Below are 263,259 nucleotides of genomic sequence, written 5' to 3' on the forward strand. Positions count from 1 at the left end.
ACATTTATCACATCCGAGCACTTCGCCTTTCTTTACGGTTACAGTAAAGCTGGGTTGAGCTATGCAGACATACTTACCACATCCATTGACCTCGATGGGAGATCCATAGCAAATCCTAGGGCAGAACTTGCCACACAAAAGACGTGTTAAAGACACAAGCACTGTCATGCAGAACAAGCTCTTAGAGTAGAAGAAAAGGACTCAGCATTTGGCCAAGGAGTGGGGTCATGCACTGAGGGTGCTTTGTATTCTGGGGAGGACGTGGGACGATGGCTCTCCAGGCTCACGCAGAGCAAAGGCAGAGGAATACGAGGCTTAGGGAAAGGGAAAATGAGTGTGGGGTTTAGGCAAAGGGGAAACGTGAGAAATTCTAAGGACTCTCTCATCTGGCAGCTGGATCCAGAATTCGAAGATGCCTGCAGAGGAGGGCACTTATCTTTCCTTCCGGTTGATGGAGCAGAGAGTCAAACTGCCCTTGAATTAAGAGGTAACCGGAGCAAAGCTCCTGTGTCTGTTAACTCCTACATCACTAGGAAATCTGCGCTCTGGTGTCTGGACTCAAAGCCAGATCCAGTGTGAGTATAACAGAATCAGGTGTCCACCATGCCGGGTGTTCCTTTGCAGCACCCCTTGTGACCAGGAGTAGAGCAGAGCAGCTCCCAGCAGAGCGCATCAGGAAAACACTGACAAGCACTTTCGCACCGAGAGATGTTGGATTCTGCGTTGAGGAGGGGAACTCCTGAGTTTGCAAATCAAACCCCAGTTTTCACTGTGTGCATGTCCTTGCCAGTAGCAGCTGCAAGATTTGATGGGTACATTTTTATTGTGTTAAATTCTGTCTCTCGGCACTTCCAACATGTATTTAGCTGGTTTATATGAAAGACTGACGGGAAGAGCACCTGTCTGAGCATCTTTAGTAACAAAATCTGTGTTGGAGCTGGGACTGTGCTCACCACCAGCACAAGGAGAGCAAGCCAAATGGCTAAGAATGAAAAGGAACCTCAGAGCCTCAGACTCTTCTGTTAAAATCAATAGCACCTGCCTAAGCAACCTTTTGCCAAATTCTAACTTCTATTTCAAGCTATTTAAAAATTAAAAATAAGAAAAAACCCCCAAAGTGTCCTTAAGCATTTTGCTGTATTTAGCACTGTCAATAGAATCACAGAATCACAGAATCATAATGTTGGAAAAGACCTTTAAGGTGGAGTCCAACCATTCCTGTTCTATGCTAAACCATATCACTAAGTACCTCCTCTACCCATCTTTTAAACACAACCAGGGATGTTGACTCAAACACCTCCCTGGGCATCCTGTTCCAGGCCCTGAGGCTTTCAAAGCCCTAGGCCCAAATACTTCCTTGCTGTTAAACCTTTAGCAATGGGGATGCGCTTGATTGCATTGGCCTGGAAAAAACAGTGTGAAGAAGTGAAGTGGAATGGGATGAAGAAGAGTGGAATAAGTTTGGCATTAACCTTGACAATGTTCCCTCAAATCAGCATTAAAACGAGTATTTACTGTTTTCTTTATTCTTAGGCAGAAAAGTAGGGAAATTCTTGTTAAGCTATTTAGTGATTCATAATGACAGATTTAGACTTTACATTTATTGTTTTGGGGTTTTTTTAAACACTGAGATGATTTAAAGTATTCAGAATCCTCTCAAACATTCATCCCATTTGTGAAATAATATGTATTTGCAAAATACATCTTCTATGTTCAGACTCGGTTGAAGCTCAATGAAGCGAGTAGGGGTGGGATCCAGCATCCCAGGCAGACACTCAAACCTAAGTATCCACACACAGGCTACCCTCAGGATTCAACTGCCTAAGGGTAAGGCATCCATCGCCACTGAGGGATCTGGGCTAGGGTGTGGTGCCCAGCCCCACAGACAGCTTCAGGAAGGTTTGGTTCTTCTGCAGACCCTCCACTCCACGTTACCACTCCACCTCCAAGGATGCCTTTGGTACAGGGCCTGTATTCAGGCGACTAAACGTGTCTGAATTCCTGTGACAGCCTATGGAGAGCCAAGGCTTGATTCAGTTATCATCTAAAGCAATGTGAGAACACCTAAGGTATCTGGGACAGCTCCCTGGAGCTAGCAGATAAGGTAGAGGACATAGGGGAACTGATGCCTTTCCAGATGAGTGGCCATCAGCTGTCTGCTTAGGTTCAACCTAATGAGACCTCTAGTGCTCACTTCAGCTATCTTGGAACCCAAAAACATTACAGACATTACAAGCTACCCCATCTTGTCTCCAGATGCTGCTCCAGAAAGGCACTACAGTCCTGTGGGCTGTATGCCAGGTTGCCCAGCCCTGTCTGAATGTCTCACACACCAGAAGTACCTCTGATATAATGGATGCAACCCCCTCCCCTAAGTGGAATTAAACCAACTACTTAAGATGTTGACACTAACATGTATGGGGTCTTCATCTTGAATTGAACAGCAGTCCAAAAATTTCACGGGCACTTGAGAAAAGCCTGTGTTATTTTCAGGGTCACACACAAACAATTTCTCTTTGAGTCCTGAATCTGTTGATAAATAAAGTATTTTTCTTGTATCAAGGAACAGGGCAACATAACAAATGCTGACTGCAGATGTTGCATGGAGGTAAGCGTGCACCCATTCCCAAAACATGGAAATATGGGTGCTTTATCTAGCTTATAGAGGACCTTTTCACGATTCCTCTTCTTCTGTGCTGTTTTAAGATGCCTACAGAGGTTTGGTTTTTTTTAAAAAAAAAAAAGTTTTCTGTTTATCATCTAGGGCTGAACTGGAAACCATCAAGCTGCTCGTATTAATACATGCAACTTTGTGATTTATTATCGCTGCCCTCATCTCGTCTATTTTCTGTGCCTCAGATGTGCAATTAACTCCACATTATCAGCCCCATCTGCTCACGTCTACATGGGACATGTCTGTACTGTCGTAAAAGCAAAAGAACAAATTTCCTGATTGGCAGTATCAGCTCACACATCAGGGGATATAGGAGCAGCTTCATATAGGAGCAGCTTCAACTCAAAACAGTTCCTGGTGCAAGCACTGTGGACACAGGCAGCTTGAAACCAGGGCAATGACAAACATGATGTGACCTCACATCTGAGCAGTGTGGCTGCCAGGCTGACATCATACCTTGCAAGGGGACACAGGGGCACCAGTCCTAAGCAGGGTGCTGCAAACAAGTAACAGAGCAAAAGGCAGCTCCGTATTAGTTTAATGCTAGCTCTGCATTTCTTCAGCTCACGTCAGGTTTCCTCTCCAACTCTCCCTTCCCAACAGCTCTGGATGTTCAAACCATAAAACCAGACTCAAACCCACAGGTGACAAAGATGCCTACACATCCAGGCAACTCTCTTTTCAAACAGGCTGAGAAGTTTTGGCTAACTTACCCCTCTGTTGTTCTCAAGTATCAAAACCTACTACTGATTTATAATTATGTCTATATTAGACAAAATTTTTAAATTTCAGGCATTTGTAAAAGTTTAGATGCCTCATTTAAAATAACAGTTTGTGATGCCTCCATCCATCATGTGGATGTGGCAGATGTGTTAAGTATTTTTTCACTTTTTCACTTTTATCATAGTATATAAAATGCTCTTTAGAAATACATTAAAACTATTTGCCATATTGGAAAGGTTTTAACACTGAGTCAGAAGTGGTCTTTTCCCCTCCAGAGAATGTTTTTACACATAATAGGAAGATATGAGGTTACATTACTTTTAGGGATTTATTACATTTGCTTGCTTCTTGACAATATTTTCTCTATCTGGCATCCATTTTCATAAATGCCCAATTAGTTTAAATTTAAATTACATTTGGGAAATCAATTTCTGGCTGTCTCAATAAATCACAAACATTCTAGCTGTAACGTCTGGACGATGGAAAGGAGCTGGGTCTTATATGTGTCCCTCAGGCTCAGGAAGTCTCTTACCAGCCTTGAATGGTTTTAATGTGGCCATTATTTAGGAGAATAAAAAAAAAAACAAACCCCAAAACCGCTGCGAGAAAGGTTAAAGGAAGGTGAAAACTTTTAAACGTGGTGTCACTAAAGGCATGCATGAAGCAGGAGAGATATGGTAAGAGCAGCACACAGCAATTCTGTGATTTACCTGTTATGCCAGAGCAATAACCCAATTTCACATCAATCCTTGACAATAAACATGCAGGAGCAGAGACTGAAGGCTGCCCTATCCCCATAAGGGTGCCTAGTGATAATCTGCTGAAGTGCTGTCCATTTGCACAGGGAATCCCCGGACACACACACTCACAAAAAGGAACTTTATTCTGTGTTAAATCAAATACCATAGAGATAGCAGAGAGTGGCAAATCTCTGTTATCAGTAGAACAGGGTTTTGGAAGATAGTCACAGGCACGGGTTTGTGAAAGTGGGTAGCACAGTGCAGTGCAGACATGACAAGCTACCACGGTAAAAAAAAATCTGCAAAACATTAAATACAGTTTTTTGAGCATTAAATAATCGCTTTGGGAATGGATGCTAAAAGTGGCCATTTAGGGTATAAAGGGGGTTGGTGACAACTCCTCCTCAGGCTGTGTCTGAGGGAGTAATCTGCTCTGGAGCAGGGTTAAGCATATGCATGGCTGAGAGCCACCATTCTCCATTTACATTGCTGGCCCTGGCCTTCCTGTGGGGCCCCAAGGGTCAAAGTCTCCCCTGGATGCTTAGGAAAACCAGGAGTTGGGATATCTCTCAGTTCCCTGAATGAGTAATATCCTGATCCTCACCTAGACTTCATCCACCCGGACCACACAGACAAAACATCCAACGTGTGGGGAAGCATCAGGAGCTTGGGCTTTCTCCCTCTGCATACTTCCAGGGGCTGAGGAGTTCAGACAAGGCAACCTGCAAATGCAGTTGGAGAGATTACAGTAGGGATGGTGAGTCTTTCTGGTCTTGAGAGCAGATTCAACACACACTTAACCAACAGTCAATCACACATGCAGAACTGCGTTTAGATACTGAGCCTGAGAGTACTTTAAGTAGATTCTGGTGACATATCACTACACTAGAGGTAAGTTTCCCAACTATGGCTGAAGAACAAACTGATGCTGTTAAAGATGGAGGTTGTAACTCGACAAAATAGAGGTAATTTGAAAATTGATAAAGTTGTCTTAAAAACACTTAGAGGGATGGGCAAATATGTAGAATCACTGTGCCTCAACAGTTTTCATAAGTATTTTGATTAGGCAACGGCATTCCTCACTTTAAAGCAACAAGTTAGAAACACACTGAAATCATGAGAGAAGCCTGGTGAGTTTAGTTTTTCCGTGTAGTCTTTTTATGAGTTTCTGAAAGCACCATGACAAAGTGACCCTGCAGAAAAACTGAACTGTGTCTTTCCTGGCCACATCCTGCTAACACGCCTCAGAGGTCTCATTAGAAACAGCGAGAACTGGAAAGCACTACTGGAGGAGAACTGAGACTACCAGGGATTATAGACTTCATTTTAAGTTTTAAACCAAAAACACATTTTCTGCAATGACAGAATTAGAAACACAGAAACAGATGTGCGAGATTCTGATGCTGTCATGAAAACATCATGACGCACAGCGGATCCAAAACGAGAGGGCGGATCTGAGGCGCTCGCGCTCTGCCCCAAACCACCACTCGTGGCTAAGCAGCAGCACAGACACAGACACACCACCAACACGTTCTGCAGGAGCACGCTGCACACCATCTTTCTGGGTCGTTTCGTGTAAACCAAAAAACCGACCTGCATGGGTGGAAAAAACCCCACATCAGCCCAGTCAGGAAGGTGCTTCACTAGGTACCTCTTGCTCCAGAGGCAGGCAGGCTGCTCAGTTACAGCCCGGGGAAGAGCAGAAGGCATGCACGAGTGTTAAGTTAACTCAGTTCAGCACAAGCAGAACTGGAAGTCATCTAAAAAGAGCTGGCTGCATTTCAGAAACTTTAGTTTGGAAAGGCCCACGTAAAGACGCTTCAAGTTTACGAATCAGGACATCTGCAGGATATAAGTTTACAAATTTTTTGCCTATTTAGGTTTCTGTAATGAAACCTGAGACTGAAAAAGTACTCAACCGGCGGGCAACAGAGGCCTGGTAAGAACCCAGTTGTTTTTGCCTGGGCTGCTTCGCACAGGTTTCCAGAGACATGCACGTTTAGACGTGAAGGAGTTTGTGATCCCCCCCCAAAAGTGTGGGTGACCATCACATCGTGGCAGGCAGACCCCAAGCAGCGGTGAGGCCAGGAATGGCTCCGGGCAGCACCTGCAAACCCCAGGGTGCGGCTGGGTGACAGCGGGCGTGCAGCCAGCACGGGGAAAAGCAAACTGCGGTCTTGCTCCGGCTTAACAGGGACGATGCCACCGCAGACCAAACACGACCGAAGTGTGTGACTGACAGTAATAAGAGGGCAGCCCGCTGCGGGTAAGCTCCAGGCTTTCTGCAGGGTACAGACCGGCCTCAGGGGAAAACAGGTGCCCTGCCGGCACAGGCCGGGGCAGAGCTAAGCCCCTCGGTACGAACCGACTCCAAACGCCAACCCGCCTCAGCCCAGCGCCCTGCTACCGTAGGAGGGCAGTGGCCCCGCCGCGCCTCGGCCGGCTCCCGCCCGGCTTCCTGCACCCGGCCCCGCGGGAACTGCCCGCTTGGCCCGGCCGCGGGCCGACGGCGGGCGGGGGAGGCCGGGGGAGGTGGGAGGAGACGTGGGAAGGACTTCGGTTGCCACTACAAATCTGGTGACAGAGCGGCCGCTGGCACATGGCGATCGGCCCTTCCCGCCCCGCGCTCGGCAGGTGAGTGCGGGACGGCCCGGCCCGGGACAGGCGTGTGGCGGGGTTGGGGGCGAGGGTGGCGGTGTCCGAGCGGTGCTTCCCCCCCGCCGGATCGACGCGCTTGTCTCCCCGCGGCTCCCCTCCACGACGCCCGCTGGGCGGGCGGCCGCGGCGAGAGGGGGACGGGCGCGGGGATCCCCGGGGCAGGCGGGGGTGGGGGTTTGGGGGGGCGGCCTCCGCGCGGCGCTGACGTCGCCGAGGGGCCGCTCCGAGGAGGCTCCGGCTCGGGGCGCCCAAGATGGCGGCAGCGGCGGGTGACGGGTGCGTGCGGGGGCGGACGGCGGGAGCGGGACGGCGGCTCTGCTGCCCCGCCGCCTGGGGACGGCCGGCAGGAACCCCACGGGGGGGCAGGTGCCCGGCTAAAGGGGCGGGAGGCGGCGGCACTGCTTTTCCCGGAGGAGGGGTGGTAGTAGCGGCGAGCTGCCCGCCAAGGGGCACCTGAGGAGGGGGCGCTCGTCGCCGCGGAGGCGAACCGGGCACGGCGTGGGGCTGGGTGGGTGAGCCGCTGGCACGGGGGGCGAGGGGGGCTGCTGCGGCCGCGCCGTCGGCTCTGGCGGGAGAGCGGCGCCCTCGGGACTGTCCTTCCCCCTCGACCCCGGGCAAGAGGCGTCCCGCCGCTCTCGGTGTGTGGCGTGGGGCCCGGTCCCCGCACCCATCCCCGGGGGGGGTCGGTAAGGCGTCGAGCTGAGGGAGACCGGGAAGGGTGGGGGTGGAGAAGAAGGTGCAGCGGGCAGTGGGGCTGCCAGGCCGGCCGCTCGGGGGTCTCGTACTCGCCGCTGTTGTCGGCGAGAGGCGAAGAGTCGCGCCATGTCGCCGGGCGCTGGGACCTCTCTTACAGAAGCAGCCGTGGGCACCCTTGAAGACCCCGGCATCGAGCCGTGGGTGAACTTAGCCGTGAGTGTCTCGGCGCGCCGGGGTGTCGGGACAGGAGCCCGGCGTTGTCCGGGGAGCTGTCAGAGCAGTCAGAGATGCTCACTTTTATAAAGGGGCAGAACTGTCATGGGTAAATACAGAGCCCCAAGAAGTGCCGTGGGGTGGGTTTTTCTTGGTTTGGGTGGGTTGTTTTGGGGGAGGGATGCCTCACGCTGCTTCTGTGAAAGCGCTCCAGTCTGAACGGCTTGTTTACCGTGAATTTCCCAACATCAGGAAACGCGCGGGGGGTATCAGCCGTGGGGAGACACCGAGTGTGGTGCCGGCCCGGTGCCGGTGCCCCGGCGAGAGCGGCTCCATCCAGGCAGCGCGCTGTGTGCACATTCCTTAGCTGGCGGGAAGAGGGGGAAAAAAAAAGAGGTTAAAATGACGATGTGTGCGTATGGCTCCGCAGAAGGGACGCTGGCGGAGTTTCTGGTCACAGGATGTGCTGTTAAAATCGGAAATTAATTACACAATTCCCTTTAGGAATGCCGCTTTGATTTTTTTTTTCAAACTTTTTTTTTTTTTTTTAAAGTTTTACTCTCTTTGCCGGCAGGACTGTACTGCAGCCTGAGCTGACACACGAAAGCGTTTTGTTGTGTTGTTTTCTTCAAAAAAAGATAAAAGTTGTAGAAGAGAGCAGTACACAGAGGTACATCTGCCTTCCAGTTGGATACTTGTTACCTAAAGCTTTTCAGTTGTCCAAATATCCGTGATTCCTGGTTGGTTTGGTTTTTTGGGTTGGTTTTTGTTTTTTTTTTTTTTTCCAGATCTTAAACAGGTACTCTCAACCCGATGAAACTCACTTGGTTAAGTGTCATCTGATTTAGAAGCCAGAGTATTGATGGGACGCACGGGCACACACACAATGTGTATTTATATTGGAAAAACTCTGTCCTTCATCTCTCTCTGCTCTTGACGCTTGAGATAGTCGGTTTGATTTCTCATTTACGCGCCAAGCAATTAATTACGAAAGTAGTGACTAAGGGAAAAAGATTTCATTTTGGGTTTATTTAGAGTTAAACTTTAAAATGTCAGCTGCGAAGACGAATCTTAATTTGTTTCCTTGGACATAAATGGAAGAAAAAGATCTATGTTCTTGACTTGTAAGTTGGGTTTTTTTTTTTTTTACATCAAGTACTTCTTCAGCTCGTGAGTTACCCCAAAACACACGTTTTGCCAGCCATTCTTTAGCGAAACTAAAAGAAAAAAAGCACGTCAACAGGGTTGAAATATGGTTTAAAGGAAAACAAATCCTCTCCCGTATATCGTTATTTCCAGCTTGTGAAACTTTGTCTCAAGGACAAAAACCCCTTTTGAAATTATCTTGTTTTCTCTGCCGAAGTAATTCTTTCAGTTAGTACTTGTTATTTTGCTTACTACTTCGGCTCAGGTCTGTGCTAAGAACACGGGGGGGGGGGGGGGGGGGGGGAAGGCTTGATCTCTGAAGTGCTGGTCAACTAATTCACAAGTTTCTTTGTGTGTGTGCACAGAACTGAACCTCGGGAGAGAAGAATGCAGAAACTAGCGCTGAATAACTTTCTTTAGGGAATTTTAATGTTGGGGCATTTGCCCTGTACTATTTGGTTCCAGCTACAGCTTTCTAGCAGGCGTGGGAATGAGCACGCAGAATTTTTAAGGTTACTTCCCCGTTGTCTGTCGCGTCGCTCCCGTTTTGGTTTTAGTTCCCCTGGGCTTGCCCAGCCTTGGTTCTAAGGTACAGTTTTAAAGTTTTGTGACTGGATATAGCCTCGGGTACTTAGTGCTCCGCGGATTTAAACGTTCATGCTGTCGGTGTTACTGCTTGACATTCAGCTGAAGTTTCCTTCGGCTCAAGTTCTACGCTTTTAGCTTTTTCAAAGTCTTTTCTGATGTTTCTTTTTGACCAAAGTCTGCATTTTGATTTCTTCGCGTTTTCTTCAAAAGAAAAGACTTCTCCTACGCCAAGATGCTTCCTCCCCTTCCCCTCCCCCCCGCCCCTTGGTCCACTCCGGCTCCTTTCTGCACACATCGTCGACGTAGGTGGGAAGATGTCATGCTGGCCTGGCTGCTGGTGGGGGAGCTGGGGGTTTAGGTTTTTCTCTTCAAGACGCTGATCCTACGCTTTCGTAGAATCGTGCTGCCTTTGCATGGAGAGCTTGATTGTGCAACCCTGGGTTTTACACAGTGGTCGTCCCGAAATCAGCACGCTATTTTTGTCCTCAGTCCGGTGTCTGCTTGTGTTGTGAGGCATGTTAAGTAGTTTCACTCTTAGCAACATTTTTAAAATTACGAAAATCAGATTTTTCTGACCATATTATGTTAGAAAGAAGGAAAGATTAAGGCACGGGTGTTTGCACAGTGACTTTAACAAAACCAGAAAGGGTCGACCTGTCATGCTCCTGTGACTGACAGCATTGCTGTGTGTGACAGCCCTGTGGGAAGGCAGGGTTTAGTGTTCCTTTTCTGGGCTGCTGGGAAGGACCGTTACTAATACGTTATGCAGGAGAATCTACTTCTGATAGCCCCAAAAACCCACAAAGATGAGTCTAGTCTCTTTAAAATCATGTCTACCACATTGAATTCTAGCAGCATGCTTTACACAGGTATTACTTTGGTATTCAAAGAAGAATCGACATACAAAGTTCAACTCCCCTGAAATCTGTGTGGATTTTATCAGCATTAGGACAGCTTGGCTTTGTTGGGGGAAACGGGTTGCTAGACCAGGAGAAGACATGGGATAAATTTACTGGTCTTATTTATAGACAGTATAAAAAGCAAACTTAGTGTGCACGACTCTTTGTAAAAGAATCTCATTAGCAGCCTATGAATAGACTATCTTTTAGAAGGAATGAATGTTACGGATGCTAGCAAGCTGAAAAAGTTCAGCAAGCCATTATTTTTGTGATCTGCTGACCAGAGCACACAAGGGATCTTCCCCCCCCCCCCGCCCCCCAATACACGGTGGCTGGTACTTAATCTGGGAGTTACTGAATGGGTACCCAGAGGTCACGGCGCCTGAGATCTTTCAGTGCCGTGAGGGTGGACTGGGGACAGCTCTTATAAAACTGAAGGAGAAATGCAGGCATGTAAAACTCCGTGCACTTTACTGGTTTCGTTACAGACGGCTCAGCCTTTCCTGTATGGCAGAATAAAACCTACACAAACACGTGCAGTGCTGGCCCTGTGCTTCCAGAGTTACAGCTGCTCTTATGCTGGTCTCTGTAACCTTTTAAAAGCCAGTTAACTGAATCAAGCCTTTTCTTTTTTTTCTTCCTTTTTTTTTTCTTAAATCTTTTCAAGACAGTTTTTATCTAAGTACTAGATGAAAGATAAAGCTGCTTTCCTACCCAGCTGCAACTTTTTACCTTTTCCCTTCCTTTAGTGGTGTCATGTCATTGCACGTTAGGGTTCCCTCACTCTTCTGCTTATTCTAACTCGAACATCTGTTCCAAATTGAGTAACACATTACAGCGTATTTCAGAACTTTAAAAATAGAAAGATATTAGCATATTCAAGAATAACATCAGGAATACAGTATTTTGGGGTTTATCCAGAGTTGTCTGAATCACTTAGTATTTTTGTAACATGGTTTACTTACCTGTAGTTAAACTGATAATCCTTTAGATATATTCGTTAAGGTATTTCTGTCTTAACGAAGAAAACAGGATCTACTTTTCCAGGTCACTGTCTTTCAGAGGTGTTAGGATGACATGCTAAAATGTACTTATTTAAGATACACTATCGGAGAAAACACTGGTATAATGGGTTTGCCTGAGCACAAAGGTGCAGTGATTTAGTTAGGGGTGTGGTTTAATTAAGGCTTTGAGTTGTATAGCCTCGTTTGTCTGAACTGTTGGCACTGTGTAAGCATAATAAATTTAGGTGAACTTTGCACTTCTGCACCTGTATGCTTAGGGATAGGATTAATGGGAGCATTTTTAGAATCACAGGAATACAGAAGGGACCTTCAAAGATCATCTAGCCCAAGCCCCCGGCATGGACAGGTTGCTCAAAGCCCCCAAACCCCGCCCCCCACCCCCAGCCTGGCCTTGAACACTTGCAGCTAGGAGGCATCCACAGCTTTTCTGAGTATGCTGTCCCATTTTAAGTTGTGTCTGTATCCAAACTCCGTAACAGTGTCTTCCAGCTAAATCTGTGCTCCTTTGAAAAAACGGGCCTAATCGAGAGTGTGTAATTAGTCTGCTTCTATCCTGACCCAGAAGTTGTACTGGGAATGTAAACAGTGGTGTTCAGACTATTTAGTCTGAACTGCTGTGGTGATGCCTTGATTGTGGCTCCACATAACTTGCCTGCCTTTGTAGGCTTGGTGGGATCCTGATCTTGAGTGTGATTGGGTATACTGACCCCTGTGAAGAGACGGAGTTGGTTGTTTTACGAACTGTAACCTAATGTTTTTTTCTTCTTTTCTCTTTTTTTAGTTGCAGATTGAAATATCATGAACGGATAATAGTTTGGATGATGTGTTCTGCCAGCTTCTCTCTGCAGTCCCAGTTTTAACAATGGATAAATGTAAGCACATAGGTCGCCTGCGACTGGCTCAAGATCACTCCATTCTGAATCCTCAGAAATGGCATTGTGTGGACTGCAATACTACCGACTCTGTGTGGGCGTGCCTCAGCTGCTCACACGTGGCCTGTGGGAGATACATTGAAGAACATGCACTAAAGCACTTTCAGGAGAGCAGTCACCCAGTGGCATTAGAAGTAAACGAGCTGTATGTGTTCTGTTATCTCTGTGATGATTACGTTCTTAATGATAACGCAACCGGGGACTTGAAACTGTTGCGAAGTACTTTAAGTGCAATCAAGAGTCAAAACTATGACTGCACTACTCGGAGTGGGAGGACTCTGCGTTCTATGGGTGCCAGTGATGATTCTTACCTCTCACATGGTGGTGCTCAAGCCTTGCTTTGGAATGAAGATCGGATGTTCACAGCTCTCTGGCACCGGCGGCGTGCGCTCCTGGGCAAAATCTTCAGGTCATGGCTTGAGCTGACACCTACTGGAAAAAAGATTTTGGAGGAAGAAAGGCGTCGGGAAGAAGCAGAGGAAAGAAGGGACAAAGCTAGGAAGAGAAGACAAGAAAGAAAGCGTGAGTGGAAAGCAGAGATGGAAAAGATGCCTCCAAGAAAGAGCAGTCGTTTACAAAACCAGATTAGAATGTCGTCAGAAACAGCACCCTGCCTGCAAAAAACATCACAGAACATGGAATCTGTGGCAGAGTTGGAAAAAACATATACCTCAGATGAAGTAAGATTGAAAAAAATAAGTGACTCTCCAATTAAACGAAGGCCCACAGTGACTCCTGGGGTAACAGGACTGAGAAACCTGGGAAATACGTGCTATATGAATTCTGTCCTGCAGGTATTAAGTCACTTGCTTATTTTTCGAGAATGCTTTTTAAAGCTTGATCTCAACCAAACTCAGGAACTGCTGGCAACAGCAACCAGTGGTAAAACCAGGTCTTCATCTAAACATCTGTCAATAGCTGCATCAACATTACACGTGAATGAGAACCAAGAGAAAGTAAAGGGATCCTCTTCTGTGAGGCGGCCTAGTTTATCCTCTGGATTAAGTGGAGGAGCATCAAAAAGTAGAAATATGGAACTTATTCAGCCCAGGGAGCCCAGTTCAAAGCATATTTCCCTCTGTCATGAGCTGCATACTCTGTTCCAAGTTATGTGGTCTGGCAAATGGGCGCTGGTGTCTCCTTTTGCCATGCTTCATTCTGTGTGGAGACTAATTCCAGCCTTCAGAGGATATGCCCAACAAGATGCTCAGGAATTCCTTTGTGAACTTTTGGATAAAGTGCAGCAGGAACTGGAGACTACAGGGACCAGATACCCAGCTCTCATCCCTGCTTCTCAAAGAAAACTTATAAAACAGGTTTTGAATGTGGTTAACAACATTTTTCATGGACAGCTATTAAGTCAGGTATGATTTATAATTTTTTTTAAAGGTGTGTAATGATTCATACTGGTCAGTGATGGGCATACCTCAAAGGTTAATACATTTATAACTACTGAGGAGGGGTGGAGATCGTATAATATGCACAGTTTCAGAAGAAAGGTCACTTGGGTACTCCTAAAACTTTAAATAGAAGAGTCACCTGATAAACACAAGTGTTAAATTTGTATTTTAAAGCACACTTTTGCAACTACTGAGAAATAACCGGATTTTTGCTGTTAGCACCAGCTAATTTGCAGAAATAAAGAATTTAGAATTTCAAGCATCCAGTTTATCACCATGGTGATACTAGATAAAAGGTGTTAAGGGAGGTGTTAATCTCTTCTAAGTGGAAACTGATTAGGTAATGGATGCCAAGCCGGGAATTTTATCAGTAAACAGCTTGAATTTGAGATTCATGCCTAGAGAGTAATTGCCTGTCAGGAATATACCACTTTTCTGTTACAACACAAAGATACAGAAAGGCTCTGTCAACACAGGAACCAAATTAGTGAGGTGGAGACAATGGTGGTTTTCCTCTTTTTTCTGCCTGACTGCTCTTCGGTTTTGTTTCCTTCTCCCCGGCTTCCTCTTAAGTACTTCAGCCTGTCTGCTTACTGTGGTGTGTATCCCAACTGCGAGCGTGTAGAAACGCCTGAGAACCGACTGAAGGAGCAAACGCGGGTGTCTGTTGAGCTCAGCTAAGGACTGACCACGTTGCGGCAGTAACAGGGCTTGGGAAGGTCTCGTCCCCCTGGAACTGGCCTTCAGGGTGCATGTGCACCTTAACGGAGGGGGTGCAGGAACGCTTGATGGCTGTGTTGTGTGAAGGAGGAGAGGCTTTAATGCAGATGTGCTCAGTATTCTGACTCTCTGGTTGATGGTGTAATGCAAATAGGAAGCTGGGAATCCCAGTGTTTTTAGTAAAGTCAGCGTTGTTTGTTGCTGTGGTACCAGTAGACTTCACAGTAACGGGACTTTTAAAATTAGGGTTGTTTGCAGCATCTGCTAGCTTTTAGGTCATCTGAGCTTTTGCATAGCTATGAGAAATTTGTCTACTAATAAAACCAGATCATCCTCTGCCTTCAATGTGGCCCAGTGGAAGAGCGTAGCATCTCTGTTGGCGTGCTTCCTTTCCTCAGGGCAGTTCACATATCACGGTGTCAGCTCTGTGCTAACCTGTCTTGTATATTCTGTGATTAAAGCTTTCTATCTGAAAACCATATTCCTCTCAAAAACTGTAACTTTGTTAAGCAAAGTAGTTGCTTCAGTGTACTGACACGTTTTGGTTGCATTTCAAGCCTTCATAGAAGATTAATTTTTTTTTAAAAATGTTGAAGGCTCTGAAGACACAAGGATTACTTCAGTAGTACCACTTCTTTCACGTGTTTCTAGCTTTGTTATGTGAAAAGGCTTGTTGACTAGAAACCCTCCCACCTTCCTGAAACCAGGGAGGGGAATAGTGAGAATTCACTCAAGTGTCATCGAGTAAGACTGAAAGGAAATTAAACAGTTTTCAGCCATCCTGTGACTTCTGTGGTTACAACACACAGCTCTTTTGCTGCAGCGGGTTAATGCCGAGGTGCAAAATACAGCCTTGGTGATTTTCAGAATGCCTCAAGTGAGAGGGACATGGGAAAGATTATTAAGGCTGTTACCTGTTGTGATTTTTTTTTTCCTCTGGCTCATAAGGCAGTTAGTTCCCAGTGTCCAATACTTGACCTCCTAAAGTTCCCTTTGTCTTCAGCCACTCCTTTTTTCCAGTTTAGTCTTCACTAACATTCTTCACTTGAACATGATAAGTATTCAAAGGAAAAGGTAACTCCCTGAAGATCTAAATTTCCTCCTTGATAAGATTTCTTCGGGTCACAATGATTCTGACCGTGGTGTTTGCACATGGAAGGATGAGCTTAAAAACCATCTTACTAGGCAGGTATTTTCCTCTCCTTAGGAAGATTCCTGCATCATGATCTTCTTAGGCTTTTGTCAGAACTGGCACAAACTGCTATAATTAAGCTAAAAAAGGCAAGAATACATCCATGCAGTGTTGAAGAAAAAGTGTATTTCATTCTTTGACAATGTTAGCTTTTAAAAGCAAGGAAGGTACACTTTGCCCTTTTCAGACTTAACTTTACCTACCTACAAGCAGTTAACAGTTTCTCTCAAGAAGATAGTTGAAACTGTCACCTGCTGCATTTATTAAAATTATTAAAAATAGAATGGGAATTTAGTCTAGAGTATGTAATAATCTACATCTTAATTCAGTGAAGGAGGGGAATTGAGAAGCTTGTTAATTGTGCAGCAGTTGCCTTCTGTTTTAGGATCACTAAAAAGTTACTACCCCGTTGTGCTGAAAATATTAAAGCTACTTGATTCTTTCAGATAGTCAAGTCAGTGGTCTTGACCTTCAAACCCTAGAAATACTGTGAACTGCTCTTGATACAGGGTGCACAGAGGATCACTTACAATTCAGATAAGCTGTATGTTTACTTAGGTTTCATATTACTTTCTCATGTGCAATAAAACATTCCTCTCTTCTAGCTTTCTATTTAAACTTGAAGGAAAGCCATAATCCCAAATTTGCCATCGACTCTGTTGCTGTTGAAATACGTGTTTGAGCAGCGGGTCTGAATTTAGGATATGAGATTAAGAAGTGTGTGATGAGAATCTTACCACTTTTTGGTAACTAGAAAAAGCTAAAGGTGATGAGTTGACTGTTTTTGTTATGTTCTCAGCTGATGTAAAGTAAGTCTTCCTCATCCACTACTTGAAGTCTTCTTCTATTTTTATGGAATACTAGGTTAGGTAATGAGTAACTCAAAGAACAGCACGGGTGGGTTGAGTCTTGACTTTCTTCTTATTGTTAGTCCAGTGTCCTTTTTAGGATTAGAACTTTTTACTCTGCAGTACAGACCGAGCAACTTCAATTCCCAGTGCATCTAAGGAAGTAAGGATACATACACCTACAAAAACCTTCCCTCTGTTCTTTCCTTTTTCACGTGCTAATCTTTCTCCAGTCGTTGCCTAGAGCTGTAGCACTTACTGGGCAAAGGATCCTGTATCTTGCAAATCTGTGCTTTCAGAGGCAGATCTGCTGCTGCATCCTTCTCAACCCCACTAAGACTGCAAGCAGATGCCAATATCTCTACTAAAATTCCAGTTGTTTTCAGTGCCTTAGTGCTTGTACTCTTCTGGAAGATACATGTTCCTGGCCTTGATCCTTCAACTGGAAAGGGGGAAAAATACCTGCACTACAAAGTTAGATGCCAGTAGTTAAACTGATCCATAGTGATCCACAGGTCTTTGAAGTACACCTCAAGAACTCCAGCAGGTTAAGCACCATCTTCCTCAAGAGTGTTTTAGCTTGTGTTTTTAAAAAGTTCCCAGCTAAATAACAAAGTATGCAGCCATTCTAAAGCTATCTAATTTCAAGTTTTGTCTCCATTAAGCAAGAAGTGGGCAGGTGTGTTTTAAAAACAAACCAACCAAACAAAAAACCATCAGGGATGGAAATAGCAGATTTTAGCTTTTGAAGTAAATATATATTTTCTGCACTGCATTGGGATAATGATGCCCCACATGCCTGCAGTAATCATATTAACAGAAGCTCTGGTGTGTGTAGTCAGGCCAGTGTTAAATTTATTGTTGAGATGATTTATATGGGAAGAGGGAGACAGGGAAGCTACTGTGAAGTAGTTGTAAAAGATGATCTCACCTAAGAAGCTAGTCTAGCAGATCTAGGAGATTTGCAGCTATTGATGCTGGCAAAATCTTGTAACTTTTACATGTTGAAGTTCAGCTTTTTAACTAAATTGGTTTACTCTTAGGATAACAAGAAATACACAGGTTTTGACTGCTTGAAAGTTAGAGGGCCATTTTGGACTGCATTTTTTAAGATTTAAAAATTAAATTAATATTTAATATTGGCTCAAACAAAAAGTCTTGAGTCAAGACTATTAAGTCATCAAAAAAATGGTGAAAGGTACAGCTGGTTTTGAGACACTCTTGATATTACAGTCCCAGATGAATTGTCCAGCATAACTGTCAACCAGTTCAGACTATATAGTACAAATCTTTCTGAAACTAAGAAGTGGTAGTTACTAAGGAAAACAGATACTGAACGTCTCATGTATCTTGTGCTGGTTTTGGCCACTGAGTTGGTAAAACCATAAAAAAGCTTCTTAAAGTTCAAAATAAGCCTTGTCATGAGAATTACCAGAAAAAAAACCCAGACGTTTTTGTAAGCTAGAGAGGATTATTTTAAATATTTTTCCTACTTTTAAATAATGCCAAAATAATAATACAAATTACTAATCTCTTGGTATTATTAATTTTGTGTGTGAAGAGATGTAGAGGTATATTTGAATCTAATAGTAACAAAATAACAGTTAGAACAGTCCCTGAACATCAAATGATTATTTTAGGAAACATTTTTGTTAGCAGAGATTGTCTTCCCTCAGTTGCTCAGTGTTCATTCTTGATTTTCATAACCAATTCCTGCCACTCAAGTTCACGTGCACGTACACATGCGTTTCCTCACCGATTAGTTGAGGTTGGAAAGGACCTCTGGAAATCATCTAGCCCGCTCTGCTCAGAACAGCATCATCTACAGCAGGTTGCTCAGGGCTGTGTGCACCCAGGTTTTCAATAGCACCAAGGATGGAGACACCAGAACCTCTCTGGTACCCCGTGCCAGCGCCAGGCCATCCTCAGAGAAAAGAGTTTCTTCTTCTGTGTCTGTGGAACCGCCTGTGTTTCCGTTGGTGCCCGTTTCCTCCTGTCCTGCTGCTGAGCACCACTGAGAAGGGCCTGACGCCATCTTCGCTTCCCCTGAGGCTGAACACTCCCAGCTCTCCCAGCCTCTCCTTGTGTGTCAGATGCTCCCAGCCCTGTGATCATCTTCCCAGCCGTGTGATCATCTTCCTGGCCTTTTGCTGACTGCATCTTGTATTGGGAAAGGCAGCGCTGGACACAGGGCTGAGGAGAGGGAAGGAAGGGTCACCTCCTTGGGCCTGCTGGCTTCACTGCAGGGGCACATTGCTGGCTGAGTGTCAGCTTCTTCACCAAGGCCCCAAAGGGGAGCTGCTTCCCAGCCTGTGCTGGCACCTGGGGTTATCCCTGCCCAGGCACAGGGCTTGGCCTTTCCCTTTGTTGATCTGCATAAGGCTTCTCTAGGCCCATGGCCCCAGCCTGTCCCACTCCTGGTGGGTGGCAGCAGGACCCTCTGGTGTATCAGACGCTGCTCCCAGTTCTGGATCATCTGCAGACTTGCGGAGGGTTTAACAGAATTGGCCCCAGTATCTTCTGCTGGGCACACTGGTTGTGGCTGAGCTTCAGCTGCATCTCATGCCACTGTCCTCAGTGTGTTGAGCCTGGCAGTTCATTCAATTTCTGGTCCACTGTGCTATTCATTTATCTAGCCTGCACTTTATCAGTTTTTCTCTGGGTATGTTATGGGATAACCATGTTGAAAGCCTCACTAAAGATAAGCTACATCCACTGGTTATCTGAACCAGTCATCTCTATATAGAAAAGCAGCTCTCAGGTTAGTCAAGCATGAGTTTTCCATCATAAATCCACGGTGTCTGCTCCCAATCATAATATTTTCTTTAATATCTTTGGAAATGGTTTCCAGAATTATTTGTTCTGTTAGTCTTCTCACAGATCCAGGTGATGCTGATTGGCTTGTAGCTCCTTCAAGCCAAGGTCTTCCTTCTTGAAGACAGGAGGTGATACTTGCTTTATTCTTGTCCTTGGGTACCTGCCCTGATTGCCATGACCGTACCAGGACCTTTCAAAGATGGGGGAGATGGCCTTGCTGCCATCAGCTAGCTCTTTCTGTTCTTTCTGTTTAATCAGGGATAGTTTCTAATTATAGTCAAGCAGAAGGAGGACAGTTGATGTTTTCTGTGGCTAAAATAGGCCCAGTTTGGGGGAATTAAAAATAAGGTTTGTGTGGATTTATGTTAAAGCTACTTGGCTGTGTAGTTCAAGGAAGAAAATTTAAATAATCCTAGGAAGAAAATTACAGTTGAATTACAAATGCAGTGTTGCAAAGCAGTAAGAAGTTGATTATTTCTTTTTAGAGTGCAGTTGATTAAAACCGATTTTCATGTAAATTATCAAAGAAATACCTAGTCAATGTAATTTTAACATCTCTTTGGAGTGGTGAGGAACCCTTTAGAGACTGTTCTGTTTTGGCTGGGTTTTGAAAATCTCTTGTGAGGATTCCACTGCTTTTGAATCTGGTGCCTCATATAAAGCTTTCTGCATAGATGTTTATTACAGCAACACCCAACAGTAGTGAAAGAGTTTCCTTTACAGCAAAGTTGTGATTAGTTACCTTTTGTAGGACAAACCTGTCTTGGTCCATGAGGTCCTTTCCCCAATAATTTGCCATTTATTAGAGCAATGCCTACTAAGAACTTGCTTTTGATATCTCTAGGCATACTTAGAAAAAGCCTCCCACAAATAGTTTGATTATTTATTCAACATATTTAAGGCAGAATTTGAGCAAAATGCCTTCCCCCCCCCCCGCCCCACCCCCCCACCCCCCCGCCTGTTCCTCATGGTGGAGTAGCTGAGCAGACCTCAAGAGAAATGAATATGCTAACACTCAGCAAGTGAAGTAGGTTCTAACCAATGTAGTGTGTAAATCAGGTGTAGAATTTGCAGCACATCTCCTTGCAAGTCTTGCTGTACTTACTTGCTCAGCTGGTGTGTTTCAGGACAGATTGGCTGAGAGGTGTGGAAATGTGCAACCTTTGGGTTGTTTGAAGCCCTTCAGCTCTGGGTAGCATGCTGTGAGTTAAGGTTTGAGGTAGAATGCTGAGGGTGACAGTGCTGCAGTGCTGCATCTCAAGTCTCACAATGAACAGACTATTAAAAACGATGAGAACTTCAGATGGGTAACAGGAGGATTGGAACTCAGACCATCCATGACCCGTATCCTGGTATTAGTCTTTAGTCTTTTGTGGGTTGCCTGAATCACAAAATGGTTGCAAAGTTGCTTTCCACACAGATGAAGATGACATTTTAAGTTAATCTGCAGTATAGAAGGCCACTGAATCACAGACCACAGTTTGCTGTGGTTATGCTTACCTCATTCTGTTAAGTAGATGCAGATCATTTTCAGGACGGCATCTGCTCTTCACTACAAAGCTTAGTTCTGTTTACAGCTGAGGAGATATGAACTGTCATGTGGAATTCTGCATTACAGCAGCATTCTTGGGAATCCCCTTCTACTTTGATTGCTCTGCTGGGGAAAAAATCAATTATTACCCGTTCTGTATATGTCTCATAGTGAAAGCTTTAGTAGGGGAAGGACAACAAAGGGACCAGCCATCTTGCTGTTCTTAAAAACCAAAACAGAATCAGAGATGTTAACAGTTGTCTCTTCCATACGGGCACAGGGAGCCCAGGCAGAACAGTTGATGGTGGAGTTGGCTTCTTCTGCAGCGAGATGTTAACTGTTTTCTTTGGCTGCATTTGGGCTGAATGCTGTGTGGGGCAGCAGCTGTCTGTCACACTATGGTGGGCACAGTGATGCTTGTCTGAGCAGCCTCCATGCTTAGCTCGAATCAAGCAATTTGATCCAGCTCTCTTCAGTTTGGCCTTTGGCCCACGATTGAATGCTGAAGCTTTAACCAGGCAATTGTGTGTAATAACAATGTTTCAAGGCAGGAGAGGGTGGTCAGGGCAGAATAGAAGGCGGAGTTTTCAGACTAGTTAAAAGCAGTGATTTAACTTTCTTTGCTCTGATGTAAACGTTGTTATGAATCACAGTATTAAGGCTCCCTAAAATAGGAGTTGTAGAATATATTGGGGAGGCTAAATCAAACTGAATTTGTAACATACAGTCACAAAAAAAGATACACTTCACTAACCAGTCTGCTAGAGCAGACACTATTACTGTTGTGCATACTTGTAGCATGAAGAGTTACATTGGACAGATACATGAAGTTTTTGCCAGCCCTTTGAGTTAGTGTTTGGTTTTGGGGGGAAGGAGGTGTGTTTCTTTTCTTTATTAAAACTCTCAGAAATCGTTCAACCAGCCTCTGAGCAGAGTACATGATTTCGCTGCTTTTCATGACAAAAGCAAGTCTGGGTTGTAGTGTATGAATGGCAGCAGAGAGGGAGGGACAGGAGTCCCTTTGAGAATGGAGAGAGAGAGGTGATGGGAGTGTTGTGAAGCCCGTGCTGATGTGGATTCCGCAGAAGGGAAGGGATCCTCCTACGTCTTGAGTAATCCAGTTCCTAAGCTTGGGCCTGGCTAAGAAAAACACTTCCAACCTTTGTTCCAGCCATAATTTATCTCCTGTGCCATTGAGAGCGAGTGTGTACAGGAGCGGTTGGTGCAGGGCAGCTGATATGAGGCTGCCTGTATGCTTACCCAATACTGCCTGTATGCTTACCCAAGTACGTCAGGTTAGTCGGCTGGTGGCGAGTACACAAAGCCCAAATAACTCTTTAAGTGTTTAGCACTGCTGCAGCCTTATGGTGTTGGGGGAGAGGAGTGTCTTGCTTTTAGGAGCTAAGTGCAGCCCTGTATTGGTGCAGGATTTTACTAATACGGATGGGGTTTGCTCACGGCTGCATGAAGAGGTGAGAGGCAGCACTATTGCACTGTTTGTGTTGTTGAGAAGCAAAAATCAGAAGTTGGGTTCTTTTATTTTTTTCCTTTGAGAGAGTATTTATTGACTAGTTGGGAAAGAGGATCTTAAAATAACCTAGATTGTTAATGTCACGCTAAATGTAAAACCTCAGAACTTGTTAAAATTACCTGTTCTGAGTTCATATATGTACTTAATCCTAAACCCATTAATCCTCAGTGTGTGTTCGTGTGCAACAAATTCTTAAGTAACTCATCAATTAAATAAACTTTTGGCCCAACAAAGTCACCCATTTGTACAGCAGAAATCTATTAGTCATTCTGTGTTTATGCTGGAGCTAGCTTGAACTCTGGCCAAACATATCATTTTGTCTCCAAGTCTAGATTCCACCTCTGAATTACTAATAGTTTGTGGCTTTGAAACATTGCCAGATGTTAGCACTTACAAAAGAAGCTCCTGTCAGCGTAAATTAAAACAGAAGATTCTCCTCTTTCTGCCATTTATGTTTGAAGTTTTGGCTTCTAAGAACAAGGCAGTGGTGTTTCCTTCTTGGAACTTACGCTAAGGGCTTTCCTAGCTCCACTGCTGAGTGCGTATCCTGGTACGCAGAGACACATGCACACTAGGTAGCTAATGCATAGGTTGGGTATAAACTGTTGTAGCTAATGAATAGATGCATTAAGTAATTACAAGAGCACCTAGAATGAAGGTGGCATTAGGAGGCAGATCTGCCCTTATATAGATGATCATGAAACAACAGCCAAAGCAGAGTGAATAATTATGTAGCAGCAGAACTTCAATGGAAAATATAGGAGCTCTTAACAGAACCGAGTGTATTTTTACACTCGTGTGGGCTTACTGACCTAACTGAAGGGAATTACCCCAAATCTGTGCAGAACAGCAACACAGAGGCGTGCCTGTGAAAAAACAGTATTTGGATCCCTCATGGATTTCCATTCCTTTATCACTATGTACTTTGTATTTAGCTGTTTCAAACAACTTGAGGTGTTTTCCTAAATAGGAAGCATGCTTATAGAGATTTAATTTGGCAGCTATTTACCCCTGTGGTGCGAACTTCAGGAGGTATTTGATATTCCAGTTGCTGTAAAGCACAAATGCTGGTGTCTCATCACACCCAGCTGTTAGAAATTCTGAGCTGGTGAGTAACAGTATCTTGACAGTCAATCCTATGTGAAAAAATTGAGTTCCTTTAACCTTTTTGGTGGGAAAGTTAAATTTTTAGGGAAGGCAGTGGGAACATGTTGGATACTTATGGAAGTTCTGTCAAAGCTATCACTCCAGTTAAAATATAACTTAATTTCAGAACACATCTTTGCTAGAGCAGTGAGGCTAGAGCTGCTTGAGTTAGTGGTCACCTGCAGTTTCTAAGCCAAAAATACAATAACAGTAGAAAACTCAGGTAATTGCGCTTCAGGACTGTATTGTGCTTTGTTGTATCAAACATACTGAGGTGAACATACCTTTAGTCTCACATGCAGAGTATTTACTGATGTTTCTTTATAGCCATTATGAACTAAATGGAGTTTCACTGCTCCAGAGGTTCAGCTGCTAACAGATGTTACGTGTCTACCTGGATCGCGGAAGGGTGGAGGTCCATGGAGGAAGGCTCAAGTGATGTGACACTCTCCTACAGCCTGCTTGAGCTGGGTTTTAGAAGGCTGCATTACAAATTGACACCTAATGTATTGCCATTCCAGCGTGGAAGAGCTGCTGCTATTAGCTTACTTTCCTAAATAATATTAGCATAAATTAATTGTCCCCTGCTGTATTAACTTCATTTTCCAGGTTGACTCACTTCACTTCTTGGATACTTTATTTATGTAGTCTTACTGCTTGTCCTTTCCCTAGTGTGACGCTGGATCCACTTACTGAAAGAAGAAATAAGTTATTTTTACCTGTTAATTTTTCTTTGAAGAAGTGTGCTTCCTAATCCAGGCTTCCCTGGAAGACCTACAAAGTAAGAAGGATATGACTTTAAAATTCCCAGCTAATTTTATTTATTTAGTTAGTTAGTTATTTTAATTAACCTATGGTTTCTCATGTAAAGTTTCCTTTTGGATTGTTTTCTTTTTGGAGAAAAGACTCCCAAGACTCCACCAGCTGCTTTCTCTTGGACAGTCCCAGGCAGACCATTTTGACACTGCTTTTGCTTCTCAGTAAAACATAACATGTACCTGTTTGGGGTAACAGTACTGGATATGGTGCTTTAGAGAAAAGAAAATGGGTGTTATAGTTTCTTAAATGGCACAGGCTATTTTAGCAAAGCAAGTTTTGGAGTGTAAGCAGCCCGTGCAATACTGTTTTTACAGGTTACGTGCCTTGCCTGTGACAATAAATCAAATACTATAGAGCCTTTCTGGGACCTGTCCCTGGAGTTTCCTGAGAGGTACCACTGCAACGGCAAGGAGATGTCGTCTCAGTACCCCTGCCTGCTGACGGAAATGCTGGCCAAGTTTACAGAGACTGAAGCTTTGGAAGGAAAGATATATGCGTGTGATCAGTGCAACAGTGAGTAAAGGCAGTATGTACCCATGCATCCGTTCTCTGTGCAAAGAAATAACTGTGAAGGTGTGGGTGGAAAACAGTAAAAGTATGTGTGGAAAGTCCTGGTGTGGTCACTTGACACCTATTCCCATCTAAAGTGGAATTGTGTAAAACATCCTTTGAAGTGTGATGCCTCTCTTGGATAAAGATTGATCACACACTAGTGGGGATTCTGATAGTCGCAGCTGAAGAACCCATCAGCTCTTTAAATTAAGGTGACTAACCTAAATGACCACACAGGTATTTTATAGTTGCACCATAAAATAATCCTTGCAGAATGGCTCTCAGAGTGTATCCTTTTTAAGGAGGCACATGGAGTAGCTACTTAGGTCCACACAAAACCGATGGATAAATCTTAGACTGAAATACAAGGCTGTTATTGAGAAATTGAGATTTGTATTGTGTAACTGTGTGTTTGGCCTCAGCAAAACGAAGGAAGTTTTCTTCTAAACCAGTTATACTCACAGAAGCTCAGAAGCAGCTTATGGTGTGTCGACTACCTCAGGTTCTCAGATTACACCTTAAACGGTTCAGGTAAGTAGTACCCTAATGTCCAGCGTTGCAAACTGACCAGTTCAGCCCTGCCCTTCCATTTGTTAGGGCAATGTTTTTCAGCATCAGTTTAATTTCCCTTTATTAGTACAATGATAAATGGTTATTAGAAACCTCTTTCTCTTGTTTAATTAAACATCAGTAAGAAGATGGGCTCTAAGTAGAGAGCCAATTGCTTGCTACTTCGATGCCAAAATTATTTCATCCATCTTTTCAATCAAAACCTACTAACCTTGCTGTGAATGCTGCTGGTAAAAATGAATGTTTTCTTATCTTCAGATAAACACTTATACTCACTAATGTACAAATGGAGATTGTATTCTGTGGAGGTGTCACGTGACCCTACGATAACCCAGTATATATAACATGGTAGCCAGAGCGTAAGGAAGCATCTCTGAACTTGTAGTCTGCACATCAGACTCTGTACTGTCACAAACACAAAGGAAGCTGGAGATGAGATGGAATGAATGAGGAATACCAGTGAGACGTAGTATGTGGGAGGTGGTACTTCCCAGCCACCCTTAAACAGATCTTAAGATGGGTATTTTGGAAGATGAGATTATTAGCTACTATAGGTGCATTCTAACAGGCCTTGAAATAAAAAAGTGGAATAGGAAGCCTAGAACAAAAGTATGCAAATTACCATGAATTTTGTGCACAAAGACAGTATTAAAACATAATTCAGAATGCTGTGTCCTTTGTTTGAAAGGATGAAAGTTTTCCTTTGGCTTAACTTCCCAGGTGGTCAGGGCGCAATCACCGGGAGAAGATTGGCGTACACGTTAATTTTGATCAAATGCTGAACATGGAGCCTTACTGCTGCAGAGAGTCCCTCAAGTCCCTCCTGCCAGACTGCTTTATCTACGACTTGTCTGCTGTGGTGATGCATCACGGGAAAGGATTTGGCTCAGGGCACTACACTGCCTACTGCTACAATTCAGAAGGAGGTAGGAACCCAGGCGTGAAGTGAAGAGCGCGGGGGAAAGGGGGGTTTGTCAGTTTTAAACTGATAAACCAAAGGGGAGTCACTTGTAGCCTGGGATGAGAATCACAGTTCAGTTTTTGTATTGGCTTGTTAAGTGTGTGCTGGCTCTAAACTCTCATAACTGAGGAAGCCAAGCTGGGCTTTTAAGGTCTGCAGCCACCAAACACACTATACTGTTTCAGTTGATTACTAACTCTACAGAATTCGTTAAATCATAGAATCCTAGAATGGCAGGGGTTGAAAGGGACCCCAAGGATCATAGAGCTCCAACCCCCCTGCCACAGGCAGGGACACCAATCTCCAGCCTGGATCTACACAAGGTTGCCCAGGGTCCCATCCAACCTGGCCTTGAACACCTCCAGGGACAGGGCATCCACCCCCTCTCTGGGCAGCCTGTTCCAGCACCTCACCACTCTCTCTGTAAAAAAAATCTCCCCCCTAATATCTAATCTAAACCTTCTTTCCTTTAGTTTTAATCCATCCCCCATGTCCTGCCATAGTCTACCCTTTAAATGGGACTCCCTAACTAAATACAGCCCAGTTACCTCAGATCAGCAGCCTGATGACCTTTTTTTGGTGTCTGTCTTCACTGCAGGGTTTTGGGTACACTGCAATGACTCGAAACTCAACACGTGCACTATGGAAGAAGTGTGCAAGGCCCAGGCTTACATTTTGTTCTACAGCCAACGACTTACTCAGGCAAACGGACGTGGCAAAACACCATGTCCCAGCACAGCTCAAAGTCAGCAGCACACAGAGTCAGCCGACTGTTCCACGGACAACAGCAGCAGCTAATCCAAAGCCAATTAACTGTGTGTATGGTAAAAGTTTGAATGGTCATAACTATATATTTTTAAATGAAAGTACAGTATTGTACTTTTTTTACTTTGGATTTGTGTACAACATTTATATACTTTTGTATTAGGTAAAGTACTCTTTACAATTGTTAGTGAAAGTTTTTATTGACAGTAACTTTCTAAGTACCTAGAATTTCAATACAGCTATTTTTTTAAGAAAAAAGATTGCTATTTGCATTTAACTCTTACCTCAGGCTGTTTTTTAAGCTGGTTTTGTATTTTAATAATCTTTTTTGAATTGGTTTAGAAAAATTATTTTCAATGTGCAACAGATGTTTCTCTGGTTAATTTTCTATATATGCTTGTGTACCTTTTTTAGTATAGTTCTAATGATACCATGATTCTTACTGTCTGCAGGAATTGCTATTAGGTCTTAGAATCTTAACCTTCACCAGGAAGGAATGTTTTACACATTGAACAGTTCCTGACTCTTTTTGTAGGAAACTTTCTGTATATTCTTCATGACTAAGATGAAATTATTTTGCAAGCTTCAAGGGAACTACACTAAAGACACATTGATAGAATTTCTTAAAAGCTGAAATAGTGGAAATAGAGCATGTACTTCCTTTCACCTAAGTATGTAAGAAGAGAAACCTTTAATAGCACAAGAATGTATCAAGACTTTTTGCCTTAACAAGCCTGACAACTCAAGTGCCAATTTCAGAGTACTGACTTCAACAACCAGGGTTAGGTGGGGTTTTTTTATCTCAATGACTTAAAAATATTTCTTTCAAGACCCCCAGCAAAACCACACTCACCCACCCTGCTGCCATTGCTACAAGAGTATCACCACCCTCTTTCTTGGCCTCAGACAAGCTTACTTGAAGTTTCAGCAAGCCTTGTCTGCTGCAGTAATCTCTTAACACAAACCACTGAAGAGAAGCTGTAAAATTTGTTGGAAAGCATTTTCCACCTGACTGGTTTCATCAGCTACAACTGCTGTACCTTCTCCACGATCCTACCACTAGCATTAACAGAACTGTGCCTTCAGGAGAATCGAACAAGCAGCAGTCATTCTCCACAGACAGTAGTTAATGCCAAATGAGTTTTTAATTGTGAAGATTTTGCATAAGTCCTATGCAGATTGTTACCTCATGTTCTGCAATGTTTATACCTCAATAAAATGCCTTGATGTGGACAGAAAGACTACGTGTGTGCTGAGATTGGTTCCTGTATTATCATTACACACACACACCCCCTTTTTTTTAAAAAAATATTTTTAAACTTCACCTAACATGGGCAAAGGCATTAACTGTCAGACCACTTTGGCCATCTGTTACTGAATTAACAGCTGGTTTAATTTGTGACTTCCCCTTTCTGTGTTTATGAAGGATTCCATATTACAGGGAGCACATACATAGTCATCTTGGGGCTCAAACTTCACCTTGTGCTCATTCTAATCAAGTGTGCAAAAGCAGTTTGGGCTTTAAGTCAAGGGCCACCTCACAGACGTGGTATACTCTGACAAATCTACTTGTGGGGGCTGTGCAGTCTTTTCACATAATTTCTCTGCTGACCATTCATTTCCTCACAAGGAAGTAGTTCAAACGCTTCTTCCTGCTTACAGATAGGTCAGGGAAATGGAAAGGAAGGGTTCTGCTGTTTGCCTTTCAGAATTCTGACACTACTTCCCCTGAGAGCATCTCAACCAGATAGGCAGGGATCCCTAGGAGACTCAAGCATGAAAGGAAGAGTCTATCTTGGGACTTGCAGAGCGTGACAGGGTGGTTGGAGTTCATGAACCTCACTCATCAGTAGTAAGCAGGTAAGAAAGAATCATACCCTGACGTTTTGTTAGGAAAGATGGCCTAGGCCATGCTTGTGCTGTTCTTGCATGTGCTCTCACTGCAGGAGGATTACTAAATCTCAAGGCTTAACATCTCTACAGGGCTTCATTAGCTCAGCAAAAGCAAATTCTGCTTTCTTCCCATCGGCGCCCTCTTGGGTAGAATGTAAGAGGGGAAGGTGGAAGACACACTCAAGCATAAAGAGTTACAGTCCTAATCCAGGGAACAGAGATGATTACTGCAGTCCAGCATAAGGATGAGCTTCTCACCAGCTTCTGCTTTGCTTCTTATTACAGCTCCATTGCTATCACACCAGGAGCTGTCACCAGCCTGGACACCTCCTGCCTGACTACTGCCAGTTCACTACGGTTGCACACTTGTTGCACCATTGAAGCTTCTAGGAACTTGGTATAGCAACTGTGCAGCAATTACTGTTTACAGTTTTATGCACATTTTTAAGAACACTTCTTGCCCCCCCCGCTCCCCCCTTTGGTTCTTCAGGAGAGAGGATGGATTTTTTTTCCCCTAGATACACAAGGGAAGTGGTATTTGCAGTGCTTGACAGTCACCTACCCCAAGTACCTTCCACTATCAATCAAAGTTGCAGATAGTGTAAGGGGCCTCTGGAGATCATAAAATCTGACTCTGCTCAGAACAGCATCATCTACAGCAGGTTGCTCAGGGCTGTGTGCACCCGGGTTTTCGATAGCACCAAGGATGGAGACACCAGAACCTCTCTGGTACCCCGTGCCAGCGCCAGGCCATCCTCACAGAGAAAAGAGTTTCTTCTTCTGTGTCTGTGGAACCGCCTGTGTTTCCGTTGGTGCCCGTTTCCTCCTGTCCTGCTGCTGAGCACCACTGAGAAGGGCCTGACGCCATCTTCGCTTCCCCCGGGGCTGAACACTCCCAGCTCTCCCAGCCTCTCCTTGTGTGTCAGATGCTCCCAGCCCTGTGATCATCTTCCCAGCCCTGTGATCATCTTCCTGGCCTTTTGCTGACTATATCTTGTATTGGGAAAGGCAGAGCTGAGGAGAAGGAAGGGAGGGTCACCTCCTTGGGCCTACTGGCTTCACTGCAGGGGCGTGTTGCTGGCTCAGGGTCAGCTTGTTCACCAAGGCCCCAAGGTCCTTCTCTGGGGAGCTGCTTTCTGGCCTGTGCTGGCACCTGGGGTTATCCCTGCCCAGGCACAGGGCTTGGCCTTTCCCTTTGTAGAGCTGTGTGAGGTTTCTGTGTGCCCATGGCCCCAGCCTGTCCCGCTCCTGCTGGGTGGCAGTGCCCCCAGCTGTCTGCAAGCCGCTCCTCCACTTGGCATCATCTGCACACCCGCCCCGAGCGCACTCCCACAGAGCCTGCAGCCCGTGTGTGGACTGAAGACAGGTAACATATCCCAGTCCCAGGTGGTAACAGCTATACTCATCCCAACAGCACACAGTAGGGTGACATGCCCTCACTTGTGTGTGTAAACCCATAATTCCAAGAAGTGGGAAAACAGACTTCTACAGCTCAAGAAGACCACTTGGCTTATTTTTATCTTCGCCTCTGCAGGTTAAAGCACTCTAGCTTTGCAAAAGAGAGGGGTCAGCACCAGCCTAAGAGAAAAGTTAAAAGCACTGTGACTTCAACTTTAAGGTTAAAAAAAGCTAGTTATGGTTTTGGGTGGCTGTCATAGCAAAACCAAATCAATTTTTCCAACAAAAATCTCGAAAAAAGTCACAGCACAATTGCCTTTTTTTTTCTTTTTAAGGTACTGGAACATTTTGAATCATAAAATACACTGTCTCTTGCTGTCTTGGTAGGAAAATAGTATCTCTAGAAAGAACTCATGTAACATCCTGCTTCAGAGCAACCTGTGCTTTCCTCATGTTACACGGTCTTGTATCTCTAAACACACCTTTGTAAAACCATTTGGCAGAAACATTTTATGATTTCAGAAAATATATTGCCTGCCTTTGTTCCTGGACAGTTCATCAATGTTCCATGGAATGCTGGAAGCACAAAATCCTGGCAGATGGATTAACTATAAAAAAGCCTAACTCTTGCCTTCCTTTCCTTTATGTGAAATAATGAGGATTTGGCAAAGTTCCTCCACCTCCAACCACAGCTTGTAAAAAATCAAATGAACAAATTCCAGTCCTGTTTACACATCACACCATTAAGCTTCCAAGATACCATCTTACTGGTTTTTGTCCTGTTAGGCAATATGGATATGATTTTGCTAAAAGGAGATGCTGACTACTACTGAAGCCTCGAAAAGCTGGAATCTAAACTCAGAGCAGCCTTGGTGACCTTTATTGCAGCACTGGGCACACAGGGATTGCTCCCTCCAACCGTGTGCACTGATTAAAGCAAGGTTTCTCATATTTATACAGATTAACTACATGTATTCATTGTAATTTCTAAGAAAAGACCAGGTTATGCAAATTATTTCCAGGAAAGTCATTTACATTAACTCCTCCCAGATAGAGCACAGCTCTGTGACACTCAGGAGGTCTTCTGGTGATCTTCAGGGATGAAGGCTGAATGTCTTCCTCTCTCTCAGCACATGCACTTTACGGTTTTCTCCATAGTCTCAAAACCAGATTCCTGCACAAACTAGTCAGGAACCCTTTTTAGCTCAAAGCAAGATCTACTCTGTCTCTTAACTGGTCGCTGGCCTCATTATTTACGACTCCCCTATCTTCACTTTCTTTATCTTCAAGGCTGTTCCAGTCTTATTGTTGAATTTTGTAGCTGCTCTCACAAAACAGCTCACACAGCTACAGCCACATTCTACTCAAACCCAAAACACACCCATGCTGTCTATTCCCAAAACATGCACTTACAACATGACCAGAGCTGGAGTGGTTGGATGTTTCTTCATTGGATTCACTTGCCCTCTCACCAGAAAAAGGGAGGGGATCCTAACTCATCCAGTCCTGGTATTTCATCCCCGCCTTTTCTCCTAGGAGCCCCTTTCCGTGCACAACACTCCCCTATACTACAAGCAGAGCAGCAGCTCTTCAGTCGCTTCTCTCTCTGTTTTTATCTCTTTGCTAAAGCCAGTGCTCAGGGACCCTGTGGTACTGTAAGCCCACACTCCCTCTGCCCTTCCAGATGATGACCTCGGAGGGTGAAAAACATACCAGCATAGCCAACTTCATCCCATTTCCCTTTTATCTTTAAAAAGCATTTGTTGCAATATGTCATCCAATCCTTTTTACTCACACTTCCACCGGGTTCTCCTCCAGTATCTTTCCAGTGCAGAATCACACAACCCAGGGGGCTTTCCTTAGGAATTTCATACTCTTTCCCTCACACCGTTAGTCAGATTTACCTCAATTCCTGATCTTGTTTATAACTCAACTCTCATCCATCTCTCCAGCAATACTGAGAATATGATTTCTCTAATACATCCTCAGTTACACACTGATTACACCAAATATATATAACCCCCCCCTCACAAATCGCTAGTGGGCAGGTTTTTCTCTCTCTCTCTCACAGATATGCCACGACTAGTCACTCACCACTCACACCAGAGTTAACTCATTTCACTCAAACAGTTCATCAAATCTAAACCAATTTTCAAAATTCAGTTCCTTGTAACAATATCCAAAGGCAGTACCAATAAACCAATGCCACCAGAAAAGTGAATTGCTGCTGGGGAATCCAACCCCAATACTTTGGCATCTCCAATAACTACACTCTCTACAAACACTATTAAGAGTTTCTGGTGCTGCCTGTACTCAGGTATTAGAGAAGGACACCCCTCAGTATCTGGCTTGAAAACCTTTTGATAAACTTGATTTTGTCAAGCAACAAGGCAGTATGGTGCAGTTATCAGGAAATATGGCCAGGACTTCGCACTTACAGCAACAGGAAGAGGCAGCTTTGAGAGTGTGAAAGCAGTAGAGGAACCTCTTTGCTTTTCAGTGCAAGGAGGAGCTAGAAACAGGGCTTTTCTGTACTCACAGGTGTAAATGTAGGACCTTCGGCAGCACAGGAAGCACGTATCCAATTTGCAGGCAATAATCACGTTCTGCAAGTAATTTTTGAGGCATTCCCTCCACAATTTGTTAAGACCTGATTATCAGCTTCTATGTGCCACTTAGCAAACAGCCCGGGAGTTAAACAGTGAAAACAAAATGCCAAAATAGCTCTGCCAGGCTGGATCTTCCAATCACGCTCAGGTAGAAGACAAAAGGGAGGAAAACAAGCCATTCATCTGTAATTCTGTGATCTTGAAGTAACTATCAGTGAAGACAGAAAGGCTTGAAGCTGTGGAGCAGCACCAAATGTCACTGAGCTGCTAACAGACCTACCCCTCTAGAGAGAAGGCCCTGGAATTAGCGGGTGAGAGGCTGAGCACCAAAGCACATTTGTCTTACTTGTTTCTAGCAGAATTTGTAGTAACCAGGCTTGTTACCAAAACAGAGTGAGCTGGAAGCTGTTAATTCTGCCCTCTTCACCACAGGTCCCTCCCAGTGCCAGTTCTGACTCTGCAGGGCACAGGCACATACACTGTTTGTTTGGACGTTGGGGGACACTTGCCCACAGAGCTGTATAAATTCCTTTAACATTCACTGTTGGCAGTGACTCCCAGATAGCAACAACAGAAACACACATCCCAGGATCCTGTTACATCCACTGCTACAAGCAGTACTAGGTTTAAGTAGTACTAACAGCAAAACCCCCTAGTGCAGGTATCTATCATTTTCAAGCTGTAGGCAGGACGTGGCACCACTTCCCCTCTAGACTGAACTCATGTACTGGAGTCTTAAAAGTAAAAACTGCAGCTTTTACCTGTAGGCAGAAGGGGGAGGAACAGTTATTTCTAAATTAATATGAGCCCCTCTATAAACAAACACGTGCTGTCACTATGGAGGAGCAGGTGAAGTGTTTCCCAGCAGGCTAAGGCACCAATATTGGCCTATTAAAGAAGCTGCTGGTGTTGTTACCAGGACTACATACGATTTTAAAACATGAGTTATGGGGTAAGCACGCAGCTCTGCAAGACACACAGCATCTGGGCCTGAAGAGCCATAGGATTTAATTCACCTTCACAAATAAGATTCACCAGTCAGATTCACCACAGTGGGAAGATGGATAATGACCTCTTATGTCAAGGAAACAGCAAATACTCCAGGCTAATTTCCTTATATGGAAGAAATTTAAACACTCCACAATAAATTAACATTTTCCTTGTCCCCACAACTTGTCCATTGCATAATTTAAAGGAGACTGGGAATCCCAGGAAGGAACATTTACTCTGTGCTAGAGGGCATATCAATGGCCAAGTATCTGTAGGGATATATATTGATATGTACTGATATTCACAGCTGACTTCAGCCCCAACTTGTACGTCACAGGTAACAGCCAAAGTCTAAGCTGGCAGTGGCACTCTCAAAACCAAATCACACCATGCATCTCTTCTGAAGTCACCTTCTGTCCTGCAAAAGGCCCTATGACTTCTTGCCCCATATCCCCAGTACCGACAATACAATTTAAACAAGCACCGAGAGGCAAAGTTTCACATTAGAGGTAAAAACAGGTCCAGTTTCGAGACAAGAAGTGGCAAATCAAGTTTGGAAAATATTTAATAGCACTGTTTCCCAGCAGACCCCTGACCAGAATCATAACCAGACTTCTAAAAAGTATCTTATTTTTAGATCTGAAAATTTGTCTTTATTTTTTACAAAACGGATTCCAGGAAGTTTAAAAGGCAATATCATAGAGGACTTGGGCGCAGAAATCAGGTGTAGTCATTCAAAGCATTCAAGTAGGAATATGGTAATATAAATATTTGAAAAGCATCTTTTATCATAAATGTTCAAAACATATACTCATTGCAAACTGAGCAACTCATTGCAAACTGAGCCAGCAACTCATTGCAAACTGAGCAACTCATTCCAAACTAAAAACTGAGCTTTAGAGCACGTATTTCCCTGAACAGAAAAAAAAAAAAAAAGGAGTAACTTTTGAAATATTTCTAAAGGCCTGAAAGCTTTTTCCTTGGTTAGTTACATTAAAGACTTGCCTTTGATTAAATTCCTTCCTTTCCAAATACGGAAAGTGTTACCATCAGTCCACTGTTAGAACAGACAATAGGTTGCAAATTAATTCTGGTATAGTATGTTCCAACAAAGCCTAGAGTACAAAGGTGCTGAGGTGGCTCTGAGTTTAGTAGTCATCTCCTCTGCTGACAACCTCCTTGCACGTGGGGCGCAGCAGTATAGTGTGCTCAAACTGCGCCGTGTAGGAGCCTTTAATGTCGCACAAAGGGGGATATGGATCCACTATACCCAAGTCACACAGGTTCTTCAATGCCATTAGGTATTTGCTCTCTCCCAGGCGATCCAGCCATCTGCGGCAGAAGGCAAGAGTACCAAAGTTTTCATTGATAACGTTCAGCAAGTGCTTTGCTCTTGGAAGCCTGCAGGGAAAAAAAAGTAAGAATAATGTGTTTGAGAAGAGAGGGGTATCACCCACAAGCACTCAGTACAGAGATAAACCACACCAAATTAAGAAAAAGGCTAGGTTTCAAGGTATTTCAAGACATCTGGGGATGTCTTTCTATGTCAGTCGAGTTTTCCCCTCTGCACAAAGATACCCTTCGAACCAAATCCAAATGCTCCCCAACACACAGGCCCATCCGCCTCAAAGAGGGGTTGCTGGACTGTGAACATCCCTGCATCTAACTACTCAAAACTAAACGCAGTGACAGGAATCGGTCTCTTAATAAAAAGGACGATTCATTTTATAGAGAAAACCAGAATTCTTTCTGACCAAAAGTGACTGACAATCTGAACTAATTTAGGCCTAAAAATTATTGGCTACAAATTGTGAAATTTTACTTTTTAAGTCAAACACTTGGTAAGCTTTTCATTAATCCTTCTTGCAATATATAAGCATAAAAATTAGAGATATATAGATTGGCTAAGAAATACACTTCTTTCCAAACATAAGCTGTTCCTTTCCAATGTGTAAGGAAGGTAATTCTCCCCACACCTTTCTCATATTCCTAGATCATTCTGTGGAGATAAAATAGAACAATCTGGAAAAGCATGTCTGCCTGCTGTCTCTCTAACCCTAACAGCCTTCGCTTGGGAAAACACGTTGTGCTCCCAAGAAATGCCAAAATGTGATCCCAGTGAAAAAAGAAAACTAACAAGCTGGTTCATTTTACAGCCACGTGCTGAAACAAGAACTGAAAATGCAAGCAGCATCCATACAAACAAAACTGTTGAAGTGAGTAGCTCAATATATTCTGGGATAAAGACTGTGGCATGGAACTGAAATACAGATGTTGAGTTAAAAAACCCCAACCGAATGATGCATTCTATACACACACAATAGTCTATACACACAAATTCATATACATTCAAACAACCTACATGTTAATAATTCTAAAAATTACCAAAGACAGGAAGTAACACCAATGAGATTTCTGAAGACATAATAATGTATTTTCCCCATTTCCACATTCTTAGGAATTATTCCATATTGTTCCAGATATACACTTGGAGCATATTTCATAACAAGAACATTGCTAACACCACCCTTTGAGCCCTCTGACAGCCGTATCAATTAGTGAGGAACCTGTATCCAGTTTGAACCCTATGAGGCTCTAAGCACAAATATACCAACAAAACTCAACAAAATCCAACCTTATTGGCACATGCCCAACGTCAAAGTTCTTCATGTAATGAGAACACTCCATGTCATCATGAACAACACCTTTTCCCGTACTACCGAAGGTTTCTATAGCATATACTTCGCCTTCCTAAGGAGAGAAAAAGAAAGGGAACATGATGCAATATGAAAAGAACATTGGGCCATCCTGGTATAACAATCTCAGTGTAACCACCCCTGAATACAAGTAGTTAAACAGGAACAGATTCAATCACCATATCAGTGTAGAGAAAAATCTGATGCAGAGATCACACGTGGGGAAGTTACAGACACCTCCAAATCAGCAGCTACTTCTGCTGGCACCACTTGTTCTGAGTCACAAACATCACCCTGTTTCTAGTGACAACTTCTCAAAGTCATTGCAGTTAAAATATTGTCACAGTACACATCTAATATAGCTAAGAAACTACATTCTGCCCCAAAACATTTGCAGAAGTCCACAGTGGTCCCGAGGCAGCTTACATGTCTGTCTTACTCCGACATGCTTACTAGTGATCACTGCTGATCAGTGATCAGGCTTAGAACAAAATTAAAAGCTCTTTATCTCATTATCAGTCTTTTAAATAAGCCTTCTTATCTTGTTAGCACAGAAGCTTACATCAAAATGGGGCTAAATCTCAGGTTACAGATTTTAATACTGCCTTTCTGACTGGTGCAGGTTGCCACATACGGTACAGCAGTCTCTTCCCTGGCTCCAAAACACAACTCAAACATCCTTCATGTAGCCTCTCACACTAATGTGCTGACTTATTTTTGTACCTGCAAAGAAAAACTGCTCTGTAAGTTTTTTCAAGAAAGGTATCGAATCTACCTGTACTTGCAAAAAGTCATCCAAAGCTACAGCGCTACAGAAATACTTCTCAAGAATTACCTGAGCAAAATAAGATTGTTATTTTGTCTTTTTAATCACAGAGTGAACAAACAAGGAAAGTGTGAAGAAGTGGCAGGTCAAAACACCTCTCCAGAAAATTCTGGTCCCCCCCCAGAAAGCAAGGTAATGGCTTTCAACTAAGAGGGCAGATTTAGATCAGTCATGAGGAAGAAATTCTTCCCTGTGAGGGCAGTGAGGTCCCAGCACAGGCTGCCCAGAGAACCTGTGGCTGCCCCATCCCTGGCAGTGTTCAGGCTGGATGGGACTTTGGGCAACCTGGGCTAGTGGAGAGTGACCCTGCCCATGGCAGGGGGTTGGGGCTAGATTGGCTTTGAGAGACCTCCCAACCCAAACCACTCTGATTCTAAGAGTCTAAATTCACCCTGAAATTTGAATTTCAGTTGTTCTCCCTGCTTCTAGAGTGCAACGATAGAATGCTGCATTATTGTCACAAACACAACACTGAGAAATAAATACACAGGAGTTTCCATAAGCATCACTAAGGCCATTCAGATTTCAAGGTGGGGAGTATTGTTGTCCGTTGGGGTGTTTTTTGTTTTCAAATAGCAGGGTTCCAAGGCTTCAATCTCCTAAAGCCTATCTGGTTAGATAGCAGAACACACCAGGGCTAAACGGAGAAGCCACACAGACAAAACAACAGTGATCTTTCCTTTACAGGAGCACTGCGGTGTCCCTCTGCTGCCATTACCCACCAGGACGACAAACATTACACACTAGGACTGCACAAGAAATACTGTTGTTGCAGTGACAGTTGGGGAAGCTTAACAGAAAGACTTAAGAACTCCATTTACCTCCATCCTTGTGGCTTCTCCTCCTTTCACAATGGGTACCGTTTTCCCAGCGTGTATCCTGTATGGCCCAATCGAGTGTCCGTTCAAGTTGCGAATTGGTTTCACTGTTGAAGGAAACAGGATCGTTACATTCAGCTTCCTCACACATGTCAAACCCTTCATGGCCATCTGGTCTGTCAGCCCATGCTCAAAGTACATCAGTGCCTCATCCTACTGCAGAGGACTGAACATAAAGCTAGCCACACATCTTGTGCTGATGCCAGCCAGGACACAAGCTAGTTCTGTGTGCTCTATCAGAACCTCAGTATCAGAGGTTAGCGACTCCAACAGCAACTGAAGTTTATATTGATGCAAGTCAAACAACAGGTATCAAATAACTTGTACGTTTTGCAACAGCTACATCTTAGCCACTGAAGATGCAACAGCTACATCTTAGCCACTGAAGATGCAACAGCTACATCTTAGCCACTGAAGATGCAACAGCTACATCTTAGCCACTGAAGATGCAACAGCTACATCTTAGCCACTGAAGATGCAACAGCTACATCTTAGCCACTGAAGATGCAACAGCTACATCTTAGCCACTGAAGATGCAACAGCTACATCTTAGCCACTGAAGATGCAACAGCTACATCTTAGCCACTGAAGATGCAACAGCTACATCTTAGCCACTGAAGATGCAACAGCTACATCTTAGCCACTGAAGATGCAACAGCTACATCTTAGCCACTGAAGATGCAACAGCTACATCTTAGCCACTGAAGATGCAACAGCTACATCTTAGCCACTGAAGATGCAACAGCTACATCTTAGCCACTGAAGATGCAACAGCTACATCTTAGCCACTGAAGATGCAACAGCTACATCTTAGCCACTGAAGATGCAACAGCTACATCTTAACTATTCACATCACAATACTAGGAAAGAAGAGCCAAGAATACTCCTCCAGAGGCAAGCCAACCACAAAACCCCCACGTTATTTACGCAAATCGCTCATACCATAGTTTTAGTACAGGGCTCTTTTCAATAGGACACAAATCAATCAGTATTTGTAAAAGATATATACTCCAAGAACAACTATCATTACATAAACAACCACCCTGTGGCAGGGGGGCTGGAACTCTGTGATCTTTGGGGTCCCTTCCAACCCAGACCATTCTGTGATTCTATGACAAATGAAAGGACTCACCTTGGTATGTTTTGCCATCGATTTCAACCTCGTAGGACTCCATAACTTCCTGTATGGCCTCCCCCACATCGCAGAGACGTACATCTATTCCAGCACACTGAAAATAAAGCACAAATGTAAGTGGAAAAGAATTGCAAAGCTCACTGTAAAAGACTTGGTAAACGACTTACACAACGATCATACCTTTATTCCAGTATTTGTGGCATCCTTTACAGCTTGTAATAGCCTGTCATATTTTGGATTGAATGTGACTGTAAAAGCACAGTCAATAATATGACCTGAAATCAGCAGAAGTTAAAAGATTAGTGTCACAGTCTTTGCACAGTGTTCTCAAACTTTTAATTGAGAAATAAAAACTAACCACTAATGTGTGTCCCAAAATCTATTTTGCAGATATCATCATACTGCAGGACTGTTGGATCCCCAGCATTGGGAGTGTAGTGGGCAGCACAGTTATTCAGGGAGCACCCGGTAGGAAATGCAAGACCTGCATTTAAACCATTCTCCTTGATCAGCTTACGTGAGCAGTCTTCTAGTTTTTCACTAAAAGGCAGAGGGGAGGGAGAAGAGGAAAAGAACAGTTGTCATTCATGAATATTTCTTATCATGACTTCAAATAAATCAATGCAAGAACAAAGCATCAGAAAAATACTCAAGAAAATGTTTCAATCTGAAATCTTAAACAACTCATATGCTAACAAGGAGACCCTAGACTCGAAAACCTAAGTACAACATAGTCATCTCCCACTGGTGTTGGATTTCCTACCCTTTCTTGGGTGGAACAGAGTACTTTGCTGGTCGTCTTACTCTTAAATTTAAAGCTGCATTTAACCCATTTTTTCCTGAGCAGAAGAGGTTATACAACTGAGTTTAGGCAAATAAAGCACATTCTTTACCATTACTGGGATTTAAAAGGAAAAAAAAAAAGTAAAAAAAATAGTATAGTCCTCTCATTCAGTAAAAAACAAATTTGAAAATAAAGAAGAATAATGATTTAAAATAAAAATAAGGGATTACTGTGATAAAAATAAAACCTTATGAGACCAGCATTTGTTCTTGTTTTTTGTCTACTTCCAAGCTGTTAGCTACTGGAAAGCTACACATCCACCACTGCATGCTCCCACAGTGGCAGTGAATGATGTGAACTGTAACTCACACCAATACACCATACTCTGATTTACTTTAAGCAAGCTATTCACTCAGAGCAGCCTGGAAGAGAGAGCTTATTTTAATAGACAAGGTACTTTAGGAAGAAAAGTCATATTTTGAGAAAATTATTGCTTGTAACTATAACAGTCAAGCTGGGTAATTCAGTATTACAGATTTGTTTCAGCCAGACTTCAGTGACATCAGGCAGAGAGCACCTGAATTTGGGAGCTAACCTGTCCTGGATCAGTGCAGTACCTGGACAGTAGACGTTTGCTTTAGATAAACCGAAAGATAGAAAAAGGAATAGTTGGAAGAGTCAAGAGAATCAGTTCAGACTAATTATTTTTTTTAAACTTTACCTCAAACTCAGGCTTATCTTAAGAAATAACTGAGTAAATGGATTGTTAACTGAGCACACCCCAAAAAACACCACTGGGTTTCTTCAGAAATAGTCAGCAAAACCCAAAAATCTTCTGTCCTGGACACAGCCATGCCCTTCTTATGCCTCTTCACCCACCCCCAGCCTCAGGCTGCACCTGCACTGCCCATCCACACAGCATTTCACTGGCAATTCTGGGAAAAGCCAGGCTGTTTACTACCACTGCCGTGCTTCCCGCAGCAGTGCTTAAGGAACTCACATGCAAGAGCAGCCATGGCACACAATGTTAAAATCAAGCACGTGCTCAAAGTAAACACAACTGAAACCTTAGTTTGAGATTCAGTACCATCTCAGACCCTGTAAAGCTGCATAAGCTGAGAACATGTTGTAAGAGGAAGCAGTTGAAGATACCAGTTGTGTACTTCAAACAGAAATCCCCGCCAACACTCATGACACAGTCAATTAAGCACACAAAATTGAGACTAAGTCCCTCCCCTTTTGGAGGAAGAGGAAGAAGAATCTACAATGGAGGTTACTGAGAAGATCTGCGTCCTCACCAGATTTCTATCATTGTCATTCCAGGTTTTATCCAGCTCATAACGTATTTCCTCACTTGTCTGTGTGCCTCTGCAGCCTCCCGAAAGTCATTCCAGATTTCCTCACTGGCTTGGTCTAGTGCTTTCTTTTCTTCACTAGTTGTTCTCCAAGCAGCAGTTCGCCTTCAAAATAAATAAAGCACGTTGTGAAAAGTTACCATAATCATGGTAGTCATTACAACTTCTGTCTGAAGCCTGCAAAGTCTTTTTTTACCCAGTCAGGCCTACGTTCTCATCTACAATTAAAAATATACCAATTCATAACATTTTCAGAATAAAATAACCCTGTTATTTATCAGCACCACAAACTGGCACCTGTGAAAGGCAGTAACACTGCAGGAAAAAAAACCCAACACCCAAACAACCAACAAAAATCCAACACTGAAATTTAACTTGGACCATGAACAGTTTTATTCCCCATATGTTTTCAAAAGTTTTTACCTCCCAATCCCCACAGAAGCCCAGAGAAGCATGCATATACTTTAGATGAGAATGGGCATATAGAATTCCAATCCAGGCCTGCAAGTTTACCTTGAGTTTAGCAGAGCAAGTCACTGCCACATGCTCTGCTCACACAGAAAGTTTATTTTCTGCACAACTGCCCTCATTCAGACAGTGATGTACCAGTACGGAGAAGAATCTCAGCACTGCAGTGTAGCTACTTGGCCCAGCAACTGTTACTGCACAGAAACAATAAGCTCCTTCAAAATTTAAGAACTTGCAGTTCCAGTAGTACTTTTGCCCATCCTCCCCACGTGCAGGTAATAACACCTAACACAGTGCTTAGTAACTCTGACACGTGCCAGCAAGTTGCTTTCTAAATCTGCTGGATGACAAATTAACTGTTGTTCCAGGAGAACACCATTCATTTGGGCTCTTTAGCAGGTGCATAGAACAAACACAAGAATAACTTTCAACATAACACTAAATACAAGATTAGTTTTGCATGTGTTTGGGTTTTTATTTTTTTAATAAATTATGCAAGAAGCTACATAACTAAGACTCCAAGAAAACAAACAAACCAAAAAGTAATTTAAGATCTCCAGCAACTGTCAGGCTTTAATTAAAAGACTGCTCTTCTGCTTACAAAGCAGAGATACCCTTCAAAGGTGAAGCTCTGACCCTGCAATGACACAAAATCCCCCAGTGGTAACTCCAAGAACTCTGTACATCCTATGCAGCACATCCTGGCAGGTGGGTCAGAAAAGAAAAGGGATGGCAGACAACATGGAACAAAGATGCTGTACTACAACAATAGTCTCCAAATTTAGAAGTTAACTTATACCTTTATGTAAATGAACTGATTCTAAGCAAAAAGCTGAATATGCAGAGTTCAAGGATTACTTTTTGAAATCCAGGAGTGTGGCTAACTTACCTGTTCCACAGGTAAGTAATTTGGCTCTGCCCTAAGAGTTTCCTTCACAGCCAAAAACCAGCTTTGCAAATTTACTGCATTTTGAATTGAGTTTTTATATAGTGTGGAGAGGCCTACAGTCCTAAAGCAGAGCTGAAGAGATAAAGAAGGATAACAGGTGATTCCATAAATTTTTTCCTCAGGAAAACCCTTTTGTTTCCCTTGAACTTCTTGCTCCTTTTCAGATAAAGTTAACAACAGTGCAAAAGAGAAACCCCATGCTTACTTTTCTGAGCAGCTTTCTTGTTCCAGCAGCAAGCATGACACATACTACTCTTAGAATTTGCCTTAAAACTGGTAAATTCCACCAAGAAAAAAACCAAACAACCCACAAAAGCAACAGGCTGCAACATCCCAGTCTTCTTAGTGCCCTTGGAAACTGGACAGCTGCCAGCACAGTAGCCATGGCAGAAGAAGATGTAAAATGCATACTGCAAAACAGCAGGAAGACTTTGGGATCCTTTCAGCCTGCTCAGGATTCCAGCAGGGAACAACACCCTCTGGTAGCAAGAGCTGCTGCTGACAGAGTCTGGGCAGCTGCTCTGCCATCAGACTCAAGGGCAAACTCCAGTCAACTTGCAGGAATCTGTCCTCACTCCATCCTGCTGTATTTCAGCATACAGCCACTCCTGAGGACAAGTGAGGGACAAAACAGCCTCTGTGTTTAAAAATACTCTATTGGCCTCAAAGCATTTTGCTGCCAAAGCTGCACCACAGGAAAGGAGGCAGCAGGAAAAGCCACTTGGGCCTAAGCATATCAGGACAGGTGAAAAATCAATTGATCAGATAAAGATCTCACACCAAGTATCAAGTCTGAGGACAGTTTCCTAACACACTGCCTATAAGGTAAATCAGCTGAAGAAGTTCACCTCTTGCTCCAAGCTAGTTGTTCCCATCTCCTCACTCCAGCTCACAACCCCAGTTTTCACTAGTACAAACCTTTGTGCTGTAAACTAGGTTTTAGTGATCAAAGATAAGAATTCCAGAAAATAATTCTTCTGGATTATTTTTAACCCAGATAACTGTCCTGGGGCAAAAACCAAGCAGGTAGGGACAAGAATTCCTTAACAAAATCAGCATCTCAGGAAATAGTGCTTACAGCTTTTCCATCCTGTCACATAATTTCAAATACACGTGTCTCCAACAAAAAATGCCAGCCTTCAAACACCACTAAGTATTCAAGGCATAAAAATATCAAAGTTGTTAGCATGTTGTCTACAGAAGAATTGATTTTCTGCTATTTTTCCCCCTGAAAATGGAATGATACCCACTTCTAGTTCAACTTCCCACATGAAATACACAATTCTGGGTTGATGAGAGGTAACTTTAGAAAGCATGTGACATCAAAGTTAAGAATAGAAGTGCAACTCTTTAAAATAAATCCAAAACCCAACTGACCTCAGCATGAGTAAGCGAAGTGGCGCAAAAATGCTTCACTGCATAGAAAATTTGTTGTGGCTTAGCCCCAGCAAGCAACCAAACACCACGCTGCTGCCGCTCGCTCCTTGTCCCCACAACAACTCAGCAGGATGGGGAATAGAATCAGAAGAAACAGGCAGAACTCATGGAATGGGATAAGGACAGCAAAGGAAGAGGAAAGTAACGACAACAGTAATATTCCAAGGCAGCTACACCAAAAGCTCATCAGTATCCTTTGGGTTCCTCTCATGAGGCAATCTATGGCAAGAATCCAAGGAGCCTCTGGGCCAGTCACAATGGGGTGTTTTGACCACTTGTTCCCAGTTAGACTCACTTTGGGCTCCAGTACAGTCACCTGTTGGGATCACCTGTCACTCCCAAAATACAGATGGGTTCTGCCCCTTCACAGATTGATGATATTACAGTACACACAGTCTTATACTCTTATACTCTTCCAGATCCGACATGCCAGGCCACTGAACCCACACAGTCCAGTAAACAGAGTAGTCCCTTTTCTCCACTTAGCTAATGGTGGGGCCCCTCTAATTCTGGTTATCATATAATATAGGGGATGGGCCTGATGATCTCAAGGTCCCTTCCAACCCCTACAATTCTGTGATAACTGCATAGAAGTCCCTTCAAGATCTTAAGCAAGATCAGCCCTTCCACTGTGTCTAGGATACCTCCTGCTGGAAACTGGTGTGCCATTATTCCTGGAAGAATCCCCTTTTGTGATTGTTTTTCCTTGCAACTCATATACTCATGTCTCTGGGGTTCAAGGTGGGTCTTCCATCCCACTTCATGTTCTCTTCATGGTCACACAGGTAAAACCACAGGGTGTCTCGTGGTGTATACCCTCTACATTCTCTCTCTTGAGCAGAGGAACAGTCACATCTAATAGCTGAGATGCCAGTCTGTACATGTGGGGAGTAGGACATATTTCCACTGAATTGTTGGAACTCCCAGGACAGTTTCTCTGCTGCCAAGATAAGGGAGGAAGAGAGCCTTTCTTGGTATTGCTGGAGCCAGCCAGATGCTGGTGCCTCTTCAGCTTTCCAGTCCACTACTGCCAACAAGCTGGCATACGATGACAGTGCACTCCATACAAGCTCCAGCCACACAGTTCAGGTACACTGGACTTCATCAGGATCAGTGGGTAACCACATGTTGTTCAGGCCATAGCAAACCATCTCCCCACATGGCTAACTCCCTCAGGTACTGACACCTCTCTCCATGGTGATCCACCTGCCTGGATGTCCTACCTCATTTTCACTAAAGGAACACATTTCCCTCACACTTGACAAAGTTGCCTCCATTGGCTGAGGGCTCGTGTCTTTTTTCCCAATCATTCTGTCAGTGCCCCCTTTTCCAGACAGGGCTCCCAGCTGTTTGGCCTCTCCCTGCCTTCTAATTCCAGGCTACTGGCCCCATTATCCCAGTATCAGAGGGACCAACCAGGTAATGATGTGCTCCCATAGATGATGGCACAAAGCTTTTCACGTGTCTTGCAGCTCACTTCAGGACAGGGATTGGGGGTGGGGGTTCTCTGGTTCTCGCTCTTCTGCCTGTTCTTGTGGTGGTCCTGGTTTACCATCAGCCCCACTAAGTGAGATTTTTTTTGTGTGTGTATTTTTTCTTCTGTATGGGGGTGACTGACACTGTCACAGGGTGGGTTGGGTTTTTTTGGATCACTTGCACTGCCTATCACCGGGGTTTGAGTAGCCACAGCGCCTGTTGCAGGGGTTTGGGTAGCCACACTGGGTGTGGCCCCTCACAACTCCTCATGAAAATTAACTCTATCCCAGCTGAAAGCCAGGACAAAATCAAATTGTTATTCAGAAGAAGAAATATCCTGGTATTTATATCAGCTACTAATTTAAGTAGCTGCTTATGTTAGGAAATGCTAAAGTAGCTCATAAGATTTAAATAAGGAACAAAACAAGCATATATTTGCTTAAACAAGTTATATAAAGAAACTATTTCAGGTTCCTTAGAAAAGTATATCATTCTTCCACACCAAAACATTCTTGGTATAGAAAAGATATCCATCCTGCTTTCCTGTTAGAAAAGGTGGTGTGTTTTGGTTTTTGGGTTTTTTCCTCCCTCTTTACAAATGAATAGTAGCAAACTCATGGTAAAACATTTAATCTTCAATATGTAACAGAAGTGTAACAATAGTGTGTCATTTTTTAATAAACTCTGAACATGCTTACTGTGTTAGCATAATCTAATTGTCTGGATCACTTAACTTGTGTCATACTGAACACAGCACAGGCATATGCAGGCTCTTCAGAATTAAAGAATCACTCCTGGATCAGCCTGTAAGGACTACACTGTGACAGTGCTTCATCAGCATGCTAATATTGTGCACACAAACAAGGCAGTCATTTATAAATAAATATGAGCACATCTGATCAAATAGAAGTCATTAAGAAAGGCTTCCTCAAAACCAAATTTTAACCCCCTTAAAAATGAAACCATATTATCTGTGAATATATGAACACAATTTAAAGGATATAGTAGAACTATGTTGCTTACTCTGAGAAATGACTTTAAGCAACCAATAAATGTTTCAAAGGAATTTGATTCTGAAAAAACAACCCTGAAAACTAAATGCCACCTTCACTAACAGAAGCATTCACCTGCTCCTCCTCCCCTTTTGGTTTAGCATATTTTTTCAGAGTCTTGGTTCAAAATTTCGTGGGAAATTTTCACTAATACTTGATCTTTCAATTCAGATTTTCATGCAATTCAAGATGATTCCACATCCCCCCTCATACAAATAAAACACAATCTTTCACAACACTTCATGTAGGAAAAATCAGGAAACTCAGTCAAGCTGGTATCCTAATTCCTAAAAAAGCTTTAAGGAAATAGTAGTATCCTATCAAAACGTAAGGATGGACGTGTCCATTCCAGTAAACCACTAGAAGCTGTTGCTTGTTTAGTAAAATCACACTTTATTCCCTCATCCCTATGAATTATAAAAAAACCCAGCATAGCTGATGGTAACTATATATTCATACAAACAAAATATAGAATATACCACTTAGGCCTTTAAATTAAACTGTCTCATAGTATGAGACTGACATACCTCTACCAAACAAGAAAAAAAAATAACAATAAGTTGACATCTAGATGCCCCCAAAACTGCTGCATAACACTGCTTCATCTACCTGAATTTTAAACCTTCACTCAGTTCAAAGTCAGACCATGTTACTCTTACAAGCTGCCTACTGAAATCTTGCATTTCAAGGTCCCCTGCCTCATGGCAATCCCACTCATACAGGCTTTATCTTAATTAAGAGAGTAGGGAAGGAGGAACGTTTCTGGCCTGAAGACTTCTATTTATCAAGTTCTTAGATGATCTAGTTTAAAAAAAAAACAACAAACCCAAACCCCCCACATATCACAACTCACATTGTTCAATTAGTTGTACATTAACTCTTGCAATTCAGCACATCATTTATATTTTAAGCTTAAAAACACTCACCCATCTTGTGATGGTGGGTATTCACATTCTTCTCCCTTTGGGAACGCATTGCTGGGAAATAGATCACATATTGGAATAGAAGGTGGATCTGTCTGAACCTTAGCTGTTGAGTATAATATAAGAAAGTTTTACATACAGTACGCTGGAAATACCAAGTATCTTATTTCAACTTCAAAAATGAAGTGGCAGAAATTATTTGAGATCCCCTTACTAGGATCTGGGCTACTATCAAAACAAGATCATAATCACAGTGCCCTCATATATTGGCCAAGGTGGCTTTCAGAGATACAAAAAGAAGGAAACTCACCCAGACTTAGCCTACAGACCCAAACTACATTCCAAAATTTGTTTCAACTGCCGAGACCAGTGCACACACATGCTTATACTAAATACTCATGCAGTCTATCTTTATTTTTGTGCTCGATACCTACGTCCTTTCTTCTTTTTCTTCTTCTTCTTCTTTTTCCCCGTTGCTCCATCTCCTTCACCCTCCCCATCTAGAGGAAAGAAAGCACTCAAGTGAACATAAACCTTAAAGAACCAAAGAATTTTGAATGAGACACAAAAACCACCTGGGCTATCTGGAAACACATCTTTCAGAGCAGAAGTTAACGGGTTACAAGAAAACAGCCAGAAGCTGCCACCAAACTATTAGCATTTTCAGTCCCTATATCAAATACAGACATAAGAAAATAGTTTTTAAAGGTGATGGCTTAAACATATCATCAAACAGAAAAAAAAAAAAAAAAGCAGCTAAAAGTAAGTTTTCACAAAGTTTTGCTTCAAACTCCTCTAAATTCACCCAAAAAGGTGCCTGAGACTGAGGAAGGTCATGAGAGAGACACAACAGCTAACAAAAAGCTAGGAGCTCCTGCTTCAAACCCATCTTCTGATACTTCAGCTAAAGGAACTTAACATACCCAAACAAGTACTTAGGTTAGGATGAGTTTAATCTGAATGTAATAAGGAAGGTCACAACCAGCACCAAACAAAACTGCAGCACATAGGATGTACCAGTCTGAAGTCTTCAAAGAGCACAGCATGTAACCACCAAGAATTGGCCACCCCACGTTAACAGTCACATCTGGGAATTGACAATAACCCTGTGGACTTCACATCTGCCTACATCCCAATGCTTAGTTACTTCACACACGATGAAGTATTCACCTAATGTGCTACCATCTAATTAAACCTTCTGGACCTAGCCACAATTAATTTCAAAATGAGTAAGTATTAGTCATCTACCCTTAAATATTTATTTTGATCTAAAGCAAAAAGTAAAATCAAAGTAACTTTTATACTCAAGTCAAAGCACTGCCATTTTTAATGCATTTACACATAAACTTGTATTTTGCTCATTTGCCTACAAACAAAACCAAACTAAAATACTGACCAGTTTACAGTCACTAGATTTCAAGCCTCTCATGATGGCCAGTGTCACCTGCATTTTTATGCCATAGTGACTGATATAACACAGCAGCTGTCAGGGCAAATTTCAGTAACGTGCCATCCTCACCTTTCCCAAGCTCATTTTCACATTAGTTATCTTAATTTGAATTTCTGTAAAAAACTGCAAGTATAAATGGTTTGTAACTACACTGTAGTCCATCCTACCAGATTCTCCATCAACCTGTATTTCATGGGCAGCTGAAAATCCTTAAGAGTGCATTTAAATTTCTTTTAAGATGCAGTAACTGCCACATTTCTCTTGACCTTGAACTGTGTTCAAACCATTCATCAAGAAATTAAATTAGATGCAACTCCAGTTCATTCACCAAGTTATTTTTTTTTATTTTTTTTAAATGCTAGGCTCAAACAGGAAAAAAAAAAAAGCAGCACAGCATTTAAATGTCGTGGCTGTTGCTATCTGCTTATTGTGGCTTTTTCATACATCACTGCACGTGAACCTGCCAACTTCAAGCCAGGCTAACCAGGTCTACGCTTTCATGTCCTTGAAGACTGCTGCAGACTAACTGTGCTGCCAGAAACATAACTACTGCATCTGACCAATTCCTTATTTGTCTTTAGGTTATTCAGCGGGCAATGAAAATGTATTTTCACCAGAAAAGCAATTTCAGATCTTTGTAAAACTGAAGTCCAACTTCATCCCACTTCGGTACAGCTGTTTAACACCTGAGCCTAACCTAGTGCAAAAGTGTTATCTCTCAGCATGTTTTAACACTGCAATGGCAATCTGAAGAGCACTTCTTAATCTTGCCCAAATTTCAAAAGGCATAAAGTCTGAGGCTATTTAATCAGGGGCTTATCAAGGTCGGGGGGTGGGGGGGGAGGGAATGTGTGTGTGTGTAGGTATTTCATTGGTTTTAATATAACACAGCATCATGTCTTAAGCAACACCTCTGACACTACACAATTAACATGGCAAGCAGTGAGAACCACTACAGTCAACATCACACAGTTGTCTTCAAAGACCTTACAGTGAATTTTTTTTCTGAAAAAAAAAAAAAATAAAAATTGTTGTATTTCTAAAAATACATCCAGGTCTAATATGTAGAAAAAAAAGGAAAATTACTCTTTTAGTCATAGCACCACTTTGGGGAGAGGAAGGGTATTCTTTCTAATACTGCAATGTTAATTGCTTATACTGCAAAAAGCATGGAATAACACAGCACTTGATCTGCCATGTGTTATTTCTCCACAGATGGAACTAGAACTACTCTAATAAATTTCCAAGGAACTCTCTTCATTGTATAAAGTTTTCACTATCTTCCTCAATACTTCTTCAGTTGCAATGATGGCAAAGCATAATTACTGCATTAATTATCTTTCAACTCCATAAGTGGAAATACACCATAAAACAAATAATCCATCATAATATACTTCCATGGAAAGTAATTGCGTAAGGCTGCATGCTACAATATAATTAATAACATTCAAAGATTAATTTCTTGCTAATTTTATATATCCTGGCACACTTATTTCATTTTTTTAAAAACTTCAATATCTGATTAATTAAACTGAATCATTAATTCCAGCAAGAGCCAACAAAGAAGACTTCTAAGCAGAATAAGAAACATTTTAGTGTGCTGAACAAACTTCAAATGATAATTCACAAGAAGGAAACTGAATTACTAAATTAAGAAATGCATTTTCTTAAATGTCCATTTCTATTGAAAATCACCCATTAAAAAAAAGGAAATAGAGCAGCTTCATCAGATATTCCTAGAGAAAAGATGCACTCAGTCTGGGTTTCAATACCAGACACTTATAAGGCACTTGCTTAGAACATCAGGTGCCTAGCACGAGCAACACTCATGGTGTATACCTTCCCTGTGTTTTAATCTCTTCCTGGTTCAGTTTCAATGTAAAATTAAGATCACAGACACAGGTTGCAAGTCACTGGTAAAGCTACTAAGACTTTCTATTTATTAAAATGGTCCCATAAAATTTCTCTTCTATTTTTTTGTTCTTAGCCAAGAATAAGAGACATAATTTGGAACGTACGTTCCCTAGGTCAGTATAAATTTAATCGAAAATTATTTATAGCTTACCTTATCTTAAACTAAACATTTCCCTGCAGTAACAAGATCCTTGAAAACAAGAAGCTTGGACAAACCTGATTTTTATATGTGTGTGTGTACACACACATATATATATACATATGCGCATGCACGACAGCTAAATTGTTGCCAAAAAAGTAAAATACAGTTGGATCTCACCTATCAAGCTAAAAAAATCCCAAAAAGAAAACACAAGAAACCCCCCCCCCCAAAACAACAAGACCCCAAACGACATCTGTAAAAGGTTTCTTAAAATGGGAGTCTAGGAAGAAGTTGAAACTGGACATGTCAAAAGAAAGGTTACACTTGCCTTCATCATCATCATCTTTTTCTTTCTCCTCCAGTGCTTGCTTATCCAATTGTTTTGCTACATCATCAAGAGCACCTTCTATTTCTTTATCTGTTTCTTGTCCTGTTTATAAAATTAAAGCATGACCTACAGTAAAAACATAGCTCCACATGAGTAAACAAGAGCCCTCAAAACTTTATAGAAGTATTACGCTGCACTCATCCTACAGATACCAAAGCACAAGCAGGCTTTTTTCGCCCCAGCAGACCCACTGTGTAAGACTAAGGCATTACAGTGACAGGTACTGCTACTGCAACTTGTGTATAAAGGTAGCAGAATCCAGACACTTCTGATTACTTGGTTTTTTTTCTGCCAGAGTAACTAATTTTTCTTGCCAGCGTAGCCACCTGCTCTTGTGAGATAATATGGGCGTGAAGTAAATAATTATAAACGCACAGCACGATCATCACTGACTGGCAGCCTGCTAAAACACACCGAAACCGTGGGTCCTTCTCGCTATTTGCCCAGACTTGCTCTCTCTGAGAACTTGGGAGGGGTGAAGAGGCTCCATCATGCGGGATGACTTTTACAGCAGCAGCAGCAGCTTTACGCCTTTTCCCCCCTTAGGGCATAGGAGGGGGATGAGGGAAGGGGAGGCTTCTCCAGCGCGCACCGGAGCCGGGAGGATTTCCCTCGGCCCAGCTTCCCTGGTGCTGAGCGGCAGCAGCATCCCCCCGGCACCCTCCCGCCTCCTCCCCGCCGAGGGCTGCCCGCTCAGCCCGCTCAGCCGCCACGGGCCGGGACAGCGGCCTCGGCGGAGCCCATCACCCTGCTGCCCGCGCGGTGCCCGGCAGGTCCCTTTAACCGCCCACAGCCGCCCGCTGCCGCGTACGAGGCCCGGTCTGCCGGCTCGCAGTCCCCCCAGGCCGTCCCGCCGGCCTGTCAGCGGAGGCTCCCGCCGCGGCGCGGCGCGGCCCGACCCGGCTCCTACCCGCGGGGCCCGCTTTGCCCTTCTTCTTCTTCTTGCGCTTCTTCTTGGCACCATCCTCCGCTCCGAGCCCCGCCGCGCCTCCCTCCGCGCCGTCCTTGTCCTCAGGCTCCGGCGCCAGCTCGCCGTTGAGGTGCTTCTCCGCCTCGGCGGCCGCGCTGCCCGCCTGCCCCACGCCCGCCATGTCGCCGCGGCCGCGCCGCCTCCCGCACACGGTGCGAGCGAAAGAGAGCGAGCGACGCCACCGGCCCTCGGCTCTATGGTGAGCGCGGGGCACGCCGGGAAGGCTGGAGGACTCCGACGGGGAGGGGAGGAGGGAGAGCGCGGGGAGGCCTTCTGGTCTTCACCTCCCCGCTCACCGCCCCTCAGGGCGGTCTGGGAGGGGACGGGGGAGGACCTCGCTGCTGGTGGGTATCCGGCCGCGTGTTCGCGGTCACAGTCGCCTGCATGGCAGCCGGTTGCCAGTACGGCTGTGCCGCGGTCTGGCAGCCCCCGCTGTGCCCCGCAGCCTGCCCCGCTGTGCCCCGCAGCCTGCCCCCGCTCACCGGCCCATGGCGTGGGGTGCCGCCGCCGCCATCGCTGTCATCAACCTCCGTCCTACACCCGGTCACCTGGTGCTGTGTATTTGGAACCCCTACTGACAGGCAGAGCGGTGACCAGAGGCGGCTTTAAGTCTCCGTGTGTTTTTCAGAGGGACTGTGCACACTCTTGAGTTCGAAAGGCCCCTTTTTGGTCTCCTGCGTTTTCCAGCCGGCTGGGATTGGAGGAGGCCAAACTGCTCGGATGCCCCAAAACACCTGTAGCGTAACTGGGTTTTGTTTCAGAGGGTCAGTGGAATAAGACTTCAGTAAGATTCCAAGCTGGTAGCCCTTGCAGAGGAAGGTGTCAGACAGGCTGGCTCAGGGCCAGCAGCAGAGGGGTTACACTGTCTTCATTATCAAGTGTCTTCTTGGGGAAATAAAAGTTAAAAATGGGAAATCTTGCTAAAACAAAGCATGCGTTTCCCAGTAGGAATGGCTGCCATGAAGGGCTTTCAAACATTCAGGATTCTGAAGATTCTACAACTTCAGACCACTGGACAAATTAACTATGTCATGAGAAAGGTAACTCAGGTAGAAGGAAAATAGTGGCAGAAAAAATTCCCGACTTGTTCCAAGTCCTGTGGAGCAAACGTGCAGTAAAGGTCATTGCCTTGTCCTCTTTCCACCACTACCTACAAAACCAAGGAGAAATACCTGCATAATTAGCATTCATCAGTGATTTGCCAAACCAGCCTAATACTTAAAAAATTCTGTACTGAGCTTTCACTTTTCACAGGATTTCTACTAGTATTGATCTGAGGGTATAGAATCATGATTATATATGTAGTGTAGTATAGGAATTGATCTGAGGGTATAGAATCACAATTATATATGTAGTGTGTAGTATAATTATGGAGAGCAACTCTTGCTCAGCTAGATAATTATGTGGAACGGCTTGTGAAGAAGAAGGGGAGTCTTTTTGTTTTTCCTTAGCAAAGGGATTATTTCTGAAGGCCTTGTACTATCTCGAGGAGAAGATAAAAGAGTGAGAACTCTAAGATGGAATAATGTCCATCCTGTTACCTCCTTATTAAAGAAAACAGGTGGCTGATAAAGGATGCGAATTGTGTTCGTAGATCTCGTTACTGGAGGAAAGCGGATAGTTAACAAGGCCATAAATTAGTTCAGACTGATAAGAACACTGCAAGCTTGCAAGATCAGCACATTCCAGGCGAGAGATGAAAAGTACATCATGAGGAGGACTCGGGGCCTTCCTCCCAAGGACCACCGAAGACCCTTGCCCACAATTTTTGGAAGAAACTGCGCAATCGCAAAGGACTGATAAGCTAATTAGCATAAGAAGCGAGAGTAGGCGGGTTTAGGTAATGAATATGTATAGGCATTAATTGAATATTCATTGTTTCATTGTATAAATATGGGACGGTTTTGTTACTCTAGGTGTGCACGTCTGTGGTGGAGCGATCCCCCGTGCATCTGCGCGCAATAAACATACCTACTTTATAACTTCCGAGTTATAGAGTCTATTTCCATATGTCAGTATAGCCACACTGGCTGAAATGACTGGGGTTTTTTTCTTCCTTACTGGTATGTTTTAACAACCCTCGCTTTAGATGTATTTATAATAGTATAACACAGTTTATAACTTAGGTTATAAATCAATCGTGTCCTCCATAACTGTTTTGAAATACTACTGCAGCCAGGTCTTTGCTTGGGAGAACTGGTAATGCTTTGTACCTCACCGAAGCACAAACTCTGCCCCCTCATCCCTGCAAAGGTCGGCCGCTTGCTTTCATTTTCTCCCAGTGGCTCAGACCCAAGGGCACTCCCTCACTTTGGGCCTGCTACAACTCTCAGCAAGCATGAGGCTTCAAAAGGCTAAACTAATGTCTGACATGGATCAAACAAACTCCATTCTGGTCTGTGCAGGTGTCCCAGCAGCATGTTCTCTGGAGCACTTGAACATTTCAGTCTGGAGAAGAGAAGGCTGAGAGGAGACCTTACTCTACAGATGCCTGAGAGGAGGTTGTAGTGAGGCAGGGATTGGCCTCTTGTCCCTAATGACTAGTGACAGGACAAGGGGGAGTGGGTTCAAGTGGCGCCAGGGGAGGCTCAGATTGGATATTAGGAAAAATTTCTTCACCGAAAGAATTGTGAAGCATTTATACTGACCTTGGTAATGCACATTCCAAATTATGTCTCTTATTCTTGGCTAAGAAAACAAAAAATATAAGAGAAAATTTTAAGGGTCCATTTTAATTAATGCTGTGGTACCACATGTTCCTCATTTAAACCATGTTGTTACATGTCTATGGCAATTCATATAACTGGACCACCTCCAGGAGCCTTTATGGTTAAAGCAGAATAAACCTTTCATGATAGAACAGGCAAACTATTTAATGGTCTGCTCCTAATTTCTTGCTGTCCTGTTCTCCCTACTCCAGTCAGAACTGATGCTGTCTGAAGCTGATGGAGAGAGACAAGGAGGAACAGCACTTTCTCAGACTGAGAGTTGATGATGCAAAAAAGCACGTGTGCTAATGTTGCCATGTTGCCTGGAACACTTTTTATTTATTGATTGCCATTGTAGTTTTCTAATTAGGTAGAAGAGGAAGCTACAGAGCTTTTACTTTCATGTTTGATTTTAATTCATTAGTCTTTCATCTGCCAGATGGGTCTTGCCCCTCGTAGTATCCCCTTTGGTGCCTTTGACAGCTTCAAAAAGGAGCACTAGCTTGTGGTCCTGGTCCATTCACTCTGGTATGTGCCAAAGCAGACAGGTTGCCAGACCATGAATTTTGTTGGCTCTAGAACTGAGGTCACAGATAAAGATGGCCAGAAAACATAGTGAACCCCAGGGAACACAGAAAGATACCTAACAGAGATAGATAAAGGAAAAATAAGGTAGATAAGAATACATCTTGTGCAGGGGCTGCAGACATGAGATCCAGAAGTAAGGGTGTCAGAGGAAAAAGAGCAACAAGTAGAACAAATACATCTGTGATCAGCTGAGTTAATAAAGCCAGTTTTCCCAGAGGGTTGTTTCTTTCCTCCCTAAAATGACTCCAGAATCATTCTTAATCACTGAGGTACCCCAGAGAAGAGGGAGATGCTTCATGTGCACTTGGCCAGCTGACTGGTGCCACACAGTCCAGCAGTTTGGCCTGCCTTGGGGTTGGTTTTTTTTGGTGAGGCCTCTCTCATCTACCCAGCTGTTGATCTTCATGAAGTGTGTCCAGACGTGTGTGTTATTCTGCCAAATCTGCTTGAAACTGGATATTTGCATAAAACTCTTTTCCCTAAAAAGTGTGTGGTTGGAGATGATGCCACGCTCCAAGTGCTGTTACCGGGCCCAGGAGCGCTCCGTGTGCTGTGTTCCTTAGGCCAGCTGAGAAGAGGCTGTGTTGGAAGGAGCAAAGTTAAGCACCCCCCAGGTTACGCTGCTTCTGGTGCTGTACTCTGTATGAGGGTGCAGATAGACAGCTGGATGATAGCACGATAACCAACGTGCAAAAATGGGAATGCTGAGTTGCAAAGTGGGAGTAAGAAGCTGGAGTGACTGCGTTAACACAGCGAACGTTAACATGAAGAGGTTGACAGCTGGACTTCACATTCCCCACCTAGCTGCTTTTAAGGGCATCTGGTCTCCTAGAAGCAGAGAGAGCCAGACACATTTTGCAGCATGCCCTCACCAGCTTACACTTTTTTTGTCCTCTGTTACTGCCAGTCAGCTGTTCTTAGCATTTTCCACACATTATATTAATGAATGCTACGTTTTCCAATTTCATGCTGTGCTAGGCAGCTAGATAAGAAGGCAGTGTTGGACAGGCCCTAGGCCAGAAGAAATCTGAATATGATTTTTAAGTGGAGAAAGAGGCTGGGGTTTTTTTTTTTGTTTCCTCACAGTGGCTATACCATTTTCTTAACCAGCCTCCCAGACAAAGGCAGTGGCTGGGGAGTTAAGGCAAGGGCTGAATGCAGTCCAAAACATGTGGTAACTAAGCAGCAGGGCTTGAAACACTTTCCTGAAAGACAACAGAGAGATGCACCTCGTCTTTTTCTTCCAAGGACACAGCTCCCATTGAACCATTTTCCTAGAAAAAGAAGTTACCATCTTCAGGAAAAGGATTTTTTTTTTCAGGGTATGTTATGTTTTGTGTCTTATTTTCAAGCTGGTAGTAAGTGTCAAGAAATGGCATAGAGTGGAGTGGGGGAGCTGTCTCTGACAGCTGTGATTTAATCCTGCATAGAGGGGGAGGTAGGACAACTAGGGAGTAAATAGTCTATATCAGACCCAAGAAAAGTTGAATATAGGGATGTTGCATTTGTTTCTGTTTGTATTTCTGGGACTGATGCCATTATTTACATATTTATGACATGTTACTACTCTTTTTCCTAGCTTAGGGCCAAAACTCACAGTCCTTACTCAGCTCTAAAAATTCACTGAAGTCAATGGGATGATTTTTATGACTAGAAGTTTAATATTGGGCCTAAAAGCTGGATGCATGCAAAGAAAATGTTTCTTGTGTGAAAGCAAACATGTCTTACAAACTCTGGAAGGAAGGATATTCCCCCTCACTAATGGCAGAGGACAGAGGACATTCAGCCATCCTTACCCATAGCTTTTACTATGGGAAGGACAGCTGCCACCAAATAGTGTCTTAGCATGAGCAAGATTAAAGGGCTGGCTCAATTCTGAAACCAATTCTTTAAGATTTTACCTAAAACCTAGATGAAGTAGCTAAATCAAAGTGAAAAGTGGCAACAGCAGCTAAAGAATTCACATTTAACTCTTTTCACTATGGCCTTCTTTACACATTCCTTGGTGATTTTGTATTATCAGACACTAGTTTGATCCAAACACCTCGGCTTGCCTCAGCTGGTGTCACAACTTCAACATCCATTGGAGGACAGATTTTCAAAGGATGCAAGGAGTGCTGCTGAAAAGAAATGAATTTAATCTGTTTTACTGCTGAAAGTCACCTTGAGAAGCACAGACTGCTGTTTGTGCACTCAGACTGGGACAAAGCAAACACTTTTCAGCTTGCATAAATAGATGCATGCTGTGAAATACAGGAATAAGTTTATTGTCTCCTCTGGACCTCATTTTAAAAATTGCTTTTAAGCAAAAAGATTCACGTGAAGAAAATAATCTGTTCTCTAGACCAGTGCTTCAAAAAGACTCCTGATATTTCTGTGATAAGGAGCTGTTGCATTAGGCAGGTATGTAGATCTGTGCATTAGGATGTGCTGCAGTGAGTGTCGCCCTGACAGCAGACCTCTGCCTGTGGGAGGTTTGGGAGGGGATGGAAGGCTGCACAATCAAGGGTATTTGTCAAGTCATTTTTTTGTATTTATGACAAAATACTAAAACCATTTTTTATAGTTACTGGCATACTCAGTGATAACTGGAGATGCAAGCAGTCTTCTTTTTCAGGTAACAAATTGCCTATACTCAGACATGATTTTAGGTCACAGAATCACAGAATCTTAGGGGTTGGAAAGGATGTCGAGAGATCATCAGGTCCAACCCCCCTGCCAAAGCAGCTCCCTAGGGCATGTGACACAGGTAGGCGTCCAGACAGGGCTTGAATATCTCCAGAGAAGGAGACTCCACACCCCCCTGGGCAGCCTGTCCCAGGGCTCTGTCACCCTCACTGGGAAAAGGTTCTTCCGTATGTTGGTACAGAACTTCCTGTGCTCCAACTTGCAGCCATTGCCCCTTGTCCTGTCCCCACAGACCACTGAGAAGAAGCTGGACATTTCCCCCTGTGTCCCACACTTGAGATATTTATCAACATTAATAAGGTCCCCCCTTAGTCTTCTTTTTTTCAAGGCTGAACAGCCCCAGCTCACTCAGCCTTTCCTCACAGGGGAGATGCTCCAGGCCCTTAATCATCTTCATAGCCCTTCTCTGGACCCTCTCCAGGAGATCCCTGTCATTTTTATACCAGGGAGCCCAGAACTGGACACAATAATCCAGGTGGGGCCTGACCAGGGCAGAGTTGCATGCGAAGTTGAGGGAGAACAATAACTGGGATCTGAAGGAGAAGCATGAGAGACAGGGCGTCAGATCAGAAGGACTGAGAAAGATGATAGGGAAGGGGAGGTGAGACCTCCCCTCTTGGGAAGCAAGATGAGGTATTGATTAGGCCTGACCAGGGCAGAGCAGAGGGGGAGTATCACCTCCTTTGACCTTTTGGCCACACTCCTTTTGATGCAGCCCAGGATGTGAGGTCACATCTCCTGAAAACACTAGTTTATAGTAGCATGAACTGGTATTTTGATCTTCAGTTTTATAATCAACTTCATATCATTTAATCCACTGACACATTAATGAATTCCCCTACATACAGTGATGTCTCCTGTATTATTCAAAGCAGGTTTTTCCAGGCTTCACACGGAAAGTAATTCCTCAGCTTCACTGTTAGTGTAAAAAAAACATAAACAGTTTCTTTCTTACAGCCTGCTGACATAACTGTTTTCCTCTGGGGTATTCGAGTTCTAGGGAATAATGGAACCAGTGTTTACAGCTGCAGTGCTCTAAGCAGGACCTGTATATTTCTTTGACCAGGTATTTTATTTTATATCCAGGGTATATTTCTGCTTCACTCTTCCCCTTCACACTTTGTCTGATTTTAAATTGGAAACATTCGTTTTTTTGTAGATGAAAACTAGAATGAAAGAGAGGGGCAAGAAGATACCAGAAGAACTGTCCTCATATGTCTCTACAGATCTTCCTCCTGGCTTTACTCCCAGGTAATATACTGTGACGCCAGTACTGGTGGGAACAGGGAAGTTTGTGTCAACTAGTTTTTCAGGGAAGACACAAAAAGGTGTCTCAAGGTAGATGTGGCCAAGGCACAATGGGAGAGAGATGGAGGAGGCATATGACCAGAACTGGCACCCTGCCACACAGTGTGAGCAGAGGGAGGCAAGTGGGAAGGTGACAGTGTCCTACAGCTAACTCTGATGCCATGAGCTGTAGTACCTAATGTTCGTTTCTGCTGTCAACATTTCATGAGTGTAATATATTTCACAGACAAGCCTTGAGCAGCTAGTTAAAGAATGCCACACAGTAGCCTTGTCCTACTGTTTTGGCATGGACTGAGCAGCACATTGCCAGGTGCAGAGCTCTGTGCATTTCATGAAGTTCCTGTCTGCTGACTAATGTACTGGGAGCCAGTATTCATGGTATTCCTCTGGGGTGTGACTCCTCTGGATTTATCCTCTGGATAAATGGGATTTAAATTCAGGTTTCATCACATTTGCTTTAAAGCGATATTTTTGTTTGAAGGACAAACCTTGTTTTGCTTAACTTGCTTTTGAATTGCAGAAATTTACTTCAGGTGGTTTGAGTCTATGAACACCTTTGGGTGCACTCAAAGAGTGGAAGAAACTACCATTGAAACTGGAGGGGGTAACTGTGTGGTTACAGCTAAACTTGTGTATCTGTATAGAGGCTTGAGGACTAAAATATTTTTGGTAGATTTTATCTGTATTTTAGATTTTAAAACTCCTAAAACTTGTTAATAAATTTTCCATATTGGCAGTCCTCTAATTAAACTGTTTTAGTTTAAAACAAAGATGTTCCTCTCATAACTGTGGAAGATCAGAGTACCCAAACTGCAAAAAACCCCAACCAAAACTCAGCACAAAATAGGGTGTGTGGAATCAGCAGTTACTGGAGAAGACTTCATTAGTTCATTACACCTCAAAGTTTCTAAAAGCACTTAGTCTGTCACATGTAAGAAAGCAAAGTTTTGGTTTTATTTTGATTACGATTTTCTGAGCCAAGAGAAAATAATTTTACATGTGAGAGAAGAAATCAATCAGCATGTTACATTACATTACATTGCATTGCATTGCATTGCATTACATCACATCACATCACATCACATCACATCACATCACATCACATCACATCACATCACATCACATCACATCACATCACATCACACTGCACTTCAGCAGGCACAGTCCAAAGCATACACTGCCAGCACAGAGACTCCCTGGTTTGGAAGTGACTGCACTAACTCTCCCTGTGCTGCTCTGCACAGGTATTTCTGAGCTTGATCAAGGAGTGTCTTCCTTGGGAGGAAATGTGGCTCAGTCTCAACTGTGAAAGGGAGCACTGCCAGCCTGTCCACATATGTTTCAGGCAGCAAAGCTAACAGGTCCCTTTTCTGTGTTCTTCAGTGGTTACTGATGATACAACTTTTTGTCTCCTCAGCCTGAATGAAGGTAGGAGTGCTGTCTGTCCAGGTGAGCATACAGAAAGGCATGAAGATGTTTTCTTAAGTGATGATATAGCAAGAAAAAAAAGCAACCCAGTTTTGCCAAAAGTGTCTCGTCGTTCCCGGTGTAAAACCACTATGGTGGACACAAACCCAAAGGTCTCTCAGATCTCTTTGACCCCACAGGCAGATAAAGACTCACCACTGAACATGTTGCATGAGAATGTGGCTGCCAACATGCTACAGGAACTTGGAGAGAAGTTGGATCTCCTTGCTAGGTGTGAGACTGGCTTCCCTCGGGGACTTGTAAATGTGCTAACCCGCAGCTGGAGCCAACTCACTAAAGGGACTGATTATGGTAGATGGCACCAGAAGTCACTAGCTTACAGAAGTGTGAGATCCAGAAGCAGCCAAGCCTCTGAGAAGCTTAGGTGTAGTGCTCCAGGGTCCAAATGTACAGAGTGTGAAATCCCTGCCATCAGAAGAGAACGAAACAAGAAAAGCTTTGCTCTGCCAGCCTGCACTACAAAGGCAAAAAGAAAACCTGAAGAGACATCAAACATACCTGTAGGAAGGAAAGGTAAGGTCGTGCTGTGTAACTGTGCAGTGTTGTAATGTTTGGCTGCAGAAGGGAAGAAAGCACTTTATGTTAAGACCACATTAGCTGTGGGCTGGGTAGGCCAGTGTGCTCCAGTAGCTTGTTATGCAGCAGGTCTCTGCAAAGCATTGTTTTAGGACATGATGAAATAGCTTTGCAGCTGAAGCAAGAGGTACAAACACTTAGAAGAACAAAGCCGGTGAAACTGGGCAACGTTTCAAACCATTTATCAAAGCATTTTTAGTGTCCTCTTTCAAGGTGAGTGATAGAGTCATAACATATTGCACCAGGAGAAATCATTTGCATCCAGAGCATTTCATTCAGCAAGTGTCAGTAATCCTCTGTGCAGAGCCATAGGCTGGGGTCAAGCATGTTCCAGCTCTCCTGGTGCCTCTGCAGTCTTCTTGTTTAAAAAGACCCAACGAACTTTATGTTTTTGAAAGCTGCCTCAACCTTGCATGTGTGACCATAAGCATTGCACTGTGCTTGTTTTCTGTCTAGCTCCTGTTCTGCAAAGTGATGCTGGTCAGTCACCTGTCACAACCAGCCCCTCGCTCTCATCCAGCGGTGGTGAGGAAGGAGGTGAGTGTGGCAGGCAGCTCGGCTGGATGGCTGGTGCTTAGCAGAGGTGGGTGGAATTGTGCAGTGCTTGGACAGCTGATCTGAAAGCCTGAATTAACTAGAGGATGGATTAGCAGGAGAAGGGAGTAATTGTTAAGTCATACCACCCCCCCCCCCTTCTTTTTGCATACAGTGTTCATAAATACCCAGTCGTCTGATTATCTCTAATCTCCCACCAAGGTTTTCTACATAGCAGCTGCAGGCCAACTTTGTTTTAAACCTGACCCTACTGGAAACCATCTGACCACATATATTTGACTTAATAACTTTAACTTTGAATGGGAGCACTAACTGAAAAATTCTTCACAAGGCATTATACCAGTTCTGCCAAAGATGTGGACAGATTTGATGATCTGAAGGGAAGGATTGCTTACTCTGCACCTCTTGTTGGATTTCTTTAAGAACATTGCCATGTGGAAGAGGAAAGAAAAAGAAAAAAATGCATTTGTGCATTGTCTTCCTAATCCTGGCCATGAAGTTGGTCAGGTGCCACCAGGACTGCAGAACTGAAATTCCTTGCCTGATGAAGGTTAAAAGTGCTGCAGAGACACCTGGCATCCTAAGCATGGAGAAATAGCTCCATAAACAAATACATGGGCAGTGAAAGGATTTACACCCTCTTCTGCTGCTTTGTGAAAACATGGCATCCAGCTTCTTCTGGCTGTAGCAAAGCCACAAGACTTCTGAAATGCTCTGCTGTAGACTTGCATGCTCTTGGTGTCTCTGACCTATTAAGTTTGCATGAGTATCGATTCGACCTTTAGCTCTCATGCTTACAGGCAGCCTCTTTATTCTTCTGTGTCAGTGATCTCCAGATCATGCACACTTCCCCTTGGCACTCCACCAGTGGGTATGCCAGGGCACTGTATAGCCAGGCAGCTGCTGGGACTTTTCCTCATCACAGATCAACATCTGAAGGGTCAAGACAACTAGCCTCCCCTGAACCACCCCTATCCTTTCCCACCTCGTGGGAGCTCCCATTTGCTTGGCCTATCATCAGAGGCTTATTTTTGTCTGGTGAAGGGAATGCATTTCTGTGGCTGCAGTTCTAATTCACTGAGCTCTTGTTTCTGACTAACTTGCTTTTCAGTTTGTTCATAGTGAAGTAGTAAATCTAGGGAAACTGAGCTTCCATGCATTAATTTTAACTCTTGCTTGGCCCATTCTCCAGCAGTCTGTGTCTGTAGCCATTCCTTATCACTTCACTGGGACTTTCACATCAGGTAACCTGATGCCTTGAATGAATAGAGATCACACCCTGACCATTCATCTTGGGTGTTCCCACTGTTTTAGAGAATCGAGTGAGAATAACTGAGAATCTCCAGAAGTTAAGGAAATTGTTCCTCCGCGCTCCCCTGGAGCTTCTGACATCAGCCACAAATGCTGCAGATGGGAACTCAGTAAAATATACCTGCCATGGTGCAGCTGCAACCACAGAGACCTTACAGAAATGTGTGCTGGAAGATCTCAGTGCCCTTGCCACCCAAACTGATGCATGGCTTAATTTTCCAAGTACTTCTCCAGATTGCTGCTGAGAATAATTAAAGAGTCTACATTACCTGCATTATTTCTCCGCAGCAATCATGGGCTGTAGACCAATCAAACAGTGGCTGTGACTGAGGTAGGAAGTCATATGAAGTCCTAACCTAGAATTTATCTGAATAATCCATATTTCTGGATGACCATCCTCTTTATGGACATAATTTTCTGGTTTTCAGTTCAAGGCATGTACAATGCACATTCCCTCCTTCTCCCATTGTATTGTTCAAGGCAAAGAATCTGTTTAATCTGTTTAAGAAGGCAGTTCCAAAAGCTTCAGCACTTTGCATTCATATGAATGAACCTTACTTCCTATTGACAGGAGCCATAGAACAGGACTGACATTAACATCAATCTTTACTTATGCAGATCATGCTAATTTCTCATTCTGTTTCTCTAGGTTTGGTTTTCCAATTTTCTGACTCAACTTCTGAAGATATCTACCAGAAGCTGCCTTATGTGTGGACACCAGAGAGGCTAGAACAAATTAAACCCCAAATGTAATAAACTGATTTTTTTATGTCCATAAGCAAATTTGGCTTAAATGGCTATGTTTTCATGCTGGGAAATACAGATTATCAGAGACCACTTAACCAAACCAACACACTAGTCTGGAGAGTGTTAATTGCTTTGAAAACTAGAGTTCTGCTTAACATTTGGAAGAGAAATGTAGACCTTTATTTTAGCTGCTGGTAATGGAAGGGAAGAATTATCTCAACAGAGGTGTTTTCAGGGATTGGTGGTGAGACAACATTTTCTGATTATGATTAACCTGCAGATAAACTTTCCAATAATTGTGAAGAACTGTTTGAGTATCTTTTGCAAAAGAAACCATGGTTCATGAAAACCCTTTTGCATGTAGGTAATTTGCTGCTATCTGTAGGCTGTTGCCTTGCCAGAGCAAGGCCTGAAAAGAAGATTGCTGTAACATATTGTGGCCAGAACCAGGTCTTTAAACTCCTCCCTGCTGCTTATGCTTAAGCCTTCTATCTTTATGTAGCATGAGATAGCCTTAGCCCCTGCAGGCTCCCTGTAGAGAACTGGCCCTATGTTTAAAGTGCATGGTAGCTTCCAAACAGGCCAGCCGTGCACTGAGTACCAGCTATAGTGCTAGAAGAGTATCAAGGGGTGCAGGAGGTGTCAGAAATAGTTAAGATTTACTCTGCCTGATCAATTCTCTGAGGAGGAGGAGGAAGTGCTGGAATTTATAAAGCAGGGTAGGTTTAAATGAAAAAAAAAAATCTTTGCTGGTAACTAATTATCAGCATTAATTACTTACAAGGACAGTTATTAAAGTTAACCTGTGTAATTTTGTGTCTACAGCACGGTTGCTGAATTTCACCTGTTACATATCCTGCTATTTAACTGACAGCTCCTGTGCACTGGCAAATTTCTCAGTATATTCAGATTTTCAGTATATTCAGATTTTCAGATTTTCCTAGGTGAAAAAAATCATAGTTCATAATCATAGGGTCAGCAATGAGTGGCTGTGTAAAATCAAGCAGTTTCCAGCATTCAGGAGTGTATATGCTAACACGTGTTCTACATTGTGCAACATAGTACACTGGCATATTGCTCATTGTGGGATGGGTTATTTTCACTGCTTTATTCCTTGGGGAACAGAGTAGCCCAAAGCCCAGAGGAACTGATGCTGCAGGAAAACCTGTCCTTTGGTTTTGTTGTTTGCAAACACATTATGGAGCGATTGTAGGTCTGCCTCCAATAGCTGTGTAATGTGTTTGCAAAGCCAAGAGAAAGAAAAGCAACTAAAAAGCTTAATATGGAGGATTACACTGGAAACATTGTATTTTCTGATTATTATTTAAATGTGTGCTGTTGTTTTCCCACCCATGAGACATATCATGTCTTAGAAGTACCTGTTTTAGAGAACACTCTTAAATATATCTGTCATTTATCCTCCTGAATGCTGGGTTTTGGTATACCCTAGGCTGCAGTTGTTAAGAACTGGATAGAGCTTGTTCAAACACTGAGGATATCTCTGGTTGTCTCGGTGCAACTATTCTGGGATCTAACATACTACTGTTCCCAACAGCTCTGCAGTCAGATGATTTAATGATCTAGTTGAAGACAACATTTAGGCCACAATTAGGGTCTCCCCACAAACAAGGTGTTCCCTTTCACAGGACCTGAGCATGCTTGCAGGATTTTCAAACCCCTTTGACCCATCAAGTTGGAAGTAAAATGCTGCTTCTCATATTGCAGTACCCTGAGGCTGCTACCAGGTTCCTGTGCCAGTGCTATGAGAGTTGGCTCAGTGTTCTTGAGTATTTGTGCTTAGCCTGGTCAGCAGAAAGTTCATATTGAACAATGTCCCAGGCAGAACTGAAACTGCAAGAAATACTGGCTTGAAGACAAAAATATTCATTTGATTTCTAACAGCTGATGCTTTACATAATTAGCTTTCCTCAAAATTGACCATTTTTTTTCTTTAATGGTTTTGCTTACCTAACACCACTGTGAGGACCTGCACAATTTTATAACCCCTTAAGGGCTAACAGATAAATGTATGGATACAGGCCCTCATGTATATACATGTAGCATCGTACACGTAGAATGTCTAATGGAAAAGGAGGTCAGCCAAAGGCCAGCAGGGCTAAATAGCAATCTTCTAGGTTTGGGTGAATTTAGCCAGCCTCAAACTCTCTCTGCTTCTTTCTCAGGATTAGTTACAGGACTGAAATAGATATAAATTCGGCTGTTTGGAAAAGAAATTTTAAAGTATTCAAATATTGGTGTTTTTTTCAGATGGATGAAGAAACAATAGCAATGAAGAATAGCATAATAGATCTATGGAATGCAGGATGGTGAAGGTGAAAAAAATCAGGTAGACAGACTTTCAACTTTCAAAGTTGATGACTGTTCCCCACAGTCAAAGGATCTCTGCTATGTACATATGGAGAGAGTTGGTGTAGTTAGCTTAACTTTACCTTACCTTGACTTACATGACCATGGGCAAGTTACACAAGCCCTTTCTATCTGAGAGTAATGTGTTAAGTAGTATTAATCATCAATGTTTACAAGCTCCTCAAGATTCTCATGTGAAAAACAATGTAGAAGAATGCAGAATCGTACCATTAGCTACAGAGAGGTCCTGATGAAAGTTTGTGGATGAAACAAAACAGACATCTGCCACTTCAGGCTGATGCTGCCTGGGGAGGGAATTGGACAATCAGGAGGTTCTTCTGCATGAAGTAGGAAGGTGAAGAAGAACATCTGGGCATGTTTTACTCATACTGCAGCTGAAGATACAAACGTAGTGACTTGCTAAGATAACTGCAAGTGTAGAATAGCTGAGGCTTTAAAGCAGAGATTTTCACTGTCACTCATGCTGACCATGCTGACCAGGAAGAAGTCTGAACCTCTACACTCAACTGCAACTCATGGGCTGAGTCCATTTGTCTGTAACAAGTTCAGCGTGTGATGGGCCTGATGTTTGTGAGGCTGCCTGAATTCCCAGCTACATTGGTAACCTTGACTATTTCTGTCTTAGCTCAGAAGCTCTCAAGTCAAGGTAGGTTTTCTGCTTAGGTCACACTTCATTGTAAATTAATGGAAGTCTTGGCAAGAACTAATCAGAGGTGTAATTTTTTTCCCCCTTTCAGGGAAGAGCAGACATCCAGGCTGAAGAAAGTGGGGGTTGACAAACCGATTATTCTCCGGCATTATGGTGATCACAGAGAAGCAGCTTTCTCCAAGACATGGAAGGTACAGGCTGGGATGACTGTCACACCAGACCTGACATATGGCAAACCTGAGATCCCAGGGGCCAGGAAAGCAGACACAGCACAGAGGAAACTGCACTATGGATTGAACGATGGCTCCTCTTTCATTTAATATCCTTTCTATTTACACAGCGTATGACAATTCTAACGAGTGTGAGGGGCAGTGGGAGAACCTTTACAGGGGGAAGACTCAGGCTTAATGTGTGCCTGAACAGCTTCCAAGACTCAGCTACATGAAAAAGAACAAGGCATCATTCTTTTGTTCGCTTCCTATCAGGCTGCATTTCTGTGGTACCCAATCTATAGCCAGGTGGTTGGATTAGAACAACACAGACCAGTAAGTGTCAGTTGGGTGAACATGCCTCAGAAGGAAATATTCCAGAATGAAAAATGTAGTTATAAGTTGATGGTGTCAAACTGCAATCCATTTAGAGTATAGCCTTTATCAGTCAAACTGGATTAGAAACAATCAACTCTGTCACAGGGAAAACCACTAAAGATACTGTGCTTCACAAATGTATTTCTGATTCATATGTTGCTCCTGCAAAGGTCACTTTTGGTCTGTACCAGTCATGTTAGCTTAGTCAGGTGGCTGGATTTTGTATTGAGAGCTCTGCCCGTTCTCCATCCCTCCCAACCCACTTATTTAAGGAACGACTTGATGGGATTAGTAGCTTCAGTTACCTGTATGGACCTGGTCCCAGGTTATAGAGCTGATAGAGAGGGTTACTGCCCATAGAAACCATAAAACCAGAGAACAGTAACAAGTTAACCCCTTGACTGTCATTTTAGCTATCCTTCTGAATATATTGCTGTTTGCCAAAGCTGCTGCAGTCTCCCATGTGGGGGTTTCTACACCAACATATTTAGCCCTTCTCCAGACCATTCAATAGTTGGAACATTCACCCCTTTTGGACATGGTAGCATATGCCTTCCTAACAGGTAAGTGCATGCACTATGAGCTGCAAATTGAAGTGGAGAGCATGAAGCTAAACAAGGATGCAAGCAAAGTTCAAAACCATAAATGATGTAAGATGATAAGTTGTGCAACACATTTTTCTCCCCTGCAGTTTAGAGTCATATCTTAGTTTGGTATCGAACAGTGGGTTGGGTTTATTTTGGTTCACTGTGTTTCATATGCCCTCTTCACTCAATGTAAGTAGAGCCAGGCACAGTCTTTGGTGACCAGACTTTTGATCAGACAAACTGTCCATGGAGTGTTTGAAATTGGAGGAGATTGGCATCTACATGTGTGGGGAGATGAAAACTGCCACTTCCGTCTTGTTTGCAGGCACCTGGAGGTGCAGGAACCTGGAGGTGCAGGAACCTGTCCCCTCTACAAGTCCCCTCTAAGAGTCAAATACCACCATTTTTTCACACAGCCCAAAAGCACTATGTTATCTAAATTGCTCAGCTAGACAGAAAGCACTTTGACAATTGAATCTCCCATTTGTGAAGCCAATGCTGTGAGGACAGAATGCATGTTGGCTTATCAGAAAACTTACACATACAAAAGAGACAACAAGCAATTGGGACCCAGCCTTCTGGCAGCCTTGAATGCTTGGCCTGAGCTGCAGATGGATATTCCCCATGACAAAATGCAGACACCCTCTTGCCCCCTCCACCCCTGCCACTTCTGAACGCTTCACAATGTGGTGCATTTTACACGTCATAAAAAAAGTTGATCAAATACTACTTTTTCTATGCAATGTTCAATCACCATTATGATTTTCTATATTAAAAATAAGTGCCATAACATTATGGAGAAATTTGAGCTACTGACCTAATCTGGAATAATTGACACAAAGAAAGAACTTGGTTCTTAAAGATGCTTTCTGCCTGGCCACCACCAAGTTTTTGCAGAGTTGTTTGGTTCCTCACACTATTTAAAAGTGTCTGAGCAACTTCTCCCAGTCCCTTCCAGCTCCTTTTTCTACAGTCTGTTTTTAATAAAGATGGAAATTCACTAGATCTTATTTAGATGCATGTTTTAAGACAAGTATTGAAATACACTTAAAAAAATAGTGCTCATGGTTTCACATTTTCATCCTGATTCTACTTCTTTTGCTGTGTTTCATTTATTCTCCCAGGTTGGTGTTACACCATCTTGCTAAGACAGTTGCAAGGATTTGTTTGGATACTTAGGCTTCTATACAGCTTTCATAGAATTACAGAATCACAGAATTACAAGGTTGGAAAAGACCTTTATGATCATAAAGTCCAACCGTTCCTGTCCTACACTAAACCATATCCCTAACGACCTCATTTACCCCTTTTTTAAACACATCCAGGGAAGGTGACTCAACCCCCTCCCTGGGCAGCCTGTTCCAGGCCCTGACAACTCTTTCAGTGAAAAATTTTTTCCTAACATCTAATCTAAACCTGCCCTGGTGCAGCTTAGTGCCCTTTCCCCATGTTCTATCTCCTGTCACCTGGCTGAAGAGACCAACCTGGCTGAAGATACCACCATTCCTTTTGTGGATGGCTCCCCTATCTAAAGGGGCATGGATTGGCCTGTCACTAAAACCTTTCTAACAAAAGCTGTGGGATAAACACTGATATTCTCAATATCCTCTGTGTCCATTTCAAGTACAGTTTTAAAGAGATGATCCCTACCTGTAGAAAGCAAAGAAGGAGGTGATTTCATCAAATTTCAGGCCCACCAGAGTGTATAAATTGAACATCAACATTTCTCCCCTGGATAACGTTACTATACAATCACAGAGTCATAGAATCATAGAATGGTCTGGGTTGGAAGGGACCCCAAGGATCACAGAGTTCCAACTCCCCTGCCACAGGCAGGGACACCAACCTCCAGGCCTGGAGCTACTATCTGTTTATATCTCTATGTGTAGTTCTCTGCACCTTTACATGATATGAACAAACGCTGTTGTTGATTCCTCATTACAGCATGGTCTTTTCATTGGTTTTCCTCTTTTTTAATGCTCCTTTTGTGATTTAGTACTCAAAACAGCTGGGATCAAAATTTCATGCTCTGAAGAGAGGAACAATAGCTAAAAATGAGGGATGCATCAACTTGCAGCCACCTTCATTTTTAAAGAAGTCAGTTCATTGGCTTACCATCCTGAATGAGCTCTTGGGATTGGGGAACTATGTTTTATTGGAGCTGTGCAGAGAAGGATTGTTCTGCTCTTGTATAAAAGAAGTTTAATGCCCTCAAAGCTAGTGGAAGGAGCTGGCCCTTGTTTATTAAAAAAAAGGTATTAAAAAGCCCTCTTAATTCTAAATTAGGATATGAAATCAGTGAAGCAAATTTACCTACACTAGCCAACCTTACACTATGGCAAAGTAACCAAAAAATACATAGAAAATACGAAGTGGAAGCATTAAATCTCAGGGTTCCTGGTGCTTCTTGCTTTGTCCTTGTTAATATTTGTTTTTGGTATATTTGTTTTTCAAAACCCAGGAGAAATGCAAGAAAAACATATTTTTAATTAAAGATTTGGTTGCTGTATTTAGATAAATTTTGAGAAAACCCAGCAAACCCATGACTATCCTTGCTACTCTAAACAATAAACCCCCAAATTCTCAAACCCCCTGTGTCCTGGGAAGATGATCAATGCACAGAATCCACTTTAAAAACCTTTTGATGGTCTGAGGCCCTTTTCTACATAATTCAAAATCTATGTTTTTCTGCAGTCACCAAGTGTTATCTGCTTATGGGGAAACAAAAGAAGCATCGGTATATATATCATTAGTAGTAAATATTAAGGATAGAGACATACAAATGTTCCTGAATCTGTCAACTGAAGTCCCATACACGAATGGCATCTACATGCTGTTCTACCTTATTTATTTCTTCCTTTAAATTTACAGTAGAACTTGAAGTGGTTTAGAATTCCTAGGAGTGTGCTAGTAAGTGGAAGTGACATTAAAATCACACCAGCTTCTTTTTAACTGGAATTATTAAAACAAGAATTGGAGCAGATTCTTTTGTCTGTATCACGGGGACAATAATTTGTACCTGCCTCAGAGGCCTGTAGCATGAGGAAAGCTCGATGGAGGAGCAGATATGCAAAGTGGCTTTTTAATTAAAGACTCACAGATCAAAGGGATTGCTTAGGCTTTGCTGAGATACACCAGGAAAAACAGGTTTCCTATTTCTGCTTGTTTACAGCAACACTGTAACAGTGATGTTTGATCAGGAAGGAGGTCTGGTGACTAATAAAGATGGAGAAATGGTCAGAGAGTGGAAATGGCCTTGGGATGGCAAGCTTGCCCAGCCAGTTATAGCACAGGTGATATTTTTCGCTTTATTTTTCTTAATGCTGTTCTTACCTCTTTTTCTTTTAATTTCACATCTTCTGGTCTCTCTGAGGTATCTTCATGGAACGTGATGCTTCCATTTCTTCTCCTTTAACACATTCTTTACAAAGTATGGCTCTACCAACAGCCTCTACGTGGGTGGGTGTCATTAACTTGATTTTACTCATGTGGCATCATAGCAAGAAGGAAAAGGTTTCAATGAGAGGCCCATCCTCCCTGCTGGAAGCATCTTGGAAGCGTCTTTCCTAAATTTGGGAATACAAATGAGCCATTCCTCAGTTTTCTTTCTGGCATGCTCAGTAGCAGACAGGGTGTTTTCTCTTACTTCAGGCCTGATGGGATTTCCACCAACGTCCATGAAAAATCTCCCACTGCTTTGTTGTTGCCAGAGCTGGGCCTAGCATGCTTCAAAAATACCAGGAGAGAAGTAAGCCATTTGTGACCCAAGTCAGTATGCAGGCCTTCAGGAACAGTTTGCAAAAATACACACACATTGTTTACAGGAGTTGTGTCAGGTGACTTTTCTTATTCTTTGCTACCTAATAGAGAGCTACTGGCATCATGCTTAGTATTGTGTACAAGGCACACATAAGGCCCTGACAGAATGACAGGTAGCCAAAACCACACTGGGTTTCCTTTACTCGGCTCATGCTGCCAGGATGGCAGCTGGAATGAAGGAATAACTTAAAACAAATGGCAATAATAATCCTTAGCGTTGCCATGACTGTTTCATACATATTCTTACTTGGAGTTGGACTTCTTTTTTTTTTTCTCTAAACTTAATTTTTTTTATGCTATGAAATCTGCAAGAGACTTCAGAAATACCACGCTGTACTGCAGATTTGCTTCTTACAACGACTGTAAACTTAAAGCAGATGATGATTGAAACAGTTTTGCCTATCGAATACAGATTATAGAGTGTTACAAATTATAGAATTTTACAGATTATAGAATGTGAATTATGTGCTATATCAAATTATTTGGATGTTCCTCAGGAGCCATATGAAAATGGAAGCGAGTTTAGTAAAGCCGTTAGTTTTCGCAACATAATATTTAAATGTGCAGGAGTGTTAGAGGCTGGAAAAGGCTTTTGTAGTAAATAGAAGTGGTTTTGAATACCCTGTGTGGTGTCAACAGGGCTTTCTTTAGGGTCTGTGTGCACAGACAATGCTAAAGTGACCATGAATTTAAGAAAATACTTTGAAAGTGTCAGAAAGCTAATTCTTTATTGGGAATTAAACACTGTCCAAATCCCGCCCACTGCCGTCAACAACAGTACGTAATCAGCAAGCAAGGGCTTGAGCTTCCCAAGCCTGTCCATGTTTGACTCCACAGCCTTGGCCTCAGAAGTATGCATGCTTTTCCGAGAGGTTTGAGAGGTAGGACAGTTTCTAGGGTCTTCCTGCTATACAGCATCACCTTGCAAAACATGCACGGTGTTGGTACATTTGTTTTGGGCAGGAGTAATCCAGACAAAGGGCTTGGAGCTGTCTCTTCCCACAGTTCTCATGCTACAAGCTGACTTTGCAGGATCAAATGAGAGTGACAGCATTAAAACCTGTTTGCAGGCTTAAGACTGGAGTAGTTGCAGACTTAAGTAGTTTGCAGGCTTAAGTCTTCAGTAGTTGATCATCCCCTCACTTATGACCAGGTGTCTTGGATAACCCTTAGAGACTTCAGTCTGTCTCTTCCATCCAAAAATAAATATGAAAACATATTGGAGTTAGTAAATCTTTTTTTTTTTTTTTCTCTTTCAGGTTAATGAATACATCACAGTGAGGATTGCAGGGCGCTTTGCAATTAGCTTGGTCTACAAGTGGCAACATGAAAGCGTGTGCTTGTCTTTGTCACCGCTGCAGGGTGCGGCTCTTCCACAGTTAGAGGAATTGGTATGTTGTAACTAACTGCTACAGTGCTGCATTTTAAGAAGGCCCTTTAAAAATATTATTTGCTCTGCAAACTCTGGAATTGACGAGCTTTCCCATAAAACACACTTCCCAAGTTTATTTCCTTTTAACTGTGCTAAGTGCATTACCACAGAGCGATCAAGCAGGAGCTTCTAGATTTTAAATATGAACTCCTGCAGATTTATGCCAATGGCCACCTACTATAGGTCTGTCCCAAAGTGACAGTTACTTGTATGCACTCAGCTTTCTATTTCTGCCTTTTCTTCTGTCTGATTTCCTTGATTATCATAACGTGTTTCCTGCTCACAGCCTTCGATGATTAAGTCCCTACCACCCTACATCCAGTGTTTATAAGTGCAGCTAGAACACAGATGTATCTTCATTTTTTGCTCAGAAAGGATGGATAAGTACTATTGGTAATTTATCTAGAGTTCTCTGGTGTACCAGCTGCACAGCCCATTTTGGGGTAGGTAGAATTTATTGGTGGCACGTGGTAGGTGGCAGAATCTTTCTGGTCTTCACTTCTGTGCAGTGAGCTGGCTGTCCCAGCTAGGTTAACCATCCAACCAAAACCCCACTCCTTCATGGCAAATGCTGTCTTATAGTTGAGTTGAAGTACACCTCCTGAGTTCCTGTGAGACTGCCATCTGAAACACCACCAGAACAAGCTTTTGAGTATGGAGGAATGGAGAATTTGATCCTCTCTCAAAGTAGAACTAAGATGAAACACCATGAGGAATTCACTGGATATCTTTCTCTGGTGGACATGGAAGGTCACTGAGGGACTACAAGGACATCGGGAAAATTGGTATAGCAGGAATAAGACTTTTGGCTCATTCACAATCTTGAGTAGGTGTTTGGAATTTATACAGTTCTCAGCTCAGACCTGCTTCTTTACATACAAAGCCTTCCTTGACACAGCACTGAGGTGGAGAATTTGACTTTGAGAGGATTTGACTTTAAATAGCTGACATAACAAATTCTTCCTGGAAAAAAATTATAGAAAATACATGGCAGACACCTAAGGTCTGAGTCAGAGAGAACCTGCATCTTTACTTACCCTACTGGCACAGGGGTGTGTCAGTAAAAACTTAAGAAGAAGGTATGACCAGAAGCTTTTATTGACTCATTTTTGCTTGATGATGGGTCTCTACTCTTTAAGACTCTAGATCGGCTCATTAAGAGATAGCTCAGCAACACACCCCAGGTGTATAAGGTACCCCACAATCTTCTTGTCCTCCCTCCTCCGAGCAGATTTATGTAGTTTTAAACACTACTGGTCCAAGAGAAGGAATTGCTTTGAAAGGTCAGGCTGCTGTGCAAATGGAAAGGTGGCATTTATTTACATCAGAATATCAGCTGTAGTTAGTGGCATTTTAAATACTTGTGCCTGTTATTTCTCTATAGATTAGGTGACAACATCAAAAATGGTCTCAACTTTTAGGTAAATCAGCACTTGTTTTTGTACTTTGTCCTTTGGTTCTTATTCATGAAAATTATCTTTCCACTGAATTTTAAACCGTGCTTCTTACTTAAGAGTCAGCAAGAAAACTCTCTTGCTCTTCCAAAAATAAATGAAAAAAATCTCCTTTTATAGCACTTGAAATAGTTCTGATTTCTTTTTCATTTGTCAGCAATCCAAATCATTAAAGACACTGCACAGTAAAACCTTGTAAAACAACACACATTTAAATGCCACACAATCAAAACTGAATCATCCTGGCAGAAGGGAGGAATGCTCTCTTTAAAGCCAGTTGAGCATACTGGGTGTTTTTTCACTGGGTAGGTTTTTTATTCACTTGTCTTTATGCAAGTGGTAGATGCTAAGGCTAATACTGTTCTTTTTGGAGTCCCATTAAAGTCCGTTTTTGTGTCAGTCTGTGCTCTCTACGAAGGTTCTTCACCCCAAGAACTTTCCTGCACTGGGCATGGTGAGCATTACAAGGAGTTAGACAGTAGACAACATAATCCATATCCTGCTGCTGTCTGCACCTTCAGAAACCAGTTAATCCTTTCAACTCTTTCTGCCCTAAGTAAGCATAATCAGAGATCATTAAACCACATATATTGCCACTGCCTGTCACTTAGCAGTTCCCTTGCATCTATGTTTTCTACCAACAGAAAACTATTTTCTTCAAAGCTGAGATAATTTGAACAAATAATTGGAAATATAGAGGAGATTACAGTTCATTCTGAGGAAATTCTTCTGACTCTTATCTCTCTAGCCATGTCTTCTGTAAGGGCTAGGTAAGATCTAAGTTGCAGGGGCGAATCTGAACAAGAAAGGAGAAATAAGAATATTTTCAGGAAGATTTAAATTAATAGTCATGCTGTGGCATGGTAGAATCCGTAACATTTTTAGAGAATACAGAATGTTGGCATGCAAACCAAGATTTAGTTAAAGAGAAACAATATTTACATTAACCTTCAGCACATACGCTGACAAATTGCAAGAAAAGAAACCGATATTAGGCTGATTTTCATTTATGCAAGAAACCAACAAGACCAAAATGTGCACAGAATGAAAAATACACTTCAGCCTTAAGTGGAGAGAACCCTACAGCTCTGGAGAAGAGTGGGTTATCTGGTATGTACTCCTGTTCAGAGAATTAGGGAAACAAAAATAAAACCACAGTAGTCCTGCCATAGCTACCTTCTGGCTGAAAAGAAAAGGAATCTCAATGGGCATGATATTAAAAATGCTTCTCATTAATTTAAGTGTATTTTATTTAAAGTCTGAAGTAGAGATTTTATGTGGAACTGATTTGATATTAATTTGAGGTTACATGTATATTTTTCAGAGGGGCCTAACAGTCTTAGTCGTTAATTTTCATCTTCTGTGTCATCAAGGGCTATTTCAAACACACACTGGTGTAAGACTTATGATTTGTAAAATGTTATTACATGTATCATGCCATTACTGCTATGTTTGGAACAAACTAAAGGTAGGGCACTTGCCTGGAGTGCAAACATGTGAATGGTTCTAGATTCAGTGAAGAATCTAGCAGATATATCTCATTCATGCCTTTTTTTTCCTCATAACACAAAGCACTCTCTTCTTTGGCCACTGGAGTTTTCATGAGCCCAGCCAAGCAGACAAAAACTAACTATCTGCTCTGCTTTTCAGCATTTAGAGTCTCTTTTGTCCAGGCTGGAAGAGGGCACGATTCACCATTGCAACTATTCTCCAGTGATGCTTGAGTTGGCTGAAGAAGTTTCTTTTTAAATCACACCTGGTTCTCTCGATAACTTGTACTCAGAAGGTGTTTGTGTCTCTGAGGCTTCTGATAGTGTTACACCAGTGTCAGCACCATCTAACACCAGATGGAATCATTAAGTTTCTTAATTTGTTTTTCCATTGTTATTTCCTAAAGCCAAAGTTGACAGAGCTGTTGATGAAACGTGAAGTTCCAGAGGCAACCATAAGCCACATAAATGACATCAGCGCAACCAGAGAACTGAGGAATTTGCAGCAGAAGATCTGGACCATTGTGGATGACTGGCTGCGGTATTATTGCACAGCCCTAGGTCAGACATGGTCACAAAACATCCGGGGACGTGGGTTTGGGAGCTTGTTTCTGTATCAGCAGGTACCAGAGCAGGCTAAATAGTCCTCTGAAAGTCATCCCCAGAGTGATCATCAGAGAATAATGCAGACACTGCTGGCTTCAACACTGAAACAGAAAGGAGGCCGGTGGGTGACCGGTTACTCAAATTGGTGAGCAGGTAGTTGGGACACACGGTTCTGCTGAGGTCAGCAGCTGTTTCTGTGCTGTTTCCATACAGCATGGCATTGAAATTGCCAGACAAGTGCTGCAGAAGCTCACACCGCAGCTGACAGCAGTGGGGATGGGTCGGAGTGCCACCGCCTTCGGGCTGATCGGGCCTACAGGGATCGGGCCGTGTAGCGCCGCCGCGGCAGCATGTTCACACCAGTGCTGTTCCCAGGGCCGTGCTCTCTGTGGGTCCTTGAGATACATTCAGGCTGAACACGCAGTGGATTCCAGTCCTGTCCTCAGGTAACTGAGGACAGTGGGACAGGTAATGACCTCTCTGATTCCCTACTTCCCTGGTAGGGCAGCTTTTGTTAGAATGGGCTGTGGAGGTGGAGGAAGAATAGTTTGGAAAAGAGGAGGAAATAAAGGTGTGTGGTAACTACTAAGCTTTTTTGAAGACTGTTGCTCTCTATGCATTAGCTATAATATTTAAAGAGCTATCTGATACTGTAATCCATGGTGATTTAATGTAACTCCTGACAGCATGAAAGCCAGGCCTGGGCAGAAAGGCTAATGTAAACTTGATTTCAGCCTTGAATGTAATGATATTGATTTAGAGAGCTCATGCTGGTGCATTACATGCCATGGGAATCATTCTTTGAGCGCTTGATACATAAAAGCCTCTTTAATAACACAAATAAATGTTGTAAGAACATGCTTGGGTTTACTGAACGTGGTTCAGTAAAATTGGCACTGCCTGAAGCCTGTGTCTTTGCTGCTAAATTAGCAAAATATTTATTCCATATATTGTAGTCCTCCTATGGGGAAGACTGCTGTGTTCCTTTGGCAGGATTCATTTTCCCTCTTCTACCTTGTCAACATCATTGTCAACACTGATAATTTTTTCTTCTAGATTGTAATCTAGCCACCAAAAAAACCTTCAAACCTGCCAATTAGCTGCACCTAATCCAACAGTAGATAACTAGTTCTGGGCAGGGAGGTCTGAAAGGTTGAGGATCAGATTTAAGATCCACTACCCAAGTTAAGACTTTGGCCTTAGCAGCTGGAGGGAACTGATTCTTTGCCCCTACATAGCACTAGAGAGATGAGTTATGGGCTTCCCAGTGCAAGAGGGACAAAGACAGTTTAGTGTTGAACCTAGTAGGTCTGGATAGATGGTTGGACTCAATGATCTTGAAGGACTTTTCCAACCAAAACTATTCTGTTATTCTCAGATATAATGGAGATAGTCCAGTGAAGGGCCGTGGAGATAGATTAAGGGACCGGAGCATTTCTCCTGTGAGGAAAGGCTGAGAGAGCTGGGACTGTTCAGCCTGGAGAAGAGAAAGCTTGGGAGAGATCTCCTCAACATATGTAAATACCTGAAGAGAGGGTGCAGGCAGGACAGAATAAGGATTTTTTTCAGTGATGCCCAGTGACAGGACCAGAGGCCACGTGCACAAACTGAAAGCCAGGACTTTCCCTCTGAACATCAGGAGGGACTTTTTTATTGAGCCCTCACACCAGGTTCCCCAGAGAGGCTGTGGAGTCTCCCACCTTAGAGAAGGTGGGAGACTTCAGAAGCCATCTGGTCACTGTCGTGGGCAACTGGTGGCTTTGCTTGAGCAGGGGGCGTGGACTAGATGACCTCCAGAGGACCCTTCCAACCACAACCATTCTGTGACTGTAACTTTATGATTAACTTTTGCTATAACTTTTCCAGTTTGGGTCACATAGCAGGTGAGTTACATTTATAAGTGCAAAGACACCATCAGTAACCAAATCAGGGGCTACTTTGTCACTGACCTCAGCAGTGATCGTGTATTTCAGGAGCTGACCGCGTACGCCGCCAGAAAACGTCTGACCTTCCCCTGCAACCCGCAAGGAAGGGCACAGTGCAGTCTGCAGGTGTTCTCCCAGTTATCTCAGGTTTGCAGAGATCACAAGGGAAGAGGAAAGAGAACAGCCAAGCTCCCAAGTCAGAAAATCCGCTCCTGTACCAAACGCAGTTGGCTCCTCCTTACGGCACGCAGCGGGAACGATACTCTTATCCTCTCAGGTAAATGAGGGGGGGACAAGGAGGGGATGTGAAAGAACCACCTTTCCACAAGTCCCAGGTCACTAAATGGTTCTTTTACCTTCACTCACTTATGCCACTCAGTAAGAATTCACATTTGTTTTCCATGAGACGTTGTTATCAGTACCTCAGAGCCTTCATATATCCCCGTGTGATACTGTAAAAGCAGCAAAAACAGTGAAGCAGCAGTTGAGAAAGTTTGGGAAAATGCCCATATTAGTTCTTCAAATACTATTTCAGCAAATAGGATTAACTTCTTTTGTTATTATTATCAGTCTACATTTGTGATAGTAGCATCCAAAAAATTCTGGGAGCGATGGTTCCCTATGCCAGCATTTATGGAGATACAAACCCTGTGTGTCATGCACTTGATTGATGCTTTGGTCTTCCAAGTGCCACTGTCTGCCAGTTGTAACAGAGAGAAAATCTAAGCTTTGGCCTTGCTTTCTAAGAGTTTTCTTTAGATTTATAGTCATGCTACTTTGTTTCACTTTTTAAAAATATGTAGGGGAAGTCAGAGAAATGGAGGGCATACTGTTTTCATCTTATTTCCAAAATCCTGGCCTTTGCAAGTACAAGGCAGTCCACAATTGATTTCAAATTATCTGCTAGTTTCAGACAAATGCCTTTTTATTCAATCCATTAAAGCAGAGAGGTCCTTATCAACTACCTGCAATCTGACTTCTCCCATCCATGGTCTGTTTTGTTTTGCCATTAAACTTTCACTTACTCACTGTTACTTCTCATACTTTCACTACGTAATGACACCAAATCAGAGAAGCTGCACAGGGTTCAGTTCAATTTAAATAAAAGAAGGAATGTGCTAAGTGTCATTAATTCAGGGTAAGGAAATCTAAGCTCAGATTGGACAATGATGGCTCCAGTGTAAACACTGATAGTAGCAGTTTACTAGCAGTACATTTCTGGCTGTTGAGAAGTAGTTCTCTGCCTTCAAGCCATTACACCACTGCATAGGATGCTTTGCATCTGGGCCAAAAGCAGCAGCAACTTCTCAAACCTAAGTAAGAAAACAAGGGGACACAATTCCTGATTGTTTCTTGGTGGCTCGAGGTTCCCTCGTGTCTTCGAGGCAAGTTTGCTGTTACTGCTACCCTTCCTATGGGTGAACAGCACCAGTGCTTTTTTACAGTTCAATGCTGTCTAACAGTAATCAAAACTAATGGAACAAAGTACAACTAGTCTGCAGCTCAACTGCTGAAGCAAAAAGACCATAAATCTCAAGTATTTTGTTACTGCTCCGAGCCTGCTGAAATCGTGATCTTGTTTTACATACACAAGAAGCTGAAAACCAAAATTCTGCACATTCTCCTGCTGTGAGATCACTTATGGTCCTTTTTTCCATGATCCATATGTTTTAGACTTACTTCCTTTCTTCATTCTGCTCCCTCCAGCACAATATACTCCCAGCAAACATCTGATTCAGGCCAGTGGTCCTCATACCTCTCTCTGTTTTAGTGCTTTCTTCTTGTTATGGCCATTTAGACATCAATCCAACATCCCAAAATACATTTTCACTAGCTTCTGAAGGCCACAGAGGATGCCTATGAGCTTGAGAGTTTTGGTTTTTTTCCTGATCCAAACCTTAAATAGGATTTGCTCTCACTATGAGGAAGTTGTGTTCAAAAGGTGCCATCCCCTAGAGTGGTGTGACAGGTTCTTCTTGGCAGCAGGATATCTTCACTGGAGGTGTGAAGATAAGGCTCTGGCACTTGGCACCCCTGCTGCCTGCTTTACAGAACCAACCAACCAACCTGGACAATCCCCCCCAAAATGTCAAAGGGCTTCTCAAAGAAATTAGCCTTCACCACACTCAGGAATGACAAATAATGCTAACACACAGAGCACCTACACATGAATATAAAGTGGAATATTCTACAATCAGCTCTCAGAGATAACGAGGAGCCTAAGAGACCTTCAAATAATTAGGGGGTAGCCTTTGAAGTCTGCTCTTGGCTGCTACCAAAGCCTGCCTGGCTACCTCCTTGTTCTCCTGTCAGCTTGGCTTCAGAGGCTGTGTTTTGGCAGAAGCCAGGAGCTCCACAGCACTTATGGTTGCATCAGAGCTGAAGAAACACTTGATTTAGATGACTGCATGCCTCAGATAACAGGGGCTGAGTGGGCCTAGGCCTGTCATTTATAGAGATGATTTTGAATGATTCTTCAATCTGTACTTGATTCATTTGACAATCTATCTCACTTTCTAACACTTTGCCCTGTATTTTCTCTTCCTCCTGACAGGGACAAGCTGCTGGTCACACCCCAGGCTGCTTGTCCTGCTGTGCTTCGAAGAGTTATGATGGGGGAAGAAGGGAAGACGTGCAGGTGTAGCAATCATCACATTCCCTATGTGTCAGACCTGGAGTATGACCACCTCATTAGCAATCAAGTGACCTTTAAGGAGCAGGTTATTGTGGTCTGTGTCTCATCTTCTTCACAAATGAACAAGGATCCTAATGAGTATGAGATAGAGCAGCTGTATGAAAGAAAGAATAGGAACAGAAGTATGCCTTGTGTTCAGGTGAGCTTTATCAGACAGTAAATGTTTTTTCCAACACATGGTTTAAAATTTTAAAAAGTCTTTTTGGAAAAAAAATCTCTTTACCCAGTTGCTAAAATATCTAACAGGTTGTCTCACCAGAAATATCTAACTGCCACCAACTCCAAATATGTGTTCTATAGGAAAGCTTATATTAAAAAACTACTTCCAGAGTAGGAGAAAAAAATATAAATGCTTGAGTTTCCAGGAAAAAAATGGTATTTAAAGCCAAATTATTTCTGAAAACAAATTATTACTTGAATCCATTATCTTTGCAGATGGAGTAAACCGCTGTGCCCATCTTAGAGAAAAATCCTTACATGATTCTTTGTTCTGGAACTGCTGAGGGAATAACCCTGAATAATCCCCTGATGTAGAGCAGCAATCTCAAACCTTGATTAAAAGTCCCTAGAACTGATTCGGGGGGTGGGGGGGTGGGGTGTGGGTGGGTGGGAGGGGGTGTTCTAGCTCTGTGGCAGGGTACCAGGAATCCCCACGGGAGGTGTGTGTGACTACTGGCATTGCAGGCCCCAGGGATTAGTAACCACAACAATCTATTGCATCAATTAGGCATAAATCTGTCATTTGTTAGCAGTGTGACAAAATGTTTGGGGTTTTTTTAAAAACATTTTGACTTCCAGGAACCAGAACTTTCCAATAAAAATGAATGAAAACAAATTCCACACAGAAATTTGCTGCTAGAAATTAAAGGCCTGGAGCATCTCTCCTACGAGGAAAGGCTGAATGAACTGGGGCTGTTCAGCCTTGAGAAAAGAAGACTGAGAAGGGATCTGATCAATGTTTATAAATATCTCAAGTGTGGGACACAGGGTGAAATGTCCAGCCTCTTCTCAGTGGTCTGTGGAGACAGGACAAGGGGCAATGGCTGCAAGTTGGAGCACAGGAAATTCCACACCAATATGCAGAAAAACTTTTTTACAGTGAGGGTGACAGAGCCCTGGGACAGGCTGCCCAGGGGGGTGTGGAGTCTCCTTCTCTGGAGATACTCAAGACTCATCTGGACGCCTCCCTGTGCCACTTGTCCTAGGGAGCTGCTTTGGATCTCTGGAGGTCCCTCCCAACCCCTACGATTCTGTGATTCTGTGAAAATTTCAAACCAGCTCATTTCCCTTACGGTGTAAACTTAGTGAGTAGTGATTTAATACCAGTCTCTGTCCTCACATTCACATAGCCAAGCACTAAGGAAATACACAGCACAAAGTGTCTTTGTGTAAGTTCTGTATTTGGAAGGATTGGAAATAAGAGTAAGTTAAAGATTGGAAAGGCAAAAAAGCAAAAGATAGGTAATATGAGCAGCACTTTAAAACAAGGAATGTTTTTTGTTTCAACATCTCCCAGACATTGTCTATTCTTCTAATTACCTGAAACTTTCTCAATAAAGCTAACAATGGAAGTGGCAATGGAGACTCAACAGGCAGTTTCATCATCTTGAGCACAACAGTAAACATCAGTGACTTGATGTATTCAAAACCTTCTGCTTGTCACTAGACATTAGTGGAGCTGCCCTGAGATGAAAAAGTTAAGAGGATTTGAGTCGGGGTAGATGCAGCTTTAGTGCCAATTAGGGTATTAAAATTACTTCTTTCACTATGTCTTATTTATCCTTTCCTTGAGAAACTGGTCACACAGCAACTATCATTTCTGATTTGCATTTGAAAAAGTTAGCATAGAAGGGGTCAAATTCTCACCTTCATGGAGTCTTTGGGAAAACTCTCATGCATTTCAGCACCAACAGGATTGTTGGTCATAGAAGCAGAAGCTAAATTTTAATTAATATCTACATTTTACATAAAGAGGAGATGAAGATGGTAAGGATGTTTTCAGACCTACATTTTCCTATTGTTCTTCCCTCCTGGAAGCCTAACCTGAAAACATATTTGGGAAAGCAGTGAATAAAAGGCTTATGTATTGCCCCCTTGTCTCACAGTGTGGTCCTGTCATTGGCCCCTGTCCACTAATGGCAGGAGCACAAGACTTTTGGAAGCCAGGATTGCAGAGGATTATGACAAATCCATAAGGAGGTTGCAAAGCTGCCACCAATGTTCTCACAACTATGAAGTGTAGTTTTATAAATCAGAGGAGCTATTTCTTTTAAGAAGAGAGAAATACACCCACAAAGTGAAATTGAGAACTTTAAAAGCCTCTGTCATCAAACTTTAGTGTCAAGAGCCATTGCTACCTGGGCTGAATGCTAATTCAGTTGTGTGTCATACAGACTTGTTTACAGGGAATGTTACCTGCTTAATTGATCAGGCAAAATTTACTACCTACTTAGATAATTTTACTCCTCTTGTTCCTTCAGGGTTGTCTGGATTCCTTTCGTCTCCTCAAATATGACACTGCTGCTGCAGATGCATTTACAGACCGTAAGGGGTCCTTACTGGAGAAGAGACATAATGTAGCTCCTGGCATGGTTCTGGTATGTGAAAACTATTACAGTCAATTTTTCAATGTCTAATGCTATGATCCTCGTCTGGTTACAAGCGAGTGACATTGGGATTGCCACATCTCAGGAGTATTTGGGCTACCAGGAGAGCAGAATGCTAGCCTTCCCTCTTCAGGAGTACCAACTCCTGTCCTAGCAGCCCCAACTTCATCTATCAGCAGTTCAGGCTTTACAGTGCATCAGGTCACTCTCATTCAAGGGACAAGAAGCGCACGTTCGATGCCGCAGCATTAGGAAAGGAACATGATCTCTTCCTTTGGACTTAGTAGGTTTGATTGCTGTGCACTTAACACCATTTCTGCTTCATCTGTGGCAAAAAGTCTTGAAGCATGTCACACAACAGCATGTTTCAATCTTGAGAAGAAACACCCTTTTGTTTTCCAATGTTCTGAGATGTGCTTGTTGCAAATCAGGAGCAAGTCTTGAGATGAAGGTTTGGCAGGGGGGTTGGGCCCGATGATCTTGAGGTGCCTTCCAACCCCTGCAGTTCTGTGATTCTGTGATGAAACATGCCTGAATTCAGCTTTAAGCACACGTGGTCTGGAAAAAATGAGGGTTTCTTGTAAAAGCAATAACCCAGAGGTGATTTCTCCCATCGACCCCTCAGCACGCAAAGCACACGTGGCCTGTTTTGAAACACCTTGTTGTTGTTGTTGTTGTCACCCTGTGAAGAAAGGATTCCCCAGGTCTTGCTCACCACTGTTGGCAAGCTGCTCACCTCTGTCACCAGCTGTCATCGGGCTAAGGAAACACAGCGCCCTCCCGCTCTGCGTGGCAGGGAACTGCGTTACAATCGGATTTAATCATCCTCACACCTTTCCTGAAACACCCGCACAAACTCCGCTCCGCCTGGCTATTGCAGTTAACTTTCTCCCAGTAGGAGGGAGCGCCCGCTAATAACTCTTCAGCTACTCTTTGTTTACTTTAGTAAGGGTGAGGAACAAGGACTGCTTCCTGGGTTTGCTCTGAACGGTTTTAGGAGTGGCCATGGCAACAGCGTGCCCGTCAAATAGCCCCTCACCTTAACTGCTGTGAAACTAAGGCTGTGTCTGTCAGGAACGACCTACATCCCTACATCACACCCAGCTGTGACAGACTTCTCTGTCCACTGGGTGACAGCAGCAGCCTATCTGACACTGCTTAGCTGTATGTACTACCACAGTCTGAACAAGATTAAATCCTTGTCCGTGCAGCTTCTTGCCCCCACCCTCCCTCCCCTGGTAATATGAATATAATTATCTTTCCTCTCTGGTGGCCAAGTGACAGAACTAAATAGGAAAAACAAAATGCAGAAACCCCAAAACTTCCAAACCTACCACCTGTAGTTTACAAAGCTGGAGGAGACAAAGTGGGAAAGCAATCTGTAAAACACACAGTGAATTGAGGGCCTGTTGCAGAGAAAGGTGAAGGTGACATGCTTTGGTATGAGTGACCCACAGTTGGCAAAAATGATTGTTAACAGCTCTGAGGAACTTAGGTAACTGGTTACAAAGGTGCTGTTTGATCCTGTTCCATGTTGCCTTTTTGCATTCCCATATGGAAAATATGTAATGTTTTTGAAAGAAAAATCAAGAGAACAAGTTATATATATTTTTATATATATATTACTTTTTTGTGGCTGACAAACTGATTAATCCTTAGAACAGCTCATAAACTACTTTTGTTTTAAAATCATTTAAAGACATCTTATGGTATATGTGCAGCATTTTGTTCTGTGTTTTTACTATACCTCTAAGTCACTACTACAAAGATTAGCCAGCAGTGCAAGCTTGGTTTCGGTGAGTACCTAGATACAGAGATTGATGTCAAGGATGCATAAGGAGTAGAACCTGAAATCTAATTAGCCTGTCAGCATGGTCTAATTACTGTTTTTAAAAACTAAATGGTGAAGGCAAGGTGGCCAGTGCTTTGGCTTGAACAACAAACTAACCTTTGCTTAAGGAAGAACAGAGCTTGTTCTTGGAAGGGATGTGTTACTAGTCCTTTCTAGCAACACTCCTAATGTCTCTCAGCTGACAAATAATCACTCTGAGCAAACAAAAAGTCCCAAAGGTGTGAGCCCATTTCACCTGGTCACAATCCCTATCACCTCTCAACAGTACAGTGAACAGCCTCTACAGATGGAGCCGCCTTTGCTGTTTCCATAGAGGTATCCAGCCCCTCCTCAGGCCATTCCCAGACTCACCCAGCTCTTACCATGCTGAGCCAGAGTGCTTTTACTACCAACAGGAACAGCAGCAGTTCAGAACAGTTTCACAGGCCTGGATCTGAAGGGTGAGGCTTGACCAAAGCTGCACTGCAGGATGCAAGCATTCCCTACGGATCAGGGGGCACCAAGGAAACCTGCCAGAGGTGGCAGCTCCACCCCTCCTTATGTCACCTGAGTACGGTGCTGACTTGGAATGACCAAGAGCAAGATAAGCTGTCAAATGCAACCCCACCAGGAGCCACAATTTGGCAAAGGCCACAGCATTTTGTAGAGTCATTTCCAGAACAGGCCAAAAGCAAAAACAATAGATAATATTCAGAAGTTCTGGAACCTAAAACTGTCCATGATTCTTTTCTGTTGGACAGCAGAGAGACCTCTGCTGAGGAACTGGGAATGGCCTGATTGCAGCTTGGAAGTAATAATTACTGATAGTGAAGTCACTGCATTTAGGGTGGAATGCAACTCTCTCTTTTTTTTGGGGAGTTCTGAAAAAAAAATCAGTCAAGTATAAAATTCCAGGTCACACTTGATTGTCTGGAATGTTCAGAGCTCTTCAGAGAGAGTTCCAGAAGGATCGTGCAGTGCTCAGTAATTGATTGGTATGTGAAATTCACTGACAAGTGCAGAGTGATTTACCTGGGGGGAAAATAATCATCTACAGATGGAAAGATGGACACAACAGCTCTGAAGTAAGAGGTCTGAGACTCATTGCTTGACTTACCCCTGAAACCTTCTGATCAGGGCTCTGCCACAGTCCTAAGGCAAGCAGAATGTCAGTTAGAGGGTAAATAAAACATTCCTGGGATTCTGGTGCACAGCACGTGACTGACTGCACCACATCTCACAGAAGGATACGATGTGGGGTGGCTGCTCACACAGGGCAGCACTAGTGTAGATCACAGAAGAGACCAAGATGAGACAGGAGGAAGCTTTAGAAAGGAAAAATGGTGTGGCACAGGATTAAGAAATAGTTATTCATTGTTTCTTAAAACACAGGCGTGATCAGGGATCAATGAAGAGATAAGCAGCAGATTTGAAACGAAAGGAAGTTCTTTTTCTCACCACACATCATTAAACTGTGGAACTCTTTGCCACAGGATGTTGTGGAAGCCAAAAGCCTAAGTGTGTTCAAAATGGAGCTAGATACATTCCTGAAGGTTAGCTCTGTTGGCAGCCATCAAATGTTATGGCCCAGACAGAGCATTTTGTTGAGGAAATCCCTGAATTGTTAAGTGCTTATGGCTGCTGTGGGTCACAAAGGTGAGGATTGTCTTATAAATGCTCTTCCACTCCTCCCCCAGCTTCCAGCCACTCACAGGGACAGGATACTGCACTGGCTGCCTTTGGTACAATCCTGCCCAGCTGCTTTTACACCAGTGTGTGCAAGGTTGTTGCTTTATTTGGGGTAAAATAATAAAAGGGCTGTGTGTGTATGTGTAGATACACAGAGTTCATGAGAAGAAGGTTCTTTGCCTCTGAAATAATCTTCAGTTACATATATAAAACAAATTTGCATATATTTTAATTTGTAAAGCTTCAATAAAGCAAAATTAAATGTTCCCAGGAAGGGAAAGTCTCTCTCAAACTGTATAAAAATAGGATTCTGTATTTACTTAATTTTACATGCTTTCTTCTTGAGGCAAATAACTAACTTCCTCTGGTCCTTGGAAATTTCCTCAAATGATGAGGAAAAAAACCCCCTTCAAAATGAAACATAATTGTCCTCCGTGTGTAAATAATCAAGAGGCTGCCTTTAATACACTTAGAAGGACAGACTATCCTTAATTCCCTACTAAAATAACTAGATTGTTCATTTAAATAAATACAAGTGAGATTTAGAGAAGGAATTCATGGTTTCAAAGTAGAAGAATTAAGTTCAAGTTTTAATGAATGCATTAGGCAAGAAGGAAATGTCGTGTGATATTAAACATTTGCTGCTTTCAGCCAGCCTTCTATGTAGGCTTTCAGATGCCTCAAGGAAATGGTTTTACAGAAGCATTACAGCAATGCAGTTGCTCCCAGGGGCGGTTGCTTCTCTCTGATCGTGGCATGTACTTCCTGCCATATGGACAATCCCTTTCTCTCCCCTTGTCCCTCATAAAGAGCTTCAGCCAGAACTTCATTCTCGCACCTTCAACGTGTTAGGGACTGGTGTGTTTGAGGAGTGGGAGGCAGAAGGGAACCAAAGATTTGGGGGTTTTTTGGGGTGGCTTTTCAAAAGCATTGTTTGTGCCAAATTGTATTAAAAAGATCCAAACCCAAACCAAAAATTCCTGCTGTTTTCTGTCCCATAGGAGTCTCATTCCTCTTTTTGCCAAAGTAGATGGGTTTCCTGTGTAGTTTACAGATTTGTAACCATACATTAGTTAAGAAATTGCTGGGATAACAAACATAGGAACCTAACAACAACAAAGCCTGGTGTGCTTGTATACACACAGACACGCAAACACTCACTGTGGTTCCAGTTTAGGAATGAGCTCAGGCCAATATACTTTCTTTCAGCTGTCAGTCCTGTACTGGGACTGATGCTTAAATATGGTGAGAGCTACCTGAGGGGAAGCTGGCACTGAGTTCGTTTCTAGGTGTGGAATTCCCTCTGGATGGGACTGCCCTCACAGTAAAAAGTTGTGTGTGCCAGAGCTTGTCAGACCAACTCTGTGATGCAACAGGGAGGAGACAGCAACTTGAGGTCAAAACCAGACCCATGGGTCTGGAAATGCGTCGTGTGACCATGCAGTCACAGGTGGAAAGCAGCAGCTTTAGGTTTCAATCCATGAGTCCATCCAGATCCTTTGTCCCAAGCAACAAGGTAACTGGCCTCTCCAGCAAGCTGCAGTGTGGCTGCTTTGTGCCACTGGTCACCTGCTAAGTGTGAAACGCTGACAGAAGTCCCTCAGATGTGTGAGGAGGCTGGAAGAGCAGGACAATACACATATTTTTCCCCCTAGGATGTGAACATGCACAAAACATCCAGAAAAGGTCAGTTGAAGCTGCAGTCTGACCTTAACCTATCCCAAACTTCCCCATCCCCAGCCAGCACTCTAGCATGCAGGTTTGAGATGGGGAATGTAACAATGAATTAATGAAATCCAGCAGTGACGGTTTTATTGCCATTCCCAAACTTCTACAGGTTGAAAACCCTGAGGCAGCAGAGTGATGAGGGGCAGAGCACACAGATAACCAGTTGTACAAGCCAAGCTGAACTATCAGTATGAGAAAGTTCACAGGTTTTCTTTTTTCTTCCCTGAAAAATAGGGTCCTGGTCTTAAAAAATGTGAGGGAGAATCACACCGATCTGTCTTGTTCCAGCTGATCTCGTGATCCAACACTTTTTAAAGGAAGGCTGGGCCTTATAACTGCATTTGCCTTGCAGCAGACTCAAAGCCTTGCCAGCTTCTTCAGTGCACTCATTTAGTGTGACCAGTAGGTCTAGAGAGGTGACTGTGCCCCTGATCTTGGCATTGGTGAGGCTGCACCTCGAGTGCTGTGTCCAGTTCTGGGCTCCTTACAAGAAGGACATTGAGGTGCTCGAGCGAGTGCAGAGAAGGGAAACCAGGCTGGTGAAGGGGCTGGAGGGCAAATCCTATGAGGAGCCACTGAGGGAGCTGGGGATGTTTAGTCTGGAGAAGAGGAGGCTGAGGGGAGACCTTATCACCACCTACAACTACCTGAAGGGAGGTTGTAGAGAGATGGGCAATGGTCTCTTCAGCCAGGTGACAGGAGATAGGACAAGGGGAAATGGCACTAAGCTATGTCAGGGCTGGTTCAGATTAGATGTTAGGAAAAATTTTTTACTGCAAGAGTTGTCAGGGCCTGGAACAGGCTGCCCAGGGAGGGGGTTGAGTCACCACCCCTGGATGTGTTTAAAAAAAGGGTAGATGAGGTACTTAGGGATATGGTTTAGCATAGGACAGGAACGGTTGGACTCAATGATCTTAAAGGTCTTTTCCAACTTTGTGATTCTGTGATTACAAAACAAGCAGAGTGCTTGGAGCTGATTGTACAGCTTAGCAGCAGTGTGGAAGGAATTTGTGCCACATCAGGCCATTGAGAGAGTTTGGGCTTCTCTGCATTCAAGAGGTGACATTATCATTCCAAATTGATTCTGACATTTTCTGCTGCAGATAATCGAGGTGACAATGCTTTTGGTCATCTTTCATTAGAATGATTATGAATTGAGCCCACTGTGTGGAATCCTCTGTACACAGAACCTGACGATGTACCCAGCAACTGTTTGTACTGTTTTCTGTTCTGGAAGGGCCATAGTCAGGATTTTACAGGATAATCAGTCTCTACTCTTAAAAAAGTCAAGAATGCTGGTTTGCTCATCACATGGCGATGATGTACTTGTTTGCTTATTAACAATTACATTTTTAATTATCTCATTCCACATCACTCAGCCATCAAATGGTGATACATTTCTGTTGCTGTCATCCTACCAAACAGGCAGGATTTTGGGTTCAGTGAGTCCTTAAGTTAGGCAGACCTTCTGCAATGACAGGTGGTCCTAGAGACAACCTCGAGCAGTCATCGAGCCTCACCGCTTTCACCGGTAGAAAATCAACCTCTTGAGTGCTGTGACTGGCACAAGAGATGGCACAGGCCTTTACAGAGCTTTAGACACCTACAAACCAGACCTTTAGAATGGAATCAGTTTTCTAGAGTCTGTCACAGCCCCTGAAGAGCAAACCAGGCACTTCCACAGTGTAACTCTTCTCCTTCCAATGTGTAATGGAAATGGGTCAAATGGATCACGTGCTGGAAATGCCAGTTTGTCTCCCGTGGGATCCAGCCGTGGGTGAGGTGAATTCCTCTCCTTGCTGCTCAACCTGTTCACAAAGACTCGGTGATAGAGGAGCCGTAATATCCTCACACAGCATATCTGAATGCCTTACACCCTTACTGCTTGGCAGCTCTTCCCACTTAGTTTTTCTTCCTGCAATGAGTCTGTTATTTATCACAGACTTGGGGTCCCATCTCTTTATTTCCCTTCTGTCTTCCATATCTGCCCTCCCACACTCAGCCTTCACGTCTGTATACTAAACAAGGGTAGGTTACCCAACCTTTCCTTATAGGTCATATTTTCTGGAGCTCTGGTCATTCCCCATACTTTCTTGTGGGTTTCTCCTGGTTGATAAACGTTGGTCACTCCAGCACTGCTGAGCTTACAAGTTGTACTCAGTACTTCACAGGTTAGATTCCTGTTTGCACACCCCTCAATGACTGAAAGTTGTATGTCATCATCACCACCCATAATCTGCAACATGAAAAGGATGGCTCAGCTATCTTGTTTGGACATTACCAGCCTGAGAAGGGTGGTACTACAAAACCTGAAGAGATGACAAAGCTTTCATTAAATGCATTTCAACTCTGGTGATTAAATTTCAATGAACTACAGTGTAATTAAATCTTCTTTACTTGAACATCTGGATGCACGTGCACATATACACATGAGTTTGTTGCATTGTTTCTCCAAGGGGTGGTTTGAATCAACAGAGTTGTTTCCATGATATCAACTTGTGAAGTTTGCTAATCTGCATGAAGTATTCCTAGAGAGAAGGAAGAAGGAAATTAACCTCAGCAATGACCGTCTCAGTCAAAAAAAAAAAACAACCCAGGCAAAGAGAACTTGAGATAGCTTGAAGACAGCTCCGTTTTACTCCTTCAGTCAGCTGGAAAGATGCAGAAGGGCACATAAGGGGAAAAAGTATGGGCTGAACTCCCAAAACCCCTACTGTGGATTGCTTAACGTCTGCGTTTAATATCTAAAAGTTCCCCTTCTTCCAAAGGTTAAAAGGAATCAGGACAGAGATATATATGCTTTTAAAACCAGCCTACTGTTGCCAATAATAAAACACTTTTATTTAGACTTTTTTTTTTTAATGTTCTGATATATTACTGCTCTCAAGTTCAGAATTTCATTAGTATTAAAGTTCATCTTTGACCTTTCACCTTTTTATGTGGAAGAATTAGTCAGGGAGAAAAAACATTCCTCTCTGCCCTGGCTTGCTTATTATGACTCCCTCAAGAATTTCAGTCTGAGGCTGTTTGCCAGAACTATGTTTAGCTCCAAGAGGAGAAAGGACAACCCCACCACCATCAACCCAGCTCCAAAATGCCACCATCCAAATTTATCTCTTGGCTTTCACTGATGACTTGGGTTTTAAACCACTCAGGATTAAATTTACCCCAGTATGGCTAAAAGAGCTTTGCTACAACAGCTTGTACCTACTGAGAAAAGTTGGCCCTTCAGAGCTGCTTGCTAATGAACCTTCTTATTCTGTAAAGTCTTTGTGTTTTAGGAGTGAACCAAACCAGAATGATGCCCCATAGAAGGTAAAAAACTTACTTGTGCCATAAAATACCATCCTGTGAAGGTAACGTGTTATGGGAGGGCATAGGGAGAGCGACAGGAATTGGAAAAACACTGGAAAACTTTGTTCCCATTTACGCATGATGCAAGCAAAGCAAAGCTTCGGGCACACTTGAATGTTCTGCTCACAGACACAAATTGATTACCTGTGGTGGAAGGAGCAAAGAAATCCCTCCTTGTCATAACATCACCCAGTCGACCAGGTGAATTGCAATGGAAGAGGCTACACTCCTCTGGCAGCCATGGCGACTGCCAGGGGCAACGTTCTCACTTATATTCGCGCAGAGAAGTTGTGATGCACTGTGTACTCACGCCTCAGATCAGCTCTGGGATAGATTTACCTCCCCTTTCTATCAGCTTCTGTCAGGTTTTGTACAGTTACTCAACATGTATGTGCCGGGGGTGCGGAGTCCTGTTTGCAAAGCATCCTGGAGCCAAGCCTGCAGAGGCGGAAGGGTCCTTCCCTGTCTCGGGATTCCCAGTTTTTCTCAGTAGCCACAGGGAAACAGAGTCAGGAAACAACAAGGAAACAACATGTCGGGATGCACCCCGACACATTTGGGTGGTAGGACAATGCCAGTGGTTAAGCACAGCCAACGTGAGGGGAGCGAAGTGTGGTGCTTCCTCAGCCGTGAGGCAGCGCGAGGCACTGAAATGGGACAGGGCAACACGTCAGGGCTTGCAGCAGCAAGAGGAAACCAATTCACATTATCTGTATGGGGAAGCCACAGGCCAGAACAGACCAGGGAGTGGTGATGGAACCAAAGAACAAATTCCTGGCCTATGGAGCAGAGGCAGTAAGCCAGGCTGGAGGTGGCTGGAGGTTTCCTCTCTGTGCTGTCATGGTGTGCAAGGGAATCACAGAATCACAGAATCATAGGGATTGGAAGGGACCTCGAGAGACCATCAGGTCCAACCCCTCTGCCAAAATAGGCTCTCTAGCTCATATTGCACAGGGAGGCATCCAGATGGGTCTTGAATATCTCCAGAGATGGAGACTCCACCACCTCCCTGGGCAGCCTGTCCCAGGGCTCTGTCACCCTCACTGTGAAAAAGTTCTTCCGCATGTTGGTGCGGAACTTCCTGTGCTCCAACTTGCAGCCATTGCCCCTTGTCCTGTCTCCACAGACCACTGAAAAGGGTCTGGCCATTCCCCCTGCATCCCATACTTAAGATATTTATAAGCATTAGTAAGGTCCCCCCTTAGTCTTCTTTTATCTAGGCTGAACAGTCCCAGCTCACTCAGCCTTTCCTCACAGGGGAGATGCTCCAGGCCCTTAATCATCTTCGTAGCCCTTCTCTGGACCAGGAGATCCCTGTCTTTTTTATACCAGGGAGCCCAGAACTGGACACAATACTCCAGGTGGGGCCTGACCAGAGCAGAGTAGAGGGGCATGTGGAGTTGAGGGAGAACAATAACTGGGATCTGAAGGAGAAGCATGAGAGACAGGGCGTCAGATCAGAAGGACTGAGAAAGATGATAGGGAAGGGGAGGTGAGACCTCCCCTCTTGGGAAGCAAGATGAGGTATTGATTAGGAAAAAAAGGAAGAAGCGGGGAAAGAAACACGTGCAAGTGAAGTATGGGGAAGGAACTCCGATGAGACTAGGACATCAAGGGGGAGTAAGGGAAGTCAGAACAAATGAACACAAAGACTTTGTCTCAAGGGGAAAACACACCAGCACCAGAGAATCAGTAGCTGAGGCCAAATGTTGGTGTCAGATCCACCTGCTGACAAATCCGTACCCCAAGGAGAGCTGTCAGGATTCCCTTTGTTACGATGCTGACACTGCACACAACGTTAGGTTTAAGCAGGGGAGCAGAGGAACGAGGATCTGCGTCATAACATGTGCTAAACTGTTCATCCCTCCCTCGTCTGCACTGCTGAGTGCTCCTCTCAAGCTCACACAAACAGAGCTGCTCATAGCAATGAGACAAGCTGTTTGAAGGAAAGGTGTTGCAGAGTTGAGTGAAGCAGTGCTATGTAATAACTTTTGCCTATAAGGCTGAAAAAGGCATGATGTAAAAGGTCTTCCTCCCTCTCAGTTGCCCACAACTAAAAGCAGTGTTCCACGTCACGTTCATTACTGGTTATATTACAGATGAATACATGTTTTTGTGAGCATAAGATGAAGACAACTGAGTGGTCCTCTGGATTTCCTTCTAGTGAATACAGCCTTTCTTACTTGAACATGCATTATCCTGAAGTCCTCAGAGTCTTGACTGGGAGGCCCACATGCCGAGACCTTCCATCAAATAAGTCAGGTGCTTCCAGTTGTGTAACACTGGGAATGTCCCACAACATGAGCAGCTTTGGATGGTACCTCAGCTTAAAGGATTCTTACAGTTTTAAAATCAAAGGCAGTTTTCACTTAAAGGCTCCTTTACACTGCAAGAACAATGTCACAAGCCTTCATGTCAGTGAGAATCTGGGCCAGCTATGTCATTGTTTCATTGCTGATTGAGAACAGGCTGATGCTCTTACCATCTCTCTTTTTGTATTTAATATCTCAACAGGCTTTTCTTTCAGCCCTGATTCTGAGATCATCCATATGTTACATTTGTGTGGAACAGTCTTTGCAACATGTTGAAAAAGTATTTATCTTTTCTTGAAATGTCTCTGGTAATTTTGAGTCTGGGAACATTAAGATCAAACAGCCCAACCCAACAAACTTGTCCAAAACCAATGGAAACACTCTAGAAATCCAGAAGGCAGCATCCTTTCAGCTGTTGAGATCTTTCTATAAAATGTGTCATTAATCTGACTAGTTTAAGAATTCCAACTTCTAGCAGCACAAACCAGAATTTGTTTTGTAACTCATCTGTTTTGTCGAGGATGTCACGATAAGATAACAGTCTACAAATGCCAGCTCTGGGAAACATGAAAATCATTGAAACATCACGAAATATACTTCAGAATCAAGCTCAAAGTCGTTGAAATAGAGTTGAAAATGTTTCTGGATCCTTCTGAACAGCTCTGAACTAGCTTTAGTCTCCTGGTTTACTTTTCCAGGGAGAGAAAATTGCTAAAATTTCAGATTTTTGCCCACATTTTGAATCCTTATGGCTTTGAACATCAGGCCTAGCTAATTCCTGTAGGGTTACAATGCCTTGTCAAATGACCTCGGTCACCTTTCTCCTCTAGAAAATGCTCTCCCATAAGATACATTATTTAAACAGGAAAGTTTATAGAGGTTTAGAAGTAGGATACCCTACTGCTACTCATTCTCAGTAAAAAACAACCCACCTACCCCCCCCACAACAAACAAACAAAAACCACAACAAAAACCCCACCTTAGTCATCATATGCAAAAGGAAAAGGCAACAACCAAATGGCTGGTTTTACCTCTGTCTGACATGTTTGTCTGTCTTCATCTTCACACCTACACTGAAACATTCCCATGAGGGATGGTGGTGGGTTTCAGTAGTCCATGAAGCAGTATCCAAAATGTTGGTTCATACACTCCAATATGCTGTGTTTTCAAATCTTGGTGGGACTAGAAAAATATTTGGTTTATGTTTTAATTTCTTTTTTATATATATATTTTATATAACAATGTCATGAAAGGTGAAAGCTGTAAGCCACATCAAAGTTCTAAGTCAGGCTGCCTCACAGCTTCCTTTGTTTCTCAGCCTATTGCCTTAATTTAGAGTAAGAGGTTGCTTTTTGCCTATTCTGCATTATTTGTTGTTGTTGTTGTTCTCTTCTTTGGCAGATGTACGTCCAAGGAAAGCTTCTCTTTGCCAACTACGTTTTCAATGGGTACAGCAAGTCAGCTAAAGCCCTTCAAAAACAAATAGCGAAGACAAGGAGTGATTATCTCATGGGTTACTGTCTCCCAAGTGATTTCAAGTTCAGGTATTTTACTTTCCATCATCCTGGGTTTTTAACCACTTCATTCTGAGACCTTTGGCTCCTTTCTCTTCAGTTTCTTCAGCATGAAGCACAGTGACTCAGAGCAGCCAGTGCAGCAGCCTCAGTACCAAAGCATTTGCATCATTTGGGTGTGTTTGCAAGTTCACCACCTCATGTGTTCCTTCCTGTCCCATCCAAGGATTAGGACTGTCCAACCCCAGTGCTGAGCTTGCAGCATCTTTGCTGGCAAGGAGGAAATAAGAAAACAGAGGTGAAGGTCCTGGGCACACCCCCCATTTCTTCTGTGCCTGCCTGCCTAAGACCTGTTTTATGGGCTGTTAGATTTACATTTTGGTACTAACCATAAAAATTTAATAGCAATTAAAGGACCAATTACTTTAGTCAAGTGTCTTCTGGCAATTAGCTGCTTTGCTTAATTAACAGTTGCAGGGAAGCTTCAGGGGCATAACCTGGAGAAACAGCCACAGATGGCCAAACACTTGACAGCTCCATAGTGAGAGTGCAGCTCACAGAGGGAGCATTTCCAGGAGCTGAAGCACAGTTAGCTCCCTTGTAGAAGTTTCTGAAGCAGGAACAAAGGCAGAAAGGGGAAAGAGCTGCGAGTTTTGCAATGTGTTTCTTACACAGCTTTTGGGAACTCTGTGGTTGTTTCAGTGGTGCTGCAAACCAGTAGCGAAATCGGAACTGCCCAGTGCCTGGCATGAATGCAAAGGCCAGTGCATCCCACTGCTGGTGGGAGCAATGCATCTTGCAGGGTGTGATGATGATGATGATGATCTCTTAAGCTGCCATTAATAGCCAAGAAGCAGTGGTCAGCAGTGGCAGCCAAGAAGAAAGGGTGCAGCCCAGGAGGAAGTGAGTGGTCCCATGCTGAGTGGCACTTAGCTCGCTTTGACAGGTCACAGACAGCCTGTCCCTTCCTGGCATTTCTTTTCAGCTTAACAAAACAACAACATCTTTCATGTGTAGCAGCAGAAACCAGCACTGTTGTAGTCGTAGGCTGTTCTTCTCTGAAGGAAGCCTGTCACTCTGTATGTAGACACAAACAGTTACTGGGGTAGTAGAGAAGTTGGGGATTCATATGACAGGCAAGTAACAGTGGCGTTTTCAAATGCATTCATCAGTGGCTCACCGTGCCTTCCCCCCAAGGCAGCAGCCAGCCTTCTTGACTGCAGCCAGCACGGGTTAGCTTTGGGCTGGATGTTTCTGTAAACACTTCTCTGAGTGACTGGAAGGGCTGCACTGGCCTGTGGAAGGCCCTGTGCTGGTTCTTCTCCACCCTAGAGGTTCCCACTGTGGCACCATCCCTGAATGCAGCTTTAGAAGCAAATGTATGCAGTCACACAGAGGAGCATTTGCCTAACCTAAATCTGAGTGTAACCAATGTCACATGTGGTCAGAGCTGGCCTGGTTATTTTACATCTGTGTTTCTGCTCCTTGCTACCACAGAACCAAAACAAGAATTCCTTAAATGGGACATTCCAAGGGTTCTTTCAGGCACAGGCTGCAAGCACGTGAGCAGGTGCAACTGGGGGCACAAGAACAGCCCTAAGGAAGGACAGGGTGATGAAGAGTCTGAGAGAAACCCAAGGCTAGGTGACACAGCTATTTCCATATACCCTGCTATAATTACATAGGTGGTGCTAAACATGTGATTAATTTCATCCTTAAGTGAGTATCTAATTACAGATGAAGCAGCAGCTTCACCAAGAGCAGGTGCTCCTGGTGTTTTCCCTCTTGCCAGCCGATTTCCCAACCTCAAAAATTGCCAACTGCCCCATGCATAGGTGCATGTGTACATTCTGTTCACTCTTTATTTCAATCCCTTGGGTCCACTGTAATGGACCTTTGCAATCTTTTCCTCATCCATACCACTCTGGGAAACAGATACTATTGAGAGTACAGCTGTAGGTCAAGTGAGATCCTGCACTGGTGAAAAGGGCTTAGCATCTGTGAAACATTGAAAATCTGGCTTTTCACTGGGAGGATCAAAGCAGCACGATCATTTCTCTCTCTGTTGGCACAGTGATTTCTTGGGAGATGGCATTTTCTTGTTTGTAAATCAGCTGCTTCTCTAGTGGAAGTAAGCAAACAGGTCCTACCCTGCATTCAATTTTTCCTCTTTATCCACTGGAAGATGAGTTAAGCACAGAGGCAGCACAGGGAACTGCCTGACTTAAGTTGAAAGCCACCTCTTGGGAAAAAAAAGAGTGCCCTTAGATTCCTTCACTTGGGAAGGCTGCAGGTTTCTTCCCATACGTCAGCAGAAACAACGATCCATGAGACTTAGGGACTTCATCTCTCTACCTTTTGTATCTTGCCAATTTGTTTATAGTACAGATATCCCATTCTAGGTTTCCTCTTCGCTGTCTTATAGAAGCATGGACTGTGCTGCTAAATAACCCTAAAGAAGTGCAATAGGGTGAAATCGATTACATATTGGGGTCAGTGGAACCATGTAACAGAAGCCTGAGTGACTGGCTTTTTCGGGCTGGTCCGGCTCCATCTCAGCCAGACCCACTACAGTGGACAGGGTTACGTGATGTAACAGTGTGAGTATTTCCAATATGAAGCAGCACAGCAGAAGGATGAGAAGAACAGGTTTTAATGAGAGAAAGGAGAAATACAGCGATACAGCTGGTACAGTATAACACAAGTGTCTAATAAATCAGCAGAGAACTTGAGAAACAGGAAGAAAGTTTCAGGTGGTTGAAGAAAGAGGCTTGCTCAAAAAGATACAATCTTAAGTCTTCATAGATATATATATACATTCTTGGCAGTATAGGAAACGTACAGTTCTTACATAGAAAATATTGACCGTCTGAAGTGGTAATATCAATTCCTGAAGAGTATTTGCATATGGTACATTATGAAGAATACACACAGGCAATTTAGCATTCAAAAAGTCTCCAAGTAAAGGAAAACCTTATAGATCCCTCTTGGCAGACAGGCCTCTCCTTCTAACAGCAGCAATTGGTTCTGTTCAGTGTTCAGTATGAAAACAAACTGACAACCTGGAAGCAGCAAAGCAGAAGTGAGACCCTTTGTACCGCACAACAAATTATGCGCTGATTAGGCAGCAAGACTCAACACATAAGAGTGAGTAACTCCTGCCTCCCCAAGCCTCCCCTTGCCTTTCAAGAACAAATGATTTCCCTTCTTCCCCTGCCACCTCTAAGCTTTCCTTTCTGGGGAAATGAATTAGGTGAGAGTGAGCTGCACCTAAGTGAGAAGAGTGGTAAACAGCTGTTGACTGTAAACCCAACGTGTTCTGATAACGAAGTCTGAGCATTATGAAGGAGCCACAAAGCTTCAGATAAAAGGAACCAGTCTGTACCACTGCTGCTATTTTGGCACTTCTGAAGTATGTAATCTGTTTCCTAGGAGTCATACAGCTAGACAAGTAGAAGGCATCTTCTGCAGAGCACCTAAGCCTGGTTCCTAGGTTGAAGATCTACCTGCTACCGGTCTCCTCAACTGACACGTTGTTCTCTTCCTAAAGCCCCCCTACCTAGCCTTTTATGTGATGCTAAAAGGGATGCTGCTAACAGTTGCCACGTGGTTGCACAGCATACAGGTCTCTCTGAAAGACGATGGGAATGTGTGACTGGAAGCATAGGACACATAGGAAAACATTTCTTCTTCAGTCATCACTTATTTAGACAAGAGTAACCAGTGTTCATTACTAAAGTGCTTGTACTGAGGAGCCAGCAAAATATACTGCAGAAACTAACTATTGCCAGGATTGTTTAAAATTAATGTCACCTTCAGGATAAAAGAGGAATTACAAATAAACTTCCATATAAAAGATCAAACAAAGTGCTGATACAGCATCTGGGTGTCCCTGTGAAAGCATTCCCTGTTCCATTCAATCACTACTAATGGAAGGATGGATAAGCCACATCCACACCACCTTGGCAGCTGGCAGGGACACACAGGGTAAGGAGGAGAAGCGATGGGTGCAGTAGTGAGGCAGAATTGTACTACAGATGCTGAAGAAATACTAGCAACCAAAAAGACTTTAAAAGTGATAAGCATTACACTGGGGAAGCCTAGCCAGCAATCAAAAACAATGTCTTACGAATAATCCTGGTGATGCCCATCGTTAGATATAGGAAAAGAGACTTTAGGTCCTGATTCACATCAGTGGGTAAAAGTAAGGTTGTGAAGTGGGAAAGTAAGAAAAAGAGAAACAAAAGGGTTTGGGAAAACATCACAGGCAAGAAACTCTGTCACAAAGGGCAGAACCCAGAACATCTTCTTGCTACTGCCTACATCTGACCCAGAACTTCAGTTCTTGGAGCCACCAGGCTTCATACCTGCTTTGAAGACCTGCTGATCTACGCCTGCTTGAGGCTGATCTAATCAGCTGTGGCTAAAGCAGCATCAGCGACTGGCAGGGTGGGTGCAGAAGAGGAGAAGCTCCCTACGGAGCCAAACCACGTGGGTTTTCAGAGACTGATGTTATAGGGAGCTTAAGGCAAGAGATATGGAGATTGATTTCCATAGAGCCTGATACACCAGCACAGCGGGACTGAGTCTGTCTGTTGAGACAGAATGTAGATAAAACAGAGAAGTTTTTAAGAGCTGCTGAAGACTACCAGTCTGGTGAACGCTTCCTGTCTCTGCTTCACACCGAAGAGGAATTGTGGATCCTTCCCAACGTCTGCAGACTTCAGAGCCTATCATATGTGATTTCCCTCTGTAACCCTGCCAGCAGTCTCTTGCTGCAGTTTGTTCTTTTAAACATTTCCTCTGATATTTTAGCTCTCATTTATTAACCAACTAAACAGCAGCTTATCAGGATTTTTTTCTTCCCTTTCCCTGCGGTTCCCTTGGCAATCTGTGCTGCCCTTATGGCCTGTTTTGGGAAACACCAAGACTTAGCAGGCAGGAAATGCTGAGGAACATGTATTTGTTTTCTTCAGACAGGGCAGATGGGCATACAGGCACTCACAGCAGCTTAGGTGCAACGCCTTGATAAGAGAAATCAAGGTTAAATAGCTTTTCTAATTAAGGGTGTAAATTTGACGTGAGAGAAACCCCACCTTTTTGCTAGATAAGCCTTTCAATGTTTTACCTGGCAACACACATGTACAGCATGAAGTGTGTGCCTGGGTGCACATATATGAAACTCAGGCAACCCCTCAAATTAAGACATAATCCTTTAATAGAGCTCAACAAAAATTCAAAGTGGTTCAATTCAGGGGAGAGTTAGTCGTAACCGTGTCCTGAAAACACTTGCTCTTTGACAGTGGGAAAGCTTTAAGCACAACTGCTAGATCCCAGAGCTTGCAGAGGTCAAGCTTAGGGAGCTATGGAGCCAAAGTGCATTGGCAGAGCAGCTGGAGAGCCTGTTTGCAGCCCCTACTGCAAGAAGCAGTGAGATTGTTTAGGGGAACACTAGCTGAGCCATAATGGTGCCACTTGTTGGAAAGGACAAGTAAAGCTCATGTCGTAAGGAACATGTGTTCAAGGATCAGTCTTGCTGAGGAGACATTACCATTAAGTATGCAGATTTTCTGGAAGTGAGTGTTCTGAAGTCCAAGAAGGAATAGGAGGACAGGTTGAAACGTAGGTCAGAGCTTCCTGGAAGGAAAGTCAGGACAGACAAGTTACCAGCCCTAAGAATCCTTGTTGTTTACAGCTTTATGTCTGGGAACATGCAGCGATGCCTTGGTGTGGATTCCCTCTAACCTACCACTTCCTGAAATTTAGACAATGCCTTCAAAAATGAAGCAAAAAAGTGGCCAAGTTCCTGAAGAGTTGGCAGCAGAACGCTGCAGAAGAGCTGAAGACTGTGAAGGGGGAAGAGAGGCACCACTGGAGGAAAGAACGGACCTAGCAAGAACTGGAGCTTTGAGAGATACCTGCAGAGTCACTGAGCCCAGCTCAGCACCCCCACAGTCAGTTGCCTCAGCACAACCCTTCCCAGGAGCAGTCAAACCAGAAGAGCTTCTCCAGCCCCCCATCTTCTGCAGTGCAGCCACTAATGTTTAAGCTTCTATTGGAGATATATTACCTGGTGCATTACCAGAGAGTAACCTAGGTGTGAGGCAAACAAATAAACCCCTCCCCAGTTGGTTTGTGTGGCCTGTGAAGAGGAAACCTGGGGAGGAAGACATTGCTGAATGGGATGGATGCTGCAATAGAGCAAGACAGAGACAATAAACTCAAAATACCTGTGTGGCGTCCTGCTGCTGTACAGGTTTCACTCACCACTGTTCTGTGACCTCTACAAGCTCTGCAGACTGTGAGCAGGCAGGGACACACAGACTGTCTGTGCCCACTTGCATGGGGACATTAAAAACTTCTGAGGACAATGTCATAGTGAGCAGTGCAGGAGCAGACAGCATGGACTTGTTTCAACTCAACCAGCTGTGGCTTTGGGTGAAAGAGCTGGAGGACAATTCATAGATTTCTGGCTTTTATCCCATAATGCATTTAAAGCCTTTTATTATTATTACTATCACTTAGAAACACAGATATCAAACATAACAAACAGTTCTCACTTATGGTGCTTCTATTGAGATCAAATGCCTGACTCCCTGTGAGCAGCAGCTACTGAAGATCCTATGCACTGACTTTTCTCCTGTTGTTTATTTAGGAGCAGACCTCTTTTTAATAGCACTGAGTAATGGAAAGTGTTGGTCACTTTCTATTTGGAAATTTGAGATTACTTTCAGTTCTTGTCCATGCAGCTGGAAAAGGTCAGGAAGAAGTCTTAATATATTAAGATTTGAGCACAGATCAAGCCAAGTAATGACACTTATTCTGGGACTGTGTACTGAAGCCCAGTTATTTCTATACTACAACTGGTGGTTTTCAGTAAGCCAGAAGTACTTATAAAATCCAATATACACCAAAAGTGTGGTGCAATTTTGAGCTGTGTTGTATTATTGTTTCTGTTGTGATTGTAGGACTCCCCATTACGGTGCCAACCTTCTGTTTCAGGTCTCAAGGCAAGTGGGAAAGTCAGTATACATTTCTAGATCTAGACATTCCAGTGCTGAAGGCACAGAAGCATCAAGCTGTGTTACAAACACACACAAAAAGACTTTGTGCATTATTTTAATAGCTGAACTTGTTAAGAGTGGTGGTAAAGGAAGAAGACTGTGGGTATCAGAGGGACAGGAAGGGTGAAACAATAAGTAGAAAACCCATACATGATAATTTCAGTTTTACTGGCAGCATAATAAATAGTTCTTAGAAACTCTGGGGAATAAGATACAACAGGTCTTGGGCAGCCTAGGCCTGAAGAAGAGAAATAATGGAGTCAAAATAAGTGAGGAAAATAAGGAGTTGCATCATCCTCAACCCACAAAAAATACAGAGATCAAAGAAGCAACATATGGAGTTGAGTTGAATCCCACTTCAGTACAGACACTAATGATGTAACTCACAGCATGGAAACATTAATCCAGGTATTCCCTCCTGCTCCCCTGAGACTCTACTAGTGCTCTTTCAACCACATGAGGAGTTAAGTTGAGGGAGCCAGGTTAAAGCAGTGGTGCATTTTCAGTCAGATCCCTGTCCTAAATCACTGAGTGGTTTCACAAGCCAGCCTAAAGGAAGGACTGAGATTGCATGGTATGGCATCCTGGACCTGGATTGGTTTCAGCTGCTACAGAACTGCATCCCCTAAAGCAGACTGTCCACGAGGCCTTTAAGATTTAAAGCTGAGAAGGTATCAAGGTCGAAATACACTGATCATGTGGAAGAATTCCAGTTTTGGTCCTATTCAACCCTTTTAAAATAAGACACTTTGTAACAGAAAGAAACTCTTTTTCCTCCCCTACTAGATCACAGCTGCATCTTCAGAATCCCGTGTTCAATTCAGAAGACGTCACGTGGGCTAAGGGAGCGTCCCAGCCACTGAGTCAAGCTTTGTTCTGAACAAACCTGCCCACAGCTTCAGAGGCAGCAGTGTGAAGGGTGAGGCAGAGTATGGAGAACAGTTACACACTGGTGTGTAGCTCAAACCACCTGCTGTAACCATTTACAGAGCAAAGCTCGTGGTAGGCAGATTTCGCCCCTACCTATGGCCATGTCCTGTTATCACAGTTGCAGTACCATGACTGCTTATCTCCTTGCTGCACAAATTTCCAAGGCAGATAAATCAAAATGTGGGGGTTTTGGCATTTAACATTCAAGGTAATAAAACCACATAAATAAGGGAATTAAGTATTACAAGAATATGATTAAAGCACACCTCCAAGCATTAAAACAATTAGCCACAGAAAGCCTTCAGCTTGATGCCTGATATCCATACATCCACTGTCATCTTTCTTGTGTGGTAATCTATTTTGTCATGTATGCTTATTCATCAGAGACCAGAACAGCTCCGAAAAGACAAGCTGAAATTGAAACAAGTGGTGTTTGGCATCTTTAGGTTGTGTAAAACCAGGTGGCAGCTCTTGGGATGCCATTTTGATTTAACAACTTTTTTGTTTTGTTAGCAAAGGAAAACATTGTCCAGCCAAATCCTGCTGACAGTGAATAAATGTTTCTCTGCCATTAGACCAAATATTTTAATTTGTCATCCTAATAGCTAAGGGGTACAGATCTGAAAAGATTTTCTGTTTTTTTTTCCTATATGGACTCAAATATATTTGGGTGTTTTATGGGAGGTGATTGTTACTATAGAACTACTGAGGTTACGTCTGGAGTCCTGCACAGCACTTTGGTCATTATGCTTCAAAAACTGGACAGATTTCTAAGGAAAGCAATCAAAAGGTGGAAAACATGACCCCTGTGGAAGGACAAAGGAGTGGGCTTGCTCAGTTTAAAGAAGAAAATTAGAAACCATTATTGACAAATCTCGTTTGTAAAAGATGGTAATAAAGATGAGCACATACTGGCATTGGAACTAGTAATAACTGACCAAACATGAGACTGAAGAAATTTACAGAAGAGAATTCCATTTGGGACCTGTTAAGCTGAAACTGCTGGGGAGTGGCCTGGCAAACCATCCCTACACGAGTTCCCTTCTCTCTTACTCTTCCCTGTCTATTACTCCCTGTCACAGTGAAGATCCTGGAGTAGCCCTGATCCTTTACACTGACCAAGTGTCTTTTTTCAGATGACACAGTGTGAAAACCTGTTAATTCTAAAGAGTAATTAAGCCCTGGGAACAAGCTGCTTGCAGAGCAACAGAAGCCATTCTCTAAATACTTTAAGGAACAAGGGCTGTTCAGTATACTTGACCCCTTCTTTCTGGTAATAAAAAAAGAAAATAAATAAAGAAATAAAGGGATGAGCTACAAGATTACCAAGTTCAGTGTGGGCCAACTACTCTACACAGTCCACTATTTAGATCCCTTTTTACTACCTGTGAATTTAATGCGACAGTTGCAAATTCTGCACTTCAGATGACACAGATAACATTTCCAACACTGCAAGCAAGCAGCCAGGTCACACACAGGTAGGACAAAGGCTGAAACCTCAGTACAACTGGCTACTCTACCAGATTCCATCTTGTGCTTAGAAAACTAAGCACCAGATTCAGTGATGTGTGGTAATCACAGAATTGTAGGGGTTGGAAGGGACCTCCAGAGATCATCGGGTCCAACCCCCCTACCAAAGCAGCTCCCTAGGACAGGTCGCACAGATTGACGTCCAGATGGGCCTTGAATATCTCCAGAGGAGACTCCACAACCACCCTGGGCAGCCTATTCCAGTGCTCTTATCAAAATGGGACAGTGGGGAGCAGAACTGCTTCATTACTGTGACTGATAGCAGAAGCCTTCACATTTGCTGGCTGTGCTTACAGCATACATACAAGATGTAGTGCTAGATTGCAGTGCAACCTAAGAAGCAAGCAGCATCTTTGGAGCACCTTCCAGGTAGGACAGGAGGTAATAATTAACCCTATGTAATTAGCTGCTGCTTTGCAACTTCACGGGGCTGCCAACTGGGAATGGAATAGGGAAAATACGTTTATTGCTAGCCCTGCTCTTTGCAAAGAGCTTTGGCTGCTGCTATCCTTTGGCACAAGCCCTTATTTAGCGTGGATTTCCTGATGAACAGGTTGCAGAAAGTTTCAAAGCTCTAAGAAGTAAATGTTCTGTTTTCACAAAACCCCCTATCTGGGGTAATGAGCCAAAGAACACAGGACAGCACTCAGACCTCGACATGCTCAACAGATTAACACCTCTCTAAGGAACTAACGCACACTTCACTCTGTTCATATATATGTTATTTTAAATGGGACAATAAATTAAGATTGCCAAGAAATCTGTCAGGTTCCTGAAGCATGTTCACATGGTCCTTTCTAATGACATCATTGTGAGGATTAGAACACAATATGTGTCTGTAGATGGAACCTGGTTATCAAATCAAGGGAAGCTGTGCTTTGTGTGCTGTACACTGTTAGCCATATTTTTCTGCAGGGAGAATATTAAATAAATCAAAATAAACGGCCTGATGGCTCCTATATATAGATGTGATGAGAGGAAGAGGAAGGAAGTGAGCCCGGGTGTTCCCATGTGCAGCTTCTGAGTCTGCATTAAGTAAGACCATGGAAATCAGTTAAATTGCTTGTAGAAAATCTATTTCTTCAAAGTAGCACTGCAGCTTGCTCCAAAGAGTCATCCTTTGATCGTACTCATGCCTGATGTCAAGCGTGCAAGGTGACACTGCTCCATCTTTGCCAGTAATGTAGCCTTGAGCAATGCTGAGTCTCACACCAGCAGCACCGTACGTGCAGAGAGAGCTCTTTGGAGGTAGGTGCTGTAAACTGCATGATTGCAATAACAGCAGTGAAGAGTTACCCCAAAAAAGGGTGGATTTTTCACCCAACTGGACTCATGAGCTGGTTCACAGCATGGCCACAAAAGCCTGTGTTGGCCCAGCTGATGGGTGAAAATGAACAGCTCACGGTGGATGGGGTTTCTTACGCCAGCTTCATCACCACTGTATTATAAAACCAGATCCCAAGTGAGCCACCAAAGTAGATTCTCCAAGTCTTCTGCTGTGGACTGCAGGAAAGGGATAAGGAGCTAGCAACTTTTGTAAGTGTGAGTTCTGAAGCCTATTGTAGTAGCAATGCAAAGCATTCAGGTTACTACTGACTTAATCCAAAGCTGTGGGGAAAGTGGTAATTCATACCCTAAATCTAGTATCACATCCATACACATTGTGATCCAAGATTTGGAGTATCATTTCTGGAATACATAACATCAGATGGTGAGATGCCAGTGGATGAGCTTATGGAAAAATATTAATGGATCATACATCTCAGCAGAACAATTACCTAGGAAGAAAAACATATTTGGGCACTTTGTGAACTAAAGGATCTCAAGTCACGGATGAGGAAGACATCTTTTTCAGAAGCATGCACAATGCTTCAAACACCATTTATCCAAAGCAGCTGGTCTAGACTTGCTAAAAAAATTAATCAAAAATCACCTATCACAGAGAAAGTAAAACGGGGTTTCATCATCTCAGCCTAACCTCTACAGGTTACAGAGTACACTCGACCACTACAAGGAAGTTTAGCTTCTGAATACACTATGAGAAGCATTGGGGTTTTTTTGCAAGTTCCTCAAGACATCATCCCTCCAGCTTCCAGCCACTTGCATGAAATTAAGAGCACAGAACACAGTGTTACTGGTTAATGAAGAATGGTGACACAATCTCTTTCCAAAATCTGTGTCTTGAGGGAGAAGACAGGCACTACATTGTGAAAGAACAGCGTAATTCGCATACTCCCATCCCTATCCATTGATATTTACCTCTTTGTGGTCTGTGAAAAAAATCCACTTCACTAATGGTGTTCACAAAAAAACACCAATAGAAGAGAGGGAGGTTGAAAGAAAGCACTTGTTTTCTGACATATGGTCAAGAGTTCCACCCTAATTGGCTGACCCTCATTAGCTTCCCCACTTCCCATGACAGTACCTGAAAAAAGACATTGCTCTTAACCACTTGGATCTAAACCCCCCTTTATTCTCTAGAATCAGCAAGAGACAATACATACCCTAAGTATCTGCTGTTTTGGGACTGGAAACTTATCCAGGCCCAAGCTGCGGATTCCACACAAAGAGGTGGCTCTCCTGCCATTAGAGCTGACAAGACCTTTGCTTCTCTTTGCCCCAGAGGGTAAGAGGAGGAGAAGGCCATGAAAGCATTAACCAGCTCCTCTGTGAAGCCAGCATCAGTCTGCTGCTCCTCCTAACACCACGGCAGAGGAAAACCCAACCCATGTAACCTCATACCAAACATCCAGACTTCCGTGTCAGCTAGATGACAAGATACACCTTAGAAAATACACAGCTCTTGTTCTCTCATGGATTCTTAAAGACACATGTTAAGTTGTGATCTAAGGGGAAAGGAAAGAACGTTAGGGAAAAGCAAGTGCACTGTTTAAACAGAATACTGCATGTTGTCAAGCACTCTGAGAACTTTGCTTTAGGAAAATCACTTCAGGACACAAACAAAAATGTACAATCAATCATTAGATCAAATCTATCAATTATATTAAGGTTCCGTTTACAAAAGGTTAACAAATAATTAATAGCTGTTTTAATAAATAGGTATTTCCTTCCCATCTCTTATCGATCCAACAGGTAGCATCTAGCTGCTTATAGTAGTTCCTACTGATGTGCGTATAACCCTCCCTAACGTATACTACACACTTCTCTAACATGAATTACAACATCTAGAAATCATTTATTAACCCTTCATAAAATTCTAAATAAACCTTAACATGAAGCATGACTAACTTTATACTATCTCAGCCCCATACCCCAGGACACATCAAATACTAGCTCTTGGAGGTTTTTATTTAAGACTCTGAATTTTAGTTGGGAGCCGTATCGCTGGCCACAGGGTCACAAATGCCTGTGGTGGCTGAGCCAACACGCTGCAGGCATGAGAAGTGAGATGAAAGTGGTGGGGGAAGATCACAGGGAACAGTTCAGGTTCTTCCAAAAGAAATGTCCTGCCTTTCTTCTTCAGAACAAACATTAATGACAACAGAATCAGACAGCAAAAAAAAAAAAAACCCCACAACAGAGTCTGCTGTAATTCAAGACAGTGGATTTTCCTTCTTTTTACAAAAAAACCCCAACCCAAAACAACAACCACAATACATTATAAATAAATAAAATGGAAAAGCAAAGTAAATTCCAAACCCCACCACTAGGATCTTATAAAGGCAACAGCCAACTTTCTCTTGGATGCAGCCTAAACTTCTCTTACCTGCAAATTCTCAATACACATAGAAGGCCTATTTAGTTTATCAGACTTAGGGAACAAGATGTATTTATGTCTCCTTTTTCCATCCAGTATTTTCAGCTTCAACCCCCCACCTTTGTTTTTTCCATCAAATTGCCTGCTGTTGGTTTAAGAAAGTTCAGCTCAGATTTTTCCTTCACTTTCACAGCCCTTATCTTCATGCTCACAGTCCTCCACAAGGCCTTCGTGCTTCTGTGCCTTCTCTTCCTCCTCCTCCTCTTCCTCCTCCCCCTCCTCTTCTTCCTCCTCATCTCCAAAAGTCTCTTCTTGCATTGTAGTAAATGCAAAAGACCTGGCAGCAACTTGTGCAGCCAGACCAGATGTGAAGTTTAAATCTGTTGATATGTGGAGCTGGGCCAGCCTATGCTTGATTTTTGAGTGTAACGCATCCTCAGAAGGAGACTGTGAAACCTCTGCTCCATCCATATTGCTCAGCTTGAGTTCTTCAACTTCCCCTTCATGCTGATAACACAATCTTTCTTCAGCCCCTGTAGAAATACCTTCACCAGTAGTACTGTCTTTGTCTGTCTCCATCTCAGGATCTTCATGCAAATATTCTGTCCTGCCTTTATCAGCAGCATCAACGTTTGGATTAGAGTCTTTTTCTTCTGATTTATCAGAACTTTGGCTGCAGTCCTGTTTTTCAGTATCTGAATTCACATGTGATTCCAAATTATTTAGCGGCTTCAGCAGTTCTACAGGAGACAAGGGTTTCACTGCAGCTTAAAAAGGGGGAAAAAAATTAAATGATAACTAAAAGCAAGCTGCTATACAGAAATAACTTATTTATGTCTGAAAAGATGCAAGATTTTAAGGGACAAATCAAAACTCCCCAAAAACCCAGAAACAAAACCCACAATCAAACAAAACTTCAAATAAAGCAGTGTTTTCTAATGACAAAGCTGAAGTGAAATGTGATAGCTACTTGTTGCAACTACTTCTTAAAATCTGTGACGTAAAAAGACAGCACAAAGTCGATGATGTTTAAACCCAGCATCAAACACAGACAATGCATTCGATGTTGAAGTCAAAACCAAGTGAAACTACTGTACTGTGTACAGGTTTGAGCTGTCTTCATTTTAAACAACAGTTTTCCTAATCCAGTGAAGACAGCAGGTACAGGAAAAAGTCCTTATAGGCAGTATCTGATCTCACACACCACAACATGAAAATACAACACGTATTCATACAGTCAGGTAAGGTGTCCTTCACAAATAAAGTGTGGTTTAATTAAGCCTCTCTTGAAGTTAGTAGCAGCAGCGAGTCCCATTGCCAGCAACGGGATGCTTGCCAGGAAGTCTCTCCTCCCAGTGTTAAGGGTTAGTACAACTTGGAACAATCACTTCTTGAAGAACAGGCGTCTTTCTTTTCTAGAAAACGATATAATGTCCATTTCCAAGTACCAGATTCCCTAAACTGCAGTAGCTCCATTAGAGTAGCAGCACGAACATAAATGAGAGCGGCAACAGCAGATTCCCAAGTAGCATTTCCCTTTCTAATTCCATTCTGCCTTTACCCCTGTAAGCAGAGATGAAAATAACTCTGGGAAATAAACAGACTTTTCACGGGAAACAAAATTTACGGTATTAGGATTTTTCCATCGCATCCTATTTCAGTAACATTTACTTTAGCTAGCTGAAGGCAGGCGCATCATTACGGTTGTCACATTGATAATTAACATCATTAGCACACTAAAAGGCTGTGGCTTCAAATTTGTATTGCATCACTTGGTTCAAAATCTTACATACCAAAGAAGCGCTGCACCACACTCATCTTAATTGCTAACGGGGTAGTTCTTTCCCCACCTTGTAAAAGCCGCTGCTTATTTCAGCCCATGTGCTTGAAGAGGCAGGAATATGCACAGCAATCCCATCATTTGGAAGCAAACTTGTTGGCTACTCCCTCCAAAGAATACTTCCAAAGCCAAAATTTCTCAAAAAAGTCTAAGAAAGGAGATGCTTCAGATTGGTAGCTGGGCGATTTGCTGAGCTGACTGGTTAGCAAGCGAGGTGGAACTCATCAATTCTCAGAGGGTAGCTTTCCAAAGCTGGGAAACAGCTGTATAAGAACTGGTGTATGGACAAGGTGGGAGAAGGGGAAACAGCTGGGTACAACACAACGGCTGTCAGAATGAACTTGTTTTGGGGGAGACATTAGGGGAAAAGCTATCAGTGATTTTCAACTGGGAGGAAGTTGATTTACATTGTTTGACGAATGAAAATGAAGCCACTATCAAATGCAGAGACCTCCTCAAAAGCACTCCCACGTTACTGGATCAATAGGATGCCAAAGAACCAAAAATATAAGCTCACCTATGCTCCTATCAATTACCTACAGCCCAGACTGTACCCAGTAGCACCCTGGTTACAGGTGGCATGGGCACATTTGCCTTTGTTTAGTGCTCTGCTGAGAATATGCTTCTGGAACCCAGCCTATCAGCTCCAGTTGACTTCATGCTGTGTTCTTTAGACATACTAACTTGTTTGAGGCTGACCTTTTTTATGTGGAAACCCTCACTAGCTCCTCCTTCAATGAATCAAAAACCCTAACAAATCAGAATGGCTTGCTGGGTGCCTTCACTGAAAGATGAATGCCTGAATATTTCAGGGTCTTCTTTCACAATAATCCCAAGTTAGGAGAACACAAGGTTCCTGGAATACAATTGTCCCGCAAAAGCAAGATTTAAGAGGGCTATGGAAAAGTGTGATATCATGGCCAGCCACTGGCTTGGGCCAATGGAGACAAGAATATGAACCTTTCTGGGATTAAATCTTCAAGATAAAGCAAGTTACAAAAGTGGAAAGCACGGCTCTCAAGAATATTTCTCATGCATATGGATAAATAAAAGTCTGCAGCAGTAATATGCCAGGGTCCATTATGTCATATTTAACTGATTTATGTTTCTTTTGAAGAAATAGTGAAGAAATTCCCTAAAAAATAATAGAAGATATGTCTGCCATCCATGTCAGTCTTTCATGAGACACACACGGTCTCTGAGCCAAAAGGAGATGATATTAATTACTTTGATGAGCTGCCCTCATGTTTTCCGCTTTGTACAGGATGGGAATAATCAATGATTAGTCCTAGGCAGCTGGAGGAAATCACAGTTCCTCCCTCCCCACCACTGGGTCTCTAACCAGTGTAATACCTGTACATGGAAAGGAACGGAACCGACAGGAGCCACAGAGGCTTTCAGGTGCACAGTGACTGACGGCTACACGAGTCAGCCGACTCACTCCAGCTAAGGCCACAGACAGCCTGAGGACATCCAGATGTGGACAGGGACCAGCTGCTACCCTAGGTAAGGAAATATCCTATGCAGGCTCTCATGACAAGAGCTCTTCCTGCAGCAGTCACTAGACCTGTCAAGACTTGAACTGGAGGTAGGATTCCTCCCTTCTCCCTCCAGGGAGGAAAGGAAGACTTGAAGAGATTTTGGTGAAGAGCTGTGTGGAGTCGCATCTGACAGCAGGAGGATAATACAGGAATCTTGAGCAGACTCTGATGCAATCTGGTATCTTACTTTTCTTAAACTCAACTAGAAGTCAATAGCAATGGCCAAGTGATTTCTTTTACCATAGTGGTAATTAAATGGACATAAAGCAGAAAGTTGTGAAGAACAGATTATTTTTGTGGGTTTGATGTCAAAAGAAACAGACTCATCAATAAGTATAGTCTATTACTGTGTGTTCCAACTAAATTATTGAAAGGTGCAATCCAGGGTCTTTTTTTCTGGTAGACACTGGCAGAGGCAGAATCCTTGGGTGTGCTGCCAGACTTGGGGGTTGTTTTTCATAGCATAGAACATGAAATTTTTTAGAAGGCTTTTCCTAACTTCTTTTTAGGAAGAAGGAATGAAAATGGGAAAAAGAAGGGAAGAGGAAAAGACAAAATACTGCCAATTTTAAAGATAATAAATCAAACAGATTAAGCAATGAAAGGAATCAAGTTGTATCCAGTCTTTTTGCTGGAACAGAGACAGAATGTCTTGTGAGACAAGAGAGATTTTCATATTCCTGCCCGTGAGTGGACAGAGCTAGCCAGCAGTCCTCAGAGTTAGTAAAGGCTAGTTTGGAAGAACTCTTCTTGTTAGTTTTCGTTTATATATATTCTGTACACTCACACTCTCATGAGAACAAAAGCCAGTCTTACCCTTTTATGAGCCCTTAATATTTCAAAGCTCAGCTCTTCACTTTAACCTATATATTTGTGTAAGTCTGGGATTTACTGGAAAGCCATGAAAGAAAGTCAGTTCCATTTGCGTGTTTTATAGCCTGACAGTTCCCTTGATGCCATCTCAATATTTTCTGTGTTTAATGTTGTAGCTCATTATTTTGTTCAGAGCCAAATTCCCATTTCTCTGAGTTCTTTTCAATACATAATAAAATCATTTCTACAAATAATACAAAGAGAAGTAATAGCAAGCTAAGTCCACCCAGCTCCATCAAAGACACTGCTGTAGCTAAGCGCTGTCTGAATTCGAACATACTCAGAGACTGCTGGCAAACAGACACCCAGCCCTTTCTTAGAAAGGAATTGATTTTCAAAAGTGATGCTTACCATGGTCGCTGAATAGCAGCTGTTTCCATTTCTGTCTTTCTATTTCTGAAGCTTTAAATCCCAGCACAGATTTCAGTTCTTGTAACACCCTCTTAGATTCTTGTCTCTCTCGTTCCTGTCTCTCTCTTTCTTCCTGGGAAAAACAGTAAAAATCTCCCCTCTTGTATTCATTCTCTGTGTCTGAATAATCAACATATGCTTCTAATTCCTAAAGAAAGAAAGAAAGAAAACAAAATTTGATCTTCACCAGCAGTACAGACCCTATCCTACAATCTGATGCATGACCAAGTGATCTCAAGACAAGCCAACCATGGCAACAGGATGGAGCCCTGTTTGAGCAACACCAGTGGATCTGACTCTGCTCTCACTTATATTTGCATTATTTTGGAGCAAGTCTGCTCACTGAAAATTATCATTACTGCAGTCACCTAAAAGTTATTTTGAGACACAAGTATGATCAAGTAATATACCTCAAAAATGGGAGTCCATTTCCCCATAATTACAGGTGAGAATAAGCAATGCTGATGCAGGTTTCTTTTTATTTCTTTATTTTTTTTTTAATTTACACCATAAATATTTCTTCAAGCACCTTGCTAATGTATCATATGTAAATCCTTACTAAGATGATGCTGAGAATATCAAACTCCTCCAATTTTAACTGTATTGGCTTACAAGAATGAAAAAAGAGAGCCCATTTCTGTTATAACAGAGAACCAGTAAAGTTATTAGTGCCACCTCTTTTTGATATGGAAAAAAAAAACCTAGAGGGAATGCATGTTGGGTAGGCTTGGGAGAAGGCACAGGAGGGACAGAGCAGAGCATGGGTGTTCAATCTGCTTTCAGAATGCGTCTGCCACTCAGTTCTGGGATGGAGGAGGTTGCCTGTCTTCAAGACAGCCCAACCATGACACATGAGCTCTCCAAAACACACAAACCTGTTCAGTATCACAGTCTGGGTTAGGTACCCAAACCCACAGATTTCTCAAACTGAAGACAGGATGGTTTGTTCCCAAATTTCTCCCTTTTGCAGCTGGGTCAGCTCATCTACCAATACGCAAGTCGGACTCTCTTATATTCTGCCTTTTAGTAATCACATTTTTCTGCATTACTCTGACTTGTGTTGCTGATCTCCCTTTGACACTTATTTCTAATTATATGAGAAGAAGTGAACATAAGTGCTCTTTTTTTCCAGGATGGGGAATATCTCCCCATGGAACAGCAAAAGGAATATACATGGTTCTTTTTTTCTATCAAATCCAGTTACGAAATGGCACTGGCTACCTACTTGATCTGTCTTGTCAAGACAAGAAGGTCACTGCACAAGCAACTGAAAAATGAATGGATACAGCAAACAAGCCTCAATTATTATTTTCAATGGTCCTATTTTTTTTTTTTACCTGCTCTTCAGGGATTGGATCTTTGTTTTCTATGTATATGGCAGGCTGTGTTAAAGGTACTGTAGTGCGCTGTAGGTTGTCACAGGAAACTTCAAGTTTGCCTTTAGGGGGAAAAAAAAAGAAAAGGGATTAAAAAAAAAAAAAAAAAGAAAAAGATTGGGTGTTGAATGGTGGTTTTGACTCACTCAGGTAGGTTCCAGGCATTTTCATTAGGTAGGATTGGCACACATGAAAAAATTATGAGAAGGCTGGTTATAATACATTAAAACACTGTGTTAGAGAGCACTTGAATAACTTAGCTACGTTGACAGGAGCTGGGTCTGATGAAACTCATCCTGACATCAACTAAAAAAATCTCAGAAATTTTATAGACTTTGAAAACCTGCAGATGGCAAGACAAGTTGGCAAAACTAGAAAAGAGACTTGTGCCTGAGTTTAAAAAGAGAAGGAAAATAGTAAAATTATAGGCAAATCAGCTTCACATCATTGGAAAATATTGGAAGAAATAGTAAAAATGTACAGGAAGCCATTCGGAGGGTCGTGAGGAGGTAAGTGACAGCCAGGGTGGGTTTCTTGTTAACAGGTCACTCCAATTTCATTTTCCAATGCAGCAACAGGTTTTATGACTAGAAACAAGCTAAAGATGTCCTGCACCTTGTTTTCAGCATAGCTTTTGACACAGTGTCATAACATACTCATAAGCAAAATGCACAGGCCAAGAGAAAGGTGCTGTTAGGTGCACAGAACTGTCTTGTTGGATAATCAAGGGTGTAGTTACCATGTTCAAATAGGAACAATATATTGAGTCAGGATTTGCCTCAGGTCCAACACTCTTTGTTATTTCCAATGGGTGAAAGAAACGTGTTTCAGCTTGTTAAATCTGTTCACACTGGGATAACCTGGATGGATACTGAAGAGCATAATTGGAATCAGAAATAAAACTGGAAAATCAAGAGGTAACAGCCCAAGAAGAACTGGATTTCAGGTGCAACAGGCTGGTGACCGTGGCTGTGAGTTTTTGTGCTTTGGAATAGTCAAATGCACAAATATATGACAACTGACTGGGCAGCACCACTGAGAAAACGATGTGAGGAGCCTAGTAGTTAACTATACCCTGCTGCAAGCAAGAAGCCAAACTGCACACTAGTACATATAAACAACAACACTGACTGTCAGACACCTAAAATTACATTTATACTTTTGTACTGATCAGGCTGTGGATGGAAATCAGTGCCCAGCCTGGGGCTCCTTTATTCAGTAATGTTGTGGACCAAATAGAGGGAGCCTGGAGGAAAGTGGTCAAAATCATCAGAGGACTAAATATAATGCAGTCATCAGGGAAGACTGGAAGGATAGAGAGACACATAGAGAGGATAGAAATATACTAATTGTCTTAAAAAATGTTTAGAGCTATAAAGAGGAAATGGGTTTCTATTGTGAGTGGATTAAAAGTATTGCTTTTAAATTGCAGCAAGAGCTAACTTATATTCAGTAATAACTTTCTACTGGTAATGGAGATAAGTGCCGGAAACGATGTCTGAAAATACTGTAAAATGTCTCTAAAGAGAGGTTTCTAGGAACAAGTACACCACATTGACTCACAGACACTAATTTACCCTTGAGAAGGGAAATCAGCTAGATGACCTTGCTGAGCCCCACCCATCTCTATTTTCATTGTCTAATCTATACACTGACTGCTGAGGGATGGTATTCTGAAAGGAGGCAGTTTTAGTGGTGCTCAGTTACCTGCTTTTGCAAACAGGGAAAGTATGTCATTCCCTAGCTTGCTGAGCTCAAGGTTTGACATTCCAGAAGGAGCTAAATGCAAAGTTTAAAAGCAAGGTGAAGCAGGTACTGGAATTTTTGAAGTGGAAATTTGACACGAGATATTTATTTTACAACTATCAAGCCCTCCTGTCCTTTGGATAACTCCACCTTGTAATAAAAACATTTTAATAATAATGACAGCAACAATAGAATTATGCTTTGGAAGGTAGGAAGACAAATTTGTTAGAATAAATGGAAGTTACCAATTAAAAGCTTCTCTTGCCAAACCAGGAGCAAAACAGCTGCTCCAATATGTCCAGCCTGCTCTGTTAGCAAAGGATGATGCCTTTGCTAAGGATATGCTTCAAGTTCCTGAATTCACAGTGTTTAATCTAAAACTGTTGCTGCTTTAGTTCCTTTCTGGTGCACCAAAGGACAGCAAGATCTAGAAGCCTGCAGCATTATGGCCTTATAAACATCTAAAAGAGTTATATAGATTTGCAAACACAGAGACAGATTAGGAGGAAAAATAATGGAATTTAACCAGTTTGAGGGATATTACTTCAAAGATCATTAAAACAAGACTGTAACTAGCTATAAAGGGTATTCCATTCTGTAAAATTAGCAGCAGACTGCTACATGCTTAAATTGTTGGTGATGAAAAACGGTGAAAGAATAAAGAGAACATGACTGAAAGTCTAGAACCAATCATGTTGGAAATGAGCAAAGATCTACATGCAGATCAATGGCAGATAAGTCTATTATTGCCCAATGAATTTAAGTAGAGGTGAATTCCCCTTAAGGTATTAGAACCCCAATAACTCTCGGGCTCTGTTCTGTATGTATCTTGACAGATCAGCAACTAACAGCATTGGGTCTAGAAATACACCCATCAATCAGTTAGAATTAAAGGCTTTGCTTTGACAGAGTTCGACACAATGAGCTATTTAACACAGCTGTAAGAAACCTGCCTTGACATAGGATGGTATAGGGCAAGAAGTGCTTGCTGAAGGAGACTCATTTGTTTATACAGAAAACTATTAAAGATATGCAAAACTGCTCTGAAAATAAATGATAGGCAGCTACATAGGATGTCACAAATAGGATAGCCCATGGTTCAAAACAGCTCCTTAGAGATTGGCAACTCTCAACTCCTGGTTCAAAAACAGCACTCTCATGCTGGACAGACCAATGAGTTCCCAGTTTCTCCCTCTTCATGGAGCAATGCAGGCCCTTTGCTGTTGAGCTGCTTCTACGTCTCATGGAATGAAACATTCCTGTGCTGAGAGCAGTAGGAACCAAGAAGGACAAAGGGAGATAAGTTTTTGATCATTATATAAGCATGGTAAGAAGGAAACCCAAACAGTAAATTTAAATAGTGGGTACATTTTGTATTTATAGATGAAGAGTCAAAAAAAGATCTATTTTCTTTAAATACTAAGTAACAATTATGAGATACTGCTAAAAATATTTAACAAACATATACAACTTCTAAGTAATGGAAGATTTCTTCTCAAAACTGGGTCTAAGCCATGAGAAACAGCTCCCACTTCAACAGTATTCATAACTGATGCTGAAAACAGTATTCCCACTGCTCTACTGGTTGAACTAGTTTAGTTGAACTACAGGTCTACTGCAGCAAAAGTGCTGGGCATCCACTTAAACACAATGTTCTACTACCACGGGGTTCCTGCTACAACTCCTACCAAAATATTCATTTGGGTTTGGGTAATGGTGCATAATGACAAAAGAAAGATGTGTTGAGCTGCTCTAGTATTTCAGCAGGAAGGTATCTTCTTCCAAAGAGCTTTCAGGAAGCACTGAAAAAAAAAAACCCTGAGATAATTTAATGAAGTAATTCATATAAACATGACCTACAGTCCAGCTGTTAAAATTTGTGGAAAGACGGCAGAAGAATTAGACACGATTTCATGCGCAGCTTGGAAAGGTCAACTCACAGAAGCTGGACTGCTTAGAAATGTATCAAGAAAATCAAATGTAGTCAGATAAAAATAGTTTTCAATGACCAACATAATTTAAAAGTAGCTTCTGGGGAGTAATTCAGTAACCTTGTTGCAAAACAGAGATTCAAACCCAGCACACTGCCGGGAAAGTCACTGGGCAAAAGCGTAAGTGAAGGGTATTTCTTTATTTCCCAAGCAATCCCTCCCCTCTAGATCGCACACTCGGTTATTTCTGTACTGAGCTGTAAAAGGAAGCAAGTTATAATAAAAGTGCCTGCTGTGAAATTTGTACACAAAGTAAAAATAAAACTAAAATAACTAAAAATACCACGGCGTGCAGTCTAGAAAGAACATTTAAGGAAAGGGGGAAAAACAGATCAGTGGAACTGATGGTTGTGGAGGGCATCAGCAAAACACAACAGGCGAGCACATGCACATCTATCAGGCTAAATTTAATAACCTCATAGGCTGTTTTATGCAGCACTGAGAGGGAAGGTGTAAGACTAGACTACCAGGCAAAGTACACCGTTGGTTATACCATGCCTGGGTCTGCATGGAACCCACATCCTGGGCTCCATCAGAAGAGGGGTGGCCAGCAGGGACAGGGAGGTGATTGTCCCTCTCTACTCTACCCTCGTGAGGCCTCATCTGGAGTCCGGTGTCCAGGTCTGGGGCCCCCAATACAAGAAAGATGTGGAACTGTTGGAGAGGGTTCAGAGGAGCCACAAAGATGATTAGAGGGCTGGAGCACCTCCCCAGTGAAGAGAGGCTGGGTGAGCTGGGCTTGTTCAGCCTGGAGAAGAGAAGGCTACAGGGGGACCTCATTGCAGCCTTCCAGCACCTGAAGGGAGCATACAAACAGGAGGGGACTCAACTTTTTAAAAGGGTAGACAATGGCAGGACAAGGGGCAATGGATTAAAACTAAAGGAAGGAAGGTTTAGATTAGATATTAGGTCGAAGTTTTTTACAGAGAGAGTGGTGAGGTGCTGGAACAGGCTGCCCCATCCCTGGGGGTGTTCAAGGCCAGGTTGGATTGGGGCCCTAGGTAACCTTGTGTAGATCCAGGCCTGAGGTTGGCAGCCCTGCCTGTGGCAGGGGGGTTGGAGCTCTATGATCCTTGGGGTCCCTTCCAACCCATGCCATTCTATGATTCTATGACTAGGCCTCCCAGTGCTCCCAGTTCTGATGTAAGATGAACAAGGTCAGCTTGCACGCCTCTAGGCCCACAGCAATATTAATCCATCTACTGGATATCCCACCCATGTATCATTAAGAGCTTAGCTCGCTACCAAGTTAGGTTTCTGTCGGTAACTTGCTGATACTCCAAGTCATAATTTTCCTAATGCAGTCTCTATCACCAGCATCACACAGATGCTAGGATGTGCCCTTCTAGGACAGTAAAAAAGCTCCTGCAAAAAAGCAAGATTAGAAATTTTAGGTCCAACCCTACATCTAAAGAGCCTAAATTCACTTATATTATTTAAGCTAGTTGTGATTCACAAGGAGAACAGCATGGGCAGTGCAGGTCACTAAGGAGAGGGAACAGATGGCAAAACTTTGGGATATGCTGCTCAGTATGATGTTCAAGCACACATAAGATTAGCTCATTCTCTCTGAGAGAGCTGGTAAGTGAGTATTATTTGCTCAATACATCCTCTGCAATTTAGAATATTCCAGGACATGTCACTGTCAAGCAAGTGCCATGACAATGCCATTGTCATTTCAATTAACTATGTAAATATTTTGCAGTCAATGAATGAAAATCTCAGGGATGGCTCAGCAAAATCCTACCCTTTCAGATGTGATTCACCGATCAAAGGGAAAAACTACCAGTCTACACCTGGGAATGCAACGTCTGAATCCACACATCCATCACACTGAGTTAACATGCTGACATTTTTTTCTGAAACAAAAGCTTCAGGACCATCCCAATGAGAAAGCTCCACAGATGTATATAGTTTTTCAAAGTTTATGACTATAAGATCTTCTTCAGCTAAAATTCTAGTACATGGGTTAAACACTGTCTTAATGCATTTGACCATTCCATCTCTAAAGTGTATGTCCTTAGTTGCTAAATTAATCTCTCACATTTACCTTTTTTGTTTGGGTTTCTTCCACTCATTTTTTCCACCTGAGAAATGGCTTCTTCCCAGCAGCTGTTGCTTGCCTGGATATGAGGCTGAATAAACTTTAGTTTTTGTTCCAGAACCTGATGGGCTTCTGTTGTCAACTCAGGTGTCTCCTTTGTGCTAACAATTTTTTCAAGCTCATCCTCAAGAATTATTACCCTAAGTACGAAGATGAACAGAAATAAGTAATAATAAATATTTGACTTCATCATTCCTTCAAGTTTGTAATTTAATATACTGCCATTTTCTTAAAGATTTAAGAATCTTAATCAGCCAATTCCTCAAAGATGCCCCAAAATTTAAAAAATAAGATAATTTTCTCCACATCAAGATACATTGCTCACCTGCATTCATTGTAGTAATTCTTCCATGTAAAATAAAAGGAGTAGGACAGTTTCAGCTATTTCACCAAAGCAGTGATGAATCCTTTAAATACGTACTAGGTAGTTACTAGGAGCTAAACTTTCTTATAAAGCATTTTGGATGTTGCAAACTCAATGAAAGATAGGGATGTTTTCAGATTTTTTGGGGAGCGCTAAAAGCTAGGTGGGATCTTAATGCACTGCTTAGCTTTGAATTTTCACCACATTCTTTAAGAACAACCAGGAAATAATGTCAGACTCCATATTGAAGCAAGGATCTTTGACACCATCCCACATGAAGACATGCCAATGATTGCAATGCCTTTGTTGTTTTTAATCTGGGACAGGAGCTGACAACCCAAAGAAGTCAAGCCTTCTTCCTACAGGCATATCCTTCCAATTCATGTGTGTGTAAACTTACTCATTGAGCAGTGCCTTGAGATGAAGCTGCAAGCTGCGTACCGCTGTCTGAAGACTGTTCAGCTCTCTTGACTTCTGCTTTGTCCTGGCTGGCCGTTCAAAACCCGGCTGATGCTGAGTTTCAAAGTACCGGTAGAACTCATAGCTTCGCTTTAGCTCCTCCAAGCAGGCGGCGTGTGTGTGAGGTAGGCCTTGAGTCACATCAGACAAGATATGGTGAGGCAGCCGTTCGGGGCAGACCAAGGGCTTGGGGGATGCGTTGGCTGGGGAGAGGAGCAGCACCAGCCTCCTGAAGAATTCTGAGCTCTGTCCTACCCAGAGCTGAAAGAGGACCTGAAAAATAGGGTAGGGTTAGCTCTGTGCACCTGGAAAGACAGTCAGCTTCCAAAGTAAACATACAGATACACCATGGAAAAACATCCCCTGACCAGCCACAGAACTCTGAAAAACAGAGAAAAGGAATGTTTTTGAAGGGTGTGCTGCTTTTGGCTGGGACAGAGTTAAATTTCTTCATAATAGCTAGTACAGAGCCATGGTTTGAACTTGTGCTCAAAACAGTGTTGATAACACTGGGATATTTTTAGTACTGCCAAGCAGTGCCTACACAGAGCCAAGGCCCTTTCTGCTTCTCACCCCACCCCACCAGTGAGTAAGGGATGCACAAGAAGTTGGGAGGGGACCAAAGGGATAGTCCGTATCATATGATCAGCATATAAAGCTTGGGGAAGAAGGAGGAAGGATAAGGGCATTTGGAGTGAGGGCATTTGTCTTCCCAAGTCACCATTACACGTCCTGGAGCCCTGCTTTCCTGGAGATGGCTGAATACCTACCTGCCTGTGGGAAGTGGGGAATGAATTCCTTGGTTTGTTTTCTTGTGCACAGCTTTTGCTTTACCTCTTAAACTGTCTTAATCTCAACCCACATGTCTTCTTACTTTTATCCTTCTGATTCTCTCCCCCATCCCTTTGGGAAGTGGGTTAGCGAGCTGCTGCATGGTGCTTAGTTGCTGGCTGGGGTTAAACCACAGCAAAGGGTATTCCAGACCGTGTGAGTTTCAGATCTTGTGAACCTTAGGTGAGTGTTAATTCTCCAATGATGGATATGATAGGCAATTATGCCCAGAAGGTTGTCAGAGGCCTAAAATTTCATATTCCCATCAGGCAGTCTTATTATTTACTGTAATCTCCACATACCCTACAGCTCATAAAGGGCTGCCAAAATTCTAGTGGCAGGAAAGACTTTTTTTCTTTATAGTGCCAGGCTATCATTTCTGTGATCTAACTACTGCACTGCCCCACACCCAACCTTGAAACATGAGTCTAAATGTACTCTAGTTCAACAAAAAACATTCCACATCTGGAGAAATCTTAATTGCTTAGGGTTTTTATTTTAGGGGGCTTTTTCTGGCTTAAGTGAGAAACCACCAATGCCACTAAGGAGGAAATACTTGTAAGAAACAAATCAATTGACAATATTATATATGATACAAAAGAGGGCAGTCCATCTGGGAGTAAAGAAACCCACAATTTTGATTTCTCAAGAACTTCCACTTCCAGTAAAACTGAATGAACTGTTTTCTTAGTTCATAGAAGACTGTGACAGAACAGTAGCACTTTGTATTTCTAAAATGAAAAGGAAAGGTTATGACACTTTTCACTGCAATACTGGCCTTATTAAAAAGAATCAATGGTAGGTGAGTATGAGGTGTAGTCTGAAATCCGTTCTCAAGCATTTCAAACTGAGGAAGATAATTACTCATAAGGCTTTTTTCTGCCCCCTTCAGCTACAGATCAGGACTAACAATTCACTTGTTCTGAGATTTTGGTTCTGTAGGATTTGCAATAACATATTTACATCTCTGTACTTATACTGCTATGGACAAGTAACTGTTTTTTTTCCAGTGCATGAACAAGAAAAAGGGAAACACCTCTTATGCTTCCTGATAAAATATCCCAAAACAATAAGTAAAATAAATTTTCAATTTCAAAATTATGGTCATGAGAAGTGAGAACACAGAACGATATGAAACTAGTTTGGGGGACACATGCAAAATGGTGACTTCTCTGTGTGTTAGCACAAAAAGCAAACAAATGGGCAGCGATCACCCAAGTGTCCCCAAAGGTGCGGTGCCCTGGGCAGAAAGTCAGGAGCTCATGCTGTAATAAACACAAAAGAAGACAAATCCCTTTCACAAGACTTAAGGCAAAAAGCAGAGAGAAAGTAGCACACAAAAGTGGTGAACTTCAAGAACTGATAGTAATAGTCCAAAACCTACCTGAAAAAAGGCACAATGATGAGAGTAAAGGAAATTCCTGATCTATTTCGCGTTGCAAATAGTTTGCTCCGCCAATGACTTCTGAGGATTTTTACTGGCATTTACACTTCACCCAAACCATCCAACTGGCTCTCCAAAGCTTGGATCAGTAATTATTTTCAAGCTAAAAATTTTCATTCTTTAAACTGGTTTAGTTCAAGGACAGTATATCCAAAACACAGAGGCATCACTTGTCACGTGGCCTAGACAGGGCCTTGAATGAAAATTACTGTATTAAATAGATCTGGATATATATCTGTATTCTACCTGCATTTTAATATAACAGCAAGTTGTCTCAAATTTTAAAAAAACCCAAACAACAACCCCCCTGAAAAGTACTGCTTATAAATCCAGGCCTCAAAACTGAAGAATGTCCCAAGGTTATCTAAGTATATCTAACTTGTTATCTAAACGTGAATCTACTTAGGACTGATTTATGTTAATTTAGCTTGGTTCAACTCCCCACACCTAGCCTACATCACTGTCTGTTCCCAGTTAAGGTGAACTGAGATTTACTAGTTGTGAGCTTAACTTTGCCCAGAGAGCATCCCAATGGCTTAACTAAAACCAGATTTCAGCTAAATTACTCAAATTGCAGGTAAACAAAGACTTAGCTTACAAGCTTGGGCAACTCTGACAGGCTTCTTGTGATTAAAAAGAAGTGGGCAAATAAATGGGCTTGGGTGGTTGCAATTAGATCTTCAGCTAATGAAAAGGCAAGAAAAAAAATCCCCAAAGCTTACATCTGTCTAGCTCTTAGCTTACAACTAATTAGACAAAGCCTAAAAGCTGAGTAACCACTGTTACTGGTAACATTTACTGTCAGAACAAAAGAAGTCAAGGTCTAGAAATTAAGTGAATAAAGTGCAACATGAGCCAACCCCATAAAAACACAGAAGTCACACAATAGTGGAATTTTCCATTTAAAAAAAATATTAAAAGGGAATTGCCTCGGCAGAGAACCACTAGGGTGCAAAGCCTTGCATTCAAATTAGACCTCTTTACAACTGCAAACATTTACTCATGCAAATTAAATGTACTTAACATGTCAAAACAAAATAGATTAAAAGGCCATTATATGGTTGTCATTCTGTCCAGTTAAATGTTTTTCAAAGATCAAAGAACCATGCTGCTCCATGGCAGCAGGGGTCCAAGTTTATGAGTTCTACCCTTCAGTTTAACTAAAGGCAGCTATTCCCTTTGGCAACTACAACTAACTTATATCTTTGGATGTCTATCTTTTTATTCAAGTCAAGAGATTAGCTAAAAAATAGACATAAATACAACTCTGGATGACTTTACTCAGCTAGGATCAAGAGAAATCAGAGAGCAAAAGATCATGTTTTGAAAGGAGATTGATCAAGCTGATGATAAAATACTGACTTGAATTTCTGTGATTTGCAGAAAAAAGTCCTCATATTGTATTATGCAACTTGTTTTCAACTACCTGCAAGAAGAAATCGTCTGAATACCAATAAAGGAGAAAGACATGAGGTACAACTGATTACATCTCACCCTCAGTTGACCACATACAATGAGCTAGTGTGCAGAAGCCACAGGGCTTCACCATAACCAAACGGATGAGGAGTCTGTGTGGATGTGTGTGTCCTCCTGGGAGAGGCCGATTACCTTGAGCGCAGGCAAGCTGAAGCCATCCGTGAGATTGTGTGCTTCCTCTTCAGAGACCTGTTCTTCATTCAGTCCAAGGCCCAGCTCCTTAAAGGGGACTACACAGATGTAGCTGGTCACATTGTCACTCTCTGAGTTCAGAGGGTAGGTTTAGCTGGAGTCAAGGTGGGTAACAAAGAAACTTTTGCATTAAACACATGACAAAGGGAAAAAAAAAAGAACCCTGCTAATGAGGTTTCTTATTTCTGGCAATGATATGGAAGAACATACATTACACCCAAATCCACCTGATTCCTGTTTAATTTTGCAATCCTTATCCAAAGCATGAGTTTTAAAGGCTCTTAGTAGGATGAGATATAAGATACTGACAAACCACCTATGTCCAAAGACGAAGACATAAAAAGAAACAAAAACAGATTAATGAACAATCCCTCCATCCCCTTCAAGCTAGGAAAATATCTTTTAGTCTTAAATGTCTAAGTAGCTCGTGTCAATCTTAAACCAGATCATATATTTATCAGAGGAAAGAGGAGAAAAATACTTGCACAATTTTAAATTTCAGAGGTAACCTATGCCATGGACCAAACTCAGGATGATTGGAATTCCCTGTGAGTTCTATCTGTGGAGGGATCATTCAGAGATCTCTACAATAACTGCTCTCTGACATTTCAGATAGTTCTGTGAAGAACAGGGGCTCCTGGATTGTCACACCATTCATTTAATTGTTAACATCACTGTAAAGCCACCGTGTCCTTGGCAGGAACAGTTATTTACCAACACTATTCAGCACATTTAAATTCTGAATATGAAAATGTACATGTCCAGCCCTCAGAAATGCTTAAAAGGTAGGAAGCAAGCACAATATAAGTGATTCCAAAAGACAGATAAAAATAAATCATAGACTAGGCAGCATTTATTTTAACACAGGACTCATTTTAGGCTAATTTCATGCTGAAAAAGGGGGAGGAGGAACAGTTCCAAAATTTTTGCATTTCCTATAGATACCCTGTCACAAAATAGTAAAATTTGATTTAAAACAGAAACTTACAACTTAGAGTCATAAGCACATTTGTTCCTCAGAAATATGTTAGAAAATATTTGTGAAGCAGTTGCTATGGTTTAGTAGAGGACAGGAACAGTTGGACTCAATGATCTCAAAGGTCTTTTCCAACCTAGTGATTCTGCAACTCTGAAAATAGGGCCTTAATTTAAACTATGGGGCTTATTCATTTATATTTTGATTTATAAACTGAACACCCTGAACTCTTGGGAGACGTAAAGCCGATTAGAAGCACTTGTCTCTTGTCCAACCAGTATGTTTTCTGGGGAAGCTACAAATTCCATCTGCTTTCACTGCCAATTTTTTCCACCTGCTAAATCCTCATAGGATTAAACTTGTTAATAATGATGTGCTCAAGAAAATTTTTACCACTTGAGTAGAAGAATATGGCATTAAATAAAATATCTGTGTCCTGTGAGACAGTGATACTAAGTGTCCAGGCTCCAACCAAACAATTACATTTCTCCCTTATTTCTCCCCTAAGTCCATGAAGAAAGAAGCTGATTAAATGTTCTCCATAAGCATGAATGCAGATAAGAACCTGCAATGCAAATCACTCAGAAACACAATGTATTCAAGCCACCAGCTGCTGCCTCACATAAACACGGTGTGTTTTAAGTTAACCTGACAGCATGCCCAGTAGATGGAGTACACGGGATGAGGATGTTAACTCCACCAGAGACTGGAAAGTCAGGTCAAAATTCTTAAAGGACCAGTTATCTCAGAGACTAAATATATTCCTCGTTAATCTTCTCATGCAACAAGAAATCTCCAACAGCATGAACACCATCAGCAGCAGTTTGGAAATTCTAAGTTATGCTACAAAATTATTTCCAAGGAACCTCTCAAATGTGTGATTTGACCAAAGAAGCCATTTACTGATAGCTACATCTCAGCTAGGCATCCCCTGTGGACTCCCTGTACAGGCTGGAGAGCTGGGTGGGAAGAAGTTTAATGAGATTTAACAAGGGCCAGTGTAGGGTCTTGTATCTGGGGAGGAACAACCCCAGGTACCAGTATAGGTTGGGGACAGACCTGTTAGAGTACATTATAGGTGAGAGGGACTTTGGGGTCCTGGTGTACAGCAGGGTGACCATGAGCCAGCAATGTGCCCTCATGGCTAAGAAGGCCAATGGCATCCTGGGGTGCATTAGAAGGGGTGTGGTTAGTAGGTGAAGAGAGGTCCTTCTCCCCCTCTACTCTGCCCTGGTGAGACTGTACCTGGAATATTGTGTACAGTTCTGGGCCCCTCAGTTCAAGAAGGACAGGGAACTCCTTGAAAGAGCCCAGCGCAAGGCCACCAAGATGATTAAGGGAGTGGAACATCTTCCTTATGAGGGAGCTGTGTCTCTTTAGCCTGGAGGAGGCTGAGGGGTGACCTCATTAATGTTTATAAATATGTAAAGGGTGAGAGTCAAGAGGATGGAGCCAGGCTCTTCTCAGTGATGGCCAGTGATAGGACAAGGGGCAATGGGTGGAAGCTGGAGCATAGGAAGTTCCATGTGAATATAAGGAGGAACTTTTTCACTCTGAAGGTGTCAGAGCACTGAACAGGCTGCCCAGAGAGGCTGTGGAGTCTCCTTCTCTGGAGACATTCAAAACCTGCCTGGACATGTTCTTGTGTTACCTAATCTAGGCAATCCTGCTCTAGCAGGGAGGTTGGACTAGATGATCTTTCAAGGTCCCTTCCAACCCCTAATATCCTGTGATTCCTGTGCCTTCCACCTTGCACCACTCTGATGTTGCCCTCCCTCTACAATTTTTCTGAGTTAGATGAAAGCAGAGAACTGATCCCATGCTCCCCTTAGCTTCCTAAGGACAAACCTTTAGAAGGTTTAAAGACACAGATGCAAATGTACACACAAACACCCTTCCTTCATGAGCTCTGCTCTAAATGCAAGTATTTTTGGTGTTGATGTTTGCTATTAAAGCCAAAATAACTACCTAACTGTAGGTTAGTTAAATTTTTCTGTCTTTGTGAAATGATGTCATTCTTCTTACATTCCTTATCAGAATGGAACAAGGCAAAGCGACTTTAATAATAAGCTGTCAAATGCAGAATAAGTGGATATCTAACCTCTGCCAGAAGGACAATCTTATTTATCTATAGAAAAGCAAGAACACTCAGGCACCAACCATTTAATGTTCATACTTTGCTCTTCAAAAGCAACTAAAGATCTAACAGGTCAGCCTCACCATATTCCTGAGAAATCCAAGCTGCTCCTTTATAAAACTCTCCCCTGTTGACCAGGCAGGAAGGGACAAGGTAAGCATGTGGTGAACTGGCTGGTCAAGGAGGAAACATGGCACTGAAAAATGCCCAACTATCTTTACTCAGACCTTCCAGCATCAACAGATTTCCGATTTAGGTTTTTGTGACCCAAAGAGGGTACTACTTTTTGTTCAGCTTACTGTCTTCCTGTGGGGGGCTTTCTCTTTCCCAAGTTAAAAGGTGTTTTTTTCTAACATTTCACGATGCAGTAACTAAATTTGTACAGAGGAGAAGGAACAGCTTTTTTACTAGAATCACTTGAGGAAATTTGCAAGTCTCCCTGTGCTCAGTGCATCTCAAAGACACAGAAGGCATTTTATATCCATTCCACCTTGATGGGGTAAGATACAATTCAGTTTAAAATACTGCTAATCCAGTTTCTGATTTTATAACACTATTTATACCAGAGAATGACATCTTACACATACAATAAATTTAAAGCTCTTCCAGTTAAAATGTTCCAATGCCCAGGTCCTACCTATGAATACAGCTGACTGGAAATGGAGTATCACACCATCTTGCACCAGCTGAAGATGAGACTATTAATATCATCCAGTAACATAAGCTACAAAATTTCCTCCATCCAACTTGCATATAATTAAATGAGTGAACTAACCACTGATTCCCATGACACAGAACAAACCCACAAGGCTCTTCAGTATAAAAATATTAAGCAACTTGCATGCCGACTGAAGTACTGCCCAAGTTATTACACAACTCAATGGAGTGGAGTGCAGAGATGTTTTGAGCCAGTATCGACTGGTCTGCACAACGTCCCATAAACGCTTAACTGAAAGAAAATGCCTAGTTTCTAGCTTAAGCTTTCAGCCATTGCATCCTGCTATACCCTCACCTTCTGGACAAAAAGAGAAATACTCTTCTCTTTTCTCCCTTCTGACTTTTTCTTCTATGATTTTGAGCAATGTACTCTTGCTGGTATGAACAAATCAGGAAAAAAAAAGGCATGACAAAACACTGAATTGTTTCTGCAAGTGCCCAACTGACCCTTCATTTAAAATATAAAGAATAAGACTTTCCATCTCTTTAAATTACTGGTCCATCAATTTTGACAAACATCCGGTATAAGGCTAAAGTACAATGGTAATTTTTTTCTATTTTACATGGGAACAGATTTTAATTAGGCCAGTATTAATTTATTCTACTCTCTGAAAGCAGCTGTCTAGCTAAAAGGGGGTACACTAGCCACAAGGAAATATTACTAAACTTCGTGTTTTACTGAAGCAAGGAATGATAACATACCAAGATTATGCAATTTGTATTGCCATGACTAAACTGTGATTTAAGATTTTTAATTCTCTGTGACAGGGAATCTGATCAGACAGATGTCCTTCTAGCACATTTGAGATAGACATTACATTAACATAAAAGTCCAAATTGCTGCAGATATTTTGGGAAGATAAGTAATACCGGTGGTTATAAAATCTACAACTAATGGATTAGCATAGTTCAATATATCCCTTAATATTTTAGATGCCTGCATTAAGTTATTTTTACTTATTCATTCATTTATGTCTACAATTAAGATTAATACTTAGATTAGCCAGTTTTTAAGACTCAGCCCAACAGTTATGAGCTCAGCCCCTCAAGTCTATTTCTTTCCTTGTCTCTCTTGAAGTTGTAACATAAAGCAAGTAGTTTAAGTTCAAAGCAGTTTCCCTTTGGCCTCCAATCAGATTAGTCTTACTGACTCAAAGACGAATTTGATACTTATCTCAGAAATAATCAAATACATTAAAGTATATGTTTAGCAACCTACTAAGATTACTAACAAAAAAAAATCTCTCAAGGCAGCGTAGAATAAAGCAACAATAAGTTCTGCAGTTTGCAATTGTTGACAAAATAACATACGAATTTGGACAAGTTTTTAAGATTAAACATTTCTCTATTTTACTGTAGAGCTTTAAAGGTTTAGATTTAAAACAATGTTAAGTATGAAAATTCACAGTAGAAGTTAGTTCAAACACACGTCTCTACAACTTCAGTCATTTCAATTATTTTTTCTGGGGAAAAAAATAACCCACTGAAATAGATTTCACCTATTTCTGAACACCTTTTTTGACTTTACTTTACATACATGCAACGTGTCTTATAAAGCATGCCCTTTAAGAGGCTGTTGGGCTGAGTTTGTTAAGCAAATATAAATGTATATTTTCAAAGTAGAGAAAACTATCAGCCCCTAGTAAGCCATAAAGGAGCAAATTGATCTTGTTGCAAATAATGTTCGGAAAGGATATTCTCACATAGTAAGCTTGCAAAACAATCCAGCTACAGATATATCTAGTAAATTCTGAATACCTAAAATGTTTTAAAGAAAGCTTAAATCAAAGTATACCTTTTACTACATTCAATACAATTTTCAACAATACTTAAAGCATTATATGTAATAATAGACATGTCTCAGTTCAAGACATGTTTACCATAGCCTGAAGGCAACAATTATCTTCACTGTACTATGAACTTCTATCTTAGATTTCCAGGTTTATTGTAAGAAATGCAAGGATGAAGGGAAACAGGACATATTTCACACTGTCATCCTTTTGTAGGCCTGTATACCGCACAGAGGCTCAGTCACAGACTGGGACCTTATTCTGGTAACTGGACACCACACAGGAAGGCATCTCTGGAGTCACCACTCCACTCCACACTGCTGTTGAATGACAAGTATTAACTGAATACCATCAACCAAGGAAAGCAAGCTGTAATATGGGAATTTATTTCCAATTTATACATGCATTTATAATGTTCATAAACACTCCCATGAAATGCACGCTCCACAGTCCAAAGCAGTGTTTGTCCTATGTATCTGCTGATGCTCTTAAGAAAATTACTATTTCCTTACTCTTTGAAATCAACCTAAAGAATGATCAGCCATCAGTTAAAATATAAGACTTTACCTTTGGTACATTAGTTGGGAAGACTCAATTTTTCCTGGCCTTAAGAATAGGTTTTTCACATATTAAATTCCTACTGAAGATTGTTGCAAGCAAAAATAAATCAGTTTTTCACTTGCCTAAATTCAGAGATATATCTGTTCTGCAACAACAGTACAAAACAATATCAAGAAAAAGAAAATTATTTAAACAGCATTATGACTAACCAGAAAATAGATTTGTTTTTAATGTAATTTTGTAATATTAACCCAAATTTTAAATGTTTGGAATATTTATGTAATAAAAATATTTTGGTTTACTATTGCCATTGTAATTCACCGATAGTGCTACTCTCACAATGTTCAGAAGAGGCAAATTTCAAATAGCAATTCATTAATTCATAGTCAAATAACCTAGAGAAGTTAAAGTCAAGGAAATCTTCTGTTTTTGTCCCATGTAAAACTTACTAAAAAGAACTGCAAAAGATAGAATTGCAATCTCATTTCCAGATTTTGTATGGAAGTTGGTTTTTCCTTTAATTTATCAACATTTGTTTCCTTCAATCTAACACTTCACTCCTTTTTTTTAATCTCTCCAGTTCCTCTTTCTCCTTGCCGTAGGACAAATCTGTGCTAACAACCTGATGATGGATAAGGGCATTATTAAAGTTTTCACAAGTGGCAGCTGTGAATGCTTTTGCCATGGCTTCAGCATGAGAGCACTATTAGATTGCAAGAGTCACTGGAATCTATTTAAAAGATGATCCTTGTCATCAATACCCATGTATGTAATGCACACAATATTTTCAGGCATTCATGATAAGCAGGGAAAAAAATCAAACTAAGGCAACTTGGAAATATCTAAAAGTTTCTCTTAATTATCTTGGTGGGGAGGAAGAATCCTTAACTCACCTTCCTTACATTTAAATTCCCTACTTTCAGCTTTATGCACTGCAGAACTGGCCCAGCCTGCATCTCAGCTCATATGCTACCACTGTTTTTGCCACTATGTTCTGCACAAATATGATGCTTCTCTTATCATTTGTCAAGAACCTGTCTCTGTACACACAACTTCAATGCGTTTCTGGACATTCACTTCTGCTAGCCCTTGCTATGGTAGCATCTGCATGATAATTTGATATAATGGAACTGCAACTTGAAACCCTTTTCAAAGACAGATATAAATGCTAAATTATCCAAAGAAACAAAACTGTCTTCCCTCACATTCCTTACTTTAAAAGCCATTCCTTAAGTTTAGTAGTTACAAAACTAGTGCACTACCTAATACACACCAAATTACTTGAACTTGTTATTTCCCCAGTCACAGCACCAATCTACACACTGGTCATAACTACAGCTGGACTGCCTTTTGTCATGCTGGAGGGTATTTGAGAAAGGCATGTTAACTGATCCCATTTCTAGATCTGTCTTCCCATGTTCTTAGAAGTGTTTTTTTATTATTTCCAAGCTAGGTATCACTTGCTTTTATCAATATGTCTGAATCAGTAAGAGTATTTTCTTCTTTCTTTACGTAGCAAATACACCTTGTTCCTCAGAGCCAAGGGTGAAGTCTTAGGCCCAGAATGAGGAAGCCTATCCCTATACAAGTTATCATTTTGCAAAGAAATACTAATTTCCTTCAAAATGAACAATGCACTTGTAGCTTTGTGTGCACCTCTATGTGTCTACATGTCATCACTCAATAGATCAAGCTGTTTGCCAGGCTTATCAGTTAAATATTATGTTCAAGGAAGACAAAGCAAGCTTTTGTCTCCTTGCATGTGTTTTTTTCAGATCAGGAACACCTCTCTCATTGTTTGCTATAATATGGGGTGAAGACATTGTTATTTCCTATACAGTACAGTAAGTACAATAAATAAAGAAAAACCCCTTGAAATGCTAATGCCATTTTAAAAAGTATACAATTCTCCAAAGATATACAAATGACACTTTGCAAAATGAAATCTGAACAAAAGTCCCGCATTGATTCAGAGTAGAAACTCGTTGCTCTTACATGGGCCTTTTAGCTAATTAATGCAAACAGTTTGACCCAACTTGTCTGAAACAGGAAATCAACTTACCTTTGAACACAGGGATGTCAAGTGAAAGGCCATAGTGTTCAGAAAAGAAGGCTTTTGGGGGAAAATATCGCTGAGAGGAACTATAAAGCAAAATCCTGAAGGACTCTGAAACACATTATCAGGACTTACACCAAAGTCATAAGTGTCAGTAACTGGGACAATGCTTTCAGCGCACAGAATCTTACCTCCCACTGCACAGTACATAAACACACAAAAATTTTAAGGATGTTCCAAACCAAGCATAAGCCCCAATTTACTATGCTACCATTTCTTTATCTTCTTTAGACATGCAATTAGATATTACTTGTTTCTAGACATGCTAACTGTAAACATCGGCACAATTACAGGTAGGTAACATTAATGGAATATCTAAACTGTTGTGGTTTTGTTTTTTTTTTTACAGAAAAGGATATTTTTTCAGCATGTATAGAGTAGCCAGTCTTGAAGCTCGAAAGTTGGCTCTGACGGACCGGTAAACAGCTTTCCGGAGACCAATAAGATGCTGAGTAGGATGCTGTCCAGCTTTATTAAATGGGCAAGCGGCACTGACCCTGTCAAGCAAACTTGAAAAGTAAAATGTGATACAACTGTACAGATGTCCTAAAGTATTTTTTAAAAGACAGTACATTAGTTATTGTTTCTATTTCTGTTACTCTGAAAACTTTTTCAAACCATTCAGTAACTATGATGGCAATTCTTTTTTCCATCAAATCAATGACATATTTAATATAAGTTGTAGGTAAGCAGCTGGGACTCCTCTGTAGTCAGTCTGATTCTGTTCTCATCTGAGACATGACAAAACTGCTGAGGACATTTGTTTTCTCCAAAGTTTTCCAAGAACAATACACTAAAGGTAGATAGGGCCATAACATTACCTCTGATACAAAACTATCATGAGCCCAGTGTAAGTTCTGGAAGTTTAAACACACAGATATCCCCCATATACTTCTTTAGATGCAAATCTGTTCTTTAATTTTTATACTTTTTTTTAGCAGAAAAAACGTGCTACTACATAGTGTTTAACATGCAAAAGACTATATTCTTGCAACCTTCTCCATGCTGAATTGTCTCTAGGACAGCAGAGTTTATCACCATGCAATGAATGGCAGCTGAGCTTGTAGGAGTCTGACAGGTAAACACATGAAATGTATGCTACTATACAAGAATATCTGAAAATACATTTTGGTATCCCACATATTCAGGTGAATTGAAAAGAAACTGTCTCATTTGCCAATTAGGATAAATTTTGGAATGGCTTTAGAAGTGTAAGAAATTGCCTTATCTGGAAATTAATTGTAAACTGGGTGAATGTTAAACATGTCTGCATAACATGAGGCTGTAGAAAAGGAGAATAAAATGAATATCCAGTTATACCTAGTCATATACAGTCTGATGCCAAAGCTGTGCCTGAGACACTGACAATAGCCTAGGTGCACTCTACTTGCTGGGACTGTTTTTACCAAAATCAACCTGGAAGCAGACCTAGCATAGATAAGAGGTCAATGAATCATGCTGAATTGTTTTGGGACTGGGAGTCTGTTGCTGCTGTCTCCTTTCCCAGGGCACGTGAGGAGGTGATTTCATGCCTGCAGTCACTCAAAAGGGAAAAGCAGACAGGGTACCTGGCAAGATTGAGGTGGGTTGCTGCACTGGTAACTATTTCTATAGCTCATCTGACTGAAGAGATGACTACGCTAGCAGACCTTATGTCCATCCTACCACATGTGCTTAGCTGGACCATGCTGCACACTGACCAGGAAGGGAAACAGCTTATTGTTGGTATATTAAATATAATTAACAGAAGGAGATTCATGCCAAATGCTGCATTATACTGAATACACTACCTGAAACACCATCTTAAAATATTGGCATACCATATTCAGTTATAATAGTGATACTAAAATGGTTTATATAACACCTCATAAAGTACTTTAAAATCTTAATAAAATAAAATAAAACCAAACAGTGTTAATTTCAATTCCTAAATGTAAATTTAAAATGCTGGGTTTGCCATATGTTTCTCTAGGGAAGACAGCAGGTATATCCAATCTCCAATGTTTCTCTATCTTTTGAAGATACTGCCCATCAGTTTATAGACCATTTTGAAGATACTGCCCATCAGTTTATAGACCCAAGTGCTGGATGAATTGTCAGAAGCAGGCTGAAAGAAACGGAGCAAAAATATTCTACCTTCAAAAAGAGATAATTTGTGTTCTGCTACAGCAATGTAAGCATTTCCAGTTCCTATACAGAACAAATAAAGCACAACTCATGCACAGTAAGTACTGCCAGTATTCAGTTGAATTGCTTTCTTTCTGGAAAGGCTTGTTTTGCTGGGGTTTTTTTCTAAAATAATTCTTCTTTATTCCAGTAATCTTAAATTAGTATAACTTGCTATAAATGTCTGTGTGCCAGGTGTGCCATATCCCTAACTTTCTAATGTTCTATTTATCTTTCTGTGTATTTTAATTTGCCTTAAAAAATGTTATCAGCTTTGCGTATCAGCCACAAATATCAAGAAGAAAAAAAAGGTTAAGTGTGAATTTCCTCTTTCCTACTGCTTCAAATCCATTATAGTTGTAAAGAACAGTGACTTATTTCCCCATTAATTCCACAAGCCAAATTTTAAATAGGCTCTCAACTTCCAATGAACTTGTATAGACACATTACAAAAACCCAGTACTGTACTCCAACATGAAGGCAGTTCTATAAAGATCCTACATACACAAACATGTGCTCATAGAGCTTGATTCTAGTTCAAAATATAGTAGGGAGCATTGGGGGGGAAAAAAAGTGCTTTATTTCTCTGATAGACAAGGAAGTAACTACTTGCTTCTCATTGCTGCAACCTTTTATTATGTATTCCTACAGTTTTCATTTTAGAATGTGCAAGACAATGGACATACTTTCATAAACCAGCAGAAATTCCAAGTGGCAACCCGTGACCAGGCTTCATTTGTCTAACTGCAAATGAAGCAATTAGACAGAAACACTGCCCTTCAGCCTGAGTAGAGCACTGCTCTACCTTGGCTACATGATTTCTGTAATCCAAACTGCCCTGGTGAGGTCTCCTCTACCTCTGCATCTCAGAGCTTACACCATGCAGACATACCTGAAATGCCAACAGCAGCGTTAAAACACTTCTGAAGGCCACTCTGACATCAGAAAATCAGCTGCCTTTGAAAGCAGCCAATATAAGAAAGGACTGATGAGGTTTGCAATTCCTTTTCTAAGTGGCTGCTGTGGGTTTTTTTTGGTTGGGAGGGGAATGAAGGTTAAATGATGCTTGAATTGGCTAAGCACTACCACCACACAGTAGTAAGCCAAGGAATCTGTGGACAACTGACAAAAGCTTCATCAAGAATAATTTAACATTTACAGAGACAGTCAAATCCCAGTTAACAAGGGGCACATAGCAAAGCCATTGCTATGTCAAAGCATATGGAAACTAGCCTACAAGAACACAACAATGGATGGTGCAATGGGGAGAAAAAACAGTGGTGGAACACAAGGAACTTCAGGCCAAAGCTGCAGACCTGGACTTGCCAGGTCAGAGTTTAGCCAAGTACAGACTAGCAAGAATCTGAACTCAGTACTATTTAAATGTCAGCTTCAGTATCTTTCTGATCACAACACAGTTAAGGCATAGTCCAAACTATGCTGAACTAGGGGTACGTATCATTGAACAGGGTGCTGCACTACCTGGTTGCAATCCCACTCCTTCAAGGATGCAAAATGACATCAGAAAATACCCATTGACTTTTTGGGTGCCTCCATTCCTACGGCCCTGGGAATCTCTGAAGAAGAACGAAGACTGACAAGTTTACTACAGGAGAACATACTAAACCTTGTTCTGCTAAGGTTTATTGTAGCAAAATTCTGGAAGAAAAGAAGGGTAGCTAGTTTTTCAGGTCATACATGAAGTGCTATCTCAAGCAAAGAATTTCACTGTGGCCTGTGCAGCAGCACCTCCTGCATAGGCAGCCACAGAATAGGCCACTTTGGGGTTAGAACTTCCCCCAGGCTAAACCAAACCAAAACCTGTACAGCACTGCCTTCTTCACACTGGACAACTGTTCCAGTGAGGATGCTGGCACAGTCAGATTTCTCCCACTCCATCCATACTCCAAAGTCTTTTGAAAAGCTTGCCAAAGTTTTAAGTGAAGAGGTTATTAGATCAAACATCAGTTTAAAGACCAGTCTGTTTTTTGTTAATCTGTTATCTAAGATATGTAGCAAAAGAACAAGGCACCAGCAATTTAGACACTGACCACAAGTTCATTTGCTTAAGCCTAGGAAAAAATCCAAATGTTTTTCTCATCTGTAATTTGGACAAGTCCTAACAATAATTTCTTTTAAGAACCAGTTTGCAAAGATAAGACTGCCTATTGCTTAACTATATGCTTCTTCAGCAAAAAAACCAAACCAAAACAAAAAACACATAGCTAGGCAGACTGAAGACACGCTTATGCATTCCAAAGGGAGAATGTAACATTTCTTCAATAAAGTATACTGAAGGTATCTCAAGCTAGAAAATTAATTCAAAATGTTAAGTCTACAGTTTCAGGCCTGCATGTAAAAACATGTGCCTGAGTGCAGAATAGTTGGTTTGGCATGAACAAACAATTTCTTGGTGCACACAAAGGAGTTTTTTGTTGTTTTTAGAAAGAAGTCAACTGAACTTCAGCTGTTGGCAGCTCCCACCTCCTTTAACCTTAAGTCTAACTGGCACAGGTATGTATCTAACTGTAGGTTGATCCTAGGGAAAAGCATACATTGCAATGAGAGTGCACAGAAATGGATCTGTTGGATTTGGGACGATTGCATGCACTGAACTTGTTCTGATGTTATTTCACATGGCAAATAAGCAAAAATTACCACATCGCTATGAGAGCTAAATAACCAGGAACACTCTCACAGGAACACTTGTCCTTTAAGTGGGCAAGAGGCAAATTCAGCAAGAAACAACTTAAAAATCTAAACATCTCAACAATTGTATGCAAGAGAAAAAAAGAGTAATGTAGACTTCGAGGTGGGAAACGATGTTTGATGATTGCTGCATTCTCATTACTTCTGACTTATTTGTTAAATAAAAGTAGAATTGTTTTCATGTCATCTTGTCTTCTAAAATATGAATGATTTCTTGTAGATCAGTTTATTTACATAGCTTTGGTAATATAAGATAAAAACCCACCTCCAACAACAAGCCCTCTAAATGACTCCCCAAAATAGTTAACTAAACTGGTTTAAAATCCATCTCTTCATTGCTAGCAGAGCAGAAGATTTCAAAGGCATATGAGTTTTGTGAGGTTCAATTCTCCTTTGGGATGCAGGGTTTTAACACTGAGCTGTTAGAATTCATACTTCCAGTATGAATGGCAATTACACTGTGTTATGTAAGTGAAAAACTTGAAGTATTATGTTTTTCAGTAAGCCCACTGGTTATGGGAGACAGTGGAGTAACAAGACAACTTTAGAAGGAATGTGGCTTGAACGGCTCTGCGTATCAATGCGAAATATAGACTCACAGGGTAAATCCTCTGGAAATGACTTCAGTCTCTTGAATGAGTCGTAGAGCTTTCCTCACGAGATTAGTAAAAGCTCGGCTGTTGGCCACCATTTCTTCCAGCTGAAGACAGTATCTTCGCAGGGACACTTGCAGCCTGGCTGTCCTCCATGTGCCCCACACTCGGAAGACTGCGTAGACAAGCGCAACCAGTCCCCACGGCAGCCACGACGCCGCCTCCCACCACGAAGGAAGCATAAGCACTGCACTTACAAAGGCAAGAAACAGCGAGACATCCCTGCAAAGAGAGAAAGTGTCATCAACCCCAGGTGTCTGAGGAGGTCAGACAAGTGGGAAAAGCACAAAGCTTCTGGTTATGTTTGAGATTACGACATCTTATTATGGGGCTTTTATGTAGGTCCTGAAGGGAGCTGTAAACACCAAAAACTACTCCTAGTGGCAGATTTAGATGTCTGTGTACATGGTATCACTTGGTTGGTATGCTCGAAGGAAACATCCCTCTGCCTTTTTTATGGCACAAGTAGAAGAGTAACGTATCACTTCGAAAGGTTTGTTTCTCTTATGACTTTAAAAAAAAGAAAAAGTTTTCAGAAACAGAAAAAACCCTGACTACTCAGCATTATAAGCCAGGGTGGGTAGGAACTGGACTATCTGTACTTCCAGGTTCAAGAGTACAGTAGGGAAGGGCATGTTTCTTTTGGTAACAAAACCCTCAAGTAATGCCAGCTTTATTTTCTTCCAGAGACTGACTCACTTAAATTGGACACAAACACACCATAAGTTTTAACATGTTTTTATAAAGATGTCTTGAATTCTCACTTTAGATAATTTGGCATCTTTTGAAATCCCTGAAGACCAGAGTTACTAGCAACTCAGTTGTTTCTCAAAGACATTCTAAAAACTTCATCAAGTAATTCTTTTAATCTAGAAAAATTCAACAGAAGTAAGTAACTACTAGGAAACTACACATTAGTTGCAGTTTTGTAAAATTATGGCAGTCTTCACAGAGGTGGATGGGATATGGGCTTAAAGGTGCATAACAACTTTATCTTCTTCAGAATATTTTGGAAGAAAAATACTTATTTTCTTCACCCCTTAAAGCTGCACATCCTGTATTTACTGTTGGAAGTATTTACAAGGAGTATTTTCCCATTTCTATAACAAGACATTACTGAACAGTTTTGTGGTCATATCTCAACATGCTTTACAAGTGTTAACTCTTTAGGACTACTGATCGGTTTCAATAAAGATCCAGGGTTAAAATATTCCAGATATGTAATTAAGACTGAAAAGGACAGACATGCAGTCTGTAACTACCTTGGTACATTTAAAAAAATAATAATTAAAATACACAAAATATTTAATCACAACAATGAAAGACTGGAAGGGATTGAAGAGCTCACTTTGTCCATTTTCAGTTTCTGGTTAATCCAGATCCTCACTAATAGACTGAAGAAGAAAATGGAGACTCCATAATCCACACAGGCAGTTATTCCAAATCATAAGTACCCTTAGAATTCAAAAGATTTCCCCCAAGTCTGGTCTAAATCATTGGCAAATTAATTGCATTATTTTTCCTCATACCCTTCCCTTTTCTGAACTGACTAAATGCAGACTGTTTATTGTTCTTATTCTTCTTCTTAACTACCTTCTACACACTGTAATGCTGTCCCACCCCGCCTCAATTCTCCATTTTGGCCAAAAAGTCCTAGCACACTCTGTTTTTGAAATATTCCGTTTTCTAAACTCATTCTTCTTCTTGTTCTGCTCTTGCATGCTCTAAATGACCTACACCTCTCAAAGTGTGGCATCCAAAGCCAGATGTTGTAGTCTCACAGAAGGCTTAGGGAAACAAACAGAAAAGTAAACCCCCGTGTCCCACATGTTACGACATTAAGATGAGATTTGCCAATTTTTGAATAATTTGCTGATGCGTTCAACTTATGCTCTGTGACAATACATAGATCCTTTTCTGAAGCAGTACTGCCTACCCAATTATTCACCCCTTTGTGTTTGTTAATTTGATTTTTCCTCCTCAAGTGTAGCATTGGACTTTTGCCTTTATTGACTTTTCTACTGACTTCAAGATAGTTCTCCATGCTACTTCTGAACTCTATTCTGCCAAAATACTTACAAACTTGGTGTCATCTATAAGGTGAGAAATATTCATAAATTCTGTAAGTGTACTTTATCATCTTGTCATGGAACAATTAAAAACACCTCAATGACTAGTGCTAGTATGAGGACAAGTCATTGGAAAAATCTGGTTCAAAAGTTCTATTGTTTGACAGAGAGCATCAATACTGACATACTCCAACTTAAACAGTTGGGATTTTTAACCTGCTGTGGTTTTATAATAGTTTTCTCTATTCTTATAACATACAAAAATGTGGCACTGGGCTGTGCTAAGAGATAGTTTTACCTACTGATTACTGTCCATTTCTGATCAAGTGATTCTGTGAGAACCCACCATCCTTGTTATTTTTCAAACACAGGTGGTGGCTGTTCAGACCCTGCTGCAGTTAGCTCCTTCGGTATTTTAAGGTGAATTTCATCAGCTTCAGACTTGAATGCATCTTATTTAAATATTCTTTAGTCTGTTCTTTTGGTATTCTATGTCTGAAAATTAAATGCAACCCCCCCCAACATATTTTATGAAGACCATAGCAAAGAAAACACTTTTTGATTAAGTCTTCACAATCATGTCTCACTTAGCAACATCATCATCATATAGCTTTAGAAATTCAGGAATTAATCAGTCATGTTAGTTGTACTTCACAGCACATATGAGGGTTGGGAAGTATCCATTCATGTTCATGTAGCCGTAATCTCTGATTAAACTCACTCCTTCAATAAAATGGCTTAGTAAAAAAAAATTAATTATTTAAATATTTTATTTATATAGCCTTATTAAATTCTTTATTATAAATAATAGCTAAAGTTAAATCATACTTTTTATTATAAAGCATAATTTTAAAATAAAAACCATTGATGAGCAGTGGACCAAAGACTCAAAGGCCTGAGTAAAAAAAGTAGTTACTTTATTGCTGCATTTGTTATAAAGAAGACACAATATATTTGTTGCTTGTTTCTCAGTGAAAATATAGCAGTAGATATTCTCTGTACAATACCAAATATTAGGAGTTGCTAGGGAGCGTAGCGTTGGAAGCTGTCTGTTTTCCTGTTGCTTACACTGCCCTGCAGACAGGATACTGGGGTCAAGGAACTCAATCAGTTCCACATCCTCCTGCAGCAAAACTTCCTGTTGCAGGATGGTACGGAGCGTGTCAAATCGAAATCCAACATCCTTACCACAAATGAGCGGGAGAAAAAGAAAACAGGGGTTAGTAAAGAATATGCAAATTCTTAAAATTAGGTTAGCAGAACAAGGAAAACACCCCACACTCTACACTCAGCTGAAACCAACCTGTTCCCAAAGACTACAGGAACGTTCCAGATAGAGCACAAGTAGCTACTTCGCTTTTATTAAGCTTGCTTAACTTCTACCTTGCAGGATGCATTGCACTGACTCTGTGATCTGACCTAGAGAGTAGCAACACCTGGAAACATGCCACAGATTTTGCCAATATATTTGCATAAGTATCAGAGTTGGTACTATATGTATTAAGGATCATTAATAAAACAGCAAACTTTTTTTTTAATATCATAACATAATCTATGTCATTAACTAATAAACAAAAATTAGAAAGAGAGATATTACAAATGAGTTAACAAAAAGTCACCTGTGGACACTTAATAACAGTAGGGTCAAACACAATGGACTCAAGCCCCCAGCCAAGGCAATGCACTCCCCTCCAGCAGGATTCCGTGCCTTTCCCAAGGGAACTTGATCCAAACATGAAACAACATGAGACTTTGAAGACCTCACACTTGCTAAACTCCAGGCAAACTTGAGGGAGTTAGTTACGCATGGATTTGATGCCATGATGAGCATTTGTTATTTTTTCCCCTATAGCTATAGCTCAAGACAAATACATGGCCCTTGAAGACAAACATATCCATCAGAGAAGCCCCTTGAAATTTTAATTTTCATACTGCACCACACTATAATTGCAAACCACTTCAAGTTAAGAATGTCATAACAAAACACAACAAGCACTGAACACATGCACCTCTGTAACTAGCTAGATTACAGGAGGGAAAGAAGAATATTTCAGTAAAACCCTCTAACAGAAGTTAACAGCAATATGACATTGTACAGCACAGAATCTGTTTAGTTCTGTCACTGACAAAATCAGATTATTTATAAAACCGTAAGACAGCTAGTCAAAAGTTTAATTTGCAATGATGTCAGTTGTGATAACTTGCATCCCACTTTTAATGGCAAAACGTTTCAGGACTGTGTGCAAGAGGAAACTCTACCCTCCTCTGATGCATCCTGTGTCATTTCAGTACCCTGCTGTAGCATGCAGCAGGAGAAACATGTTTTCCATATTCTTTGGATCTGTCTCCATCTAAAGAAATTAAGACTAAAAAAACCTTGAAGATAATACTTTTGATTCATGGGGGAAGAGGAAGGAATTAAAAAGGCAACCAAAGATCACAAATGGGAGGTTTCAGAGGCATTTTTGTCCTCTTGAGATAAGGGAGAAGAGATACCAACTGGACTTTACAGAACACTCTGAGAAATGGAACCTCCTAACTTCTCATGTTGCTCAAATTTTTTTCTTTTTTTAAACTACATTTGAAGACATCTTCCCCATATCATAGTAGAAAAAAAAAAGTACCCTAAATTCTAACTTTGAGATTCCGGAACAGTCTGACTAATGATACATTTGCATGCCAGACTTGGAACCTGAATTAGCTGGGTGCAGGTTAAAGCAGACATCAGACAAGCCCAGGCTAGAGACTGAACTGGCCAGGAAGTGGCATTGCAGAGAACAGGTGTAAAAGCAGCATAAAACTATTTTTAACTATCTGAGTTCAAACTATCACCCTTCAGGTCTATCCCACACAGGTTAAGATAGGTCCTAAAAGTTCCTGCAGGCTCCAGCAGAAGGAGAACACAACTTCTGGTGAGGCAGATCCACATCCAGCCTGGTTCTGAACTGGTGACATGAGAGCACAAAGGTAGTATTACAAAGAACTGTTCTTGCCTCTCCCTACAGGCAGACTGCTGGGCAGGTGTTGTCTGCTCTTAGAGCTGTTCTGAAACATTATAACAGAGGTGTGATAATTTGCTTTGCTTTTCCCAAAAGCACAAGCACTGTGTAGAGCAGTGAAGCAACAAATAGGCCAGGATGGGCCCAGTGGCTGTACACCTGCACTGTGTTTGTGCTACACGAGCTAACAAGCTGAAACAGAGGGTGATGCAATATTCTGATGAAGCTCTGAAGGCTTCTGCCTTGAGCTGTGTCTGCAAGGCTGCAACACAGGGACTTTCTCAGTCAGCATCATCTCCATGCTCCCTGCCACCCAACAGGGTAGCTACACTGCAGGTTAACTCCTTTCAGCTTTCAATAATTACCTCAATTTCACACACATTCGATTTTAATTTCTCTTCCATGTTTTTAACATCTTCAAACTGGCTACTGATATTTTTTCCTGTTCTCGTGTGCCAAATGTGCCTGGGGCAGTAACTCTGAAAACCAGAATCAATATTATCTGAACAAGTAGTAAAACTGTTAGAGACAAAACCAACAGTAAAGGACAAAGACAGTGCTCAGAGGACGAGGTACAGAGGAAAGGAAGACTTGCAGATGAGGAAATTAAAAAAAAAAAGGAAAGAAAAAAGTGATCACTTACCAGTCGGTGAAGTATGTCATCATTTTTCTTATATTGTAGAAAAGGAAACCAACTTCTAAAGAACTCAACTAGTTTTGACAGGATGCCTTGCTGAGGGGAACAGAAATTATTCCAATTTAAAAAAAAAAAGCAATAAATAAATAATTAGCAACAAACAATTCTTTTATTTCTGCATTTGCTTTTCCTGTTAACTCAGCCCCAAGTACCTGTAAGGAAGTTTCGCTTACTGTGACTGGCCTAACTTCAGAGCACACCAAGGAACATCTGCTTCCTGTCAGTCTGCCTGGACACAACCACCCCAAATAAAGCCACCAGTAATCCCACCTCTTTGGAGCACAATAGATTTTTATATTGTACTGTTAAAAATAACTACAGCTAGAATTAGTTTGATCTCCAGTTGACAGCTACTGCGTCAATATGAAAGACTTTCTTTCTCCTTGAGGATAAAAAAAAGCAGCAAAGTTAAATGGCTGACAGGGACTAAAGTAAAGTAAGAGACCAGGAGAGGAACCACCTCTCCTTGCCAGACCACCGCAGCTTGAAGACATGGGACAGGAGAAGTTGTGAACTGAGAGTGACTGTAAGAAGAGGAATTGCCCCAGTAACTCCCTGTCCCAAACCAGTGCGTGCTGTCAGGTACTTTGTCTTCATCCTGCTTCACATGCAACACAAATCCACACTTTGATCTGAGCTGTAAATGTAACTTTGAACGTCACTAATTAGGACTCCCTCTTGGTCATCACCCATTTTACTCATGGATCTTCCCAAAATACGATGCACAAAAGATTATAATTAAATGGATGCAGGATTTTGCTTTAGTCTTCAGTTATTCAGTGAAAAATGGAGCTTTGGAGACATGCTGTATATCTGCTTTCCTCAGGCTGAGTTGTCAGGAAGCATTTTTTCAAGATATATGCTTAGATACAGTTCATGAATCCCAAGGCCCTACCTCTTAATCTTCTGACTGCTGACATGCAATACAATCAAATAAAGTGTATGTAAAAAGAAATAATTGTGGAGCACTTACATTTTGTGGCATATTTTTTTGAATTAAGAAAACCCCACCATTGGTGGGGTTTAATGCACCAAACATTGGTGCACTAAAAAAAAATGCACACAATGCATTAAATGAGCTCCTTCCATTTCTCCCTCTTGTTATGGTTTGTTTCCCACCCCCACCCTCCCCACTATAAGGTGGTAAACACAAGAGTGAAACCACGGTCGGAGCCTGGAGCTTTACAGTTAGCCTTGTGACCAGCCTGGAAGCCCTCCAAAAGGCACACACAAGCTTGAAGCAGCAAGCCTGGGCAGAATGGCATTGAGTAACATCAGAAATTCTCACCCCAGTGCCCTTCCACTTCAACAGCTTCTGAAATCTCTTTCTTCAGTGTCTATTTTGGTAACCTAACCCAAGTTTTTCTTTAGGCATGCCTCATCTTTCTGTGTACAGATAGAATTGCAGACCTATGCCAAAAGGAAGCGGTGTTTAGGTCAGTGGAGAGACAAACCAATAATGGGGGTTTCTTCCCAGTACACAGACATCATAGTGGCTTATCAGGAGGAGCTATCCCAGCAACCCACACTTGTTAGACTATGGAGTAAATCCAAGTGATCGGATTTTCATGTTGCTCAAGGGCACTGGCATAGGTTGGAAGAGGATGAGAGTGTCACAAACTGCAGCACTAGATTATCCTCCATGTCCCCTGTAAAGTGGTGCAAAATAAACCATATTTTCCCATTTACAATTTGTAGAAAATTGAGATTAAATAATCAAAGGTCCTTGCTCTGCATTTTTGTTGCAAACAGACGCTTCACTCAGAAGTATTTTTCCCTGTACTTTGAAAGCAGACTACTGAAAGAACTGTCCATTTAGTATTTAAAATTATGCCTCTTGGAGCCTGCCACTTTCAACTGCTCAGCCTTCATAGCTCTTTGGGTTTTCAGCATGAACACTTAAAACTACACCAAGGATAATTTTAAACTGCTACCAGCTGACTAAACTAGCCTGTGGAATTACTGGAAAAAAAACCAACCCCAACCATATTAATGTGCTATGTAAGTAATCTTTGGTTTATTTTCCATGTTTTAGTTTAAAAATAAAAACCTGAGCTTGCATAAACATTTAACAGGCATGTCAGTGCTTGAAAACACATAACAAGACGACCCACTGTCTTGAGCTGTGACCTAGTAGAGTACAGTAACACATTAAATTATTCAGATCCTTGGAACAGTGTCTCACAGTTTGCATTCCCATTGGGAGTGTTACTGACAAGTAAAACAACTTCCATCAACATACAAGTCAGGTCATGTTGCCAATGCTTCTGGAGTATTCTTCTTACATCCTTAGAATACTACTCAGTCAAACTTTCTGTAAACTGAATAACAAAGATGTACAACTTCTAGGATTCAAATAAAAAAGCATAGGACATGTACATTTTAGGTACATTTCAATCAAAAATAAAATTCTAAGGACTATTTCTCTTTTGTACAGGATGAGCCTGAAACAGCAAACAAGCAAGTATCTAAACTATCATCATTCACATGAGCACCTTGCACTTCAGAAAGATGCTGCTGCCACGTATTAAGTACCTTCTAGCTACCCCAAGCCAGTGTTATGTGGGTGGGAGCTCTAGACAAAGGTAAGGGACTGGTCCCTCTGCTTTTCCACACCAGGTCACCTGCACAGCTAGTGAAGGCTAGCCCCAGTGCAATCCTCAGTAGCTGCCTCCAGCACTCGCCCTGTTCTAGTGATGAAATAGAATCACATCTAAGATGGGATAAGACGTGAGAGTATAATCAATTTAACCATTCAGAGGTGCACAGCAGTCAAGGAACATGACTGAGAAAGGAAAAAGGTAAATGAAAAAAAATACATTCCTGTGAGATCAAGCAGAATTACCTACATAGGATTCAATTCCAGAAAACAGGTCTAGAGGTTCTTGCAAACTGCTTTTGAGTATCAGGTGATGACAAGACCAGAACTGTAGCTGTAACTTTCTTCAGAAACTGGCACAGCCAGGCACACTGTACCTATAATTACCATGATAAATCACATCTCTCTACTCCCTCAGACGGGAGCTTAGTATTTCATCAGCCCTCAGAACACAACCTTGAAGCAGCTTTACAGCTTTTCAGCTCAATGTTCATTAAGCCCATGTTCCGATTAAAATTCCCACCAAAACCACACACACAGAGAACTATTTAAGATGTGCTTCAAATTCAACTGATGCCTCTGCCTTTCATTAAGCCTGAACCATATGCTCTGCTTGGCAGGACAGCGAGACACAGCAGTAACGTTTCTATCAGTCACTGCAAATCTCTCCTCCTCCCTTCCCCCCCAAACTTGTTTTTTCAGTCCCTGAAGATCCCAAACTAGGTCTTTGCCTTGCCAAAATCTTGCTACATGTCACCAGATTGTGTCTACACAGGGTTCCTACTTGACTGAATACAAAAGGAGTGAACAATCTCAGCTTTTCTATTTTTATTTTAATAAAGTGTTTGAGGTATTTGTAAACTTGCTTTTCAGAACAGAAGGAAAACGATACACAAATACTAGGCATGACTCAGCAAGGAACATCATTGACTCTCCCTGTAATTGTATTTTGCATTACACTAAACCTCAACTAAGCTGATTTCATATAAAGACTGTAGGTAGGTACGTATTCAGAACTCAGAAACCATTTGTTTCCCAGGTATTTTATAACTTCAGTAGACAAGCCCAGCAAAGTTTGAGAGAAGGGAAGTGATAGTAATCTCATGTGAAAAAAGAGGAAATGATTGTACTGAGATGAAAGTGATCTGCCTGTACATCATACATAAACAACAATCAAGTCTCAGATTCTTCTAATCCAGACTATTTCTTCAAGTGTGTGGTCTGCTTCCTCTCCCTTATTCTCTTTCATTTGGAGATGAAACCAGACTATCTGACATCAGATTACAGAAGAAGAGGGTTAGCATTCCCCTACAGGTCCTGGAACTGCAGCAGAAAGAACCTATGACATTTTATCAATAAAAGTTACAAACCACACAAGTTTTTTCCTTATTTCCACTATGTATCCTCGTCTAGACAGAGGTGAGACAATATGAATGTCATCCTAGTATTTGTAAGAAATGGACAGCCCATTTTCACACACCCACTCCCTCCATGTTGCAAGGCAAACCATGATAAATTAGTTCTATACATCTGACACAATACTGGAGGGCTTGCTCCCAACACAATAAAATTAAGTGTAAAATGCTTGAGCAGAAGGGAGGAGAAAGAAACAGAAGATTTGAGGCTTTTAAAAGCATTATTTCTTAAATACTTTGGAGGTTCTTAACACCACAGCACTTTTGTATTAAATTCAGAGGAAATTATATACATGAACACAGTAATATACTGCTTTATTGACTTCTACAAAAGTAATTATGCAAAATAAAGCAATGCAGCTAACAAGTGATGGTCCATATACTATTTGTTAGTAATGAACAGCCAGTGAAATATGCCACCCTAATTTTCAATTAACTAACTGGAATCCTCCTGCACTAAGCCAGAATACATATCTTCGATGTAAATACACCACCAAACTACCAACAGTTTTTCAGGAGGTTGAGTGTTATGATGAGTGCCAGCTGACAATTCTGAAAAGCAAGGGTAGTGGACCTAGTATTCCCATAAATACTTTTAAAGGTAGTTAAAGGTAGTTTAAACTAAAATATTACAAATACTGATTTAAGTCCTGAATTAAATTCAGCCATGCCTTGTGTGACTACCAATAAAAGCAATCATTATTAGAATGATTGGAGCTATCCATATGAAGAGTAACTTGAAATCAATGTATTTGTTAAATTTAAAATAATCATAGAATCATAGAATCATAGGGGTTGGAAGGGACCTCAAGAGATCACCGGGTCCAACCCCCCTGCCAAAGCAGGCTGCCTAGCTCATATCTTACACTAGACTAGAGAAACCAGCCATGGAAGCATGGAGACACTTCAAGAATTATACCTCAGTTAATCTGTTTCTTGGGCTCACAATTCCTCAGCACACAACACTGGAGTTCTGTATTTTTTTTTCTATGTGATTGCTGAACTCTTTGAAAAGCTGTAAATTCTACCAGGATGTGGCTGAAGAGAAAAAAAACCTAGGTATTCTTATGATGTCATTATTTTTTATAGGCTCTGCTAATCCATGTGCTGGGCATGGAGTGGTACTTAATGGTCTGCCCAATGAATATGCAGAATCACAGAATCACAAGGTTGGAAAAGACCTTTGAGATCATTGAATCCAACCATTCCCATCCTATGCTAAACCATATCCCTAAGCACCTCATCAACCCTTTTTTTGAACACATCCAGGGATGGTGACTCAACCCCCTCCCTGGGCAGCCTGTTCCAGAACCTGACAACTACTTCAGTAAATTTTTCTTTCCTAACAGCTAATCTGAACTTGCACCCTGTACCTTACCTACATCTTTGATGAGAAGTGGGGTGTGAGAGAAGGGAGACACAGCACACTTCCGTATGACTACAAGTCTCAGGAGCTGGGGATCAAGGCTGTGAAGCAAAGTGTGCAATGTGCTTGTCCAACAGGTAAACATAAGCTATGACCAATCTATCCATGAAGACAGACTCCAAGAGGACTGAAGATCAGAGCAAAATGTTTCATGTTTTATTTCCTTGTTTTTTCAAGTGGGCAAATCAGTGTGTGAGGAAGTTCATATTGTCTATACAGAAAGTGATTGAAATGAAAATCACTGTATGAAAATACAACCTACAAACACTTCTCTGAATACAGCTAGATGAATAAGCTTCTCTCTGTAACTTCTATATTTCAGCTTCAAGATCATGCATGTCAGTCCTTGCAAGTACACCATACTACTGTAAACATTTCAAAAAACACAGATTCTTCCCCCAGATCAGAAAAAACAGACTGAAGTTTTCCACATCAATCCATACACTTCCGAATACTGCCCCACCTACAGAACAGAATAGATTAAAAATCACATGAGAAGAAGGAGATCTGACCTAAACCAAAGGAGGAACAAGAGGGAGACATAAAAAACTGGAAAAACTTTGTTGAAATAAAGCCTGCGACTACTACTTGGCCACTTCCTTGAAGTATCTTGGGAACTGACTAGTGTATATAACTCCAGACAGCATTATTGGAGAAGAGATCCTAAGAAAAGCATCAGCTCTCCTCATTTGCCATACCATCTCCCATCTACCACAGTCTGCAGGGAGAGCTTCTGGAGATCTCAGGGCCACTCATATTGCCTCTGTTTGGGAAAAACGCTCTCCCTAGTTCACTGCCTGTTGGTTGGGAGGGTGAAAGGAACACTTTGCAGCAGGGAGGCAGCAGAGCTCCCAAATGAGAGGGAACATTGTGAACTTCTGATTTTAATATAGCTAAAGAGGTATAAAACAGGAATGAACAATAGGAAAATTGAGCTTCAGTGGAAGGTTAAAAGCCACAGTAAGCAAGAATCAAATGACATAAGGTGCACAAGAGGAAAGTTACTGATGATGGTGGAGAGAGAGGAAAAAGTAATTCTTCAAATGCAACACATCAACCCAGGAATGCTCTGTTTGTGTTCTTACCTGAGAGGTGCTGCCCACCTCAGCCTGCAGCAGCCAGGACAGAGAAGTCTCCATGGAGGCTTCTTTTTTTCTCTTGGCTTAGCACATAGCTGGAGCATGTCCACTGAAATCTGAGCTCTCTACCACGGAAGTGGAAGAGGCAGGCAGAAAATAACTTCTTTGCATGCCCCATCTAGGTGCTAAGGAGAAGACAGATTGACTACTGAATTTTCAATATACTTCTTGTAAAGAGATTCCTATATTAGCTGCCTCAAGAGAGGGATTTTTCTTACCCACATTATAGCTCTTCATCTGAGTCACATGGCCTATATGCTAGCAATAGCAGTAAAATATAATGAATTTTTAATATGAAATATGAAAAAGCATAGGCTGTAGTAGGTGTTAAATGGTCAAATTCTCCAGCATAATTTTCATACCAAAACATTTTTTTAAAAATCCACAAGCTTTCACTTAAATGATAGAGAAGTAAGAAGTCTGAGCCTATCAGGTGATGATCCCTGTCAGCTCTTCCTGTTAGAATATCGCCATAACCTAAACCACAGTTCTACTATCTCATTCAGATTGGTTGTTGTATTTATACTTCCCAGAAATCCTCTTTCTTAATGCTTTGTCACAGAGTAAGCAATACTTAGCAGCTGAATGCCTGAGAAGGGCTGGGAACTATAAATATTCTTTTCCAGAAAATTACAGGTCTTATTCCCAGAATGTCATGGTAAGCTAACATAATAATATTGAGTAAATAAAACAATTTACAACACTCAAAAATTCACTAACGAAGTCTCCTGCTTCCCTGGCTTACATAAGTGCAAAGAAACATTTCAAACTATACTGGTAAACCATGCATTTCCACGCACATCTGCAAATAAGGTATGACAACTGGCTGGTGTTTGTTGTTTTGTTTGGTTTCTTCTGAATATGCATTAAGATATTTATCTTTACCCTCTCTTTCAAGAAGATAAATACTCAGAACAGGAAAGCACTCACTTTCTGAGCAGCATGCACAGACCGCTCTTTCTGGCTTTCTGCTGCTGCACATTGCTCTGCCTTCTGTGACACAGGTGAACATACTTCAAAATCTGTGTGTCCCAAATCCTGCAGATATTGGTAGAGTGGGGAATTCTGAAAGAGAGTAAAATAAAGAAAAATTTAAAACAAAAACCCCAACAAAACACAAAAGGTAACAAGCACTCTATTTCCCATAAAACACAACTGTGACTGCAGCAATCACACAACCAGCAATGAATGGATTGAGAACAGAAAAAAATAGACATGATCTGGCAACGTGCACTTGCAGCCCAAAAGGCCAACCATGTCCTGGGCTTCATCAAATGAAGCGTGACCAACAGGTTGAGGAAGATGATTCCACTCCTCTACTCAGCTCTTGCAAGACCCCACCTGGAATACTGCACCTAGCTCTGGGGTCCACAGTATGAGAAAGACCCACTGGAGTGAGTCCAAAGGAAGGCCAGAAAGATGATCAGAGGGCTAGGAGCACCACTCCTATGAAGACAGGCTGAGAAGAGAAGGCTCTGGGAAGATCTTATAGCAGCCTTACAGTACCTAATGGGAGATTAAAAGACAGACTTTTTAGCAAGGTCTGTAGTGACAGGACAAGGGGGAATGGCTTTAAAATAAAAGAGGGGAGATTAGATATGAGGAAGAAATCCTTCCCTGTGAGGGTGGTGAGGCCCTGGCACAGGTTGCCCAGAGAAGCTGTGGCTGCCTCTCCCTGATAGTGTCCAAGGCCAGGCTGGATGGGGCTTTGGGCAATGTGGTCTAGAGGAGGGTGTCCCTGCCCATGGCAGGGGGTTGGGGCCAGATGGGCTCTGAGGTGCCTTCCAAGCCAAACCAGGCTATGATTCTATGCAACAGGAAAACAAACAACACAGTTAACATCTAGAAAGGAAAATTATGGTTTAACCATTTCCCTTAGCAAGAAGATGCAAGACAGTCAACATGATGAGAAAAAAAGCATGCAACTAATCAACTTTTCCCAGTATTTTTTCTAGGTTACCTGTTAGGGCTCTTTAGCCTATAAACTACATGTTTTCAGTAAACAAACATGGATTTGGTAATATATTTTCCAATATTCTTCCGTGAATCTGGAATACTTACTGATACTGTTATCCAAAAGTTTCCAAAAATTGAAGAGATTATACTTTGAACCACTTCTACTGAAACAAACTTTAAAACAAGAGCACTTTTCAAACCTCAGTAAATGAAGACATGGTGTAACCTGATGAGCTGCCTACAGAGTGCTTTACAGAAATGGAAAATCAAAGTAGAATACAACTTCTGCTCTCTCTAAGAATGGTACTAGCACTTCTGGCAGAGGAGTATCAGAGGTATTTAAAAAAAAGCAACTCAACAACAAACCGACAAACCTCCCCTCCCAACATTTTTAAGCCACTGGCAAAACTATAAAGAAAGTCCTTAATAAAATTTCTTAGTGAAAGTATTGAATTCTGATTGCCAGAGGGTGGGGTTTTTACTGGTCAGATGTTTATCGATATCGACTTCTGAATCTTCTTGATGTCAACTGCATTGGACATCGATTTACTTAAATCTCATTCTTCTGATTACCTCCACATGTATAGCAGTATCTAGGATAGATTTGATGGAAAGGATGTTTATGCTAGCTCCAGTTCTACTCAGGACATAAAGAGATATCTTTCTAAAGAAAACCTCTCAGCAATCAGTCTTAAATAGCCTAATTGATTAAAGATTAATTTTGACTCCCAAAGAATTTTATCAACATCCCACACTAATATGTGAACACTAGCCAACTGCATAGTAAGAACACAAACCTCTTTAGGAATTATAACATACTATCAGAGAGAGAACAAAAATACTGTAAATAAAAAAGTAAAACCTTTGCAATAAATAATACACAGTTGTGGAGGTCTGCAGAAACAACCACCAACAGATCATCTTCTACAAATAGTTACATTAACTATCATTAACCTGCTGCTGCAAGTTGTGAAGGCAGTGTGGCTACTATTGAACTTGCACCAACATGGCCAAATCTCAGACAAGTGCTTGCCATACAGCAAAACCTGGAAGCCATCAATCATACCAGCTGAACAAATTAACTTGTTTCCTCCAGGGATTTTTTTTTTTTTAACCCCATCACTGAAGTGCTATTTTTATCACTCTTACCTATTTAAAGCATGTAAGTTCATACTTTGCAAGGTCTCCTTGAGTTACTCACAACAGATTCAGTGTCCAGTCATGACCTGAAACTTAAACATCCGTACCAACTCACAGCTCTGTGCAGGTACTAACGATTCCTCTCACCCACAAACACAACGATTACAAAACCCACTCGGATAGGTTAATGACTCACTTCCTCATGGGAATTTTTCCAGTGTGACACTCAATCCTATATTCTTTTCCTCCATGATTGAGTACTTTTTCAAATGCATCCAACTCTAATTAAACAACGCACTGTTCTGGAATGGCTGAAAAGAAGGTATGTTTCTCTTCCAGAATTACTTAATTAAAATGGAAAAGAAAACATAATAGACTAGAATACTTATATTTAAGACACTGATAAATTCCCTTAATAACTTCAGGACAAACCTTGGAATATGAATGGACATGCATAACTTTGTCTTCTTAAAATAGTTTTCATACAGGACCCAGCTGCACTCTGCCAGCACGCCTCGACACGAGATGACCTGAAGACCTCCACACCAGAGGCTTTAGGGTAGCACAAAGGTTTTAGTCAGAAACAGCCAGACTTTTCCCCATTTAAATGGAGGCACATAGACAAAACAGTGGGTGAACAGAAAATGTTCTATGCAAAACCATAGTTTTGATGCTCACTCCAGCCCAGACTCCAAGGAAATCGTACCTAGGTTCTTGGCAGATTTGTCCATCGTCTTGACCATCACCTCTATCATACCTGTCTCAGGCAAGGCCAGCCATCCTGTGACACATGGCTATTCTTCTACATTCATAGACTATCCTGAGTTGGAAGGGACCCATGAGGATCATGGAGTCCAACTCCTGGCTCCACACAAGACCAGCCAAGTCAGAGCACGGGACCAAGTGCATAGTCCAGCTCAGTGCTGTGACCACTTCCCTGTGTACCCTTTTCCAGTGCCCGACCACCCTCTCAGGAAAGAACCTTTTCCTCATATCCAACCTACACCTCCCCTGTCATAGCTTCATGCTGTTCCCTCAGGTTCTATCACTGGTCGCCAAGGAGAAGAGATCAGCACCTGCCCCTATGCTCCCCCTCATCAGGAAGCCATAGACCTCAACAAGGTCTCCGCTCAGCCCCCTCTTCTCCAGGCTGAACAAACCAAGCGACTTCAGTCTCTCCTCTTAAGACTTCCCCTCCAGACCCTTCACCATGCTCACTGCCCTCCTCTGGACACTGCAATATTTTTCTGTCCTTCTTGTACTGTGGTGCCCAAAACTGCCCACAGCACTTGAGGTGAAGCTGCACCAGCACAGTGCAGAGTGGGGCAATCACCTCCCTATACTGGCTGGCCATGCTGTGCCTGATACACCCCAGGATATGCAGTTGGCAAGCATACTCATATACACCTTTCAAGTACAAGGGTTCTCCTATTTCAGTTTCTCAGAAAGTAGTCAGGCTACAGTGATCCTCCTCTAACACATTTCTCTGGCTCTACATGCTTTTTCTTTCACTAACAATCTTCAAAAAAAAAAAAGGGGGGGGAAACTTAAATGCATATTGGAACATCTCAGTTTGTAACAACTTCTATGGTCAAGAGCTCTGCTGTGACTAAAACCTCTTACGCTCTAAGTAAACCTGCCATTTTGTTCCCCTTTCTGAGTCCACCAGAAGCACGTAAGATATGGGTAAAGAAAGCACTGAATAAAGAAGTAGGTTGAGGCCCTTGTGATATTAGATTATTAAGAACTTTAATGAATTGATAATAAAATTCTTCCATTAAGAGTGAGGTCTCTTATGTAGTACACAGCTTTACATATTGCTCAGAAAATTTGAAGATGGCACTCCTTTATTAGAAACGTCACTGATGGCATACATATATTGGCCTAAGCTAATATAAAAATACACACTATTTATTTATTATATTTCATGCCCTAAATACTGCCCAACTTTAAATGGCATGGACTGTGTGACTTTTAAAGCTGTGCAGTCTGTATAATTCACTGAGATGCATCCAGTAGTCTATAGCAAATTTCTCCTATGGTGTAAATAATGGCTAGAAAAGGAATTTTTATGGCTAGTAAAGAAATTTTTAAAAGCCAAAGGGTAGATTTTATTAATATGAACATTCAAACAAAATTTCCAATGTTATCAAAGAATCAGAAAATTATTAACTATGCAAGTACGGAATTGCAATAGCGTTAAAATATACCATTCTATACACTGCTTGCTTCAGTACAAGAAAGAAGTATTATACTTCACACTTACAAAGCATTTTTCATCTTCACAAAGCTTTAAAAACAATAATTAAACTCATAATTCATCTGATGTCCCACCAATTACAGCTCTGAATTTCTACCTTACCCTCTTACCCAAACCTCTCACTAGTAAACACCTCCTTTCCCATTTAAAAAAAAAAAACAGAAAATGCAGCTATCCACATATTCTTGAACCTGCACTTCTAACTAAGAAAACTTCCTTGATTTCAATTCACACTGTCATTCATCAGCATTGTCAAGCTCAGCTGTTTTCACTGGAAAATGCCATGATATTTAAAAAAATCTGTTTCTTGGTTGGGGAAAATAGGAGGGGTCTGCCTTCTGTCCTTCTAACTTTCTTTGCCTGAAGTTCATGCAATCCTTTTTCCAACAACAAACTACTACCACCAAAAAACCCACCAACCCAGAGCAACTCATTTTGCATTCTTGCATGTATTACAGATACTACTCTTTTAGTTCAGGACATAGCAGTAATTGTATCCTTCTAAGCAGTAATAGGTTGTAATTAAAAAAAAAAAAAACCACTTGAGAGAAAGCTTTTCTGTAAGAATGTGAGGTAAGGCAACAGCAAGGTTGTTTCAGTGGGCAGCACAAAATATTTAAATACAAAATTTCATCTTCCAATTAATACAGCATCATTACTATTCTAGAGGAATCTATTTCCCTTTATTTTTCAATCTTGCCACCACTATCAACTCAGATAATCACTAGACCAGTTAGTATCACTCATGTTTGACAGTCAGGTTGGTTTGTTTATTTCTCCATGTGTCTGGTAGAATGACATAGTAATGAACAATCTACAAAGAAGAAAAAAGTATTCAGTTTATTGTTATGTTACCATCACGGGAAATGATGGGTAATATGATCTACTGATGGGAAATACGACCTAAAGTAAGTGAGGTTACCAAGATAGGGTTTTTGAGCAATGTGCTGTATTTATTTCTGAATCTTCTAAGTCTCTTCTTCTAAGTCACTTGCTGACACCACGTAGGTACAAGAGACAGACAGTCCATTTACATTTTTTCATCGGGCTACTTGTCCAAAATACGTTCTACAAATTGAAAACAGTTCCAGGACAGACAAAAGAGAAAATGCCATTAGTCTTTGGTGTACTTCATACAGATTATGCATGGAAAAGCCTGTTAATAAGTGAAGCAAGGTAATCAGAAGCAGTCAATTTATTGAGTAGGAATATACATTTGGAAATGTTAGGAATTACGGTTTTCTGGGTTCTCAGCAGAGGCGGACCACCAAAATAACACTTATCTTTCTATGATTTTTCAAATTCACTACAGTCAATCATGCTTCAAAGACATTCAATTATAAATAGACAGTTATAGTATAGGTTTGTACAAGCTTCCATTTCCAAATCGAGAAAGAAAATCCTTTCCTTCACAACTCCTTGAGCATATTGTTTTAGATCCATATAACTAAAATTATTCAACTCACATATATATGTGTAATTTCAGCTCTCCTTTTTTTTGTTGTTGGAAGTGGTTGAGTCTCATTCTAAACCCAAGATATATCAGGCAGGATTAAAGAACAGTTTTGCTCTTTAACCCTTTCCCAATGCTTACTTTAATGCCACTTGCCATACAGCACTGACCTGATTAGAAAAGACCTCCACCTGAACTGAAGACTAAACATCGTGTTTGCAACTCCAAGCCCACAGTACAAATAAATGCAACCTTCCCCCCCCAAATCAAAACTAAGCCAAACATTACAAATAAACATATATAACATTGCCTACTGCTATTTGACGGGTAAGTTGTTACAGTAGAGAAGTCCCTAGCTTGAGAAAAAAGCATACTTTTCATAGCTTTCTGCTCAAATATTTACATCTGTGGCAGCTTTACAAGCACAGATACTGCACCTTAATGTGAGGCATTTTCTGCATATTCTGAGAAAAAAACTTTGCATTCACAACTCAGATTAAGACACTGTTACCTTTTATAGCCTTATTACAATAGCAGCTGAAAATCAAAGCCACACCCAAAGTATTTTTGCTGATGCATCATGAAGTAAATGACTCAGGAATTCTCCATTAGAGACAGGGGCTTTCCACACCCAATGTTCTTTACCATGATAAAACTGACTACCTGTAAACTCCCTGCTCTGGTCTCCAACCATAGCTCATGGAGCAGGTTAACCTTAAAACTAATACTTCATGCCATTGCAGATAAGAGGTTTAAAGATCAATTCTTAAAATACAGATATGTTTTTCCAAAGCTGAGGTTATCAAAATGCCCCAAACACCATGGAAGCTTAAAACACCTCAAAAATAACTACAAGTTACGAATTATCATCTCAAAAACATTAATTCAACATTTCTACCACAGTGACAGCAAAGGCTAAGATATGCTGCACAGGTGGCTAAACTCAGAACAGAATAAACAGGATCGAGAAATCCCCCCACACCCAAAACAAACAAAAAACCCCCAAGGAAAACATCCCACAGATCTGAAGAAGTTGAACTACCACTCACAGACAGCGCAATCTTTGTCTCCTGGAAGAGGGCATTCCATTTCTCTCTGCGGTACTGCTCCCATGCACCTGACAGAATCTCACCCGCCTCCACGTTTCTTTCTGCTTGTCCCTCCAGGATGACCCGCGCCGAGGATGAGAAGCAGCTGTCAGTGTAACTGCGCCTGTGCCCCTGCACAGTAGCATTTTCCTGACGGCATCAGCAGATGCAGTTTGAAACTTCCCAGGACCATGCGATTTCTCCTGACTAATGTGGCTTTCTAACTGGGGGGAGGGAAAAAAAGGATGACAGATTGCTAAAGGCTTTTAAAAAGATACTGCTTGAAAGAATTACTGCGCATCGATCTTCTATGCAGCCACTAATAAGACTTCCCAAGCAACCGTATTTAAAAGCCTTGGTCATATTCTCCTGGCTGGTAACCACCTCCTCCTGTGCTCCGACTGACAAAGAGCCAGGCACTGACAGGGCTAATATTAGACAACGACTTCAAGGCAGCAAAAAATCATTTAAATTTCCTATTCTCCTTTCACTGCCACAGGAGTGTAGACCTTGGTTTCTCCTGCACCACTGTATCATCTGATTCAGAAGCAGGCTCCAAGAAGTACTATGAAGCCATTAACCTAGTACTGTTCTCAGATATTTTGTGATGCAAAACATATCTAGTTTCACACACATCCACGTGTCCTGAAGAGTTGGGAAAGTTTTATAGCCTGTGAATAATTCTGTATCACTGGATCAGTGCAAGGGAAAGCTCTTCCTTTTGCGTTTTCAGCAGGCGGTTGCACACTGCTGCCACCGGGGAAAAGCCTTCGAAAGAAAGATTACACAGAAGGTGAACCCCTGAAACTCACCGACAGCTCTGGATTATTTACCCCTTCAAAAGCAGACCTGAGGATACAGGTGAAAAGCTGAGCAGGATCTTTCTGACAAGGACAGAGATGAAAAATACCTAAAAACCTTTAAGTACAGATGGTGAACATGACTTTCCCTGGAGGAGAGGGTACTGTGACAGCCAGGCTCTGTACCCAAAGCTTTGGGTGGGAAGTCACAGATCATGCAGGTCATCAGAGTAGGCTGACACAGGATAACCAGTTTGGCTTACACCAGTTGTTAACAACTCACAGATTTTGCCCTTCACTTGCATACAAAACTAAATTAACATGTCTGACTGCTAAGCTAGTGGAGTGTTTAGGAAACATTTTGGAAACCTCTTTAAAACACCAGCTCCAAAGAATTAACTTGTTTACCCACAATAAATCATGTTAATTCTGCTTCCTAATGACAACACACTGTGAGCAAACGTCTTTACACAAGTGAAAAGCATCCAAGTGAAAAGCATCCAAGAAACAAAGGAGACGGTCACATTTTAAAGTCCAAAAGAAAAGTACAGTGAGTTACTTTTTTATTCAAGTGTTTCAAGGAAGTTGATTCATGACTTCAAGTTGTGAGAGCAGTGCTGCAGGTGCAGGTATTAACCCTACAGTAACCATGACCCCAGAGTAATTAAAACAGAGGAGGATTAAAAAAATTGGACCAATAGATATCAACATTTACTATGGATCATCACATATTTTTGTCTTCAAATTTTCTACTAAAAATAATAAAGGCAATACAGGTTCACACACCATATGGCCCATATAATATTTTTATTTATCCATTCAGATACATTAGTGTCATCAAAAAAGCCTGATGAGTTCACTTGGCCTCTGCAACAACCAGGCTGTTCTTTACAGTTTCAAGCTTGAGTTTCTTTTCTTTCTGGTATCACCTGCCTCCCAGTCATGCAATGAGAAGCAGCACAGCCTGTCCTCCCCTTCCTCTTAGCAGACTGCTGAGAAGCAAAACATGTGAAACAGTCCATCCGTCACTAGTCCAGGTGCCTCTACAGTACACTGCAATTTGCAGCAGAGATATCTCCCCAGGCTGCATTTATATGGTCAATTTAACCTGCCATTACCACTGGGCACAGAAAGCTGCAGTAATGGTAATTTATACAGCCAAATGGTGAGATAGAACAACAAACTGATACGATTGTAAAAAAAGTAAAATACATCTTTTTATTCCTCCTATCCATTTTGGCTTATATTCTATTCAGTCTCCCGAGTCTGCTTAGAGTACCACCAACAAATCCAGGTGCCAGCATAAGAAAGAGGATGGAAACAAGCCAAAAAAGAGGAGTGAAGCCCAAACACCTCTCCTGGCAACAACCCACACTTCAGGCAGAGGAAGTGTAGTCTCAGAACCAGCTCATCAGAATGACAAGTGAAGTGGGAAGTGGCCCAGGAGGCAGGGCAGCTCAGGATCTTGCTGTGCACTGACTCTAGGTGGTGAACAATTGTGCTGTACATTATTTGTTTTGTATATTCTTTATCATCATTGTTATTATCTTCCTTTTCTGTCCTATTAACCTGTTATCTTAACCCATGAGCGTTTTTTTCCTTCCATTTTGAATTCTCTCCCCCATCCCACTGGGGGTGGGAGAATGAGCAAATAGCTGTGTGGTTGCTTTAGCTGCCTGCTGGGTTAAACCATGACAACAGCTTTAATATCTATCCAAATGTAAAAAACAAACCTTCACCAGCTCATTAAAATATAGGACAAATTACTTAGCTGGAAGCAGAAATCAGGAGCCAAAAATGCACTGAAAGAACAGCGTTTGGATCACCTTCGTCCCAGTGCTCTGAAAGAATGGGCACAAGAGATCAAAGATCCAGCATAAAAGATGTTTAATAAATCTATAAATTCACAGAAGTGGAAAAAAGCAAAACATAGTGCCTATATTTACAAAGAGAAAAAAAAAAGCAATCAGGAATATGTCAGATCTAGGAATATGATCAAAAGCCAGCATGCTGCTGAGAATAATTATTCTTGCCTGCAAAATTCAAAGACGAAGAAGAAAACAGATGATCATCAAAGAACACACAGCCTGCTTTCACCAGCAGTAGATTATGCCAAACTCACTCAACACCTTTCTTTGACAAGACAGCTAGTTTTTCTAGATAAAGGAAATGCAGGAAGTTTATATGGACCTTTTATACTATACCATATGGGCTATGGACTTTAGGTATTGCGCTGTATCAGTTAGGATGAGATAGATGGGAAAGGAACCAAACATGTAGATGGCAGAAGTAACAGTGGTTTATGCTGAATGAAAAGCTATCAGATCAGAAGGTGGCTGCTAATGGAGTTCCAGAATGAACCTTTTGTCAAAGCTTTTGACTTTTCCTTAGTTAATCTTAGAGCAAAATACCATGCTAGTGAAGTTTCCCAGTAACATCATATACACAGGAAAGGATTGAAATACCATACAAAAACAACTGGATGACCTTGAGTAGGTACTGATAACGGCATGCAATTTAACGATGGACAACAGCAAGACCTTAAACAGAGGGACTAATAAAAACCCCCTCCACAATAACGTGGAACATGGTGATGAAAATAAGGACAGACATGAGTGGCTACCCTATCACATTACAAGCGAGTCAAACAGTATGAAGACTTCAGATGATGTTTGTAGTCCTAGGGTGCAAGAAACAAGGTATTCCTGGAAGAAGAAAGTGCAGAAAGTACAAGATCCCAGCAAGAAAGATGAACTCAAACTGAAGTACATACAAAAACCTCCAAGAAACAAACCAACCTACCCAACCCAAAAATTAACAGGAACACCTGTTTTGTGTAAGGATGCTAAAATATATTGGATTACTCAGTTTAGCAAACTCTTTTGCCAGGATAATATTGCTTTCTATGAATATGTCTAAATTCTAGAGAAATATAATTATATATGCTAATGTACTATACAGGAGCACAAGTAGGCATGAAGTGGCCATGAATAAATCTCAGAAATTAGATGGCACTTATTAACTATCAAAGCAATGAAGTTCTGACACAGTCCTCCCACTGGAATAACGATGCAGAAATTTAGCCACTTTGAACAAAGAGCTTCTTTGATTTATACATGAAAGAAAAAAGAAAACCAAAATGAGATGTCAATGTCCAAACAGCAACAACACTTAACACAATTCCAGCCTCATAGCAAAATGCTGTAACACTGCAACTTTTCAGAGGACTCTGGGGTACACTGTAATTGCAGCGTTCTGCCTTGTAGCTCATTTTGTAAAAAACTCATGTCAAGTAATTTAACATCAAGCTTCCTATCTCATGATCTCCCTTAATAAATTAAGACAAACATTGATAAAGAATGTAATTCATTGTTCTGCCACTTTTCTAGTATCATCTGCTCTCTACACAGTGACAATTTTTCGTTTGACACAGTGCTGGCAGAGGAACCTAGGCCAAAAGGGCACTTCCACACTTCCTCAGTTCTGTGCCTTCCCCCCCCCCCCCCAATATCTGCAACATTTTAATTACAAGAGTAACTGTATGTAGTGGTTCAGCCCCAAGCAATGGCTGAGCACCACAAGCCACTCCCAGAGGAAAAAGACAGAGCCTCCATGAGTTGGGATAAGGATAGTTTACTGACAAAAATCACTGTGAAAGGGGAACAGTAACAGCCAGTCACAAAGGACGCTCACACCCAGTGATAACACAGAGTATCACACAACAGGAAGACCAACCCAACACTCCAGTCACACTCAGACTGCTATTGAGGCACCCAGGAGAACCCCTCCCTGACTAGCCCCTTTATGAGGCAGTGATGTCAGTTGGTGTGTATAACAGCCTGGGCTAACTCAGCTCACTTGGGCTGGCTGCTTGGGGAGGTTGACTCTGGTCTGGGCAGAACCAGGACACTGCAATGCAAGAACTGAAGTGCTCAGGACTATGCAGTTGGTGAATGAAAACCGCTGGCTGCTGTGGGAATCCATTTACAAACTGGACAGAGTATGGCAGCACTTAGTGAGTAGAGTAAACTGCCCATCATTCATTATTGTTCAGTCACAACTATCTGCAGTGGGTCCTGAACTGAATGGAAAACCCTGCTTTCCCAGGACAGTGATGCCATGCTGGCGCTCCCCTTCCTTCTGAGATTCACTAATGTAAAAGATATGTTGATAGCAAGAAAAATGATTGGTCCTTGGAAGCTCATAAACATCTATCAGCGGGGCCATTATCAGCTGTCACTGAAGCATTCAGGGCCTGTTGGACAGAGCTACAGCCTGAAAAATGTGTAGAAAATAACTGGGCATATAACTGTGATGTGGGACAGGTTACGGAAGCATACCCCATGTGCTTCCTTTCCCTCTCCTACCCGTTCTGTTGGGTATGAACATTATGAAGGGCTATTTGTTTCCTGATCATGCATCTGTTAGCGCACCGCTCCTACTTATCATATTGACCGATATTTTGTTCTCAAGAGCTCCAAAAACAGAGAAAAGAGCTGCTCACAGTAACCTCCATCTAAATGCTGGAGGCCGCCTTGCAACAGTGACTAACACCACAGGAAACCATCTATCTAGGTGCAGAAAAAATGCAGTTGCTTACCAGAAACCATAAATAATTAAGAGAGAGGACTTGGGGCCCAAGAAAAAAAAAACAGTAATTAAAAAATAAATACATTGTAGCATGTTGTACCCAAATACATTTGGCTCCTTGCCAATTCCCTTCTCTTTTCGTCCATCTGTGTGAAGTATGCTCATAATTCTGTGGAGCCCTCCTTTTTACAATAGTATGAACTCTGCTGAGCACTTCTTGAGATAATTTTTGTGGGTATTCCAAGGTATTTGTTGTTATTATCAGTGGGTATCTCACCCAGATCTGCACCCCAAACAAAAAACCCCCAACCCTGTACTTTTCCTATTAATGCTTATCTGATCTTTCAGTTGTACTCCAATATATGGAAGTTATGTTACCATGTCACCCAGTAGAAGTGTGTATATAAATACACACTTGATACTGTAATGTATCAAAGAGTCTTGTGACAGAAATCCATTCCCAAAATGCAAAGAAATAGTGAAGCACATATGCACATACCGGGAGATCTTTTACGCCCTACACAGCACAACTTTCTCCATAAAACCAGTAACTGCTGCATGAATTGAAGAGCTATGGAACTCTAAAACGAGCATCATTCTTACTGAAGAAGGACATGCAGAGGCCAGGCATTATACCTGTGAAATACATTTGCACCGTGGATTTATGTCATGAAAGGAAGTGATTTAACATAGTAGCGATATATAGAACATATTTTATTCTTAGGATTCAAAGTCGATTTGAGATAAACACAAAACCTTGTGGTACAGACCAAAGCCATGAAGAGGTAGCACTGAGAAAATGTAAGCACTCCTTACATAAGGCACTTTTTGCATCTTGGTAAAACCAGAAGCCTTATTACTATTATGATAATTAATAATTTTAAAGACACTATTTCTCTATAACCGCTTTCCCTGTATGCCTGCACGACAGCGTATACCCTCCATGAAGACAGAATTACATTCTTGCTCTGAAAACCAATCTGATTTTCACACTGAACTGCAACAGCAGATATATTCCAGCACCGTTTTAAATGAGGCCGACATGATATTGTGGCCCCGTTTTTATGGAAACCTTGCAAATAACACAACCACTGGAAAGATAAGGTAGCTTTAGCACTCGCCCCGCAGACGCGTGTGTGCTGAAACGAGAATGTCCCTTTTGAGGTAACTACACGGACCCAGAAGCAGGATTTATGAACTAGCAGAGCGATGCGAAGCCTCTTACGGGCGCCGCGCCTTCTGCACCAGCAGGCGGGAGGGAGCACGTCCCGCCGGCGCACCCCGGCCGGCCGTTTACCCCTCCTCAGCCCCTAACGGTTCTCACAGGCCGGGGCAGGCGGCTCTGAGGGAATACCCGCCGAAACGGGCCTCCCGCTCCGCCGCGCTTCCTTCGCGCCGAGATCGCAACGCCGCCGGCAGGCCGAAACGCGGGGACAGGCAGCCGCCGAGCCGCGGCGGGCAGCCGCACAAAGGATCGCCCCTTCCCCCGGCTGAGCCTTCCCCGGCCCGGCTGCTTCTCCCGCCAGCCGTCCCGCTCTCGGCCTGCGCAAAGGGGCGCGGCGCGGCTCTGGTCCCCAGGTTGCTCTGCAGCACGGGACATCCCACGCCGTCCCGCCGGTCCCGGCGAGCACCGCCCCGATCTGCCGGTTCCGCCGGCTCCCGCCCTCCTCCGCGCTCCCCCGCCCGCCTCAGGCTGCCCGTGGCAGGCGCTGTCCCCGGCCGGGCCCCGCGCCCGCCTCACGCCCAACGGTCACCTCGGGCGGCCCGGCGCACGCCGCCCCCGGGGGCCGCGGCGCAACGCCCCGGCGAGGGGCGGAGAGACACGGGCCCAACCCGCCCCGGGTCGCCCCCGCGCCCACCTCAAACACCACTTCTTCGTCAAACTCCGGTGTCATCCTTCTCCGCCATGCCACCCCCTGCGGGCACTCTGGGAAACGGAGTCCGCCGCGCCGCCGGCGGCCCCTCCTCTCCCCGCCCGACCCGGCCCTACCTCGCCTCCCACCGGAGGGGACTACAACCCCCAGAATGCACATCGAGAGCTCGCTTCCGGGCCTCCTGTGGGAGGTGCTGATTGGTGGGCGGAGGAGGAGGAGGTGGCGGCAGAGCCAGGGCGGGGCGCAGCGCGGGCCCGGTAGGGGGCGCCGCTGGGCGGTGGCGGCTGGTGGGGGGGGGAGCGGTGCAGGCGCTCACTCTGCCGCCAGCCGCGGGGAGTTATGCGGCGGCGGGCGGGGGGTGCTGCTGCTGCGGCTGGGTGGCGGCGCGGGGGAACAATGGGCTCCTTCTCCTCGGCCCTCAGAGGGGCCGGGGCGTAAGGGACGAGGGGGAGGACGGCGCGGCGCGTGGGAAGCACCATGAGCTCCGCCGGTGAGTGCCCGGGGAAAAGTTTGGGGAGCGGCTGTTCCCTTCCTCCCTCCCTCCCACCCGGCCGGCGGCAGGCAGGCAGTCTCCATACCCCTGCGGCCGGAGAGCCTCACCTCACCCCGCAGCGGCAGGCGTGGCACGGCGCCCCTCCGTAGGGGGAGGGGGAGGGTGGGACGCCACGACCCCCCCCCCCGGTGCCGTCGCGGGACGGGAGCCGGAGCCGCCGTCGCGCTTCTCGTCCCGGCGGCGCCGGGCGTGTGCGCTCCGCTCGGCTCTCCCCCCACCGCTGCGGTGGGAGCGGGCGATGTGTTTCCCCCCCTTCATCCCTGGGGGAAGCGCGGGAAGGCGGGCTGGAGGGCAGCAAGCGGAGAGGGCAGCGCAGCCTCGCACCCCGCTCCTGCCCCGGTGGGGACAGCCCTTCCCCCGGCTCTGCTACGGGCGGCTCCGCTCCCCCGGCACCGGCTCTGTGCGGGCGCCTCCCTGTCCCGGCAGCCGGGTCCCTGCCCGGCTCCCCGCTCGCCTCCCGGCGTGCGGCTCTGGCCGCTTTCCCGTGTCCGGCGGGAAGGCTTCGCGCCCCGGGTCACTCCGCGTGGGGCTGAGCTGGCGGCGGGTGGAACCTGCCGGGAGCATCCGCCGGGAGCCGGGTTTTCCAGCAGGAAAGCCGGCTCCGGCGTGTGGGTTATCGCTCCCTCAGGCTTCGCAGAGCTGAGAAAGTTTGTCAGCGGCGAGGGTCCGGCTTTGCTTCAAAGGGTGGATCTGCCTTCACCGAGCTGGCACAGGCTGGGGCGGAGAGACAGGGAAGCGTTCGCTTTTGGCCTTTTCAGCTTGCTGAACTGTCCCACTTCAGCGCTCTCCTTACCTTTCCTCTCCCTTTTCCGCTGACAATTACGCGGCTGGAAGAGCTGCGAGGCGAGTTTTTGGGTGAAAACAAGAGCTCCCCGAGTGTAAGGGAGTCGCTTGTGGGTTCTGTTGGCTCGGCTGCAGGGTGCTGTGCCGCTCGTAGTGCTTCGCTTCACCCGCGCCTTACGCGAGTGGATTCCTCTCCTGGTCTGCCTGAAGATGAGAATCGGAGTTGTTTCTGCGCTTGAAAGACCTCATGTGTAGGTTTATGATGTGTTGCGTGGAAAAACAACTAATTACGGTTGTAAACGTGAAGCAGCGAAGTGCTTCCTGTACGGGCTGGAACAGGAGGTGTTCCAGAGACAAGGCAATAGGGAGGCTTCAAGCAAAACCAACCCAGTTCACAGTGTTCTCCCCTCAACTGTGTCAAGCTGCTATCAAATCCAGAGTTAATTAAATTATCTGGGCTCTCTTAACCATAATTTACTGGAGACAAACAAACTATTAATGCTTCTTTCGGCTCCATGTACTATATATTCCCATTTTTAATGCACGTGGCAGAACTGATTTGATTTAGATCTCGAAAGCCAGGCAGTAAAGTAGGCTGTTATCTAGCTGAGTTGTATATCCGTGTTGTGTAGTAGTGCCGCTGGCAGGGCAATTCACCCCGTGCCTTTTGAAGAGTTAAAACAGTGTTGCAGATGTAAGTGTTGTAGGGGGTGCTCAAGAGCTTAGAGCTGGGCTGTCAAAATAGCGCTGATAGGGATCTACAGAAAGTTGGATAGGTTTTCAGCACTAGGACTTGTAGAGCTGGGGTTGCGGGTGACTGTTTCAGTTCATGTTGTGATGGTGTTTGTGGGGAAGGTGAGAAGGAGGGGGGGTGAGCAAAGTCACGTGGAAAGCAAAAGAGAAAGGGATGCTAAGGAATCTCAGTTAGAAGAAAGTGGGATGGTTTGATGGATAACACGAATTTTAGCCAGGCATTTGAAGGAGAAGGCTCAGAGAGAGTCTTGCTGGGCAGGAAGAGGGAGGCTGAGGGGTATGTGAAGGCTGTTGAAGAGGGCACGAAGAGTATTTTATGTGTGATGGAATAGGTGAGGATAAAAAAAAGGGGGGGAGGGAATAGGTCAGAGATTCTCAATTGTGCTGGCAGTGATGAAACAGCTTTGGACATCTTCAGGGTATAAAGGGACTGATGACTGTCAGTTCCAAAGGTTAAATGTCTGTGTCTCTGTATTGCTGCAGAATTTAGTTCCTGAAATATCCAGGCTAGCTTTATAAAGCTATTGCTCAGGTAAAAAACTTAGCAACTCCTGTATTTCAATTCCAGTCCTGTGATCTTATCGGATCAATTCCCTACATTGAAATTATTTAGATTGTGAATTCAGTTATTACTCTGGCCCGTGCTATGTATGCCAGCTTTCTGACAACTGATTGATAATACAGGGTTTCAGTAAAAGTGTTATCAACGTGTGAAGGCTTCATATGGAACTTCAAAGGCCTAGAAATCCTTCTGCTCTTCCTTTGGTTTAACCCGAAGGGCTTGAGTGTCTCTCTTGTGTCATGTCCTAACGTACCTTTAGAACAAAGCAGCCTGCTGCAACATCATCAGTATTGATTTACTAACTTTAAGTAGAATTTTTAGATGTGACTGGCTTTGGCTTGGTGTACAGGACCCTCTGTAAGAGATAATGTGCTACTCGAGGAGAGGAATACTGAATACAGCTTCTGTCCGTGGGCAGAAGTTGTGAAAGGTCTGACATTGATAACCCAGCCTTAAGTCCACTCCAGCTTGCCTTCTGCCTTTCCAAATAATGCAGTTCACATACAGTTTCTTGCTATATAATCTATTCTAGCTCCTCTACAACATTTTCGCTTACATCTCAGTCCAGAGTTAGGCATAGATCAGTGATAGGTGAAGGTGTTCTGCCATAGCTGTTGCTTGCATATAAAAATATATATGTAAATCTGGATTTGGTAGAACTATGGAATTACAGCACTTATTTAAAATATCTCTAGATAATTTAAAAATTATCTTACTGTAGTGATCAACCTGTGTGTTGGTTTCAGCCTTCGTTTATAGCTGTTCTCCTCTCATTGTTTTCTCATGTGCTGCATATTCTTTATATACAGTGCTGATGAATTCACATTTACTGATTTTTCTGCCTGGAACTATTGTGCTGCCTTCAAGTATGTCCTTTGCCTTTAAAAGGGAAAAACAAAAGCTCAAGAGTTATGAGTTTGACATTTATTATTTCTTGCTGAAGAAACAGTCCTTATATGTGAATCTATACGGCTTATTGAATGTGGGCAGAATGTATAGCTCAGATTTTAAATCTGATTTGACAACAGCAATGAGAAACACGTAGTGTATTTTAATGGCAAGAATGTAATTCAAAGGGGGAAAAACATAGCAGAAACACATAAACAAAATCAACATGACTTTTCCAATCAAACTTCATTGCCTTCAAGGATTGAAAAAATGAGGCCTACAGGGTTTAATGTCCCTTTAACCCTCTAATATGTCAAGTCTCATTAGAGTTACTCAGCTCTATCTCTGCATGCAATCTTAAAAGGTTGTTTATTCATCTCTTGTCCTAACTCTAAAGTTATCCTCGATTTTCCTGTTTCACTCAAACAAGTCATTGAAGAACCTGAGATTTTGAAATTAATGTTTTCCTTTTGCAGTTTGTTTCGGATGTTTTCTAAAACTGTAGTGGCTTGGAAGCCATCGTTTTCCCTTGTATTTTAAAAGTGGTGCATGTTATCTTCCGGGATGTCGTGACTCATTCCTCTTTTTGTTCTCAATATTGAGCATTGTGGCACCTGAGCAAATCAGAGCCTCTGCATAATGAGAAAATAAATACACTTTCACATGAAATAAAGATTAATGATCTCAGAATACTTTGCAGAGGTATTTCCTGAATGAAACTTTCTTTCTCTAACCAAATGTGAAGAAATTTAACTGAAAAGCCTTGTTGTGAGTCATTAAAACTTAAAGTTTCTGGAGAATGGGAGTTATAAAATACAGTGCATAGAGAGACAGGTAACACTTAGGATGGGAACTGTTGGACTTGATGATCTTAAAGGTCTTTTCTAACCTTGTGATTCTGCGAAAGTATTAGCTGCTGTTGCAATAATACCGATTAAGTTTGGGATATATTAAGATTTTGTTTTTTCTCTCCCTATGTGCTCTTTAAAAGCAGGCTTTCTTGGTTTGTGTCTGGTAGTGGTTTATGCCAAAGGTAGTCCCAGGACCAATAAATGGGCTGTCGAAGTGAGGTCTTCCTTCACATAAAAAACTGCGCATAGATCCTTTGGTAGATACCTTCTGGGTATCATATTATTTTCATTTATAGCCTACAGATGTGACTGCCTAACTCTGAGAATATGGTGTGCCACAAGTACATTTTGTAGGTGAAAAGGCATAAAATCACCTTGTATACTGTGTAGTAAGGTATGAGTATAGCCAGCTTCTCCAGAATAACTAATTTGTTAAATTTACTCCTTGACTCACCCTCTAGTAACTTAATTGTGTACCTGTACCTTAAATTAAGGTCCAGCTGCTGTCAAAATCTTATGTCACGCTTGATTGTTTTACTGTTTCCCTACTGTTTTGTGGTTCAAAAAGGATATCACCTTAGGGGGAATTGTGTGATTCTGCCACAGGGATATCTCTGAGTGGCTAGAGGCAGTCTCAAAGGGGGACCTGAACATCAGGACAGAGTCCTCTCTTCATGTGGAGTGTTGCAAGAAAAGGAGTATCAAGTTATGTTTGTGTGACGGTGTCCAGAATTATTTGTCTGTTTCTCAGAGAGATGGAGGTGAACATAACTTGGTTTTTGTTCTTTTGCTGTTTGCAAGCCCAGAAGTTAACATAACCTCAAAAGTATGGGCATAAACATAACCTGGGAAAATGTTCCTTTAGTAATAATAAATGTCACTACTGCCAGAGTAGTAGTGGCATTTAATTTTTTTTTTTTTTTTTTTGCCTCAGTTCAACTTCATGCATCTCTTTTTCTCCCTATTCCTGTGCTGGGCAGCTAAGATAATGAGGTAAAATTTGAGAAGATTTAAAGCTGTGTAGTAACAGTGCTTAAGACTGCATTGTCTTACTGTTTTTTCTGCTCATTGGTGATAGTGCGTAGGAGAAGACTTGTGAGCAGTTTTAAGCAACTCTTCATCAGTTGCCATATCCTATTGTCTGAAGAACAAAAATGGACACTTAAAGACCAAAACCCTGCGAGCAAAAGTTGCTGCAGGGTGTTCTCACAGTCCTCTAAAAGAACTTGAAGGTAAGGTAGGAACACATGCCTGTTGAGCAATATCAAGTATCAGTTGGGGAGGAGCTCAGGACAATGGGAATGGGTGTTGCCTTTTCCTCACCACTCTGGAGGAGATAATTCAAATGTCTCTTCTCTGTCCAGTGACCTGAAGTCGGACAAAGAGTGTATGTATTGACCTGCATAAGTGGTGCTCATGGCTATTTGTTGTAAGAGAAATAATGCCTTTAATCCACTTGCTTTTAAGGGTGTTGGGTGTGTTGGTATTTTTCAGTGTGGTGTTTTGGGGTTTTTTTCAGCGCTGCACATGGCGTTGGCTGTTCCTAGATGAGCAGCAGGTTTCCTGTGGGTGATGGCAGCTTTGTTCGTCACTTTATTTATGGATTTCTTCCTTTCCCTAGTAGAGCAAGTCAGAGGATATGTCTGGCTGCTTCTCTGGCTCCTAATCATTTAATCTGTTCATGCAAATAATCCTTTGTGGTTTTGCTCTTACATTTGGGTTTGTTACTTGTAACCCATGATGCTAATCTGGATTCAGGGATCCTCTCTGAGAAGTGGGCTAAGATTTGAGTGGAGGGAATCAGTGATTCTCCAGTCTAATCTGCTGAGCAAGACAGGCCGGATAATCCAATGTCCAGTCCAAAAGTTCATCCAAAACTTCTGCAGTGTCTCAGTGAGTTTAGGTTGACTGTAAATGCTGGTGGTTCCATCACAACCCTAAGTGTCATGTTCCCATAGCTAATTATCCTTGGGTTTTGATGATAATTTTAAAATTTTATTTCTAGTTGATCATGTCAGACTTCAGTGGTCAGCTATGGCTCTGCATTGTGTCTGGGGTTTATTTTCCCCCCTGTTGAAAGAGCTATCTGTTATCAAAAATCTTTCACATGTGCATAAGTACATACACCATTACCATCTCATGGCTTAAATTAAGCAGGATGAGCTTTCTTGGGATTTGAGGCATGATTTTTAGACCTTGGACACTTCTGTGGTTATTTCTTGTATTTGTCTCAAGTTTTCATCTAAAAATGCCAGAAGGTGACATAGCATGTCCCTAACAGTCTGGTGGGCGCTGTGTACTGAAGTATTTTCTGCTCCCTTCGTGTTTTTTGAATAATCTTTTTGTAATTTGGAGTTTGTTTACCAGTTATCTGCAGACTGGCATGGAGCTCATAAAATAACTACAGTGATTTCCAAATTCTCTTCAGTTTTACCCTCCTAACCATAACCAACATCACTGTTCTTAGTTGAACGGTTCCATGTGGCACCAGGAAAAAGCCCTTTGTCCAAACAACTCACCACTCTGTGCATTTGATGTGTTATTAGTTATGCTTAGTGGCTTTTTCACCAAAGAGGTTTGCTTAGGCTTGTCATTTAAACAAAAAGTCATTCCCATATGACTTCCAGTCATTCCTTACACCTTTATATATAAAACGGTTGCCTCCTACTTAGTTTTCTTTTCAGGATGTGAAATTGTCCCTTTCAAAGCACTGTGTTATGTAGAACTGGTTTTTATCCACATGACGAGATTAATACATAATAAACTGAACTTTAATTCTCAATTTCTAATTTAAATCTAATATACTTTTACCCTTGTCTAGCTGCTATGATGTTTTCCCTAAGTTCATCATCAGAAAGTTAAAGATATTTTGATGGGAAAAACTATTGGTATGCATTCCCTTCCTGGAGTCTGCCCTCTCATGTCATATTTATGTTTGAAAGGGCTTTTCATCACATTCCCTCCTGATTGACGGGTTGTCTGTGGAGTGGTATTGATGCCGAGACAGTAATGTGCCTGTTAATACATTGACCCATATCTACTCTAGATGAAATAAGCAATCGCTTTAAAGCAGATAGTAGTGTCTTTGTTACACCACACAATTTGCCTATCTCTTCTGCCTGTCCCAATGGTTTTTAACGTTTGGAGTAATTTGAAAAATTCTAGTAGGCTTTGGAAGTAGTAGTGAATTGTCCTTATTATCAGAACAGAATTTTTCTCACTCTGTTCATTATCCAAGTTTCCACTGTTGGCATAAAAGCAACTGCTGTTTTGGTTTGGTTTTGTTTCATTGGCTTTTTTTAATCCCTTTACATCTTCATGTTTTAGTTTTAAATCTCATGGTCAGGTAATGGCACCACACCTTCTAATGAGCCCTAGTTGAAAACCCTGCAGAGTAATCTTGTTTGATTTGTATCCAAAATGTTAGGCAGTCCCACTGGAGAGAGAGAAACTTCCAAGGTTTATGGACTTAAATTTGCAGAGTGGGACAGATAATCCCCAGGATATCGCTTACCCAGCCAGTGTTTAATCTCCTGTATCTTCTGCAATCTGCTTCTCTCAATTGGGTATCAGGAAGGAATCCCGAGCAGACTGTCTCTCTCCTGTTTTCAGGGAACTTGAAATAAACATTACTGAACATGGTCCAGGTCTACTACTGTGTTTTGTGCTGCAACAAACTGAGCATCCCTTCCTCAAGTTTTTACTGTAGAAAACAAGCTCCTTTGTTGCCATCACTGCGTTCTCCAACGGGACCAGCAGTTGCCTTGTCTGAAAGCCAACGTTCAACTCTCGTGCTCTTCAGGATCACTGCCCTTCCAAAGGGTTAATTCTGCATATATATATATGTGTGTGTGTGTGTATTTTCCCCCTAGCAAACTATTGACTTCCACTGTGTGGAACTCAGCTGTCTTGGGACAGGAATCAGAAGGTGGTACGTCCTCTGCAGTTGCTGGTAGTTGGGTTGCTCTCAGCTGCTGTTGGTGGCTGTAGGGAGCTGTACCTTTGGAAAGAAATTCTGCGTTCCCTCTCACAAAACATCACAAAATTTCTCTCTGGCATTGGATTTACCTCTCTGATAAAATAATTGCAGGGAGGGCAGCTATTCTAAGTGTAAGTGGAGTCGGCCTGGATACCGTGTAGTGATTCATGTCCTGGAAAAACATGGTTTTCCTGTTTCAGTAGTAGAGACATTGTTTCTGGCAGTCTGCTTAGAGCAGTGGCTTAGTGTTTGGGAAATGCTTGCAACTGTGGGCATCTGCCTTTTTCTTTCTTTTTTTTTTTTTTTTTTTTTTTTTGACTGTCTAGCTTGCTTTCCAACAAACAAATAATCCTAAACAGGGAAAAAAAACCCAAAACCAAGCCTGGGAATTTATTCTCTTATTTCTAGGCTAGAGATTAGGATACAGATTGCATATCTGTAATGATAATGGTGATAAAACACAATCAAACAACAAGCCTGCAGTTCAAAGGGAATAATAAATCAATGTGTTACCCATTCTCTTTGCATGTAAAACATTAATTAGCATGGGGTTTTGAATTTTATGTAATGTATATGACTTCTTGAAAGTATACCAAAATATTGTTCAAACCAAAGGTAATAAATATGGAGGTACTGGTTAAAAAAACAGAACGAGAAACTTGTTTACTTTATAAATCAGTATTTTTATGCCAAAAATCACTGAAAGCACTTAGAAATTTGAAATTATTCTGGCATATAGACCTAAATTGGTCATAAATGATCTCCTTCAATGTTAAACTTTTTCAGGCACACCTTAAAAAAAAAACAAACCACCACAAAACAACCAACCAACCATACAAAAAACCCCCAAACCACCCAAAAGCAACACAGGAAAAGTCCATAATCTCAAAGGTCCTCGCGTGTTCCTGTTCCGGCTGTCTGTCCGCTCTCCCCAGGGTTTGTCATCTTGTGCTGTCGAGTGGGTCATAAGTCACAGCAGTGGTGACTGTTTCTAGGTCAGAGGGTAGCGTGTTGGGAAGAGTCATTCTGTTAAGATGCACAGGAATAGTGCTTTCCTCTTGGAGTAGGGAAGTACTGACTTGCTACAAGTTTCTGCGTTAACTTCACAGGACAGACCCATTCTGCTGAACTGGTGGTAGCAACGTGCTAGTTTCACAGCTGGTCCGGTAATCCATCTGGATATTGTTTGAAAAGGAGAGGAAGGAAAAGGGCAATTCTAGGTTACTTGTTTCCAAAGGTGGTGGGGGAAGGCACTGAACTGTCCTGGTGGTTACCCTAGCTGTTCTGTTATCTTCATGGCTTATTATACACCAGGCATTTAACATATTTGCACTGGGTTTAAATGGTATTAACTGCAAAACCAGGCCAATCTGTTCTGTCTTGCATTAGCATCATACATTAGCATCTGCCCAAGGACATGCACTTTCATAAATTAAAGGGTTTTTTTTAAGGAACGTGTTTCCCTAAAAGACTTTTCCTACCGCTCTTGACTGTACTTGTTATAAGGAAGAAGGGAAACTAGTGAAAAGGTGGTTGTAGGGAAGGGAGGCATGCTTTTAAGAGAAAAATATAGATGTGCACACATTGGGATCTTGTAGACCACGTGATTTAAATGTTACAAAACTTCTAATAATACTGTGGGGTGGGTGAAGTTGTTCTGTGGGCTGATGGTGACTAAAGTCTTTGTTTTCCATCCTTCCTAGAAATCAAGAAGCCACCAGTGGCCCCGAAACCAAAATTGGTGGTAGGACACAAGGCGACGCCTCCACCTGTTGCACCGAAGCCAGATGTTGTACTTTCTGGTGTTATACAAGCAGCAAGGAAAACCAAGCCAGCAATTGCACCAAAACCAAAGGTTCTCAAGAGCTCATCTGTTCCAGAAGTCAAACCTCCGTCGTCTACACAAAAAAGCACAAAAAGCTTTGAGGAGGAGCACAGGGGAGGTTCTCCCCAAACACTAGACCACTTGAACTATAGAAATGAAGCCTCGGAAGGGAATACTGATAGCACAGCATATATTCTACCCATGTCATCTTGCAAATTTGAATGCATTCATAAGCTTGGAAATGGGGAGAACACCTGTAAAACTCACATAATTTTTGAGCACTTTGAAAACTTAGAGAACATCAAAGTAGGTGAAAAAACTGCCCTAGCTCTGGGGAATAGTCACAGTGAAAAACTGGCAAATAGAAATCAGGTGGTTTTGAAAGCCAGCATTTTGGAAGAGAAACTTAAGGATGTTCTAAATCATGGTGTGTTTCCTAACAGCAGTCCTGTGAGGCACAGGTATACAGACAAACTTGACAAAGGGGACAGCAGCAGTTCCAAGAACAACATTAAAATAGAGTTTATGGAACTTGTACAGCCTTCATCTTCTGAGGTAGCTAAAGGGAAGCAACAAAGTACTGATGCTGCTGCTGAGTTTCAGATGTCTGAAACTTGTTCTAGCGTGACTGAAAATAACCACAGTTGCTCTTGCCCGTTGGACCAGAAAGTCCTAGAAAATGAAAATTTAAGTAGCAATAGCGTGTTTTCAGGTGAAATGGTTATGAAAGCAGATGCTGAGAAAACCTCCTTTGAAACATCTTCAGTTCTGAGCTCAAAAGTGCTTCCTGTCCCTAAGCCAAGAAAGCCACGTGCTGCGTGCCTAGTCCGTCAGGATGGCATAGACACCACAGGAGACGCAATAAAGGAACCATCAAATTCAGAGAAAGATTCCTTTGGGCTTGTGGAACAAAGCTTTAAAAAGCCAGCAAAAATTAATATCCTTGGCCAAAGTGTTTGTTATAACAATAATACAGAAGTGCTTCATCCTGAACAATGTGAGATAACTCAAAACAGTGCAGACAAAATGCATCAGGTGAAGGAACCTGCTGCAGAAGAGTCAACTTCACAAAATCTTTTGCCTCAGTTGTCACACAAAACTTCTGATTTGATACAAAGTGTTGAGTCTTCTTTAGATGCACACCATAACGTAGTTAACTCTATGGATGAGCTGACAGATGATACCAGTATGCTAGATGCTGTGGACAAAAGGACTAACTTTGTCAGGTGTGATGCTTTGTCCATGAGTTTGCCAAAGCAGCTCAAATTAACTGGCAGTCAGCACTCATCAGCTTCCAGTAGCCTCAACATTTCCCCACAAAAACTGGAAGATAAAGAAGTTAATATAAAGGATGAAAGTTCTCCCAGAATCGTTCCTAAGAAACCGCAGAGGCACAGCCTACCAGCTGCTGGCCTGCTGAAAAAAGCTGCATCAGCAGAGCTTGTGGAGAAAAGTTCTTACGCCTCTAATGAGGACAAATTGAACAGTGTTCTGGAAGGATCTCACTTCACGCATCCAGCCAAGGAGCAAAGTGCACTGTCATCCTGTGACATACCCAAACGTTCTTCTGAGAAACCCGTCTGGAAATTACCTCATCCTATTCTTCCATTTTCAGGAAATTCTGAAGCATTAAAAACTGCTAACATGGCTACCAGCTTCAACCACTTGACTGTTGTGACAAAGCCTAGGGCCAAATCTCTCTCTTCTGTGGACATGGAAAGGACAGACAAGCCTTGCAAAGACCATCAGAAGAAAAACAGCTTGAAAAAGTTTCTCAACATGAAACTCTCAGTTTGCTTAATGAAAAGCGACTTCCAAAAGTTTCTGTCTAAAGGCAGCCAGTCAATGGACAGTGCTATTGCCAACCTTTCATCTGGTGATGGCTACGGGGGCGGCAGCAACCGGAGTATAGCGTCTGCAGGCAGTGAAAGGAAAGCCAAATCTGCCAAAGCACATTCTGTGGAGATAAGTAGTCCGGCGGTACAGAAGAAGAGGCAGAGAAACAGAAGCCAGCCTGAGATGCGAAGCAACCACAGGTTGGAGGCTTTAGATGGGCACGTGCTTTCGGGAGAGAGTTTCTCACAAATGCATTTGAGTTCTGTAACCAGCACCTGTGCTCCGGAGTACGAGAACGTGCGGCACTACGAGGAGATACCCGAGTATGAGAACCTGCCTTTCGCGAGGGCTGCGGCGAGAAATCTCTCTCTTGAATGGCAGAGCTCCAGCAGTGTGGAAGACCAGAGTACTGGCCTCTATGAGGTTGAGGAGCCTTGTGAAGCTACAAACAGGCGTTTGAGACTTGGCAGGTAAAATTAAGGGGAAAGGGAAGTTAAATAGGTCTTTTGTAGCTCTTTGGGTTGTAAACATGTTTAAATGATGACCTGAGAGGCTGTGCCGCTTTTGTGAGATGTTGGCAGGGCTCTTGTTGCTGTGTATCTTTTATATGCTTTTGCTTTGCACTTGGTAAAGAGTTGGGAGGAAAAATAAACTAGCTGTTCCTCATAGATGGTAAAAATTTAGGAACCTAAAGTATGTGCTTTTCCAAATTCAATGCAAATCAGATACAGTCATGTATTTGTGAATAAAGAATAAACCTTAGACAGTCTCAGAATGAACTCGAAGAATCATAGAAGGGACCTTTAAAAAGTCATCTAGTCCAACTCCCAGGTTATCTAGTCCATCCATGGGAGTGCATAGCTGTTAGGTTTGTAGTGGGAATTAATATATTTTTCGATCAGCTGATAGAGCTGGGAAAAAGCAGACAAGCTTTTGACTATGCAAATTCATCCCCAGTTACTGAAAGCTTTTTGGGTATAACAAAAGGTAGTGCTTCTCCCTCAGTATAGCGAGTTTTCTGCATCTCCCTGTGTTCCCACATGCAGTAAAGGTAGCAGCAGAGCACATGACTTGCTCGGAATGTTACTGTAAGACAGGGCTTGGTGGCTGTAGGTTGCTGCTGGTTTTCCTTGTCTCGGGAGGTAGTGGAGACAGGTAGTGTCAAGCAGGTTCCAAAGGGTTCGGACTGATTCACAAATATGCCCAGAACAGGTGTGAAATTGAATAGACAGGAACTGAGCTTCATACCTGTAATACTGTGATTGTGGGTGCTGGGAAGAGGAATGGGACTCAAAGGTTGTCCAGGCTCATTATGTTCTCCCTAAATAGCATCACTTACTGTGTCTGTCAGAGTGAGGTAACAGGTGAAGCATTGTTTTGATCCAATATGGTATTATTTAACTTCTTAAATTCAGCTAATCAGCTTGTCTTATGGGTCCTTGAGCTTTATCTCAAACCAGTAATAAGGATATGAATGAAACATGCTGCTCATATTATTCGTAGTCCCCAGCAAACTTCTTTACCGCGTTGCAAGTATATCCATATTAACAGGAATAAATGACCTAGCTTATAGATAGTCACATTTAACTTCATTTTTCACTGGGTGTTCCTAAGCTTCATTTAATTTTGGATGTGTGTGTGGAGCAGACACATGCTCCAAAGAATCCAAGAGCTGACCATTCTTGAGTGGAGCGTGTCCTGTTCTAGATGAGGAAGAGACAAATATTTTAAGTGGCATCCTGTGTTAATAATTGTTTGTAGAATCGATAGCCTCAACATTGGACGGTTTGATGGAAAGCGTGAAGCTTATCATGGGAAGTAGGATTTCTGGTTATGGGCTTAGTATAGACATATTTATTTGTGTGGTTGTTGAGTGTTTTTCCTGTTTACAATAGGGTGTTTCTTGGTTTTGTCTTGGCATAATTTAAGTTCCTGACTGAGTGTATGCTTTTTGTTTAATCTTTGGGTGTCTTTTGTGGGTTTCCACCACAGTCTCTTAATATTCCCATTATAGGGTTTACGTAAGAATGGTGAGACCAAACTTTAAATAAGGATCTATTTTATGTGTTTCTGTGATCTGTTTTGGTTTGTGCTGTAGTTCTGGATCAGGTGAAGGCATACCTTTGCTTCAGGAAAAGAAACGGACAGTTTTGCTGCATGAAGCATGGTAGGCAGGAGACTGCAGTTGCACCTTGAGTGAAATTGTGTAGTTTTCCTACCTGACCGAGTGTGAGAGGTTTATAGGCATTTCCTCTCCACACAAACCTTCCCCAATGCTGATTGAAGGGTTTAAGTGATCTCTCGTACCCTGGCACATCTGCAACTGCAGCTGCTCCTTAAGCTGGAAGTGCTGACATAAGTGAGTTTGTGTTGTGTTTTCTTTAAAAAGCACACAGAGAAAATCGTAACCAGACCCCCTTCAAGGCCAGGCTGGATGAGGCTTTGGACAGCCTGGTCTGGTGGAGCGTGTCCCTTCCCATGGCAGGGGGACTGAGGCTAGATGGGCTTTGAGGTCCTTTATAACCCAGACCACTCTGTTATTTTATGGAGTGTTTATTTTAAACTAAATAACATAGTCAGAAACGACCTTAGGAAACAACTAATGTGCAGTTACTTCTGTAGATCTTAGAGAACAAAGGGGATAGAACAGGGCAGTGGTCTTCTGACCTGGATCAGCTGCTGCTGGAAGGGTAGGTATGGGTATTCATTTTGGCTCAGGCTTGGGAAGTGTAAGGGTCCTTTGCCCAGACAGAGCCAGGCGGGTAGCTGCTCCAGTTTTCCCATCTGTTCTTATCTCAAATCCTTTGAAGCTTCTTTATCAATGTCGTCTTACCTTTTCTGCATAGTTCTTTAAGAGCCTTTTATCATTTCCTGGGCCAGGTGGTGTTATAAAACCGGTTAGAGAAACAGTGCTGATGTTATTGAAATAATTACTGCTTGTGTTTTCCCCAGCCTGTCAGAACACGCACTTAGCTCTTTTTCATAGACCATGGCACATCAAACTCCTGTAATGCACTGCTAATGGGGATCTCAAAGCAAATTATGATTAAAGTGAAAGTACAAATGAGATTGTTCTTCTGAGAAATTCATAGACAGATTGCCTACGCTTCTAGTCGTAATAGCACATAGGCAGTGTATTAAGTCTGAGTGCCAGACTTGCCATTACCAGAAGAGTTTGGTGGTATCTTTACCCCATGGAACATTTGTTTCTGGAGGAAGAAATAAAATTTTCATAATGTACCCAGTGCTTTGGTGGTTACGGAGAAATTTCCTCCCAGTCCCCTCTGATGAGACCTGTATGCTTTAATGGAGAATGGTAATAGCTTCTGACACTCTCATCCTAAATTCCCGTATCTTATTAAACCGAGATACATTTTGTCTGCTTGGGCCTTCCCACAGGGATTTAAATGCAAATGGTGGGCCTAGGTAATTAGTGGTGGGGTATCAGTTATTACTTACCACTTGATTTTTGAGTTATTTGGTGTCACCCTCCCATCTACTGAAGATGGGCTTGGCCTTAAAAGGAAAAGAACCAGGGGCCTGGTACAGGATGTAAACCACTGAGGCAGGACAGGTGCTGATGATGGAAAACTGATGGGTTTTGCATGTTATTTTAAGTAGTTCCGGGGGAATATGCTCAATATTCCTCACTGGGAGCAGATAATCCGTGTTTTATTTCCACTATTGAAAAAAGAAATCTCTTGAACCAGTTTTAAAGGATTGTTTGTTTTGTCCTAGTCTACTTGTTTGACTGCCAATTTAAAAGAGATAATGAAGGTGGTATGCGTTATTGTGGGGACTCTGTAAACAAAGTGAGTGAAGAACAAATGCTGTGGGAGAGAAAATGTACTGACAAATGTAAAAGAAATTATAATTATCCAGATAAATGCAGATAACAGGAAAAGCAGCTCTCTGGGTGTGGGGTTTTTTTTTGTGAAAAATGAATGCTTCAGGTCTGAAAGTGAGGTGTGAAGTCAGCACTGTTGGTACCACCACAACTGCTGTAACATTGTCAGAGGCCAGTGGTCAAAATGGTTCTGTTTTGAAGTATCACCTTTTTTTTTCTTTTTTTAAACCTGGTTGTCTTCTTTTTAGGGACAAAACAAAATCTTAATTAAGACCAAAACTATTGTTTGTCCAGTAATCTAAAGATGCAAAGGAACAGTGAAACGTGCCTTGGAACATCAGTCATGCTGTAGAAAACATAAACTTTAAATGTTCTAGATTGCGTGGGCTTCCTTTTGGTGTTTGTTGTGTTATTCTAGGCAAGAGAATTGTACTTCAGGTTGAGTGAGTCTGCTTCTTTAGCCTTCAGGGAATAACATACTGTATTTACTGGCTGCTTTTGACTATTTCTTCAAGATGTTGCAAATGTACATGACTGCTAATTGATTCTGATGAAATTTATAGATGTGCCATTGTCATTGTGTTTCCAGCTAGGATTTGTCTTTGGAAAGGGCTGAGGGGTGTATGGACCATGTGACAACAATCCTTTGAGCTCTTAATGTTGGTTTAATTAAATACGGCTTCCTATTTTCCCCACCCCTGCTGATTTAGAATAATCCATTGGTTTTCCAGAAATTAACATCTCAATGCAAAAATGTAAGTTTAGTTTTCCGGACTAAATACTGCTCTGATGACTGAGTCCCCAGAGGTCAATTAAGTGTCCATGAAAGCCTTCCTGGAATATTGAATTTAGTATTGAAATCTTTGTGGTTGAGCACTTTGCTTTGATACATGTTCCTCTTTGATGTAATGAACTTTGTTAGGGTTGAGACATGTTGCTGATGAGCAGTGTTGCACCAGATAAATGTGGTGTTGTTTAGGGATTGGCTACAGTAAGGGAAGGGTTTCTTTTACAGTTGCAAAACTCCCATTGAAAAACATTTCAAAAGAAACACAAAATTCATAAAACACAGCAGGGTCTAAATAGTATTTAAAAAGGCTTCTCAAATACTTAAGCTGAGATTTGAATGCATAAAATAGATTTTAGGTATTGAAGCTATTATACATTAAAAACCAAGTTTTCTTTTTGCTGGATTTTATTGAAGGATATAATTTCCTGATAAGTAGAGGCCAGGTATGTAGATGTTTTTGGATTTCATCTGCTTCTTAAAGAGGATAATGGATTAGTTTCTAATCTGGAGAAGGCAGGTTCCTTTTCCTCCATCAGCTCCACAGGCTTGTCCTGTCTTCCCATCTCCCCCTGTGCTTCCAGCTGGCTTCTGCCACCCGTAGTTGTACGTTAAATTCCCTCTCTGCGATTTTACCTCAGGTTTTAGTGGAATAGCTTTGATAAGCTATTTAGGTTTCCTATCAGACATCATTATCTTCAGTCGTGTGTTCTCACTGAGTTTCCTTCTGTATTCTGCTTCCTTGAGCCTGTTTTTTTTTTCTCTTCCCTGCCTGACTTTGCTTCCTCACGTCCGTGTTACGCAGCTGGTACATGTTGTGCTTCTGCCAGCTCCGAGGGCTTGTCAGTAAAGGGTGAGTCAGATGGCTGGGATCTCCGCTTCCTGTCCCCTGCGAGGCTTGAGGCCTACCGGGCAGCTCGGGAGCAGGTAGCGGGCAAAGCAGTTCTTGCCTACCAGACATAAGGAATGTGTTCTCTTGCTGACTTAGTCACATTTTGCTGTTTTATGTATTATGGGGTGTCTAGTCAGGGTACAAAACAGTGCAAAAAGGGGAATAGCGGTGGTGCTGTTGCTTGGGAACGCTGATGTTCAGACACAAGGACTTTGGGAAGGAATTGGGTGTACACAGATGGCGGGACCCTCATCCCGGGGCTATATGCTGCTCTCTGAGCTCCTTCTCTTTCCTGAGGGTTAGTCAAATCGCTGACCTTGGGTCTGGAATTATTCTGTTTTGTAGTGTCAGGTAGTATAATTATTCTATACTACTAGGCTGGCACATGAAGCTACATGGCAGAAAAGACTTGCAGTAAATGTTTTTGCTCAGGAAAGCATATGGGGTTGTTTTGCTATTTATTTTTTTTCTTTCCTTACAAGACTCTTTATGCAAGTGGACGTCTCCATGGTCTGCTTCTCCAGTACAGGGAGTTTCCCTTAATATGGGGGTGGCTCTCGGTCATACAACTTTGTAGTTTAATCTGTGATACAAACTGAGATAAAACACATATAAGATAGGCACTCTGAAAAAATACTTAAATCTTTTCTTTTTCTTCCCAGAATAAATATGAACTTCCTTGCTTTAAAAGGATCTTGACATGCTCTTGTGCAAATGCATTTGAGATGTGCTGATTTCATCTGTTTTGATGTTGGGAAAGATTCTGAGGTCTGGTGCTCTCCCTCTCCAATGAAGGGGGAGAGAAAGCAGTTGGAGGACTGGTCTAGGGAAGGGTGTTCATGCCCACCGCAGGGGGTTGGAACTTGACTGGCTTTAAGGTCTCTTCCAACCCAAACCAGTCTGTGATTCTATGATTTCCTCTTCCAATACCAAGTCCATTATTCTAGTATACAGTCCACCCCTGAAAATGTTTGGAAGGTCTTATGAAACGAGAACAATTGTGGAGAGCTCCAAAACTGGCATGAAAGAATTTTTGTCTTTGGTGTTTCTTTCATCCCCCTTTTCAAGGGCTCTCTCTTTGATTTTGGTAAAAGAAAGAGGTGACTTGAGCAGGTTGATGTGGACACAACACATAGGGAGACTTTTGACAGAGTTGGAGGTGTAATGATAAAAGACTTTTAATTTATCAGAAAGTACTGTAAGTAATACATAAAAATAGTTGTGGCTTAAGTACTTGATATTATCTTTTTACCAGGTGTAGTTGGGGCTGGATGTGTTTGTGGGTATGACAGGGAGCATGATGACAGTGGTGGCGGTGATGAGGTATGCTGCCCAGCTGCTGGGCAAATCCCTCTGCTGCTCTCCAGAAGGTTTGGTGGTTACATTGGCCACAGCCTCATGGAGTATAGAAAATTACATCATTTTCATCTTGGCGCACATGCAGTCCATGTGCATTAAAAGAGCCATTTTGAGGGTAAATGCAATGTTTGTTGCAAACCAAACAATAAAATGTGGTGTCCTTCATTTCCCACCAAAGAAGTGCTCACCACAGATGGCAAAAAAGTCCTAACTGTGCTATTCCCATCGATTTCCCCCCACACACACCCCCCCCAGCACAATACAAGGATGTCCTCACTCTTCCTCCCGCTGACGTCACCTCAGCTCAGTGTGTCAACTCTCACCTTCAGGCCAAGGGACTATTTAGTGTGATGTGGGGGAGTTTGAAGTAAGCGGAGCAGCGTGTTAAAACCCTGCATCCTTTAGCCTGCATCCTAACGCCCTGTTTATGGGTTGCAGGAAATCGGGTGTCACGCACTTTCATAAATTATTCTCTAATAATTTATCTTTCTCTTGCCTCTTTTATTCCATGTTTGGGTTGTTTTTTTTTTTCCCTTCCTAATTTCGGCATTCTTTGTATGTATTTCCTTTTCCTTAGGATGGAGGAAGCTTAAGTTAACGTTGCGTTGGCCTTTCTCCCCTGCCTCCCCTTGCCAGCGGTGGTATAAATTGCAGGTTAAGAAAATGGAACTCAAGAGAGTATCAGATGTAGAACGGGGAGTCCAATGTGACATGAGAATTGATGAAAGACCCACTTATATACTTAACAACAGCCTTTTCCTGTGAGTTATTTTCAGCATTGGCGCAGGAAACATGCTTGTGAAAGCTCCACAGTACTCTGGTTTGGCAATATTTTAACTGCAGCAAGGTCTAATGTAATTGTATATAGTAAAACAGTAAGATTTTTTTTTTCTTTTTGGGGTGGTGAATAAAAAGTTAGGGAAGAAAACAATCAAAGGACTAACTTCAGTTTTTATTTAAATGCTCCAGTGGTATTACTGTATCTCATTTACCCAGTGTTTACACTTGATCTATTTAGAGGTGTTTTAGTGAACAGACTTAGAAAACTGGACCCAGTTTTCTAACTTAATGCATTAGTCAATTGCAAATTCAGTGCACTAGACAAAATTTAGATTAAGGGGTGAAGGGTTTATTTTAGCTTCTAGAATCTAAGAAGTTTCTTTTAAAAACAGCGTTACACAAGTTGTTTGTAAGTAAAATGAATTTTTATTAAAATTGCCGTTCTGATGGCTCAGTGATTTCAACTGCTCAGAGTTCAATTGATTTTCCATGGGGTTTTTTTGTTGTTGTGTGTGCCATGCCCGTCCACCCCCCACCCCGTGGTGTTCCTGGGGGTTGGCTGCTCTGTACTGATTTTGAAATGAGCTGAAAAAGTTGAGAAAAAGTGTCTAAATCCCATTCTTCTTATAATGTGCACAAACAAGTCCAGTCTTAAAAGCAGTTCAGTTGTTCTTTACAGCTGGTCTGTGTTGGTCTCAACCAAACTGTTTCATCCTCTGGTTTTTGACAGACTACCCAGGAAGCTGCGTCAGCTCCTGTGTATGTGGACAATTGTGTGTTTAAGAGTTAGGTCAGTCCATGTTTATTTTAGATGTAAGTCACTACCTTTTGAGTGCTCTGCTACTTAAGTCTCTTTTGTCATCTTCTAGCTATCTGACACGTTAAAAAATGGAGCGCAATAGCTTGTGCCTTATTTCTAAACTGAAGGAGCAACCTTTTGAAGAGAGCTATTAACAGCCCTGATTTCAGGGATAAAGTCACCCAAAAGTCATAAAATATTGAGGAGTCAATACAGAAGATATTTAGGGCCTTACGTTAATTCTGATTTTAGTGGAGCAGAAGGGGTTATATTAGAATGTCGTGATCGCTCTGGCAAGATGAAATCAATTTTGTTTGAAATAGGAGGCTTTTACCTTATTTGGCCTAAGTTTTCCCTGTTCTATTTGATGTGTTCTATTTGAGTTTTTATCAGATTTCTATTATAGTTTTCTAGAAGTCTATTCGGTGTGGGCTGGAGTTGTGGTGGTGTTTTTCTTTTGTTTATGTGTGTGTGTGTGTAAATGACTGGAAAATGTTTCTTTTCTCCTGATCCCTCTGTCCTTTCCTAATAAAGGTTTTCCCAGTAGGGTCTATTTTGTGAATTGAGGGAAGTTAGAATAGCAGGTCCTGCTTGTAAATGAGCGCTGTACTTTGGTGGTCCTGTTTTATGTTGTTTATCACTTCCATGCCAGGAGTTTTTTCCAGAGGTCTTGACCATGAGCATTGTTGATGTGCAGCACACCCTATGAAATGAGAATTAATGATGAGGGAAGGCAAAAAGCTGTAAAATCTGCAAAGTCTTCCCTTTTTTACCTACTGTGGGAGGACAAGTAATCCCTCACAGTTTTGGGGGGTGATGGGAAGAACCGATGCAACTTCCCCTTTGCAAGTCTCTTGGCAATAATTTAAAATTCTGGGTTTTGCCACAGGGTCCCACTCTCCAGTACCTGTGTTTTGAGTCTGTCCCCTTGTATCCTCTCAGATTATATTCCTTTTTTCCTGGGGCAGCCCCAGAGGAGAAAGGGCAATACCACCATCTCCCACTTGTCACAACAGCAGCAGTGCCATGCTGGTCTGGAGCCAGACTGTCCTGTGGTGGGCACCAGTTTTCCTGAAGACTGTGAACACTGAGACATGTTTTGGGTGGGTTTTTGGGCTTGGCTTTAGGTCTTTTGGTTTTGTTTTTAAAATGTGGCTTTTCTATGGTGAGCATGGAAACATCTGAAGTTTTGTGTGTGTGTTTATGTTGGACTTTCCAAGGAACTGAGGAATTGTCCACAAATGGTCTCACCAAAGATGGCTCCTGGGAGCACGGGAGGCTGCCTGCCTGCGGGGAGAGCAGTCTGGGCACCACCGGCCATGGGAGCTCCTCTTTCCAAATCGCAGCTAAATATGGAGCTAATCGGGGAGCTGTTTGCACCTTATTTTAAACTGTGCTGCTTTCAAATCATACAGGGAGGTGTGTGAGTGAATGTTATCTATCACAGTGTGCCTGAAGCAGGGCCACCAACAGAACAGACTGCTTAAAAAAATGAAAAGGACAAAATTTATGAAGGGTGAAGCACTCATGACAAATGCCTTGCTTAATTTTTTTGCTTAGAACGTGAGTAAGATATTTTTTTTTCCTTCTTGTTGAGGAAAGAAAGAAGTGCTGTCTCAGCCTGAGGATAACAAATGCTAAACTAAATGCTGCTGGCTGCAAACACCAGGATAACTTGGTTCCAGCAAGTCAGGTGCTGCAGCCTGCAACATGCTCAGCCAAGTATAGAAGGAGCTGCCAGTGGCATGATCTAACAGGCTAAATGTGGTGGCAGCTCTCGGCAGTGTTTGTGATTATCCTCTGTGCCCAGAAAACCCAGGTGTGAGCAGGGAGTGCCAGAGGTAAAGACCAGGACAAAGAGGGTAGTTCTTGGTGTTTTTATTGGCAGGAGAAAACTCTCAGCATTCCCCACCTGGCCTCTTCCTGCAGCCAGCCCTTTGCCTGAGAAGACAGCTTTCGAAGTACAAGCACCTCTGAATCAAAATCCAGCTAAAATAGGTTGTCTTGAGCTTCTCTTTTGACACAGTGCATCACGGTCATCAAGGATCCTGATTTCCTGTAAAATACAGAAATGCTTATGCATGCATACATGCCATATGATACTGCCTAAAATAATTCCATTTGAATTCTTGAACTCTTAAAATTGCTATTTGAAAAAGTAACCTGACATGTACAAAATATGTTTCAGTTGCTCAGCTGGATATGGGTTGTTTATGTTTTCTAGCTGTGATTCTTGGGGAGTGTCTGCTTGTAATCATATCCTTAAAGTTCCCTAGCCAGCCTGGAGAGAATATAGCACAACTCTCATGTGATGCAGATAATCGTGGATCCATTGGTCTAGTTTGTCTCTTGTTTTGTCATGCTTTTTTAAATTTTATTTTATTTTTTTAAAGGCTGGTGGTCTGATTCGTTCCTCAACCATGTCACCTACAGAACGGTAGCCCACAAAAGGAACTAACGAATCTCACAGGCACAATCTGTTTGGGCAGTCTTAAAAGATACAAGCAAAAGGGAGATCAAGGTTAAGTGCCTGACAAGTTCCTTAGCATCAGGCCAATAAAAACTCCTGGTCTGTTGACTTTTATGTTTTGTGGGGTTTTTTATTAGTCCTAATAATATGAAGAACTTATTAAAATCTTGGAGTTGTCACTGCAGGAGATCAAATGGCTTTTGGTCCTATTTGAGAGGACACCTTGCTATCTTGCTCTTGCTGTGAAAAAGCACCATTTTTGGCAGAGAAGTTGAAGCCCAACCAACTTGGCTGCAATAAAACAACAGGTCCCTGGTGCTGGCAGCCAAGTCAGCACTGCAAGAGCCGTAACGGCACCCACCAGCCTTTCTCACATTGCCCACTACACCTAGTGAGGAGAGAGAGATGTGATCTCAGCTTCAGATCTTTCCATCTGTTCCTCTGTTGTTAAACCAGAGAGGTGACTGATGCTGTAGGAATAACTCAGATAAGCAATCCACGTGGTCCAGGCTGCATGTCATCCTCGTTGCTTCATGGTCCGGTATGCCTGAAAAGCTGGGGGACATGAAGAGGGTGATGAGGGAGGGAATTTTTAAGTTATATTGGTGTTACCATTGTTTAGAGACTCAAGTTTAAATGAGGAAGTGAGTATGATGGATTAGGGTCTTGGTGTGTTTGTAGTGATCTGAAGTTCATCTTTATGCTTTTGCAAACCAGTCTGGAAAGGAACCGTGTTGATATTGGCAGCTTCAGGATGGTTGTGGAGTTAAGTATGGCAGCAAAATCTTAACTCATGCAAAAAGTACATTAATTGATGTTTTTATTACTCTTACTGATCACTATGCCTTCATATATTTCCTTAAAACTTCCACAGGATCTCACTAGTGATCTTGGTTGGTGTTTGTTATTATCTTTGTGTTTGGCCAATTATGCTTGCTTTCTAGGACCAAATTCCTTTTTTCAAAAAAACCCCACCACTGAACAAAAACCTGCAGTAAATGAATATTGAAGACATGGACTTATCTTAAAATATTAAAGCAAAAAGAAGTTTACTAAACCACATGAGGCAATTATTAACCAAGCAATAATTTTCCTTCTGCTTTGGCCTTCCAAGAGCATCATGTTAAATTGTTTTGGGATCTTAAGTTGATTTTTATATGTATGGCCCTTCTTTCTACATCCAAAGAGAGTCTGACTTTAGGACCTGCCAGAAAAGATACTGTAGAACTCTTTATTTCCTTTAATCCTTTAGATCTTTTATCTATGGAATTTCGCAGAAGCGTACAACTAGGATCCATTAAGGGAATAAGGGAATCGGTCAGTGAAACATGCTGTCTTACCCACAGCTTTTAGGAGTATGAGGTGCTATGAAAAACAGTAACAGCTTTATCAGCTATTGTTTCCACAGAGAGCCAGTGTGTTTTAGGACTTTAAAAAGGAAAAAAAAAAAAAAAAAAAAGCAGCTGAATATGCCTTAATTATTGAAATTGATTGTGGGGACCTATGATATTAAAGTCTGAAAATGGATGAAGAATGATAGTAGCTGTTGCTTCTCTGGAGGAACGTGAGATGTGAGCAGCTGTGAAAGGACTGTGAAATGCTATAACAATGCAAAAAAAGGATTTGAAATGAAATGTTATAGTAGGGTATGCTTATTGGCTCTCTGATGTTTTGGTGTGTGGTTTGTAGTTGAGTAGGACCTTCCAATTTGTGTGATTCTGCCTCTGTGTGTTGAAGGCTTTCTTTTAAAATAAACAAACAAAAGTGCCCACAAACAACACAATGAAATACTGGAGGAAGAGACAGACGAAGAATAATGATGCTGGGGGGCTTGTTTTAAAATAACTAAAGGATGGGAAAAGAATTTATCAGTGTTGAGTGCGAGGTTCTGTTCATTCAGCATTCCTACCTATTTTTGATTACATACTGGAAATAGAAAAAAAAATGCTAAAAATAACGAGGATCACAAGGAAATGTGTGTGAAGTAGCAGTGTTGGATGAATCTATTTTAACAAATACATTGGAGCTGTGGTAACTTGCTTTTTGGTTGTTCTGATGATGCTAGCATTTGAAGTAATTCCAATATACTATAAAATACTGAATCTTGGGGCGTTCTCTGCCAAAGAATCTCTCTGAATCATCTCAGTCAAGCTTAAAAATACTAATTGCCTTCTAAATGAATTGGGAAATGAGACTGAAATGTTAATTGTGACTTCAGGCTATAGTGTCCTGTGCAGTGTCTGAATCTGAAAAGTGAAGCCTCAGGTCTCTTTGAAGCTTCTGTAATAATACAAATAAGCTAGACTCAGCTAGTCTTGGTCATCTTTTAAAGACAATAACAGGGTTTATTGTCATCTTGCTAGGATTTATTTTTCAGGCTGTGATAGAATCACAGAACGTGTAAGGTTGGAAGGGACCTTTAGAGGTCATCTAGTCCAACGCCCCTGCAGTAAGCAGGGACACCTTCACTAGATCAGGTTGCTCAGAGCCCCATTAAGCCTGACCTGGAATGTCTCCAGGGATGAGGCCTCCACCACCTCTCTAAGCAACCTGTCCCAGTGGTTCAGCACCCTCATAGTGAAGAACTTCCTAATGCCTAATCTAAACCTACCCTGTTGTAGTTTAAAGCCGCTGCCCCTCGCCCTATCGCTACATGCCCCGATAACACGTCCTTCCCCAGCTTTCCTGTGGGCACCTGTCAGGTACTGGAAGGCCGCTATAAGGTCTCCCCTGAGCCTTAATAGCTTGATTGCAGTTGTTGAAGTGTTCGGTTTATCTTGCCGGGTGCCTGACTAGTACCAGCATGTTTTGTTTTGTTAATGTTTTACTACAGCATTAGGAAAGCACAGCGTGTTGTCTGTGCTTCATCCCGTAAGCTGCCAGTTCTGAGGGAAGCTGTTTTCTCTGTTTTCTGTGTCAAATATAAAAGCCCCACTTCTATATTTAGGCAACTTGTTCACGAGATACGGCAAGATGTTCTTACTCAGTGGGCAGCATGGTGAGTTGGCAGTGACGGTGTCTCACATGACTGATAATGCAGAAGTTTCTCTTGATAGTGCTGTAGGTATGACAAGGAGTTGTGATGAAGGAAGAGCAAGATAGGGATAGTTCACAGTATCCCCAAAATACCGATCAGAAGAGCTGCTTAAAAATAGCTGCTACTGCATGCCTGTGGTATTCTGGAAAAGGAGAGTTGATGTGTGGTAGAAAATATTGCCTATTTAAAGATTTACTAGTATTTCCAAACATCCCTAATGGCTACAAGAGATTTCCCTTCATGCAGAGATAACTTGATACACGCTTACGTTATAGGTGACTTCAGAGGTAAAAGTACAGAAAGAGTAATAAGTAAATGCAAACCTGCTTTCTGTTTCCACAGAAAAGCTGTATGTAGTGTTTATGCTGAAAGGTTAAGGTGGAAGGTATAAGGAAGATAGGTCGTGTGTTCTCCAACTCTGATAAAGGAGATCTACACTGTGACTTTGTCACCAGTTTCCCTGAAGGAGAGAACACAACTGCAGATGCTCCCAGGAGTGTTTCTACCCATGGCATCCTACCCCTGAACTGGTGGCTTGTTCGATTATGGAAAATGGCTGGGTGTGAACTGACTTTTGATCTTTAATCATCTCATCATCCACCCTGATTTTTCTTTAAAAAACAAAGAAACCACCCAATAAAATGTTATCAGGTGGAAGAACCTGAGGACTGCATTTGGCTGTGAGCTGAGCAAATACAGGATCAAGGTGTGTAGGGATTACTCTGAGGTGCAGGTAGGGCAGATACTGTAGGCAAGATTTTGGTAGATGATTCTCTGAGCTCCCATAGTTTCCTTTACATAAATAGTAGGTGTGTACACACCACAAAGGTGTAAGAAAAGGAGCTGACTGTTTAAATGTTGTTGGTGTATTTCACAGGAAATGGAAAAAAAAGTATATGTTGAGTGGCTCTCACTTGTGGACACTTACTGAACATTAGTAGCTAATTCTTAACAACTCTTAGTCATTTTTTAATTAAAACTTTCTACTAAATAACCCAATTCTTTGCTCAAAACGGGCCATCTAGCTTGATCTTTGTCCTTCGTTGGTGACAGGTTTATGTTTGTGTAAGCAGAACACAGCCCCACCTAGAAATATGCTTGTTTCTCACTTCAGAAAGGACAGGTTTTCTAAAATTTTAAAGTGCTAGCACAGCTGCTCTGAAAAATTTAAATGGGAAACGATAGCAAAATCAGGCATTCTGTAGAGCAGGCTTAGGCAAAAGGACTGTGATTTCAGTTATGAAAACGTTCTCTTGGTGGGAGGGAATCCTGTTTTAAAGGAAGTTAAAGGAGCAATTACCAGAGACAGGAAAAATGGGCAACAAGATGTACACTAACAAAAGTAAATGTTAATGACTAAGGGACTAAAAAGTGAATTCCAGTGTGGTTAGATATAAAGCACTTAATAAATGGAAGAAAAAATACCACATCAGTTGTAGAGTGAGTTGTAGATTTGGATAGTAAAACCTCAAGCAGTACAATGAAGGAAGGAGTAGCAGTAGTTGTTTGTGTTTCAGGTTTTGAATGAAGTAGGGGGATACGTCTACCTCATGTAATATTACAGATCTTACAGACAGTTGTAATCTATGAAATAAAAGGATATGAGATGGCATCTGCCAAAATGAACATCCTCAGGCCAGCAGGCCATTTAACTCCTTGTCTAGCCCACCCAGTCCACAGCAATCTGAATCACTGAAGTTGAGTAACTGCAGAAGCCCTAGCATCCTGTTAGTGCAGTTCCAGGGCAAGCTCCAGTGAAAAGCCACTTTTTTGGTGTTGACTTCCTGAAGCTTGTGGGGGCTCTATGGGAACTGTCCCTGGAGGACTGTTGTTTGACGCTCTCTTTCTGTGTGCAGTTGATAATTTCCAAACTGAAATAACTGGGTGTCTCTATGTACCCTGGGTGCTGCAATTGTGGCTCAGGGTCTTGTTTGGACTCAGTGATGAGCCTGTCATCTCCTTCCTCCCCCCAGCCCCACCCCATTGAGTTCTGGGAGACAGCAGCTGCTTGGGTGTTTCCTGAGCCCTTCCTGTGTTGTCTTAATAGAACCAAGCTATTTTAATCTTTTCTACGTCTTCGTAGCTGACCAAGGGCTGTCCACAAGCCAACTTATCTCCCCTTCTCTAAATGCAGTACTTCTGTTTGTGGTCAGCATTTGTGCATTGTTTTGTTTGTTTGGTCTTGAGCCTTGAATAGCTGGCACCTTGCTGTGGCTGCAGAGCATCCCACAGAGCTGGTGTTCCTTACTTCTGCTGTTCGCATTACTGGCAGCCACCTACCTCCCAGGGGATCTGTGCTGGTAACTATTATGTGTGGAGATGATGAGTCTGAAAAGTTACCCTCCATCCCTGCTTTCTTCTGATTCAAAATTAGGGAGAGATCAGTTGTAACCATCCCTCACATAGAGAGGCAGAGGGGCAGCTGTGAGGGGAAGTGTGGAGCCCTGACATGCTTGGTCTGCACAAAACTAGGTGTTGGTCAGCACGGTGAGATGTCTGCCGGCTGCAGCAGCTCAGGGACGAAGGTTTCTGGATTTGGTTTGTCGGGAAGCTAATCACTTCTGGCTCATATCACAATAAGCCTGTGGCTTCCCAGCATCTTTTCACAGGCCTTGAATGCAGATTATGTGACTTTACACATAGCTTTAGTGTAATTGGCAATTATCAGATGTTTTTAAGGATTAAAAGAGGGATCCCAGGAATTTGCTGTGTTTCTGTGTAACTTTACAAAACTTCAGGCTCTGTTTCCTCCAGTTTGTTTTCTTTTTTTTTCTTTCCCTACCCCCTTTTTTATTTTCTTCTAAATTGAGTTGTTTAAATCTCTACTGAAGATGTCAAGGCTGGTTAGAGGAGGAAGGTTGTGTGTCTGTCTCATCCAATTTCTGTATCGCAAATACAGCTGAAGCTAATTAGAAGAGACCTCTGTAGTCATTGTACAGCATCAGAACAAGGTTATATTTTTTTAGCTTTGACAGCTACGTGGAAGGTGTCCATCTCTGATGGATGGGAGTTTTTAATTACAAAAGATTCAGCTTTTTTCTATTTAAGAAGCATTTTTGGACAGAATAGTTACATAATATTGCCATCCCTGATGCAGTTGTTGAGCATATGTGTTGAGAAACAGCCCTGTATATGTATATAAACGCACCTAAAATGACCTGTAGTCTGAGGAGCATATCTGGAACAAGGCCTGATGTGATGAGATAGAAGAAAGCAAAACAGCTGTGGTCTTCCTCTATCCTTCTGGCATGTGGTACAGATGTTGCACTATGTGCACATAGCAATAAGGGACCAGTTATATCAGACTTTGCTCTCAGGCAAACTGACAGACAGGGGTAACATGAATACTCCAAAGGTACGGTAGCTTTTGCTGTCTGTCAGCCAGCATTGTATCAATTCCAGCACAGATAAAATATTGTAAAGTTATGAGTCCAATGTGGAAAAGCCTACCACCATCATCATTCTCTTCAGACTACCTGTGACTGTTTTCAGTGTTTCTGATGCCAAGTTGACTATTTATTGTGGGATAATATGGAAAGCTGTCCACACAAATAAAGCATGGTATGTTTATCAATTATACATATTTTAATTTCAGGTCCTTAGAAGAACACCATGATCATCCTAACATGGTAATGGGAGATCTTCAGTCAGATGAAGAAGATATTATAAACAGTTCTGATGAAGATGATGACACAAATTCAGATTCCAGCAAAGGAGAGCCTGATACTCACGAAGATAAGCAGGTATCTTTTTATCTTTGTACTCTGAAGATATTCACTCTTGCACTATTTTGTAAGTTGTAACTTATTGGGATATTTTAAAATAAAAGGTGTGGAGTCAACATAACATTGTATATTTATTTTTGTCATTCTTATTGTTATTTTTTTTCCATAAAATTTGAATATGCTAGCCTGATATTAAGAGGTCAGGTGTAGAAATATGCCACTACAAAGTGCATATTGCCTGACATAACTCTTCTTAATCTTTCACTGTGTCATGGATCTGTAGACCTGCTTACCATGCCCCTATAGGACAGGTACGCACACAGATGATTGTTTGGAGATCTTCAGTTTTGAGACTTGCAAGTTCCTTTTAATGAGGCTGTCTGCACCTCACAGCTCCTAGAGTGTGCGATGTCTCTTGTGCACTGAACAGTTAAAATCGTCCTTTAATTTGCCACGCTTGGTGGAGCCCAAGGAAGCACTGTAAGGTCGAGAAGGTCCTTCTAAAAAATCTCTCGGAAGCTGTGGTTTTGCCTGGATGCTCCTATTTGGGGGATCTCAGCCAAGGCTGTGTCCCAGTAACCATTGCAGGGCAGGCAGCTTCGGTATGCTAACCTCCCAAATCACTGCTTGGTGCATAGGGGATGGATGAGTGAAACAGTTGTTAATTCTTTTTAGTGGCATGATACCCAGAGCCCTCAACCTGCCTTTCAGTATTTACTTTCCTTATTTCTCTCCTTTGGTGCTAAGGAGGGACTTTGGCATGTGCATGGGAGACCTGCTATTGCAGAACCACCTCTGTGGCCCTCTGAGGAGGATAAGCAACACTTGATTGTTGTGGTTAAGATCTGATCTCCTGCTAGCTTCTGAGAGTGCCACCTTGGAATGATTTCCCCTATTTTAACTGTATTTTTTCCTCAAATGAGGAGCAGGAAGGCAGCACTACTATTTTGAATGAAGTTCTGAGGGTCCTACCCCTCTTCCTGGGGATACCTGTTTCTGACTTACCAGCTGTGGATGCCCTGACACCAGCCTGTCCATAGACCGGTGCTTCCCCGCAGCACCAGACCTGGCAGCTCTGACTTGGTAGTGCTGGAAGAGAAGACTTGACATTGAGGTGTCAGACCTGAATGTCATTTAATCAGATCTTCTGAGGAATAAGCTGGGGAAGGCAAAGAGAGTCGAGGGAAAAAAGCTTGTTCCTGTGAAACTAAGCAGAACTGTACCTGTGTAGAAGCTAACTTACCCTGTGTGCCTCTAGAAACACCCTTTCACAACAGAGTTTTACAGGAAAGGTTCCCCTTGCCAGGTTTCTTGTGCAGGCTTCACGGAGTAATTCAGCGCTTGCTACGCAGCATCTGCTTGTGGGCTTGTTTCAGCCGCCTGCGGCACGTGAGGCCCGGCAGCTGGGGATTAACCACCAACTTCCGAACAGGGAGAGCAGCTGCAGAGGAGAGCCAAGCAGGCCCCACATCGGTCATCAGCTGGGCTTGGTTTTGTTTTTCCTTCCCACAAGCATCTGGTCATTTGGATGCTTTTTATCTGTTAGAGCAGGTACAGGATCCTTCCCAATGACATGCCCGAGAGCCCAATTTGATTCCCTTTCTTAGGCCTACACTGTCTTTGGCTGAGCAAATGCAAAGTGGCCTTCGCAGTGCCAGCTGGTATGTGAAGAGTCTTTCAAACAGGGCTGGAAACAGACTTTGGTTTTGTAATTGTTTAGTGGTAGCATCTTGTTCTCAAAACACTAATTTTCATCTCATTTGCAACTATCCCATCCATAGTGATGGCAGATACCTTGCTCTGCATAATTGAGTTACTTGTGAATTCAGCCTGGTGGGGAGCGTGTCAGCTGCGCTTTCTAAAGAGGCGCTGAGGCTGGAGGATGGGTGTTACAATCTCCTCTGAATCAGACTGACCCTCACTGGGTAGATCTGAGTGGTTTTTTGAAAAGAAGTTTAATTTTCAGATGTAAAATCCCAGCTCTGTGTGAAGGTGTCTATGCAGTATATAAATAATGTATTTTGCATACATGTGATGCAACACTGAATTATGAATTTTATAAATTAATGTATAAATTCAGTAATTCAGCACTGTGTCGATAAATTCAGTTGAAAATTGATTTGGATTTTTAAATTTGTTTTGAATATAGTAGTATCATTAAAACCAACCTTTGAATAATATCATCAGTTCCATGGTTTGACTTCCAGCACTTGAGACTTCTTTATAGGTTCGGAGAAGACCTAAGACTCCAGATGAACTTTGCAACATCAGCACTTATGAGCCAGCAGCGGTTCATATATATAAGGCCACTGATTATCTGCTTTTCTAGATAAACTGTTCAGTGCTTGTGCTACATACTCAATACAGTCTCCCCAGGGCTTCCATCGTTGTATATCTTTGTGATGTTTCAGTGTTCTTCATCCATGCTCTTTCTTTGCAGCCCATTGAATTGAAAGCCTGAATATCTAATAGATGTGGTGACAGCTGTCAGCAAAGAACCATATGGCAAACCATGAGAGCTGTTACGGAGAAAGGTGTTTTATCTGAGGGAAACTGTACATGGGAGTTACGCTGTGTAGAAAATGCATTTGCGTCTTGACACCTTCTGCTTTGCTATACCTGTTCCTTCTCTCTGATGTTTAAACAGTAGCATTGATGGTTTTTCTGGAAGCCAAATGCAGGCACATAGAACCCCACATTGTCTCCTCAGTGTCTCAGGTAGATGATGAGGCTCACACTTTTACATTGTTGCAGTACAGTTGCTATGTATTTCAGCATCTCTAGTAGATTGTCAGAAGCTGAATTTTCACTGTGATTCCCCCCCCCTTCTTTTTCTCCTTTAATCTTCTTTTTCAGTAAAGAAAATGTGTATTTCTTTTAAGATGTTCCTGAAACCCATTTAAGTTTACTCCAGATATTGGTGTTGCTATGTTAATCAGAGAAAAAAAAAATCAAATAATATAGAAATATTGTCTGTGCTCTGCTACTTTTGCTAAACAATAATTTTCATTTACTAGAGCTTCGTTATGGGCTTCAGTCCTTTCTGCAATAATTAGAAAGGCTGATAGTGTTATAAAACGTATTCTCAGCTAATATTGTTGTTTCCATCTACAAGCTAAATAGATTTTCTCACAGATCCTGAAAGCTAGAAGATTTCAAAGCAGTATAAAATGTTTTTATTATAAATGACTATTGTATAATTGCATTGGATTTGAGGAACCACACTTCAGAAATGATCTGTACAACAGTTTTAGTAGGTGCATAGTATAACATATAATTTTGTTTGCAGAGTAAGGCAGCTGGAAAGAAGACAAAGGTTTACCATATTGCCAAGGAGATCATGAGCTCAGAGAAAGTGTAAGTGTCAGTGCTAAAGTTAACAACTACTCGGTTTAATTTAATTGGACAATTAAAATGTAACTGTTTGCCTCTTCTTGCTTTTCTGATAGGTTTGTGGATGTGCTAAAGCTCTTACACATTGTAAGTACCCCAGAAAAAGAAGTTTCCTCTTCTGTTGTTTAATCTGTTAAAGTTCTATGTTTAGGCTTTATTGTGGTGAAGTAATTTTTTTTTGTCCCCTGCTGTGTCTACGTGTCAAAAATACAAACCAATTGATCTAATTAAGCAATTTCAGATTTTATATAGTGGACAAATGTTTTGTTGTTTCCTTTTGCATCTCCTTAATAAACATACACTGTCTTCCAGCTCAGTGGGGGGTTTTATTGAAAATGGAATATATATCCATTTATGTTATATTCATAAGCCAGCTTTTACCATAGCAACCAAAATAAAATCTTTGGCTAGAATAACATTTTGAAGTAGCAGGGAGAGGCAGGAACAATTTACCTTTAGAGATGGTAAATGAAACTACACATTCTTTAGGTAATCTAACTAATTAGCCCTAAGAGTGCATCCATCACCATGGCAGCATATTTTTTTTGGCTGCAATTCATTAACAGATGCATGCTTTCTGATAGCAGCTGTGATTGCAGTATGTACGATGTCTTGTCTGCAGCAAGGGTTAACTATTCAATCCACGCTTATGCAGACCAGTCATCTGTTAAGCGTGCTGTGTTGAAGGTGATAACAGTAAATTAATGAAGAATTTAGCTTGCTCTAGCTCCATTTTATGTGTTTTCTGTCAACTTCGAGGTGATATGTGTTTGTACCATTTTGTCACTCTATTAAATGCAAGCATAGTGATTTTTTTATTATTATTTTTTCCTTGGGCAATAGCAGTGGCTATATTGCAAACAGATGCATTGGTCTGTCTTGGTCTCTTGAGAAGTGTGTTCTGTGTAACAGGGAACAAAGGCTCTTACAGATGGATGTGTACAGTCCTGTAACACCGAGGTCTTTCAGGAAACGAAAAAATTAGCGCACCACTTGCGGATTCCTCTTTTGCCTTCCACTTTAGTTAATTGATTTTGAGTTGTGGCCAATGTATAATTTATCTTCAACGTGGTTTCCAGTACAGAACTTGAGCTTCAGTGTTGGTTAAAGAAAGAGAATTGTCCTGATAAACATAGACAAGTTTTAATAATACTCTAATTATTGTATTTTTCAGGCATATAACTTATGTCTTAAAGGTGTTTCCACTTTTCAGTGTGTCATTTCTTCAGGTAACACTGTTAGGAAAGGCCACCGGTGAGGAGGATGCAGACAAGCAGAGGAAGAATGTGGGAGCGAGAAAATAGTAGGGAGAGTAGGAAGTTTCTGGGATAAACATAAGATTGTCTTCCCAGTGTAAATGTGCAGCGTGTGTAGGGTGCTTGTGGCTTTCTTCTGATGGATCACTCACAGCACTGTTCATGACACTGTGCTAGTTTCTAGCTGCCAAACACAAACCATTAGAAATGTTTTTGTTGGCTAGCAGTAACAATTGACATGTATTCAGCTTGGTCTAACAGAGAGGATGCTAGGCTAGGAGTCCAGGAAATACCTTGTCCTCAACTTGTCCATGTGCTTGCAGTGTGAGCCTTGGGTGAGTGTCCTTGTCAGAGCAGGCACCAGTTTTGAGGCTCTGTGTGTGTGCATTTTTCTTTCATAAAAGTTGTTCTATCTGATAAAGTTTGCAGAAAACTTTATATTTATTTCCAGAGTTGTATGCCTGAGGCTTTGCATACGTTCTTCACAGGCATTATTAAATCTGTTTGTTTAATCAGGTGATTTCTTAAGGATAATATTTAAATATTGATAAAAGTATCCTTTTGATTTCACGTGCACTGAACCACTTTGGTTTACCAGTGTAAGTGGTAACAGTGTCAGGGTTACCAACCAACAGTGAAGCAACCTCTGACAGATTTCTGGAATCAAAACTTTGATTTTTCCATAGGCTGAGCTGTTTTATCCATAGCAAAGATTTGTCCAGCCAGCTGAGGGTCTGTTATATCTTCTGAACCTTCTACCAGTGGTTTCCCAAAGAGTCAGTACTTGTAATTTAGTGACTAAGTCCATTAGCGATGATCTGAAATTACTAGTATTCTTCTCAATCTAACAGTTAGTGCAGCTCATGGCTCTTAGTGCCACCAAGGAACTGGATTGTTGATGTAAGAAGGAGGTGTTTACATTGCTGCTGCTTCTTACAGCTTTTGAAGTAGAATCTAAAGCAGTTGAGAAGGTGAGCACGTGGTTGCAAATTAGTGACAAGTGCCACTAAAATTTTTTTAGCATTTTTTTTTTTTTATTTCATACTAACAAAGTCAGTCAAGTTAGGTGGAACAACTTGCCTGAGATAGGAGTGGTCATGCCTGTTTGGGCACTGTCATGCTTTTTAAGTACGTGTGGCTGTTTCTGTTGAAGACACTACAGAAATTCTCAAGAAAATGATAAACACTTGGGGTCATTTCTACGGCATGAAATGAGCTGGTCATAGCAGAGATAAGGCTCTGCACGCTGGTGTGTGCTCAGACAAAGTGAGTGGGGTTGCTGGAGCAGTCGGACATTAGCTGTAATCTTCTGCATTCTCTGTATTTCTGCTAACTGTTGTAATGTTCATTTAGAGGAGGAGATTCCAGTAAAATGCTTTTATAAACTCGGGGGGGGGGGGGGGGGGGGGGGAAGAGGCTTAGTTCAAACCAGTTCATCTGTATGTATCTCTGTGAGATGATTCATTATGGTTTCCAGAGAATAAACAAATATTGAGGATATGTGAGAAGTGCTGTTTCTTCCCTAAGGGGAAACAAGGAACCATGAACTGGATGTAAAACATAAGCGGTGTAAAAGAAACAAGTAAGTTTGTCACCGCTGTCTGAGATGCTCTGTGCTCAAAACCACCTGGTGTTCCTGGTAAAGGAGTCAGCCAGGATCAGAGGTTTGTACCTCTATTTTTGGGGGATCCTTTGGAAAAGGTTTTCTTTGTAAAAGGGAGAGGACCTCCTCAGCAGCACCCTCTTGCTGTAAGGGCAAGCTGCTTGACTTATTTGCTGACATTTCTTTTGTCCTTTTTTGTTCCTGGTTTCTTTTTTTTCCCAAAATCAACCCATCTCTTTTTGTTCTTGCATCCTCACTGATTTTGTTTTCCCCTTCCTCCTATGGTATGGGCTTCTGGTCCAGGAAAGGAACGTGCCTTTTGGGATAGCTCCTTCCACTGCAGGCCTTGATATGTGATTTTTGTGCTGTGTGAGTAGAGCAAACCTTAGGTTTTCAGGCTTTTGCCTAAGCTTTTAGAGCTGGGCTTCTGACTTACATCCCAGTTCTGACTTTACTAGGACTCTGACGGCAAGTAGGAGGTTGTCGGGAGGCACCTGTAACTCTCCTGCAGCCATAAGGTCAGTCTCTTACTGGAGAAGGCGGATAAGAAATCAAACTCCCACCTCATCCCCTCCCCGTTGTGTGTCCCTCCAGAGGCACTTACAAGAGTGGGAAATGCTGTTTCCAGTTCAGAAGACACTTGTAAAATTATATATATATGAAAACTGTATATATAGTGAACTTAGACTTTTTGTATGTTGCAGTTAGCAGTAGATTTAGAAAAAGAATGTAGTGGGCATACTGAGAAAAAAAATAGCTATGGCTTTTGGTGCATTCCTGACCTCTGCTCCTGGCTTACAACTGGCCTACTGTTTGGCTGTGAAACACCTCCAACTCCTTTTTCTCCAACTGTAAAACTTTAATATTTGACCCGTCTGTGGTGAACATGTTGATAAATTTTTAGCCTATGAAGTGCTTTGAAATTGCTGATTGAGGTATTTGATAATGAATTGCAGCTGTAGTCATCTTATTAAAAAGGCTAATGAAATACTTTGGGTTTGGAAAGAAACATTGGCCTACTACCCAACTTCATAGAATCATAGAATGTGTTGGGTTGAAAGGGACGTCAAAGATATGTAGTTAATCTGGGAATATGCCACAGTCATATAATTAATTATTGTAAAAAAAAAACCCCAACTGGATTGTATTGGTAAAGGCTTAAAAATTATTTTACTACCTGAGAAAAAGGTGTGGAACTTCTTGACAGTTTTCCAGAAGCAATCTCTTATGTGTGAAACCGTTACAATCTTACTCGTGGTCTTCATTAATGATCACTTAACTGCCTACAGCTAATAGTGTAACTCTAGTTCAGACTGCCTATTTATATATTCAATAATGTATTTGTGAAATCTTCCATAGCTGTATTCCTAGCTACAGTTTCATGTTTACAGTTTGTCACATACAGCAGCCTGGCTGTTCCCTAGAGTGTGAAACTTCCTCCCCTTCCCTCCCCCCTCCCCCCGTAGGATGTGAGGATGTGTGTGTGTGTTCCTTGAAAAGCATCCAAATGCAATTTTTTTTTTTTCCTTAAATTAAACTGATATTTGAGCTGTCTGCAGGTGTATTTAGCTGGGAGTTGTACCCCAGCGGAAGGGATTATGGCTTATTTTTGCTTTGCTGATGGTATGTTCTAGGAGAACAGATCCAAGATGAATATTGGTTGAAGCTTTAGCAGTAAAATATGTGACCACATTTAGATCATGTAGTTCTTTCTCTTGCAGTTAGATTTACACAAACTTTAAATTCACCCCTTGGCAATTACCTTCATTCAGCTATTAGATACCTGAAGGTGCTCGTAACCAAGTCAGCCACTGAGTGAGGGTTTAGTCTGATCAGTACCTATTTTGATTTACAATTGAACTTGTTCCTTTGCTCCCTGGACTGCTGTGGGCAGGTCGCTTTGCTGTGTGCTGGGAATCCTCCAGTGGAAAGAACTGAGAGGGATTGTGAGTCAGGGCCTTTGCAGAGGGGAAGTGAGTGCGTGGGTTGATCTGGGATGATTCACAACAGGGTCAGAATTATTTCAGATATTGTGGCCCTTTGCTTATTTAAGGGAGCTGTGTTGAAGGAGGGGTGGGAGGAAACAAAAGCAGTGATGGTGGTGTCCTTCTCAAATATTGTTTGAAAGCTGAACATCTCTGGGGAGAGTGTATGCTAGTAGAACAAATAACATTCTGTAAACATTTTCAAGTTGGGAATGTCTTATGAGGCAGTAATTCAGCAACAGTATGGGATCAGAGGCTGGTTTGGGTTGGAAGGAACCTCAGAGCCCATGTAGTTCCAACACCCCTGCCATGGGCAGGGACACCCTCTGCTAGCCCAGGTTGCCCAAAGCCCCATCCAGCCTGGCCTTGAACACTGCCGGGGAGGGGGCAGCCACAGCTTCTCTGGGCAGCCTGGGCCAGGGCCTCACCGTCCTCAGGGAAGAATTTCTTCCTTAATATCTAATCTAAATCTACCCTCCTTCAGCTTAAAAGCATTACCCCTTGTCCAGTGACTACATACCCACATAAACAGTCCCTCTCCAGCTTTCCTGTAGGCCCCTTTAGGTACTAGATGGCTGCTCTGAGGTCTCTGCAGAGCCTTCTGTTCTCCAGGCTGAACAAGCTCCGCACTCTCGGCCTGTCTTCACAGGTGAGGTGCCCCAGCCCTCTGATCATCTTTGTGGCCCTCCTCTGGACTTGCTCTAACAGCTCCATGTCTGTCTTGTACTGGGCATCCCAGAGCTGGACATAGTACTCCAGGTGGGGTCTCAGCAGAGCAGAAAGGGAGAATCCCCTCCTTTGACCTTGATGCTTCTTTTGACACAGCCCAGGATACAGCCTGTATCAGAAGCCTTTATGTACTGTGTACTCAGAAGCCTTTAAAACTGCCTAAACTAGATTTTCCTTAAAGGGAAATACCTTAGTGTAAACTAAGATTTCTGCTTGGAAAGATTGTGCTTTAAAAGGACAGTGATGAATGCTGTGCTCTTGAAGTAGCTGACTGTATCAGAAGATTATTATTGGACCAGAATACAGTGTAGAAGTACCAGCTGTAAAGTAGCTCTTCAGAAAGTGTACAATGGCCTCTCTGCTTCTGAAAGGAAAATTATCCTGGGTAGCAGCTGGGATGATTTCGTATAACCAGCATAATCTTTTATTTTCTGTCTCGCAGCATATGAAACTTTTGTTGCAAATGATGCTTTTCAGTGAAATATGCACATTAATGCCAAAGCATGGCAATTTGTTTGGCTTTTGGGGCTTTGGGTTTTTTTGAGTAAGGTTGTAATATTTGAAAGGCTCATTTTAAATTATAAATCTGTCTTCAAAATTCACTGTTACGGGTTGCTACTTTGCTTCAAACAGAATAAATTCCAGGGCAGATCAGGTGACGTCTTTTGAATAGACTGCTGAAAGCCGTGTTATATAGTATACACTTGTAATATGAATTACTTCTTACAGGATCGGAGCAATGTGTATAATGCAACAGGAATTCTACTTTTATTTATCAGTGAAGGGATTTAGTTTTAGAAGGAGCTAGGTTCTGGTGCATGAAATTATTATTACTCCAGTTTCGAAGTCATTCAACCTATTTGTATAAAAAAGTTGTCCCCTGAATAGATTCCACCTTTTGGAGTGAAATTTCAGGGTTTACTTTTTACCTATTTTATATTCAGTAATTAAATCAGACCTATGTTTTGTGCTTTTGGATAAAAATTACTTTTCCAGAAGGCCAGTACCTCCAAGTGTAAACACTGCTCACTCCAACCTTGTTAGATTTGTTTGACTTTTCCTACCCCCACTCCTCAGGCATGTGCTCTCTTGCCTTCAGTTCTTCAGTTTATCTCAAGATGAACTTGGCGTGACAGTTACTTCACACCCACTGCCAGGTTAAAAATAAATCTTGAAGTGATTACAGTGACAAACGCATTGTACTGCTTCTGTAGTGAAGACTTTAAATTAAAAAAAAAAAAAGGAAAAGGGAAAAAAAAGCATTTTGCTCTTTTGTTGTTTAGCAGGCTGGCTTGCATCATTTGAAAGCTTCATGTTATCTTTCTTCCCTGCGTTTCCTCTCTGTGGGGCTTCCTCAGTTTACTCAGTTGTGGAGCTGGGCGGAGGGTGGGGGTGATGAAACAAAGTTTTGGTTGGCTGTTTTAGTGATGGAGTCTTTCATGGTGTGATCCAAAGCCTAATGAAGCTGATGGACTTTGGATCAAGCCAATCAAAAAAACAGATCTGTGTTTGGAAAACATCCTGCAGACTCTTTGAATGCTATATCTAGAAGTTAAATAAATGCTCTTTACCAATGACATTCCTGTCTTATCTCCTGGTACTTAAACCTGGCTCCCTGCTCTCCTTTTATTGTTTGCTCAGGGAAAAGCCTGGGTTGTTGATTACACTAGAGACAAAATTGCTTTTCTTTTCATCGTGCACATAGCTGTATAACATTCGCCCAAAATTCTTGTTTTCAGCAAAGTACGTACAGTGTATTTACTGTGTGTGCTTGTGATTGGGGGGTGGTATAGAGAATATTATCATAATATGATGGTGCATTTTGCATGAAGCTCTCCAGAATGCCTGGTCTGAGCTTTTACCATTGTAATTCCATGTATCATTTCAGTGTTAAGCAATGCCCTAGGGTCAGGAAAACCCATAAGATGCAGCTGGTAGTTAACCTATATGTCAGTAGTCTGCACAGAGGATGTAAACCAGAGCATTTCCATATGAATAACGCCATCTGTTTTTTAACTCCCTTGCATTTAGTTCTCAGCCTTCCCCCATCACAGCCATTGCCCTGTATCTCCTTTCAGTTTCTTGTCATAACTCTGCCCAGTCACAGCCTTCATGACCCAGAGGGTCACAAAGCAAGAAAGTGTGTCTGGAGCTCATGCTGCCATCAGAGCTGATGTAATGAGGAGAGAGGGCAGGGGAAAGTTGAGACTTTAAGTTTGAGAGATCCTAAATAGTGCCAGATGCTGAACTGATGAGATAACTAATAAGATGTGTAGTGGTAGACTTTAGGAGGGGGAAGGAGCAGGGCTTAATTTTTTTTACTCCCCCCCCCCTTTTTTTTCTGTCCACCCGAGGACCCTACAGATTTCCAAAGGCAGGTGTGTACTCCACAGACATTTAAAATATCAACTCATTGGTTTTTCAGGCTGCCTGTAGATTGTGCATGTGTTAGCAGGTTTCAGCAGACCACAAACTCAAAAAGAATTATTACGGATTGTCTTTTTTCCACTGCTGCCCAATTTCAAGTGAGAGATCATAGTACAGCACGTCACCTAATTTAAATTTCCTTTCTTTTTTTTGTCACGTTATGCGGTATTTTTCAAGTGAAATGCTAAATTGCTAACCTTTTCTGAAAGTTGTGTTTACACGTGATTAGGAAAATACTTTGCCTAGTGGGTGCTGAGTTTCATTATGAATACAGTCCTGGACATATTGACTTCTGTGGGGGGCAAGATTTTAGTTCTAAATAGTTTAATGAGGACCAGTAAGCCTCCCCTCTGTCCTACTGGGAGCTGATTATAGCCTAAAAATGCTACAAGGTGATTCTTCAAGTGTAGGTGGGGCTTTTCCTCCTCCCTGTTAATGATCTGAAGGTACCAATGTTGGTTTTGACCATTATTAGCAGTTGAAATCTTATGGTTCCTGCGTGTTGGTGCAGGGTTTTTTTGGTAGGTATTAGTTTTCCTGTGCACTAGAAAAGCCACTATGTATAGCAACTTTTAGCTTGAGGCAGGTCTTCTGAAAGGACATTTGTAGATGACTTGGGAGAACTAGTATGAATTAAAAATAAGATATTATGATTGCATTAGCAGATGTAACGTTTTTGCTTTTTTGACCCAAATCTTAGCAAGAAGATACTCTGGGCTACCACTACCTTTACAGACAGACACCCTCCCCCCCTCCCCAGCCTCCCCCAAAGTCTTCCTTGTATGTAGTACCAGCACATATCTTAATAAATAAGGATCAGCTTATTTAGCATGCATACAGGAGCAAGAAAGTAAAGCTCTAGCGTCAAACCAAAGGGATTAAGGCAGTCCCAGGGGGAGTAAGCTGAAGCGGCAGAGAAACATAACCCAGATGGTACCCGCCTTGCCTTCGGTAATAGGGAGCAGCGCCTGGAATGTCTGCAGAGAAAATGCTTGTCTGTGTTGGTGCTTTGAAGGCTGTTCGCTCATGGGAAGGGGGGTTTCTGTCCTCTTTGTACTCCGGCAGGATTTCCGGGACGCTGTGGCACATGCCTCTAGGCAGCTTGGAAAGCCAGTGATTGAGGACAGAATCCTGAATCAGATCCTGTACTACCTACCTCAGCTGTACGAACTCAATCGGGACCTCCTGAGGGAACTGGAAGAGCGATTATCTCACTGGTGACTATCAATAAAGGGATACCGCTCCTTTGATGTTCTTGAAATTTATTTGTGGGGCTTATGTGACTCTGTGTGACCACGGCTCGACTCTTGTTTCTTTTCTACGTGCCTTCTTAAATGACAGAACTGACTTGGAAAAGCACAGGAGATCATTTTCTGGTTAGATGTGCTTTTTGCCATTCAGATGTTTCCAGAAAGATCCAGAAGGCAGGTCAACGCGTTTTTGGCAATCACTCTTTTTAATTTAAAATTTCATATTTAATTTAAAGTTCTGGTCCCTGCATGAGCCTGATTTCGTTAGAGAAAAAGGAAGGCTGTCCTGAAAGGTAGTTGAGATCTACTAACCAGTCGCTGTGTGGATTGACAGCCACAGTCCCACTGAAGTCCTCTTTCAACTACACCGGTGTGTGGATCTAAATCAGATACACAAAGCCTACTGACAATGAGTAAAGACTGTAATCTCATGCTGCTTCTTAAGGGGTGGAGACTGTGTCTTGAAGTTTGAAGATACATCTCCTCAGAAGCCCAGCTCATATTAAGGTGTACAAATGGTTCAAGACTGTTTTAAGCAGACATGGTCTAACACTAGCACATCAAGGTCTGCCTGGTAAGATTTTTTCAGAGTAGCTACTTAGTTGGATACCTGTCTCCTGGGCTGTAAGCTTTTTGTTCAGAACATAATGTGGCATGTCTTACTGTGAAGATTGTTGTTTTGCTGTAGATGTACAGTCTTTTGAGCTCTTTCTAATTGCTCTATTCTTGTTCCTAGGCTTGATCATCAACGAATTGCTGATATATTTGTGAAAAAGGGTCCCTATTTAAAGATGTATTCAACCTACATCAAAGAATTTGATAAAAACGTTGCACTGCTAGATGAACAGTGTAAGAAGAATGCAGGTTTTGCATCAGTAGTCAAAGACTTTGAGGTACTGTAGTCTTCTGTAAGGTACATCCTATTTTATAGCTTTTCAGCAGTTGTGGCCTTCTATAAGGCTTTAGAGACCATCCTCCAATTTGTTTGTTGCTTTTTCCCTGCAAAGTGATGGCTTAAGACTTAGTAAGGTGGAAGTGGAAAGAAGTAAACTCAGATTTTGGCTACCACTGTGAGGTGTATCATAAAGGACCTTGATTTTCAGAAAGTTCAGCCTTTGCTACAAATTATATCAGACACATTAACAATCTTCTGTGTCATCTCCTGGTCATACTATGCACTGATTAACTCTCCTTCTTTAACCAGGTTGGTTTCTCTACCACATCATAGGGCAGTAGCTTACTCATGGGAATGGTGTTTCGTTTCAGTTAGAAACGTTAAAAAAAGTGAATTTTCTGATCTGCATATTTCTGGAAGTTTCAAACCCAGCCTGTGCAGCAGTCAGATGAAAGCTGATTCATTTCCCTAAGAGCATTGCCAGATTCTTGCATAATTCCCTTAGAACAAATCAAAGAAGAGGTGCAAGCTCCCTGAGCACATGAACCATACAAACTGTGAGTCCACCTCCTATTACACTGGCATCCTGTGGGGTAATCTCTGCTCCTCTTGCTTACGAGAGGCTCAGAAGGCTTCTTACAGTAGGCAAAGGAAGAGCACGAGGTACCATCAGCAAAGGCAGGAAGAAGATAAGAGGCATTTTTGGGGACAGATGTGCATTATTTTGAATGCAAACTCAAGCTAATTAACATTTTCAAGTGTGGCTCTCTTAGGTTGGTGTGGATTCATTAAAACTTTGGCGGTGAGCACTGCTGTCTTCTCTGCCATTCTGCCTAATGGATGTTGACAGCGATTGCAAAGGAGCATGTTGCCCTTGACACTGGTGTTTCCTTTATTTCAGGGAAGCTTCACCTCTTGTCCTTTTAAGCAGAAGCACCTGTTTTGAATCCACAGAGTGCTTCCCGATGCCTGTTAACTCGTAATTAATTTTGCATGCAGTCTTCCACAAAGGGAAACTCTTGCTCTTATACCTCAGAGCAGGCACTTCAGTAGTCTCCCCTTTTTAAACAAAGCTTATCCGATGTAATCAGAAGTTGTTTGTACCTATGTTGTCTTTTGCTGGAACCTTTGGCTGCCACTGAATTGTTACTTATTTTGGGTGTTTCTTTCAGATGAGCCCCCGCTGTGCTAGTCTGGCCCTCAAGCACTATCTGCTCAAGCCAGTTCAGAGGATTCCCCAGTACAGGCTCCTGTTGACAGGTACAGTCAAGCTCTTCTACAGGCTTAAGAAGCCAGTCTTCACATGTCCTAGGAAACTTGTTTTCAGGCACTTCTATCTGTAAAGCATGTTTATCTGGCTTCAGATACAAAAAAAAACCCCAACGTGGCTTTAGAGGCTTTCTTTGTTAATATTGATTGCATTAAGATGCATGAGCGAGGTGCTAATATTCCCAGTGCTGTGGTGTGTTTTGGAAAATATGAAACCTGTGGTGGTTTTTGTTTCTGTGGTAATAGAAGCCCTTAATTTCCTTAGAGGGTTGGAATGTGCATGTTTGTTTTAGGCTTTGGTTTTTTGGGGTTTTTTTTGTTTGCTTTTATGAAGGAAAAAAGCAGTATGGAGCTGGGAGAAAGAAGTGAAAGATGGCTCTGCAATTGAACTTCTACAAGTGGCTTTGCCCTTTCTCCCTCACCCATGTGTTTTGTCTATAAAATCCAATCTCTTTTAAAGGCAAAACACGTGTTTTTAGTGTACCGGTAAGTGCTTAAGACTGGTTACAAGGGCACTGTAGTCTGTAAAACTGGTTTGGGATTAGGAAATCTGGGCTCTATACCCTGCTGTGGCACTGGCAGGTTTGGATGACCTCGAGTGAGTCTGTCCATGATGCGGTGCCGCTTTCCTGCAAAAGGCGGGCAGCGATGGAGACCTCCTTTGTGAGGTATTTTGAGATGTGTTTGTTGTAAAAGGGGGATGGCTCCTGTAAGGATTTGGAAATACTTAAGGCATTGTTTTTGAAAGCTGTTGCTTCTTGATGAGCAATTTAAAAATAGCCTCTGTTTATGTAGTAACTGCAAAATAAAATGCTCTGTGACCTTTATTTTTGGCTCTGTAGCAGCTTGTTGGCATTTCCCCAGCAAGTACTCAGACTAGTGATGCTATGGTGGATACAGACAAAGGTGTTAAACAGCAGTTACCAAGTTATTAACGGAGGCTGTTTTCATTTTGATCATCTCATTAAAGTCACAGGTGTTGAACAAAGGGTGAAAAGCCCTTATTAAATGGACTACTTTGTAGGGGAAAATCATAGTGACTCTTAATTGATGAAATCAAGCCATAAAATGGCACATGGGAGTTGCTTTATTTTAAAAGGTTGCTGGTTTTAGGGCACGCTATAGGCTTGTTACACACTCCAAAATCAGCCAAGCTTTGGATACATGCAAAGGTTTTAATTAAAAAGAGGTTGAACAGAGGATCAGGATGGAGTGAATGTCTTTGTCATTATCCATAGCAAAGTGAGAGATGTCAGGGGTGAATGGCACTGAAATGAAACTCGGATGTTGAAGAGGAATTCCTCATGACCATTAACTGTCTTTGTGACTGGAATGGGCTGGTTGAGACCTGAAAAATCTCATTGTGTGGTGATGAGCATTGCTGCAGGTGTCCCCCAGTCTGCAGTCCTTACTGTGGGGCTGCACAGCTTTAAATATACCTGCAACTGCAAATACTACTGACAGTAATTGGTCTGCTGATTTAGAAAAGTAATTTTCTCTTGTTCTATGGGGGCAATAAAAGAGGTCAGACTGAGAATTTAGGCTTGGGGAGTGTAATTTGGAGTCTTTTATTTTCACTGTGTTCAATCTCTCATGTGTTTCTGTTTTCCTTGAAATTTTCACTCTTCCCTATCTCTGTGGATGACCCATCTGCTCTGTTAGCTTCCAGCAGCTCTGCATAGCATTGAGCAGTCTCCACATAAAAATGTGCCCCAAAACCTTTGGAGGACACACAAAATAATCTGATCTCTTCTTGCAGTGGATGAGGTGCAGCTATGCAGCTGTAAACGGGGTGGGGAGAGAAGGAATCTGTGGGTGAGAGCGAAGGGGGGTAGCGGGAAAGAGCAGGGGAGCGAAAATAATCCGGGAAACGAAGCTGCTAGGCCTGAGTCAGCAGGGATTTCTTCCTATTTAGATGTTCTGTGTCAGTGGGACAGCTTTGTACTGGTAACCTGCTGCTACACGGTCACATCACAAGACTGTCGCTGTGCTTTGAAGTGGGGTTACTTTTATGCTAACAAAAGCAGGAGCAGGTGGACTCATAAATCAGCCAAGGAGAGGCACAGCTCTGTTGTGTTTCTGCTTAATTTTACAGCTTCTCCAGTCCAGCAAGTGAACTTCCACTTCCCTGAGCTCTGTACAACAAATATCACATGGGTTTTTGAAGATTTAGTTAGAAGCCTCTGATTTCTAATAGAAATGAAGGAGAGCTAATTCTCTTCTCCCAAAAACCTCTCATTTGAGTAGAAGACTTGAGACTGTACAATATGAACAGGGTCTTCATTGTCATAGAATATGCTTTTTCTCAACATAAGGTTTTTTTTTTCTATCCTTAACTGAGGTATGGTGAGGGGAGGCTGAGGGGGATGAAAATTAAGCCTTTACGCACACTGCTCCTTTGCAAGTTGGAAATAGAGTTGTCAGACTTGAGGCAAATTACCTGTTGTAATTCTTTGAGTTTAACATAATGAAATTAGATAACCTGAGACAAAAAGTAGTTAATGAAGCAGAAGAGAATTTTTAGCAGGAGAAGTGATAGTCACTGCCCCCCAGCAAGAAGGAAGAGAGAACTGCTGGCTGCTGTCAGGAGTAAGGCATAAGGAGATTTTGTTCCTCACAGAAACAGTACTTGTGTGCTTTTGTGTTGTTTTTTCTTGTGTTTTAGAGAATCTAGCAGAGTTACAGATTATAATTTCTAAGTCTGCCTCTCTAAAGGCATGCTTAAGGTCTTGCTAGTCTAAAGAACTCAAGTACTTTTCAGAGGGGAAAAAATTTGGCAAAGACAGCAGATACCCATTCCACCTTAATTCTTTATTTATTTTATCTAAAAATATTTTTGCTAAATTTTTACTGTAACATTATTCATGCCTGTGAAATCCTCTTGTCTGTATAATTTAAGACTGTGTCTCCAGAAAGTTGTTGCAAGTACAGCATTTCCAGTATGTATTCACAGAAGAGACTGAAAAATACCTGTCCCGGGGGTTCTGTGAAGCTGAGTTTTAGTTATGAGCTGAGGCCCCCTTACTGGATGTACACAGACAGTATTAAGATTAAAGTTTTGTAAATATTTATTATTACTTAGGAGATTTCACAGTTGCAAGTTTTATTGGCTGCTTCAGCTTTGAATTGCAAAAACTGCCTTCCTTTTTAAATACTGACTTTAAGTGAACACACGTGTGTTAAAATCTCTTGTTTTCTCTCTTCTATTCTCTGATGATATGACTTAGTGCCAGAATTCACCTATCCAAAAAACGTTTGAGTGATGTGAAGTGGTGCTGTTTTGGGATATGTGACATAAAGCATCCATGTACCACGACTCACATTTGGTCTCTGGATTTAAGTTTCCAGTGCAGTTACGTTGGATATTAAATTGGATGTCTCTGTGTACTAGGGACATTTACAGATGAGTAGATTGTACCCACCTCACCTCTTGTTCCCAGCCCGCAGAGGTGAGTGTGTGGTTGGCAGCTTTAAGAAGCTGATGGTTATGTGTAAGCTGTAAGGATTCGTTCTTTATACTGGGAGGTTCCTGCTGGAGTCCTCTGTGCTGAACCTGGTGAAGATCAAGTTGCAATTGGAAAGTTTTAACTTTTGCTTTACCTTTGGCCTTTTTGAAAAAAAACAACCAACCTTTTAACTTTGCTTTATGGTGGGCGCTCGAGTGCTCTGCCTGGGCAGTACAGCACAGTATTGCACTGGAATGCCTGGAAGCTACTACAGGACAAGATCTTGAGGGATGTAAGGGACGCAGTGTTTATGAAATGTAGCTGGAGAGGTTTTGGTGCCGTGTCAGACTTGTCTTAAAAGATCACGTGTTGACCAGCGCCTGCTAATGAATGATGAGACGCAACTTTGAGGAGAGCCGAAAGCTGTGGGTGTTCTGTGGCCCAGCCAGACCTCCCAGCGCTCCCTCCCTGCTTCCCTGCAGGAGACTCCAGCAGTTCCTCTTCCTTCACCCCAACCTGCTCTTTGTGCTTCTCTCTTGGATCCTCCCTTAAGCCTTTGCCAAAGAAGTACAATTCCACTGCCAAATATTTCTCTTTCTGTGGTTCTGTTGTTCTCAAAGCTTTCATTAACTGCGACACGACTTCTCGCTCTTCGTAGCACTTCTACTGCAGAAACATGTTTCATAATTTCCTCCCTTACATTTTTTTTTTTTTTCCTGGCATAAGGAAAAGCTTACACTACACTGAGCAGTCTCTGAGGGGCATGCATGAAGCAAGACATCGTATGAAGGCGGGAACAATTGGCTCCTGATCCTTCTTAGAGTAGAAGGATGGATTTGGGTAGGGCGAGCATATGGGAGTTGAATTATTTCACTCCTACGTGGAAGTTGTACAACTACGAAGCTAAAATTGAATGCTTGCTGCATCACAGACAATTGGTTTTCAGTAGATCTGCCAGTATCTTATTACTTCATTTAAGAGGTAATTATAAATCAGTATTTGTTGATATTATCAGTCTAATGTGTATATTTGTGTGAAGATTTCCGATTTGGTTTCTTTCAGTTTTAAGCAGTTCAAAGCTGTAGTTCGTAGAGAATAGATGTTTGATTTTTACTGAGGATATATATTAATCTTTGGTAGGATATTGTACTTTTTGGAGAACTAGATGCTCAAGCGGGGAATGGAGACTCAAGGGAGATGTTTTCCTGTATAGTTCATACATTTGGAGTTAATTTTAACGAAGTAAAATAGCTTTGAAAACTACCGAGACTTTAATGGATTGAGGGTGCCATCTCGTGGTTGAGGAGCTAAATTTATAATTGCAAACAGAAAATGCCTATTAGAACATTTGCAGGGTGTGTGTGTATCATATTTTATTGTTTAAAACTGTTAATCATAACCAGATCTTCTATAATGGACTACTTATTTCTTTCCTTAGCTCCTGTAGGAAAGTTAGATCTTCAGGCCTATTATCAACCTATTATCTTCAAAAGTGTTTGCATCAGCTTAAATCTAAATGATTGTGAGATGTACCTATTTTTCACTTGCTTTGTTCTGGAATACTATATACAACATATCATAGTAGATATGTAGAGAAGGCCACTGCTTCAATAACCTCCTCTTCCTCAAGCAAAGTATATTATGATATATTTTCATTATGGAAATGTTGCTTTTCCTTTTGTTATTACTTTGATGGATTTGAAGGATTAGTAGTAGGCCTTTGTGGCATAGATCTGCCTGAAAAGCAGTTTTCCAGTTAAAAGGTGGGTTTTACTACATTTTAATACATTTACTGCATTATTTCTTTAACAAATATTTTTTTTTCTTCACACAGATTATTTAAAGAATCTTTTAGAAGAATCTGCAGACTATAGGGATACTCAAGGTAAATGTTTCTGTAAAGAAATCAAAGCTTATGTGCATATGATAATATCTCTAAATTTTAAATGCGTGCAAAACGCTAAGCCAGGAACAGAAATACCTTCTATTTAGTTCGGTGCCTCTCAGCAGAGGTACTGAAAGATTGCAGGATTGTATTTCAAACAAGTGAGCTGATGGTGGTATCAGCTCACCATTGAGTTGAAACCAAGAGATAAGAGTGAAGTTTCCACACTTGGTTTAAGCAGATATTCTGGGCACCGAAAGCGACTGTCCTTGCATCCATAGCCCTTTCATGACAGGCAGTCTGGTCTACCAGCTGTTCTCACCCAGCTAGGAGCCTTTCTGGCCAATTCCTTTCTCTTTGTGCCAAGGGCAAGTGGCAGGAGTGAACAAGATCAGGGAGCAGCTCTGGGTTCTGTTTAACCCGAGGAGTCCTGCGGTTTGACTTGCCACGTGCTGCAGGCACAGTGGTGACTTACACAAGTCCAGACTCCGTGTTCCGTGGCAGTTTGGGATGAAGCTGGTGTAACTTGAGCGTAGCAACGCAGTGCACATTCAGACTGCTTCCTTCTTCCATGTGTGTGCCTCAGTGGGTGCAAACAGTGCTTCCAGTCAAGGTTTCCACTTGATTTGCATGAGCCTCTGTCACTCACTCCAGGCTCTTCGTTACCATTAGGAAGGTTGTGCAGATGTAGTTGATTGGTCTGCGCTAAATGAGTGCCTTCAGTGTGCTGAGCCAAGCTTTCAGTTTTTAACAGATATAATAGCTGACAGATGACAGGAAGTATAGCAAAAAATTTGGGTACTCCTTCCTATCCTTGTGAATTTAGCTAAATTTCCCTTCACTTTCTTTCAAGTAAATTTTGGACGTAGCAGCTCCAACATTTCCTAGTAGGAGACCACCAGCTATTTTTCAGCAGGCTTAGTTGACATCATGACATCTATATCTGTACTTAATTTTTGATCAAAAGCTTGATACGCCTTGGTTCATTAAAATCTTGAACAAAAGTTCTCCTTAGATTTAGGAGAAGCTTTTTTTTTGTTAGTACCTCAGTGTAGTTTCTTGTGTAGCTTCATGACCTTCTGAAACTTTTGGTTGAGAAAGCTGTATCTTTTTACATGCTTGCTGAATATGAACTCAACAATTAATGGAAATATATACATTCTGCAGTACTAATACTCTCATGATTCTCTTGGAAAAAAGACCCAAGGCTTTGGTTTAACCTGTTTTTATAGGCTTCTCTGGGCTTTTAAACAAATGGAGTATTTTACTTGGGGTGCCTGGCTGCATTTCAATTACTCAGAAGGTGATAAATGCTTTAGAGACTACACTTTTTCAGAGCAGTTGTTTGAGCTTTCAATTAAATTAGTCTTTATTTCCCCCCCCCTTACGTAAACTACAGGTTTTTGGATAACAACCTTGGATGGGTCCTGTCTCTCACTCACTGCTCAGTAATTTACATAATCCTTTTATGTGACCCTGTTTTGCAGTTACACCTTAGCATGTGCTACAGTTGAGTTGCTAGTTATTAAGTATCAGTATGTAATGAAATCCCTCGGTTTGGGTAACTCTTCTTTTTCAGAGATTTCTATTTTTTTCTTCTGGTATTAAAAGGTCAAAATTCAGAACTTCATACCCTTATCTTGAGGTGCAGCAAAGCTAAAGGCAGAAGAAAGAAATTGCAAAGATGTGGGTGATTTTTCTATGTAGCCTTTCATGACTGGCACTGGAGGCAGTTGTGTAAAATGGAAAAAAACCTTAATCTCTTCGTAGTCTCAGTTAAAATGTTGTTAGCTTTTCTGCTCTGAGACATTGCAATGAAAGCAATTCTTTGTGTCAGGAAACCAGAATTGAATTTTGCTTGTTGGGCTGCTTTTATTAACTGTAAGAAACGAGGGATGCTGTTGGTTGTAGCAATGACTTGCTAGGACACACTTATTACACTGCTATCCAAAGACTCTGGAATCTGTGGGGAGTGCTCAGGCGGTGACTGTACAGTCAGGTCCTTGAATCTTGGCCCGATGTGGAAGGGCAGCTTTGTACCTGTGCTTTACATAATACTGGTGATAACAAGTTGTTTCTTCATCCTTCAGATGCTCTAGCTGTTGTCATAGAAGTTGCCAACCATGCCAATGACATCATGAAGCAGGGAGTAAGTATCTTGACTTATGAATCTGGTGGGTTGAAACTTTTTTTCCTCTTTTTAAAAAATAAATAAATCTTGGATGCAGAGGCAATTACTTACCTTTTGCTTTTTCTCCCTATAGGATAACTTTCAGAAACTCATGCAGATTCAGTACAGTTTAAATGGACACCATGAGATTGTACAGCCAGGAAGGGTAGGTCCTCCAGATGGCATTCAGCAGCTTGCAGTAGAAGTGCAGCACAGATGACATGTGAGCCAAGTTCTGAAGCTGACATATACTGAGAAGAAAAATGGTCCATCGCTTAATTATTTGGTTCTAACAGTCAAATGAATACTGCCTCTCCAGATGTGTATCTTGTTTGCTTGGGTTTTTAGATATTTATCTGATTAAAAGTTATGATTTTTAGAATATGATTCCTTGCCAAACCTTCAGGCTGGCTTTTTTTCTCCAAGCTTAGCCTTGTATTTGTTGTGGTTTCAAATGCAGCCTGGAAAACTAATACAGAAGTTCAGTCTGATTTTCAGAAAAACATCAGGCTGGATAGCCTTTCTCAGAAAGGCTGTCTTGAATCCCAGAACTTCTGCACCACTTAGATTGTAGTAGTAGTGGTAATAATTAGGATGATGAAAAAGCCAGCTCATTTGTATGGCTTGTACCCTGAAAAGTTGTGTTTTGAATTGCTTGTTTTGATTTGCTAGGTCTTTCTGAAAGAGGGAACACTGATGAAGCTGTCCCGGAAGGTCATGCAGCCACGCATGTTTTTTCTGGTAAGATGCTGTGTAGGTTGCTGTGTGCCTAATGCTGGTGTAATTTTAAGTGGTTGAAGCATTAATTACACCACAAACATAACTAATAACTTCAGGTAGTGGAAAAAAATGACCAGTGGTTGCTACTCTACTTGTTCAGCTCTAATTCAGAGAGATCATCTGTTGCATATGCACTAATTTTAATAGAAAACCACTTCTCACTAAATGCTCACTTAAAATTTGAGCTGCTGTTATCTGTGTTATCTGTGTTAGTGGGAACACTAAAACAGTTGCTCAATCCCACTTAACCATGCCAAATCTGAAAACCTACAACTCCTCCACTGATACAGCACCCTTTCCTCCCTCCTCCTCTCCTCCCACTGCACCAGCTTGCTTGCATCCTGAGCAGACTGGGCTGGCTCTGCTACTGTTTTGTTTTGAAACTTCTGCATATCTCTGAAGTTTCTGTTGCCATTCAAACTCTTTGTTTATCTCCTCTATTGAGATAGAAAAGCCACTCTTAGTGTGTGTAATTTGTGGCATTATTGGGCCGCAGTCCTGGCTGAGATCTGTCTTGTAGTTACTGTAATGTGAATAAACATTTCCCTAGGCAGTCATGGAGTTTGTATCCTAAGCTTGCAAGTGCCTGCCTTATCTCTGGAGATGACTTTGTAGCACATAAAGCACTGAGAGAACTGCAAAGCATGTCTGTTAAGGTAGTACTCCATGAATCTGATGCTCTCTGGAGCTGGACTTCCTAAATCAAAATCAGATTTGGGTGCCTGTAGTTTAGATTTTCTTTGTTTTGTTTTGTGTGTGTGTGTTGGGTAGGTTTGGGTGTGTTGGATGTTTTTAGATACAAAAGGTGTTGAAAAGTCTGCACTTAAGCAGTGACTTTTCCGTTGATCGCACTGTGAAGATGTAGTAAGGCTCATGAAAGATTTGGTTATTTTGCAAAGAACTTCACAGCAGAAACTTAGGAGACAGTTCGGTTTTCTGGTCTGTGTTTATGTGCAGTAAATGAAACTTGTATTCCTGTGTTGAACAACACAGAAAATAAAAACAAATGGTGCATTAAATGAACCAAAGTTTGGCAGAACAGGAAATAAACAGTAGCTGCATGCTTAAACTGGCAAAATTCACATGGTACATACAGACAAATTTATCCTTATAAATTACTAATTTAAATCTGACATTTCCAAGTTTCTGGAATGTTTTGCTTTGAATGGTTAACTCTAACATCCTTTTAAAGTAGCTTGCTATACAATATAGCTGTGAATAAGAGAAACGTTTTTGTGCTGTGCCAAACGTGTATTTACACAAGTAGGATATAAATAGACACCTGTTGTTATCTAAATTCATACATGCAAATGTTTCTTGGGTTCTAAATGGAATGTAGGAAGTAGAAGATGCCCTTCTGGACAGTTGATCTCAGTGCTGGTATGAGTTCTGTACTTCAATAAAATGCATCTGAAATCCTCTGTAAAGAGTTTTCAGTCATTCAAAAGCATTGTTTCTATATTGCAGTTCAATGACGCCCTGTTGTATACTACTCCAGTTCAGTCAGGGATGTATAAACTCAACAACATGCTGTCTTTGGCTGGAATGAAGGTGAGTCTCTTGTTAAAAGGAGTCTTTCTCTAAATCTGTGTAAACTCAGGCCTTCAGATTTTCGAAACGTAGCTATATTTATCGTTGGAAAGAGATACTGAGGATGGTAACATTACAGGGGGATTCTACAGGCTTAACAAGTCTTACATAATACAATCTGTGGGACTGGTGCCTAGGTTTCCCTGAAAACTATGTTGCACCAGTATCATCTCACTTTTGTCCACAATTGGCCTACTCTGAAAGAGTCTGCTTACTTAGTTATTTCTTTTGCATTCTGTTCAGACTGCCTCATGCTTGCCTAGTAACTGCTTTTTGTTGCCCACACCCCAGAGATTAGGCTTTTCTGCCTGGTAGGCTTCTGATGGATCAGATCTCCATGGTTTACAGAGATGTGCTAACTGTGAGGGAAGATGCAGGACTTGTTTCTGAGCCTTTGTGAAAAGCATCACAGTTGAGCCCTGAGCCCCTCTGGGTAGTGGGAAGAGACACTCATGCTGTATTTTGACATGGTGTCTAACGTGACAGAAAGAAGAACAAACCATTGCCACAGGAATCGAGTGACTTGTGGGTGCTGTGAGAGAAAAGCGCAGAGTCCAGCTGCAGTGTGGATCCAGTGCCTCGGTCCAAGCTTTTTCAGGCAGAGATGCAAAACCTCTTCTGCCAGCAGATGTCTTGTGGTGGCTCAAAACTCAATTTTCAGCCTCCTTATGTTTGAAACTTGGTAGCTCAGAAGGGTCAGAAGATGATCCAGCTCTTGTGCTATGGGTCAGATACCCGAAAGAAGGCTACATCCTGTCCTGCAGCAGTGCCTTTTTTTGCCCAGATGCAGGAGGTGCTTAGAGGTCAAGGGGTGTGGAAGCACAGCAGGAGGTGTCTGATGGCCCTTGAGTTTTGTTCCCCTGTACACCTCCAGTGTTTGTATGGGGCCCTGGTGAAATAAAATGATGGGGGGGGGGTGTAGTCTTAATGTAGCTGGGCCCTCAATGGGTGTATGATGTCCTACTTTTGAGATCACACCCCTTCTGCAATAAATACATTGAGAGACTTTACAGTAAGTAGAACCAAACAAACTATAAAAGTACCATTTCAGTTTCATTGTCAAGTTTTCTCTCTTGAAGGTTAAAAAGCCAACGCAGGAGGCATATCAGAATGAACTGAACATTGAAAGCGTGGAGAGATCCTTCATTCTCTCAGCAAGGTAAGGCTAACAATGAATAATGATTTCAAACCCACGTGATTTCAAATGGGCCACGTAAGCCTTTTGTAGCTTGTTTGGCATTTACTAATGAAAAGTTACCCTTGGCCAGAGTAATTACAGAATAGAGGGAATGACAGATGGGTTTCTGGAAATAAGGTAGGCTTTGTTCTGATTTACATTTGTTCACATTCTTTGAAAAATTAGGTTCATTGTTAAATGGGCTGGCAGAAAGGAAACCTGGTCACATGTAATAAGGTACCATATGAATTTGTATTCCCTATACAGTTCACTCTGAATTGGAAGGAAGACTGCCCATTGTGAAATGGTGGACAGAAGCACAAAAGCTGTAGTAAACATGGCTGGTATTTGAGTAGTTTGGGCTTAGGGCAGCAGCTAGTTGGGATGTTGCTCTCCTCAGGACAGTTACTGTGAATCAGAGTGAACAAAACTTTCTCAGTTCCTCCTTTTCAGCTGAGCTACACCTTCAGAAACTTGAAGTAAATGGAAATATTATCCTCTCACTGCCTTTCATTGAGAGGAATAATGATTAAAATTGTCTAAATTCAATTAATTTTTAGGTTTTGCTTTTCAGTGTACTTTTTTATTGTTCCAAAGTTACTATGTACTGTCAGTGCATTAACAGGACAGGATATGAAGCATGACAATAAATTTTGATGTTATTATTGGTAACTGATATTAATGGGAAGACGTCATCGTGGTCTCCTCACTGAAATAACAGCGTAATTGAAACAAGAAGTGGATTTCAGTGAACCTGAAATTATGGAAATGGCAGCAATTACTGGAATGGTGCTTGTCTTCACCAGAAGACAAAATTGTAACATCAAAAGGACACACAGCCATTAAACCAGAGCAGCTCTGGTCTGCCTTCACTGAGATGCCTCTAGCAAAGACCCGGGTTTGTGGGCTGATGTTTTCACTGTGTTTAGGTTGGAGTTTTATGTGTTCTGACATTTGTGACAGTGCTGATACCAACGAAGACAGACATGTTTTTTCTTTGGCTCAGCAAAGCTGAGCAGGGGCAGACTGCTTCATTTGGTGTGACCTTGTAAATACTGACATGAGGATGTCTGCACAAAGATAGCAATATCTCTAGCTGAGGGGTAGACCAAGGTTAACCTTGTCAAAGTAGCCAAAGGAAGTAGCTCAATTGTCTGAGCAGCAGTTATTTGTAACAACAGACTCAAAAAGAGTATATTTTTGTATTACTTTTTTTTTCTTAACAAATCTAAATGTTTCTTATGGTTCTTTTGAGCCTTGGGAAAATAAGATGCATTTCAGTGTAGGGTATGATCTCCTCCAGTATAATGCCTCTTTGGTGCCTTGGCGGCTGGGTGTCGCACAGACACGTGAGGATATTTATGGGATTGCAGTAGCAATGTGGATTTATGTCTGCTTGACTTGAAACTTGAAGCAGTTGTTTTAAAAGATTGTAAAAAAAAATAAATTTAACAAAATAATTGGAACTTGTGAAAAGATTACCATCTTGAAACATAACCTACCTGTTTTCAACAAAACGGGATAGACTTGTCTTTTATTGAGGAACTGATTAAATGGTAGATTAAAAGCAACTCCTCAGAGTGGCTAGTCCATAGTGGCAAACCTCTACATACAGTTTTCTCATTAAATTGGGCAGAGTTTGTGACGTGCTTTTGTCTTGACCTTGAAATTACTGGAATTACCCTCACGTTACCAACGAAAGCTGCTCTGGTTTGCCCTTTCTTTTTTAGTGTTGTTGGTCTTGCATCTTTTTAGTGCGTTCAGCTCTGTTATTTTTATACTTGCTGGAAATTCTGTGTGTGTGTGAGGGCCCCAAGTTACACAACAGTGACAAAGATAGGCTGCCTTTGCTTGGGATGAGGGAGGTGCTGGGGGCTGCAGGTGTAAATGACAATTTTCAAGTGACTGTCTTCAATAACTGTTGTAGTGCAGGAGGGAAAGAAGTGAAAAACTGCCAGCAACAGATGGTTGCATTTTTTCCCCAATTAATTATATTGTTCCTATTGATAAATATCCTGGATGTGAAAAGAATCTATCTTGTCAATACACACTGCATCTTCCTTTTGATGATACCTTATTTTAGCCTCTGCTTGGCTCCTATGTGGTAAAAATCTCAATTACAAAATTGTTCAAATTAATCTCACAGACATTGGAGACAATTTCCACTTCTGTGGTGTCTTGTGGGTTGGGATTTTTTTTATATAATAAACATTGTGGAGTGTACACTAAAGAAGAGAATCTGAAATGATCCTGGGGGCAGAGATGGGGAAGGGAGAAATTAAGCTGGTGAAAAATGGCTAGCAATAAAAAGTAAGCCAGTTAATAACAGAAGTATAGATCAGTGCCTAGACAAGAGTCTTTGTCACTTCAGGTTTAGTTTTACTGACTGCATTAGTGTTCTCCTTTATCTAGTCTGGGTTGAGGTTTCAGTTTTCCTGGGTATCTGTAGGAATGTGTATTGTTTTACATGACACAGTGCAGTATTGTACTAGCAATGTCTCAGTCAGAGAAATGAGTTAGTGCATCTGCAGACCTTAAAGCTTTGGTCCTGAAAACAACAGTCGTGCCAGCCTGAGGTGGCCCCATGCCAACTGGCCCCGGCCCCCTCAGCACGGCCAGTGAAGAGCTACCCCAGGCAGACGTAGCTGCACTGCCTCCTGTAATGTAAGGATAGCTCGTGCTAGGCTGGCTTAGCTGGGAGAATAGCCATAAGGCTCTCATCCTAGAAGAAAGAGGGGTAGGTATACTTCTGTGAGCCCTCCTGGGACCACTGAGCTGCGCTGCTTAGCTGTGTTGGGTGGCTGCAGCATAACAACAATTGCCAGGGCTGTCTGCAGCCCATTTAAGGCTTTCTCCTGTTTTGTTAGATCTTACATGAATTTTAAAAAAAGCACAATTTTTTTAAAACCTCCTAAGAAACCCCTTCAATTTTAATAAGCAAAATGGCTCTTGGAAGGATGTAACAAGCACTGGACCTGCAGCGAGGGAGTTGGGAAGGCTGTGCAGCTGTGGGGGAGGGCTGGAAGTGGCAGCAGAAGAAACACTGCCTATTTTGCTGCAGCAAACCATTACATCAATCCAGCTGCCGATGGCACTGCCTTTGCTCATGAGCACAGAAGGGCTGTAAACATCCCTGAAGGCTAGCTAGCCCTAGCAAACCTACCAAGCACAGGCTCCCCTCTGAAATATTAGGGCATGTAAGCCATGTCTCTCATTGTCCACAGGCAGCAATCCTTACCCGGTGGGATATGTGTAATCTCAAAAACCGGGCCAACTTTAATTATTTAATATAGTTTTAGTAACCTAATTAAACATAATGAGATTTTGAAAAAGCCAGAGGAGTTGATTAGACTTATGAATGTTACATGGCTAATGCAGACCAGTTGCTCTTACCGGATGAGGAAGCAAAGGTAAATAAACTGAACAAAATGTTCCACTCAATGGGTGAGATATTGGGACAGACAATAATACACTGTTTTGCCCTTGCTTGTATCTTACTTCCTCTCCTCTTGTTCTGATTTTGTAACTGTGTGTGCTAGATCATCTTTTTCTCTGGTGCCTCTCAGGCTTCTTCCCATATTTAGCTTCCTGGGTTTGTGCACTCTGATTCCGTATAGTGGTCTTACTTAATCCACTTCAAAATCCCAGCTCAAAGTGTTTTCCTTAAAGGTTCAAAGATCATTAACGTTTCCAAATTCACATACAAAAGCCAGTAAACAAAGTTGTTGCACACCTAATTTGTGGAAATCTTTGGTCGCTTCTTGCCCACCTTCCCTTTTTCTATATTCGTCATGTTTGATCACTTTGTTAAACAAAATCATTTTAGATGATGCTGTTAAAGAAGTGGGGAATTAATAAGTGTTCATAGCAGGTACCAGGTTAAATTTTAGAAGCCCTTTTTAAGCTGTCATGGCACCTTAAGCAAGAAGTCTGGCTGATTCTCTGCCACAAGACTGCTCCTTCCTTCCTCCCTCCCTCCCTCCCTCCCTCCGAGAGCCCCCTCCATGACATTGGCACAAGTAGTTGTTCAGCTGTATGATGAACACAGTCAGTAAACTGATCCAGAGGAAGAGTAGGTTGATGATTTGCTTTAATATAGATTTGTTTCCCAGTCCAGCTCATCATGTATTTCTGTGTGTTTCTGGCACAAGGGAGAAAATAAGACCTAGTGACTAAGGGAGTATAGTAGGTCACCCTTTGCAGCAGCAGTGTGGATATATATTATATAAAGGTGGTGGTGTGCCTACAGCCTGAGGAACTGCTTTGGCATCACATGTAATTCCAGACAGTGTAGCTGCAGGCTCTGGCTGTGCCAGGCACTCCTTGTTCTCCCTGCTCCCCATGCTGTGCTGCTTCAGCCCAGTGCTTTCCTTGCGCTTGATCAGTGATCCACCAGCTGTGGGATAAAGAGATACAGTAACCTCATCTGTTTATCTCTTTGGGATAGCTAATCCAGTGGGGAAAAAAAGAATTTCAAGTAGTATGACCTGGTAGGAGTGAGCCATGAGGAGCACAAAGCTGGGGAAGAGGCAACAGGTTCTTTTGGCTGTTTAGGGGTTTTTTTTGAGAGAAGCTCAGTGTTCACAGGGTTGGGTATAACAAACTGCACCCTGAGACAGAAGGAAAGGGTAAGGGGAAAAGGGGTCCTGAAGTTTCAGCATCAGTCTTAAGAGGGAGGGCCCTTGCCTTTTTTCTGGGAGCACAATTTACACCACAGTTACTCATGCTATTCAAGGGCCTACAGAGAAGGGGTAGCAAAGGCATAGCAGCCTCAAAACAATCAGAGGGTATTTTGGAAGGAGGAAGGGGGCGGGGGAGTGAATCCACATTTTAACAACAGACACAGAAATCTTTTTAATTATTGACACAAAGAACAGACACCATGTGGACAGTTAAAGTGATGCCAGTTTCAGTAGGAACTGGAGGTGGTCTATAAAACTGAAATTGCAGGAGAGTTAAGTCAATATGTAATAAAGCTAATGGAATTCTAATCAATACTACTTCATTTTAAAATTATTTTTTTTTATTTTACTCCAACAGTTCTGCTACAGAAAGAGATGAGTGGTTAGAAGCCATCTCCAAGTCCATTGAAGAATATACAAAAAAGAGAATCACGTTTAATCCTAGCAAAAGCCTTGAAGAGGTATGTCACACTGTGTGTGTTGCTTTCTTTGCAGGTGTTTAAAGAGGCATTCCATAATGAATAATAAAATGGGATGGTAAATAAGTTAACAGATGATAGAAGAGAATGGTAACTTCATAATGTTATCCACTACATAAATTTATTTTCCTCCCCAAAAAAACCCAAACCCTTTTTCTCAATTCTCTCAGCAACTCTGCAAATGGAAAGATGAAGTGAAAGATTTTAAAATATTGGTGTAAATAGGCTGGTAAAGCTTGAAAGTCACACAGCTTGTGTGAACTAATTAAATGCAGCGCTCTCTTCAGGCTTGCATTACAATGGTCATTGATGAAATAGTAGATAACATTGAACATTTATGTCAATGATAACATTGACAGTTTATCAGAGAAGGCTGAATGGAGTTAACCTGTAATCACTGATAAATATTAATCTTACTTCTCATCACTGAATGCAATGCTATTCTGCCTGTGGTCTCTCAGGCAGACCCAGAGAAACAGGAAGAAGACAGTCCGCTGGGATCAAAGGCTCCAATCTGGATCCCTGATACCAGAGCCACAATGTGCATGATCTGTACCAGTGAATTCACCTTGACATGGAGAAGGCATCACTGCAGGGCATGTGGAAAGGTTGGGCAGTCTCGTGATTACCGTTTCTGTTTGTCATATGGGTTTTTTGAGTAAGGTGTTTTTAGAGGAAGGTGCTATGACAGACCGGTGTTCAACCTTTTAATCTGTTGCATGCTTCTTATTTGGCATCTTGTGTTTATGGTTGTCTTCTGCTTCTGCAGTTGTGCCATGCAAAGAAAGAATGTTAGCTGACACAGGAAAAATATCTCCCTCACTAATTTTCATCAGATAAATAATGGGTTTGTTTTTAAGTTAGTACCAAGCTTATTTTATATTTGACCATTATGAAAGGTATATCTAATAAGCTTTTATATTTCATGTTTTAATCAAGTGAGAATACAGAATTCAACACAGCTGAGAAATCTCTGTTGTGGAGAAATTGTCAAGAGGACAATAACTATTTTTAGTTATTTCCTTAAAAGTCTTTGATTTAAACAGTTCAGTAACTCTGCAGGCTTGTTCTGCTTTTCATAAATTGTTAATGTTGGTTTATTGACTCGTGTAATTCAGTGATGTTTTTAATATTTAAATTTTTATCATTTAGAGAAGGAAAAAGCAGCATGTTGACCGTAAGGACATAGGGAAAAGCCCGAGATCTTAAACCAATTTCAATGTAAAATGGTGCCTATTTTAGGTTTATGGGCTTAACAGGTGTGAAGTGAACATTTTTGAGCCATTGGTGATTTACAGGTGCACATCATGTACAGTAATGCTTTTATGTTTCCAGATTGTCTGTCAAGCTTGTTCATCAAATAAACATGGTTTAGACTATATGAAAAACCAGCCAGCAAGAGTATGTGATCATTGCTTCAGGGAGCTGCAGAAACAAGGTAAAGAAAATCTTCACAAACTGTCTTATTTTTGCAACCCTTATTAACGTGGTATGTCTGTGCCTCGCCGTTACTGCTTGGCTCAAGTGCCTAACTCTTAGTGCCTGAAGAGCGACAGGCATCTGAGACTGGAAGAGCCCAAAGAAGTTTCTGTGGAGTAGGCTGGGAAGTAAATTTGCAATACATGGGTTCTTCCTTCCAGAAACACACGTGTCTGTCCTGTGGTAATTGGTAATGAGTGTTACATAGCTTTTCATTTAATGTACCTGTAATTAAGTTGCCTGCAGCTTATCATGACCCTTCCAGTAGTGAGTTCATGTGCACTTTCACTCTCTGATTTGTACGCCTGTAAACTTCATTTTTGTCAGCTAAGCTGCTGAAAGGTAGAAGTTCTGGGGCACCATAAAGGCATAGACCTTCATCTTACTGAAACTGAGTCTCTTCAGCCCCATCTGGAATTCCACACCTGGAGCTGTCATATCCACACCTCAGTTCTGAGGGTAAACTCCTCGCTGATGCCTCCTGCACACTGGCAACATGGATTTCACTGTAAAACATTGCAGCTAGAGCTATTTCCATTGAATGGCTTTCAGAGAACATGGTACTGCTGATGTCTGCTGTGAAGCAAGGGTTAGATAGCCTGGTGGTGGTGATGTTTGCTTAGAGGATAGGTCCCAGGCCAGCTTCCTTCTCATCCTGAGAGAAGTCAAATCCATCTCATTGAAGGAGCTTTGTATCATTATGCAGAAAATGAATGTAAAATCAATGGAGGCACCTCACAGAAAGGTGGAATTCCAGTCTCATCTCACAAGACTTACGCTGAATTCGTGGTCCAAAGACCACGATAAAATACACAAATGAGCCATAAGCAGGGACTGAAACAATTTGCTGCCCTTCCCTTTAGCAGAGGCTCTGGTTCAACACAAGCTCTCTAGGATATCAGGAAGTTTGTGGTGCCCCAGGGAAATAATCAAGCTGTGGCTTCCAGCATGCTGGGGGTGACATTTCTTAGGGGGATCTGGAGAGCACCACTGACAACTCCTGAAGTGGTGGTGGGAGCCTGTGATGATGAGGAAGGCGGATTGTCTAGACCACCTTGCAGGTCTCAGCGGTGGGCACTAGAGGCTGCTGTGCTGCAGGCAATTGCAGGTGCTTTTAGCTGGGAAAAGAGCTGCAGAGCAGGTGCAGGACAGCTGGCAATCTAATTACTTTCCTGCTCTGCTCATTATTTCATAGCCTCAACATGTTCAGGGCCAATTCTAGAAATGGTCTTAATGAAGCTACTCAGTCCAGGCTGGGCTGTAGAGTAGTGGGTGTTGCTAGAAAAGGGGGTTTGCAGAAGTCTTCCAAGAAGGACAAAGGAACTGTCTGAGGCAGTGAAAGATGGCATGTTCTCTGGAGATGGAAATATCCAGAAGTATATGTGTGTGTGATGGCATGATGCTGAAGAGGAGCCCTACAGCATTAATACTGGGGAAAAAAAAAAAGCTGAGAAGATGAAAGAAGTAGATAATTGAAAGACAGAGAGTTGGGGAACAGCCTGGGCTGCAGAGGACATCTAAAAGTGGTGTGCCGAAGTTGAGTTTTCACCCTGTGTATGGGCAAGGGTAGTTCGACATAAAAAAAAAACCCAGACTTTGAAAACAAACCAGACCAATCTGTTTAGTTGTAAATTTCTTGGGGCTTTGTTTTTTTTTTTTTTTAGCCTGATTGTGATTTGGAAGTATCTAACTCTTGGTGGTGTCGGTAATACTGACAGGTTAATTCAACACTGCATTTAATGTTACTAGCTGTTAATGTGAATTACTGTAAATCAGAATAAAAATATCAGCTGCCTTTTAGAGAAGAAGTCCAAGAAGGCCTGTGCTTTGTCATCTCTGACATGAAAGCAATGTGTTCATCCTGTGCATTTTAGATAACCAGTGCACTCCTAAGAGCGGATCCCCAGTCAACCATAAGTCTCCATCAAGTGCCTTGTCTACAGTGTTACATAGTATTCCCTCTGGAAGGAAGCAGAAGAAAATTCCTGCGGCCCTCAAAGAAGTAAGTGCTTCACTGGCCAAAAGTAATGCCTTGCTGGGATTGAATCATCACTCTTAACAATGGAAACAATAATTCCGTCTTTTAGCCAACTTCTCTAGAATTCAAAGTCAAAATTTGCCTGTATCGGTGGTTTTGGCTGTAGTTTCTTATAGGCAGGGACCTGAACTACGAAGCAGTGTGTGTATGTATACCTGCAATAGGTATAAACTGCATAAACACCTGTGATTCAGAGAGAGACGGAATTGTATTCTCTTTCTTGCGTCCCTGTGGTCCCCGTGCTTCAAGGAATTGTGATTTATCTCTGCACCAGCAATCAGTGAGAAGACTCCTATACCAGCTCAAGTTTTTGGTCTATGAGTAGGGCAGGTAGAGCTAAAGCCTGCCTACCCACACTGGAGGTCTGGGGAATGGGAGGATGTGTTCTCCAGCTGTGTGTTGTCCTCAGTATTTCAGCCCTCTCTTGTCATGTTACATCCAGTTTAAGTTCTAACCCTTAGTGCCTGCAGAAACCTCTCTTACAGACCAGATAGACAGTGGCAGACAAAATAATTGTTCTTTCAGCCACCTGTCTTAATTATCAACATGAACTTGAGATCATGTAAGGATTTGAGTCTTGGGCAGGACATGGCTCTGGAAATCTGTTTTAGAAAAGCTGTGCTGCAAAAACCTGGACAGATGCATAACTCTTGGGTGTTGGGTGGTTGTTTGTGTTTTCACTTCAGGTTTCAGCAAATACAGAAGACTCTACGATGAGTGGCTACCTGCACAGATCTAAGGGCAGTAAGAAGCCATGGAAACACCTGTGGTTTGTTATAAAAAATAAGGTGCTATACACATACGCTGCTAGTGAGGTAAGAGCCTACGTATCAGAAATCAAATATCCAATGATAATGCTGTTCCTGTGATAAAGTTATTTACTTCTATGATCTAGAAACAAGATATAAGATTAGATCACCTTACAGTAATGGATCTGATCATGAAGTAGTATTTTGAAAAGACCCAGTAAGATTGGTACCATAATACACTGATAGAACTGTGCTGTTTCTGATTCCAGACCTAGCTTTGAGTATCTGCCCTTCACACCATTGCACAGTTGTAGGTATGTTCTGAGTCAGTTGAGTTTGTGGGGGTCTCTTTAAATGCATTGCAACTAGACTAGTGGTGAAGCCAACGTTATAAAAGCATCTTGAAGAATCTTGTTCTGCAGTTCCATGAAGTATTTTGAATGCTTGGGAAATGAGCAAACTAAATCTTTTGACTTCTCAAACTTCTTCAGCCTGGAGTTACTGTTTAATATATAGTGCTGCTATAGAAAATAAGAAATGAATCTTGGCTATGGCTTATTTAGAATATGTAGTCCTATTGCAGCGTGGAATAATCTCTAACCTGTTATATATAAGCTCTGTGCATCCCATTGGGTGCTGAGGATGTTGGTTTATTGCATCTTACAGTGTTTTGCAACATCCTGTAGCACTGGAAGATCTTGGGTTTTGCTGGTTTTAATTGTATGTTACAGTTTGCTAATAGCTTTCAAGAGCAAAATATCCAAGTATCTGTTAGAAAGTATTGTCATCCCTCACTTTCTTTAAAAATGGTAAGGCCCAACCTATCCTGACTGTGTAAGGACTTAACCTTCTTCACCCCCCACGCCATCCACCCCCCCAACCTGGTTGCTTCCTGTCTTCTGCTCAGATTTGTTACTGCTGTAGTGCCAGCGTTTATTTTAGCACTTTAGAATTACGTCCAGAATCTGTGATGTTATTTCCACCACTGCATTGGTAGTAGTAAAAAAACCAAACAAAAACCCCAAACCAAACAAAGCAACAAGTAATTATAAAAATATCTTAAGCAGCTAGGTACAAACCAATTACTTCTGCAAAGATTTGAAAAGTATTTTAGGGCATTATGTGTTTTCTGGCAGTTGCAAAGGAGGCTTTGACAATTGTGAAGAAAGGCCTCTCTCAGATTTTCTTTTGATTGACTTCCTCTGAGACACCAGCCATCCAGAGCAGCTTCAATTTGCAGCTCACAATTACAAAATTAAGTCTCTCCTGCTTTCTTGAAACTAAGGAATATCTGTTCTTATTTTTCCTCTTGATGAGCTATTGCGGGAGACATTGTTTGGAGAGTCTCAAGGGAAGGTTTATGATGGCTGGTCCAGTGTGGCTTTAGCCAGGAAACCCCACTTAAGCCACTTAACATTACTTCCAAGTGATACAAGGATTAGTGGTAGAAAGACCACTGTTTAGTGGTATAAAGACCTGAGCTAGTAAACCAAGTAAAGGCTTACCAATATGAAGAAATGCTGCTTTCAGAGGGTGCTCTTGTTTCACACCAAAATCTTCACCTGATGTGTCCGTGTTTATGTACATTGTTTGTTTTTTCTATCCAGAAGATTTGCAGGACCCTGCCTAGTTAGAAAACATTATTTTGGAATTTGCAGATATTGGAAAACCTTTTTTTATCACACACACATACCCCCACACTCCACCAAGAGTGTTGTGCATTGTATTTATTAATTAAAAGATAGGAATGAGGAGGAGAAAAGATTGCCTTTTTTTACACCAGTTTTGAAATTGGGTGAAAAGGTGGAAGAGGTGTAGCTTCTCTTGCTACTCTTTCTTAGCTAACCACTTCTTACAAGGGCATATAGTGATAGGACAAGGGGTAATGCTTTTTAAGCTGAAAGAACGTAGATTTACATTACATATAAGGAAGAAATTCTTCCCTGTGAGGACGGTGAGGCCCTGGCCCAGGCTGCCCAGAGAAGCTGTGGCTGCCCCCTCCCTGGCAGTGTTCAAGGCCAAGGCTAGATGGAGCTTTGGGCAACCTGATCTAGTGGAGGGTGTCCCTGCCCATGGCAGGGGGTTGGAACTAGATGGCCTTTAAGGTCCCTCCAACCCAAACCAGTCTGTGATCACTCAACAATGTTTCTTCCCCATCCTGTTAATTTTCAGCAGCAGAAAGCAAAATAAATTCAGCCATCAAATGCATTTGGAGTGTGACTCTGGTGCTTAAGAACATAGTTACATTCATAGCTCCTTTTAGCATCCTCAGCGCAGCCTGTGGCATATCCCATATCACTTCTAAGACATGGAAACTTAGTAGTTAGGTTGTTGGAGAGAGCACTTGGCTGGATGGAGCTCTGACAGCTGACAAGGTAGTACTTGATATTTTGATGTAAGGAGTCCTTGGAGGCAGGATGATGATACTGCTCAATGAAAGACAAGGTAGATGTTATCAGGGAGATAAAAAGAGGAACGGCAATGTTGAAGTCTACGGGGTTTTGTTGTTTCCTGACCCCTGATTCATGCATGGAGACTATAAAGAGCAGAATTTTGTGCATGACTACTTGTAACAGCTTGTTTGTTGTATAATCTGCTGCAATGGTATGGTGCATGAGGAACGTCTAAATGCATTTCTTAATATGTCTTATGAGCTCTAACTTTGTCATTTGGTTTTTTTCCCCTGCAAAATAGGATGTGGCAGCGTTAGAGAGCCAGCCTTTACTTGGATTCACTGTCAGTGAAGTAAAAGAGGAAAACTCGGAGTCTAGAGTGTTCCATTTACTGCACAAAAACACTTTATTTTACATATTCAAAGCAGATGATCCCCATTCAGCTCAAAAGTAAGAAATTACGTGAATTCATTTGTTACCCTTTCTAGAAAATATTTTAGATGTCATGAATGTTAGTATACACAGATTAAGCGTATGTACAAGAGGTATGCTATATAATATGTAAATAAAACTTTTAGAGTACTTTAAAAGTTCCTGGTTTCATGAGGACTTCTGAAAAGCTTTAAGTAAAGCAGCAGACTATCTTTTGGAAAAGAATGAATGTAGGAGAATGGAAAAATCTAAGATAAAATATGAAATCTTGCTTTTTCCTAGCTCGGTGCTCTATCCCTGGTCTGCTCAAGTGAAAATTGAATCTTACCATGGGAGAAATCCAGAAAATGTGTTTTAAGTATTAACTAATGTTAATTAAGTATTAACTATGTTCCCCCTGCCAGCAGCAGGGCCACCAACCTCCAGGCCTTGTGTAGATCCAGGCCTGGAGGTTGTTGGCCCTGCCGCTGGCAGGGGTGTTAGAACTCTGTGGTCCCTGGGGTCCATTCCAACCCATTCTATGATTCCTTTTATATTTCCAGCTGTAAAGTTTGGTTATTTTTAATGACTATATGGCAGTAAAAAAATAAAGCAAACCCTAAAAAGCAAGGTATGGAGGCCTGAAGCATGTGTGCAGATGTGTCCTAGCACCTAGACATGCTTAGAATGTTCAGACCAAAAGCCTGAGTTCAAGTAGCAGTCACAGAAGCTGTTTCTTTTCAAGTCCTGCTGATGTGTCTGAGTTTGGAGTCATAGTTATCAACTGGTGTATGTTTTATATAAAAATAACCTAGAAGATTGGTAATTAATCAGTAAACATTTGCTACATGATTCGTGGAGTAAACTAGAAATGAGCATGGAAGGAATACGCTTAAGTTAAGCTGGGCATATAGGCAAGATATCTGGCTGGTTTCCTTGCAATTCTCTCAAATGAATTTAATAAAATCGATTTCATGCACTAACCAGTCCATTATTAATACTTAAGCATTCAAATGGCTGCAGATGTAGTTTGTGTAAATAGGGACATTCTTAAAAACAAGGCACCTAGGACAACTGAACATTTTGAATGGCTGAGAACGTGCCTAAGGACACTTCTCTGCGCATGAAATCTGGAAGTCTTTATTTTGAGTTTTGGGGTATTTTGACTTGCTGTTGCACACAAAAGTTTCCTTGTTAATTAAGATACTGTTCTCTTGTTTCCACTGTGTCCTCATTTGTACTATATAAAACAAAACTAAAAGCATTCAAGGCACTCAATAGCTTTGTTTTCCTGTTCAGACAATGGCTTTCGTCATCAGTAGGAAAACTTGAAATTGCATTCACTCTATCTTGCGGAGCCTAAGAGTGCAATTAAAGTACCTTAAATTGCAAGCTTTCTCCAAATATTTAATATCCTCAGGAGGTTTATGCCAAACCTCCAGAATAAATACTGCTTTGATAGCATTAAGAGAAAAAACAAAGAACATGTTGCAAGCCTGTTTGCATCAGTAGGCACTGTTTTTTCCTGTTAGGGCCAAAGAAATATCTGATGTATTTATGTAAGTGCAGCAATAAATTTTAACAGATCATTTATTTTTTTTAATGAGCTTTTAAATGTCTTAGTCCAATACTACATTCAGTGCTTAAGCTTGTTATGAATCGTTTGTATTTGTATTCTGGTTTAGTTATTTTTACTGAATATACAGCTGTGGAAAATACAGTAAGTATTCCTAAAGAGTGAGGGATATAAGTCTGAGTTGTGTGTGCAGATGAGCACAGGCACTTCCTCATGCTTAACAAGTTCATAGCAAAAGCTTGAAATCAAGGAATGTGCACACAGTAATAAACACTCCGGGTAAGGAACAGCCGGTGTCTGGGACTAACATTTAGATACCCTGTGAATACTAAGACAGGGATGAAATTCCATGGTAAAGATAATTTTACAGTCTTTGTCTCAGTTATTGCAAGATTTTCACTCAGGGAAAAAAATCATCAGTATTCAGCCCCTTAACTGTACATACACACAGCTCAGCCCCTACTCAGGAAACAAAATTACTCCATTTTTTACTGCATTTGTGAACGCAGCATCAAAGTGCCTCAGAACATACTTTTTCACAGCATCCTTGAGAAGGTGAGGATGTTTATCACCTTCATGATCAAGCAGGAACAGAAACCACAGTTGTAGGGGGTAAAAGTATCCGAATGTGAAGTTTGAATTTCAGGTTTGAGACAGCTTGGATTAGCTGTTTGAGACTCCCCCCTTATCTCCCTTATATTTTCATGGATATAATGTGCAGGGAATCTGTTAATCTGTGATTCAGTAGTAGCACATACTGTGAGTGTGAACGTGGGGAAGTTCTGTCTTGATGGGAAGGCACCGTTCCTCAGTCCTTGTGCCCTGTGCCTTCCTCCCTGGGCCCTGCTTGTCCCTCGCTAACGTCCCTGTACCAGCTGCTGAAGCAGAGTGTGAGGGTTATGCAGGCAGCTGCCTCAGCTATTGCAACGTCCTGACTGATCCCAGACCACATTTACAGTGAATTAAGAGAAGGGAATATTGTTTTGTTTTCAAGGGTATGCAATCATGGTACTAAAGATGGCAGAACCTTGGCATATCCTACTTTTTGAGTGTTTGGTTCCCCATCCTCACTTGTTCTTTATGCATGTGACTTCAGTACGGCAGAGGTACAGCAAAGAGCTTCTGTCAGGCAGAGAAGGACCTGGGAGTGTTGGTTGACTGCAGGCTGAACATAAGCCAGCAGTGTGCCCAGGTGGCCAGGAAAACCAATGGCATCCTGGCTTGTATCAAAAATAGTGTGTCCAGTAGGTCTAGGGAGGTGATTGTGCTCCTGTACTTGGCATTGGTGAGGCTGCACCTCGAGTGCTGTGTCCAGTTCTGGGCTCCTCACCATAAGAAGGACATTGAGGTGCTTGAGTGAGTCCAGAGAAGGGCAACCAGGCTGGGGAAGGGGCTGGAGGGCAAATCTTATGAGGAGCCGCTGAGGGAGCTGGGGGTGTTCAGCCTGGAGAAGAGGAGGCTGAGGGGGGACCTTATCACCACCTACAACTACCTGAAGGGAGGTTGTAGAGGTGGGTGACAGGAGATAGGACAAGGGGAAATGGCACTAAGCTGCATCAGGGCAGGTTCAGATTAGATGTTAGGAGAAAATTGTTGAAAGAGTTGTCAGGGCCTAGAACAGGCTGCCCAGGGAGGGGGTTGAGTCACCTTCCCTGGATGTGTTTAAAAAAAAGGGTAGATGAGGTGCTGAGTGGTATGGTTTAGCATAGGATGGGAATGGTTGGATTTGATTATCTTAAAGGTCTTTCCCAACCTTGTGATTCTGTGATGTCATCTGGCTTTGCAGTGATACCTAATACATCACCAGCAAGCTCTGCATGTTTGGACTTGTTGGAGAGATGTCTGGTGTTTGCACTAACAGCCCATTTGGTAGTGAAAGCGTGTTTCTTCTCATGTCAACCTGTAGCTAGTCATAGCAGCATCAGTTATACTTTCACCAGCAACTTCCTAACGGTGTTTGATTTTTTTCTAATAGGTGGATAGAAGCTTTTCAAGAAGGCACCATCTTATAGCTGTGTCAGCATCACTGTCTGCAAGTTTAAGAGAACATCCAAGGGTGATGGTGGTGAAACAGCACAGCAGCTGTTCAGAGGAAGGGAATCCTGCTGTCTCAGCCTACACAAAACTGTGTATTTGTCAGGATTAGGAGTTGGTGCATTTTTAGTGTAAGTTAGTATTTTTTTTGAAAACTTGTGTGTATTTCTGTGTTGATATAAAATGTGTTATTTATTAAATTCCAATGTTTACTTTAATGGTCAGAATTACTTGTGAGGTCTGCAGTGAGGTCCACAATGCCCATGTCTTCAGGATGGCAGGTGGTTGGCCAACATATTCCTAAAGTTTGTGCTTTTTGTGTTGGTCTTTTATTAAACAACAGAACAAACCTGTTGCAACTGTACAGTGCCTCAAGTTTTGTGTATAGGCCTTGAGCCACAGATGCAAGAACAGATCAGAATTGGAACTTCAAAGGTTTTGCATCTGGCTATGTCAACTCCTTTATGAGAAGTTGCATAATATTGCTGCTCCTTTCCTTCAATAGCAGTTGAAGTCTTGTATACCAGTACATTAAAACAGTACAGCAAATTCTGTGCCCCAGCAGCAGTTGCAAAGTACAGTTCAATTACTGAAAAAGAGAAAAGGGAAAAATATTTTAATACAGACTTTGCAATTACAGAGATAAGGCACTAGGGCTTTTATAGTACTACACATGCCAAAGGACTGAGTTATCTTCAAACAGTTGCAGGACATATTTTCTGCTTCCAGTAGTTATTTAAAGCTGAGTAAAAAAAGTTTTTGATATACAGGGAAAAGACAAAATATCTTTTGTGTTTCAAAACTTTGTGTCAAATGAGTTCTGTATGCAGTATGAAACTGTATGAACTGTTGTTCAAAGAACATTAAATATATGCACCCCCCTCTCCCAACATTTTAAACTATGTTATATTTTAATACTATGTTTAAACTGGAATCACCATGCCAAGAAAACCCAACTTGCTTAGTGCAGAGTGCACTGCAATGTGTATACGATTCTCTGATATGCCTGTTGTTTACACTATTTGTTCTGTTTGACACTCCAGTTTTAGGTGTTTGGAGGGTGTTTTTTTAATTTGAAGAAAATTGTCAGTATACCTCACTAGGAAATACTTACTGATGATTCTGGTGCATTTATTAATTTAACTTTTGAAAAATTTTTAACACTGTAATAGCATAAATGGAACTAGAACTATGAAAAACACATGGAAGGAAGCCATTTTTATGTCAAATGAGATGCACGTGTAGCCGGTTAATTTTGCTGCATGAAACACTTCTCAGTAGTCCTCTGAATCTAGCCAGTTGTGGTAACAGAATTAAGAGCAATTCACTTTTAATTAATAGTTAGACTCCATGTTCATAGCTATTCTGAGACCTCACAAAGGAAAGAGGGTAAATGGTAGAAGTTAATAGCCATCACAGAAAGGCTGGGAATAAAAATGCAAACCAAAATTCTTTTATTCCCTCAGATACCTCAGCATTTGGTCTAAGATACTCACATAGCTCTGAAGAAGCTTGATTTTTCTAGGGCTTTCTGTTAAATTGGTAGCAGGCTTGGAACTTAAATATTAAGCATACAAGTAATTTAATTGACTTCAAGCGTTTCAGTAGAGTACCTTCCTGAATCAGGGATGTAAGGCTGTAGATCTGGCTTCCCTCATGAGCACTAGAGATCTGACCAGATGGTGCTTGAAACTCAGTGGGAATCTGATCAAAACCTTCATTCTCTAGTTTTAAGACAAACGTGATAAATATTTTTCTCTTGTTAAATAAAGGGCTTTTACTTTATTTTTCCAAACCAGCTGCTGACTAGAGCCACGTAAGTTACTACCATGTCTCTTTCAGGGTGAGAACTGATACCAATGTAACATAGATCAAAGGGAATAGCTTCTTGATATTTTTATAGATGGAAAGCCATGAATCAGAAATATGGCTAGGAGCAGGCTAATTTAATTTCAGTTTATGGTTTGATATTGATCTCCCCGCTGCAAAAGAGAGCAATAAGGGTCAAAACACATACTGCATAAGGTGCCCAAGTTCTGCCTCGTGTGTGGCATCCAACTACCTCTCAAGGATTTGGTGTGGAGTGAGGGAATAGAGTTCTGTAAAAATCAGAGGACTTCTTCCAGAAGCAGTTGATCAATCAAAAAAGTCTTTCTGTGACAGAAGTAGATTTGAATGGAGCCTTAAAAACAATACTACGCATGTAACAGTCTAATTCTGTGTGAAATAAGTTGTCTTGGCAAATGTTTGTCTCTTCCTCTTTCTCCAACACTCCAGTGCTCTGTGCCATATCAGGAGCCCACAACGTGGGCATATTCGTAACATTTTCAGGTAGTAGCTTTTCGAAAGTGCCCTCTTTCTCCAGCTCACCTCACATTTTGATTCACTGCCATCAAAAGTAAAGTATTCACTTCTTGATTTGACTCAGCACTCCAAGAAGTCCAGAATTTTTTAAACACCTGGCTACCTCTTCTTTTAAGAATCTATAGATAATAATTAATCTAAAGCTGGTTAGTAGAGTATGAGACAAACATTAGCATTGAATATTGGCTCTAGTCTCTTTATTCTTGGATAAATGAAACATTCTAGGATCCTGAATTCTCTTTAACTTAAAACTATTTTTATCCCAAAGGACTTTAAACAAATGGATAGCTGAGCAGCTATGGAATGCATTTTACTAAATATTTTTTGTGTGTGGAAACTTGATTACTTGATTATATATATTACATCACAAAGTAAAGAGATGTTTGGAAAGATGTTCAATGCATTTGTTGCCATAACTGCTGTTCCCTGTATTTACCATCTAAATAGGCTTTTATTTGGAGCAGTCCTAAATTGTACTGTCTAAACGAGAGAATAGAATCTTTATTTTGTAAATAAAACCAGTTTAAAGTTGCTGTAAATATTCCTGTGGATAATGTATCATTTTTGTATAAATAAATTCACATTAGTTGAGTCTGCATCGTTTTAAAAAATATTTTTGTGGTTTTATGTATTATACATGTGCTTTGCCCTCACCAACAGAATATGGCCTGAAAAGTTTGGCTTTGTGCACAGGCTGATGCTGCTTCTGGATCTGACCACGTGAAACATCAGCTTTAAGTGCTCTTCCTCATCGGATGTTTCCTATAAAACATCTTGCTCATGTCAGCCAAGACGCTGCACCCTCTCACTACCAAACTGGGGTCTTGCTGACACCAGTGCTTTAATGGAGGCCTGCAGGAGAGATTGAGAGGGACTTCATGAGGGGCTGTAGTGATATGACAAGGGGGGATGGCTTTAAACTTAGAGGGGAGCTTTAGATGAGCTATTAAGAAGAAATTCTTCCCTTTGAGGCTGCTGAGGCCCTGGCACAGGCTGCCCAGAGAAGGTGTGGCTGCCCCCTCCCTGGCAGTGTCCAGGGCCAGGCTGGATGGGGCTTTGGGCAACCTGGTCTAGGGGTAGGGGTTGGGGCCAGATGGGCTTCGTGGTCCCTTCCAAACCAAACCAGTCTACAGTGATTCTGTGATTATTTCCATCTCCCTGCCCTCCTGTTTTTCCTTAGCTGACTGTGCTGTCTAGTTCTTCGCTTTCTATTCCTTCTTTCCCATGTGCCTTCATGTGTTTGTGGGGTTTGTTTTCCATGAAGCCCTTCCACAAGTAGGTGCAGAACCTGTGCTGGAATGCAGCTTGCAGGAAAGTGCAACAATCCAAAAAAATTGCTCCTGAGCAAGTTCCATGTGCAGGGCACCAAGTGCCAGAGTTTTTTTCTCCTGAAGCCACCTCCCAGCCCTGGGGAATGACTGCCCCACACAGCTTCCTTGGTCCAGGAATCAATTAGGCTCCCTATGCCAGCTTCTCATTTTTGAGAAGACAAAGGATTTGGTTTTTTTACTAAAAATAAATTAATCCTATCATCCTACTCTTCTTAATAGTTACTGCATCTGATAATCAAGCTAGTTGTTTTTTAAAAATAAATCCTTGAGCACATTGTTACAGGTAAGACATACCTGTGGCAAAGAAGGCACCCTAAGAAACCACTGCTCTGAAGAATTAGAGTTACATCCATGTGAAAGTTCAAATGAAGGGTGTTACATGAATAAATCCTTTTGCCAAGTCCAGTTCTGCTGAATCTATTAAAATATGCCTGAATCACAGGGTTTCTGGTGGCATTAAGTGTTTGATCAGGGCCTACAAGAGAGAACTGTCTATCAGGTTAGTTATGCTGCCTCCTTTACTTCCTCAACAGACGTCTGAAAGTAGTTTGTTGATAACTTGCAGCAAGAGCATAAAGGGTTTTGCTTTTCTGCATGTGTGGGAGTGTCGAACTGCTGGAAGGCAGGAAGGCTCTGCAGGGGGACCTGGACAGGCTGGATCGAAGGGCAGAGGCCAACTTCATGGGGTTCAACAAGGCCAAGTGCCGGGTCCTGCACTTGGGTCACAATAACCCCAGGCAGTGCTACAGGCTTGGGGCAGGGTGGCTGGAAAGCTGCCTGGAGGAGAAGGACCTGTGGGTCTTAGTGGACAGTCAGCTGAACATGAGCAGTAGTGTGCCCAGGTGGCCAAGAAGGCCAACAGCATCCTGGCCAGTATCAGGAATAGCAGCAGGGAAGTGATTGTTCCATTATACTCAGCTCTGGTGAGGCCACACCTTGAGTACTGTCTCCAGTTTTGGGCCCCCTCACTACAAGAAGGATGTTGGGATGCTGGAGCGCATCCAGAGAAGGGTGATGAAGCCAGTGAAGGGTCTGGAGCACAGGCTGAGGGAACTGTGGCTTTTTAGTCTTGAGAAAAGAAGGCTGAAGGGAGACCTTATCACTCTCTTCAACTACCTGCGAGGAGGGTGTTGAGAGGTGGGGGTCATCTTTCAGGTAACAAGCAGTAATACAAGAGGGAATAGCTTCTAATTGCAGGAAGATTTAGGTTAGATATCAGGAAGAATTTCTTTACTGAAAGGGCTGTCAAGTACTGGAACAGGCCACCCAGGCAAGTGGTTGACTCACCAGCCCTGGAGGTATTTACAAGGTGTAGATGATGTGATTGAGGACATGGTCTAGAGGTGGACTAGGTGGGGTTAGGCTGTGGTTGGACTTGATGATCTTGAAGGTCTCTTTCAGCCCAAGTGATTCTGATAGTGATAACTCTCTTGTAATCCTGGCTGACACAGCAACACAGATGTTGTGTCTGTCATACAGATTATGAACTGGGTCGGTTGCTAAGAAAAAAATCAGAACATATTTTGCTGGGTACAGTGACATTTCTCCTCTATCGAGGGTGCCAGAGCATTTGCCTGCAATAAGCTTTGCTTCAAATTCCCTGGTGTCCACAAAGTGGATGTGCAGCTCAGGCTAGTTAGAGAAGCGACAAGTACCCCGAATGCAGAGTGCCAGTCACATTTGGCACTTCCAGGAAATGCTTAGCAAGTTAATTGCTCCAATTAAAAAATTCTTCTTACGGTTCATCTGCATTTGGCTTTTGGGAGCGTTTGATCAAAGAGCAAAATGTGATGCTTTCAGGTACTGACTGAACCGGTGATCCCGAGCTAGGGGAGGCAGATGCAGGTGCAGCTGTGGGCCAGGGGCCGGGAAGAAAAGCAGTGAAGGAACTCTCAATAGCGTGAATGATTTTATTAACGTTAATACAGAAATGGCCTGTGTTCTTTGGGGTTTGTTCGTTATCTCTGCTTCTCAGATGTTGCTGCTCATGTCACCTGATTCGTTAGAAACTGCACAGAGCGGTCTGGACGAGTTTCCAGATGATGACATGGTGCATACGGCCCCCACGGCCTGAACGATCCTGCTAACCTCTAACCACAGCGCCGCGCTCTTCAGTCCGTGCATCAAGTCAAGGTGACTAAAATCATCAGCATGAACCAAGTAACGGGCCGACACAGCTCGGTCCGGGCGAGCGGGCGGAGCCAGGGGAGGCAGCAGCACGCTGTCCCGGGGCGGCTGCCGCCAAAGCCCCGCTCCTTAGCGCCCTCCTCACCCCACACAGAACGGCGCTGGCAGCTCCTGAAGTCGTTTGCCGCCGCTGCTGCTGCTGCTGCCGCCACGCTGGCGGAGGCACAAACGGCCCTTCCACCCGCCGCCGCCGCCTGAACCGCTACCGGGTAACCCGGGGCGCCATGACGACCTCGCTGGCGCCTCCGTCAGGCTGCGCCCGCTTCAGAGCCCACCCGCACGGCTCACCTATGCGTGCGCCTCGGTGGCAAGGCCAGCACCGCGCTACCCGCGGCCAAACGCGACGGCTTCGTGCCTCCCGGCTGCCGAAAGCCGACGCGCTCCCGCTTCCTCGCAGCGAACCGCAGCAGCGGGGATGCGCGTTCCCCTGCCGACGGCGCCCGCAGGCTGCGAGAGCGCCGTGAGGAAGGGCCGCGTTACCTCATCGGCGAAGAAGCTCCGCCTGAGTGGCTTCCTCTCGCGGAGCGGTTTGCCCCGGGCCCAGCCCGCGGCACCTCAGCCCTCGGTACTCCCCAAGGCGCGCTACGCCCGGCGGCGCCCGCCTCTGCGTACAAAAGGCCGCCTCCCCGCCCCCGCAGCGGCGGCGGTGGTGTTAACTGCAGCCGTGCCGCCGCCCCGCCTCCGGGCGCTGTTAGCAGCCGTCGGAAGGGTGGGTCAACTGAGGCGGGAGCGATACCGGCGGCCCCGCCCCTCCTTTCCCCAACCCCCCCCCCTCCACAACCTCCCCCCGATCGCGGACCCCTCCCCGGCAGGCCCCCAGCCCTCCCCGTGAGGCGGCCGGCTGCGAGTGCAGGCGCAGGCGCAGCCGCCGCGGCGGGGCGGCACCGAGCAGAGGGGGCGGGGTCGCGAACTCTGACCTCCGGGAGCCGGAGCCGCTGCCGCTGCTACCATCAAATAAGCCCGCCGGAGAGGCCGCCGGGCGCTGGGATCCCCGGGATCCCTAGGTAAGCCATTTCCCCAGCCGCGGTTTCGCGGAGGCGGCGGTGGCCGCCCGTTAGCGGTGCGCGGCCGCTGGCCCGCTGTCTCCGCAGAGCGTGGCCTGACGGGCGCCGCCCGTGCCGCGCCGCCCCGTCCGGTCCCGTCCCGCCTCAGGCCGCGGCGCGTTCCGCGGGCGGTCCCGCGCCCCCCGACCTTTCACCTACAGGAACCGCTTACGCCTCCCGCCGTCCCGTATCCGGGCGGCGCCGGCTGCCGCTTCCCGCCGGCGCGGCGGGCTCCGGCCCCTCCTGCTGGGGAGAGGGAGGCGCGGGGCGAGGCGGCGGCGGCGGGCGATGCCACCCTCGTGCCGGACTCCGCGTTCCGCCCCCCCCAACTCCAACCGCCACTGCCGCGCGCAGCCATTTTGTGCGGGGCGCCGCGCCGCTGGCCGCGGCGAAGGGCGAGTCCGGGCGCTACCTCATCGCCTCTTCTCCTCTCTCCCTCCCCGCACGGTCTCGCTGCAGCCCCCCGGGGAGGGTAGAGGCGAGGGCCGCCTGCCGGGGCTGGGAGGGGGCTGGGGGGGGTGGACGGGCCCGGGCGCTGAGCCGCGGTTCTGCCTCCCCGGAGGCTGCCGTGCGCGGTATCGGCCCTCCCGGAGAGGGAGGAGGATCGTGCCCCTCCCTAGAGACCCCCCCTCCCCCTTCCCCGCGTGTTCATGGCCGCTGATACCGTGTCCCAGCCTCTTCTCGGCTCTCTCCGTCCGGGTTTATCTGGGTTGAGGGGGTCTGACCTGCCTAACACCCGGTGGTATTTGTGTTGAGGCAGGTGACGCTGTCGGCTGTCCCGTAATTTGCCTCATTAGGGTGGATTTTTCTCTTGAACTGCGGGGTTTGTGTGTTCTCCCTCGGTGCTGCACGGCCCCGTAGCACCGGGTGAACTTCGGTTCGGGACTTGTGGAAGGAAGAGGGGAGGCGGCGTGTGCTGTACAAACGGGCTTGCGCAGCCAGGGGGGTGGGCAGGCTCTCGGTAGTGGTTTCACTGCAGGACGAGCCCCCGGACGCGATTCGTGAACACATGAGTTCGTCCCGGCATCAGCAAGGGGGACTTGGGGAAGTGGTGCGGTGGGAAGAGCTGCACCCGCACTGGTCACGGTGAAATAAGGTGGCAAAGTCAAGTAGTCTTCTGTAGGGCAGCCTCTCTTCCTGGCGTTTGGATTCACGGTTGTGTAAGAGGGAATCTCAGCATCGCAGGGGAGGCAGAGCATCACATTACTGGTGACTTTCTAATATGCTTTGTGGTTTTGAATAGCTTTTTCTGTAACAGAATTTCTACCTGAAAATAATTCTGTAAATGTTTTTCTGCCCTGTTTAGTCCGTGGTGACCAGTTGTGACATCCATCAGAGCGTTTAGCCCCCACCTTACTCCTTGCTGCACAACTTTCCTCAGGGATGGCAGTTTGAGGGAAGTCTTAAGGTCTGTGAAATGTTTGGCTGCTTCTGTACAGGCTCTGCAGACCTCCTCTTACCTCAGGACTAAGTATTTTCCTGTGGTGGTGGTCAGCTGTATACAGGTGCACATTCATGGTGATATAAGGAATGTAACTGACATCACCTGGTGGGGCATGTATGGTCCTCAGCTGCCTCTGCAGTCCATGCTCCCTGTGCTAGCTGGATGATTGGGTGCTGTTTGCTAAGTCTGTTGCATTCTGCAACAACAGATCAGGCTGTTTATGACAGAAAAGACCTCACAGGAGATAAATTAACTATCTTTAACTTTTCCCTTCAGTTCTTACTGCTAATTCCTTTTTTCTTGATGGCTGTGTTTTCTTGTGAAGTGGCTTGAATTTGGTGGGAGTTCTGGTATCTTTAAGGGCAGTCATAGGCCCAGGCTAGATTGTGGAAGAGGGAGGTTGTTTGGGTTTTTTTCTTTCTCTTTTTTAAGCCTGCTTTGGTTTTTCTGGTCGAGTTTCTTAGCCTCTGAAGATCAAGCCCTCTGCAGCTGACTCTGATTTTTGGGGAAAAGGGTTTGACCAGATGACCTCCAGAAGTACCTTTCAATGTGAATTATTTCATCAGTTAATTCTGTTATTGGTGGGGGAGCAAAGGAAACCAAACCCAAACAAAAGCCCACTGATACTGTAGTGTGTGGTTGAATAGTTCACATACAAAATATAATTACAGAATGCTTAAAGCTAATGTGCTAGTCCAGCAGAAGCTGGCTTTCATCTATAATGTAAAATCTAAATATTTGCACTGGTAAGATTAGTTTGCTTGTTCCCTGTGCTGATACTCAGTTTTCATTTTGAATTATTGTGTGTGCATTGTGTTATGCAATTAAAGTCTCTGCAGCCAGTGAAATTGCTGGAATTTGCTTACAGTTTCTGGAGGAGAGCAGTCTCCCTGAAGATAGCAAACTGTCTAACACATGGTTTAAAAAAAAAATCCTCCAGCACCCCTTGCTTAAGGTAGGAAGCTTAACCATGTATAAGATCAAATCTTGAATTTTTACATGTATGGTCCCCTGGCAGAGCGTGGATCTCAGCAGGATGGGGGATGTGTGCCTTTCCTGCTTCAGCAGCCATCCTGGCTTACACAGTTAACCCAAGTTATTTTGGTTGATGCAGGTTGAGGAGCTCTTCTCCTAGATCTGCTTTCCCAGACCTGTGGGGGTATTTGACATCCACCCTGAGGAAGTGGTAAGCAGCCGGGTTGGGTGTGGGGACCACCGGCTGTGGCTGGCACAACTGTCTGCATTTGGGTTTTTGTCACACACAGGCTGTAACACACAACCCAACAGTGACCCTCAGGGAAAACTGAACAATACCTATGTTACTTTACAAGAAAGTTTTACATTTATCTTTTTTTCCATGGTGCTGTTTGAAGCTGGCTTTGGCACTTGAAATGTGTGCCTGTACATTGTTGGCATAAGGTAAACTGCTGCAAAACAGTATTTCATCAGTTAGGAAATGATGGATAAAGCTGCAGAGGTGCAGTTAATCACATTCTTACTCTTGTATATGCAGACCTGTCCATGTTTTACCCTTCAGTCAGCAGCTTTTGATTCCAGACATTACTGCCTTAGCACTTGCCAAACCCTTAAAGGAATAAAGGGATTCCTCTTCAAAGAATCAAACTCTTGCCTGTTCTCTGAGATAGGAAGCAACTCGATGATCTCTCAAGGTCCCTGCTATCCCCTACAGTTCTGTGATTCTGTTGCTTATGCTTTCTGAGTGGGTCCCATCTGCCTTATGATGCAGTACTGCAGATTTTGTAAGGAAGTGAGTTCCTGAAAATCATGGTCCAAGAACTGCCCTTCTGTATCAATATTTAGATTAACTTTCTTGGCTTGGCCTGGCCTTCTCTGAAAGGCTTTTCAGATTTTACTTGAATTAACTTTATTTGACTTGATAGCGAGACAGGCTGGACTAAGCTAAGCACTTGGCTGCCTTTGTAGGAAGTTCAACCAGAAACTTTAAAAACACAAGCCACCAAAACCTAAAGCCAAACCCTCTGCAATTGTCATAATAGCTATAATTAGTGGTTATTTCATTCCATATAACTTGAGGTTGCTGGTTGTAACTTTGTGGTGTGAAAATTTTTGGTGGTGTCAAAACACATTTGGTTTTGATAATGTTTCCTATGAAGTACTTAGACTGTCCTGTTAATATCATGACTAATGCTTTCACTCTGGACTGACTTAATCTAAGCATTTTTTCCAGAGTGCTTTATGTATGTGTTTATGGGAATTAAAACAAGAAAATAAACACCAAACTCTAACAAAATCTAATCCTGTGGAGTTGATAAAAGGGAAAAAAAAAAGGAAGGTATGCATCATGATATTTATAAGGGGATATTTTTATCTGAAACAATGTCAACGTTGATTTACTGGAAGGATGTTTGTGAAAGTGCTTTTCTTCTGAAGGAACGCGTGCAAGTTGTACGGGGAGAGATGTTAGTAGTGCTGTTTGAGTAGGTTTGAAAATCCTTCCAATAGCCTACCTCCCCATGTATCAGCTCCCTTGTCAGTGGCTGTGGTTCAGTGAATGCTCCAAGCAGTCATGTCCCACCACATGACTTAGGTGGGCAGTTTGGTGTTACACCTAAGCTGGTGTACCGATATGTTGGGTTTTTTTTTGCAAAAGAAACAGTCTTATTACTGCTTCTACCTGCTTTTCTGGTGTTGCATACAGCAGTTGTAAGCTTCAGTGTGAATGCAGGCAGAAGATGAGCATTCCTTGCAGGTCAAATACAGAGGGACATGAAGCTGTTGTTGGCCATGAGTGGGGCTGCCCCTCATTGAAGTGCTGTAAGTATTCCTTAATGGATGTAATGCCTTGAGGTGTGTGGAAACCAGAGTTTGCACTCCCAGGTAGGGGAGAGGACCTGGCTGGACCTAAAGAAGCAAAGAGGGAAGTCTTTAGTCAGATGAACTTCCTGGTCTGAGCCATTGTGCAGCTTCAGCTCTGGCACAGAAAAACAGTTTGGGTTTTTTTCCTTCCTGTACCAACGCAGGGTTTTACAAGCTTCAGGTGGAGATGCAGGCGGTGGTTGGCATTGCACAGGGCATCGTGACCTGATTAAATGTCCATCTCCTTACTTAGCTGTGGTGTGTAGACAGTCTTCATGTGAGTGGACTCAGCTTGCAAAGAGCCTTTCCCCTTGCAAAGTGCCTTTCCTCCTCCTTACTTTCCACATGGTCTGTGGGGCTGGAGAGCTGAATCAGCTCTGTAGCTATTCAGGCAGGCTCTAGAAGCAGCATGTTAAAGCAGCAGGAGCCCAGGGCTAAAGCAAAACTGTACCTTTGGTAGGCCAAAGTGTAAGAATGACTTGACAGTCTCCTGAAAATTTATCCTGGAAATTCTGTTTTTACACCTCCCCTCCCCCTGTAGTGCTTGCTTATGTGAAAAAGCTGTGAGGGCAATGATTCTAGATTAATTGTACAGGCATGCCTGCAAATGCATCTTTATTCCTGTGTGCCTTTTAATTGTTCCCTTATGCTTTTACAAGCATCTTATCCTGCCTTGCTTGCCTGCAGGATTAGCTGCTTCGGTTTCCTGTGTAATCTGTTTTAGGTGTGTACTCTGTAAATCTTGATGTCATGTAAATTTAATAAACAGTATCTAACTGGGTGTCAAGAGTCCCATAAATACTCCTTAGTTCATAGATAAAGGTAATGATACTCCTGTAAGTCTCCCAACTGTTTATCGTCTTGAGCAGTATGTCTTACAGAATGATAATCCAGGAATAGCTCTGTCCTGGTTAATTATCTTACTATCAGCTGGAGTAGTGGTGTGTTTTCATTTTAGGACTGAAAAAGTGTGGATACATACTGGTATTTTAGTTGTTGCTAAGCAGTCAGGGGCTTGTCAGCCTTTTATGCCGGCCTGCTAAGAAGGCTGGAGGTACCTAAGAAGCTGGGAGGGGGGACAACCCCAGGAGAGGTAGCGCAAGCTGGCCAAAGGGATCACAGAATCACAAGGTTGGAAAAGACCTTGAAGATCATCAAGTCCAACCATTCCCATCCTATGCTAAACCATATCCCTAAGCACCTCATCAACCCTTTTTTTGAACACATCCAGGGAAGGTGACTCAACCCCCTCCCTGGGCAGCCTGTTCCAGGCCCTGACAACTCTTTCAGGGAGAAATTTTCTCCTGACATCTAATCTGAACCTGCTCTGGCACAGCTTAGTGCCATTTCCCCTTGCCCTATCTCCTGTCACCTGGCTAAAGAGACCATGGCCCACCTCTCTACAATCTCCCTTCAGGTAGTTGTAGGCGGTGATAAGGTTTATAACATTGTGTTTGTTACGCAGCTGCGGGTGATAGCCAGTAGGCATGTGGCTCAGGAACTGTCTTGAGTATCAGGTCAGGGTGGTTGAGTGCTTGTGCTGTGTTGCTTGTTTTTTATATTATATGATGTTTCCTTTTCAGTCCTATTAAACTGTCTTTATCTCAACTCATGAGTTCTACTGTTTTCTTTTCAATTCTCTCCCCCTTTCCATTGTGGGGGTGGTGGTGTGGAGTGGGAAGGAAAGGCTGTGTGGTTGGTTGAGCCCCTGCCAGGTTAAACCACAACACTCAGCTTCCCATACTCATTGAGCTTTTCTTGTATGAAGCTTTGAGCAGAGTAGCATCGTGTGTTTCACAAGTGTGTTTGGATTCCTTGGCTTAATTTACTATCTATAAAAGTATTGCAGAAGGATAAAAAATTTTAGTGTTTGAGGCAAGTAACAACCCCCTAAGTCTGGCACTCTGAATCATGGAGCGATTGTTAAGTGCTTTCTATTTTAGGTGTAGGTATTTATTAAACAAGTTTGGCACAGGTTATGCTGAATTCCTAATTAGTACATGATGAGTTGGGGAATGAAAATGAGGACTAGTTTCCATTTTAAGGTACAGAGCAGCTGTAAGCCCAGTGTGGTGACCTGAGCTAAAATAGCATATCCTGAGTTCATTTTCTGAGATCTGTTGAAATCATTTACTACTGAGGCAGTATGGCTATAGGGATCTGAGACACTTTTGAAGAGAGGGAATACTTTTCCAGGTAGCTTTCTGTTCTTTTAACCTTTTCAGCTTTACTAAAAAGTCGTGTTGATTTCGTATTTCTTTACTGTGATACAAGAACTGTGACAGTAACTTACACAGCCATAGTTAATGTGCCTATATCTCAGAAATATATAGAAGGTTACATAACTCTATTAGTTTAAATGTGGGTCTGATCAGGGAAGGACCCCATATTAGCATGCATTCTATACATATATGTAGTCATTACCAGGACCATCATGCATTCCATACATACACAGAGTCAAACTGGTCTGGCAGTGCCAGCAGGGTGAGTTAAATTGCCCAGATTTTACAAGCATCATCTTTGCACCAGTAAAACCAGGCTGGCCAGGGCTATGACACTTCTTAAAAAGTAAACTGAAGATCTGTGGGGTGGATGGAATTTCCTCGTATCCTCATGCCACTGAGGCCTCTTCTTGCTCATTTGAAGGGTGCTAAGTTGGAGGAGTCAAGGTGTGTGGTAGCAGGGCAGCTGCACCAATACTGTGATGTAATAGAACAAGAGGTGTTACCATTTATATCAAATGGGGAGTCCAAACATAAAGAAATACTCTTCCTGCTACTGCTTTTAAAGTCCTTATTCTGCACTGGTATAATATTTCCAAATACTAGTGGGAACTTCCTATTAGGATTGTGTATCTTTTGTCCCTGGAGAAGGGTGTGAGTTAAACATTGATGTCTTCTGGGTGTAACTGTTCTAGTGGTGAGGTTAGTGCTTCTGCTTACTGATCCTCAGATCTGCTGGCTGGTTTAGGGAATATTTCCTAGCCCATTTCAGGTGAAGTAAGAAGGAAAAAGAAATAGAGTGGGTCTAAGTTACTTTGACTAAATCACTGGGAAAACTGGCCCATAAAACCTGTTGAACTGAAGGAGTGGTAGGATTAGTGCACACTAATGAAAGTTTTCCAGTGGCACAGTGGCTCACAGTGGTTATGTAAAGTAGCAGTGGAAAACCATTGGTGATGGCAATGATGTCAGGTTCAACACCAACAAATGACAGTCATTTACATGAGGCATAAGCTAGCAATATTTACACAGGATTTATATACTGAAAGAGATTGTGGTTGAAATTCATTTGAGTGTGAGGACTGAAGAGAGTTGCAATAAATGTTTTAAGTAATATGCTGGAAGTCTAATGCCTCTCTTTTGTCAAAATGCACAACCTTTTAGATGCTGCTTCTAATAATTGGGTTGAGGGATTGAAGTTTTGAAAAGAAGATAGGGATATATGGTTCTGTATCTCTGAGTTTGTTTTGAAACATTATTTCATTATGTGGGAAGTGATACTGTCAAGCACTGGGGAAATAACTTTGAAAACAAATATAGTGATTATACTTGTAAAGCAGGTCTAATCAATACAAATACAGATGCTAGTGTTTGTGTGCGTACCTAGAGCAACAGAAGAGGAGCCTTACCGTTTTGGGTATCTTTTAAGAAAGTGATTTTTCTTTCTACCACTAATGAGACAATATGCAAACAGATCCTCACGGACTGAGGGAGCACAAGGATACAAAAGCAGAATATACTGGACAGTTGGAGATGCAGTGGTCTAATCATATTCACTGTCTAAATACTGTCAGTTTTAATGTCAGCAACACATCGACTTTAAAACAAATTGAAGGGAGGTTTTGTGTTTGTGTTGTAGAGTTTTAGAAAAGAGTGTTTTCAGCCATAATGGCAGATCTACAGAAAGTCACAGAAGGACATAAGAGCTTGAGCAGTATCAGCAGCTAAACGCTCATGGACAAAGCATTTCTTATCACTTCGTTTTTCAGGACATTCATGGTAAAAGGCCAGGATCTTAAATCTGATGTGCAAAAAGGAGAGTAGGGCAATTAAGCAACAAGTAGAATAAGCAACTACAGCATCACTGCTTGATGTAAGTGAAGACAATAGTTTTTGCAAGAGTATTCAAAGTGAGGCATGAATGAAGTAAAACTTGAGTGGGCAGTGTTTACAAACAATGTTGGGCTGGCTGAAGCCTTGGTTCCCCTTCCCCCTCCCTCTTGGAGTAGTAATGCAACCGTAATATTTTGTGGTTATTTTATTTATGGGATGTTAAGAAAATCCTCAGCGTACGTGCAATTTTTTCATGTAGTGTTCTCTGTTAGAATTCTAACTCTTACCACTTCATTAGCTTAGATAACTTTAGAAAGGAAATATAACTGTAATTAGCAGTCTCTGACTAGCATCTGGGTAAAGCTTACTGTGTTTTGATTTGTCAGATTCCTTTTGAAAGGAGAACAAAGCATTCTCAAGCAAGAAACCATCAATTATTTGACTCAAACTACTTATACTAACAACAATACCTATGTGTGCTTTGAAGGTGCGTTGCATGGATTGGAAAAGGGTGGAAAAAAGAAGCATTTCTGAAATTAGGAATATTCACATTAGATGAGCACACATCGAAGATTACTTCCAGTTATTGAAGATCAAAAAACTCAGACTGTGGTGGTGGTGGTTAACTTAAATCTTTTTCTTTAATAGGGAATGAAGGCTTGTTCTGAAGTGTTTGAGGAATATATCCCAATTTCAGGTAGCCCAGTTTAGGAAATATAATTTCATGTGAAACAATTCAGCCTTTAGGAACGTTGGCTGGAGTAACTCAGGAAAGGAAGCTTTTAAAAACATGAATAATGTGCTAAATTTGTAAGTTTAAGAAACGCTTTAGCTATTTTCTATTTTGTTGCAGCTTAATTCTTTGTAGGGATCTCTAAAGAGTGATTAAGCATACCTGGTGTAAAGTCTTAACATAAAAACCTTATGTGAGCCAAAGGTTAGCTACAAAACTTTACTTCTGTCCCAAAGTTAGCCTAGAATTTGCTGATACCCAGTTCTCCTTGACCTGTTCTGCCCCCCCCCCCCCCACCTTCTCCAGTGTCAAGATGCACAGCCTACCAGGTAGCTGCAGCTCGGAGGCAGCCTTGCTGCTTCCTGAAACTGTAAGTGGAACTTGTCTGACACCTCAGTGAGCAGCATCAGGCAGCTGGACAGGCTAAAAATGAAGGGTGCAGTTTCATGGTGCAGCTGAACTGAGTTATCAGCTCCTTAACAAGAAGCCTGGAAAGAGATTTGCCTCCTTAATCATAGAATATCCTGAGTGGGAAGGGACCCATAAGGATCATCGAGTCCAACTCCTGGCTCTACGCAGGGCCAGTCACATCAGAGCATGTGACTTGAGTGCATCATCCAGCTGCTTCTTGAACTCAGTCCAGCTCAGTGCTGTGACCGCTTCCCTGGGGACCCTATTCCAGTGCCTGACCAGCCTCTCAGGAAAAAACCTCTTCCAAATATCCCCCCTAAACCTCCCTTGTCACAGCTTCATACTGTTCCCTTGGGTTCTATCACTGGTCACCAAAGAGGGATCATTGGCACCTGCCCCTTCACTCCCCCTCATCAGGAAGCCATAGACCGCAGTGAGGTCTCCCCTCAGCCTCCTCTTCTCCAGACTGAACAAACCAAAGGACTTCAGCCTCTCCTCATAAGTCTTCCCCTCCAGACCCTTCACCATCCTTCTTGCCCTCCTCTGGACACTCTCCAATAGTTTTGTGTCCCTCTTGTGCTGTGGTGCCCAAAACTACCCACAGCACTTGAGGTGAGGCTGCATCAGGACAGTGCAGAGTGTGACAATCACCTCCCTGGGCCTGCTGGCCATGCTGTGCTTGATACACCCCAGGAAATGGTTGGCCCTCCAGGCTGCCTGGACACGCTGCTGGCTCATGTTTAACTTGTTGACCAAGACTCCCAAATCCCTCTCAGCATGGCTGGCCTGCAGTGTCTGTCCCCCCCCGTCTGTATGTGCAGCCAGGGTTGCCTCTTCCAGGTGCAGAATCTGGCCCTTGCCCTTGTTAAACTTCATGCTGTTAGTGATTCCCCAGCTGTCTAGTCTGTCCAGGTTTCTCTGCAAGGCTCCTCCACCTGCAACACAGTCAACAGCTCCTCTGAATTTGGCATTGTCTGCAAACTTAAGACACCTTCTAGTCCCATGTCCAGGTTAAAAAGAACTGGACCTAAAGTCAAACCCTGGTGAACCCCACTAGTGACTGGCCTCCAGCCAGATGTAACCCCATTTACTGTCACCTTCTGGTCAGTTGGCTTTGTCTAGTTGTATGTTGGACATCTTGTCCAGCAAGATGTGGTGAGACACAGTATCAAAAACGTCACTGAAATGCAAAAAGGTAGCATCTTCTTCAATCTCCACACCTCACCCCCACCCCCCCAACTTCTAACAACGCATTCTCCCTTTTATCTGTGATAGAATGAATCTGGCTGCAAAGTTAGATTCAGTGTGTTTGTGTAGCAGATGTTGGGTGTGTTTCTGCTAGATTAGTTTTCTGTCTTTTTAGCAAACTGAATTGTCTTAGGGTGTGGTCAGTGCCACCACAGCTTGGTCAGGGTGTGCAGGACCTTCTCCCCAGGGGCGAACTGTAATTTGGTTCAATCTGCTTTTGAAACTGCCCTGACGCTAAAAGGAGAAAGAAGGTTTTTGACAGTTCAGTTCTTTGAACTGTGTCCTTAGAGCATTATGTGTATATACTGATGTCAGCACAAGAAGTGTGACATAAAAGCAAACATGAGGAATGGGATAGGAATACCTGTTTCAGCTAGCCATCTCAGCAGTTGAGTTGTGGCGTGAAACCATAGAATCATGGAATGGTCTGGGCTGGAAGGGACCTCAAGGATTATAGAGTTCCAATCCCCTTCCACAGGCAGGGCCACCAGCCTCCAGGCCTGGATCTACACAAGGTTGCTCAGGGTCCCATCCAATTTGGCCTTGAATGTCTCCAGGGATGGGGCATCCACCACCTCTCTGGGCAGCCCATTCCAGAACCTTACCACTCTCTGTAAAAAACCTTCCCCCTAATGTCTAATCTAAACCTTCCCACCTTTAGCTGTAATAAATGCTGCCTGAAATCTTGTCATTTAAACATTGAAGCTGATGGACTTTTTCACCAGTATGCGTGTTCTTCAGAGCAAAGTCACATGGTTCATTTGAGGAGATTTAAGGCACTTCAGCACAGCATGCAGTACCCTTGGTACAAATATTGGATTTATCAATTAATGCCCTTGTGTTTAGGGATCACCAAGTTAAATAAAGCAAGATCATACCAAAGAGCCTACTACTGAATGTTTATGCAACTTGAAATGGCAAGTGTCAAAATATAAACCACCAAGTAATTACTCTCTGAATTCTTGTCAATAATGCTCTTTAATGTCACATATTAAAAAAAGATAGAAAACATAAGGGAATAATCCTGTAAGATGTATCATTTTTTCATTGTCTGTAGTTGCAGTTCACGCAGGTTACAAGTGATGTGTTTGCAGTGCATGAAGATGTGCAGCAGCCTGAGCCGTAGCCTTGCTTATGTCATGTCAGGGAAATGAGAGAGGAACCTGATTTTCATTAGCCTTTATTTTGGGATCTAGTTAAGTGTGATATTTGCAAATGTCAGAGATACTCATTACTTGCAGGTTTTGTGGTTTGTTTTTTTTTTTTTACCCTGCAGTCCAAGGAAATTCCATCTCCTCAGTCCAAAATTAAAAATACTCTCTTCAAGAGCTCCAATATGTAATCCAGGACAGCTAGTGCTCTTCCCTGTCATCCCACCGATAATATACAGATGGCTGAGGTGCTATTGGGCCAGTTGTTGAGCGTTACAGTTTGCTGCGTGGTGTTTTTAACACAAGAGAGCAAAGACAAGCTTCAGAATCATGCACTACTCGCTCGTGATTCAACAACCGGTTCAGAAGTAGTTCATCCACACGTACACTTCAAGGGAGAAGATGAGATGAAGGATTCATCATTCAGTAGGGCAATCAAGTTATGCTGCTTCCACTTACAAGCTCTGTTAAAAGTGACCAATGTTTCAGACTGGTCACTTGATTCTGATAATTTGAATCAGTGCTTGACTCGCTGGCAAGAGTCACAGTGGACTGAGATTACTACCTGCTAAGGAGTATTGATCTGCTGGTGGTTCTTGTGGAAGGAATTTCACCCGCTAAAGTGAAGCTGGCACATCCTCATCATCAGTATAACTTCATAGATCAGGCCTGGTGTACGTAAGTCTTAAGAAGTCACCGTGTTAAAAAAAAACTAATAATCCCCAGAGGGATGTATTTGCATTTACCCATTATGAACAGTCTTAATTTAGTTTTGTTTACAGGATTGTTTCAGTACAGAAGTTTAAAAATGCAATTTTGCAACAATATAAATGCACCAGCACATTTTTAGGCCTATAATAGGACTGTTTCTAATTTAAGTCTGAGCTTTTAATCTTAAACAATTTGCAAGTCAAAGCAATTGAAGTTTCACAGCTTTTCCATAAATGGGTCTATCAGCACTTATAACTCAGGAACTTTACACTTCTGCAGTATGCCCTGAAAAACATGTCACCACAACCTCAGTATCCTCAAAAACTGAATTTGCAATGAAATCAATAAGTTAGACTTTACCAGAAGGGCAGTGCTTCATGATTATTACCAAGTGATGGCTTTGAATGACAAAACGTCAGCACAAATATGTGAAGAGCTAATAACATCTTCCTTTTGTTCAAGGGCTAGGTTTTCGAAAAAGAATCCTGTAGGATGAATGATGTCACATCAAGAAAGGCCTCAAATTGCAGAGTTTAATGCACGCATGAAAATGCAGAAAAACTGAATGCATTCTTCCAGTGCACCAATTACTATTGTAAACACTCATTAAAAACATGTTTTCATAACTCTCCTGTAATGTAGCAGTTGGTGCTGATCCAGATTTTATCTTGGAAAGAACCCACTTACTGTGTTAGTCAGAGATATTTTTTATAACAGTAAAAGTATGCTAACCAGTTACGTTGCCTCAATTATCCCACTTAACTCCCAGAAATGTACCTTTTAGTATATTTATGTATACATACATACATACACACACTTGATGCTGTTGTAGTATTTCCATTGTAATATTTTTCTAGGCAACAATTTTTTCCACATGGGTCACAATAATTTGCAGATCAGAGGTGATTTGCTTTTAATATTTTTATTGATTACCAACCTGGTTTTCAAGGCGGTACCAAGAGGTACCAAGAGGTAACCTAGTATAGGCTGTGTCCCTGCCAGCTTCTCTCCAGAAATGTTCTATTGCTAGTAGTAATCACTGCAGCAAGAACAACACTGACAGGATGAATGTTTTTATTTAAGTAGTAGCCTGAACTAAGGAAACATCATGTTAATAATTGATTTAAATTGTACTGTGGCTTTTACATAGCAACTCTTTATTGTGGTCTGGGCGTGGTAGTTGCAGATTGGTACTCAGGTGGGTATATTCCTTCTCCACTGTGTGCGTGCCCCATGCGTTCACGCTCAGATGGTTTGTCGAGTCTTGACAGCTTGTTCTGCATCCATGGATTGAGTTTCCTTGTGCTTATTTCAGACAGCGTAAAGAGGCAGGACAGCCACAGCCTATTCTCCAGAGTCCTCTTTATCATAAGAGTTCAGTCTTGTTTGCATGCCTGAAGTCCTTTGTTCACACAAGTGTAGTTCAAATGAGGAGCAGGTGCCTCTTTTAGATAAAGTTTCAAAAGTTTACTTGCAGTGGCTTATGCCTCTCAGAGTTAGTTTCCATATGGCTGGAGCATCCTAGCTGGATATATGTGTATTCCCTCAGTGCTTCACTGCAAGGTAAAACAGGTTAGCCTGAACCATTTATAGTGTTTAAACTAACTCGTTTTACTGATACACCTTAACTTTGTGGGCAGTCGCATCTGCTTCAGGAGAACTAACTAGCAGTGCTGCAGGACGATCTAACTAGCAGCAGCACAGAATGATTGGATGAGCAATTGAAAAGCTTTTGTTTTGGCTTAAGGTTTGTGTGTCTCAACAGGTTTGGGATGTATGGGAGTCATACTTCAAGCTCATAGCTGGCTGTGATCAAGAATTTATGCTTTTTCAAGATGCTTCCCTCATTTTAAAAATTTTTATTGTCAAATACTTGCAGTTAAAAGAGAATATTTTTTTTCCTAACCTGCACTGACAGGTGTACAGTGAAGGATTCTTAAAAGCTGACTTTGTGCGGTGGTTGAGACCCTCAATGATGGACACTTCAGTGTTTGTTATGCTTTTTTGAGGTTTTGTTTTGTTTGGTTTTTTTCTGAGAGCTGTGCCATTTACAAGTCATTCTCTAAAGATTATAGTTGTAGAGAAAAACCTCCTTGGAGATGCTCTGAGTGGAGCGGTGACATTCTTCAAGTTCAGCAATAAATGGGTTTGAAAACTCTTATGAAGACAGGTTTCTCTTTCTTGGTTCTCAGAATCACATTTGAAATAAAGTCTTTTTATGGGTGAAATTCTGATTGGGATCTTGTCAAACTGTCACCACCTTTAAAGGACTTTAGTTCTAAACAGTTTATCAGAGGGTTTACTTACCATTGCCCTTTGAGTTTTCTTTAATTTTGTTCATTTTGGGGGTGTTTAGGCTGTGTTGCCACAACTAACCCTAACCCTAATTTTTTTTTTTCTTTTTTCATTTCTTCGACACATCTTGGGAGGTTATGACCCAGGAACCCTCTATTCTGTTCCATATGCCTTCCTACTTTTTTTCTCATGTCTAATCTAGGATTCCTGCAAAAATAATACATCATCAAGACAGGGAATCTCTTTTAGAGAACCTCTTCTACTGCTCTTAGGGGTGGAACAGAGTATACTTAGATTGCTCTTAACAGCAAGAATAAAGGATGCCTGTGACCAATTCTGGGTTTGAGCAAGCTGAGTATTTTCAATATTTTATTAGCACTGTTCAATAACACTGAATTAATAATGTAAAAATACCTGCTGTCTCTCATAGCCATCCCTCTTGCTCACGAGAGAGAGAGTGAGCTTCTTACAGGGAGGCATTAGCATCGATACAGAATAATGCCATAACCTGTCAGAGTCTCCCCATGCCATAGGTGAAGCTTTGGCAGTGTGGTTCAAACATAAAGTCCAAGCTCAAAGAACACAAGAGTTCAGCACCTCACAGATGAGACACCATTTGGTTCTGTGTTGGGTCTTGAAAAGGTCAATATCTGTGAACAGGAGGACTACTATCTGAGAGGCTGAAAATTGGGGGGTGAAGAGTTACTTCTGCTAGAGAATACAAGACTTGGCTATAAATAAGTTTGTGTCTAAAACTTTTCTAACTGCACTGCTTTTCTTGCTTTGCTTTTCAAAAGTAGCATTGACTCTTAAAGTTCTTCTAATTAGAAAATTATACTCTTCCTAGAAATAGGGGATGAGGCAAGAATGTAGAGCCCCATCCATCTCCTAATTGTATCATGCTTTAGCTTATGGACCAGGAGTGTTTTCAAGGCCTCTTCACCATCATAAGTGTTGCCTGCTTTGTCCTGTTACTTTTTTCATCCACTGTTTCATACTTTTTCGTCAGGTTCATCAGTAAGATCAAAAAAAATCTCTGTGTCTGAGCTCCAGGGCTCACCTCACAACTCATAGAGCTGTGAGAAAGTATGGGAGACTTTGGCTAGCTTAAGGTGTAAATTCCTGCTGCTGTGGGGAGGTGAGATCCTCTCCACCACTGGCACAGCAGTAGTGTTAGCATGTTAAACTGGCAAGCACAAATCAGTCCTTGGGTTGAGAACTGACATGGACAAAAATAAAACCTTGCTGCTGGCTATGAAGTCACAGAGGTGCCCGTGCTGACCCAGGGGGGG

General features: G+C 42.2%; 4 protein-coding genes across 5 annotated transcripts; 2 read left to right on the forward strand and 2 right to left on the reverse strand.

Annotated features, from left to right (window-relative positions):
• The first annotated feature begins 12,031 nt into the window (after nt 1-12,031).
• On the forward strand, nt 12,032-27,380 carry USP44 (ubiquitin specific peptidase 44). The gene is made up of 5 exons (XM_084279120.1): nt 12,032-13,658; nt 24,613-24,811; nt 25,273-25,381; nt 26,141-26,346; nt 26,980-27,380. Exons 1-5 carry the CDS (start codon nt 12,225-12,227, stop codon nt 27,177-27,179), a joined length of 2,148 nt encoding a protein of 715 aa, XP_084135246.1. The 5' UTR covers nt 12,032-12,224; the 3' UTR covers nt 27,180-27,380.
• A 7,203-nt stretch (nt 27,381-34,583) lies between these two features.
• Nucleotides 34,584-53,050, reverse strand: METAP2 (methionyl aminopeptidase 2). Its single transcript, XM_084276942.1, has 11 exons — nt 52,820-53,050; nt 51,850-51,951; nt 48,450-48,515; nt 48,019-48,121; nt 41,654-41,815; nt 39,930-40,111; nt 39,752-39,846; nt 39,569-39,665; nt 38,380-38,483; nt 36,672-36,787; nt 34,584-35,437 (listed from the first exon to the last, which is right to left on the reverse strand). The coding sequence occupies exons 1-11, from the start codon at nt 52,998-53,000 to the stop codon at nt 35,185-35,187; spliced, it is 1,461 nt and encodes a 486-aa protein (XP_084133068.1). The 5' UTR covers nt 53,001-53,050; the 3' UTR covers nt 34,584-35,184.
• A 57,006-nt stretch (nt 53,051-110,056) lies between these two features.
• VEZT (vezatin, adherens junctions transmembrane protein) lies at nt 110,057-168,755 on the reverse strand (the record flags this gene model as incomplete). Of its 2 annotated transcripts, none has more annotated exons than XM_084271789.1 (12): nt 110,057-111,523; nt 115,362-115,569; nt 116,759-116,859; nt 122,585-122,778; nt 123,403-123,734; nt 127,345-127,492; nt 136,049-136,198; nt 141,176-141,451; nt 144,306-144,481; nt 146,941-147,030; nt 154,504-154,638; nt 168,720-168,755. In XM_084271789.1, the coding sequence occupies 12 exons, from the start codon at nt 168,753-168,755 to the stop codon at nt 110,925-110,927; spliced, it is 2,445 nt and encodes an 814-aa protein (XP_084127915.1). In that variant the 3' UTR covers nt 110,057-110,924. The 2 variants fall into 2 exon arrangements, with proteins under 2 accessions (XP_084127915.1, XP_084127914.1); XM_084271788.1 differs by having other exon boundaries at nt 136,049-136,210.
• A 2,262-nt stretch (nt 168,756-171,017) lies between these two features.
• FGD6 (FYVE, RhoGEF and PH domain containing 6) lies at nt 171,018-240,196 on the forward strand (the record flags this gene model as incomplete). Its single annotated transcript, XM_084262518.1, has 21 exons — nt 171,018-171,132; nt 178,807-181,234; nt 198,331-198,478; nt 201,750-201,817; nt 201,910-201,940; nt 210,919-211,070; nt 211,840-211,996; nt 213,171-213,258; nt 218,548-218,598; nt 220,689-220,747; nt 220,863-220,934; nt 221,441-221,509; nt 223,016-223,099; nt 224,218-224,297; nt 229,356-229,458; nt 229,938-230,084; nt 230,812-230,914; nt 232,830-232,957; nt 233,680-233,808; nt 236,437-236,585; nt 240,098-240,196. 21 exons carry the CDS (start codon nt 171,018-171,020, stop codon nt 240,132-240,134), a joined length of 4,398 nt encoding a protein of 1,465 aa, XP_084118644.1. The 3' UTR covers nt 240,135-240,196.
• Nucleotides 240,197-263,259: the final 23,063 nt, after the last annotated feature.

The sequence above is a fragment of the Gallinula chloropus genome (assembly GCF_964237585.1).
Source record: "Gallinula chloropus genome assembly, chromosome: 1".
Classification (NCBI taxonomy): domain Eukaryota; kingdom Metazoa; phylum Chordata; class Aves; order Gruiformes; family Rallidae; genus Gallinula; species Gallinula chloropus.

What these genes read in the sequence shown, in the direction of transcription:
- METAP2 (XM_084276942.1), bottom strand. Translation starts at nt 53,000, where the DNA reads ATGGCGGGCGTGGGGCAGGCGGGCAGCGCGGCCGCCGAGGCGGAGAAG. An exon ending in TTTTGGGACACACATTAGTG is followed by an intron (nt 39,847 to 39,929) that starts GTTAGTTTTTAT and finishes TGCTGATTTCAG; the next exon opens with GTCATATTATTGACTGTGCT. An exon ending in GTTGGGCATGTGCCAATAAG is followed by an intron (nt 35,438 to 36,671) that starts GTTGGATTTTGT and finishes TTTTCCCTGCAG; the next exon opens with GCTTCCAAGAGCAAAGCACT.
- USP44 (XM_084279120.1), top strand. Translation starts at nt 12,225, where the DNA reads ATGGATAAATGTAAGCACATAGGTCGCCTGCGACTGGCTCAAGATCAC. An exon ending in ATGGACAGCTATTAAGTCAG is followed by an intron (nt 13,659 to 24,612) that starts GTATGATTTATA and finishes CTGTTTTTACAG; the next exon opens with GTTACGTGCCTTGCCTGTGA. An exon ending in TGCGTGTGATCAGTGCAACA is followed by an intron (nt 24,812 to 25,272) that starts GTGAGTAAAGGC and finishes GTTTGGCCTCAG; the next exon opens with CAAAACGAAGGAAGTTTTCT.